Raw genomic sequence first — 286,945 nt, forward strand, 5'->3', positions numbered from 1 at the left:
AGGGTGGGGGGTGGGAGGGGTTAGGTTCTACCTTTTGAAGAGAGGAATATCGAAAAGTTACTGGACATTTTTAAAACCAGCACATAACTCATGGTTAATCTTGTTTCAGCTATGCCTTTATCCACTTTCCTTTACCAACTGGATTATTATGAAGAAAATCCCAGGTATCATATCATTTCATGTATAAGGACCTTAGTATGATTTTCTGAAAGGTAAGTCCAGAAGAATCATAATAACTATATCATTATCTCACAAAAAGTTAACAATATGGCAATAATTGCTTAGTATCACCCAACAGCCAGTTAGCATTTCAAACTTCCCTGATTTAGGGACTTCCCTGGTGGTGTGATGGTTAAGAATCCATCTGCCAATGCAGGGGACACGAGTTCAAGCCCTGGTCGGGGAAGATCCTACATGCCGTGGAGCAGCTAAGCCCGCGCACCACAATTACTAAGCCTCCGCTCTAGAGCCCATGAGCCACAACTACTGAGCCCGCGTGCTGCAACTACTGAAGCCTGCGTGCCTAGAGCACGTACTCTGCAACAGGAGAAGCCACCACAATGAGAAGCCCGCGCACCCCAACAGAGAGTAGCCCCTGCTCGCCGCAACTAGAGAAAGCCCACACACAGCAATGAAGACCCAATGCAGCCAAAAATTAATTAATTAATTAATTAAAAGAAACTTCCCTGATTTATTTTGCCCTTCTCCCCTGCCCCTCTCCCTTTACACAGTTTGTATCAGACACCTCTGTGCATAACTCCAGATCCTCTGGGGATCACCTGTCTCTTAATTCAGCAGTTGTTGCCTAGATCAGTTCTGCACAGCCCTGCACAGTTCAACACACAGGTGCAGCCTGGAACCTGCTCCTGGCTTCTCTTTAATGCTGCAGTGTGGGCTACTGTGGAAATCTGCTTGGCACCCAGGCATGCACAACCCAGAAGTGCCAAGGACTTAACACTCTTTGAGGTAAACTTTGACCAATGGAGAATGAGAACCAATGAACAACTGTTTCCCTTTCATCCCCAGAGCAACAGTCCTAAGACACAGTACATGCAGCCTCTTAGGAGGTCTACAGGATTAAGGAATCACCTTTAGTGGTGGCCATCTTGATCATGCTTTCTTGTGTTGGATTTCCCTGTTTCCTTGTTTCACTTAGCATCCCTCACTCCTGCTCCCTGAGGTCACACTGCTAAATAAAGTGTGTTGGCACAGACAGAGGAATGGATAAAGAAGATATGGTACATATATACAATGGAATATTACTCAGCCATAAAAAAGAATGAAATAATGCCATTTGCAGAAACATGGATGGACCTAGAGATTGTCATACTGAGTGAAGTAAGTCAGAGAAGGACAAATATATGATATCCCTTATATGTGGAATCTAAAAAAATGTTACAAATGAACTTATTTACAAAATAGAAATAGAGTCACAGATGTAAGAAAAAAACTTATGGTTACCAGGGGGGAATGGAGGGTGGGAGGGATAAATTGGGAGATTGGGATTGACATATACACTGTACTATATATAAAATAGATAACTAATAAGGACCTACTGTTTGGCACAGGGAACTCTACTCAATACTCTGTAATGACCTATATGGTAAAAGAATCTAAAAAAGAGTGGAGATATATATATGTATAACTGATTCACTTTGCTGTACAGCAGAAACTAACACAATGTTTTAAATCAACTATACTCAAATAAAAAGAATTTTTTTAAATAAATTTAGTTAGTTAGTTTTGGCTACATTGGGTCTCCGTTTCTGCATGCAGGATTTCTCTCGTTGCGGTGAGCAGGGGCCACTCCCCGTTGCAGTGCACGGGCTTTTCATTACAGTGGCTTCTCTTGTGGAGCACGGGCTCTAGGCATGCAGGCTTCAGTAGTTGCAGCACGTGGGCTCACAAGTTGTGGCTCATGGGCTCTAGAGTGCAGGCTCAGTAGTTGTGGCACATGGGCTTAGCTGCTCCACAGCATGTGGGATCTTCCTGGACCAGGGCTCGAACCCGTGTCCCCCGCATTGGCAGGTGGATTCTTAACCACTGCACCACCAGAGAAGTCCCTCCAATAAAACTTAAAAAAAAAATTGAAGCAGAAAGAGGGACGCACACAAAGGGACCCATGACTGAGACAGAAGAGCTGGTTCCTTCCAGTTGTGGTCGAAGAAAGTCGCCTGCCATATCAGTAAACAAAGGATGTTGCGTCCATCTAGCCATCAGCCACTAAAGCCACCCTGAATGTTCACCCTGAGGGGATTCAGTATGGAAAAAAACAGGATACTGGCCCTAGATAGTTAAGGTGCATATCAAAGGAATGATTTCAATGAGCCCAGACTCTTGCATGTTCCCATGCAAAGTGCTAAATTCATTAACTCGAGATATCTGGTTTTCTTTAATTAACAGTAAACTATTGATGCTGACTACCTGGTTTTTCTTACAAAAACTCCTATAATCCTGGCTCCTCACTTACCTCTTTGGAAACATCCCTCAGAGCTGAGAGGCTGCCTCCCAGGCTTAGGTCCTCAGTGTGTCTGCTGAAGAAAACATAATTCACAGCTTTAAAAAAAAAAATCTATGTGTTTGCACATAGATTTTTTTTTAATTATTTAATTAATTAATTTTTGGCTGCATTGGATCTTTGTTGCTGCATGCGGGCTTTCTCTAGTTGTGGCAAGACGAGGCTACTCTTCCTTGAGGTGTGCAGGCTTCTCATTGCAGTGGCTTCTCTTGTTGTGGAGCACCAGCTCTAGGCATGCGGGCTCAGTAGTTGTGGCACTCAGGCTCAGTAGTTGTGGCTCGGGGACTCTAGAGCACAGACTCTGTAGTTGTGGTGCACAGGGTTAGTTGCTCCGCAGCATGTGGGATCTTCCCGGACCAGGGCTCAGACCCTTGTACTCTGTATTGGCAGGCGGATTCTTAACCATTGCACCACCGGGGAAGTCCCGCACATAGCTTTTTTAAAAATCAGGTTATGCTTTCTGGGGGACCCAGACTAAGACATAATTGGTTCCAAATAAGGTCCACCCTTTGCATTTGACTGGTCTGACTTCTGGCTCTCTAATCTACAGGTTTCATGCCCTTCCATTTCTTATCTCTTGAACTTATTTGGTTATCGTAATAAATCATATTGTTTGTTCTGATGAGTTTACCACATTCTAGATTTTGCTGATCTCTCTTGCTATGGTGTTGTTTATCATGTTCCTCTGTTTCCTATGCTTCCTAAACTGATAGTTAGATCTAGAAGCTTGATCAGATCAGATGCTGGTTTCATTTTTTGGCAAGAATACTTAATGGGTAGTATTACATACTTCCTGTTTTATCACATCAGTAGACATAACGTCTGTTTGTCTCTTTTTGTGATTTTAAGATTAATCAGTAAATTCTTTTCTCCCCCCGCCCCAACACTGCATAGCATGTGGGATCTTAGTTCCCCGACCAGGGATCAAACCCGCATCCCCAGCATTGGGAGCTCGGAGTCTTAACAGCTGGACCGCCATGGAAGTCCCAATCAGTACATTCAAGGGTAGTCACTCTAATCCATCCATTATAAACTCCCCACCAGTCTTTCACCTAATGATTTTAACAGCCAAAATGAATCATGCCATAGAACTGTACTGTCCAATACAATAGCAACTAGCTACATGTGGCTATTTAAATTGAATGAAAACTGAATAAAATTAAAACTTCAGTTCCTTAGTCACACTAGCCCCATTTTAAGTGCTCAGTAGCTACAGAGGCTACTGTATTGAACAATGCAAATATAGAGTATTTCCATCATCCAGAAAGCTATATTAGACAGAACTAGCCTAGAGTCATTATTTCATTTTAATTATAATATATATAATTTCTAATATTTCATTCTATCATCCTTTATGCATTTGTTAACTGTGACTGTTCTATAAAGAATAATATTCCTCCATCAACTATTTAGTTATTCTGAGGTATAGTTTGTACAGTAGAAGTATGATAAGTGCTTATGAGCCTTTGTTTACCAGTATTCAGACCAATGAAATAATTCCCTGGCATCCTCCAAAGCTGATCAAAGCATTTTGTTGTTCTATTGTTTTGAATATCATTATGAACTCATGTGCAACATGTTTGATGTCTTTCAGTTCATTATAATCACTCTTCTTTTTGATTCTCAAATTGTCCCATATAGTAAGTCAGCTCCTACAGTAGTATTTAAAGTCTGCCCCCACCCCGCGCCCCCCATCCCTACCCCAAGCCAAGCGAGGCTTGTGGGATCTTGGTTCCCTAACCAGGGATTGAACCCAGGCCACGGCAGTGAAAGTGCACCGAGTCCCAACCACTGGACCACCAGGGAATTCCCTAAAGGTTTTACATTTCTAATGCAAGATGTTTCAGGTCATCTTGTACATTTTCTGCCCTAGACATGGAATCATTTTTTCAAATAGTCCTGGTCCCTTTTAGAGAAAAACAGTATTTAGAGATCACAATCTAGGGGCTAGGGGTACTCATTCCTAGAGACATGGCTGTTTTTGTTTTTAGTGTACAGAGCTAGAAAAATTTTGTTTGTTTTTTTAAAGAAAATTCATCTTAAGTTCATGTCGATTTCCAAGTTCAAATTTAGGGCAACAAGGTTTCACAAAATTTTGATTCTATGTTTGTATCTCTGAAAAGAGATACAGGAGAAATTCTGTTCTGAGAATCTTGATTCCTAATGTTATCAACACAAGTACTCATTTTCTTTGTCCTATAATACCTATAATAATTTCTGATTGAGCTGTGTCCATAATGTACTGATTGTTAAATATCTTGAATATCACCCTTACCTTATGACCTTCAAATTCTGTGAGTTAATTATTCTCTCCCTGAATTTCCTCATTTGGGGGGAACTGCTATTTTCCTACCCGTGATTTAGTAAACCTGTCAGCCAAGGAACTTGGCCTCCCCTTCTATAGGAGTGGAAAAGAATCCCAGGTCATGAGGGAGTTAACACCACATGTGTGAACTTTGGCCAGTGTAAGAAAAGAGACAGGAGAGAACCAGGAAATAATCTTTCTTTTTCACCCCTCACTGGAACATTCCAAGACATGGCGGGTTTGCATAACTTTTAAAGAAGACTCCTGTGTAACTAAGCAACCAGGTATGTTTTCTTGACGCTTTGGTGAGCCCAGCAATAGACCACCTTGCATTTGCTTTCTTTCCTTCCCCTATTTCTATCTTTTGTTGCTCTGGGATTGTACCTTCCATTAAGGCCCCACTATGAAACCTTTGCCTCCTGCTCTGTTCCTTAGGGAATCCAGGCAAAGACAATTTCCCAGGATCTTTTCCTTTAGAACAGTGAAGAGCAGTGCTGGGAATTTAGGTTTTTAATAAGCACCCAATTGAGTCTTACGATCAGGCAAGTATGGCTGACAATACCTTAAATCATCCTAAAGCCTCAGATCTCACATCAACAGGAAATGACCTGCTAAAGCTGTACAGAATTCAGAAGGGGATCCATTCCAGAAACCTTTTAGATATGGCCATGGAGGACAGCACAGAGAGTAGCCAGGAGGCAGTGAGATGGACTGACCAAGGAACATTGTCAGCTGTCAAAGCAAAGAACACTTGTATCAATTGTAGGTAGTCATTTATTTGGGAGGTAAAGGAGAATACTGGTAGAAGTGTAAGGAAGTGACACAGGAAAAGTAAGAGAACAAATATAGGGTGTATTATAATGCCAGTTACCATTGTGTACAATTAGATCTTAATCCCACGGTAAACTCTGGGAGCCACTGTAGGACATGCACCACAGTGTTTTTCCACTACAAAGAGTAAGGGAGCTGAAGTGTTTGTACATCAACTCCTGTCATCCATTGGTTGAGAGCAGCTCCCAGGAAGGGAAAAACATTAATTCCTCTGTACTTCTGGCCTGCTGTTTAGGTGACAAAATAGGGAACAATCAGAGAAAGCCCTTATTCAGAGAAGCACACATACTGGCAGCTGGAAGTCAGGCCAGTATGCACTAAAGTGGTAAGGACAAGGGACTTTGGGAAAGGCAATGACAGCATCTGCTGCAAGAAGTGAAAGAGTTTCTCTTCAATCGTGCGCTAACTGCATTATCTTAGATGGGGGCATTTAAAAAGTTGTAGGCATGTGTATGTGAGTTCTAAAGGGAACAGCAGACAATATCTGATTCTGCTTTTCAGAATCGCCCTTCTCCCATTGCATATGATTCTGGTGGGGCTGTCACTCAAAAGGCTTATCTCCTTTGTCACAAGGCATACAAATGACCCAAGTAGGCCAATCATGCTAAATCATTGTAGTAGACACTGTTGGCACCGCAGTTAGATTCCCTTTACTGATCAGGGCACCCATCCTTCAGTTCAGGTGAATGTTGCTGACAGCTGCACTTTTCTTCAGAGAATTGCCTGCAGCAGGAGAGGGCCGATTTGCACACCACAGCCCCCCCCACCCTCATCCCCATTCCACATCTAAAGATAAGGAGACCCAAGGGAAGAGAGGAGAGACAATTCTGCATAATGATTTATGCTTCAGCGCTCCCCAAGAGATCAGGTTAGACTGCAGCTGGACCCTCACCTTTGCGTAGTCTCTTCCCTGGCCCTATTCTGTTTCCCTCACTCCCTTATAAGATTTTCCTGAGAGCACTCTTCAATCAATCAGGTGCAGCTGAATCCCTGGCTCAGGCTCTGCTCCTAGGATACCCAACCAAAAACCCATTCAGTGAGATACAATGATGGATTGGCCCAGGGGAAGACACAGGCCCTGGCATTGCTAGAGTCTTTGGGCACATCTTTGGGCACATTGATATGGACTCCGGGAAATCTGTCTGTCTTTAAAGTTATGAGCTACATTTAAGAACATTGTGGTAGATATATGTTTACTCCCTAACATATATTTCACTCTTCCTCATCAAGGATGAGGGAAACCTAGGGCTGCTGGAGGCCATAATGAGGAACCTGAGTATAAAGCCAGCACAGCAGAAGGCAGGATACTGTGGAGGGAGTGAAATGAGTCCTAGTTGATGTTGTTGGAGCTCTTAGTTCAAGCTCCACTTAGAGAGTCTTACTTTAGATTACACCTCTTTGATTACACAGGCTAATCAGTTCCCTTCTTTGTTTAAACCAGCTTGGGCTGGATTTTATAACACTTACAATCAAAACAGTTATGACAAATACAATGAGGGCAGCCCTCAGCTGCAGGAAAATATATTGCTGCCATGTAAAGAGACCCTTGGTGACAACGAAACCTACTCATAAGAAAGAAAGTATTCAAACTAAGAGATGGAGAGAAGGAGAGCAAGCAATTGCTATGGGCAATGTCTAAGCACCATAATGCTGCCATTCCTGAAATATATTGCTCCTTTGGGTTCTCAATTATTTGAACACAAAAATTCCCCACTCTTTTCCTTAAAGGAGTACGAGTTAAGCTTTATTACTTTCAAAGGAAAGAGTTCTAACACAATACCCTTTTCTCATTTTTCCTTTGAGCCGTTTTATTTTTTCCTTACTGATTTGAAGGCTTTCTGTATATATTCTGGACTTGATCTTTTGTCCATTGTTTGCTGTAAATAATATCTTTTACTTTGTTTATGCTATTTCTCATTATTGAGAAGGTTATGGTTTTATGGAGCTTAAATCAACAAGCTTCACCTTTATCATCTTTGGATTATTGGACATGGTTCTTTGGTTGAAAGTGATGCAAGCCCAACTCAATCTAGTTCTGATAAAAAGACAATTTATTGGCTAACAAAATTGGGAATTCTAGAGGTATTTAGTCCTAAGCCACAACTAGAATCATAACTCCAACCATGTCATTAGGACCATTTCTCTCTTTGTCTATCAGTTCCCTGGGCTTCTTTCCCACTGAAGCTTCCTTCATCTTTTGGGAAACATGGCCCATATTATTACACTTCCTGGTTCCAAAGGAAGGGAGAAGGACTCTCCTGATGGATTGGGCATAGGAATTCCAGGAGAACCTGCTTGCTATTATGGGCACCCTGACCAGTATGTATTATATATCTATTCCTGTGTCTGGTGGCTGGTTCAGTCATTTCAGACTACTCAGAATGTGCTCCACATGGACTGAAAGAGTTTGGTTATGGAAGAACTGGAGGAGGGAAAACCTGGTAAGCATATGATAGCTACCATACTCACCTCCATCTTTTGTGTCTTGTTTATGGAAACCTTCCTTTTCCCAAATTATATTTGTATATATTTTATATATATGTATGTTTATATATTTTTTAATCTGCTCATTTTTTTACTTTTAAAAAATTGTTTTTTTAATTTCAGATCTGTATTCTATCCAAATGTATTTTTATTTATGGCATGAGGTAGATATCTAACTTAATTTTTTTCCCATATGTAAAACCTATTGTCCTAAAACCATATGTTGAATAGTCTATCTTTTCCCCACCAGTTGTAAATGTCACATTCATTACAAACTAGATTCTACATTTATATAGTTCTGTTACTTGACTATGTATTGCTCCATTGACCTGGTTTTCTATCCCTGTAATAATTCCATGTTGTTTAAATGAGTTAACTTCATTGAGAAGCCCTGCTTTTCACCTGCCCCTAAACTTCTGGCAGGCATATTTTGGGCTCTGGTTCTCTTTGATCCTATCTCCATTAATCTGATTCTTTCAATTTTTCTTTATTCAATAATTTAAAATTTCATTTAGGGAATTCCCTGGCAGTCCGGTGGTTAAGATTCTGCATGCTTTCACTGTACAGGGCACGGGTTCAATCCCTGGAAGGGGAACTAAAAACAAAACAAAAAAAGACAAGAAAAGAGAAAGAGAGAAGGAAAGAACAGACAAACAACAGGCCCACTGACTTATTTTGACTGTTTTGTCAGTTGCTGAGAGCTCCTGAGAGAAGTATGTTAAAATGGCTCACCTGAGAGAAGTATGTTAAAATGGCTCACCATGATTGAGCACATATCTATTTCGCTTTCAAGTCCTATCAATCTAGCTTTTATTTTTTTTTTAAACATGGACTAAGCTTTTTTTTTTTTTTCAGATGTTGGGGGTAGGAGTTTATTAATTAATTAATTAATTTTTGCTGTGTTGGGTCTTCGTTTCTGTGCGAGGGCTTTCTCTAGTTGTGGCAAGTGGGGGCCACTCTTCATTGCGGTGCGCGGGCCTCTCACTATCGCGGCCTCTCTTGTTGCGGAGCACAGGCTCCAGACGTGCAGGCTCAGTAGTTGTGGCTCACGGGCCTTGTTGTTCCGCGGCATGCAGGATCCTCCCAGACCAGGGCTCGAACCCGTGTCCCCTGCATCGGCAGGTGGACTCTCAACCACTGCGCCACCAGGGAAGCCCCCCAACCTAGCTTTTAACATTGAGGACCATGTTATTAGGTGCCCACAAATTTATGATTATTATATCTTCCTGGCAAATTGCACATTTTGCCATTATGAAAAAATCTCTATTTCTAGATATTCTGTTTGCCTTAAAGTTTATTTTGTCTGATATGAATATAGCTACAGTAGCTTTCTTTTGGTTAACATTTTCATGGTATGTATTTCCCATCCTTTTTTATTCAAATTTTCTCAGTCTTTCCTTGTTTTCTTGACCTTTCTCTGTGAAGAGTACTGACTAAATATTTTGTAGAATATTTTGTCCTTTAATTTGGGCTTGTCTGATGTTTTCCTCATGACTTGACTGTGGTTATAGGATTTGGGGATAAAAAACACAGTGGTAAAGTAACCTTCTTATCACATCATATCAGAGACACATACCAACACAACTTATTACTGATGATATTAACCTTGATCACTTGGTCAAGGTGGTGTTCTCCATTGTAAAGTTACTATTTTTCCCCCTTCCATGTTCTATCATTTGGAAGTAAGTCACCAAGTCCAGCCCACACTCAAAGGGGACAGTGAAAGGAATTAAACTCTACCTTCTGCAAAGGGAGAAGCATGTCTATGTGTATTATTTGAAATTATTCCTTAAAGGAGATTTATCCCATCTCCCCCATTTGTTTATGTATTCAATCACTTTATTGATTTAAGGATCAATAAATATATATATCAAGTATATTTATTTTATACTCTGTGTTATAATTCAATATTACATTATTTATTTTGTTTCCCAATTTGTTTCAGGTTTGGCCATTAGGAACTCCTCCAAGTTGGCTCTGGTATCCCTTTGACTTGCCCCATATTTTGTTGTTGTTGTTGTTGTAGTTTCTGAGCAATTTCTTTATTTCTGGTTCTATAAAATTCTCTAGGATCATTTTGTAGTTTCTTGACCCCAGACCTAAATTCAGTCCATTTCTCCAAGGAATTCTGGTTCCTTTGATTGGAGAATGATATTAGAAACCAAGATCTCAGCACTGGGTGTACTTGTTTCTATTGTAGTGTCAGTGCTCCCAGGATTTCTCAGTAGAAAGGGGAAATATACATACGTATACTAACCCATGTAGACATGCATTTATTTCTAAAGTTATTTCTGTATCTATTCATCTGTATATGTGTTAAGCTAAACATGAGTTCATATATATTTTTTTTAATTTTTATTTATTTATTTTATATTTATTTTTGGCTGTGTTGGGTCTTCGTTTCTGTGTGAGGGCTTTCTCCAGTTGCGGCGAGCGGGGGCCACTCTTCATCGCGGTGCGCGGGCCTCTCACTATCATGGCCTCTCTTGTTGCGGAGCACAGGCTCCAGATGCGCAGGCTCAGTAGTTGTGGCACACGGGCTTAGCTGTTCCGTGGCATGTGGGATCTTCCCGGACAAGGGCTCGAACCCGTGTCCCCTGCATTAGCAGGCGGACCCTCAACCACTGCGCCACCAGGGAAGCCCATGAGTTCATATTGATTGCCTGGGTTTATATTTTTAAATTCATTCATTATGCTGGAATCCTGATGAGACCTTTCCAAGCAGAAGCTTCAATTTTGAGATTTGGATTATATTCTTGAAAGTTTCTTCCCACCATTTTCTTATTTCTCTCTCTGTCTCTCGTCCTTCTCTCTCTCTCTCTCTCTCTCTCTCTCTGTTCTATCTCACTATCTTTGCCTCTGTCTCCCTCTGTCTGAATTTAACTGGTATTTCAAGGATGTGCTGGCCAGGTGCCTATTTGCTTATATATCCACTCCCTGCCTGCCCATCTTGTGCTTTCAGGGGACTGACCCTCATAGCTTCTCAAGCTCCCTTGGCCTGTGGGAGGCACTGGCAGGAGACTGGAAGGTGGGAAGAATTTCCTCAAGTTCCTTTTTTCAGTTTGTTTAGGTCTCTGATTTCCATGTTAGCAGCTGTTAGGTGACCTATGGCCATCTGTTCATATACACGTGAACTAGAGTTTTAGGTTTGTGGATGGAGTTTATTGATTGTGGCCTCATAGTAACAAATGAGCAGGGCCCTGGAAATCTCCTAGGGGGACTCCCCCAAAGGTCAATTTCTGTAGGTATTTTTCTCTGGGCTGGCCAGTTTCTCTAGAGAAGGCTCCTCCTATGATCTGCCTGGTAGGGGACAGTGTATGTGTGAGTAGAAGGGAGACAGTGGATAGTGGTAGAATCGGCATGGCTCAGAGCAGGGGATGACTTCACTCAATTTCCCCATATCCACTCCAGCAGCATCACCCTCAACTGTGCCTGATCTCCCTAAGCCAAGAGCTTTGGGATCCAACCTTTCCAGATGGCAAATTCTAGTTTTCTGTCCTGATAGATGAGGACCAAGATTTTCAGCTATGTCCCCCATTCCCACCATGAGATGTGGTATTTCCAATCTCTGAGCCTTTCTGGAGTACTAAAGCACAAATTGGTTTTTCCTCTTGTTGGCTCACCCCAATTTACTTTGCAGAACTGAGAAAACTGAAAGCAATGTTAAAGCAAAATTCTAAAACGAAGAGATTGTGAACATTTATCAAAATTAGATTTAATTCCTTAAGGAAAAAAACAGCAAGTAGAAAAAAAAAAAAAAGGGCTGGTTTTCCAGTGCTTGAAAAACAGAAGTGTGTATGTGTATAAACAGACACTGAGTTAGAGTTAATGAAAGGAATTCCAAAGACAGTTTGCTAGGTAAGATTCGAGACCGGTTAACTTTCTACATGGCATTAAAATCCTTGTGTTTAACTATACAACCAGGCTGTAAAATCATAGAATCTGTTGGTTTCTAAAGTTAAACTATAACTATAGTAGACCATAAAACTGTCTGTTCCTTCAATAGCTGTGAATCAATTAGACATCTTGTGGCAATGGATTACATTCCTCAGGACTCTAGTTTCAGCTTTCATTCAAACTGGTCATTTAAGGTGTTTCCTCGAGGTATCAGGAATTGATCAATCATAATTTTGCCTTTTTTTCTGAGCGTGGAATCATTTTCTCTTTCTCTCCTATGTCAGGTAAAAAACATCTAAAATACTATGGGCATCACTAACCCAGTCTTGCCTCAGTGCCTGTTCTTTTTTCCTTGTGGGTTTTGTGTTTGTTTTTGTTGTTTTTTCTAATTTACAGTTATTTTAGTGAGGTTAGGAGAGGAAGCAGGCATTAACACATGAGCTCAATTCCTCCTTTTTTGAACCACACATTGCTTTCTGCTCTCTATCTTCCAGGAGTTTCTTAGACTGTCTGGCCTATTGGTTTTTCAGTTTCCTGATGCTTCTATAAAACTATTAGTTTCTCTTTTTCATGTTTTTTCTGGATTTCATTGGGATACCACCAGGGATGACACTGTATACTCCTGCATTCTATATGCCATCCTGATCTAGGCTTTTTCTTAATTATATCAATGTTTGGTTCCAGATATCATCCCCACCTTTGGGGATAGAAGCCAATGGTTCCCATTATTCAAAAAAACATTGCTGTAAAGAAAATAGTAGCTATCTCGCCTCCCAGCCTCTCCACTTCTTACTCAACCCTCTCTACCCACGGAAGACAGACTTGCTGGTATTCTGGTCTTCCTTGCCTCAAAGGAGCAGCCTTTTCACATTTTAGGATTATTGCCTTGGCGGGGGGTGGGGGGTGGGGACCACTGTTAACATAAACCCCTCAGATGGTCCTTTGGAAGGGCTTCTCTTCAGCCTTTAAAACTTTAATGGACACAAGTAGCACTAGGGGGAGCCAGTTATAAAGGCAGAACCCCAGACTCCACTCCCAGACAATGGAGAAGGTGCCTTGGAATCTACATTTTAAAGAGAGCCCCATGTCAAATCTGAGGTCATGCCAGCCGCAAATGAATAATGCAGAATGGGTTATAATATATTGAGTAAAAAGGAATCCATCCATCTATATTGATATGAACTCAACACATTTTAAGGGAGATAAAAAGGAAAGTTCTTCATAGAAGATTATCAACTAGTCAATGTGGAAGGAATTATAGAAATGGAAAAATCATTTTATAAGAATTCTAGTAATAATTGATTCAGACAGGAATCATCAATGAAAGATAAAACCATTGCAATGAAAGAGTTTGGGGAAAAGATATTGAAAAGGTCTGAAAGTGTCACCCTAAGGATATTTACTAATTGCGAAGAGGAAAAAGTACCATTACCGTAGAGAGATCTGGTAGTCACCATCTTGATCAAGGGATTACACTTAGCATCACCACTAATGTGACAAGCTGACTGATGTGATGCACTGAGATGGATACAGTATCACTTAATATTTCTATCAAAAATCTGAATCCAGTTTTATTTTTAATAAAATCAGATGAAATCAAGGCCCTTGTGTATCATGATGTCATAGTGCTTTTAAACACAATGTCTTATTTAATGGATATGATCAATACTTTGAAATTTTCAGTTCCGTTCTACCATAGCCTCCCTTATTTTCTGGAAAAGACCAGGGAAGACTCTTGTGTAATCCCCTCAGAATCTTCCATTCTTCCTCTGGAAGGGTTACCCGCCAGGCCTCTGTCGTATGAAAAGAATGAGCATGGCCTCTGTCCCATTTCTTATATCGTTGTGAAATGTGTCCAATGACAAGATCACTCTGTGTTGAAACTGCTGAAATATACCTTGAGGCCGCTTTCTTACATGATGGTCCTAAAAGGACTACTATAGACTTGCAGCATCTCACCAAGATTTTATGTGACAACCACTCAGTTTTTGTTCTCTCTCCTGTGTCCCTAGGACTGAGGAATGGGTCCATAGGCACTTGCCAGAGGAAAGTGGCTGAGTCAGCACTGTCTTTTAGACTTGCCTTCTGAGGCACAGGCTTCTCCTTCCATCTACCCCTCCCCAGTCATCCAGCTCACTCTGGAACTCTCTCACCAGCCCACTTGACAGCTTAGAGTATCATAACACAAGGAATTGTTCCACAAGAAGACACAGAGGCCTGTGGATGGAAAGGTTGCCAAAGCAGAAGAGTGGAACGTGAGAGATTCAGTGGGCAGCAGCCTCCTTTACCCTCATTTCTCTCTGTTCCTCCAACAGGACGTTCCTGTGTTTCCCTGGGACCTCAAGAAACAGGCTTTCCTGCAAATTCCCTGTTTCCCTCGGTTATCAAAACTACACCCCTCCTCTTTTTGTTTATATTAATGATAGAACAATAGGCACATGGTTCTACATCTTGATTTTTTTCTTTTAATGATGTATTTTGAAGATCATTGCTTATCAATACCTGTGGGTGTTCCTCATTCATCTTTCTTGCTACAGAGTATTTTATTGCATGTGTGTACCATCACTTATTTACCCTGTCTTCTGTTGATGGACGTTTAGATTGTTTTCAATTTTATTGGTATTACAAACAATGCAGCAATTGATATTACCATAAAAATCTTTTGATTCAATGAGGATTGCTTTTGGCTCAAGGTAAAAGAAAACTCAACTTTAAAAAACTTAAATAGAGTGTATTTTTCTCTTACAGAAAGGAGTCCGGAAGAAGGAATTCCAGAACAGAGACAGTTGCTCAATGCCATCTTCATGAAGCCAGGCTCCTCCTCCCCTCTCTGCCTTCCTTAGTGTATGACTTTCATCTTCATACTTACAGAATGGCTGCTGCTCCTCCAGGCATTGCTTCTGCATTCCAGACCAGAAAAAAGAGGGCAAAGAGCCAAAAGACAGGTCCATGAGTTCTGTCCTTCTCAAAAAACTTTCCTTGAATTCCAACCAATGTCTTTTGCTTATTGACCATAATTGAGTCCTGTGGCTACCCAGGCTGCAAGGTGATATGTTTTTATTGGGCTTATTGTCACCTTGAACAAAATCAAGTTTCTTTTATAAGAAAGAAAAGGAAAATGGATATTGGTAGATAGCAGTATCTGCCACATACTTAAACAGATAAAATTTCACACATATATGAAACAAATCTATAGCATAGATTCCCAGAAGTGGAAATTTCTAGGTCAAAAGACATGTCCAGTGTGTATATTTGTGATTTTTTTAGATGTCAAATTGCCCTCCATAGACCAATAGTACCAGTTTCTACATTACCAGCAAATATGAGTGCCCATTGTCTTAACTTTGCTAATCTTAGCAAAAATTAAATTTTAATTTCTATTATAAAAGATGTTGAATATATTTTCTGTGTACAGTTTGTTTATATCCTTTATCTTTGTCTTCTATACCTATCTTTTCTTTTCCAATTTTATACTTCAGATTTTTTAAAATTTATTAGCTAGTTGTCAAGAACAATATTAAATAATGGTGGTGATAATGGGTGTTTGTTATTTTAATGAGAATGCTTCTAGTGTTACACTGCTGGTTTTTGTTTTTAGATATAAATTATTAGTCGTTTGGGAATTCCCTGGTGGTCCAGTGGTTAGGACTCGGTGCTTTCACTGCCTAGGGCCCGGGTTCAGTCCCTGGTCAGGGACTGCAAGCCGTACGGCACAGCCAGAAAAAGAAAAAAATTTATTTGTCATATTAAGATGAATCAATTAATATCTGCTTAATTAAGAATTATGTTAGGAACTGATGTTACATTTTTTCAAATGCCTTTTCAACATCTATGGACATGATTAGATATTTTTTCTTCTTTGTGTTATTAGCACAGTGAATTATATTAATAAATCTTCTAATATTTAACCATCCTTACATTTCATAAGCTTGCCTGTAGTGTGTAATTCTTTGATTTGTGGCTGACTTTTATAACCAATATTTTTTATTGTGATAAAATATACATAACATAAAATTTACCAATTTTAAGTGTGCAGCTCAGTGGCATTAAGTACATTCATATTGTTGTACAACCACCACTGTCATCCATCTCCAGAACACTTTCACTTCCCCAGTTGAAATTCTGTACTCATAAAATAATAAGTTCCCATTTCCTCCTCCCCAACCCCTGGCAACCACCATTCTACTTTCTGTCTATAAATTTGACCACTCAAGGTACCTCATATAAGTAGATAAACAGTATTTCTGACAGGCTTATTTTACTTAGCATAATGTTCTCAAGATTCATCCATATTGTAGCATGTGCCAGAATTTCCTTCCTCTTTAAGGCTGAATAATATTCCATTGTATGTATAAGGACCTTTACATGCAGCCCAAAGTATCCACGTCATAGGCTGAGTTCTCTGGAATCAGATACTGAGATGGAGTTTGGGGTGCAAGACATTTATTATGGAAAAGAAGGGGGTAGAAGCCAGACTGGGCAGAGGAAGAAATCAAACTATGATGCAGGCCCAGTGGAGCCTCAGCTAACCTGGCAGGGAATTTTTGAGAGAGTACTGCCCATGAAAGTGTCCCACATTAGACCAGAATAGCCAGGCCTTTACACCTCCACCTGACCCAGTCACGGCACATAGGCTGACTTGGGAAGGGCATGACCATGGAAGGGATGGTTTTTTCAGCTGAGGCAGACCCTGAGGGAGCTGACAGTTGGAGGCTGGCTGCTGACATGCTCTCTGAAGCTGGGCAGCCAGTCCTTCTGGAAGGGGGATCTGAGCAACACATCTCCACGTCCACCACAATTCATCCCTCCTGGTGGGGTGCTGGTGAAGATTTGATTTTTTCCGGGACATAAACAAAGAGGATTTTTTTTTCAACTTTGGACATTCACAACAGTTTTGCTGCATATCAATAGGCTCCAAAGCAAGGCATTGTCGAGAGGGAAATAATTTTCTAAATTCCATTAGCTCCATTTTACATAACAATAGCTATCTGATTGAAACATTTCCTCCATAGTGTGCTTTCAAAACCTAGGCCTTGGCCTGACAGTATCATGGAGAAGAAAAGGAGGGAGGGGCTGCAGAGAGAGGATATGGAATTCACAGGCTCTAGCCTCTCTGTTCCAGACTTCAGCCTGGAGAAAGAGTTCAAGAATTCAGCTATGATTCAAGGGTGGGAGAAATCACCCTATTCCTTATTTGGGGTTCTGGGAGGAGGCCACCATGTAGAGGAGCAATGCTTTAACCTGCTAGAATCTGCTAAAGAGCAATGTACAGAGTGGCCAAAAAGGGATGCAGCTTTTCTTGGGCTCCTGTCATGACTCCCATGATCCTTGGGTGGAGCAAATGCTAGGTGAGAGCCAGTGGGTCTGTCATGGGGCAGCAGGGGCTGATGGGTGGACTGACCACCACGGACAGGGACAGAGGAGACAGGACAATGACTCAGAGTTGTCCAAAGACCAAGTAAAACCCAGTGGGAGGCTAAAGACACCAGACCAAGCTCAAACTGAGAAAGAGAATTGATCTCATCAGCTATAGATGTCAGCAGGTAGGAGATGGACACGTAAGTCCACCTCCCCATGGTCATCCACATGTCCTCTTTGAAAGTGAGATGGGTGCAAAAAGCTAAAACTCTGACCATTTCTTCTTAAAAAGACACTTTTAGTTATACTCCTGCTGCACAACAATCCTAAATCACGGTGATTTTTAACAACAAGCTTTGATTCCTTACTCATAGGTTTGAGGTTCAGTTGAGCTCTTTTGGCTTCAACTGGGATCATCTGAACTTGGCTCCAGGCCATGAGTAGGATCCAAGTCTGTTCCACAAGTCTCCTCATTTTGGGGCCAGCGGCTACTGTAACATGCTCTTCTCATGACAGAAGACAGGGTTGCAAAAGGCCAAGCCGAACCACACTCACATTTAATGCCTCTGCTCATACCACATCCACCAACATTTCACTAGCCAGTGTAAATCTTATAGCCAAGTCCAAAGTCAATGGGTCAGGAAGTATAATGTATATTAGGGAGGGAGTGAAGAATTGGGAACAATAATCCAATCTACTGCAGGGACTAGGTATTACCTAAAAGGACCATCTAAATTATTACATTAGACTAAGGTTTCTGGACAGGACAAATTGTCTTGGGTCAAGTTCACTAGAAGGAGAGCCTGAGATGGGGATTCTTGTGCACATAATGAAAGATATATATCAGGGAAGCAGTAAAGAATATGGTCTCAGCTGGAGTCTAGTCTCAGCCTGATCCCACAGGGAAGTTCTGGAGTGAGAATTGTACCACTGAATTATCCACCATGAGGCAACAGTTGGGCTTTTTTACCTCATGTCAGTAAACCGTTGGCTGTCTGTCTCTCGCCTGGAGTGGGTATAACCTCCCAGGCACTTCTTTGTGATGTAGCAGCTGTAGGCCAAAGACAATTCTTTGAAGAAGGTAGCAGCTGTAATCTGAGATCAACCAAAACTCACAACAGCTAGGGATTGTATGTACTACCTAGGTTAACAGAATCTGGTAAGGGCACCTACAACATCTAACATATCGTTCATGAAAGACCATATCAAAATAAAATTACAGAGGCTTCCCTGGTGGCGCAGTGGTTGAGGGTCCGCCTGCCGATGCAGGGGACACGGGTTCGTGCCCCAGTCCAGGAGGATCCCACATGCCGTGGAGCAGCTGGGCCCGTGAGCCATGGCCACTGAGCCTGCGTGTCCGGAGCCTGTGCTCCGCAATGGGAGAGGCCACAACAGTGAGAAGCCCGTGTACCGCAAAAATAATAATAAAATAAAATAAAATTACATTTTCTCTACATAACAAATACTGCTATTTCTTTCCTAATATTCATTCTTCCCTATTTCCTTTACCAAAAAGAAAAACAAACAAGATAACTTAGCTGAACCAGAATAAAAATTACATTTCTCAGACTCCCTTCTAACTAGGCATGTCCACATACCTAGGTTCAGGACACCAGATGAAGGCAGAATGTCATATGGAAGCTTCCAGGAAGCCTCCTTGAGAGACAGCTATTGTCATCCTTTGCTCTTTCTTCTTTGTCCTTTCCTCTATTCTGCTGTGTGATGGCTGGAGCATGAACAGACATCTAGGGAATGAAAGCCAGCAGATGCACAATTAGAAGGGACCTTGGTTTCTGACATCACTGTGCCACAGCCACCACACCTTCAACATAGAAAGACTCTTCCACCCAGGCTAAACTACTGTTAATTAACTTTTACAGGGTAAAATTCATTCACAGAGTAGTGTAATCCTAATCAGTCCAATATTCAAGCCAGATTGAAAAAGAATTTGAGAACCTGCTACATATATTTTGCCAGAGAGCCCTCCGGCAAGATTGTACCCATTTTTACTCCATTTAGCAGATATCAGAGTGTTTATTTCTCCACACTGCTTGTTATTTTTTTAGGATGGATTTATTTAAGAAGCAAGAAGCCATCTTACTGTTGTTTCAATTTTCCTTTCCCAGATTTCTGGTCAAGTTGAACATATTTTCATCTTTTTTATTTTGACCGTTTGTATTTCTGAAACAGGAGGGAAGGGGGCAGGGCACAACCTTTAAAAGAATACCACAGCCCAAAGACATGTCATAAACTGATTAGAACCAAATAGGTCCAAGATGGCAAACAAGTTGACTTCCACTAGACCTTAAGCCTCAGGATACACTCACTGTAAATACATCAGCAAGCTAAATGACACACCCACAGGTGCCATGACCGTTCCAAGGCTGACCATAAAGGTCAAAAAGTAGGCAATGGCCTAATTTCTGGAAATCCCTACCCCTTCCCAAAAATAGCTGGAATATTCCTCCCACTCATTAGCCTATGAAATTACCCACCTCTATAAAAACTGATAACCCCATACCCTGGGGTTGCTCTTGCTTTCTGAGATGGCCTATACTCTGTCTGTGGAGTTTGTTTGTTTCTCTCTAAATAAATCTACTTCTTAACTATCACTTTGTCTCTCACTGAATTCTTTCTGTGAAGCTCAGAACCTGAGCTTCATTAAGTCCTGAGACCAGGTGTGTGATCTCAGTTAAAAAATTGTGGGTTTGGGGGCTTCCCTGGTGGCGCAGTGGTTGAGAGTCCTCCTGCCAATGCAGGGGACACGGGTTCGTGCCCCGGTCCGGGAGGATCCCACATGCCGCGGAGCGGCTGGGCCCCTGAACCATAGCCGCTGGGCCTGCGCGTCCGGAGCCTGTGCTCCGCAACGGGAGAGGCCACAGCAGTGAGAGGCCCGCGTACTGGAAAAAAAAAAAAAAAGACTGTGGGTTTGAGTCCCAGTCTGGGATTCGGCTGGATTCAAGTCCCAGTCTGAGATGCACAGTTTCATTTCTTCCTTTGTAAATTGCCTGTTCATATCATTTGTCCATTTTCTATGGGGGAGGGGGTTATATTTTCATAGTGATTTAGAGGTTCTTGTTTATTTGAAAAAGTATAAATATGTTGATAAGAATAAGGAAGGTTGATATAAAAAATTACCTGGGTACCAATCACCCAAATGAACAAATGTTGATATTCTGTCATATTTGATTCAAATCTTCTTTTAAAGAAATAAAACATTGTAGATGTTATATATTCACCAAGTTTACCTTCCCCAGTCTCAGAAACAACTGTCATATTTTTATACTTTTGCTGCAATATACATGATATCATTTCAGATATGTTTATTTTAATTTACATTAATTGTGTTGTGGTGGTTAACTTTATGTGTCAATTTAACTGGGTCACAGGGTGCCCAGGTATTTGATTAAATAATCTTTCTCTGTTTATCTACGAGGATGTTTTGGGATGAAATTAGCATCTGAATCAGTAGACTGAGTAAAGCAAATTGCCCTCTGCAAGGTGGTTGTGAATCATCCAATTAGTTGAGGGCCTGAGTAGAAAAAAAGGTGGAGAAAGGAAGAATTCACTCTCTCTGCCTGACCACTTGAGTTAAGACATCAGTCATCTGCTCGCAGACCGGAATTTTTATACCATTAGCACTCCTGGCCCTCAGGCCGTCGGAACCAGACTGAAACTATACTACGGGCTTTCCTGAGTCTTCAGTTTGCAGACAGCAAATTGTGGGACTTCTTGGCCTCTGTAATTGCATGAGCCAATTCCTTATAATAATATGTATATAAAACTGGTTTGGTTTCTCTGGAAAACCAAAACTATTACAAGTGTCATATAGAAAATATTCTTTTGTAGCTTACTGAACTCTGTGTTTTTGAGATTTATCCATATTCATTTAATTGTATAATATAACATTGAATGAATATTCCATATTTGATTCATATTTCACACCTGATCCCCTACTGATGGATATTAAATCCCCCCTCCCAAATTTTACTATTACAATGTGGCATAAACATCTATGGACTTACTTCATATATTCCCATATGAAAAAAATTTTTTGAAGTGGAATTGCTGGGTTATAGGTACATGTAAGCATCTTTACTAGATATTACTAAATTGTGGTGCAAAGTGGTTATATGAATTTATACTCCCACCAGAAGCGTTCAAGAGGTTCCATTTTTCCATATCCTGACAACACTGAATAATGTGAAGCTTTTTAAAGTTTTTTTCCCCAAATTAATAGGTGTGATGATATCTCATTATTTTAATTTTCTTCTCCCTCATTACTAATGATGTTGAGCATATTTATGTATGTTTATTGAATTTCCTCACCTTTGAAATGTCTATTCCAATTCTTTATGCATTTTTATATTGGGTTGTTTGTCATTTTTATTGCTTTACAGAATTCTTTGATATAATCTGTCAATAATATTCACTGCAAATATCTTCTCCCAGTGTGTGGCTTACCTTTAAAAAAAAAAAATTTTTTTTAAAGAAATAATTCAGGGACTTCCCTGTTGGTGCAGTGGTTAAGAATCTGCCTGCCAATGCAGGGGACACAGGTTCGATCCCCGGTCTGGGAAGATCTCACATGCCATGGAGCAACTAAGCCCGTGTGCCACAAATACTGAACCTGCGCTCTAGAGCCTGTGAGCCACAACTACTGAGCCCATGTGCCACAAGTACTGAAGCCCGCGCACCTAGAGCCTGTGCTCTGAAACAAGAGAACCCACCACAATGAGAAGGCCGCGCACCACAACGAAGAGCAGCCTTGGTTCGCCGCAACTAGAGAAAGCCCACTCGCAGCAACAAAGACCCAATGCAGCCAAAAATTTTAAAAAAAAGAATTCACATACCATGAAATTCACCCATTTAAAGTATACAATCTGGGCTTCCCTGGTGGCGCAGTGGTTGAGAGTCCGCCTGCCAATGCAGGGGACACGGGCTCGTGCCCCGGTCTGGGAAGATCCCACACGCCGCGGAGCGGCTGGGCCCGTGAGCCATGGCCGCTGAGCCTGTGCTCCGTAACGGGAGAGGCCACAAGAGTGAGAGGCCCGCGTACCGCAAAAAATAAAGAATAAAAATTTAAAAATAAAGTATACAATCCATTGCTTTTTTTAAAAAATACTTATTTGGCTGCATTGCGTCTTAACTGGGCACACAGGCTCTTCATTGCAGCACGCGGGCTCAGTAGTCATGCTACACCGGCTCTCTAGTTGTGGTGCACAGGTTCTAGAGCGTGTGGGCTTAGTCACCCGTGGCATGTGGGATCTTAGTTCCCCAACCAGGGATCGAATCTGTGTCCCCTGCATTGGAAGGTGGATTCTTAACCGCTGGACTACCAGGGAAGTCCCCATTGGGTTTTAATATAGTCACAAAGTTGTACAATCATCACTACAATCTAATCTTAGAGTATGTTCGTCATCACCCAAAGAAATCCAGAAGCAGTCACTCTCCATTCCCCCTCTCCTCCAAGCCGCTGGCAACTAATAATCTGCTTTCTGTCACTACAGATTTGCTTATTTTAGATCTTCCATTAAAAAGAAATCAAATAGGGCTTCCCTAGTGGCACAGTGGTTGAGAATCCGCCTGCCAGTGCAGGGGACACGGGTTCGATCCCTGGTCCGGGAAGGTCCCACATGCCGCCGGAGCAATTGAGCCCGCCAGCCACAGCTACTGAGCCTGCGTGCCAAAACTACTGAAGCCCGCGCGCCTAGAGCCCATGCTCCACGACAAGAGAAGCCACTGCAGTGAGAAGCCTGTGCACCACAACGAAGAGTAGCCCCTACTTGCCGCAACTAGAGAAAGCCCACGTGCAGCAACGAAGACCCAACGCAGTCAAAAATAAAATAAATAGATTTCTAAAGATGGCGGAAGAGTAAGACGTGGAGATCACCTTCCTCCCCACAAATACATCAGAAATACATCTACATGTGGAACAACTCCTACAGAACACCTACCGAACGCTGGCAGAAGACCTCAGACCTCCCAAAGGCAAGAAACTCCCCACGTACCTAGGTTGGGCAAAAGAAAAAACAGAGACAAAAGAATAGGGAGGGGACCTGCACCAGTGGGAGGGAGCTGTGAAGGAGGAAAGGTTTCCACACACTAGGAAGCCCCTTCACGGGCGGAGACTGCGGGTGGCGGAGGGGGGAAGCTTCGGAGCCACAGAGGAGAGCGCAGCAACAGGGGTGCGGAGGGCAAAGCGGAGAGATTCCCGCGCAGAGGATCACTGCCAACCAGCATTCACCAGCCTGAGAGGCTTGTCTGCTCACCTGCCGGGGCAGGTGGGGGCTGGGAGCTGAGCTCGGGCTTAGCAGGTCAGACCCCAGGGAGAGGACTGGGGTTGGCTGCGCGAACACAGCCTGAAGGGGGCTAGTGTGCCACAGCTAGCCGTGAGGGAGTCTGGGAAAAAGTCTGGAACTGCCTAAGATGCAATAGACCTTTCTTTTGGGGTGCGCAAGGAGAGGGGATTCAGAGCACTGCCTAAACAAGCTCCAGAGACGGGCGCAAGCCGCAGCTATCAGCGCGGAAACCAGAGATGGGCATGAAACGTTAAGGCTGCTGCTACAGCCACCAAAAAGCCTGGGTGCGAGCACAGTTCACTATCCACACCACCCCTCCCGGGAGCATTATGCAGCCCGCCACTGCCAGGGTCCCGTGATCCAGGGACAACTTCCCCGGGAGAACACACGGCACGCCTAAAGCTGGTGCAACTTCACGTTGGCCTCTGCCGCCGCAGGCTTGCCCAGCACTCCGTACCCCTCCCTCCCCCCGGCCTGAGTGAGCCAGAGTCCCCTAATCAACTGCTCCTTTAACCCCGTCCTGTCTGAGCGAAGAACAGATGCCCTCAGGCGACCTACACGCAGATGCGGGGCCAAATGCAAAGCTGAACCCCAGGAGCTGTGCGAACAGAGAAACGGAAATCACTCCCAGCAGATTCAGGAGCAGCAGATTAAATCTCCACAATCAACTTGATGTACGCTGCATCTCTGGAATACCTGAATAGACAACGAATCATCCCAAATTGAGGCGGTGGACTTTAGGAGCAACAATATATATATACATTTTTCCTTTTTCTCTTTTAGTGAGTGTGTATGTGTATGCTTCTGTGTGTGATTTTGTCTGTATACCTTTGCTTTTACCATTTGTCCTAGGGTTCTGTCTGTCCTTTTGTTTTTTTTTCTGTAGTTTTAGAGCTTGTTATCATTGGTGGATTTGTTTTTTGGTTTGGTTGCTCTCTTCCTTCTTTCTTTCTTTCCTTTTTTTAAAATTATTTTTAAATTTTTAATAATTATTTTTTATTTTAAAAAGTTTATTTTATTTTATTATTTTTCTTTCTTTCTTCCTTTTTTCTCCCTTCTATTCTGAGCCATGTGGATGACAGGGTCTTGGTGCTCCAGCCGGGTGTCAGGCCTGTGCCTCTGAGGTGGGAGAGCCGAGTTCAGGACATGGGTCCACCAGAGACCTCTCAGCTCCACATAATATCAAAAGGTGAAAATCTCCCAGAGATCTCCATCTCAACACCAAGACCCAGCTCCACTCAATGACCAGCAAGCTACAATGCTGGACACCCTATGCCAAAGAACTAGCAAGACAGGAACACAAGCCCATGCACTAGCAGAAAGCCTGCCTAAAATCATAAATAAGGTCACAGACACCCCAAAACACACCACCGGATGTGGACTGGCCCAACAGAAAGACAAGATCCAGCTTCATCCACCAGAACACAGGCACTAGTCACCTCCATAAGGAAGCCTACACACCCCACTGAACCAACCTTAGCCACTAGGAGCAGACACCAAAAACAATGGGAATTAAGAACCAGCAGCCTGCAAAAAGGAGACCCCAAACACAGTAAGTGAAGCAAAATGAGAGGACAGAGAAACACACAGCAGATGAAGGAGCAAGGTAAAAACCAACCAAACCAAACAAATGAAGAGGAAATAGGCAGTATACCTGAAAAAGAATTCAGAGTAATGATAGTAAAGATGATCCAAAATCTTGGAAATAGAATGGAGAAAATAAAAGAAACGTTTAACAAGGACCTAGAAGAACTAAAGAGCAAACAAACAATGATGAACAACACAGTAAATGAAATTAAAAATTCTCTAGAAGGAATCAGTAGCAGAATAACTGAGGCAGAAGAACGGATAAGTGACCTGGAAGATAAAATAGTGGAAATAACTACCTCAGAGCAGGATAAAGAAAAAAGAATGAAAAGAATTGACGACAGTCTCAGAGACCTCTGGGACAATATTAAACACACCAACATTCGAATTATTAGGGTCCCAGAAGAAGAAGAGAAAAAGAAAGGGACTGAGAAAATATTTGAGGAGATTATAGTTGAAAATTTCCCTACTATGGGAAAGGAAATAGTTAATCAAGTCCAGGCAGCACAGAGAGTCCCATACAGGATAAATCCAAGGAGAAATACGCCAAGACACATATTAATCAAACCATCAAAAATTAAATACAAGGAAAAAATATTAAAAGCAGCAAGGGAAAAACAACCAATAATATACAAGGGAATCCCCATAAGGTTAACAGCTGATCTTTCAGAAGAAACTCTGCAAGCCAGAAGCGGGTGGCAGGACATATTTAAAGTGATTACAGGGAAAACCTACAACCAAGATTACTCTACCCAGCAAGGATCTCATTCAGATTTGATGCAGAAATTAAAACCTTTACAGACAAGCAAAAACTAAGAGAATTCAGCACCACCAAACTAGCTTTACAACAAATGCTGAGGGAACTTCTCTAGGCAGGAAACACAAGAGAAGGAAAAGACCTACAATAACGAACCCAAAACAATTAAGAAAATGGTAATAGGAACATATGTACTGATAATTACCTTAAATGTAAATGGATTAAATGCTCCAACCAAAAGACGTAGACTGGCTAAATGGATTCAAAACCAAGACCCGTACACATGCTGTCTAGAAAAGACCCACTTCAGACCTAGGGACACATACAGACTGAAAATGAGGGGATGGAAAAAGATATTCCATGCAATTGGAAATCAAAATAAAGCTGGAGTAGCAATTCTAATATCATATAAAATAGACTTTAAAATAAAGTCTATTACAAGAGACAAAGAAGGACACTACATAATGATCAAGGGATCAATCCAAGAAGAAGATATAACAATTGTAAATATGCACCCAACATAAGAGCACCTCAATACATAAGGCAAATGCTAACAGCCATAAAAGGGGAAATTGACAGTAACAAAATCATAGTAGGGGACTTTAACACCCCACTTTCACCAATGGACAGATCATCCAAAATGAAAATAAATAAGGAAACACAAGCTTTAAATGATACATTAAACAAGGTGGACTTAGTTGATATTTATAGGGCATTCCATCTGAAAACAACAGAATACACTTTCTTCTCAAATGCTCATGGAACATTCTCCAGGATAGATCATATCTTGGGTCACAAATCAAGCCCTGGTAAATTTAAGAAAATTGAAATCATATCAAGTATCTTTTCTGACCACAACACTATGAGACTAGATAACAATTACGGGAAAAAATCTGTAAAAAATACAAACACATGGAGGCTAAACAATACACTACTTAATAATCAAGAGATCACTGAAGAAATCAAAGAGGAAATCAAAAAATACCTAGAAACAAATGAGAATGAAAACACGACCACCCAAAACCTATGGGATGCAGCAAAAGCAGTTCTAAGAGGGAAGTTTATAGCAATATAATACTACCCTGAGAAACAAGAAACATCTCAAATAAACAACCTAACCTTACACCTAAGGCAATTAGAGAAAGAACAACAACAACAACAAAAAAAAACCAAAGGTAGCAGAAGGAAAGAAAAAAGATCAGATCAGAAATAAATGAAAAAGAAATGAAGGAAACAATAGCAAATATCAATAAAACTAAAAGCTTGTTCTTTGAGAAGATAAACAAAATTGATAAAACATTAGCTAGACTCATCAAGAAAAAAGGGAGAAGACTCAAATCAATAGAATTAGAAATGAAAAAGGAGAATTAATAACTGACACTGCAGAAACAAAAAGGATCATGAGAGATTACTACAAGCAAATATATGCCAATAAAATGGACAACCTGGAAGAAATGGACAAATTCTTAGAAAAGCACAACCTTCTGAGACTGAACCAGGAAGAAATAGGAAATATAAACAGACCAATCGGGGCTTCCCTGGTGGCGCAGTGGTTGAGAGTCCGCCTGCTGATGCACGGAACACAGGTTCCTGCCCTGGTCCGGGAGGGTCCCACATGCCGCGGAGCGGCTGGGCCCGTGAGCCATGGCCGCTGGGCCTGCGTGTCTGGAGCCTGTGCTCCGAAACGGGAGAGGCCACAGAAGTGAGAGGCCCATTTACCACAAAAAAAAGGAAAAAAAAGGAAAAACAGACCAATCATAAGCACTGAAATTGAAACTGTGATTAAACATCTTCCAACAAACAAAAGCCCAGGACCAGATAGCTTCACAGGCGAATTCTACCAAACATTTAGAGAAGAGCTAACATCTATCCTTCTCAAACTCTTCCAAAATATAGCAGAGGGAGGAACACTCCCCAACTCATTCTACGAGGCCACCGTCACCCTGATACCAAAACCAGACAAAGATGTCACAAAGAAAGAAAACTACAGGCCAATATCACTGATGAACATAGATGCAAAAATCCTCAACAAAGTACGAGCAAACAGAATCCAACAACACATTAAAAGGATCATACACCATGATCTAGTGGGGTTTATCTCAGGAATTGAAAGATTCTTCAATATACATGAGTCAATCAATGTGATACACCATATGAACAAATTGAAGAATAAAAACCTTACGATCATCTCAATAGATGCAGAAAAAGCTTTTGACAAAATTCAACACCAATTTATGATAAAAATCCTCCAGAAAGTGGGAATAGAGGGAACTTATCTCAACATAATAAAGGCCATATATGAGAAACCCACAGCCAACATCATTGTCAATGGTGAAAAACTGAAACCATTTCCATTAAGATCAAGAACAAGACAAGGTTGCCCACTCTCACCACTATTATTCAACATTGTTTTGGAAGTTTTAGCCACATCAATCAGAGAAGAAAAAGAAATAAAAGGAATCCAAATTGGAAAAGAAGAAGTAAAGCTGTCACTGTTTGCAGGTGACATGATACTATACATAGAGAATCCTAAAGATGCTACTAGAAAACTACTAGAGCTAATCAATGAATTTGGTAAAGTAGCAGGATACAAAATTAATGCACAAATACCTCTTGCAGTCCTATACACTAATGATGAAAAATCTGAAAGAGAAATTAAGGAAACATTCCCATTTACCATTGCAACAAAAAATATGTAATACTTAGGAATAAACCTACCTAAGGAGACAAAAGACCTGTATGCAGAAAACTATAAGACACTGATGAAAGAAATTAAAGATGATACCAACAGATGGAGAGATATACCATGTTCTTGGATTGGAAGAATCAACATTGTGAAAATTACTATACTACCCAAAGCAATCGACAGATTCAATGCAATCCCTGTCAAACTACCAATGGCATTTTTCACAGAACTAGAACAAAAAATTTCACAATTTGTATGGAAACACAAAAGAGCCCGAATAGCCCAAGCAATCTTGAGAAAGAAAAATGGAGCTGGAGGAATTAGGCTCCCTGACGGCAGACTATACTACAAAGCTACAGTAATCAAGACAATATGGTACTAGCACAAAAACAGAAATATAGATCAATGGAATAGGATAGAAAGCCCAGAGATAAACCCATGCAACTAATCTATGGCAAAGGAGGGCAAAGATATACAATGGAGAAAAGACAGTCTCTTCAAAAAGTGGTGCTGGGAACACTGGACACTACATGTAAAAGAATGAAATTAGAACACTCCCTAACACCATACACAAAAATAAATTCAAAATGGATTAAAGACCTAAATGTAAGGCCAGACACTATAAAACTCTTAGAGGAAAACATAGGCAGAACACTCTATGACATAAATCAGAGCAAGATCCTTTTTGACCTACCTCCTACAGAAATGGAAATTAAAAAAATAAATAAACAAATGGGACCTAATGAAACTTAAATGCTTTTGCACAGCAAAGGAAACCATAAACAAGACGAAAAGAAAACTCTCAGAATGGGAGAAAATATTTGCAAATGAAGCAACTGACAAAGGATTAATCTCCAGAATTTACAAGCAGCACATGCAGCTCAATATAAAAAAAAAAAAACCCAATCCAAAAATGGGCAGAAGACCTAAATAGACATTTCTCCAAAGAAGATATACAGATTGCCAACAAACACATGAAAGAATGCCCAACATCATTAATCATTAGAGAAATGCAAATCAAAACCACAATAAGTATCACGTCACACCAGTCAGAATGGCCATCATCAAAGAATCTAGAAACAATAAATTCTGGAGAGGGTGTGGAGAAAAGGGAACACTCTTGCATTGCTGGTGGGAATGTAAATTGATACAGCCACTATGGAGAACAGTATGGAGGTTCCTTAGAAAACTAAAAAGAGAACTACTATACGACCCAGCAATCCCACTACTGGGCATATACCCTGAGAAAACCATAATTCAAAAAGAGTCATGTACCACAATGTTCTTTGCAGCTCTATTTAGAATAGCCAGGACATGGAAGCAACTTAAGTGTCCATCAAAGAGTTGAATGGATAAAGAAGATGTGGCACATATATACAATGGGATATTACTCAGCCATAAAAAGAAATGAAATTGAGTTATCTGTAGTGAGGTGGATGGACCTAGAGTCTGTCATACAGAGTGAAGTAAGTCAGAAAGAGAAAAACAAGTACCGTATGCTAACACATATATATGGAATCTAAAAAAAAAAGAAGGTCATGAAGAACCTAAGGGGAAGACGGGAATAAAGACACAGACCTACTAGAGAATGGACTTGTGGACACGGGGAGGGGGAAGGGTAAGCTGGGACGAACTGAGAGAGTGGCATGGACATATATACACTACCAAATGTAAAATAGAGAGCTAGTGGGAAGCAGCCGCATAGCACAGGGAGATCAGCTCCATGCTTTGTGACCACGTAGAGGGGTGGGATAGGGAGGGTGGGAGGGAGGGAGATGCAAGAGGGAAGAGATATGGGGATATATGTATATGTATAACTGATTCACTTTGTTATAAAGCAGAAACTAACACACCATTGTAAAGCAATTATACTCCAATAAAGATGTTAAAATAAATAAATAAATAAAATTTATATATGAAAAAAGGAATCAAACAATATGTGGTCTTCTACAATTGGCTTCTTTTATTTAGCATAATGCTTTCAAGTTTCATCCATGTTATAGCATGGATGGTTAAGTTGGTTATACTATGTATTGTTGTACATATATTTTGAATTTTGATTTGAACAAATGTATCAGTCTTTTCTTTAGATTTCTGATTTTTGTCTTACTTAAGAAATCCTCCCCTTTCTCTGAGTTATAAACATTAATATATTCTTTAATAATTGCAAGTTTTGTTTTTCATATTTAAATTACCTGCAGTTTATTTTGCATATGTCACATAAAGATTTAATTCTTTTACACATTGGTAGTCAATTGTCCAGCACTACTTATTGAATAGTACATCGATTCCCCCACTGTTTTGTATTATACAATAAGGTCTCATATATGTTTAGGACTGTTTACCCTGTGCCATTATGATAGATTTATAGTAAATCTTAAGAGAGAAAAGGCATTAAATTTGGTAGGGCAAGTGTCCTATCCTTTTTCTTCTTTTCTGCAACTGACTTTAATGTTAATGACCATAGGGATCTGTTTTTTTAAGTTCCACTAAAAATACCCTGTTAGAATTTTGTTGGAAATTTCATTTAATTCATAGAGTAATTTGGAAAGAATCAACATTTTAATGTACAGTTTAATAAACATTGGCTATATTACCTCTTATTCCATCTGTTGGAGTCTCTAGTCCTCCCTTTCCCCCTGCTCAGAAGTAGACCCTGAGATGAGAATTTGAGTGTAAGTCCCCCCTTATCCTCACTTTTGCTTTCCGAGGTTTAAGTTACCTGCCGTCAACCTCAGTCCAAAAATATTGAATGGAAAATTCTGGAAATAATTCATAAATTTTAGATTGCATCCCCTTCTGAGTAGCATGATGAAATCTTATGCTGCCCCACTCTGTCCTGCCCAGGACGTGAATCATCCTTTTGTCCTTCATATCCCGCCCAATAGTTTTGGTTATCAGACTGACTGATGCAGCATCGCAGTGCGGTGTTCAAGTAATCCTTATTTTACTTAATAATGGCTCCAAGGGCAAGAGTAGTGACACCGGCAATTCTGATACGCCAAAGAGAAGTCGTAGAGTGCTTCCTTTAAGTGAAAAGGTGAATATTCTCAACTTAATAAGAAAAGAAAAAAAGTCAGACGCTGGGGTTGCTAAAATCTACAGTGAGAACAAATCTTCCGTCTGTGAAATTGTGAAGGAAAAAGGAATTCCGTGCTAGTTTTGTTGTCACACCTCAAACTGCAAAAGTTACAGCCACAGTGCGTAAGTGCTTAGTTAAGATGAAAAAGGCATTAAATTTGTACAATAAGATATTTTCAGAGAGAGACCACATTCACATAACTTTTATTACAGTATATTGTTATAATTGTTCTATTTTGTTATTAGTTATTGTTGTTAATCTCTTACTGTGCCTAATTTATAAATTAAACTTTATATGTATGTATAGGGAAAAATATACTATATAGAGAGTTTGGTACTATCCTCAGTTACAGGCATCCAACTGGGAATCTTGGAACATATCCCTCATGGATAAGGGTGGACAACTGTTCCTTGTTTGTGAGGTAATCACAGGAAAAATCATCAGGAGAATGGGGAAGAGACTTAGGGAAGGGAAAGCAGTCAATGGAGTACCCTTTCTCAAGCAAGTTATCACTATGGGCAATTAGAGCTTAATCCTGAGGAATCTTGAGAAATGTTGTGGAACACATGCCTCAGAATCATCCCACCTAAGGAGTGAGAAGCTGGGGTATTTATACAACAACGTCTTTCAGTCACTGAGGGTTTCCAGCAGGCATTAATTTCCCAGCCCTTCCAGCCTGCTCACGTGGAAGGTGGCTAGCATGCAAGGAAATGGTAAGTGCCAAGGAGCACCAACAGTGTCTGCTAAATCACCAAAAGATCTTTTGAAGGTTCAGATATAGCATGTCTCTCCCCTGCCTAAAGTTTTTTTTTTTTTTTTTTTTTTACTGTAGAGGAATCCAAAATTGTTGGCATGACTTACGGTTTTCTTTCTTTCTTTTTAAAAATATATTTATTTATCTATTTATTTTTGGCTGTGTTGGGTCTTCATTGCTGTGTGCGGGCTTTCTCTAGTTGCAGCGAGTGGGGGCTACTCTTCATTGTGGTGCATGGACTTTTAATTGCGGTGGCTTCTCTTGTGGTGCAGCACAGGCTCTAGGTGCGCAGGCTTCAGTAGTTGTGGCACGCGGGCTCAGTAGCTGGCGCGCAAGGGCTTATTTGCTCCACGGCATGTGGGATCTTCCTGGAACAGGGCTCGAACCCGTGTCCCCTGTGTTGGCAGAAGGATTCTTAACCACTGCACCACCAGGGAAGCCCTGACTTACAGATTTCTATACACCAAATACCAGCTTCTTTCCCAAGAAGTTTGTTCTCTAGCCATATTGAAGCAGCTGGATCCTGCCAAACCCTCAGTTCTTTGCATTTGTTGTTTTCTCTGCCTCTAATGCTCTTCCCTTATTCTCTTCCTAGAAAACCCTTCAAAGAGGCAGAGCATTGGAGAAAGATAGAGCTAGAAGTAAAACTCTGTTCTAATAGTGCCAGTATTTGCTTTGCTTAGTGGGAAATGCATGACAGGATATAAAGAGGAGTGTGTAAAGTTGAGCAGCCTTGGGTTTTTTGTGAGAAGTTACAGCATTAGAGAAAAATTAAGGAGGTTCAAGAAAGCCTGAAGAGATTTGTTATCTAAGCTGTGATGTTTCCCTTTATTATTTCTTCACGGAAATTGAAAAAAAATTTTTAATTATTTGTCAAGGGAAAAAATTCTACTCTGACACTTATTTGGGCAAGTTCCTTAACCTTTCTGAAGTCCAGTTTTCTTAACTGTTTCATGGAGGGGACTACACAAAGGCCTGAATATAGGAGGTGAGAATCACTGGGGGCCAGCTTAGAGGTTGGCTACCACAAAGAAGTACATGAAAGGTGCTTGGGACACAGTGTGTTTTTAAATAATAGCTTTTATTATCACTCATTGTCTGGACCCCCTGCACAAATGTCACTTCTACTGAGAAGCCTTCCAGACCACCATAGGTAGTTATGTAATAGCTTTGCCAAAAGAATCAAACTTCAATCTGTTCAAGCTTTTATTATTCTGCATGTTCAAGACTGTGATTAGAGGCTTTGAGCGGGGGGTGGGGATCAATACCTCAGGTAAGGACTCATAGCTGGTCCAGGCCTTCCTACCTCTTCTTGTTCCTACAGCCCCAATACCATAGCTAGCCACATTTACTTCTTAAATAAATGAAAAAATAAAAATAAATTAGACTTCATGAAAATTAAAGTATTCTGTTTCATAAAAGATACCACTTAAGAAAATGAAAATGCAACCCTCAGACTAGGAGAAAAAATTCCCAATGCATATATCTGGGAAACAAATCATATTCAAAATACATTTAAAAATTCCTTTTATTCAGTAATAAAATATATACAACTTAATTTTAAAAAGTGGGCAAAATAGGGCTTCCCTGGTGGCGCAGTGGTTGAGAGTCCGCCTGCCGATGCAGGGGACACGGGTTTGTGCCCTGGTCCGGGAGGATCCCACATGCCGCGGAGCGGCTGGGCCCGTGAGCCATGGCCGCTGAGCCTGCGCGTCCAGAGGCTGTGCTCCGCAACGGGAGAGGCCACAACAGTGAGGCCCGCGTACCGCAAAAAAAAAAAAAAAAAAAAGTGGGCAAAATACTTAAAAGTCACTTCACAACAGAAGATATTCAGATGCTAAATAAGAACATGAAAAGGTACCCAACATCATTATCATTAGGGAAATGCAAATTAAAACCCCACTTGGATACCACTGCATAGCCAGGAGAATGAAAGTTAAAGATTGGCACTACCAAGTGTTGGTGAGGTTATGGAACAACTGGAATTGTCCTGCACTGCAGGTGGGAATGTAAAATGAAAACAAACACTTTGTAAAACTGTTTGATGGTTTCTTATAAAGCTAAATATACGTGTACCATATGACCCAGCAATTCCACTCTTAAGTATTTACCCAAGAAAAATTAAAACATAAGGTCATGCAAAGACTTACACATAAATGTTTATAGGAGTTTACACATAATAGCCCCAAACTGGAAACAACTGAAATGTCTACCAACTAGTAAATGGATAAACAAATTACATTTTGTCCAAACTATGGAAAACTACTCGTCAGTAAAAAGGAGCAAACTACTGATATGTATAACAAAATGAATAAATCCCAAAATCATTATACTGATTCCATTTATATAAATTTCAAGAGCAGATAAAATTAATCTATGGCCATTAAAATCAAATCAGTAATTGTCTGGGGCCGAGGTGGGGATTTGATTGCAAAGCGGTCTCAGGGAACTTTCCTATGGTCATGGAAATGTTCTGTATCCTAGCTGGGGGGGGGGGGGGGGGGGCGGGGGCAGGGCACAATGATTCTAAAACTGTAAACATTTGTTAAAATTCATTGAACTGCACTGTATTTTATTATCCATTTTATTGTAAGGAAATTATACTTCCATTAAAAAAAGATTATTGGGGAAAAACTTTTAAGAAGATCCTCTTAACTGGGTAACACATAGTATCTCAGATCGTTTATGAGTAGGGTTGCCAGATTTAGCAAATGAAAAACAGGGGGGCTCAGTTAAATTTGAATAATATCTAATTGCTTATGCATATCTACATTGATAAAAAAGAAAAATATTGCGTGGTACATATACTTTAAAAGTATTTGTTATTCATAGAAAATAAATTATAAGTATCTAAATCATACATTTTTGTAATTATATTCTTCTGATCATTTGGTTCTTTTCAATAATTCCTTGTTTTGTGGTATTTGCTTATAAAATTCCTTGCAGACACAGTCTATGTTCATTTTCTTTGTATCATAGCTTCTACAGTGGTCACATCTAACTTCTACAGTTCTTTTGTCTATTGAACATTCATTAATAAGAAAATATACTCAACATTAGCATTATGAGCCAATATACTGAACATATACTAGGATGAAGTTAACAGCCCTGATAATTGCTCTTCAAATATGGCTTGTTGAAGCAAATACCATCTTTCATGGAATGAGATGGTTTTTCATTTTTCAGTATTATGTTGCATCTCTTGATAAATAACTTTTTATTTATTTTTTATAAATTTATTTATTTTTGGCTGTATTGGGTCTTCATTGCTGTGCGCAGGCTTTCTCTAGTTGGGGCGAGCAGGGACTACTGTTTGTTGCAGTGTGTGGGCTTCTCATTGTGGTGGCTTCTCTCGTTGTGGAGCAGGGGATCCAGTAGTTGTGGCACGCAGTCTCAGTAGTTGTGGCTCATGGGCTCTAGAGCACAGGTTCAGTAGTTGTGGCGCACGGGTTTAGTTGCTCCGTGGCATGTGGGATCTTCCCGCACCAGGGCTCGAACTTGCATCCCCTGCATGGGCAGGCGGATTCTCACCCACTGCGCCACCAGGGAAGCCCCTGATCAATAACTTTTTAAAATGTTATCCAGTAACAGAAAAAGAACATTGTCATCAATTTTTCTTCCTTTCTTCTTCAACACTATACATGATGATTCCACTGGTTCCCATGCCGGAAGAGTATTTAGTTCTTGTACAAGAATCAAATTCTTCATGAGATGGTAGTCATGAAAAATAGAACTACCATACGACCCAGCAACCCCATTACTGGGCATACACCCTAAGAAAACCATAATTCAAAAAGAGTCATGTACCATAATGTTCATTGCAGCTCTATTTACAATAGCCAGGACATGGAAGCAACTTAAGTGTCCATCAACAGATGAATGGATAAAGAAGATGTGGCACATATATACAATGGAATATTACTCAGCCATAAAAAGAAATGAAATTGAGTTATCTGTAGTGAGGTGGATGGACCTAGAGTCTGTCATACAGAGTGAAGTAAGTCAGAAAGAGAAAAACAAATACCATAAACTAACACATATATATGGAATCTTAAAAAAAAAAAGGTTCTGAAGAACCTAGGGGTAGGACAGGAATAAAGACACAGACGTAGAGAATGGACTTGAGGACACGGAGAGTGGGAAGGGTAAGCTGGGACAAAGTGAGAGAGTGTCATGGACATATATACACTACTAAATGTAAAACAGATAGCTAGTGGGAAGCAGCCACATAGCACAGGGAGATCAGCTCAGTGCTTTGTGACCACCTAGAGGGGTGGGATAGGGAGGGTGAGAGGGAGAGGCAAGAGGGAGGAGATATGGGGATATATGTATATGTATAGCTGATTCACTTTGTTATAAAGCAGAAACTAACACACCATTGTAAAGCAATTATACTCCAATAAAGATGTTTAAAAAAAATCATTCTTTAGTGCATTTTACACTTCCCTTAAGCAATGGAGTGCTTCAACAACACTGGTTTCTCTTCTTTCACTTTGCATAATCTATTGCTAAAGAGGTATTATAAACTATCAACAAGAGGTAACTAAGTTTCCCTTAAAGTCAATAAGAATTTGAGGGTCATTTTCTTTAGGATTAAAGTATGATTCAGTACTTCAAATAAACTGAGGATTCTCCATTTATTAAAGCAAGCTAACAAGTTTCTGAATGCAAGAGAAATGAACAGTACTGAATGCCAACAAAATCACAAAAATTCCTCAGTTGTTCAGTTGGCGCTTAAGAAAACAATTTCATGACAATTACATCAAAGTCAACAGGAAAGACATCAGATGTTGTAAGAGCAGCACCATGTAGAATATGAACCAGATAGCCAAACGGTTTCTGAAGAAACATTCGTGCTTTACTTCAGCTTTGAATAAACAATGTCTGCACTTTTATGCGAACATCTACCAACATTTGTATTGGTATCATCTCCACCAAAAGCAGTACAATTTTCTTCGTTAACTCCTAAGTCAATAAGAGAGTCTCTGCAAAAATTTGCTCTTGTTTCTGAAGTCTCATCTGGAAGAGTCTTTACTTAAAATAACCTTACAAGTGAGCCTTTTCACAAGAAGGTTATTGCACAAGCAAATTTTTCTGCTTTGTCATTACTTGAATCCATAAAAAGATGAGGCATTTAGGGCTTTGATAATCACTGCAATAGTAAATGGAGTTATTATATTTTTAATTATTGCAGTAGGTTTTGTCCTGGCATTTGAAATTTTGCTTCCAGTTTTGGAATTAGAAAATCCTCCTGGTAGCAGTACTTTCAAAGAGTCATTTGAGCTGAAAGACTGATGACAATATACAATGTGGGAGACTGTTACGACTTCTGCTGTGATTATTTTACATTCTTCATCTAGATTTCTTTTAATCAAAATTTTATTTTATCACTTTCTTTGATACAAGTTGAAGAAATCACACATCTTTTACTCTAAGCTGATAGTATATGCTCGTTTATATCTGACTTTCCACCATTTTCAATACTGAATGAACACTTGCATACTGCACAAAGAGCTTCAAAAGGAATTTTCCTCATTTAATTCAGAAAATGTATCATGAAATTCACACTTGCATTTTGGCATTTAGGGGTTCAAATATAGCAAAGAAAAACGAGGTAACAATTTATTTTCAACAAGGGTGCCAAGACAACTTAATGGGAAAAGAAATGGTGCTGAGACAACTGGATAGCCACATGCAAAAGAATGAAGCTGAACTTCTACCTCATATCAAGTACAAAATTTAACTCAAATAGATCAAATACCTATATGTAAGAGCCAAAACTACTAAACTCTTAGAAGAAAATGTAGGGGTAAATCCCTGGATTAGGCAATGGTTTCTTACATATGACACCAAAAGCACAAGCAACAAAAGAAAAAAATAAATTGGATACCATCAAAATTAAAAATTGTGTGCTTCATAGGACACTATCAAGGATGTGAAAAGAAAACCCACAGAGTGCGAGAAAAATTTTGCAAGTTGTATACCTGATAAGGGACTTGTATTTAGGCTATATAAAGAACTATTACAACTTAATAAAAAGACAACCCAATTAAAACATGGGCAAAAGATCTGAACAGACGTTTCTCCAAAAAAACATAAAAATGTCTAGTAGGTATAGGAAAAGATGCTCAACATCATTAGCTGTCAGGGAAATGCAAATCAAAGCCACAGTGAGATACCACTTCACAGCTACTAGGATGGCTATGAACAAAAAGACAGATAGTAAGTGTTGGTAAGGAGGTGGAGACACTGGAAGTCTCATACATTGCTGGTGGGACTGTGAATGGTCCAACTGCTTTGGAAAACAGTTTGGAAGTTCCTCAAAAGATAGAGTTACCCAGCAATTCCACTCCTAAGTTATATACCCAAGGGACTTGAAAACATGTGCCCACAGGAGAACTTGTACACGAATGTTCACAGCACCATTAGCTAAAAAAAAAAAAAAAAAAAAGTATAAAAGTGGAAGCAACACAAATGTCCATCACCTGAGAAATGGATAAGAAATATGTGAGATAACCATGCAATAGAATATTATTCAACCATAAAAAATGAAATCCTTGTACATCCTACAAAACGGATGAGCCTTGCAAACATTATGCTAAATGAAATGTCAGTAACAAAGGACCACATACTGTATGATTCCATTTATGTGAAACGTTCAGAATTGGCAAATCCATAGAAGGGGGGCGGGAAGAGAGAGAGAGAGAGAGAAAGGTAGATTAGTGGTTGCCTATGGCTGGGATGGTTGGGAAGAAATGGGGGAATGACTACTAAAAGGTATAGGGTTTCTTTTGGGCGTGCTGAAAATGTTCTAAAATGACAGTAGTGGTGATCGCACAACTTTGTGAATACACCCATTGAATTATAAAAGAAAAAAATTGGTAATAGCGACCAACGCAAGAACTGAAAAAGTTGTATTTAATAAATCTCATGGCTGCATCATTGCATCTGTCACAAGCCCAAATTCATATCTAACGGTAAGGTGGGAGTTGAGTCGTGAAAGGGTTGCGAACTTAAATTTTACGAAAAGCAAATTGAACTCAAAGGTGAATATCTAGTCTGCCTGCAAAGGAGAGCTGTACTTGTAAGGTACAGTCTCCCTTAACAAAGTCGGAGCTGAGCCAACCCAATCCAATGTTTTGGGAAGCTAGCGTTCCGGGACTGGCAGTATTTCAGAAGCGTGAGCGTCTAGCGATTGACGGGCTTCCAGCTTTGTTAGTGTGGTTACTGGAGTAAGGAAGCTGAGTACCTGTTAACTACCAGAAGCCTGGTCACTGGAGTGAGGCACTTGCTGATTGGTTGTTGTCTAGAAGCATGGCGCTGTCAATGATTGGCTGACTTTCAGAAGCTCTGGACTGTCGTTGATTTACAAACTTTCAGAAGCCTAGCTACCGGAGTGAAGCTGTTGTTGACTGGCTGATTTTCAGAAGCCACTGGAGTGAGGCTGTCGCTGATTGGCTGGTTTGTAGAGCCTGTGTACTGATGTGAAGTTATCTCTAAATAATGGTGGTTACTTGATCAGGACTTAGAACTTGAGCAAAAAAGTCCTTTCCTTTCTTGAATATGAAAAATAAGTACTTTTAATTTCTAGTTCCTTCTTTTGGTCTTTCCTCAGCTAAACTCGCTGGAGACACCGTAGACACTGTACAGATCTTTTATTTGTAAAAGTAGGATTTTCAGTGATTTAAGCACCAATTACTGTGGCGGAAAAATAGCTCTAATAGTTTTTAATTGATTATAAAAAGATAAATACAGGACATTTAAGGCATCCTGACAAAGTCAGTATACGACGCAGGACAAAATCATTAAATACGTCCTGTATATACAGGATGCCTGGAAACTGTCAATTACACAGAAGACTGACGCTCGCTGGGATTAGGTTTCTTGCATACGGCTCTGCAGTCAGAAACGGGTCGAGTCAGAATCTGAACTGTAAAGGGCAGGGATCCTCTGGGCCCCTGTGAGCCCCTAACGTCTGCGCAAGGCTGGGCGCGCACCGCTAACCTTAGGTCGGCTAGAAATCGGCTGAACGTCTGAAGGGAGGGTGCACAATTGACTAGCAGCGGGTGAGGAAACAGTAGCAAGGAACCGGCCTGGGAGACCGGGTCACGAAAGCCGAGCACCAGGGCGGTTCAGATCCCCGCGCCAGGGACCTGCTGCGGCAGCAGAAGGCTTTGCTGGAGGCCGAAGTGGACTGGGCGGGGCTGAACGAGGCCCCGCCCCCAGGCGCGCCCGTGTGCGTGGCTGGGGGCGCCGCAGAGCCCCACTTCACGATGCGAAGCCTGAGGACAGGCCAGAGCGGCGGCGCGGTAGCTTTCACTCTGGGCACCCACGCTCCCAACGCCCAACCCGGCCGCCTCGAAGCTTAAGGAAGACTCGACCCGCAGCCGTGCGCTTGCCCCCACCCCCAACCCGTCCCGACGCCCCCATCCGCCCTCTTTGCGCGCGTCCAGCTCCGCCCCCTCCCCCGGCTCCGCCCCCGCCCCCGACGTGCCCCCGCCCCCGACGTGCCCCCGCGCACTGCGCCCCCCGCCCACCCGGCACGCCCAGCCGCCCCACCCGGCCGTAGCGGGCCAGGAGACGCCCCGCAGGCCTGAGTGACCCTCGCAGCGGCGCCGTCCTCCTCCGCCTCTCGCAGCCATGGACGTGTACCCCCCACACCGGCTGGGACTGCCCCGCGCACGGTCCCCCGGCGGCCCTGGCCGCGGGTCGCCCTCCGTCAGGTACGCGGGGCTGAGGCAGCAGAGGGGCTGGCGGGCGGGCAGGCGGTTGCGGGCTGTTGGGGTCTGAGACGCCTCCCGCCGAAGGGCGTGGCCCGATATGGCTTCCTTGCGGACGTTTTTTTTCCTGAACGGTTCCCTGACGAACGTTTCCCGAGGAGCGGCTCTCGGTGCAGAGGCTCCCACAATGGCTCCTGTATCGACAACCCCACAACGGCTCCTCTGTGAAGACCCCCTATTATGACATCCCCAACCCCATAGAACATTTCCCCCCGGAAAGATTCGCCTATCGAGAACCTCCACAGTGCCTTCTGTATGATTAATTCACTTGCCTTTCCCATAGGATATTTTCCCCAGAAACGGCCATCTATGGAGACGTCCCCTCACAATAGCTCCCCTTATAGAACCCCCAAATGGGTTTCCCTCGAAATGGCTTACCTCTCATGCTCCCCTACAGTACGTCTCCTTTAGAGCCTTTACCTCTCACTGCGCCTTCCCTAGAGAGTACCCCCCTCCCGCCCCATAGAAACACCCACACGGACAGCATCTTCCCTGTTGCGCGTTTCCCCACCTCCCCCTGCCCCAGCCCGAGGCTCCCTCACTCCACGATGGGGAGCTCAGGTTGAGGACAGGTGGAGGTCATTAGGGGCCTGGATAAGGAAAAAGGGGCCAGAATCCCCGAAAGCTGCGGATCCCAGGCCACAGAGCCTAGAGATAGAGCCCCCGGGTGCCTCAGTATAGGGAGGCTCCCCGCCCGCTTTCGATATATGAAGATTTGTTTCTGCTGTCTGCTTCCTGTGCCTTTGGAGCTGACCTTGATAGTCTCGGTATTATTCGTGATGGAGCTGGTTTGGGGCCGCCAGTGGAGTGTGGAGGTTGGAATGATGGAGGGGTTGTGGCAGAGACCATTGAGAGGAAGGGAGGAAGAGAGAGAAATGGGCTTTGGTTCTGCTAAACTGTCATTAAACCAGAAGAGGGTTTTTATTTGTTTTGTTTGCTTTTTCTTTATTCTAGCTACTTAACAAAGCAAATACGGTGTTGTTTCCTTGAACGAAGGTTGTCAGCTTAACATGTGAGAATGGTCTTTCCTGTATCCTTGTTATGGTATTTAAGGCATTGTATTGGAATTTTTGCTCTCAAATCTGTTTTTTTTCTTTGTTTTGTTTTGTTTTTATTTTAACTCCACCAGATTCATGGAGAACAAGAACTGAATCTTAAAATCCAGGCCCTCTCTTACTTACCGACATTCCTTCTTTCACCTCAGTTACTAACACATATTGGTTGAGTAAATAAAGGATGGGGAGGTGGGACTAGATACCCTTAGTTGCATTTGGGAGTCCTAATTTGCTTCTGATTTGGCAGGTGACGTTAGGTGACATATTTGGACTCCTGTTCTGCTCTTCAGTGGAATTTCAGTGGGCTTTACAGTTCCAAGTGTTTAGCAGCTTATGGTAACCATCTCCAGTCTGTCCTAACGTTTCTGGCAGCCAGTTTCACTGTTAGAAAGTATTTAAACTTTGAATAAAATAGAAACTGCACAGGATACTTTAGAACTTGAAGCAGCCACACTTTAAATCCAGGGTCTATGTAGACTTGGGGTTCATCCCATATCATCTTGAGCTTTGAAGTCTGGAGTCTTTGAGACTTTTAGGGAAAAAAGAGCTTCTGAATAAAATCCATCTCTAAAATAACTGCTTCCTTCCTTGCTTCTGGTAGCACATTTTGCTTCTGGTAGCACATATAGCTTCTGGTATACATTTTTTTTTTGTAAGTAGTGTTTTTATGTTAAAAAGATCAATGTTGGCTAACTTTACTAATCATACTCAAACTCCGAATTTTCCATCACGTGGTTTGAGTGAAACTTGTTAGTCTTAAGACATGGGGTAGTGCAAGGAACCCGAAGGCCTGGAGGTTGTATACCTTTGGTAAAAGAAATTTTGTGAAAGTTTCCCTCCTTTCCCTGCCGTTTTTAACTGAACGTGTTTTTCTTACTCATTCAGTTAAGCCTTTCCCAGATTTTGACATTGAACGTTTCTAGAAGGTTTGTGCTCAGCACTTTCCTGTCACCCATATTTGGCTTCTTTGCTGCACTCTGACACCTGAGTGATGAAAGAGGTGGGCCTAACTGATGAAGCTGCATTCCTAGAGACCCATAGATAATACTTTGCAAGTGAGTGGTTCTCTTCTAGCAATGGAGTTCATTTTCACAGATGAGCAGTAGAGATCAGGAGTTAAAATATTGTTGCTTAGACCTAAAAGCTTCTTTTTAATGATATGGTAGTCATCAGTGCTGTCCATCAAATATCTTTGGTTTTTGTCTCCTGGGCATGTGGTACCATTGTACTTGCTTGCACCCTTGAAGATGGATATGGCGTTGTTAGTTGCTTTTGGTCAGTGAAATGTGCACAGGAATGATGTGTATCCCTTCATGGTAAAAACTTCTGGTGTGTGATTTGCCACTCTTTCCCTCTGTTTTGGTGATTGTTGGTGCTCCGGATGGTGGCTAGTCTCAGTCTGGGAACCAGAGCAAGCTTCCAGGTGACCTATGTTTGACATGTAGAGTGAGCAAGAAGTAAGCCTTTGTTTCAAGCCTCTGAGATTTTGGAGTTATTACCAAATAACTATCTTTACTTGTACTAAGGAACCAGTGGAAATAGTTGAAATATGCTTTCCTACTTCAGATCTTTTCCTGCAGAGGAATCTGATCCTGCTCAGGACTTGTTTAACAGTTTAAATTTCACTCCCTCTTTATGCAAATAATCCAACATACACTGTGCTAGATGCTGTGGATTCAGAGCAATAAGGCAGGCCTCTGCCCTCCAAGAGCTCCTTTGTAAGTGGAGAGAGGTAAAAATCATAATACAGAGTGGTGAGAAGTAAATATTGGGGAGGAAATAGGGCTGAAGGAACAATAATGTAAGAAAGCATAGTCAATTTGGGGCTCAGCAGTTGGAAGAATGGAGTTGCCATTTACTGATATTGGGAGCATTGGAATAAGAGAAGATTTGTGGAGAAAATAGAGTTCAATTTTGACCTTGTTCATTTGAGTTTCCTAATAGATAATAGATAGCCAAGTGGAGATATTGGATTAGCAGTTGGATATATTAGTCTGTAGTTCAGGAGAGAGATTGAAACTGGAAATACCATCCATATTACTGGTGACTCCAGAATTTTTTTTTAAAGCTATGAGACTAGATAGAGACCCAGGGAGTAAATGTAGATAGAGAGGAGGACCAACATCCAAGCCCTGGGATATCCCATGTAAAAAAGGCAGTGTAGCAATGTCTTCCAAATTCTGAGGGGAAATGGTTTCCTACCTCTGAGATAGGGGAAGAATCGAGGATAGTCAAATGATAAATGCAAGAATAGACTATTAGATTTGGTAATGTGGAGGTCATTGGCAACCTTGACAAGAACAGTTTTGGTGCAGTGGGTTCAAGAGGATATAGAAGAGGAATTGAAGACAGTGAGTATAGATAGTCACAGTGATGTTGTTTCAAGGATTTCTATAAGGGAGAGCAGAGTAATAGGGCTGTGGCTGGAAGGGCACGAAGTGTTAGAGTTCTTTTTGTTTTTAGGTGGGCAGATAGCATGTTTGTAAGTTAATGGGAATGGTGGAGTATAGAGAGACAAATTGATGATTAAAGAGAGAGAAGGGACAGTTGCAGGGGTGAAGTCCTTGAGTAGATGAGAAGGAATGGCATCTAGGATATAAATGGATATGTTGACCTTAAGCTCAATAGCTACATGGACAGTTCATCTGTGGTGATTATATTGACCCAAATACTGGTGAATTGGTAGCTTGGTAGTGGGACAGAGTGAATGTTCACTTCTGATTACTTCCATATTCTCAGTTAAATAAGAAGGAAGGTCTTTAGCTAAAAATGAAGAGTGGGGGAGGTGTTGGAAGTTTGAAGAGAAAGAAGGTGTAAAATTCATCCAGGAGAGTGGGAAAAAATGAGTTGAATAAGGAAATATTTTAGGGCACCAGGTGCCCATTTGGCATTTGTAGTCATAAATTTAAGGTGGGTGAGACCCAGTTAGCATGGTTGAATGCTTCCCCTTCAGCTGTGTTGAGCTGCTTGGATGTGGGCACTGTGGGAGGGAGTGGCTGAGGTAGGATAGAGGACGTAATTGGAAAATAGGAGTAAAGGAACTGAGAGGTAAGGATAGTGGAAGGGTTATCTCAGTGCATATTGAGATCATCGTGAATTAAGATGGGAGTAGTAATAGCAAAGAGACAATGATCCAGAAGCTAAATCTTGAGGGAATTTGGAGGACTGAGTGACCTACAGGTTTGTAGATGTCTGTAACAAGGAGGGATAGTGGGTGGTTATTGTTTGTTGGCATGAAGAAATCATCCAAAATAAAATAGTTTCTCACAAATAAAGGTGTGTTTCTAGATTAAAAGGACCCTCCAAGAATCCAGCACAATTAATTTAAAAATATCCATGCCAAGGCACATCATCATGAAATTTTTTTTTTTTTTTAGAAATTTATTTTTTATTTGTTTATTTTTGGCTGCATTGGGTCTTCGTTGCTACACGTGGGCTTTCTGTGGTTGCAGCCAGCGGGGGCTACTCTTTGTTGCAGTGCACCGGCTTCTCATTGTGGTGGCTTCTCTTGTTGTGGAGCACGGGCTCTAGGTGCGTGTGCTTCAGTAGTTGTGGCGTGTGGGCTCAGTAGTTGTGGCTCGCAGGCTCTAGAGCACAGGCTCAGTAGTTGTGGCGCACAGGCTTAGTTGCTCTGTGGCATGTGGGATCTTCCCGGACCAGGGCTTGAACCCGTGTCCCCTGCATTGGCAGGAGGATTCTTACCACTGTGCCACCTGGGAAGTCCCCACATAATGAAATTTTTGAGCACTATGAAGACAGAAGAATATCTATAAATCACATAGAGTCATGAATCATTAGATTGTAGCAAGAATGGACACTAGAAGATAATGGAGCAAGGAGTACCTTCTAAAAGAAAATGAGTTCCCACCCAGAATTCTGTATCCAGCCAAACTCTCAGGCAGGTGTGAGGGAACAATAAAGACATTTCACACATGCGAGGTCTCATAGTTTGACTTGCCATGCGCCCTTTAAGAACTCACTGGGTGGCGTGTGCTCTAGCAAAAAATTCTGACCGAGGAGTTCCTGTGCTGGTCTTCTTCTATACCATGTATATATAGGTGGAATTTTTTCCTTGTTAAGGGACTCATAAGAAAGGACCTTCTTTGTTGCTTCTGGAAATTACCAAAGGGCTGGAACCTTTTTTTTAAAAAATTAATTAATTAATTTATTTATGGCTGCGTTGGGTCTTCGTTGCTACGTGCGGGCTTTCTCTAGTTGGGGTGAGCAGGGGCTGCTCTTCGTTGCGGTGTGCGGGCTTCTCATTGTGGTGGCTTCTCTTGTTGCGGAGCACAGGCTCTAGGCACGCGGGCTTCAGTAGTTGTGGCACGTGGGCTCAGTAGTTGTGGCTCACGTGCTTAGTTGCTTCGTGGCATGTGGGATCTTCCCAGACCAGGGCTCGAACCCATGTCCCCTGCACTGGCAGGCGGATTGCTAACCACTGCGCCACCAGGGAAGCCCCGGGCTGGGACCATTTTTTATTGCCATTTCCCATATTGCTTGCCCTAGTGCTTAGGTCAGTGTCTGGCACATAGTCAGTACTCACTAAATGTGAACTGCTGTTGTTAGCCATTATGAAACACTGCTTGCACTAATTATTTATTGAATGAATAAAGAATAATTACAGGTGAAACTCTGGGCTAAGGGTGTTCAGAGAATGAAGAATCACAGTTGTAAGCTAGATGGTGGGAAGGTGGGTCACCATAGTGATTTTCTATAGAGAGCGCTTACATAAAGCCTCACAGAGACAGGTTATCTCTTCAGGTGATGTTTATTGGTCAGGTACCAATACCCGTGGTTCTCTTTTGGGTTTACAGATCTACAGAAGTGGTAATTGTCCCTGCTTTAAGAAAACTCAAAATACAGAGCAAGACTATGACCTTGTGTGTCTGAAAATGTGAAGTTTCACCTTCAGTATACTTGCTTGGATTCTGGCCAGGGAGGCTTGGTTTGGTGCTTATAGAAGTAAAAAGGGTTTGCTTAGTTACGTTTTTATGACCTTATTTCTGGCCCGGGGTGGAGGTCTAAGTATGGGTTTCCCCCTGCTATCAGAAAGTAGAGCCTTCCTAGGAAACCTTTTGTAAGGTGAAACAGCCTAAAGTGAAGGAGCAATTACCTTAGAACACATCTTGCTAACAGAGGCACAAAATAAATCAGGATAAAGCACGGATGCTCACAGACACAGTTCAAAGCTATGGAGGCTTGTTGCTGTAATGCTGAGTGTAGTTACCAGCGAAGGAGCTTGACAGTGCCACTCTCATTGCTCCACTGCAAAACAGATGCTGGCTATCTTTGCTTTTCACCTTTTTTCATAAAAGCAAAAACCCTCTTCAGATTTCTTTCAGTTAGTGAAAACAGGTAGGTCTTATGTAAAAGCGAACTTTGAAAAGCAGGGGATGCCCCTGTCTGCATTTTCACATATGTCTGGGATGACTGTGTTCTGAGGACTCTTATTTAGTGAGTATAGTTGCATTAATAGTGCACAATATTGTAACAGTGTTTCCTAGCTCTTGGGCTCTTCTGTGATATTCTAATTTTTGGAGAGGGGAGTAGATGAGATGCAGATGCCCTCAAGAGTTCCACAGCTTAAATATTGTTTTGCCCTGAAATAAAAAAGAAAAGAAAAAGCAGAGTTTGCTACTTGGGTATTTAAAACTGTTTTCTGTGATTTTGAACCTAGTTCAATGGAAAGTTAGCTAATTTGGCATGCTTTTTGCTTTCAACTTGTTTGAAATAATATTAGGTTTATAGATGAGTTGCAAATATGGTACATAGGGTTCCTATAAGGCCTTCACTCTGCTTCCTCTAACGTTAACATGGTGTATTTATCAAAACTAAGAAATTAATATTTGTACTGTACATTAGTTTACTGTAAACTTTGTTTACTTAGTAAATTTGTTTTTATTTGGAGTTTATTACTCCAGACTTTCTTTGCCCAGTCTTTCCACTAATGTCTTTTTTCTATTCCAAGATCCATCCAGGATTCCACAGTGCATTTATATTTGGCATGCTTTTAATAGTCAAAGAAGTGAGGGAAAGTACTTGTGGATGCCTTTTGAATGAAGACCTGTGAAACTGACTTTACAAAGAGCAGATGGTGTGTGGAAATGCTCAGAGAAATCTGGAGAAAAGGAAGAAAATGGAAAATAATATATTGTTACAGTGGAACATAGTGACAGACTTTGAAATAACATTTTCCATTTGTGGTGGGGAGCATTTTCTGAAGTTCTCAGATTTAGTTTGTAGAGAGTCTTATATACTCCAATTTGTGAAATATGCATAGACATGAATTGCAATTGGGTACAAGTTTTAACTATTTTAGATAAGGTGACCTGTCAGGAGCCATGTTTGGCAGCTGGTAGAAGATGCTTAACAATGACTTAACTGAGGTTTACTCTCTCTTGGAAAAGATGTCTATCTAGAGGAGGGCAGGCTAGTCCTGGTATGAAGTCATCAGGGAACCAGGCCACTTCTGTGTTTGTATTTAGCAAATGGATTCCATTTTCTTCATAGCTTCATGGTCACAAAATGGCTGCAGGAACTCTAGCTATCAGGTCTGTCAGGCAAGAAGGGGAAAGAAAAGCAGCAGCTTTCCTAGTTGAGTCAGTTCTTTCCCTTCAGCAAGCTTTCCCAGAAGCCTCCACCTGATCGCTTTTGCATGTCTCATTGGTCAGCTCTAGAAGCAAAGGAGCTGTGCCTATTGCTGCTCCAAATAAAATTGGGATACTATTGGGTTGGCCAAAAGGTTCATTCGGTTTTTTCCGTAAGTGGCTCTAGTAGTGCTTAGTTGTCCTTAACTTCATTCGAAACAATTTTGTTAGATTGTATTATGACAGCTATCATATCAGCATGTATTTAAAAAAAAAAACTTATCAGGACTTCCCTGGTGGCACAGTAGTTAAGAATCCACCTGCCAGTGCAGGGGACACGGGTTTGAGCCCTGGTCCCGGAAGATCCCACATGCCGTGGAGCAGCTAAGCCCGTGTGCCAGCCACAACTACTGAAGCCCGTGCGCCTACAGCCCGTGCTCCACAACAAGAGAAGCCACCGCAATGAGAAGCCCGTGCACCTCAACGAAGAGTAGCCCCTGCTCGCTGCAACTAGAGAAAGCCCATGCACAGCAATGAAGACCCAACGTACCCATAGATAGATAGATAGATAGATAGATAAATAAATTTTATTTAAGTAAATAAAAAATGTATCAAAATTTGTGAATTTTTGTGTAGCCACTTTAATATTGAAGATGGAAGAAAAACAATATTTTCAGCATATTATGCTTTATTATTTCAAGAAAGGTGGAAATGCAGCTGAAACGCAAAAAAAAGATTGTGCAGTGTATGGAGAAGGTGCTGTGACTGATCAAATGTGTCAAAAGTGGTTTGTGAAGTTTCCTGCTGGAGATTTCTCACTGGACAATGCTCCACAGTCGGGTAGACCAGTTGAAGTTGATAGCAATCAAATCAAGACTTTAATTGAGAACAGTCAACATCATACCACGCAGGAGATAGCTGACATACTCAAAATATCCAAATCAAGTGTTCAAAATCATTTGCACCAGCTTGGTTACGTTCGTCGCTTTGATTGGGTTCCACACAAGTTAAGTGAAAATAATCTTCTTGACTGTATTTCTGCATGCGATTCTCTACTTAAACGTAACGAAAACATTCTGTTTTTAAAACAAATTGTGACGGGCGATGAAAAGTGGATACTGTACAATAATGTGGAATGGAAGGGATCGTGGGGCAAGTGAAATGAACCACCATCAGCCACACCAAAGGCCAGTCTTCATCCAAAGAAGTGATGTTGTGTATAAGGTGGGGTTGGAAGGGAGTCCTCTCTTATGAGCTCCTTCTAGAAAACCAAACGATTAATTCCAACAAGTACTGCTCCCAGTTAGACCAACTGAAAGCAGCACTCGACAAAAAGCGTCCGGAATTAGTCAACAGAAAATGCATAATCTTCCATCAGGATAACGCAAGACCTCATGTTTCTTTGATGACCAGGCAAAAACTGTTACAGCTTGGGTGGGAATTTGTGATTCATCCACCGTATTCACCAGACATTGCACCTTCAGATTTCCATTTATTTTGGTCTTTACAAAATTCTCTTAATGGAAAAAATTTCAGTTCCCTGGAAGACTGTAAAAGACACCGGGAACCTTTACTCAAAAAGTTTTGGGAAGATGGAATTATGAAGTTGCCTGAAAAATGACAGAAGGTAGTGGAACAAAACGGTGACTATGTTGTTCAATAAAGTTCTTGGCGAAAATGAAAAATGTGTCTTTTATTTTTACTTAAAAACCGAAGGCACTTTTTGGCCAACCCATTATTAGTTAAAAAAAAAGGGGGGAGAATGGATATGGATTAGGCATCTGTTTGTCCCTACCACAGAGAGGTAGCTGTGTGGAATGAAAGTTATATTGCTTAGGATAACTAATGGCTGTGATGAGCTACATGAAAATGCTGGGAGAAAATTCAAGTCATGGACTAGTTAAATGATGCCAACACATTTTCAGTCGTGTGTGTGTGTGTGTGTGTGTGTGTGTGTGTGTGTGTGTATCCCTTCAGTTTGAGTCACTTTATGGTCACTGGTTAACCATGCTGGTCATGATAGCAGTAATGTTGCCTTTGCTTTTTACATTGCAAGTTGTTGCTCCAGAAAGGACATCAGTGGGAAAGGACATTTATTGACTTGAGACACATCCTGCCTTCTTGGCTTTCTTCCAAGTCTGTTTTATGGAGGGAATAAATAGTTGCCACTTTAATGCAGGGCCAGCTTTCTTAAGCCCTTAAACCCTTTTCTTAGCAGTCCTGCAGTAGCTCCTTGTAATCAGTACCTGAAGTCTGAATTAATGCTGATATGATAATATGTTGTATTACTCCTGCTGTTGATTTTCCCCCCAATATTTTATTATGAAAACTGTTTGGAAGTACAGAAAAGTTGAAAGAATTGTTCAGTGGACATTCATGTATATTCATACCTAGATTCTCTGCTTAATGTATTTGCTCTGTTTGCCTTATCATATAGTCATCCTGCTATCCATCCATCAATCCATCCTATGTTTTAATGCTTTTCAAAGTAAGTTACAGACATTGGTATGCTTCAACCCTAAACATTTCCTGGGTTTGATTTCATAATAAGAAGAATGCTCTCTATTTCAAGTGACAGAAACCCAACTCAAAAGATTAAAGTAAAAAAGGGAGTGAATGTGTTGGCTTGCTTGGCTGGAAGGAATAGTGGGGAGATAAGACTTGTAGGAAGACCTGTAAGAACTAGGGCCTCAGGAACTGGAACCAAGACTCTGCTATCAAAATAGTTGCCTCTATCCATAATAACCTGAAATCCACATTCTTCCTGCACTGTGACCCTAGAGGCCATTTCTCTTCTACCTCTAAAATAGGAAATCCCTGGAAAGGACTCCAGCTGACCTGGCTTGCTTCTGGGTGAGTCATGATTGGATGCTGTGGCAGAGAAGGGGCACAGTGTATGTTACCAAGGGAAATGAAAATGGAAAGCATGCTAAGTGAAGTATATACCTCAGAAAGCTTTCCATTTGTTCTCTCATGCTGGGATAATGCTGGTGTTTGACTAGGAGAGTACAAAGGAGAACTACAAATGCAAAAGTCCTAAATAAAATAATATTACAGCTAGCCCTTCATATCCACAGGTTCTTCATCCATGGATTCAACCACCCCAATCAAAAATATATTTTTTGGGCTTCCCTGGTGGTGCAGTGGTTAAGAATCCGCCTGCCAATGCAGGGGACACGGGTTCGAGCCCTGGTCCAGGAAGATCCCACATGCCGCGGAGTGACTAAGCCTATGCGCCACAGCTACTGAGCCTGCGCTCTAGAGACCATGAGCCACAACTACTAAGCCCACGTGCCACAACTACTGAAGCACGCACACCTAGAGCCCATGCTCCACAACAGGAGAGGCCACCGCAATGAGAAGCCCTTGCACCACAACGAAGAGTAGCCCCCCATTCGCCGCAACTAGAGAAAGCCCAGGCACAGCAACAGAGACCCAATGCAGCCATAAATAAATAAATAAATAAATGGGGGAAAAATATATATTTTTAATTTGAGAAAGTTCCAAAAAGCAAAACTTGAATTTGCTCCACACAAGCAACTATTTATATAGCATTTACACTGTATTTACAACTGTTCACTTAGCACTTATATTAGGTATAAGTAATCTAGAGATGATTTTTTTTTTTAATTTTCGGCTGCACTGTGTGGCATGTAGGATCTTAGTTCCCCGAACAGGGATCGAACCATGCCCCCTGCATTGGAAGCCAGAGTCTTAACCACTGGACTGCCAGGGAGGTCCCTAGAGATGATTTAAAGTGTACCAGAGGATGTGCATAGGTTATATGCAAATACTATGCCATTTTATATAAGGGACTTAAGCATCTGCAGATTTTGGTATCTGAGGGGGTCCTGGAACCAATCCTCCATGGATAACAAGGGACAACTGTATAACAATGAAAATTCTAACCACACATGGTTTAGAAGTTATGGGGAAACAGGTACTCTGTTATATTGTAGGTGAACGGTTTAAGAAGACAATTTGGCAAGATCTATCAAAGTTTTAAATGCAGATACCTCTTAACCTGGCAATGCTAGTCTCTACCTTGCAGAAACTTTAGTACTTGTGCCAAAGATGGCTATATAAGGTTGTTCAATGAAGCATTGTTTGCTATTTGCAAAAATAATAAAAATCCTGAATGTTCAATTATAGTGTCTGGTTAAATAAACACAAAAGAACATAGTACAACAGTTTTAAAAATGAGGTTGTGTTCTATTTACTAGCTTGGAAAGATCTTAAGGTACAATGTTAAGTGAAAACACGTTGCAGAGCAGTTACATATGTCGTTATTATGATTTTATGTAAAACAACTCTTTCCCTAAAAAACTCACCCAAACTATGTATTACTGAGAGATTCACATCACATTGTTCACAGCAGTTTCATAAGATAAAGTGATTCAGATTGGTATGAGGATTCACTTTGTAAAACATTCAAAGCACAAAGCATATAGAATATAAGGAGGATTATTCATGTTTTAATTGTTTAATTTGAAAATCAAAAAGCATAAATTATGGAGGAAAAACAGGCAGAAATAAAATTTTCAAATTTTCTCCTTCATTTCCAGGGAACCAGGATAATGAAACACAAACAAACAAGAAAATATATCTGGCTGTGTATACAGTAATTGTTATAAAAGCAGTGAGCAGTGAATTAACTATTATATATAAAATGGAAGATGGGGAGAACAGAGATGATTGTTTAGAATTCAGAAATATTGTATCTGAGGCTAACTTTATTGTCAGGAAATCAGTGAGATATATCAGGAGAAGTTCAGAGTCAGGGTGCCTGGTCACTCAGGTCCTGGGGCTGTTAATCTTTACTCAGCCTTGTGATCTTGGGCAAACTGCTTCTCTTTGGGTCTTGTTTTTGTCTTGTCATCTGTCATGTCTAGATTTTGAGCCTGAATCCAAGGAAAGTGAGAAATACAGTATAGTATACAAGCAGCATGTTTGATATAAATAGTATTACTGGGTATATGTTGAGTCTACAGGTATTCTAAAGGAGGAACTTTGTAAAGTCGTGGGTGACCACAGGCCATCTACCCAGGATGTGCCACCTGTGCTCAGGTAGACCTGGAAGCTACGGGCAGTGCTATTGCTGGGCTTGGTGTGTGTTTGAAAGTTTCTATTGAAAAAAAGGAAAAAAAGAGTGGGTGGTTACACAACAAACTCATAGTGGTGACCTCCGGGGATGGGGAACAGTGAAGACTTTAGTTTTATATGTCATATTCCATTTTTTTAAATAAAAAAGGATAAATTAATATTTTACATAATTCAAAAAGGCACTAACATAGGTTAATTCTGGGTGCTGTAAATATGAGTGATTGTGGTTTTCTTTATACTTACCAGGTGTTTTTTTGTTTTTTGTTTTTTTTTCGGTACACGGGCCTCTCACTGTTGTGGCCTCTCCCGTTGCGGAGCACAGGCTCCGGACGCGCAGGCTCAGTGGCCATGGCTCAGGGCCTAGCCGCTCCGTGGCATGTGGAATCTTCCCAGACCGGGGCACGAACCCACGTCCCCTGCATCGGCAGGCAGACTCTCAACCACTGCGCCACCAGGGAAGCCCTACCAGGTGTTTTTTAATAGGTAAATACTTCAGTAAGTGAAAAGTTTAATGGTTCAGTGACAAATAATAGGCTATGTTCTGGTTAAAAACTAAATTTGGGAAGCAAGAAAATATTCAAAGGAAAAAAACTAAATTTAGTTCTACCCATTAGACAAGAAAATACTATGATAATGTTTTACTCTGGGAAGAGGAAGGTCTTTCTACATTTTATATGCTTTCACTTTGTTTTACTTTTCCCTTTATTTATTTCCCAAAACACTTGCAGGGAAAAAAATCCTCTTTTTGCTCCTGTCTTCAGTATTGTCTTGGCTTCCCACCGCAGTAGTTGGGGAGCTGTTTGTTTCCTGGTCACATGACCTGTTAATGCTTTTTGTCACTGGCTGATTCTAAGTTTGAAAGCCCAAGAGCTCTTGGTAACCGTGGTAGTCAGCTAGGGTTGCGCAGTGGACCAAAGGACCAACTTAATGAAATATTTGTCATGTAGAGAATGATTGCAAAATGAATCTTATATTAAACATGAGAAAGTGGGGAGGGACAGGCAACCATTTCCCAGGGAAAGAAGTTTTCTTACTTTAATCTTAGTCATCTTGCAGCTTAAATTCTGCTACTTCCAAACCCTGAGTTACTCCACATCTCCTTACCTCCAGCTCCAAATTTTTATTATGAAAATGTTTGAACAACACAGAAAAGTTGAAAACATAGTACAGTGAATACTCTATGCCCATCGCTTAGATTCACCAATTTTAACTTTTTACCTTATGTGCATTCTTTACTTTTTCTTTTCTTTTCATTCTTCTTTTCTGTTAAACGGTTTTCAATTTGCGGATATAATGACACTTTGCTCCTGAGTACTGCCTCATGCATCTGCTAAGAAAAAGGACATTCTACTTTGTAACCACCATAATATTATCTCAGCTAAGAAAATTAATAGTCAATTTGAATATGCCCTGGATAATAGATAATAATATAATAATATATAATTATTACCTATTATACAAGGCATATTCAGATTTCCTCAGATGTCTCATAGATGTTTCCCTGGGTTTTTGTTTGTTTGTTTAAATCGAATTAAGGTTCATAAATTGCATTGTCTTATTATTCTTTAATCTCTTTTACATAAGAAGAGTTCTCCCTCTCTTCTTTCTGTTTTACATCACATTGGCTTTTAACTTAAAATTTAACTTAAAATTTTTTTAATTAAGGTAAAATACACATGAAATTTACCATCTTAACTGTTTTAAGTGTACAATTTAGTGGTATTAAGTACATTCACATTGTTGTGCTACATTCACCAGTATCTATCCACAGAATTCTTCATCTTGCAAAACTGAAACTCTGGTACCTCTTAAACAGTAACTCCCCACTCGTTCCCTCTGGCCCGTGGCAACCATCTTTCTACTTTCTGTCTTTGTGAATTTGGCTGTTGTAGGTACCTCATAAAAACGGAATCATATAATATTTGTCCTTTTGTGACTGGCTTATTTCACTTATTATAATGTCCTTAAAGTTCATCCATGTTTTAGCATATGTCAGAATTTCTGTCCTTTTTTAAGACTGAATGATATTCCATTGTATTATGTATATACCACAGTTTATCTGTGTCCATAGACATATGGGTTGCTTCTACCTTTTGACTATTGCAAATAATGCTGCTATGAACTTGGGTGTACAGATATCTCTTTGAGTCTTGGTTTCATTTCTTTGGGGTGTATACCCAGAAGTGGAATTGCTGGATCATATGGTAATTCTGTGTTTAATTTTCTGAGGATCACTGTGCTGTTTTCCACAGCAACTGCAATATTTTACATTCTCACCAACGGTGCACAAAGGTTCTGATTTCTCCTCATCCTTGCTAAACTTTATATTTTCTGCTTTTTTGATAGTAGCCATGTTAATTTGCATGGCAGTAATACCTCGTTGTGGTTTTGATTTGCATTTCGCTGATGATTAGTGATATTGAGCATCTTTTATCTTGTCATGTGCTTATTGGCCATTTATGTATCTTCTCTGGAGAAATGTCTATTCATGTTCTCTGCCCATTTTGAATTGTTTGTTGTTGTTGAGTTATAGAGGTTCTTTATTCTGGATATTAGCCTCTTAATAGATATATGATTTGCAAATATTTTCTCTCATTCTGTGGGTTGTCTTTTCACTCTGTTAATTGTGTCCTTTAATGAACATAAGTTTTTAATTTTGATAAAGTCTAATTTATGTATCTTTCCATTTGTCATCTGTGCTTTTGGTGTCATTGGAAAATGACAAAAAATCATTGCCAACTCTAATGTCATGACGCTTTTCCCATATGTTTTCTTCTAAAAATTTTATAGTTTTAGGTTTACATTGAGGTCTTCATTCTGAGTTAAATTTTGTATATGGTGTAAAGTCAGAGTTTGAATCCTTTTTTTTTTTTTTTTTTTTAATTTGCATGTGACTATACAGTTTTCCCAAAACCATTTGTTGAAAAAAACTCTCCTTTCTCAATCCTGGTACCCTTGTCAAAAATCATTTGACCATGAGCACATTATAGTAAGTGAAATAAGCCAGTCACAAAAAGAGTTTATTACTGGGCTCTCTATTCTATTCCATTGTTCTATAATCAGTGGTCCCCAGCCTTTTTGGCACCACGGACAGGTTTCGTGGAAGACAGTTTTTCCACGGACCAGGTGTGGGGGGGATGGTTCAGGGGGTAATTAATGTGAGTGATGGGGAGCTGCAGATGACGCTTTGCTCGCTCGCCCGCCGCTCACCTCCTGCTGTGTGGTTGGGTTCCTAACAGGCTGCAGACCCTTACCGGTCCACAGCCGGGGGATTGGGGACCCCTGTTCTATATGTCTATCTTTATGCCAGTACCAAACTGCTATGGTTAGCTTTGTAATAACTTTTGAAATCAGGAAGTGTTTCCTCCAGCTTTATCCTTTTTCATTATTGTTTTGTCTATTCTGGGTTCCTTGAAATTACTATGAATTTTAGGATGGATTTTTCTGTTTCTTCAAAAAAAGTTTCTGGAGTGGAGGGGAGGGATAAATTGGAAAATTGGGATTGACACATATACACTACTATATATAAAATAGATAACTAATAAGGACCTACTGTATAGCACAGGGAACTCTACTCAATACTTTGTAATGGCCTAAAGGGAAAAGAATCTAATAAAAAGAGTGGATATGTGTATTTGTATAACAGATTCACTTTGCTGTACACCTGAAACTAACACAACATTGTAAATCAATTATGACCCAATAAAAATTTATATATATATATATATAAAACTATATATATAAGTTCCTGGAATTGTGATGGAGATTATATTGAATCTGTAGATTGTTTTGTGTAGTATTGATAGCTTAACAGTATTAAGTCTTCCAATGCATGAACGTGAATGTATTTCCATTATTGGTGTCTTCTTTAATTTACTTCAGAAATCTGTGAATGATTCAGTTTCTCTGAATCCTCACCAGCATTTCGGTATCGTCACCATTTGTTATGGATATTTTAGCTTTTCTAATAGATGTGTAGTAATACCTCATTGTGGTTTTAACTTGGATTTCCCTAATGGATAATGATGTTGAACATGTTTTCATGTGCTTATGTGCCATCTCTGTATCCTCTTGGAGAAAATGTTTTTTCATGCCTTTGGCCTGTTTTCTAATTGGATTGTTTTTTTACTGTTGAGTTTGGAGAGTTTCTTATGTATGCAGCTTGGTTAGGTAAGTGATTTGCAAATATGTTCTCCCAATCTGTAGCTTGTCTTTTCATTCTCCCAACAGGTTCTTTCACAAAGCAAAGTTTAAAATTTTGCTGAAGTCTAATTTATCAAATTTTTAATGGATCATACTTTTGGTATCAAGCCTAAGAACTTCATTAAATCCTAAGCCCTGAATATTTATTCTTTTTTCTTCTAAAGATTTTATAGTTTTATATCAAAATTTTTAAATCTATGATCTATCTTAATTTTTGTGAAAGTTATAAAGTTTAGGTTGAGGTTCATGTTTTTGTCTATGGATATCCAGTTGTTTCAGCACCATTTATTGAAGAGACTATTTTTCCTCTATTGAATCACTTTCCACCCTTTGTCAAATATTAATTGGCTATATTTTTGTGGGCCTATTTCTGGCTTTCCGTTCCATTGATCTATGTGTCTGTCTCTCAGCCAGAACCACAGTCTTGATTACTTTAGCTATATAATAAGTTTTTTTAATTTTTTTGAATTTTATTTTATTTTTTTATATAGCAGGTTCTTATTAGTTACCTGTTTTATACGTGTTAGTGTATATATGTCAATCCCAATCATCCCAATTCATCCCACCACCCCCACCACCCTGCTTTCCCCCTCTTGGTGTCCATACTTTCGTCCTCTACCTCTCTGTCTCTATTTCTGCCTTGCAAACTGGTTCATCTGTACCATTTTTCTAGATTCCACATATATGCGTTAATATAAAATATTTGTTTTTCTTTTTCTGACTTGCTTCACTCTGTATGACAGTCTATAGGTCCATCCAAGTCTCTGCAAATGACCCAGTTTCATTCATTTTATGGCTGAGTAATATTCCATTGCATATATGTACCACATTTTCTTTATCCATTTATCTGTCTATGGGCATTTAGGTTGCGTCCATGACCTGGCTTTGTAAATAGTGCTGCAGTGAACATTGAGGTGCATGTGTCTTTTTGAATTATGGTTTTCTCTGGGTATATGCCCAGTAGTGGGATTGCTGGGTCTTATGATAATTCTATTTTTAGTTTTTTAAGGAATGTCCATACTGTTCTCCATAGTGGCTGTATCAATTTACATTCCCACCAACAGTGCAAGGGAGTTCCCTTTTCTCCACACCGTCTCCAGCCTTTGTTGTTTGTAGATTTTCTGATGATGCCCATTCTAACTGGTGTGAGGTGATACCTCATTGTCGTTTTTTTGTTTTTTTTTTAAGATTTTGTTTTTGTTTTTTTGATGTGTACTGTTTTTAGTCTTTGTTGAATTTTTTACAATATTGCTTCAGTTTTTATGTTTTTGGTTTTTTGCCTGCGAGGCATGTAGGATCTTAGTTTCCCAGCCAGGGATTGAACCCACATCCCCTGCATTGGAAGGCGAAGTCTTAACCACTGGACCGCCAGGGAAGTCCCCTCTTTGTAGTTTTGATTTGCATTTCTCTAATAGTGATGTTGAGCAGCTTTTCATGTGCCTCTTGGCCATCTGTATGTCTTCTTTGGAGAAATGTCTATTTAGGTCTTCTGCCCATTTTTTGATTAGGTTGTTTGTTTTTTTATTATTGAGCTGCATGAGCTTATATATATTTTGGAGATTAATCCTTTGTCTGTTGATTCATTTGCAAATATTTTCTCCCATTCTGAGGGTTGTCTTTTTGTCTTGTTTATACTTTGCTCTGCAAAAGCTTCTAAATTTCATTAGGTCCCATTTGTTTATTTTTGTTTTTATTTCCATTATTCTAGGAGGTGGGTCAAAAAAGATCTTGCTGCGATTTATGTCAAAGAGTGTTCTTCCTATGTTTTTCTCTAAGAGTTCTATAGTGTTCGGTCTTATATTTAGGTCTTTAATCCATTTTGAGATTATTTTTGTGTATGGTGTTAGGGAGTGTTCTAATTTCATTCTTCTACATGTGGCTGTCCAGTTTTCCCAGCACCACTTTTAGAAGAGACTGTCTTTTCTCCATTGTATATCCTTGCCCTCCTTTGTCATAGATTACTTGTGTGGGTTTATCTCTGGGCTTTCTGTTCTGTTCCATTGATCTATATTTCTGTTTTTGTGCCAGTACCATATTGTCTTGACTACTGTAGCTTTGTAGTATAGTCTGAAGTCAGGGAGTCTGATTCCTCCAGCTCCTTTTTTTTCCCTCAAGATTGCTTTGGTTATTCGGGGTGACATCTTTAGGATTTTCTATATATAGTTTCATGTCACCTGCAAACAGTGACAGTTTTACTTCTTCTTTTCCAATTTGTATTCCTTTTGTTTCTTTTTCTTCTCTGATTGCTGTGGCTAGGACTTCTGAAACTATGTTGAATAATAGTGGCGAGAGTGGACATCCTTGTCTTGTTCCTGATCTTAGATGAAATGCTTTCAGTTTTTCACCACTGAGAATGATGTTTGCTGTGGGTTTGTCGTATGTGGCCTTTATTATGCTGAGGTAGGTTCTCTCTATTCCCACTTTCTGGAGAGGTATTATCATGAATTGGTGTTGAGTTTTGTCAAAAGCTTTTTCTGCATCTATTGAGATGATCATATGGTTTTTCTTCTTCAATTTGTTAATATGGTGTATCACATTGATTTGTGTATATTGAAGAATCCTTGCATCCCTGCGATAAATCCCACTTGATCATGGTGTATGATCCTTTTAATGTGTTGTTGGATTCTGCTTGTTATTATTTTTTTGAGGATTTTTGCATCTATATTCATCAGTAGTCTTGGTCTGTAATTTTCTTTTTTTGTATCAGGGTGGTATCAGGGTTTTGGTATCAGGGTGATGCTGGCCTCGTAGAATGAGTTTGGGAGTGTTCCTTCCTCTGCAGTTTTTTGAAAGAGTTTGAGAAGCTCTTCTCTAAATGTTTGATAGAATTCACCTGTGAAGCCATCTGGTCCTGGACTTTTGTTTGTTGGAAGAATTTTAATCAGTTTCAACTTCATTACTTGTGATTGTTCTGTTCTTATTTTCTATGTCTTCCTGGTTCAGTCTTGGAAGGTTATACCTTTCTGAGAATTTGTCCATTTCTTCCAGGTTGTCCATTTTATTGGCATAGAGTTTCTTGTAGTCTCTTATGATGCTTTGTATTTCTGTGGTGTCCATTGTAATTTCTCCTTTTTCATTTCTAATTTTACTGATTTGAGTCCTCTCCCTTTTTTTCTTGATGAGTCTGGTTAAAGGTTTATCAATTTTGTTTATCTTCTCAAAGAACCAGCTTTTAGTTTTATTGATCTTTGCTATTGTTTTCTTTGTTTCTATTTCATTTATTTCTGCTCTGATCTTTATGATTTCTTTCCTTCTGCTAACTTTGGGTTTTGTTTGTTCTTCTTTCTCTAGTTCCTTTAGGTGTAAGGTTAGATTGTTTATTTGAGATTTTTCTTGTTTCTTGAGGTAGGCTTGTATAGCTATAAACTTCACTCTTAGAACTGCTTTTGCTGCATCCCATAGGTTTTGGATCGTCGTGTTTTCATTGTCATTTGTCTCTAGGTATTTTTTGATTTCCTCTTTGATTTCTTCAGTGATCTCTTGGTTATTTAGTAACTTATTGTTTAGCCTCCATGTGTTTGCATTTTTTACGTTTTTCTCCCTGTAATTCATTTCTAATCTCATAGTGTTGTGGTCAGAAAAGATGCTTGATATGATTGCAATTTTCTTAAATTTAGTGAGACTTGATTTGTGACCCAAGATGTAATCTATCTTGGAGAATGTTCCGTGCGCACTTGAGAAGAAAGTGTAATCTGCTGGTTTTGGATGGAATGTCCTATAAATATCAATTAAATCTATCTGGTCTATTGTGTCATTTAAAGCTTCTGTTTCCTTATTTATTTTCATTTTGTATGATCTGTCCATTGGTGTAAGTGAGGTGTTAAAGTCCCCCACTATTATTGTGTTACTGTCGATTTCCTCTTTTATAGCTGTTAGCATTTGCCATACGTATTGAGGTGCTCCTATGTTGAGGGCATATATATTTATAATTGTTATATATTCTTCTTGGATTGATCCCTTGATCAGTATGTAGTGTGCTTCTTTGTCTTTTGTAACATTCTTTATTTTAAAGTCTATTTTATCTGATATGAGTATTGCTACTCCAGCTTTCTTTTGATTTTTTTCTTTCTTTTTCCATCCCCTCACTTTCAGTCTGTATGTGTCCTTAGGTCTGAAGTGGGTTACTTTTAGACAGCATATATATGGGTCTTGTTTTTATATCCATTCAGAGAGCTTGTGTCTTTTGGCTGGAGCATTTAATCCATTCACCTTTAAGGTAATTATCAGTATGTATGTTCCTGTTACCATTTTCTTAATTGTTTTTTTTCATTTGTTTGTTTTGTTTTTTTTGCGGTACGCGGGCCTCTCACTGTCGTGGCCTCTCCCTTTGTGGAGCACAGGCTCCGGACGCGCAGACTCAGCAGCCATGGCCCACGGGCCCAGCCGCTCCGCGGCATGTGGGATCTTCCCAGACCAGGGCACGAACCCGTGTCCCCTGCATCGGCAGGCGGACTCTCAACCACTGCGCCACTAGGGAAGCCCTTGGGTTTGTTTTTGTAGGTCCTTTTCTTCTCTTGTGTTTCCCACTTAGAGAAGTTCCTTTAGCATTTGTTGTAGAGCTGGTTTGGTGGTGCTGAATTCTCTTAGCTTTTCTTGTCTGTAAATCTTTTGATTTCTCCATCGAAGCTGAATGAGATCCTTTCTGGGTAGAGTAATCTTGGTTGTAGGTTCTTCCCTTTCATCACTTTAAATACATCATGCCACTCCCTTCTGGCTTGTAGAATTTCTGCTGAGAAATCAGCTATTAACCTTATGGGAGTTCCCTTGTATGTTATTTGTTGTTTTTCCCTTGTTGCTTTTGATAATTTTTCTTTGTCTTTAATTTTTGCCAATTTGGTTACTATGTGTCTCGGTGTGTTTCTCCTTGGGTTTAGCCTGCCTGGGACTCTCTGCGCTTCCTGGACTTGGGTGGCTATTTCCTTTCCCGTGTTAGGGAAGTTTTCGACTATAATCTCTTCAGATATTTTCTTGGGTCCTTTCTGTTTTCCTTCTGGGACCCCTATAATGTGTATATTGGTGCGTTTAATGTTGTCCCAGAGGTCTCTTAGGCTGTCTTCATTTCTTTTCATTCTTTTTTCTTTATTCTGTTCTGCAGCAGTGAATTCCACCATTCTGTCTTCCAGGTCGCTCATCCGTTCTTCTCCCTCAGTTATTTTGCTATTGATTCCTTCTAGTGTATTTTTCATTTCATTTATTGTATTGTTCACCTCTGTTTGTTTGTTCTTTAATTCTTCGAGGTGTTTTTTTCTTTCATTCTTCTAGGTCTTTGTTAAACATTTCTTGCATCTTCTCAATCTTTGCCTCCATTCTTTTTCAAGGTCCTGGATCATCTTCACTGTTATTATTCTGAATTCTTTTTCTGGAAGGTTGCCTGTCTCCACTTCTTTTAGTTGTGTTCCTGGGGTTTTATCTTGTTCCTTCATCTGGTACCTAGCCCTCTGCCTTTTCATTTTGTCTGTCTTTCTGTGAATGTGTTTTTTGTTCCACAGGCTGCAGGATTGTAGGTTTTCTTGCTTCTGTTGTCTGCCTTCTGGTAGATGAGGCTATCTAAGAGGCTTGTGCAAATTTTCTGATGGGAGGGACTGGTGGTGGGTAGAGCTGGGTGTTGCTTTGGTGGGCAGAGCTCAGTAAAACTTTCATCTGTTTGTCTGCTGATGGGTGGGGCGGGGTTCCCTCCCTGTTGGTTGTTTGGCCTGAGGCGACCGAGCACTGGAGACTACAGGCTCTTTGGTGGGGCTAATGTTAGATTCCGGGGGTGGGGGGGGGCTCATGCCAAGGATTACTTCCCAGAACTTCTGCTGCCAGTGTCCTTGTCCCACCAGTGAGCCACAGCCATCCCCCACCTCTTCAGGAGACCCTCCAAGAATAGCAGGTGGGTCTGGTTCAGCCTCCTATGGGGTCACTGCTCCTTCCCCCTGAGCCCTGACACACACACTACTTTGTATGTGCCCTTCAAGAGTGGAGTCTCTGTTTCCCCCAGTCCTGTCAATATCCTGCAAACAAATCCCGTTAGCCGTCAAAATCTGAATCTCTGGGAATTCCTCCTTCCTTTGCCAGACCCCCAGGTTGGGAAGCCTGACGTGGTACTCAGAAACTTCATTCCAGTGAGTGGACTTCTGTGGTACAATTGTTCTCCAGTTTGTGAGTCACCCACCCAGCAGTTATGGGATTTGATTTTATTGTGATTGTGCCCGTCCTACTGTCTCATTATGGCTTCTCCTTTGTCTTTGGTTTTGGGGTATCTTTTTTGGTGAGTTCAAGTGTCTTCCTGTCGATGACTGTTCAGCAGTTAGTTGTGATTCCAGTGCTCTCGCAAGATGGAGTGAGTGCACGTCCTTTTACTCCACCATCTTGAACCTGCCTCTCTAATAAGTCTTGACATCAGGTAGAGTGATTCCTCCCACTTTATTCATTTTCAGAAAAGTTTTAGCTATTTTAGAATGTTCCTTTGCCATTCCATGTAAGTTTTAGAGTAATCTTTTCTGTATCTACAAAAAAGCTTGCTGCGATTATGATAGGAATTGTGTTAAACTTGTACATTAATTTAAGGAGAATTGACATCTATATTATGTTGAGTCTTCCAGTCTGTAAATAAAATATGTCTCTCCACTTACTTATATCTTTTTTGGTTTCCTTTATCAGTGTTTTGTAGTTTTTAGCTTGTAAGTCCTGTGCATGTTTTGTTAGATTTATATTTAAATGATACTGTATTTTTAATTTTGGTTTCTGTGTGTTCATTTATACGGTTGGTTTTTATATGTTGATCTTGTGACTTTGTTGAATTCACTTATTAGTTCTCAGATTTTGTTTTTTGTAGATTCTGTGAGATTCCCTGCATAGGTCATTATGTCATCTGCAAATAGCAATAGTTTTATGTCTTCCTTTTCTATCTTTATGCCTTTTATTTCCTTTTTTTTTTTGCCTTATCGCATTGGCTAGAACTTCCAGTATTATGTTGAATCGGAGTAATGAGAGCAGACATATTTTTCTTGTTCCTCATTTAGTTCTTTCACCATTAAGTATATTCCAAACTTTGCTTTGGAGGTTTTTTGTAGATGTTCTTTATCAAGTTGAGGAAACTCTATTTCTAGTTTTCTAAGTGTTTTTATTATGAATGGGTGTTGAATTCTGTTAGATGATTTTTCTGCATCAATTATATGGTTGTGTGATTTTTTTTTTTCTTCTTTAACCTATTAGATTGTGGATTATATTGATTGATTTACCAGTAGTGAAACAGCCTTGCATCCATCTTGGTCATGGTGTACAATTCTTTTTGTATGTTTTTGAATTCTATTTGCTAATATTTTATTGAGGATTTTTATATCTATATTCATGGTAGATATTGATCTGTAGGTTTCTATTTTTTGGTGCTATCTTTGGTTTCGGTATTAGGTGGAAGATTGTGAACATCTTGAGGGAAGACAGTGATAATGACCACTAAGTCATGGACTTGGGGTATGGGAACATCAGAAAGAATCCAGGCAGGGAAAGAGAATCCAAGGAAGGGAAGTGGTGTTGTTTGGCTGGATACACTATTGCTCGGGTGAGTGTAGGGCAGTGTACCAGAACAGAGGGGTGAGGATGAAATCTGATTGTTATGGATGGAACAGTTACTGTAGTTGGTTTATGGAGGATCTTAGATAATAATGATGTGGTAGGGCTGGGAATATGTTGACTGTAGGGAAAAAAATTAATATAGGAGTGTTAGGGAATGAATACTGGAGACAGATCTTGGACCTGAAGGTGATGTGGACAGACCTTATGGAAAGATCAGTCTCAAGCAGGAAAGTGACCAGCTCTCTCTCGGACTTCTGGGAAGGAGGAGGGATTGATATGGAAAGCATGGGGTCCTTAGAAGTGATATTAACATCTGGTCATGTCTCTCCTTATGCTTTGTTTGGGAGGAAGGGCATATGCCTAAAACCAATGGAATCAGAGATCTGCACAGAAATGGGAGCAAGTACCATCTACTGACACTCTCTGTGGGGGTAGTTATGATGATACATCAGAGCTTCCTTTAGGTCCTTAGGCCAGTTTTTAGTTTTCATCTGTTTGTTATTTGTTTCGTTTTTAACAGACCAATGATGACCACAGTTAGCACAGGTAAGTGTAGAAACTCTTCTTTGATTAAACTTCAAAATTGAGAAGTCATTGGAAGTCCTTCTGGTCAGCTGCTCAGTTCTAGTCCTGTCCAGCATTCATCATGAGAGGGCCTTTGGCTCCATCCTTTGTTGAGCCAGAGAGCCACTGACCATCAGTTTGTAATCAGCAGTTCAGACTTAGTCTTCAGACCACTTCTGCCTAATCTCTTCCAAAAAATAGAAGAAAAAAGAATACTCCCTAATTTCTTGTTATGATTCTGATACCAAAGTCAGATAAGGACCAGTTTCCATCCCTAGCAGTCGTTCCCTTCCTCATGCCTTCATATGCTGGCACTCAGGAAGCTGATTTCTGTTCTTATTGCAGCTGCAGTCGACTCCGCCAGGTTCAGAGCATCCTGACCCAGAGCAGCAAGTCTCAACCCGATGGAATCCTCTGCATCCTAGGTCAGTGCTTTTAACAAGGTGGGACTCAGGGCTGGGACAACTTGGCTTCTGTTCACAGGAAGATATTAATAATAGTATCATCACTGTGAGATAAGCTGTGAGTTAGTATTCTTCTCCCAGCTTTTGTTCCCCTGAGATCTGTTGCTGTTTTAATGAGGTCAGGTGAGATATCAGTGAGATAGGGAGCCTGTACCACAGAGCAGGCACTTTGTACATGTTACCTCATTTCTCCTCACAGCAACCTTACAAGAAGCAGTGTTGTCCCTTTTTTACAGAGGAGGAAACTGAGACTCTGGGAGATCAAACAGACTTGCTCAGGGCCATGGAGTGGCAGAATTCGGCATTTATTTGTTCTTTAACACTGTTTTTATTATGAAAACACATCATATAATTTAAAAATTAAGACATTACACAAATAATAATGAACAAAATTTTCTAATCATCCCAGTTACCCGGTCCCACTCCCCAGAGATAATATCAACCATATATTTTTTTAACATAAAAGGAAACATTTTATGTATATTGTTGTTAATCTAATTGAAAATTTTTCACTTGATAAGTATATCTTGGAGATTTTCCTATGTCAGGTCAATCTCCTTCTTTATCTCACTTTCATTTACATTCACAGTATTGAGTCATAAAACTTGCTTAGGTCAGGTGTTTGTCTGTCAATCACCCAATTTCCTTCCCAGAAGCGAACCACTTTCTTGTTTGTCCTTCCTCAGATAGTCTATGCATAATTTTATTTTTTCACTTAATAGCACTTGCATTTAAACTTACGATAGGCAGTGGGCAGAGTGGTTAAAAACGTGCACTCTGGAGCCAGGCAGGTTTTGGGTTTGAATCTTGGCTTCATCACTCACTTAGCTAAGAGACATAGTTTATGGTGGCCCTAGAATTCCAGTCAAATGCTGAAACAACACTCACTGGATTCTCTTTCCAGCTGCAGCCATCAAGGTTGTGGGGGCTGTCTTTGCCATGAATTTACTTATGAATAAAATCACCTGTTTGTTACTGTTATTTCTGTTAGTTAAGGCTCAGCCTAGTAAATATAGGCAGCATAAAATCATGTGGGCTACTTGAATATAGAATACTAAAGGATCGAGAAAAAAGTCTACTTATAAAAATATCACGAGACTCTATATATATATTTATATATATATATACACACATATTTATATATTTTTTTTCAATGAAAACACAAATGTTGCAGAAATTGATGTTTGAAGTTGGGTGTGAAGATTGAGGTAAAAACTTAATAAACCTTCAGGACAGGGACTTCCCTGGCGGTCCAGCGGTTAAGACTATGTGCTTCTGATGCAGGGGCTGTGGGTTCGATCCCTAGTCAGGGAACTAGGATCCCACATGCTGCGTGGTGCAGCCAAAAAAAACCTTCAGGACAAACAGCTGTATGTGAATGTGAAGCAAGAAATCAATGAGGCACTTGTGTGTTTGTTTTTTTTTTTTTTAACATCTTTATTGGGGTATAATTGCTTTACAATGGTGTGTTAGTTTCTGCTTTATAACCACTTGTGTGTTTTTAAACAGCTTCTGGGGTTTAGTGAATTCTGCTTTTTTGAGTAATTAGAGTTATCATAGCATCTCATGGTTGGTTGTTTGGTTGGTTTAATCTGTCCTCTAGCCTCTACAGTATCCTTCTGAGCAACTCTGACTCAACTCCTTCCACTTTGGCATTTTTCATTTAGTTATTAGGGTGTAGGAGATGTTCTCACTGAATTTCTGCTAACCTTTTTTTTAAAACAGCTTTATGGTGGTATAATTCATGTATAGTAAACTGCACATATTTCAAGTGTACAATGTGATAAGTTTTGACATACGTGAAATCCCTCTTTTGGGATTTTTCGTATGTTTTTCTCATGCTTAGACGGGGGTTATGGATTTTGGAGTGCAAGACCAATGAAGCAACATGCCATTTTCATCACATATCAAGGATACATACTAACAAGACTTTTCACTGTTTATATTGACTTTGATCACTTGGCTAAGATAATATTTGTCAGGTTCTGCATTGTAAAGTACTCTCCCCACCCCTCCTTCCATATTGTCCTCTTTGGAAGGAAGTCACTATGAGCCCACACTTAAGGAGCAGGCATTATGCTCCATTGCCTTGAGGAGGGTAGTGTCTACATAAATTATTTGAAATTCTTCTGCATGGGATATTTGTCTCTTCTCCCCCATTTATTTATTTATTCAATCATTTGTTTGTATGTCTTCATGGAGATTTATTTTATACTTTGAGTTAAAATCCAGTACTACTTCATTTATACCTTAGGTTATAACCTACTACTACTTCAGATTGTTCCAGCCTTGGCCGTTTGGGGCTCTTTCAGTTGGTTCCTACATCCCTCCCTTTGATATATCTCCATAAAAGTTTTAGTTTATTTAGTACTTCTGTACTTTCTGACACTATAAGATGCTTCAGTCTTATTTTGTATATTACCTGCTTCAGTCCTAGAATCAGCTATTTCTCTAAGAAGCCCTGATTTCTTTTATTGGAGAATGGTATTAGAAACCAAGATCTGGGCACTGGGTATGCTCTTTGCTACTGGGATGTCATTGCTTTTAGGCCCTCTCAGCTGACAGAGTAAGGAAATATATGTGTGTACCTTAAGTGGTGTATATATACACATCTGTAAATGTTATATAACTGTCTCTACTGTATTAAGCTAAACGTGAATTCATATTAGTGTTTCTAGCTCTAACCCATTACTACATGGATCATTCTAGCCTCCTTCTCTTGCTTATCTGTAAACTTCCACTCCACCAGTGAGAAACTTGGCACCTACCATCTACCATCCATTTACTTGTTTAATTCCAGTATGCATGTTTAGCAGTATCAGATTTGTAGCCCAGAATTCCCCCATGGGAAACAACTTTATTAACTAAAGTGGTTACATATAGTATCTTTTACCTTTAATTTTACATGGTCAGTCTTTTTAATGTTAGCATTTTTTGTGGCAGTTTATGTAGCTGGAATCCTTAGAAGAGGACATGCTGCCCAGTCCACTGGTTATTTTTAACTCTGTAGCCCTTTCTACTTCAGTCCTTATGTAGGCCAGGTAATTTCTGCTTTTGAATCTTTTTCATCTCTTTCTTCACTAAAGTGTTGGATGGCATAAAAGAGGGTGTGCTGCTTTGATCTTGCTCAGAAAGAAGTCTTCCCATATTTGAAGTCCCCTGCCACAGGTGGTCTCTAAGCCCCTCTGGTCTGAATGCCCATTACTTTTCACTGGTCTGAATAACAACTGACAGTCCTGTTTCCCAGGCTCCAGCCATATTTCCATTCTTGGAGCTTCTTCTGCCCCAGCCCCTTCCTTTTAGCCTCACGTAGCCAGCTGCCTCCTGCCCTTGACATGTCCCTCTTGTCCAGAGTCATAGCTCTGGGCCTTCACAGATATCCAGGAACCAGGTAGTATATGTGCCTGTGGCATTGAAAGGCAGTTGTGAAGGCAGTATTTAATTTCCTTTTTATTAGTCTCTGACCCAGCCCTACTAGACTGTAAGCTTTGTGAAGACCATCTGTAGGCATGTTTACTACATGCTTCAGCACCCAGCAGAGTGCTAGGCCTTGGGCCTGATAAATATTTGTGAAATGATGGATGTCTGAGGTTTCATTCACTTGTCCTCTTTTTACTTCTTTGAGTTATTTTCAAACCACCTTAATCCTCCTTTATTTAATTCCACGTGTTTTGGTAAAGGTCTCTTTGAGAAGAGAATACTTTTCTGATGCCTATTCCTATTCTAACTGAAAGTATTAAAAAATTTTAACCAACTATGGCAGGACTTGGACTATATTTTCTGGTTCCTTCTATCCTCAAGAATTGCTTTTGATTAAATTAACAGCTTCTATGTTCTGTGCTGTTTGACTGTCTCAACTATATAGATCTTGAATCCATGTAAGAGTACTTGATGCTGAGGCCTGCTTCTTTCAGAGTTGTTTAGTTTGGCTTCTGGCACAAAACTGGTCTGAGGTGCTGCCTTTAACTTAACCACTAGGGTTTTGCTGAGCAGGGGCAAACCGTTGGGACTCATATGTTCCCCGTAGTACAGTACAGCTGATCAAAGCCTTTTTTGCCTTGCAGGAATCGATAGCAGGTACAATGAAGGCTGCAGAGAGCTGGCAAATTATCTTCTGTTTGGTTTGTACAATCAGAATACCAGTGATTTTGAGAAAACAGGGTTTTCTGAAGAGGTTCTAGATGGTAAGTATATATTGGTGAACTCTGTGTGAGAGAGGAGTAAGTGATATAGTACTTTGGATTCTTATTTCATGGACTTTTTATGGAAAAATATCAAATTTAAAATAGCCTGAAGATCCAGTATATTTTTGCTTTTTTTATTAATGAAAAACGACATTTCTTCTTTGCTGATATGTTAAGTAATATGCTCTGTAGGTTACCTGCTGGATTATAAGAGACTAGTGACAAGTAGTTTTCAGAGTATGTTTACTAGATCAATTGGTTTTAGAGGAAAAAAGTAAACATTAATATTTGGCTTTATATCTTCTTGGCAAGGTACTAGTTTTCCTCTGAATTTTCCATTGCCTCTACATGCTGGGAGGTTCATATTATGTGCCATTGTCCTATGAAAGCACTCTCAGCTGTGATTCAAGGATAAGCCTGCAGGCTACTCCTGCAAGGAGGACTTCATGTGGATCTTCAGCTTAGGAACAAAGGCTCTTTGTCCTGCTCTGTCTTTGGGAATTGTTTTCTGTGAGCTGTAATTTATGACGATGCCTGTGACTACAATGCAGACTTTCTGCTTACATTCCCCTTTCCTTGGCTCTGAGACACTCACCCTGTGTTCATGCTGCTATGGGGTGATGCCCAGGAGCTATCTCTGATATCACATACTTAGCATTATGACTTGTCTGCCAGATGGATCAGGAGACACAGGAATAGACAAGTCAAAATGGATGAGAGACAGCTCTTGTGAAGCAGCTGGGGGACGTGTGAAAGCAAACATCTGATGTTGAAATAATCTTGCTGTGGATCTAGTACAGTGGTTCTCAACTGGGGGCAGTTTTATCCCCCAGGGGACATTTGGCAATATCTGAAGACATTTTTGATTGTCACAACTGGGCAGAGTGGATAGAGGCCAGAGATGCTGCTAAACATCCTACAATGCATACACAGGACAGCTCCCCACAACAAAGAATGATCTGGTCTAAACTGTCAGTAGTGCTGAAGGTGAAGAACCCTGGCCTAGTGTATGTGAAAATTCTTCTGTAGTAAAGTCCTTAATAGTATCTATCCTTATAGATTGGTGAAAGATTTTCTTTTTATTAGGAAGTACAGAAAGCAGGGTGAAATTATTCCTTCTGTTAATTTTTTTTCAATTCAAATTTAGTTTCAGATTTTGATTTAAAAAAATGCTTTCTTAGACTGTAAAACATACTGGTTTGGAAAGAATTCATCTTGGCAGCTCATTTAGACAGTTACAAAAAGGCAGATACTTGTATCAACCACACATTTCACTGCAGTCAAGGTTGCTAAGGACATTGCAGTACTGAAATTAAGGAAGTAGTTTAAATCCTCAGAGGTGTTCCTTTTTGCTTATCTTTATCCTGTCACCTAGCACAATGAGTGCTTATAAAGTGAGTGTTTTCTTCCAAATTAATAAATTCATTTTTTAAATCCAAGTAACTAGAAAGCTGAGTTCACCAGATTTATCTTCTACATTACAGTCCCTAATTGAGAGAAGAAGAGGCAAACACAAAGGATTTATTTTAAAAAGAAACTTTTAAAATAGTTTACGTGCTCTATGCTTTCTTCTTTTACCTGACTGTGTACTCTGTTAAAATTTATTTGTAGTGATGACATCAGTCTTGTGAGATCCTGAGCATGCTTCATTAGGTTTAGTAGCTGTTGCATTATTTGTTTTATTGGATCCTAATTCTTCGAAGTATGTTACACATTAGTACAGAGTACAGTCTATACAGGAAGCCCTCCGTGACATCAAACTCTCACTATTGAGCAGGTGACATACAGGAGATTCAGGGTGGGTCTCCCAGCAGAATGAGACGGGGCTTCTTTCCCATCCCTTGCTACCTTTTAACTCTAGCACTTAGCTGAGAGTCAGCAGTGAAGAGCCTGCTCCATACTGTGTTGCCTAGAACACCTAGGGTCTGACCAGGTGTGGAGCTCAGAGTGGCTTAAAAGGCCACCATCATGGAGCTTTATTTCATGGGGCCACCCAGCTGTGCAGACAGCTGAGATCAGTATTCACTGGGCTTATGTTTTTGTAGATTATGGTCCATCACACTGTGTTACTGTGTTGGCATTGCCCTAAACCTGCTGCCTTAGTTGCTTCCTGCCCCCATGCTCCTCTCTCACTTCCAGCCATCTCCTCTAGCCCCTTCCCTAGTGTCATCTTTGTTAGAAAGAGGGCTAATGACTTTGGTTTCTGAGGAGCCGTAGAATGGAGCCTCTGCTTTTCTTCTGGAAGTGTGACTGCTTTCTTTCTCAGTGTTCAAACTGTTTTAATATTCCTGCCCCGTTCCATGGCTTGTTTGTTAGTTTACTTGGTTTTATTTGCACCTTTGGGATTGCTTTATTTATTTGACCCAGCAGCATCGATGGTTATTCCCTAAATCTGTGAGCTGCTGATCACTTGCCTCTACTTCCTTCCTCCCAGCCTTTCCTGTGTACAGAGTTTACATCTGTATACAATAACCCTTCCCAGGTTGCAAGGCAAAGGGTATCCTCGGGCCCACGATTTGCCTTGAGCCAGATGAGCCAGCAGCCAAGAGCTTTATACACTGATGTCTGCAGGAGAACCAGTCACTGGCCATATTTGGTGCTGTTTTCCTGCCTCAGTGGCTTTTACCTGTAGAGTTTCCAATTGCTATCTATCTCCACAGTGAAGTACACAGTTGAGTTTGGTACGACAAATTTTGCTGTGTTGAACTTTGTGAAACACCCTGAAGGCTGTTCTTTTGACTTTTCTACCACAACCAGAGGGCCACAGTAGTGGAAGCATAGCATGGGGATGAGGAAATGCTTGCTGTCCACACTTGAGTGTTCTATAGTCACTTTGAAGCACGTTGCCTAATTAAAGAATTTTCGGTTTAGAGTTTTGTTACATTGTTTCTGTAGTTTTAATGGTTTTACTGATTATGTGGGCAGAAGATGTGTAAAGGAAATGCCTTTGACAATCTTGTGTTTTAATTTTGTTTTTCTTACAGATGTGATTATATTGATTAAATCAGATAGTGTCCATCTGTACTGTAATCCTATAAATTATCGCTATCTTTTAACCTATGTGGCACATTGGAGAAATCTGCATTTCCACTGCATGACCGAAAATGAGGTGAGGAGAAACGATAAAATAGGCGCTTAGAGACACTCTGAGGATATTCGTTCAGGAAAATGTATTGATAGAATGGGAACAGGAGGTCCTTAAAGAAATCAAATTGGGGAGTTCCCTGGTGGTCCAGTGGTTAGGACTCCAAGCTTCCACTGCAGGGGGCATGGGTTTGATCCCTGGTTGTGGAACTAAGATCCCGCATGCCGTGCAACATGGCCCCCACAAAAAATAAAAATTTGTGAAATGTGGTTACACAAAAAAAGGTTATTTTTTTTAGTGGAACTTTTCATATTTCATTATGAGGCTACCCTAACAATAAATTATATGCCTGAAAGAGACAAAAAGGACTATTAAAATTGGGACCTAATAATGGGCTTGTGAACCTGCCTTCCTACCCTGCTTCTTTATCCCCGGCCTGGGTCCATTCTCTCGGGCCTAGGAACTGCCCCAGGAGAATTTGATAAGCTCTGTGACATTTCCATGTTTGGATTTCTTGGTATTTGTTTCTATTTCCCTTTAGACCCTTTTCAAAGATTTGGCTAGAAATCAAATTGGGACTTAAGATTTAGGATTTCATGGAAATTGTGACCCAGTGTAGGTCCAGAACGTTTCTTGCCATATGAGCATTTGGGGGACTTTTGAGGACAAGTTTTATCTCTTGCATTTAGGTCTCTGATCCATTTTGAGTTGATTTTTGTGTGTGGTGTAAGGTAAGGGAACACTGAAAGTTGCCTTTAAAAATACCCTCTTGGGCTTCCCTGGTGGCGCAGTGGTTGGCAGTCCGCCTGCCGATGCAGGGGACGTGGGTTCGTGCCCCGGTTCGGGAGGATCCCGCGTGCCGCGGAGCGGCTGGGCCCGTGAGCCATGGCCGCTGGGCCTGCGTGTCCGGAGGCTGTGCTCCGCAACGGGAGAGGCCACAGCAGTGAGAGGCCTGCGTACCGAAAAAAAGAAAAAAACCCTCCCTAGCGTTCCAGTGGTTAGGACTCTGTGCTTTTACTGCCAAGGAATGGGTTCAGTCCCTAGTCAGGGAACTAAGATCCCGCAAGCCACGCAATGCGGCCAAGCAAAACAAAACAAAACAAAAACAAACAAAAAAACCCTCTTGGGACATTTGGCACAACTAATAAAAATGCACAGAAAATATGGGATTTTGTATGATGTCTCATTAGAGCCTTTTCCCTTTCTATTTCCTTCTTTAGTATGAAGATGAGGAAGCTGCAGAAGAATTTAAAATTGCCAGTTTTGTGGACATGGTTCGAGACTGTAGTAGAATTGGCATTCCTTACAGCTCCCAAGGTGCGTATCTGACAGTCAGTCATTTTAGAACCTTGCTGGGATGGTGTGTGAATCGAATGTCCTTACTTCTCCTTTCAGTGGAGGCATTCAGCTGGGAAACCTGTTGATCTGTTTTCACTAAAGGCAGAGAGGATCAAGCAGAATGAAATTTGGGAACTTTCCTATGCAAGCTTGTATTCGTAACTGAAGGTTCTGCAGCAACACAGCATGCTACCAGCAGCAGTCAGAAGAACTGATAAGGGATTTACCATAGTTGCCATCTATGCTATACCACTTATTATACTTGAAGTGTAGATGTGGGGCCTCTTGCTAATAAGAAATAGTAATTTGGGTAGCTGTTAAAAATATGCTGACAGTGAGACTCAAAAATAATGTGTAGGGGACTTCCCTGGTGGTCCAGTGGTTAAGACTCTGTGCTTCCAGTGCAGGGGCACGGGTTCGATCCCTGGTCTGGGAACTAAGATCCCACGTGCCAACACGGCATGGCCGAAAAAAAAACGTGTGAAAACAGAGGGAAAAAATGAACAAGCTTAGCAGTGCTTGTATCTTATTTATAAAAAAAAAAAAAAAAAAAAAAAAAAAAAAACTTTGCACATTGAAGCTTGTTGTTATAAGAAAAGAAAAATTTTGATTTGGTATTTTTCCCTTGAGGAAGTTGGTTAGCTGTGTTTCTTAAGGGAAAGGAGCCAAGTTTTAATAAATTTGTCTATTAATAAATATATCCACTTAGTGATACAAGTCAGATGTAGTAGGCCACTATTTATTTATTTACTTAGTTAGGAAACCAGAATATGAAAAAATACTGTAGAGAAATCTGAATTTTTGTAACTTGTTTGTGTATCTGTTTCAGTTTTATTTTGCTTGATGAGGCTGTGGTGAACTTGTGAGAAATGATGTCTAATGACCACATTAGATCAGGTTTAGACTGCTATATCCAGGACGGTATTTGATACATGTTGTACTTGATTCCTCTAGGTCACTTGCAGATATTTGATATGTTTGTAGTGGAGAAATGGCCAATTGTACAGGCCTTTGCACTTGAGGGCATTGGAGGGGATGGATTTTTTACCATGAAATACGAGGTATGTATGAAAAGCAGTGTGCCTGGTTTTTGTCTACCACTGGGCTGTTTTTATGAAGGCCCACAATGTAGGTGTGTAACACTCTGAAAAGCTGGCAGTGACTCCAAAGGGCATGGAGCAAGTTAAAAGACTTGAAATGGAAAGTAGTTGCTATTTAAGGCTAGTCCCCAAACTGAGCTCCTGTGCCCTTTATTCTTGGAATTCCTCTCTGTCCTCCTTCCTCTCCTTTCCCCATTCTAAGTTCACTGTAGCACCCTAGGCTGACTCCTATGTCACCCATATTTGTCACACCCACTCACCCATTCACCCACCCCTGATCTCTGGATTAGAAGCTCCTTGAGAACAAAAGCATTCTTGTTGTTTGTAGCTCAGAAGTTCGTATAATTTAACTGTTCAAGAGCAATGAAAGGAGCAATGAGAATTTTGTATAAGTACTGTGTACTAGAGGAATAAAAGGGTTAGATTTTATGGTAAGAACAGTATCTTTTATTTCAGTATTCTTTGCATCTAGATGACAAATAAATATTTGTTAAGTGAATTAATGAATGAGACTGGGAGAGGGGATCATCCAGGGTACATATTAGGGAGGATGACCTGGTATCCACCTGCCTCCATAGGATCCACACTGAAATGACCTGCCCCCAGTACAGGAAACCAGGGAGAGGGAACATTGACATGCTAGAAATGGGGACATACTCTTAGGGATAGAAGTAAGTGAGACCTTTGGAAGCAAGACCCAGGGCTAAGTCCTACCCCCTTCTGAGAAGTAGCAGTGTCCCTAAGAAATGTTCGGAGGCTCACCTGGCAAACCCTGTAATGTAGAGGAACGTGGGCTGTAGGGATGAAGAGACACACACCACATCAGCCCTACTCTTCTTGCTCCAAACCAGTTTTCTCACATTGACCACAGGTAGCAGAACATCAACAAGGCTGTGGGAGCTGCCCCTGATAGACCCTAATGCCCTCTAATTTAGAAGAAGAGGGGCTTGAAAGGAGGCAAGTCATAGGAGGTAGAGAGGACTTAAAATTTTTAGTGATAATGATAATGTTTATTTTTAATTAATTGTATAAACTAGGCATTTATACTGTCTCGTATACTCCAGGCACTGTTCTAAGCATTTTGCATGAATTAACTTTAATTCTTACAATAACCCTCTGAAGTAGGTACTATTACCATCCCTGTTTTATGGAAAGTTTAAATGAATTTCTCAAAGTCACAGAGCTAGTAGCCTGTGAGTGGCAGGGCTAGGGCCCAGTCAAGAGAGTCTGGCTTCAGAGCCTGTGCTCCTAACCCCTGGACTGCCACTAGATTAGAATTAGAAAGCAGTGCACTAGGAGGCTATACAATTCATGCAGCTCAAATGGGGCAGACCTCTGGCTTCTGCAGTAAGGTGCATCACACCATGAAGTCAAATCCAGGCAATGTAGATTTTTCCTGTAGGGTGGTATTTTTAGGGGATGGGATGGGCAGTGAGGAGGAAACAGCACACATCATATTGTAAGAGTTATTACTATAAGTCTTCTCTCAAGATCCCTTTCTTCAGATCCTGCCCTTCTCTGTAGCCACTAATTTTCATTCTCTCAGATACTTTCCTTTCGTCTCCATCTCATTTCCCTTGACCTCACTTCTCTTCCTTACCCTGTCCTTCCTGGTCGTTTAAGGTATGGAGTAGTTTGGCCTACTGATCAGCTCTGCCATTATACTGTACTTCTCTCTGATTCACATATTAAAGGCCTGATAACTGCCTGAGCCAGAAAAGTTCTTGCCTTCTTTGAAAGCTAGGAGGAGAACTACGGATACTTACAACTTAATTTTTCAAACTACTTTTTTATTACATGCTCATACCCAGAAGAAAATCCTTAATTCAGAGGATGTTTTCATCCCTGATGTGGTAGGTGCCAGCATGAGAAAGGAAGCCAGACCCACATAGCATTTACTTGGTATTTAGGCTGAGCCAAACTAAGTTATGGATATAGGGAACTCTTTCTTCCTGGAAGCAGTACAGGGAAGTTCCTCTGCTAGGGCTTTCCCTGCCTCCAACTTCCTTCTTACTCTCCAGCTGCTGGAACTGTATGACCTGGTAATGTAAATTTACATTAACTAGCTCCCCAAGGGGAGGATTCTAAAATAATCCTCTGAATAATGAGAATAACTACAGAGTAAACATTCATTCACCTTTTTAGGGACAAACATAAGATTTTTGCACTGAAAGGTAGGATAAACCCTATGAAAAAATTCCAAAGGTAAGAAAGAGACCATAGCATAGTAGATGCAGGGATAGATTGGCATGCTTTTAAAAAATATTTTCTCCAGGAAATAAAATAAAAATTGAGAAAAATATCTCTTTGTACTTTTTAAGAATGCAGTTTGTAAAAAGAGAAATGAGATAGGTAGAGCAAGCAGAATTAAAAAGGGAGGTGGATGACATGAGGAAATATTGTTATGTCTCCAAATTCATTAGTAGAATTAAGATTTGAATTTCAAAATAGAAATCAGGGAGATTGGCCAAATGGCAGAGTAGAAAGACCCTGAGCCCACCTTCTGTCACAAGCACACCAAAATCAGAATTATTTGCAGAGCAACCATCGGTGAAAAAAGACCACAACCTACCAGAAAGACCTTCTACAACTAAAGACATAAGGAACGAACCACAACAAGACAGGTAGGAAGGGCAGACTTGCAATATAGTCAGGTCCTTTTCCCCCAGGTGGGTGACCCACAACTGGAGGATAATTACATTGCAGAGGTTCTCCCACAGCAGTGAGAGTTCTGAGCCCCACATCAGGCTCCCCAGCCTGAGGGCCCTGCACTGGGAAACTGAGCTCCCAGAGCATTTGACTTTTAAGGCCAGCAGGGCTTAATATCAGGAGTCCCACAGGACTGGGGGAAACAGAGACTTCATTCTTAAAGGGCGTGCACAAAATATCACACGCCCTGGGACTCAGGGCGAAAGCAGTAATTTGATAGGACCCCGGGCCAGGCTTAGCTGCTGGTCTTGGGGAGTCTCCCAGAGAGGCAAGAGGCAACTGCAGCTCCCCCTGGGGACATAGACGCTGATGGCAGCCATTCCTTGGGAGCTCCCTTCTATCACGTGGACATTGATGCTAGTGGTCGCCATTGTGGAATCCTCCCTCTAGCTCATTAGCACCAAGACCTGGCTTCAGTAGCCTGTAGGGGCCAGTGCTGGGATGCCTCAGGCCAAACTAACTAGGCAGGGGAACAGCCCCACCCATCAGCAGGCTGGCTGCCTGAAGACTCCCTGAACCCACAGCTGCCTTTAGACATGGCCCTGCCCACCAGAGGCTCAGGACCCAGCTCCACCTACCTGTGGGAAGGCACCAGTCCCAGAATCCTCTGGGCCCCAGCCCTGCCCTCCCAGAAGCCTGCTGCGGCCTTTGGACCAGTCTCACCAACCAAGGGGCAGACACTAGCTGCAAGAAAACCAGACTCCCACAGCCTGTGAATCCAGCCTGCCCAAAGCAGGCCAGACCCTGCCCTGAGACCACTTTGGCCCTGGCCCCCTGCCCACTAGCAGCCAAATACAAGCTTCAGGACACCCTGGACCCCAAACCCAACTGTGTCAGGACACACACACATACACACACACACACACATACACACACACACACACACACACACACACACACACACACACACACACACACACACACACACACACACACACACACACACACACACACCAGTGATCTGACACCAGCTCTGGGATCCCTAGGCCTAGAAACCAGACTCCAAGACCCAGGTCTGCCTGCCAGTAGTCTGGTACTAACTCCAGGACCTGGCTTCACCCACCAGTGGACAGGCAACAACCCTGGAGTCTTCTGGGGCTCCCTGAGGTTTTCCAGCCCCACCAACCAGCAGCCGGCAGCCTCTGCACAAGGCAGGGCCTGGCAACCAACTGGACCAGGCGCCAACAAAGCCTACCACATCACGCAAATAGCCCTCTACAAAAGAAGGACCCACACAGCCCTCATGGGAGAACCCCTAGAGCATATAGCTTGGGTGACAAGGGGGGGTGCACTGCCGGGATGCATAGGATGTCTCCTACAGAAGACCACTTCTCCAAAGTTGGGAAACATAATTAACCTACTAGATAAATAAAAATCCAAACAGCAACTTAGACAAAATGAGGGGACAGAGGAACATGTTCCAGTCAAGGGAATTAGATAAAACCCCAGAAGATGAATTAAGTGAAAAAGCCAATCTTCCCAAGAAAGAGTGCAGGGTGGTGATCATAAAGATGATCAAAGAATGTGGGTGGGGCTTCCCTGGTGGCTCAGTGGTTAAGAATCCTCCTGCCAATGCAGGGGACACGGGTTCGATCCCCGGTCCAGGAAGATCCCATATGCTGCGGAGCATCTAAGCCCATGGGCCACAGCTACTGAGCCTGTGCTCTAGAGCCCGCGAGCCACAACTGCTGAAGCCCACGCACCTAGAGCCCATGCTCCTCAACAAGAGAAGCCACCACAATGAGAAGCCTGCGCACCGCAACGAAGAGTAGCCCCCACTCGCCACAACTAAAGAAAGCCCATGTGCGGCAACGAAGACCCAACACAACCAAAAAAATAAATTAAAAAAAAAAAAAGAATGTGGGTGAAGAATGGATGCACAGAGCGAGAAATTAGAAGTTTTTAACAAAGAGTTTGAAAATATAAAGAACAGCTAGAGATGAAGAATACAGTAATGGAAATGAAAAATACATTAGAAGGAATCATCAGTATATTAAATGATACAGAAGAATGAATCAGTGAGCTGGAAGACAAAGTAGTGGAAATCACTGATGCTGAACAGAAAAAAGAATGAAATGAGGACAGTGTAAGAGACCTCTGGGACAACATCAAGCGCACTAATATTTGCATTATAGGGGTCTTAGAAGGAGAAGAGAGAAAGGTGCTAAGAACATACTTGAAGACATAATAGCTGAAAACTTCCCTAACCTGGAATAGGTTACAGTTATTCACATCCAGGAAATGCAGAGTCCCATACAGGATTAACCCAAAGAGGAACACACCAAGACACATTATAATTAAAATGGCAAAAATTAAAGAGAGAATATTAAAAGAGGCAAGACAAAAGGAACAAATAACATACAAGGGAACTCCCATAAGGCTGTGAGCTGATTTTTCAGCAGAAACTCTGCAGGCCAGAAGGGAGTACCATGATAAATTTAAAGTGACAAAAGGGAAAAACCTACAAGCACAAATGCACTACTCAGTAAGGCTTTCATGCATATTTGTTGATGAGAGCAAAAGCTGTATAGACAAGCAAAAGCTGAAAGAGTTCACCACCAAACCAGCTTTATAACCAATGTTAAAGGAACTTCTCTAGGTGAAAAAGAAAAGGCCACAACTAGAAACATGAAAATTATGAAATGAAAAAGCTCATCAGTAAGGAGAACATACAGTAAAGATAGGAAATCATCCATGCACAAACCTAGTAGAAAGGTGAAAAGGCAAAAGTAGTAAAATCCACAATATCCACAAATATACACAATAAGCACTTAAGGGATACACAGAAGAATTAGATGTAAAATGTGGTGGTGTTTTGCCGAAAGCCTGCTTTCTGTTTTAAGGTTTGTTGGATTCGCTGGCAAAATAACCACTTGTTTCACACAAATAAACAGCTTTAATCCTTTAATGAAAGATGATTTAGCTTAATTTTAATATACAATCATTAGAAGGAAAGGAATAAGAATATTAGAGAAACATAACACGGTATATATACATCACGGAATTGGGCCAACGCCTACTTCCAGATCCAAACAGCAGCTGGGAAGTCCTGAGTAACACCAGTCTGGAGCCCCAGTTGGGAAGGGTCCTGGGCGGTGCCTCCACCCCATGGGTGAGACTTCAGATCAGAGTTCCAGGGGCTTCCATTTGTAATTCCAGGCCACAAACTGATATCAGTTTGCATGCCAAAATGCAGCTCTGGATTTACTTTAGCAATGCTGTTTGTTTCACCATGTGGGTCACAAGATTTTCCAGACCCCAGGGGACTGGCCAGGTCCCTGGGGCTCAAGAAATTCCAAGACCCACTCCCTTTCTTATTGTGAGTGCTGCTTGCCTTGCTAGCAGCATTGTTAGGTGTGCAAGCAAGCGTGCAGTCCAGGCTGGGTCACGGGTCAGTCAGAGGCCTGCTTCTGCATCTGAAGCCTGAACAAGACTACTTTATTAATTTTCCCAACAGATATCAAAAACAGTCATAGTGAGGGGAGGAGAGTGCAAACTGTGGGATTGTTAAAATGCATTTGAAATTAAGAGATCAACAACTTTAAACAATCAAGTATGTATATAGATTGCTATATAAAAACCTCATGGTAACCACAAACCAAAAGACTGTAATAGATGTACACAAAAAAGAAAAATCCAAACAAAACACTAAAGATAGTCACAAGAGAACAAAAGAAGAAAAAGGACCTACAAAAGCAACCCCAAAACAATTAAAACGACAATAAGAACATATATATCAATAATTACCTTAAATGTAAATGGACTGACTGCTCCAATCAGAAGACACAGAGTAGCTGAATGGATACAAAAACAAGACCTTTGTATATGCTGACTACAAGAGGCTTCACTTCAGGTCTAAAGACACACACAAACTGAAAGTGAGGGGATGGATAAAGGTATTCCATGCAAATGGAAATTAACAGAAAGCCAGGGTAGCAATACTTATATCAGACAAAATAGATCCTAAAATAAAGGCTGTTATAAGAGACAAAGAAGGACACTACATAATAATCAAGGAATCAATCCAAGGAGAAGATGTAACAATTATAAATATATATGCACCCAACATAGGAGCACCTAAATACATAAAGCAAATATTAATGGGCATAAAGGGAGAAATCAACAGTAACACAATAACAGTAGAGGACTTTAACACCCCGTTTACATCAATGGACAGATCATCCAGACAGAAAATCAGTAAGGAAGCACTGGCCTTAAATGACACATCAGACCAAATAGACTTAATTGATATAGAGCATTCCATCCAAAAGCAGCAGAATACACATTCTTTTCAAGTGCCCATGGAACATTCTCCAGGATAGGTCACATACTAGGCCACAAAACAAGTCTTGGTAAATTTTTTAAAAATTGAAATCATATCAAGCATCTTTTCCAACCACAACACTGACTAGAAACCAACTACAAGGAAAAAAACTGCAAAAACCACAAAACACATGGAGGGTTAACAATATGCTACTAAACAATGAATGGATCACTGAAGAAATCAAAAAGGAAATAAAAAATTACCTAGAGACAAATGAAAATGAAAACATGATGATCCAAAACCTATGGGACACAGCAAAAGCAGTTCTAAGGGAGAAGTTTATAGCAATACAAGCTTACCTTAGGAAACAAGAAAAATCTCAAATAAACAACCTAACCTTACACCTAAAGGAGCTAGAGAAAGAAGAACAAACAAAACCCAAAGTTAGTGGAAGGGAAAAAGTCATAAAGATGGCAGAAATAAATGAAATAGAGATTTTTAAAAAAATAGAAAAGATAGATGAAACTAAAAGCTGGTTCTCTGAAAAGATAAAATTGATGAGTCTTTAGCCAGCCGCATAAAGAAGAAAGGGAGAGAGCCTAAATCAATAATACCAGAAATGAAAAAGGAGAAGTTACAGCTGACACCACAGGAATACAAAGGATCATAAGAGACCACTACGAGCAACTATACATCAATAAAATGGACAAACTAGAAGAAATGGACCAATTCTTAAAAAGGTACAATCTCCCAAGACTGAACCAGGAAGAAATAAAAAATATGAACAGACCAATTACCAGTACTAAAATTGAATCAAAAACAAAAAACAAAACAAAACAAAAACACTCCCAGAAAACAATAGTCCAGGACCAGAAGGCTTTACAGGTGAGTTCTACCAAACATTTAGAGAAGAATTAACACCTGTCCTTCTGAAACTGTTCCAGAAAACTGCAGAGAAGGAACACTTCCAAAATCATTCTTTGAGGCCAACATCACCTGATACCAAAACCAGACTAAGATACCATAAAAAAAGAAAATAACAGGCCAGTATCACTGATGAGCATAGATGCAAAAACCATCAACAAAATCATCAACTGAATCCAACAGCACATTAAAAGGATCATACATCATGATCAAGTGGGATCTATCAATGGAAATTTGCAGTATCTGCAGATCAATCAGTGTGATACATCACATTAACAAGTTGAAGACTAAAAACCATATGATCATCTCAACAGATGCAGAAAAGGCAAAATTCAATACCCATTTATGATTAAAAACCCTCCAAAAAGTGGGCATAGAGAGAGCATACCTCAACATAATAAAAGCAATTTATGACAAAAAAGGAATCCAAATTGGAAAGGAAGAAGTAAAGCTTTCACTGTTTGTGGATGACATAATACTATACATAGAAAATCCTAAAGACACTACCAGAAAACTGCTAGAGCTAATCAATGAATTTGGTGAAGTTGCAGGTTATAAAATTAATATACAGAAATCTGTTGCATTTCTATACACTAACAATGAACTATCACAAAGAGAAATTAAGGAAACAATCCCATCTACCATTGCATCAAAAAGAATAAAATACCTAGGAATAAATCTGCCTAAAGAGTTAAAAGACCTATTCTCAGAAAACTGTATGACACTGATGAAAGAAATTAAAGATGACACAAATGGAAAGATATATACCGTGGTCTTGGATTGGAAGAAGTAATATTGTTAAAATGACCATACTACCCGAGGCAATCTACAGATTCGGTTCAATCCCTATCAAAATACCAATGGCATTTTTCATGGAACTAGAGCAAATAATTTTAAAATTTGTATGGAAACACAAAAGACCCCAAAGAACCAAAACAGTCTTGAGAAAGAAGAACGACAGAGCTGGAGGAATCGCAGTCCCTGACTTTAGACTATACTACAAAGCTGCAGTAATAACAGCAGTATGGTACTGGCACACAGACACATAGATCAATGGAACAGAATAGAGAGCCCAGCAATAAACCCATGCACTTATGGTCAATTAATCTACAACAAAAGAGGCAAGAATATACAATGGAGAGAAGACAGTCTCCAATAAGTGGTGCTGGGAAAACTAGACAGCTACATGTAAAAGAATGAAATTAGAACATTGTCTAACACCATATACAAAAATAAACTCAAAGTGGATTAAAGACCTAAGTGTAAGGCTGGAAACCATAAAACTAGAGGAAAACCTAGGCAGAACACTGACATAAATTGTAGCAATAGTTTTTTGGATCTTCCTCCTAATGCAAATTAAATAAATTAAAAATAAACAAGTCAGACCTGATTAAACTTAAAAGCTTTCGCACAGCAAAGGAGACCATCAACAAAATGAAGACAGCCTACTGAATGGGAGAAGATATATGCAAATGATACAACTGATAAGAATTAATATCCAGAATATATAAAAAGCTCATACAACTCCACATCCAAAAAACAACCCAATCAAAAAATGGGCAGAAGTCCTAAACAGACATTTCTCCAAAGAAGACATGCAGATGGCCAACAGGCATGTGAAAAGATGCTCAACATCGCTATCATCAGGGAAATGCAACTCAAAACCACAATGAGATATCACCTCACATTTGTCAGAATGACTGTCATCGAAAAGAACACAAATAAATGTTGATAAGGATGTGGAGAAAAGGGAAGCCATCATACACTGTTGGTGGAAATGTAAATTGGTAGAGCTACTGTGGAAAACAGTATGGAGATTCCTCAAAAAACTGAAAATATAACTATCTTATATCCCAGCAATTCCACTCCTGGGTATACATTCAAAAAAAAACCCCCAAAACTCTAACTCAACAAGATACATGCACCCCAGTGTTCACAGCAACATTATTTACAGTTGCCAATATATGGACGCAACCTAAGTGTTCATCAGTAGATGAATGGATAAAGAAGATATGGTGTATATATATACAATGGAATACTGCTCAGCCATAAAAAAAGAAAAAACACTTGCCATTTGCAACAACATGGATGGATTTGGATGGTATGCTAAGTGAAATAAGTCAGAGAAACACAAATATATTTTATGTGGAATCTAAAAAAATACAACAAACTAGTGAATAAAATGAAAAAGAAATAGACTCACAGATATAAAGAACTAACTAGTCGTTACCAGTGGGGAGAGGGAAGTGGGGAGGAGCAATATTAGGGGTAGGGGAATAAAAGGTACAAACTATTATGTATAAAATAAGCTACAAGGATATATTGTACAGCACAGGGAATATAGTCAATATTTTATTATAGCTATAAACGCAGTATAAGCTTTAAAAATTGTGAATCACTGTATTGTACACTTGCAACTTACATGATTTTGCACATCAACTATACTTCAATATAAATAAATAAATTTTTAAAATAGAAATCAATTCAGTACCTCAAAAATCTAATCAGTTGACACACCTGTAAACCTGTTCCACAGTACAGAGGAAGGAGCCAAGTATGTTAAATCAGTGAGGAAGAAGGTAATAAAATGGAGGATAGAGAATGGAAATAGGTGATATCAAAAATGAATTAACTGAAGGTTATGTAGTAGTCTGTGTCGTCCTCCCCACCTCCCAAGTGATAAACAACCGGACATTTACCAACTGCCACCTCCCACTAGGAAAAACAAGGAACAAGGTGAGTGGATGGGTGGGGTTTCTCTATAGAAACTGAAAAACAAAACAGAACTCATTGGGTAGTGTAGCTTTTGATGGCTGAGAGTAAAGCTCTCTATCTACACTTTCACACTTAGAATATGAGGGAGTAGAGATCCTATAATAACTGCCTCCTGCCTGTCTACTCTCCCTATAAAACTTCCTGGTAGTTGACAAGCTCTGCTGAGAGCAGAAAGCGTCCAATCAGCCTTTTCATTTGAAAATATAAACAGGCAGTGAAGCTCACCACACATTTGATTAAATGACTGTAACTTGAAAGAAAAAGATCAAGATTTTTTTAAAACTCTGATTGATTAAGACCAAAGATGATTTATGATATAGAGGAAAAGTTAAGATACAAAACTCTCCTTAGAATGCCCAGAGAAATGTAAGATTTGGTGACTTATTAGAATAAGTGTTATTTTGTGATAAATGAATATAAGGAAAATATGAGCTCTGGAAAATGATAATTGATAAAATTAACAGAGAAGTTGGGAGGTAAAGTTAGGAAAATCTCAAAATATGTAAGTTTAGAAATAAAAGAGGTAGAAAATATGAGAAAAAACTTAAAAGTAATAGAGAACTTACCCATGAGGTTTGATAACCATTAAGTAGGAGTTCTAGAAAAATAGAGCAGAGATATCAGAAGGGAGGAAATTAAAAAAAAAAAAGAGTAAACATTTCCAGTGATAAAGAGAAATAAAAGCTTTTAGCAAGCATCAGTGAGAGTAGAAAAACCTTAAATCTATCTATGCCTTTTTTGAACACTGAGGATTAAAGAATATCATAAAAATCAGAAAAAATAAGTCTTATGCAATAAGACAACAGAAACTTGATTTCTCTCCTTCCCCAACCAAAAGAAACATTAAACAAAACATGTGAGGCATTGATTGTCAAGACACTAGACATCAGGCAATGAGGAATAGTGATTGCCTTGAGAGAGAGAAATAAACAAGGTGAGCCCCATGAATGTCCTAGCTTACTACAGTTGACCCTTAAACAACAGGAGTTTGAACTGCATAGGTCCACTTATATGCAGATTTTTTTCAGTAGTAAATACTATAATACTACACGATCCACAGTTGGTGGAATCCATGGATGCAGAATTGCATTTACAGAAGGCTGACTATAAGTTATACTTGGATTTTCGACTGCACAGAGGGTCAGTTCCCCAAACCCCCTTATTCAAGGGTCAACTGTACTTTGAGAAAATTTCCAGGCCATGGCACAGGAAGGGGGTACCCAGGTCGATCCCAGTGCACTTCCTGAGCTGAGTAGATGCAGCTGAGAGTCTGGTGAGACCAAGACAGCTAGAGTACTAAAGAGGAACAGAACTCCCAAGATCTGCCAAGATTCCTCTTTCTCCCCACCCCCACATCCCAAGTGTTCAACAGCCTATTGATCTATGTGTTCATGTGTGATGTAACTACTGAAAGTGGAGGAAGAAAAAAATATCTGAAAGTATTCCAGAACAGTGTCTGATGCATGCTCAGAGCTGGGAATAGTACCTGTTCCCACCAGTTTGACTCAAAAAATGCATAATTCACAAGGGGCATTGGATAGAGTCCTCAGGAAGGTTTTGTCTCCTGTGGGGAATAATCAGCCCTTGTCTGAGCACCAATCTGGGCCTTCCTAACAATTTATAAAAGCAAGAACTGAAAGGATCAAACTGTTTCCAAGTAACTGCATTCCAGAACAAATCACAAGAATATTTATAGGAATACAAAAATATCTAGCACCCAACAAGGTAAAATTCACAGTGTCTGGCATCCAAAGATTATCAGTTTACAAAGAAGTGGGAAAATGACTGATAATAAGGTAATCAGTCCATCAAAATTGACCTAACATTGACAGAAATGTTAGAATTAGCAGACAAGGACATTAAAAGTTATTCTCACTGTTCCATATGTTCAAGAAGCTAGAGGAAAGACTGAACATGTTGAACAGAAACAGAAAATATAAAAAAGACTCAGATTGAACTTCTAGAAGTGAAAATTGCAATATCTAAGATGAAAAAATATACTGGATGGCAGTAACATTAAATTAGACTCTGCCAAGGAAAAGATTAGTGAATTTGAAGCCATAGCAGTAGAAACTATCCAAGATGAAGCACAGAGAGACTAAAGAATACAGAAGAATGAAAGAGCATCAGTGATTGCCAAATTAGTCGTAAGGACAGAATAAAGACATTTTAAAACTGAAAAAAATTTCCTCCCATTAATGTTTTCTTAGAAAGCTGTTGGAGGATGTTCTCCAGCAAACAAGTTAACCAAGGAACAGGAGACAAATTAAGTCATGGAATCAGATCCATCACGTGAGAGCACCAGGATGATAGCAAAGAGAAGTCTCATAGTGAAAGTTGCAGTTGCACAGCAAGCTTACATAACAGGCATACCAGAATGAAGCAAGAAGAAAAAGCAATGATAGATTATCTGATATCTTTAAGCCAGTGGTTCTCAATTGGGGTGATTTCGCTGTCCCTTCTTCCCCCTCCCCCCAGGTCACTTGGCAATATTTGGACATGCTTTTGATTTGCCTGGTCCGGGGCTGGGAGATGGGTTGTAGGCATCTAGTGAGTAGAGGTCAGGGATTTTGCACAAGGCAATGCACAGGGCAGCCCCTCACAACAAAGGAATAACTGGCCCAAAATGACAGTAGTGTTGCTATTGAGAAACCCTAGTGTAAGCATACTAGCAAATTAAGTGGGAAAGGTAGAAAAAATTTTAGGATTGAGTTTTTAAGTTACACAAGTGAAAAGAATGAAGCTGTTGGTAGCTCTTGGAAAAACAAAATTTGTTTAAGAAAGCAAATATGAGTATGGTATGCACTTGGCCTGCAGTAAATTTTATATATTTTTAATATATATATTTATATATATATATCCTTAATATTATAAACAATAACTACTGGTATAACCAAAAAAGTCATGATATTAGATAATGTTAAGGTGTATATGTGAGAAAACGTATGAGAATGGGGATAGTCGTAGCAGAGCTACATCTTTGCCATAAGTCAGTATTTAATTTCTAAATTGATAAATCAAGAAATAGTGATAGAAGCTTATATCAAAATATGGAGGTAATTACCAAAAAGAAAATGTTAAAAGACTTCAAAGTGGTTGCCTCTGAGGATTAAGACTAGTGGAGGTTTGTGAAAGGTTGGAGTTGGGATTAAAATTTTTTTATTACAAGCCTTTAGGACTAGTATTTGATTTTTTAAAACTATAGGAATGTATTATTTTAATTAAAATTTTATTCTAAACAAAGACAAAATATTTTTGTGTGTATATGTATATAAATATATATATGCCCATCATTGAAGATATTCAGAAGATATACCAAAGTCTCTGAACAGATAGTTTCCTTGAATGGGACACACTTATTAATATGTATAGGTTCTAGTATAATATAAAATTTTTATTTATTATTCTAATCACTGAGTTTTCACCAAGATAGTCATTTCTAAATGTCAGGAAATAATTCTGATCATCCTAATGATACTGACTCAGTTATTTCAATGTTTTTCCCCTTGTGTTGCAGTTGCAGGATGTGAGTTTGAATCTATGGAATGTCTACAGCAAGATGGATCCTATGTCTCTGGAGACTTTGCTTTCAGAAGTAAGGAGCTATACTGTATTTAACTTATAAATATTACAACCAGCTCAATTATCCACTAATGGTATTTAACTTGTAGAAACGCAGGATATATTTTAGTTTGCTTTAGTCAAAGAATTGAACAGTTTCTCCCCAATTATTATCTTAAACTTCTTGGGGGGTGGAAGGAGACCTCTCCACTCTGAGGAAACCTCACCTGAGATGAGACCAAGGCTGCCTGCCTGGTCCAAGATTTAGGTTTTGACCTAAAGACATTCTTTCCGTTGGGCTGGACTTTAGAAAAACAATAAAGAGGGTGTCTTTTTGCACTCTTTCTCTGGCATGAAAAGATTAAAAAGTTGGTGTATGCCTTAAAAGAATCAAGGATTAGGCAGGGGTTGGCAACGTTTTTCTGTAAAGGGGTAGACAGTAACATTTTAGGCCTTGTGGGCCCTGTGTCTCTGTTCGAACTACTCAGCAATGCCATTATAGACAGTGCTTTAACAAATGAGTGTGTCTGTGTTCCAAGGAAAGGCCATGATTTACTGACTCCTGGATTAAAGGGTCAGGCATTAATTTTTCATCTGAACTTTGAAGAAAAAATTCACAGTGCGCAGAGCAATTTGCAATGAGGAGCAACAAACAAAACTAAGGTATAGGTACTTTGTTTAAACAGCTCAGTAGTGTCTCTCAGGGGTCATGGATGGATATGCATGGAAAAAGAACAGCTTGTGTGTAGCCTTTTAATGAAATGAGCTGTGAAATCAAGACCCAACAAAAATAATTCAAAAAATGAAGACTGCACATCAGTCTCACAAATATTAATGCCTATACTTTAAGTAAAATGGTAGCAAACAGTATCATATTAAAAGAACATTCTGTGATGAAGCAGAGTTTATTAAGGGCTTAATATTTAGTTTAATATCAGGAAATCTATTAGTGTAATCACTACTGATTTTTCTCCTTGGAACCATTTATGATAACTCCATAGATGCTGAAAAGGCATTTGATGAAATTGAACATCCATTCTGTTAAACATTTCTAATAAAATAGGAATATAAAAGAAAATTAAAACCTGAACTTTTTGTTCTTTAAAAAGACCTAATCATCATCATCAATCCATGGCTTGCCTAATTATGGGAAAAAGTGAAAATGCAAAAATGACAACATTAAGAGTGTAAGAATGATGGTAATTCCCTGGCGGTCTAGTGGCTAGGACTCCATGCTTCTACTGCTGAGGGCCCAGGTTCAATTCCTGGTTGGGGAACTAAGATCCCGCAAGCTGCGTGGCATGGCCACAAGAAAAAAAAAAAAGGAAAAAAGAGTGTAAGAATGTTAAATAAAATTTAACCACAGACAAATAAGAGAGATAAGTAGTTTAGGAGTTTCTGCACAGTATCTGGGACCCATGCCCCACTTGCATGCAGTGCCCTGAACGTGAGGATGCTTCAGGTCACACATGGAAGCTAGACATAGCATTGTAGTTTTGAGAACATCACAAGCATCTCTGGAGTCAATGGAATGGGACCACTCAGGAGAGCATCTTTAGTTACACCTAGAAGAGCAGTGACATCATGCAACTGAAGAAGCAACAGTGGTAATCATCATGGGCTGTAGACCAGGCCATTTCCTGGTTTTCTGACTTCCAGTGAGCTTGGTATTCTTAAGTGATACCATGAAGAAGTAGAAAGGAAGCCCTTTTAATGTCTGATAGTGGACTTCCCATCTCACAGGAAGAGTGAGGAGGACTCAGGACCAGATTTAATTTTATTTAGAAAGAATAAAGTAAGGTGATATTTCTTATACCAAAATATGATTGAGCACATTTATACCCACTACACTATGGAGAGCTCTTACAAATTGATAAGAAAAATACAACAGTGGGGAACTAGGAGACAACCGGAATTGGCTGTTCACAAAATAAGAAATAAAAATGACCATGGTTTTCCACTCCCAGTTAGGGATAGAGAAAGTCAAAAGAGACCATTATTCTCACCCTAATAACCAAAACAATCTGAATATGCAACAGAATAATAGTGTAAAATCATTAGAGAGCTGAAGATGCAAGGAAACCTCAAAGAACCTGTTTTCTGAAAAAGTAGGGCCCTTCATAGGACACTGTTCTCATTTCCAGTAGAACAGCAGGAGGAAGAGAAATCTATCACAGACAGAGATAAGAAAAAATCAGTTGACCTTTTAAAGCGCTTTTAATGGCTGTATGTGAGTGAGTCAGCACATACCCCTGAACTCTAAACCATAGGTCTTCACAAGCGCTCAGGGTAGTCCACCAAAGATTAGGAGCCAGGCAGGAGCACTGAGAACCATCCCCGCTAAGGTACTTGACACTCAGCTATAACCTGGATTAGCGCAGGAGAGCTGAGAGCAGTCATTTGGAGGCATTCCAGGTCTTTACAGAGTATAAGCAGCTGCCCTCTTAAGGCTGGATGCGAGGTAGCAAGGCAAGGATCTCTCTACACAGACAGAGCCAAGGGGACTAGAGAGCAAAGAGAACTCGTTAGCCACCCAGAAAAGTGGTAGCCAGCTTGTAAAGCAGGGAGAGATTGTCCATGATTCCGCAAGCTGGTGGCTCAGCTATAAAATGCAAAGAGACTTCCAGAATCTTGTCCCAGTACTCTGAGCAAAATCTTTATCAAAGTTCACACCCCACCCTCGAAATACTTGAATTTAGTGATGAAGTAAACCAAACTACAAATGCTACAAAATGCAGACCCTGATCAATTATAGATCAAGTTGACTTAGATCCCTGCTTTAGTGGCCTAACAAAAGAAAGGGATCTAGTGGCCCTTTCCTAGAGGTAAATGGTACTGTTTACCTCTGTTTTTACTGGTCTTTTATACAAAATGTCTGGCATATGATTTTTTAAAAATTATAAGACCAGAAGAAACAAGAAAATTTGATCTGTTTAAGTAACTGATAAAAATGCTAAAGAATCTGGAAGAAAATGGGACAACATGTGTGAAGAGTTGAGGAATTTTAGCAGAGACCTGAAAACTATAAAAAGAACCAAATGGAAATGCTAGAAATGAAAAATATATGGTATAGAAATGGAGGATTTATTAGGTTGGCTAATTTATCAGATTAGACACGAATGAAGAAAAGTTCAGTGAACTTGAAGATAAGTCAATAGGAAGTTTCCAAACTGAAGGACAAAGAGAAAAAGAGCAAAAGGGGTGGAACAGAGCATCCAGTATCTGCCAGTGTCAAATGATCTAGCATAGTAGATCATTGGAGTCCCAGAAGGGAGAATAGAGAGAAAATGGGGCTGGAAATTTAAGTTGATAATGTCTGAGAACTTTCCAAATTGATGAAATAAAATACATCAATCCACAGATCAAGAAGCTCAGTAAACCCTAAGTAGGGTAAAATAAATATGTATGAAAATGACTATAAATTTGTGCAGGATCTCTGTGTTGAGTCTACAAGTGTTAATAAAATTCAAATCCAACAACCAAAAGAAGTTAAAATACAATTCTAGTCGTTACTTGTGCCTATAAAAAATTTTTAAAAAGGGAGCCAATCTGTACCCATATTACTTCTTAAAATCTACTTTTTTTTCTTCTCTCTTCTCTTGCTTAGCTGCTTCATAGCGTCCAAAGTTCTCTTTAAAAACTCTTTTTCTCTTCAATATCCAGATACTTTTCTGTTCACATGTATTTTCTCTTTGCTAAGACTGGTAATCTTATAGTCAGAATTAGCATCTAGGCCTTAATTTTTACTGGTCAGTCACTACTGGCAGCTCTTTGATGGCCAGGGATCCTACAGCTCCATGCTTCTTGGTCAGATCCTGCAAAGAGAAAATGCATACTGCTCTGAGATTTGATTTAGAAAGATGTTCAAAATATGTTTGGTGAGAAAAGTAAAAAGCAGAGTGTATTTCCATCTTTGTAAAATAATTTGTGTTCAGTGTCTTAGAAACTAAAGATGGTAGTCTCAGTGGTGGTTGTTACTATTTTACTTATTTTCATTTTCTTGTATTTATTACATCATGTAATTCTTTTCTTTTAAATCTTTTTCTTCCTCCCTCCCTCCCTCCCTCCCTGCGTTGGGTCTTCATTGCTGTGCATGGGCTTTCTCTAGTTGCAGCAAGCGGGGGCTCTTCATTGTGGTGCACGGGCTTCTCATTGCAGTGGCTTCTCTTGTTGTGAAGCACAGGCTCTAGGTGCACGGGCTTCAGTAGTTGTGGCACGTGGGCTCAGTAGTTGTGGTGCACGGGCTCTAGAGCGCAGGCTCAGTAGTTGTGGGACATGGGCTTAGCTGCTCCGCAGCATGTGGGATCTTCCTGGACCAGGGCTCAAACCTGTGTCCCCTGCATTGGCAGGCGGATTCTTAACCACTGCACCACCAGGGAAGTCCTACCTCGTGTAATTCTTAAAAATACTTTTAAATATTGAAATTAAGCTTCTTTTCCCCCTTTGAGTCACCTGAGATCAGACACTGCCGGATGCCAGCATAGGGGCAAGAGTTCTGTCTTAAGTTCAGGGTCCTTTCCTGGTGGCCAAGGGCCAAGGCACACTGGCATGTTTCTTGGGGTTTGCAGACTTCTGCTGCTTATCTGATTTTGATATCCATCTGGGCCTGTCTTCTGGATTCGGCCTTCAGGAGTCTGAGCAGAGAGACTTTCTCTTCTTCATCATCAGATCCAACGAACCAATTCTACCTCCATACACAGTATCCATTTCCACAAATGCACTGTTTGTGCTGGGGAAAAATTGGAGAATAGTGTGTCTAGTGGAAACCACACAGGCTCTGGGTATCCCTTACCTAGATATATTTTCACTTTTGCTAGTTGTTAGTATTGCATCCTTAGGTCACTTTACCATTGAGTACCTCAGTCTCCTCATCTATAAAGTGGGCATAGAGAAGTACACAAGGATATTAGGAAGATTTGAATACAAACACACACACACACACACACACACACACACACACACACACACACACGTGTGAAATCTTCCATTTCAGTCACAGCATGGATTCCCAATGGTCTAGTGGTTAGGATTTGTCACTGTTGGTCATAGCATGGAGCTGAAGGCAGTATTTAATGATTCATTCCATCTTATTCTGTAATTAGTACTGACATATCCACCTCTTCAGGGAACTTTTTTGGGAGCAAAGTGCCTATCTTTTCTGTGTATCCCCCAAAGCGCGCAGTGTTTTTCTGTAGAAGATAGCCAGAAAATGGTGACTGCCCAACTGTATAACTCTGCTTCTTATCGTAGACCCAAACCAAGGTGAGTGTCACCATGTAGGCCATTAAAATAGAAACATACTTTTGAGTTTGTTTCTAAATAGAATTGGAAAACAGAATAAAGTGTATTCTGTACTAATAGCTATATTGGTTCTTTTTGTTTTCCTAAGCCTCACAAAGTGAAGCATTCTGGTATAGCCCAAGGGATTGGACAGAGCCAATCAAGGAAAGCACAGACCCACAATGGGTTGCACAGCCTCAGATGTGACTTACCTGAGGCCAGTGATATGCATTATGGGTGTCTGAGAGGTAGAGCAGACAAGTTCCAGGAAATCAAGGTGGAGGCTCAGATGTTCTTAGCCAACTCCAGCTAGCCAACAGTAGAAGCAGAGAAATTGACAAGTACTGCAGACATCTAGTGTGTAAGGCCTGGTAATAAGCACTTTCTACAGGTTATTTCATTTAATTCCTATAATATCTCTGTAAGGTAAATAATAGCCCCCGCCATTATGCACATAAGGCATTTGCGGCTCAGAGAGGTTAGCTCCCTTGCCCGAGGTCACACAGCCAGTAAGAGGCAAAGCAAAGTTTCCAGCACAGGTCTTTCTGAATCTAATCATAGTTTAGCTTTGCCTGCTTGTGTGTGTTTTAGGTTTCTTCTCATGTATGGATTCCCCCTCCTTCTCTTTGTTCCCACCCATCCCTCGCTAACTGTCTGTTGAAGAAACCAGATCATTGTCATACGGTTGTCCTTGCTGGGATTTTTTTTTTTAATTTATTTTATTTTTGGCTGCTTTGGGTCTTTGCTGCGCTCGGGCTTTCTTTAGTTGCAGCAAGTGAGAGCTACTCTTTGTTGTGGTGCATGGGCTTCTCATCGCGGTGGCTTCTCTTGTAGCGGAGCACTGGCTCTAGGTGCGCGGGCCTCAGTAATTGTGGCCCACGGGATCAGTAGCTGTGGCTTGTGGGCTGTAGAGCGCAGGCTCAGTAGTTGTGGCCCACGGGCTTAGTTGCTCCACAACATTTGGGATCTTCCAGAACCAGGGCTCGAATCCGTGTCCTCTGCCTTGGCAGGCAGATTCTTAACCCCCGTGCCACCAGGGAAGCCCCTTACTGGGATTTTGTTGATTGCATTCCCATGATGTAGTTTAACAGTTTCCCTGTCTTCTGTATTTCCTGATTATTAGTAATTGAATCTAGAGGTTTAATCAGTTTCAGGGTTGATTTTTAGAGGGAAGATTACTTCATAGAGGGTATTGTGTTCCTTACCGAGAAGTATGTGTATCTAATTGATTCTCTTTATTTTGTGAACAGCCATTGATATGCAATCTTCAGATCTTTACTTCATTAATTAGTCTTAATTCACTATTGCAAAATGGTGGTATTCCAATTCTATAATTCCTTCTTCATTTATATTCTCTAAAGAGAAATATTCAGCTTGCTAATATTGTTTATGCAGTGGTGACGTTCATGTAGGAAAAGCAAGATAAATGCTTGAATTCTTGCTTTCCTACATGACGTTCATGTAGGAAAAGCAAGATAAATGCTTGAATTCTTGCTTTTAAATTCTTGAATTCTTGCTTTTGAAGTTTTCAAAATAAGGTTGGTTCCCAACCGTTTTCCAAAAGTAACCAGTAAAAAAAAAATAGTTTTTTAAAATATATCTAATTTTGAACTCATAGATTTAAATATGTTTGATATGTTTCTGTCCATTGCAGTTATCATCTTTACCGATGCTCTAAATTGTTCCATCTTTGGGCTGTGGTCTCACTTCAAGTTGGTTACAAATCCTTTTAACACAATCTTAATAGTCCTCAATAACTTCTCTGCTATATACTGTGACAAGATATTCCAGGCTTATCTTGTACGTTTCCTGTCTCAGACCTGGAATTGGTCATTTCTCTAGTAAGTTACGGTTTCTTTGAGTGGGAAATCACATTTCAGCACCACAGTCTGGGTGCTAGAAATTCTCCTTGCTCCTGGTTTGGTCATTGTTTCTAGATCTCTTCAGTGGACGAAACTAGGAAATTCTCTTCTCTCTCTCCCTGCTCCCTCGCCTTTTCTCTCCTTGTGTGTGTGTATGTGTGTATACACATATACATACTTATATATACATGCACATGTATATACATACATATGTACACACATATATACCTGATTTTTATCCTATGTTATATATAAAACATACTCAGAAAACAATATCAGCACTGTGTCCTACGTATTACTGAAAATAATTTTAGACATATATTGACATATATGTAACGTAATACATGTGGGTGTATATAAATATATATATATAATAAACAAAATATAGATTGTCTAGGCAGCAAATAGTGAAGTCACTTGAGAATGTTGTTTACACTAAGTATTCCCAGCAGAGATCCATTATGCTTTATGCCTAGGACCATTGCATGTCTAACACAGAGTTCATAGGTATGAGTACTTGTGTATCCTTAAAGAGAACAGTAGGGAAGAGCATAGATCCAGCCAGCCAGTTTTAGTGCAGCAAACAGGATGCCTGCTGTAAGCAAGGCACTAGGCTGGGTGCTTGTCATGTACACTTACACAGTGTGAGATGGACAGTAAAGAGAACTATCCAATTTGAGTACAAATTAACAGCAACTTCCAAATAAGGACAAAGATGTCACTTGAGTATCTCAGTCAAGCAAGTCATAGCTGATATTTTGGGTTAACTGATGATGCCTTAAAAAAAAGCCAGGAACACAAAGCAATGTGTAGTGGTTGGGAACAGGAATGAGTTCAGAGAGGAGGCTGAAAAGCAGCTGGGATGGGGGAGGGAGACAGGCTGTATGTAGAGGAGAGTCAGCTGGGAAGGTGCAGAGTTCCTCATACTTGGAGGAGAGGATGAGGGAGGAAAGGGCTCTGGGCTACCTCTGGCCCCACTGAACTTCTAACTAAAGTCAACTAATTTGTCCTTAAACAAAGCTTCACTCTGTGAGCTTATGGTACTAGGTGTAGTGTCTCATAAATAGCTTTAGGTGACTCATAAATAACTCCCTCTTCAACAAGCGTTGCTAACTGTCCTTTTTAAAAACAGCTTTTAAAGGACATTACTGCCCTTTTTTTTTTTTTTTTTTTCCCGTTATGCGGGCCTCTCACTGTTGTGGCCTCTCCCGTTGCGGAGCACAGGCTCCGGACGCGCAGGCTCAGCGGCCATGGCTCACGGGCCCAGCCGCTCCGCGGCATGTGGGATCTTCCCGGACCGGGGCACGAACCCGTGTCCCCTGCATCGGCAAGCGGACTCTCAACCACTGCGCCACCAGGGAAGCCCATTTACTGCCCTTTTAAAAAAAACAAAAAAAACAGCTTTATTGGAATATAATTTATATACCATAAAATTTACCCATTTAAAAAAAAAATTTACCCATTTTAAGTGTACAGTTTGGTGATTTTTAGTAAGTTTACAGAGGTGTGCAACTATCACCACAATTTGAATTTTAGAACATTTCATCAACCCAGAAAGTTCCCTTGTCCTCACTTGCAGTCAACCTCCATTCCCACTGTCAGCCCTAAGCAAACCACTGATCTACTTTCTGTCTCTAGATTTGTCTTTTCTGAGTATTTCATATACTGTAGTCTTTTATATATGGCCTCTTTCATTGGGCATAATGTTTTTGAGGTCCATCCATGTGGTAACATGTATCAGTAGTTTGCTACTACCTTTTAAACAACATATTTAAACGGTCTGGTATTTTGAGATCAGATGCAGTTTCATGATTCTGGTTTTCTAAAGTACCTCCTTGAATGAACACATTGTCTTTTCATTTTCTTTCTAGGATTTGGTGGCTTTTGAACGTCAGTGGACTAGCTTCTTCGCCAGTTTTGACACAGAAATTCCCTTCTTGCTGGAATTGTCTGAATCTCAGGCGGGTGAGGTATGTAAAGGAAGGGTTAAAGAGAAAGAAGAAATTGGCTAGTTTATTTATTGTTTTTATTTTTATTAAAAATTTTCTCAGGGCTTCCCTGGTGGCGCAGTGGTTGAGAGTCCGCCTGCGGATGCAGGGGACACGGGTTCGTGCCCCAGTCCGGAAGGATCCCACATTCCGCGGAGCTGCTGGGCCCGTGAGCTATGGCCGCTGAGCCTGTGCGTCCGGAGCCTGTGCTGCACAACGGGAGAGGCCACAGCAGTGAGAGGCCCGCGTACCGCAAAGAAAAAAAAAAGTTCTCAGAATACAGCACTACCAATCTGAATTTGGCTATCATTTCCTTAAGATTTGTTGCATGCTATAAAGAAGTTTTTAACTCCCATGCCAACCCCTATATAAGAAGGTTTTTTTTTTTCTGTGCCAGTTTCTCTACAAGAAAGATACTCATTTGTCAGAGGTGGTGCCCCTGTCAGCCAGGAATTCTGTTGGGCACCAGTTAATAAGCCTAGGAATAATTCTCCACATGTGAATAGCACACCTTTGTCAGTCGAACCTCTAGATAATGCCAAGCTTTCTTTCTAGGCAGACAACAGTAGTGAAGTTACTAGGTTCAGGATAAGACCCACCTCATGAGTAAACTGAGGTATGTAAATCAAGAACTAAGGCACAGGGGCTTCCCTGGTGGTCCAGTGGTAAAGAATCCGCCTTCCAATGCAGGGTACATGGGTTCGATTCTTGGTCAGGGAACTAAGATCCCACATGCCGTGGGACAGCTAAGCCCACTTACCACAACTACTGAGCTCGCACACCTCAACTAGAGCCCGCGTGCTGCAAACTATAGAGCCCATGTGCTCTGGGGACTGCACGCCACAACTAGAGAAGAGAAAACCTGCAGGCCACAACTGGAGAGAAGCCCGCGCACCACAGCAAAGAGCCCGCGCGCTGCAACAAAAGATCCTGCGTGCCTCAACGAACATCCCGCGTGCCACAACTAAGACCAGATGCAGCCAAAAATAAATAAAATAAATAAATAAATAAAGTAAGTAAGGCACAAAACTGGTTCCCAAACTATTCCCCAAAACTAGTCAACAGGAAGGATCAAAAGAGTGATCTTGAGCTTGCACTTGAGCTTACTTTGGGCTTGCACTGCCCGTCCTCAGTTCTGCTGTGTTCCACTGTGACCCAGGACAGGCCCTACTCCTGCCCTTTGGAACTGGAGTTGATCTTTGTTGCTGTGCATTTTACTTTTACATTATGTTATAAACCCCACAATATATTGGGGTTATCTTTGTTTAAACAGTCGTCTTTTTTGTCTTTTAAAAATCTTTAACAGTATTTTTTAAAGATTTAAATAATTCAAAAATCTTACATATCTGCCCATGTAGTTATAAATTTCTGGTGCTGTTCATTTCTTTGTGTAGACACAGATATCCATTTGGTATGATTTCCTTTGCCCCGAAGGATATCATTTAACATTTTTTGTAGTGTGAATCTTCTGATGATTAATTCTTCCAGCTTTTGTATGTCTGAAAAAAAATTTTATTTCACTTTCGTTTTTTTCTAATTAATTATTTATTTATTTTTGGCTGCATTGAGTCTTTATTTGCTGTACGCAGGCTTTCTCTAGTTGTGGCAAGTGGGGGCTACTCTTCGTTGCACTGTGCAGGCTTCTTATTGCGGTGGCTTCTCTTGTCACGGAGCATGGGCTCTAGGCACTTGGGCCTCAGTAGTTGTGGCTCACGGGCTGTAGAGCACAGGCTCAGTAGTTGTGGCACATGGACTTAGTTGCTCGGCGGCATGTGGGATCTTGCCGGACCAGGGGTTGAACCTGTGTCTCCTGCATTTGCAGGCAGATTCTTAACCACTATGCCACCAAGGAAATCCTTCATTTTCATTTTTGAAAGTATTTTTGCTGTGTATAGAATTCTAGGTTGACAGTTTTTTCCTTACAGTACCTGAAAGATGTTCCACTCTTTCTCACTTGCATTATTTCTGATGAAAAGTCATTGATCTTTATCTTTATTCTTCTGTACGTAACTTGTCATTTTTCCCTCCGGTAGCTTTTATGATTTTCTCTTTCATTACTGGTTTTGAGTAATTTGATTATGGTATGTCTCACTGTAATTTTGATCGTATTTCCTATGCTTGGGTTTTGTTGAGCTTTTTGGATCTGGATTTTTAGTTTCATCAAGTTTGGAAAGTTTTTGGCCATTATTTTTTCTGTTATCTTTTCCTTCAGAGACTCCAATTACTTCTATATTAGGCCACTTGAAGTTGTCCCACCTCTCACTGATGCCCATTTCAGTTTTTTATTTTTTTTAATTCTTTTTTTCTTATTACTGATTCTAAGAGTAAAAAATATTCAAAAAGATATACTCAGTGAGGGCTTCCCTGGTGGCGCAGTGGTTGACAGTCTGCCTGCTGATGCAGGGGACACAGGTTCGTGCCCCAGTCCGGGAAGATCCCATATGCCGCAGAGTGGCTAGGCCCGTGAGCCATGGCCGCTGAGCCTGTGCGTCCGGAGCCTGTGCTCCACAACGGGAGAGGCTCCAACAGTGAGAGGCCCGCCTACCGCAAAAAAAAGATATACTCGGTGACGTGTCACTCCTGGGTTCTTACTACCATATTCTGATTCCCACTTTCTTCCCACCCTTTTTCCACCCATTCCATTACCAGTAGGTAACAAATCTCTTCAGTTTGTGGTTTATGTTTTCTGTCTCTTTTGCACAAATGATCAGATACATAGGTTATTTTCTTATATCCTTTCTTTCATTGAAGAGTAGCATACCATATGTAGTCATTTCCACTTTGCTCTTTTCACTTAACAGTGTATCCTGGAACTCTTTCTAGGTCAGTTCATTCTTTATTATAATTCATAATACAGTTGACCCTTGAACAACACAGGCTTGAACTACCTGGGTCCACTTGCATATTTTTCAGTAGTAAATACTACAGTACTACATGGTTCAGGATTGGTTGAATTCATGGATGCAGAGGAGCCGCGAATTCAGAGGGCCAACTATAAGTTATATGCAGAATAACCCCTGTCTTATGTATGTGTATTTAGGTTATTTTGCCGTTGCAAAGAGTGCCATAGTAAATAACTCTGTGCTTATGTATTTTCATATTGTTGGAGGTTTGTATACCTAGTAATGGGATTGCTGGGTCAAAAGGTAAGTGCATATGTAGTTGTGTTAGCTATTGCCAAATTTCCCTTCAGAAAGGTTGTCCTGATTTGCATTCCCACTAGCAACATATGAGAGTGCCTGTTTTACCACAGCCTCACCAATAGAATGTGTTGTCATACTTTTTAATTTTTGACAGTCTCATCGATGAGAAATGGTATCTTGGTATTATTTTAGTTTGTGTTTTTCTAATTATGACTAAGCTTGAACACTTTTTCATATGTTTGAAGGCCATTTTATATTTTATTTTCATGTCTTTTTCCCATTTTAATATTGGTACAATACTATTAACTGAGCTATAGAGCACAGGTTTTAGGTCTTTTGTTCCTTGTTTTTTACGAGTTCTTTATATATTTAGGCTATTACCTTTTTGTCTGTGATATATATTCGAAATATTTCTTCCTTATTTATCAATTGCTTTGTTTATGGTGGTTTTTTGCCATGCAAACTTTTTATCTTTATGTAAATGTATTAATATTTTCTTTTATTGCCTCTGGATTTTCAGTCATATACAGAAAGGCTTATAAATCTAAGGTTAAAGAGGAATTTACCCTTTTAGTACTTGTATGGTTTAGTTTTTTTAATTTAGATCCGTAATTCACTTGGGATTTTTTGTGTATATGATGTGAGATATGGATATGTTGTGAGATATGGATCTAATTTTATCTTTTTTTCCCAAATCCAGTTAGAATCCTGACTATGCAGCTCACTAGCTCTGTGACCTGGGACAAGTTAATTAAATTAGCTAACTCATCTGTAAAGAGGGGATCATGATAGAATGAATTGCGTAGGTTGTTACTAGGATTACAGTTGACCCTTGAACAGCACTGGCATTAGGGACCCAGACCCTCCAGACCCTCCACACAGTCAACAATCTGCATTTAACTTATAGCCAGCCCTTTGTGTACACAACGCCTCCTTATACGCAGTCCTTCCATATTTGCGGTTCCTTGGCATCCGCGGTTCCACATCCACAGATTCAGCCAACTGCCTGTCATATATTACTGTGGTATTTACTATTTTAAAAGATCCACATATAAGTGGACCTGTGCAGTTAAAATGTGTTGTTCAAGGGTCAACTGTACTTGAGATAATACATTTAAATGCCTGTCACAGTTCACATGGTAAACCCTCAATAAACTTTAGCTGTTATTCCTTTAATATATAAAGAGTTTTTACAAATCAGTAAGACAAACTCCAAAACTCCAATTGATAAACATACAGAGGATGTAAATAAACAGTTAATTACCAAAGGGAAGTCCAAATGGCCATTGAACATATCTGAAATATTCTACTTCATTAAAAATCAAAGGGGTATAAAATAAAAACAACAACGAGGTACCATTTTTCGTTTGTCAACTTGACAAATATATTTTTAAAAGGACATTTATTGGACAGTGCTTACCCTGAGATAGGCACACTCAGATATTGTAAGTGGAAGTGTACATTGATCAGACTTTTTTGAAAAACAATTTGGCAATATAGTTTTGCCTTCTTACCCTATAATTTCATTTCCAGATTTGCCTTAAGGAAATAATCAGAGCTGTAGATAAAATTTATGAGAAGTTATTCATTACAGTATTATTTATGATATAAGAGTTAGTAGCAATATAAATTTCCAAGAATAAAGGACTATTTAATAAACTTTGGTACAATCTATATATATTCTATGAATATACCATAGAAGAAAGATTTGAAGAAAATGTACCAGAACGTTAATAGTTCTTAGAGATTGTAGGTGGTTTTTATTGTATTCTAAAATAAGCATATATTATTTATTTAATGGGGGGGAAACAATCAGTATTATTTAAGGGGATTAGAATTGCCTTTTGAAGTTTTGAACTCTTGACAAAGACCCTGCATATCAGTGTTTGATTAGTGTTTAGCCTAGCACTATGCACATCAAAGCTGAGAAGTACTTCTGTGGTTTCCTGGGAAACTTCTGTCAGTACTTCTAAGTCCCTTGGATTCTCCCTCATTACTCATTTTAAATTAGTATACTAGAATTAATATATATTATAATTTATAGAATTAAAATAATTCTAATTATTGGAAATGTAGAAAAAAATTTAATAGAAGAAAAAGATTCCTATATGGTTAGTAACTTAGAACACAGATGGTGGTTTGTCCAATTTCCTTTCAGTAGTTAAAAACTGTAAAATTTGACAAGGATTTTTCTTTACCTTCCTTTTCCTTTCTTTTTCTTTTGCAGCCTTTTATCTTTTTTCTTTGCTAATTGTTGTTTGTTTGCTTTCTATCCCCAAAATTCATGTTGTTATCCACCACATATGTCCTCCCATGTTCTTATAACAATCTATAAACATGTATCTCTCCCTCTTTCTCTCTCTCTCTCTCTCTCTCACACACACACACACACACGCACGCACACACACACTATAAGCACACATACATGCATATATGATGGGTTTGTGATTGTTTTATAAAACTGTGATCTTAATATATATAATGTTGACTTCTTTTTTAGCCATTCAGAAGTTACTTTAGTCATGGAATGATTTCCAGTCATATAACTGAAAATAGGTAAGATTCTTGGGAAAGAAATTGAATGGTAATAGAGAAAATGGGGTTGACAAGGAGGTGGAAATGGGAGAGAATCTAAGTACAGAAGCTGGAGTCAGGAAAATACGGGTTGACTTTAGTCATCACAGAGTAAGAAATCCATACTCTATAAAATTGTCTGTTTCACTGCTTTTGTATTAAAGTTTTATGTTAAGGTGGCTTTTAAAACATTGTAACTTGCTAAAATCTAAAGAAAGGAATTTTTTATTCCATCAGTAACCCAGCAAAGCTAGAGGAAGCAGAGTGTCCAAGGGCTGGGCAGTGATCAACAGTGGCTTGTTGGGGAGTAAAAGGGATTGGGCATAAAGGTCCAGCCCCAGGAAGACATGGGAGCAATGAGGGTTGCTGCATTTGTTTTCTTGAAGTGTTTCCTTCAGTACCTCTTTTGCAATGATAATCAGGAGGGCCCAGCAGCGGATAGTTCCTCTGATGGATAAATGCAAGTAGATCTTTCCTTTCTTTTCTTCCCCAATTGCAGTCCAATCTGGTAATGAGACAGACTACCCTGGCTGGGACTCAGAGTCATCTTTTTCTGCACAGAGTCTCACTTAACTTGAATTAAGCATCAGAATAGAATCAGGGTCATTTTTACTTTTAACAGCCCCAGTTTGTCTGAAGCTTAAGGAAGTATGTTTAAGAACAATGAGAAGAAATACAAAGGATTTTCCACATGACATACTCTAAGGGCAATTTAAGGAAAGGGTATGGGATAAAGAAAGCTGTCTTAGTCTGTTTTAGCTCCTGTAACAAAAATACCATAGACTGGGTAGCTTATAAACAACAAACATTTATTTCTCCATTATAGTTCTGGAGACTGGGAAGTCCAGGATCATGGCACTGACAGATTTGGTGTCTGGTGAGGGCCCACTTTCTCATAGATGGGTGTCATTTCACTCTAACCTCACATAGCAGGAGGGGCAAGGGGGATCTCTCTGGAACCTCTTTTATAAGAGTTTCTTTTATAATCTTGTTCATGAAGGCTCTATCCTTATGACCTAATCACCTCCCCAAATCCCTACCTCCTAATACCATCACTTTGGGGGTTAGGATTTTAACATGTTGAATTTTGGGAGAACACAACATTCAATCCATAGCAGAAACTATCTTTTTAAAATATCCTTTAGTCATTGACTATTTGTTGACAAATAGGTGTGACATACTAAGCAAGAGATACATGATTTAAAAATAAACCAGACACAGTCTCTTCCCTCATGGAGTGAATAGTGTGGTGGAGAAATAAGACGTTAATCAAGCAACCTCACAAAGAAATATGTAATTACAAACTCTGATTGACGCCTTGAAGGAAAAAAGAACATGGTACTGTGAAGACCGCACTGGAGAGCTGACCTCTGGGGGGAGATGAGATGTGAATGATGAGTAAAGATAATTAAGGGACAAAAGCAGTGGTCCTGAGATGAGAACGTAAGGAACATAAAAGAAATGTGTGTCGAGGAACATAAAAGAAGATGAGTTTGGCTGGAGTGTGGAAGTTGGGAGAGAGTGGTCTTATATGGAGCTAAAGAAGTTGGCCAGGCCAGACCATGTTAGTCTTTGTTGGCCATGTGAAAGATTTCAGCCCTTCTCCTGAAAATAAAGGCTTTGAATGTTTAAAAGATTATCTTCTCTGCAATGTGGAGAATGGATTATAGGAGGGCAGAGTGGAAGCAGAGTGGAAAGTAGGGAAACTCTGAGGAAGCATTGCAGCCAAGAGGAAAGAGGGAAGAGAGGGATGGGTGCAGGGACGGGTAGGTGTGGTGGTGAGAACATTTGCAACCCTACTTTCCTCCTTCCCTCCTAAAGCTACTTGGGAATGGTTAACAGCTCTATTGTTTGTCTACAGTGTGAGTATCACAACTGCTATCATTCTTGAAAATGTATATTTCTATCAAAATGCTATTGTATAAAACTGGGATTTTGCTCCATCTCTGTATCGTGGACAGCAAACTTACAGAACTTTCTCCTTAAGCAGCAGGACAAGCTAAAAATATAAACATGGCTTGGGTTTAGGTATGTCCCTATGGGTCAGTAGGAGGAGTCAAAGATAATCTGGTATCTCTTCCCAACCAGCAGGGAGCATTAGGTGGACTGTACTAATCACCTTGCTCAAACCGCAGGATGACAGTCAGAGAAGCCCAAGAACTCACTCATTTGGAAGTTTCCCTAGCCAGTAATCTCTTCACTAATTACATGTTTTTGATTTGCCACTCTAGCCCTAATAGGCAGCCATTTGTTCTCTTTGGTAATCATTCCACACGAGAAAACCTGAATGCTGGCAACTTTAACTTCCCTTCTGAAGGGCACCTGGTACGCAGCACTGGTCCCAGCGGGAGCTTTGCCAAACACATGGTGAGTGGCTTGACTACCTGGTGCTTAATTGGTTTTATTATCAAATAGGGAGGAGGGGAGCTGGATAAATGGAACCTTTCCAACTAGTGTATTGATTTAACCTTGAACTTGAAGTTGTTTTGGTGTGAAAAGTGATTAAAAACTGACTGTGTATTTTTATATAAGTACTAGATATGATTTGAAAGTATCATATTTAATTTTTAAATATTGAAGGGTAAAGGTTAAAAAAATACTTTCACGAACCAAACTTTCAGTTATCCAAGTAGTATCAACAGTAGAATAAGAATTTTAAATTAACTTGAAAATAGACAGTCATTCCAAGCCTAAATTTGCTATGTCTTGACTGTTACATTTCAAGTGTTAAAAGAGAACTATCATCTAGAAATCTATATCCAGTGACAACCTCCTTCAGTAATGAAGGGGTAATCAAGACATGCTCAGATGAAAGAAAACTAAGAGAATTTGTTGCCAGCAGACCTACCCTAAAAGAATGACTAAAGGAAGTTTGGTCAAAACAAAGAAGAAATGATAAAAAAATAAAAAAAAAAAAGAAGGAATCTTGGAACAATAAGGAGGACAAAAGAACACAATGATAAAACCAGTACATTTTTTTGTGTACTTTAAAATAGTGAATTTTATCTCAAAAAAATTGCAAAAAAAGAAACCAACCCCAGTGCACACCCACATTGTGGATGACTTAGCCAATTTCTGTTTTTAGGTCTGTATGACTCCAAAGCCAAAGGGCTTTCAGTCATTAACTCAGTAATCATTATTGAGTGTCTACTATGTGCCAGTCACTGTGCTAGGTGCAAGGAAAATATAGTCATGGTCTTTGCCTCGAAGGATCTCACAGACTAGTAGAAGAGTCAGTGAGGATGGTGCTGTGAAATGTTTGGAGCAATAATTTAGCCATCCATTACACACCTTAGAATGGCTGAAACACTGACAACACCAAATGTGGAGCAACAGAAACTCTCATTCATTACTGGTGAGAATGCAAAATGGTACAGCCACTTTGGAGGACAGTTTGGCAGTTTCTTGCAAAACTAAACATACTTTCAACATCAGTCATGCTCTTTGGTATTTACCCAAATGAGCTGAAAACTTAGGTCCACACAAAAACCTACATAAGGAATTTTTTCTTATAACATCACTTTTCATAATTGCCAAAACTTGGAAACTTGGAAGCAGCCAAGATGTCCTTCAGCAGGTGACTGGATAAATAAACTGTGTTACATCCATACAGTGGACTCTGTTTCAGTGATAAAAAGAGCTATCAAGCCACAAAAAGACGTGGAGGAACCTAAAATGCATATTGCTAAGTTAAAGAAGGCAATCTTTAATGGCTACATAGTATATGACTCCCACTATATGACATTCTGGAAAAGGTACAACAGTGGAGGCAGTAAAGGGAATTCCCTGGCGGTCCAGTGGTTAAGGATTCCACGCTCTCACTGCCACTGTCACTGCCGAGGGCCTGGGTTCAATCCCTGGTCGGGGGAACTAAGATCCTACAAGCCACGCAGTGCAGCCAAAAAAAAAAAAAAAAAATGGAGACAGTAAAAAGATTAGTTGTTGCCTGGAGTTTGGGAGGAAGGGAGAATAGATGGATCTTAGTGGATTTTTAGGGAAGTGAAACTATTCTGTATGATATTGTCATGATGGGCACATGTCATTATACATTTGTCATAACCCATGGAATGTACAATACAAAGAGCGAACCCAAATGTAAACTATGGACTCTAGTTAATAATAATTTATCAATATTAGTTCATCAGTTGTAACAAATATAATATTACAAGACAAATAATAGGGGAAATTGTGGAGGCAGAGGGAAGGACAGGAGATAATGTGGGAACTCTCTGTGCTTTCGGATCAGTCTTTCTGTCAACCTAAAACTGCTCTAAAAAAAAATAGTCTATTACCAAAACAAAAATGTAGCAGGTTATTTATACAACTTTCTGTAATAATTGGGGTTCTTTATTTTACAAACATGAAAACCTAATGAAGTCAAGGAACTTACTGAGACCTGGTCCTGGGGTGGTAGGGGGCCTAGTTATGAACTTTCATCTTCATTCAGCTCTGTTTCAAGGTGACATACTTATCTTTTCCATTTCTGTGCCATTTGTGAATAATTTACAAATTAACAGGTGATATTAAATCTGAAAATCCAGATTATCTGAGCAATTTTACATTACACATGCAAATTCTGTTGTACCAATTTCCTTTTTAATGTAAATGTCAATAACATTTTTTTTCAAGTATAGTCGATTTACAATATTGTGTTAGTTTCAGGTGTATAGCACAGTGATTCAGTTATACATATATATGTGTGTGTGTGTGTGTATATATACACACACACACACACACACATATTCTTCAGATTCTTTTCCCTTATAGGTTATTACAAAATACTGAGTATAGTTCCCTGTGCTATACAGTAGGTCCTTGTTGGTTATCTATTTTATATATAGTAGTGTGTATATGTTAACCCCAGCCTCCTAATTTATCCCTCCCCTCACGCCCTTTTCCCTTTGATAACCATGAATTTGTTTTCTATGCCTGTGAGTCTCTTTCTGTTTTGGAAATAAGTTCATTTGTATCTTTTTTTTTTTTAGATTCCACATATAATATCATATGTATTTATCTTTTTCTCTCTCTGGTTTACTTCACTTAGTATGATCATCTCTAGGTCCACCCATGTTGCTGCAAATGGCATTATTTCATCCTTTTTTTGGCTGAGTAGTATTCCACTGTATATATATACCACATCTTCTTTATCCATTCATCTGTTGATGGACATTTAGGTTGTTCCATGTGTTAGCTACAGTAAATAGTGCTGCAGTGGACATTGGGGTGCATTGTATCTTTTCAAATTATGGTTTTCTCCAGTATGTGCCCAGGGGTGGGATTCCTGGATCACATGCTAGCTCTATTTTTAGTTTTTTGGGGAACCTCCATACTGTTCTCCATAGTGGCTGCACCAATTTACATTCCCACCAACAGTGTAGGAGGGTTCCCTTTTCTCCACACCCTCTCCAGTATTTATTATTTGTAGACTTTTTTTTTTGCGGTACGCAGGCCTCTCACTGCTGTGGCCTCTCCCGTTGCGGAGCACAGGCACCGTATGCACAGGCCCAGCGGCCACGGCCCACGGGCCCAGCCGCTCCGCGGCACGCAGGATCCTCCCAGATCGGGGCACGAACCCGCGCCCCGTGCCCCAGCAGGCAGACTCTCAACCCCTGTGCCACCAGGGAAGCCCCTGTAGACTTTTTGATGATGCCATTCTGACCAGTGTGAGATGATACCTCATTGTAGTTTTGATTTACATTTCTCTAATAATTAGTGATGTTGAGCACCTTTTCATGTGCCCTTTGGCCATCTGTATGTCTTCTTTGAAGAAATGTCTATTTAGGTCTTCTACCCATTTTTGGATTGTGTTGTTTGTTTTTTTGATATTGAGCTGTATGAGCTGTTTGTATATTTTGGAGATTAATCCCTTGTCAGTTGCATCTAAACATCAATAAATTTGATGTTTATATAGGCTTACATAAATTTGTGACCTCATCTAAGGAAGCAGGTTTGAAATACATGGCACCTTAAAAAAAAACCTTTAAAAAAAAAAAAAAAAAAAACCTTTAGTTAGGGAAAATTTAGAAATCCAAGGAACGTGTTTTGAGGAAATAAGCCTATTAACCAACAATTAGAATTATATACATGATTTTTCATTTAGGATCATGGCAGTATTGATCATATTCACTATGGTATAGTTTAGATTAGTCAGAATTAAATTTTTATTTCAAATCTACAACTTGGATTACAGAAAAATGCCATATATTCTCTTGTGACTTCCTTAATGGAGTAAAATAGAAGGAATGAATATTTGTGTCATATTTAGCTGTTTTTAAGATACTGTGCTAGGCTTCCCTAATGGCACAGTGCTTGAGAGTCTGCCTGACAATGCAGGGGACACGGGTTTGAGCCCTGGTCCAGGAAGATCCCACATGCCACGGAGCAACTAAGCCCATGCGCCACAACTACTGAGCCTGCGCTCTAGAGCCCGTGAGCCACAACTACTGAAGCCTGCACACGTAAAGCCAGTGCTGTGCAACAAGAGAAGCCACCGCAATGAGAAACCTGCACACCTCACGAAGAGTAGCCCCCGCTCACCGCAACTAGAGAAAGCCCTCGCGCAGCAACAAAGACCCAATGCAACCATAAATTAATTAATTAATTAATTAAAAAAAAATAAGATACTGTGGTAATTTCCTTTCCTCTATTTCTTGTGGTAGCATTTTTGCATTTTGTACCTACTATCCTAGGAACCCTGATGAGATTGTTGGATTTTCAAAAAAGAAAAGGACATCCATTTCCATCTGTATAAATGAACAACTAAGCAGGGAAGAAAAATAAGAATTTAAAAATCTAGAGAACTTATTTTCTCTTCTGGATGGCCTGTGTACAGAGATAAAATACAAGTGAAGGTGGGAACCTGGGTATCACCTCCTTTCCTGAATTTGTAGCTGCCTTCCCATATATGCATATCATGTCAGCCAAGGTCCAAACTGTGAAAGTTCTGCACTAAACATTAATGACAGTCAAAACCCAAGCACATTTTGTCTTCTTTTCTTTCTAAGTTGTTAATTCTTTAGCATCCTGGGCTGACCCAACAGCAGCCTCACAATGTAGCCAAAGTTATAAAACACACACAAGATACCTTTGGAAAAACAACAATTAAAGGTGACCTTTTGGGCTTCCCTGGTAGCGCAGTGGTTGAGAGTCCCCCCACTGATGCAGGGGACATGGGTTCGTGCCCCGGTCCGGGAGGGTCCCACATGCCACAGAGCGGCTGGGCCCGTGAGCCATGGCTGCCGAGCCTGCGCGTCCGGAGGCTGTGCTCCACAACAGGAGAGGCCACACAGTGAGAGGCCCGCGTACCACAAAAAAAAAAAAAAAAAAAAAAAAAGGTGACCTTTTCCCCTATGCGTTTAAAAAATAATAAATCAGCTGTTGGTAAAATAAAATGGATTTCTATTAACTATACACTTTTTGTTTCTCTAACAGTACACACTTAAGTCCCTGCTCCTTCTTTACTTTTTTTTTTTTTTCTGATATCCAGGTAGTACAGTGTGTTTCACCAAAGGGACCCCTTGCTTGTTCAAGAACATACTTTTTTGGAGCTACTCATGTTCCTTACTTGGGTAAGTCCATATAAGTTGTCATCTCATCAACTTATCTAATGAAAAGTTTCTCCCATGAACTAGAAGTGGACTTGAGATTTACTACTTTCCTCAGAAACTCATTTTGTAGCCTGTAATTCCTTGTTGATGTGCCTAACACATTTCTCACAATGTATTTCAGGAGGAATAATTATCAGCTCAATATATATTAGGTCCAATCCTGTGTGAGACCAAGTGCTTGGTATCAGAGGGAAGGCAAAGATGCGTCAGCTGTAGTTGGAGATAGCAGGAGGAGATATGGGCTGCAATGGGAGTTTGGATGACTCAGCCAGGTGCCTGTTGTTCTAGTGAGGAAGGTGAGGAAGAGCCATGGTAGAAGGGTACCCATAAGCTGGGAACATTGACAGGAGCAAGTGCTCTATGCTGAGGAGCCATTCAGAAAGGCTAGGCTGACTGAGGCTATCCTCTTTGCTGGGGTAACCAGAAGCTGCAGACATCCAAAGAGACAGAGAGAAGAACTCTTGAATGAATGAGGGTCCCAGCACTGTTCCACAGAGGAGAGTACATCAGAAACCAGGTTTTCTCCTGAGCATTGTTATATAAGCCAGGAAACTCTGAAAGAAGCATGACTTGGGTTGGATAATTAAGGAGGTGAAGAAAGAGGCAGAACTGAGCCTGCTTACTTATACCTCCTAATTTAAAAATTTAAAAATAAAAGCAAAAACATTCCAGAGATGAAGATTCTACATGTCTTCTCTGGTGTTTAGTGGTGATGCTGATTGGTTGTCAAGGTCAGTGTCAGGGATGATGGTCTGGGAGGATACTGGCAGAAACTAGGTTTCACTGTTGTTTGTGCTTGTACAGTATTTAACTCAAAAGAAAAAAAGTTCTTGACATCTTCAAATTAAGAAATTCTAGCCTCCTTGTGAAAGTGTTTGCATCTCCTGTAATCTTGTCACATTCTTAATACATGGTCCTCTTTCACAGGAGATGACAACAAGCTGCCCAAGAAAACTGAACAAATGTAAGTCTTCATTTCTATTACATTTTTTTCTTTCTCACATTGAGTTACTCAGATGTTGAGATTGTCCCATTTACCTCCTTTTGAGATCAGCATTGGGTAGGACATTTGGCTTAAGAGGTGAGCAGAGGGACGTTCCTGGTGGCCCAGTGGTTAAGAATCCACCTTCCAATGCAGAGGACGTGGGTTCTATCCCTGGTTGTGGAACTAAGATCCCCACATGCTGCAGGGGAAATAAGCCCGCACCCCAACTACCGAGGCTGTGCTCTCTGGAGTCCACGTTGCTGCACCTAAGACCCAATGCAGCCAAATAAGTAAATAAATAAATAAATAAGTAAAATAAGTAAGTAAAGTAGAGCTGTGTAGTCTCCCAGAATGTCCCAGCCCCTGTCTTTCATCTTGAAGTCTAGGCTAGAGACACTGCCAGGTTTGCCATCTGCTCCTCTCTCCAGACTCAGAGACTTCCTGCCTGCACACCCATGCATTTAAGTGGCATAACGCTTCTTAATATATTTTCTATATAGTGCATTTTTTAATAGGGCTTTCCAAAAAATAAAACATCCTGAAACCCATTGGTAGAACCTGTGTGAAACCACATCTGGTCTGAGAGGTGTTTCCTCTGAATTTGACACTGAGACTTATGGAACAGAGCTAGGATCTCAACTCAGGCCATGCAACTCTCTAGAAAGGGCCTAGTGTTGACTTCTCTCCCGCCCCCCGCCCCCCAGTATAGCAGGAAACCAAAGACAAGAAGTAATCTCATTAATGCTTGTCTGCTTGGGCTACCGTAAAAAATTACCACAGACTGTGTGGCTTAAACAACAGAATTTATTTTCTCACAATTCTGGGGACTAGAAGTCCAAGATCTAGGTACTAGCAGAGTTGGTTTCTGGTGAGGCTTCTCTCCTTGAGTTGCAGACCACCACCTTCTTAGTGTTGTGCTTACATGGAGAGAGAGAAAGATCTCTGGTGCCTTTTCCTTTTTTTTTAAAAAAAAAATATTTATTTATATTTTAGCTGCATTGGCACATGGGATCTTTCGTTGAGGTGCACGGGCTTCTCTCTAGTTGTGGCATGTGGGCTTCTCTCTCTCTAGTTGTGGCACACGGGCTCTCTGATTGTGGCACGTGGGCTTAGTTGCCCCATGGCATGTGGGATTTTAGTTCCCCGACCAGGGATAGAACCCATGTCCCCTGCATTGCAAGACGGATTCTTAACCACTGGACCACCAGGGAAGTCCCTGGCATCTCTTCCTTTTATAAGGATACCAATCCTATGGATTAGGAGCCCACACTTTATGACCTCCTTTAACTTTAATTACCTTTTAAAGGCCCGGCCCTATCTCCACATATAGTCACATTGGGGATTACAGGTTCCATATGAATTTTGGGAGGATGTAATCAGTCCATAATAATGCAGGAATTTCTGAATTCCATAAAGGGATTTTCTTTCAGAATTATGAAGGTAATAGAGTTCTGTTATTACCTAATTAAATATCCTAGCATAAACTAGTTAGGTCTGTGCTTCCCAAAGGCTAACAGTGACAGGCCACAGAGAATCATTTAAGGATCTTTTTTAAAAGATACATTTCCCAGGCTATAGTAGTTCTCAGAACTACTGAATCGGAATCTCTAGGGTAGAACCCATAAGGCTCTGTTGGAAAAATATAAAGTAATATAATCACACTTGAAAATTTGAGAAATGAGGGGAAAAAAATAAGATTAACCATAATTCCTCTTCTTAGACACGACCCGTTAGTATCTCTTTTTTTTAATACATTGATTGATTGATTGCTGCGTTGAGTCTTTGTTGCTGCGCACGGGCTTTCTTTCGTTGCGGTGAGCGGGAGCTACTCCTCATTGCAGTGGGCAATCTCATTTGAGCGGGCTTCAATGAGTGGGCTTCTCATTGCGGTGGCTTCTCTTGTTGCAGAGCATGGGCTCTAGGCACGCAGGCTTCAGTAGTTGTGGCACATGGGCTTAGTTGCTCCATGGCATGTGGGACCTTCTTGGACCAGGGCTCAAACCCGTGTCCCCTGTGGACCAGGGTTTAAACCTGTGTCCCCTGCATTGGCAGGTGGATTCTTAACCACTGCACCACCAGGGAAGCCCCACACATTAGTATCTTAATGTGTATCTTTTTGTTGTTTTTTTTTAATTATACATATAGGTTTTGTGTAGCTGTAATTGTAGTGTGCATACAATTTTTGTGTGTGGGTTTTCTTTACGTTAGCAGCAAGTCAACCACATTCTCACGTGTTGGTGGATATGTATAGTCTTACTTTGCACTTGTTTGTGTTTCCATGCCAGCTGTGCTTAGCCATTGCCCTGGACCCTCATTCTAGACCCGTAGACATTTTGCTTAAACCAAAGTCACTGGTGCTCTACTTCAGGGACTGGTGTTGAGAGGTGCTTGGGCCCACATCAGGAGACTTGTTTAAGTCACAGGGCTGGTGGAATTGGGGCCTAATGGAGTCTACTGAAGGCAACAGCAGCACCATCCATGCATAGAGCAGGCCCTTCCCTAATCATGGGTCTCAGGCCTCCTGTCCAGGCCTTTCTATGAGTCAGAAGCCAGATAGCTTTGTACTGAACTCATGCCTTGAGGGTCTGTATAGGACAAGGCCAAGCAGGGGGTTGGCCTGAACCAGTGTTGGTACTGAGTGATGTTTGAATTAAGCTGGGTGAGGGAGGGAGTAAGGATATCTTTATATGTCTTTGGCCTCTATAAATCTTTGCCCTTAGTGTTGAGATGTGGAGGATTCTTGTCATACCTGGAAGTGGCCAAGCTGTTTGGCAGTGTCCCTGACGGGCACTTACCTACCTACCAGGACATACCCCTCTGCCATGGCCTGGTCAACAATCTTCAGGATATGTTGAACCTTGGAGCTGTCATTTTGTTATGTGTTGTTTCTCTTTTTCTTCTACCTTATTCAAATCTCTTACCTGCAATGCAGAGGTGTGGTGTGAGAGCCAAGGAGGAAATTGAAGGTGTTGGCAGTGTGATGTGGCACAATGGAAAGGCACCAGGCTGAGAGCAGACCTGAGTTCCTCTACAGGCCCTACTTGTTTCTTCTGTAAGATGAGAGTGTTAGACCAGATCATTTCTGTGTTCTTCCTGCTATCAAACTGTTGACGAGTCCAAACTCGCTCTGCTCGCCACACAACAGGCCAATAAATCGGGAGACGAGGTGTTGAGGCAAGGAGTAGAGACTTTATTCGGCAGACCAAGAAGGTGGCCAAATAACCATCTTACGGGGGTTTGGATGCCAGTTTCTTTTATAGAATCAGAGAGGGAGAGGTGGTGAAGCAGTAAAGTAAAAAGACCGTTTGTCTTGCAGAATATCTCCTGCACTGGGAAGGGGTTGTGTTAATTTCTTCTTTTCTGCAGCCATTCACAGGTGGGCAGGGTCAGGATGTCTCTCTGTGAGCTGAACAAAGGCCTTTTAGTTTAACAGTCAGGCAGAGGGTCAGGGTTCCCTGTGGCAGGCCATTGTGTATGCTTACAGCTATAGATAGTGATTATAATAATAACAAAAGCAATGAAAAGCAAAGGTTAAAGTAAAGGAAACAGAACCAACGTGGAGTCAGAATTTGCTCTTCCCTGTTACAAAACTCCTTTCGCCTTTCTTTACCTGTTACAAGATTCTCAGGCTTAAAAATAAATATATTCTTAGATAAGGCAGTTACTTGCCAAACCCCTCCCTTGCCTTTGAGGCCTTGTGGATGAGCCCCTTCTCTCTGTAATTTTCCTAATAAGACCCTGGGTCCCCTTCCCCTAAGGCAATGGTTCTCAACCGAGGGCAGTTCTACCACATTACTCCCACCAGTCCCTCCCCAACCCCCCATCCCCAGGGATGTTTGGCAGTGTCTGGAGACATTTTTGCTTGTCACAACTGAGGTTACTACTGAGAGGCCAGGAATGCTTCTCAACATCCTATAATGCACAGGGAAGACCTCTCAACAAAGAATTAGCTGGCCCAAAATGCAGAGATTGAGAAACCCTGCCCAAAAGGGAACCAGACTTGGATTTTCTAGGAATCTTCATGGCATTCCCTGTCTGGCAAAGAAAAAAACCTTCCTTTTTAAATAAATTTATTTATTATTTATTTTTGGCTGTGTTGGGTCTTCATTGCTGCTCACTGGCTTTCTATAGTTGCGGCGATAAGGGGCTACTCTTCGCTGTGGTGTGTGGGCTTCTCATTGTGGTGGCTTCTCTTGTTGCCGAGCACGAGCTCTAGGCAGTCAGGCTTCAGTAGTTGTGGCACGCGGGCTCAGTAGTTGTGGCACGCGGGCTCAGTAGTTGTGGCTCGCAGGCTCAGTAGTTGTGGCTCACAGGCTCTAGAGTGCAGCATCAGTAGTTGTGGCCCACGGGCTTAGTTGCTCCGCGGCATGTGGGATCTTCCCGGACCAGGGCTCGAACCCGTGTCCCCTGCATTGGCAGGCGGATTCTTAACCACTGCGCCACTAGGGAAGTCCCAAGAAAAAAACCTTATAATGTCTTTGGGAAGTGTGAAGTCAGATAGGAAGCACAAAGTTGGGCAGGAGCAGGGGATGCTTCCCCTCAAAAGCATACTCTATTCTGTAGATCAGGTGAGCTATTTAGAAAGTGGTCTCCGGCTATTAATTTGCATTTAGAGACTGTCATACAGAGTGAAGTAACTCAGAGAAAAGCAAATATATATTAACACGTGTATGTGGAATCTAGAAAAATGGTACAGATGAACCCGTTTGCAAGGCAGAAAAAGAGACACAGACATAGAGAACAAACATATGGACATGAAGGCGGGGGTGGGGAAAGGTGGGGGATGAACTGGATGATTGGGGTTGACATATATACACTAATATGTATAAAACAGATAACTAGGGCTTCCCTGGTGGCGCAGTGGTTAAGAATCTGCCTGCCAGTGCAGGGGACACGGGTTCAAGCCCTGGTCCAGGAAGATCCCACATGCCGCAGAGCAACTAAGCCCATGTGCCACAACTATTGAGCCTGTGCTCTAGAGCCCATGAGCCACAACTACTGAGCTTGCGAGCCACAACTAATGAGCCCATGTGCCACAACTACTGAAGCCTGCCCACCTAGAGCCCGTGCTCTGCAACAAGAGAAGCCACCACAATGAGAAGCCCGCACACTGCAGCGAAGAGTAGCCCCCACTCGCCGCAACTAGAGAAAACCCGTGTGCAGCAACAAAGGCCCAACACAGTCAAAAATAAATAAATAAAATTAAAACAAAACAAAACAAAACAGGTAACTAATGAGAACCTGCTGTATAGCACAGGGAAGTCTACTCAGTGCTCTGTGGTGACCTAAATGGGAAGGAAATCCAAAAAAGAGGGGATATATGTATATGTATAGCTGATTCACTTCACTGTACAGCAGAAACTAACAGAACATTGTAAAGCAACTATACCCCAATTTAAAAAAAAATTTTTTTCATTTAAGTGGAGCGAGTCTTCTCTTCAATTGGATAATCTCTTTTGCCCCCTGAGGGGTCCCACCCTGAGGTTCCAGTAGCAGCCAGCCCTTAGCAGGCCTGGGGAGGAGACGACTTGAAGGTGTGCTGTGGTTGGTTCCTGGAAAAGCAGCAAGTCTGTGTCATGATACCTTTCGGGTCCTCGTAGAGGGTCAGGGAGTCTACATAGTTTTCTTCTCTTGGATCACAAACAGGGAAGGTTGGTCTTTTGAGCAGAATTAAGAAAAGGTGGTTCTTATCATGGTTTAACAAGAGCAAAGTAAAAATTGGAACGGGGCATATAGCTTTTAAAAGGTCTAGAAATCAACAAGTTCTGTTATTATACTTTTCTCATTCTGTTTAAAAATCTTTTTCTTAGAGAATGTCATTTATGTGCACGCAGCTTTTGATGAAACCTTGTGATGCTGTAGTTAACCCTTATTTTTTGTTTTTAAAGTAGGCTCTTGTCACAGGTATATGCTGCTGTTATTGAGGCTGTTTTGGCTGCCATTGCATGTTATGCTAAAACTTCCAGTCTAACAAAGGTAATTTAAATACCGCATTTCTTTTTCCTTAGTAGTTATTTTAATGTGAAACTTTTGATCGATCTGTTTTTAATTTGGACACCTTATAGTACTTAATTTTGTGTGTGAACTTGGGCACCAAAGAGTTGCCTTTAGTGTGCTGAGCTTGTCTTATGAATGACAGCTAATCAGCACTTCTTTGTAGATATCTGGTTGTGTTAAAAAAAAATCATTCTGTAGTATATTGTTTTACTTAGCAGTTTTTTAAAAGTCTTTCAAAAGTTAAAAAATAAAGAAAAATATAGATTGTTCTGTGAATTTTAATAAAGTTAGATAAGTTGATTTTGAGCTACATAGTTTTATTTCCTATAATCCTGTGTTTTAAAAAATTAACTAAAGATTAGAAATTCTAACTTGTCTTTCCTAGACAGGCACATGTGTTCCCTTTCTCTGACCGTTTACTTCCTTGCTGTTTTGTGGTTAACCTGCTGTGCTGAGTTGGATTCTATATCTGACCCAGTGACAGATGAGAACGAGTTGGCTTGATGCCTCCCAGTGCCAATAGGACCTTTCCTGAAGCAAACCATTTGACATTGGAAAGGTTGTGTTGTAGATATCAAAGAGACTATCGCCTAGTCACCAGTTCCTTGTCACCAGTTCCTTGCCATCTTCCCTCCTCACTGAACTTGATTCCCCCTGTACTTGGGATTTCTCAGCCCTTTAGCTGAAAGCTTATGCAAAACAGTAGGTTATTCTTCAGTATCAGTTCTGCACCTTTGTTTTTTAACTGATTTTTTATAACTTTAGTTATTTGAATGTGCTTAGCATCTGGGCAGAAACACTGAGGGCAGTGATATCTTGAGGGGAGGAGAAAGCGCTTTTCCAGGCCTCACAATGGCACCGTCCCAGCTGGTTACAGGTCACCAGATCAGGTTCCAGTGCCCACCTGCCTGAATGAAGTGTTTTCATGTGAACCCAGACCAAAGAAAGCAGGCTCCTGTTTCCCCTAACAAGATGTTTTCACTTTAATCTATTGATGTATACAAAGTAGTCACTTAGAGGGGATGGGAAGTGTTCTCTTGGCCATATGTGAGAAGGGCCCTTCTAAATGTATTCTTTCCTGCTGTGAAAGCTAATTGTCTCTGTTTTGTTACTGATTTTACAGGCCAAGGAGGTAGCTGAGCAGACCTTTGGATCTGGGTTAAATTCCTTTGAGTTGATGCAGTTTAAGGCAGCCCTACAGTAAGCAATAACTGATATTGTCTATAAAAGCTTTTCTTTAATGTTTGTGTTTTAAAAACCCTTTTCTTCTTTGTATTTGATATTTTGTCTCCCCTTTGAGAAATGTTCCAGTAAATCAATAAGATATGTGAAGGAGAGTCATTCATGATCAGGGTTTTATTTGAGAGGCCAAGGAGCCAAGGATGGAGGAACTGTTTGAGAGTCAGACACACTGCCTGAGGCTGGAATGGGAAGCAGATCAGTATTAGAACTGACAGACCTGGGTTCAGAGGTTACAAAGATGAAGCTGGGGACATGAGTGGTGAGGTTTGTTAGGATTAGGGGCCCTGGGCACATGAAGATGGTCACTGCTTAGAAGAGAGTTGCCCTGAGCCTCATCTGCCTCTCAGATGGTAGAAACCCCTGAGCCTGGCCATGTCTCAGGGTCTAGAAGGTCTGGGAATTTGGCTTCCTGGCAGTCTTCCCATCACACATGTCCTGGCATATCACAGTGGATCTCTGTGTAGTCTTTGTCCATAGCTAAACCTTCTTGAACCCAGTCCACTCAAGCTTCTGTCCCATATGAGGACAACTTGGTGTACTTTTTTGTGAAGGAGACAAAAGACACCAATATCAGAGAGTTTCTTTAAGGACACTTCTGGGATGTGCCCTGTGGTACCTCAGTTCCATACCCCACATTTTCTTACATCTGCAGCCCTGGGTAGTGAGAAGGAACATTTGGAAAACTAAGTTAGTTAATGATCTAACAAGAAGAATTCTATTGCTATAGCTCCAGGAGTGTAGGAAAGAACCAGAACTCTTTTGTGCAAAGCTGTAGGCTTGCTTCAGGTTTCTTTTCCTTTCTTCTGGGTCTTCTGAATCTTGTAGCTCTGACCACGAGAGGGGAGGGCTAGAGGAAATTTGGTCCCTTAAGGCTGTGTGCTGACCTGAACTGTCTGTTCCTGGCAGACCTGAGTTTAAGGAAGCTTCTTTGCTTTCCAGCTGTGTGACCTTGGGCAAGATAGGGAGCTCTCTGTGCATCTGTTTCATCATCTTCCTGCCCTGTAGAGTGATTGGGCAAGTGAATGGGAGCTGCTGTCTCAGTGGGTTCTCCTCTCTTATCATCGGCATGGCTGACAAAGTCATTCCATTCCTCCTGTCCTCGGGGCCTTGCCTAGCCCACTCTGCCTTTCTAGGGCAGGCCACACTCTCAATCCCATGGCCTCCTGTGCATGGGGTGTACCACCCTGGCTGGAGGAAAGAACAAGGAGAGAATACATTCCAGGCAATAGGAGGAGAGTCTTCCAGGGCCAGCCCTCCACCCAAGAGCCCCACTTCCTTCTCTTCACATGGTCACTTCCCTCAAACTGCACCAAATTAGCAAATCTTCTCCCAAGAGGGACACGGGAAGTTAGCATATGACTGACTAGTACTTGTTAAGGCAAAAAAATTAAATTTAATTCAATTTAGAAACTTTCTTTTACAAAAAGAGTTGATGCCAAAAGGGTTTTCTGGTTATTCCTCAGTTCTGAAGGCCTGACCATGCCCATTATTACATAGCAGTTGACTGTGGGTAGCAGTCTGACTCCGAGCAGGGCTGGCAGCTTGACTTCAAAGGTGGTGAAGAGGAGGAGGAGCAGGAGAATATGTCAAGCTGTGGGCCAGAGGCCTGGGGCAAGTAGAGGTTTACTCTCAATCTGCCATGGATGGCAATCACATAGTTCTCTCCTGCTCTGTCCAAGAGTCAAGATAGCCCTGAGAATCTGCACAGAGGCAGGGCCGTGATTGGAGTCAGACACTGACCCCATGTTTGTTGATGGCATGATACCCTAAGGCAGGTAAGGACGACACACACCTCACTGGTGGCTGTGAGAGCCCAGCACAGGTGCATTGCAGTGGCAGGTGTCTGGGGAGGATGCCAACACAGTGGTCACAAAAGCAGACTGACTTTTGTTTTATTTTGTTTTGGGTCTACAGCTCCAAGATGGCTTTTCATATACATGCTGTGAATAATCAGGGAAGGTAAGTATATGTTTATGGTGTGTCCTCACTGGGGGCAAGTTTTAGGAGCAAAATGAAGAGCAACTACCTTGTAACTGCTGGCATGGATGATCTTTTCACCCTTCTACACCTGGCAGTGGCATCACTCCAGGGCTGGGCTTGGAGGTGGCTGTGCTCAGCTGAGGCCCTTTGCCCCGAATGCTTTCCACTGAAAGACTAGGGTGGGTTGGGGGCTGAACCTAGTTCCCTCCAAGTGGAATTCTGCATACATGCAACCCAGTGTTTTGAAAATCCCTGAGAGAGATCTGAGTGTGAGTTGCTTCCAAGTTGAAAAAAAGAGAACACTGTAAATTTAATATATGTCTCTCCCATCAATTTCCTCTTGTAGAATTGTGCCTCTGGACAGTGAAGATAGCTTATACTTTGTGAAGACGGTAAGCAGAGCTGTTACAGGTCAGCTGGCAGGGAATGGCCTGTAGAGGACCATCTACAAGGGGTGAGGTAGGAGTGGGTGGGAGTCTTAGGCAGCCCACCCCTTACCTGAGAAAACTAGTCTACTTTCAGGACTGTTCCAGCTGCAGTGGTGGTGAGCCTGTGCTTTCTGAGGGTGTCCAGCAGCTGTACAAGGCTTACCACATCCACACTCCCATGTCTAGGTGCCCCTTGGGTGCAGAGTCTTAGCTGGGGAAGGGGGGGGTGAGGGTGTGGGGGTGGTAGACACCTCTTCCTGAGATTAGGAAGGCTTCCTCCAAGTGGCTGAGGTTTCTCTGACCTCACATGGAAATGGGAGCTGATGACAAGCCTACCTCAACACAGACCAAGTTTTCAGTGGCTTCTCTGTGTTCCAAGGCCCGTGTTGATGCCCTTTTTTTAAAAATAATTTATTTATTTATTTATTTATTTATGGCTGCATTGGGTCTTCGTTGCTGCCCGCGAGCTTTCTCTAGTTGGGGCGAGCGAGGGCTGCTCTTCGTTGCGGTGCACGGGCTTCTCATTGCGGTGGCTTCTCTTGTTGTGGAGCACAGGCTCTAGGAACGCTGGCTTCAGTAGTTGTGGCGCGTGGGCTCAATAGTTGTGGCGCGTGGGCTCTAGAGCATAGACTCAGTAGTTACACGGGCTTAGTTGCTCCGCAGCATGTGGGATCTTCCTGGACCAGGGCTTGAACCCGTGTCCCCTGCATTGGCAGGCAGATTCTTAACCACTGCCCCACCAGGGGAAGTCCTTATGCCCTTATTTAACAGGCGCTTATGAAAATAAAAACAAACTAACGTTAAAAAAAAAAAAAACTGGGCCTGAGGCTCCTATGAAGTGGGGTAGTGAGAACAGAGCTTTCTGACCTATGTGCTGAAGGCAGAACTAATGGGCCAAGGGAATGGGTGTAGAGATGCAGAAATATTGGTCCCTGAGGTGAGCTGGCGTGGTCTTGGGGAGCCAGGGTTTCTAAACCAGTTGCTCCCAGCCACATCCAAATCCTCTGTTTACCCCAGTGTATCCTGATATGAAGAAAATTGGCAAGCAATGCATAAGAGGATGGTGGACATCCAGCCAAGATTCTGGTTGTAGTATATATGGGTACAAGTTGTACCTTCAGTCCATTCTGTGGCTACTGCCTGAACCTTAATTTCAGTGAGCTTTTGGTCATAGGGAAGTGGGTGGGCAGATGTGGATGACTTGGTGCAAATGCATGCCCACTGCCATCACCAGGGGACAAGCATAGTGTTATCTCATCTACAGAGAGTGATACAACATGGGTAATTTTTTAAGGTTGTGAGTAGTTTCTGTGTATATAACATACCTGCTCCCTGTCTCTGTCAGTATTTTGTGGTGATGTTCTTTTAGAGCTAATGGAGACTTTTTTGTGACATTATTAAGACACTGGGAAATACTTTCTGATATTTAGGTAATAATACTTTGTCTCCTTGCTGGACTTTAGTTTCCCTGACTTCTCTTCTTAGACTCTCGTGCAGTGCTCTGGAAGATGCTTTGCACTGGAGTAGGTGATTAGCAGTCCAGTAGAATCATACTACTGTGTTAAGTACACATTCAGCAGCAGCTAATGAAATAGGAAAGAAAAGATAGGATGTTGGTGCTTTCTGTCCAAATCCTATCCTCCCTTCCAGGCAAAGATGAAGTTCTGTCTCCTCCTCCAAGCCTACCCTACTGATTTCTCCCTACAAGTACTGTATTCCTATAGGAATACATAATTAGGGAATAAATTACATAAATTAGGGAGTAATTCTGTAGTAATGTGTCACATGATGACTTCTATGTAAGAATGCTCTTGTCTCTCCAGCTATACTTTATAGGTTTCCTGAAGATAGGAACGATGCTTCATATTTTTTCTCTCCCCATGCCACATGTGGGAAGTACATAGCAAGTGTCTAAAAAATACTACATGTATTCTTTTTAATGTCCTCTCTCCCCTTCCTCAACACCAGAGGCCAAATAGGGAAGTGGGGGATTAGGAAACCACAGGATTTGTCTTCCTAATTGATTTGGGAACCTAACTGATCATTGTCACTTAAGAGGAACCATGTAGCCCAGGAAGGTTCTGTGTCTTCAGATACTAAAAATTCTTTGAAACAAATTTAGATAAACCTTCCAGTTGTCATGCCTAATGAGAAAGTTAACTGAAATATAAAGCCTGTTTGTCACTTTGTACATTCCTTTATCACAACGACATGGATGATTAAGGACTTTAACTATGGTTTTTTTCCTTTCAACTCTTCTGCCATCTTTTTGTTTTCTTCTTTATAAATTTATTTATTTTTTATTTATTTATTTTTGGCTGCGTTGGGTCTTCATTGCTGCGCGGGCTTTCTCTAGTTGCGAAGAGCGGGGGCTACTCTTCATCGTGGTGCTGCACGGGCTTCTCATTGCAGTGGCTTCTCTTGTTGCAGAGCTCAGGCTGTAGGCGCACAGGCTTCAGTAGTTGTGACACATGGGCTTAGTTGCTCCGCGGCATGTGAGATCTTCCCAGACGAGGGCTCGAACCCGTGTCCCCTGCATTTGCAGGCAGATTCTTAACCACTGCACCACCAGGGAAGTCCCCTGCCATCTATTTGAGAATCTAACAGTCCCTTCAAGAGGCCTAGGTCTTTTGTCTCTGTACTGAGGATAGAGCAGGGATCCCATATGAGGACAACAAGGTGTGAAAATGAGCTCTGGCTTTAGGAGCTCTGTACCTGGACATTCAGCATCGTCAGGCCAGGAAGGCCAGGAAGTGCTCATCGTGCAGCTTATCCTATGTCCTTCACCAGATCTTCACGGTCATCTCAAACTCTAACTCTGGCTTGTACCAATTTCTGCATTTCCTCTGCTAGATTCATCTCAGAATTATGTCATTTTCAGTGGTTTTTAACTAAATTATAGCCTTCTTACCAGCCATTCAGGAGCTTTCTCTGAGTTGCTCTAGTTTTTTTCTGGCCTGCTGAAGCCTCTATTTTTATTTGTCTTGGCCATTAAAGCTCGAACAGCTTTCTTTTAATTTTTTGGTACTGAAAGGAGCATTTGCATGTTTTGACAGGTATCCAGAAATATCCATGGAGACATGTATCCCCCTTTCCAGATTTGTTCAGAACTCGAGCCCAAACCAAAGAAGGAGTGGATGAACATGTAGACACACTGGGATGTGACACTGGTCATGATTAAGAAGGAAGGCTGTTGCATTGCCATTTAGGGAGGATAAGCAATTTGAGGGAATTTACAGAAACTTAAAGATATTCTTCATCTAGCCCAAGTCTGCCTCTGACCAAGGAGCAAAAGCCTGGGTGATCCTGAAGTCCTCTCCCAGTTTGAGATGTATTTCAAGATATACTTGAGTTTTCCTTAGAAATTCTCCAGTATTCTTTTGCCACGTGCCTTAGTATTTTGTGGTCTGTTTCTTATGGATTTTTCCCTGTATGTTTAGGACTGACAATTGGACTAGCTCTGGTTTCTTATTTGATACAGGCTTGTATGACCATCTATGACATTCCTGACTTGCTGGGAGGAAGTGGGTGCTTAGGATCTGTGGTCTTCTCAGAATCATTTTTGACATCTCAGATCTTGGTTAAAGAAAAGGGTAAGTGTATGTCATCTTTGGAAAGCAAAACTTGAACTTGTTTATATGTATATATATATTTTTGGCAAAATAAACCATAAACTAAATCAAAAGACCAGCAATAAACTGGTGAAAAGATTAGAATACTTAAAATAAACAAAGGGTATATTTCCTAATTTATGAAGAGCTTTTATAAATTGATAAGAAAAAGACAAGCTACCCCGTGGTAAATGGGCAAAAAATATGAGCAGGCAGTTTACCAGAGTGGAAAACAAAAAAAAAATTTTAATATTTTAAAAATATATATATTTTAATGTTTATACATACACAGACACACATAATTGACCCCTGGACACAGGTTTAAACTACACAGGTCCACGTATACACAAATTTTTTTCAGTAAGTACATACTACAGAACTACATGTTCCATGGTTGGTTGAATCCGTGGATGTGGAACTGTGGATACAGAGGGCTGACTGTAAAGTTACACATGGATTTTCAACTGTGCAGAGGATCAGTACCCCTAGCCCTCACATTGTTCAAGGGTCCACTGTATGTATATGTGTATATATATATATGAATATGTACAGCCTTACTAGTAGTCAGGAAAAAAGCAATTTGAAATAATAATTAGCAAATTATGTTAGCAAAAATAATTTTTTTTTTACCCATTATGTTAGCAAAAAATTCTAGAGAATGATAATATCCAGTGCTAGTAGGATAAGCTTGATAATGTTTTGTTTGGTTTTTAATATGTACATCTGTACTACCTTGACAAAAATTAAAAGTGTAGATAAAATGGACTCTTTATTTAAATATGTATTTCTATTTGGTGTAAAAAGAACAGAGTTAATCACATGGGGAAGCCTTTCTCCATCCCCTCATTAGACTCCCTGTACCCAAATGAGGAAGTTTTCATTTTCTGAAGGCCTCAGACTCTGTATACTAATAAGAGGAGCCCTCACTCCTGAGAAGGGGAAGCAGTCTGGGGCCTGCAAGGTGGGCTCTGGTGGTGGGCAGTAACCGGCATATCTATGGTCTTCCTGCAGATGGCACTGTTACCACAGAAACCAGCTTCATAATCCTGACAGCTGACATACCCAGATTCTGCTCCTGGCTGGTTAGTGTCATTCATCAGGTGAAAGTGGACATAAACGTGGAGAAACTGGGGAGAACGTTTAAGAAAGAGCCTCTTCATTGGGTCCTGGTGGGATGTCAGAGCCTTACCTAGCCACTTTTCAGGAATAGAAGTTTTTATCTCTGCTCTTTTTCTTTATACAGACGAATCTAGTTTCTTTAACTTTCTTATAATCTTGGAAAAGTTCCAAAAGAAAGGAACTCAGTTATCTGGGTCCTGTTAAATTGTGAAAGGGAAAAATTAACACCCTCATTTTACAGATGAGGAGACTGAGGTTTAGAAATTGACCAACCTGTCCAAGGTCACAGGGAAAGTGAGAAGTGGATCATGTGCTCCCTTTTCTGGTCAGAATAGTTGCTGCTGAATTTTTACAACCACGTCTCTACATGTGGAATCGTCCCATCTTCATCTGTGGGACTTGATCTGAAACTCTGGTGCCTTGGGACACAGAAAATATGACAGCAGTGAGTCTAGTAATGGTCTGAGTACCTATTTCAGAATCTGTTTATATTCTGTTTCTACAATCCTGACATGAATAGAGGAGAGCAAGAGTCATCCTCTAATGTGAACATGTTTAAATGAGAACACATTCAAAATACTTTAAAATGTTCTCTTTCCTTCACCCCTAAAAATAGTTTTCTCCGAAGTGAAATGTAAGTGGAGACTAACATATCCTCTCCACATATCGTAGGCTCATTTAGCTGGACTTTAGGTCCCCATGAGAGAGCCCATCATGGCCTGGTGCTCTGAGCTTTGTGACCAGCAGCCAGCTCTGCCAGCCATCAGGGCCTGAGAACACTGGATTTGGTGGAGGGACTGCTCTCTTAGAAATATGTGAACACAAGGGAGACCTAGCAGAGTTTTGCCTTTGAAGTAGTAAACTGAAAATCTGCACTCCTTTTGGACACAGGTAGAAGATATAGAAGTAAAATTTTCTGAGAAAACCCAGCAATCGGTTATGGTAAGCAGCCTTCTTATTCTTAATGTTAACATCATATCAAAATGAAATGTAAACAGTTTATAAAACAACTTAAAATATTTCCTCTTACTGCTAATCTAAATGTTCTGTACCTTCTTGTCTCAATTCCTTTTTGTATTCTTCCCCTTCCCAGTAGAGCTCTAGAAATAACCATGTATGAGGTACAAACTAGAGGGATTCTTTCTGCCACTTAAACCTTTAGGTGTTTTTTCAAAATCTCCCAGTACTTTTAAAAGCAGATCTCAGGGACTTGCCTAGCTGTCCAGTGGTTAAGACTTCCCGCTTCCAGTGAAGGGGATGCGGGTTCAATCCCTGGTCGGGGAACTAAGATCCCACATGCCACGTGGTGTGGCATAAATAAATTACATACATGCAGATCTCAAATTGGCCTAGACATGTAGAGCTAAGAGGTCAAGGCTTTAGGCCAAGGAGAAGCTGCCTCTTTTATCAGAGGATATAAATCTACGGGAACATGAACAAGCATTGTAGACCATGGTGCCTAGACTCAGAGAGGACCTTAACATTCTTTTTCTCAGCACGAGTCACGAATACCAGTAACATGGCAAAGAGCCAAGCAGTGCCAAAGGCCATGAAAGAAGCTGGGTAAATCTGAGGCTGACTTAGCAGCCTCTGTAGATGGACTAACTTGGGCAGGACTTTTGATTCTCTGAATGTTTATGCTGTAAATCACCTGCTCTTTGTGTTTGTTTTTTAAAGGGAGATGAGTGTTTCCTGGGCACTTTTCTAACTAGAGGAGAAGGGGCGTATCTTTATTCTAGTAATCAACAGTCTTGGCCTGAGGAAGGTGAGCGGCTCTGACATTTCTGTTTTTGACTCTGTCTGGGTACCTCTTTCACAGGTTTCAGCATGAGTGTTGTAATTAATAATACATCTGATATCTGAAAAAACTTGTTGGTGTAGAAGTGTTTTCTTACTTACTTACTTACTTTCTTTCTTACTTACAAAAGCTTTCTCTTTTGATCTGTCCATTTTCCAGATGAGGAAACTTGTGCTAGAAAGGACTGGTGCCAGAACTGCACCTGGTCCTCTTGCTGCTGCCTGAGGATTGCTCTTAGAATGGGCTAGAGCAGCAACATGTCCAGAAATAGGTTCTGTTGGGCCAAAACAAAACCTGGGTTAGTTTTTTACTGCTGTGTAGCAAATTACCACAAATTCGGTAGCTTAAAACAACATGCATTTATTTTCTCACAGTTCTGTGGTCAGAAGTCCAGGAAGACTTTGCTGGATTCATGTTTAGGGTTTCGTAAGACTGAAGTCAGGGCATTAACCAGGCTTATATCTGGAGGCTCTGGGAAAGAACCTGCTCCCAAGCTCATCCAGGTTGTTTGCAGAGTGCATTTCCTTCAGACTGTAGGACTGAGGGGCCTCTTTCATTGCTGGCTATCAACTGGGACCACTCTTAACTCCTCCTCCCAGGAGTCCTTGCCCTGTGACCCCCTCCATCTCAGCAACAAAGAACCTTAATTGTGTTGAATCTCTTTCACACTTTGAATCTCTCTGAACTCCTCCTCTACCAGGCAGAGAAAAGTCTGCTTATAAAGGGCTCATGTGATTAGAGGAGGCCCAATCAGATAATCTCCCTTTTGCCATATAATGTTACATGAATACAGGAGTAACCTAAGAGGATGAAGATCATGGGGGCTGTTTTAAATTTCTGCCTATCACAGTGTGCCCTCTGGGCCCCACAATTCTCACATGCAAGATATAATCACCCCCACCCACAAGCCTCATTCCATTATGGTAACAATTCAGTCTTAAATCTCACCAACTGAAAAATCCATAATCTCATCATCAAGATTATTTAAATCAGCTGTACGTGAGGCTCTGGCGCTAATTCATAAAGTACAGGTCCGGAACACAATTCCTTTCCATCTGTAGCCCTGTGAAATTAGAGGCAAGTTATCTGCCCCTGCCCTCACAACATACAAGGTAGGACTGGCATAGGATAACAGTTATAGACATTCATATTAAAAAGGGGGGAAAATGAAAGGTAAAAAGGAGTCCCAACCCCAAGGCAGCTTTGAAATTCAGCTAGACAAACTCCAGTTCCTAGATTAGGTTTCAAGGCCTAGGAATAGTCCTCCATGGCCCTTAGTTCTGCCCCCTGGGCTCTTGGTTCTACCCTCTAAACTCTTAGTTTTGCCCTCTAGGCTCATGACTCTGCCCTCTGGTCTGTGGCTATACCTCTGTCGTCCTTCCTTTTCATGAAGGTGGCACTTTGTAGCTGACTAGTTTTATCAGCCTGCTTCTTGCCGCTAGAATTTTGGGGGTCCAGCAGTCTCCTTTCATTTTTCTATTCTCTCTATCCCTTTCAGTCCAAGCTGGCAGTGTTTCTGCTGATGTAGAATTCTCAAGAACTGTGTTGGTCTTACATGGATTTCCTGGGGATTCATTCCATGCTCCTTTTTGGTTTCCTCAAAATAACATTTTCTTATGAGTCCTATTCTTTCCCTGTTAGATAAGCCTTTTTTGTGGAAGAGGAGTTATGACTTACTCCACAAATTCCTCATCCTTTACTAAGCAAATTCCCTCTCTAGATAATTTGTTCTTCTTGAAAATATTCTCTCCAGTGACAGGTTGCTCTCCATGTTCTCAGATCACTGGTTAAACTTGGCTCCTCCGTTGTCATAGAAGATAAAGCACAAGGAGTCCTGGTTTTCGATCCACAAAATGCCAGGTAGCATTTTTTATCATGCTGTGCCCCCTGCATTTCTGCCTCTCCAGATCCTGGTGCAAAAAACCAGGAAGTTAGGAACATTTGCCAAAGACAGGAGAGTATGTGACAGTACCCCCAGCCTTGAGGCAAAGTTGCATAATGTTTTAAAATCAGCTTGTAGACACAACACAGAGGTGGTTGTGCTGTGTCATAGTTGAGCCAGTTATAATATTTAGCAAGGATATTTGCCAAAATTAGTTTGCACCTTCTTAGCAAAAGTCCTTGTTAGAAAAATAATCTTACACTGTATTGAGTTATCCAGCAAGATTCAGTGTATCCTGAGGTCTCTACACACGAATAAAGCCAGGAATTTCTGGGGCCTTGTTAGTCACACACTTGAGAGCTTAGATTTCACACTTTCTTAGTTCCTGAGGAAAATGTAGTTTGAATTTAGGAGATGGTTTTCTGAGGCAGGAAATTTCAGTAGAGCAGAGAATTTAAATAGGAGTATCCTCTGGCTGTGTATTTAGCATTTCACCACTTCAGGGCTCAGGTCAATTTTATAGGGTTTGAAGTTTATACCACTTCAGGGCTCTCTTAAGGAAAAATAGTACATACAGAAGGGTTAAGTCTCTTCTCTGGGCCTTGAAAAGGGGCTTGAGCAGGTGAGGGGTCCTGAAGCTTAAATGTCATTTGGATCTAGGTAAATATGCCTGGAGTTGAGACTGAGATTTATCTGTTCCCATCCTCTGAAGGCATTTAAAGAGCTCATCAGCATGCATTATCTTGATTGATCTTCGTATCTTGAGCCCCATAGAAGGTGAAAAATGGGTCTGAGGTTATAGTACAAGTTAGTGGTGACATCTCAGGGGGTGGTCCAGGTCTTTTGATTTTTGGTCTAGGGATGGCCCAGTGAACTACTTACGGACAAAAAGAATAGTACCTGCTTTACCTTGAAATGTTTCCAGCTCTGGTATCTTTTCCCTTTCCCAGTTAGTGACTTCTGCTATCAAAAGACTTTTTGTTATGCAGCCTCCTTTTCATTCATTTCCTTTATGTGCCCTTCTCTTCCCTACCCTGCTGACCTTGATCAGGCAAGCTGCCCAGTACCTAATCCTCAGGAGCCTGCTTTAGAGTTTTACCACATATGCCTATATCTCTAAACAATGTCTTATTTTTGAATTTAATACAAATTAGGATCATACTCTATCGTGTTCTTCTGGGACTTGCTTTTTTCACTCAGTGTTCTGGTCCTAAGATTCATCCAGATTGTTGTGTGTAGCCGTAAGGCTCATTCATTTTCATGGTTCCATAGGATTGCTTTGTATGAAAATACGCTGTTTATCCTTTTGACTCTTGATGGACATTTGGGTTGTTTATAGTTTTTTGCTATTGCAGACAGTGCTCTCATGAGCATTCCTGTACTTGTCTCTTGGTGCACCTGGCACCAGGACAGTGCCTTACAACACATCTTTCTTGTGGTATGTAAAGACATAATTGCCATCTATGGTCTCAATCCTCTGATTTTCCTGTTACATTTCTGGCTGATTGTACCAGCCAGCATTGAGATCTCTGGTACGTTGGTCTTCCCTGAATGTTTGCCACTTGTTGTTGTTGTTTAATATTTATTTTGTTGTTGTTGTTGTTGTACCAGGTCTTAATTGCGGCAGGCGGGCTCCTTATTTGCGGTTCTCGGGCTCCTTAGTTGAGGCTCACCGGCTCCTTAGTTGTAGCATATGAACTCTTAGTTGTGACATGCATGTGGGATCTAGTTCCCTGACCAGGGATCGAACCTGGGCCCCCTGCATTGGGAGCGCAGAGTCTTATCCACCACGTCACCAGAGAAGTCCCATGTTTGCCATTTGGATTGCTTTGGTTTTTGATATCCCTACGTATGGAATTTTCTGTGCTTTGCCCCCAGATAAAGTCAACCACTCCAGCAGGCCAGCCTCTCTCCTTCATAAGACTTCTGCACCACAGAGCTGGAGGGGAGGTAATGTGAATAGCCCCAAGCTAAAATACCATAGATTTCCACTGTTCTTACCAAGCTTCAGTAGAATTCCTTAAATGCTTCTCAGTTTTGTTGTATAACTTTGGTCCGTTTCCAGAGTCCTTAACTAGTTGTTTTTGACAGTCCAGTTTTATGGCTGCTTCCTGGGGAGAGAATTTTCCAGACTCCTCACAGCCATTTCAGAAGTCCCAACCCTGAGGCTTTTGAAAGATATTTTCACTTGGTAAAGAATTGTAGGTTGACCATTTCTTTCTGTGCTTTAAAGATGTTGCTCCACTCCACTGTCTTCTTACTAACATTATTTCTGAGCAGAAATCTACTGTCATTCTTATCTTTGTTCCTTTCTATATAAGGTGTCTTTTATTACCAGCTGCTTTTAAGATTTTCTTTCTTTTTATCACAGATTTTAAGCAGTCTGATCTTTATGTGACTGGTGTGGTTTTCTTCATGTTGCTTATGCTTGGGATTCATTTAGTTTCTTGCATTGATGGATTTAGAGTTTTCCTCAAATTTGGAAATTTTTTGGCCGTTATTTCTTCAGTTTTTCCCCTCTCCTTCAAGGATTCCAATTACATACATTTGGCTGCCTAAAGTTGTCCCACAGCTCCCTGATGCTCTGTACAATTATTTTTAGTCTTTTTTCTCTTTATGTTTTATTTTGCATAGTTTCTACATATTCCGATTTACTAATCTTTTGTTCTGCATTGTTGTTATGAGTTTGTTAAATTAACATTTGTTGAACGGAACACAGGCTGCTGGATGGTGAGCCAGGTTCAACAAAAGACCACAAAAGAAATTGAAATGGCATGCCTTGAGGGGCTACACGGAGGTGTGGGGGGCAGGGGGCGGTGGTCAAGGCAAGGTGCAGGCTGGACCTGGGTACCTGCCTTTATTAGGGTCTGTGGGTTGGAGTGCTTTGGGATTCCTTAGCCTTTTGGCTAAGGCCAAACTGGTCAATTCAAACCAAAAAGAGTGGAATTTTGGTAAGCTCCATGGAGGTCTTATATAAGGGGCATACAAGGGGAAGGCACTAAGGAGGCAGGGGAGACTGTTGATGACAAGGGCTTCTGGGAAAGTCATATCAGGAACTTATATTTGCTTGTGACTCTGCAGGCTGTTGTCTAGGGCATGCGCTTGCATGAGGGGGCTAGTGTCAGTTTAAGGCCTGTGCAGGCCGCTTGGCCAAACAAGATGGATGCTGAGGTAGCAGTACCACGGAGTAGCTAAGCTCTCAACAGTTGTCATGTCATTAGTCTTATCCAGTGTTTTTTTCTTCTCAGAAGTTGTATTTTTCATCTCTAGAAGTTCAATTTAGACATTTTTTACATCTTTCATGTCTCAGGTTAACATGGTTCAGTCTTTCCTCTAGCCGCGAACATAGGGAATACAGTGATAATAACTGGTCTATTTCTCTTCTACTCTTATCATCTGGGCCTGTCTTTTAAGCTTTGTTAGGCAAGAAGCAGAGCAGCATTTAGTTTAGGACTAATTTTACCCCGGTATTGAGGCAAAATCATTCTGAGAACACGACCTGCCATCCCTATGAAGTATGAGATTTTCCACTGTGGCTGGTGCGAATGGGCAGAATATCTGGTGCAAAGTATGAATTGATGTTCATTGTTTTACATGGGAATATCCATTTTTTCCAGCACCATTTGTTGAAAAGACTCTCCTTTCTACTTTGAATTGTCTTTGCACCTTTGTTGAATATCATTTGACCATATATCTACTATTTCCTACAAGCCTCAGTGAATGGTTGGCCCTCGGGCAGCACCTTCATTATCCCTGTAGCAATTTACAGATTCCAGAGTATTTTTTCCATCAGGCAGAGATTTTTTAGCAATGAGGAGCAGAGGTGCTGGTACCATTGACACATAAAGTCTGAGAACTCTGGTGACCAAACTGAGTTTCACCTTCCTGTGATGGGAAGGCCCAGGCAGTGGCCATCTGCTTCATTCTGCACCCTCTCATGTGTTCCCTTGTGCTGATATGAAACTGTTGAGGGACACTTTAAAAGAGAAATTTCTCTGCAGCACTGAGCATGAATGAATTATATAGCATATACCTACAACATACATATTACCCACAGTTGCGTGTTACCTACAGTGTGGATGACTCTCAGGAACAGGATGCTGAAAGAAGTAAGCAAGTCACAAAAGAACACATGTATTAAGATTCCATTTGTATGAAAGTAAAAGAGACAAGACTAAATCATATATAGTTTATAGATACATTGAAGTATGGTAAAGCTACATAAAATTTGGGATGTTGGTTCCCTCTGGGTGGAAGAGAGAGGGCCTTTGAGGAAGGACATTGAGGAGGCTTCAAAGGCACTAGGAATACTTGATTTCTTAAGCTGAGTGGTGCATATACAGGCATCAGGGTTTGTTGTTGTTTAGGTTTTTCTCTTCTTTTTTTTTTTTTTTTTTTTTCGGTATGCGGGCCTCTCACTGTTGTGGCCTCTCCCGTTGCGGAGCACAGGCTCCGGACGCGCAGGCACAGCGGCCATGGCTCACGGGCCTAGCCGCTCTGCGGCATGTGGGATCTTCCCGGACCAGGGCACAAAGCCGCGTCCCCTGCATTGGCAGACAGACTCTCAACCACTGCGCCACCAGGGAAGCCCAGGTTTTTTTCTTTAAATCGTATGTGTATACTTCACATACTGTCACACACACAGAAGGAAAATTATCCAGCCATTGCATCATAATATTTTCCCAGCAGTGATAATGTTCCCTCTTTACACAGGCTGGACCATTGGAGGATTTTTATTTTATTTATTTATTTTTTAATTAATTAATTTATTTATTTTTGGCTGTGTTGGGTCTTTGCTGCATGAGGGTTTTCTCTAGTTGTGGTGAGTGGGGGCTAGTCTTCGTTGTGGTGCACATGCTTCTCATTGCGGTGGCTTCTCTTGTTGCGGAGCATGGGCTCTAGGCACGCGGGCTCAGTAGCTGTGGCTCAAGGGCTCTAAAGTGCACGCTCAGTAGTTGTGGCGCACGGGCTTAGTTGCTCCGCAGCATGTGGGATCTTCCTGGACCAGAGCTCGAACCCGTGTCCCCTACATTGGCAGGCGAATTCTTAACCACTGCGCCACCAGGGAAGTCCAGGGGTTTTTATTTGTACAGCCAGTTGTCTGAAGGAGGAAAAGCCAAATTCTTCATTAACATTTGGTGTCTTATTTTGCCCTGAGGGCTCGTTCCTGTTAGATGTCCGGGGATGTAGAGGTCAGTCAAAGACAGCCCTGCTGTAGTCCCCTGCTACTTCTTGGGTACTGAGGGGGAACTTCCTCTTACCTTGGGTTTTCAGACTCACAGAATGGAGAAGGAATGAAAGAGCCCATTAAGCAAGGCACCAGGGATTGGTTAAGGAGCCAGGGAGATCTCATCAGGAATTGGCTCCCCCAGTCACTGAGAAGCCCTTGCAAAGGCATGTCCTATCAGATAACAGTTTGACAGTCACAAGTCCAGAACAGATACTGGAAGTGTTACTACTTCAAGTGGATTAGGATCTAAGAGACTGGGGCACTGGCATTGGACCACCCAGTGAGAGACTTCAGTTATCTCATGTGTGCCCTGAGAATAATAACAGAGTTACTATTCCCAGAGCAAAGGGTGGTTGCAACACAGAACAGTCTGCACCAGTACTAAAATCAGCTCTTGCCCTGGGCCAGGCCCCATAGTGAGTACTTTTCCAGCACTGCCTTGTGAATTTCTCTCTGCCTCTTTTCCATTTTGTTTTGAGGCTTTAGAATCTAGGGGGAGAAGAAGTGCTGGAGACGACCATCCTGATCCACTTCTTTTCCCATCTTCCCAGTGACTACTTGGAATGTACCAACTCTCAGATATGTGCTGTTTTCTGGAAGCTTTGGAGTGATTCTGAGGTTTGTCCAGGAGGCCTTTGAGTGGTACTTGTTCCTGAGGAGCTTCATGTTAGAGGTATACAGGTGGACGGTGAGCCCAGGACATGGAAGGGTCCAGATACTAAGCAGTAGGTAGGGGAGCAGTTTCTACCTGATTACACCTGTTGACCCCTCTTTCCTCTTTAACAGTAGGTAGAGTGATCTTGTGGCTGCAGTTTAAGAAGTTGTGGTGTTAGGAGCGTGTTAAGGGCTTTGGTTGGGCCCTGGAGGAGTTGATGGAAGGAGATGGCAGTGGTGGGACTGCCAGGCAGCACTGAGGGCTTGTTGAGGTTGAGCAAGCAGAGAAGGTGCCTCATCAGATTAGCCACAAATGGGCTGTGGGTAGAGCAGAAGTAAAGGAAAAAAGAGAATTGAAGTGGCTAGCATGGCACAGTGCCCTGGCATCAGACAAACCTGTGTTCTGTACTTGGCTCCACTATCAAGCAGTTCTATGACTTTTGGGAAGATCTCTCTAAGCTTGAATTTCCCATCAGTCCTCTAAAAATAATACTAACTCTTACAGTTGTTGCAAAGATGGAAAACTGTAGTGTATATGACATGGTTGGTGCTTAGTAAATACTAAATAAAATCTGTTCCCATCCCTTTCCCTGACAAAACAGAGATCGAAAGTTTGTCTTGGGGCTTCCCTGGTGGCGCAGTTGTTGAGAGCCCGCCTGCCGATGCAGGGGACGCGGGTTCGTGCCCCGGTCCGGGAGGATCCCACATGCCGCGGAGCGGCCGGGCCTGTGAGCCATGGCCGCTGAGCCTGTGCGTCCGGAGCCTGTACTCCGCAACGGGAGAGGCCGCAACAGTGAGAGGCCCGCGTACCACTAAAAAAAAAAAAAAAAAAAAAAAAAAAGGTTTGTCTTCTCCCTGGGGATTGGCCCTGAATGTGGATGAGAGGAAAGTCAGAAATTTCTGAGCAATAAGGGAAAATGGGGGAACTGAAGGCTTCAAAGGCTCAGTGACATCACGGGATGAGGTTTGGGGAGTGAGATAGTTAAAAGTATGATGGCATTTTGTAGTCAGAGAGTAGGTTCTGGAGCTGAAGATTTCAGAAGTTAAGACATTCTGGGTGCTGCTTTACTGGTATGGAACTGGCATTGAGGAGCAGCGAGGCCAGAGCATGGCATGGCCCACCCCCTGATCTCTCAGAGGGAATGGAAGTGTCGGCTTTGGAAGAGAAGACTGTGAACACATTCAGAAGCTGTTTGAAGTGTTGTAGCATAATTAGGAGGGCAGTAGATGTGAGCAGTGAAGGAAAGGAGGGGCATGAGTCTCTGAGGGAATGAAAATGTTGTGCCATTTTGGGAGGGAATGGTCTGGGAACAGCAGTGATGAACCTTGGCATGGGTGCAGGATGAGGCTGGGGCATGAGGAGCCTCCACTCAAGAGGGCCATAGGGCAAGACTGTGTGTAGGTGAGGCTAGGTTTTACTTGTTAGAGGGTAGGAGACTTACAGGACTTGAACCATTGAGTGCCTTGAACTGGGCTGGCTGCTAAGGTTGGCATTAGTTCCCGCTGACTGGTTGTCTTGTTCTTTTGTTGAGATTCAGGCTTCAAACCGTCCTCTAGTACCTAAAATCTGCCTCCACCTCCCCCACTTCTCCCCACCCCCCATTAACATGCACACACACAAGCACACATACTCTCTAGGCCCCTCTCTGCCTCCTGAAACCCCACCTTTTCAGGAAACCTTCAAAACTTGGCCTTTGCTCTTCTTGTCATTACAACTTACACAGCTTTGGGGCTGCCTTTTTAGAACTACAGCTCAAGGAATCAGTCCCTCTTCTTGGTCTCATGTCCTCGCCTTAGCAGTAAGATACTGGCGGTTTTCCCCAAGCCTGTGCCTTGAGCTCTAAGAAATACTCTATCTCTTCTCTGTTTGTGAAAACATGGAAAGAAAGGCTATTACAGGAATAGGAAGGATCCAGCTTGGACCGTTCCAGAGAGCAGCTTCACCTAGGTGTCTTGTGGGTGCCCTGGGTGCTTCATTTGGGTCTCCAAAGCAAGCCCAGGCCCAGCCTTAACCCTTGTCACCTTAGTGTCCATCATTTCTATGATCTACTCCCTAGGGCCCATACTGAGCTGCTGTGTAACCTTGGCCACCCAGGAAACAAGCAGCTCTCCTTAAACCTGAATCCTTATTCTAAGGAACCCACACTCAGTGTCCATGTCCCATCCATCTTGCTTTTGGGAACTACAGAACAGCAGCCTCCAGTGTCTGTAGAATTCACTTATTGCCTAACTCACATGTTCCTTTCCTGGCAAGGGGCTCTTAAGCACCCTTCACCATTCTTTCAACAACTGATGCCTTAGTGCCCTTTCTTGGGCCTTATGTGAGAGATGTGGTCATTTCAGAGCTGAGCCAGCTTCTGCCAAAATAGTAGAAAGGAACATCTATAAACTCAGTAATGGAGCAGATATACCCAAAGTCTTTTTTAGTGTATTTCCCTGGAAGACACCCATAAGTGAATGTGAATTTTGCCTCTCTCCATCAGCTGATAACTTACTCACTTGTTGCTTTTTCTAATTCTTATGCAAAGACTGTATCTGATGCCTCATTTCTCTCTGAGGCCCTAGGAGGGTACATTGGCTTTCTCAGAGCACAGTTCTCAGCATAAAGATTGTTTAACTTAAGCACTTCAGATGGTCTCTAGTTACCACTCTGTCTTGGCCTGGAACCTGCAGGAAGAACGCTGTGATACTGGCCCCCAGAATCCAGCCCTCCAGCTCTTACCAGATCTCTTTTCCTTCCAGGGAAAGTACATTTCTTCTCTGGTGGACTTCTGTTTTCTGACCGTCATCACGGAAATATCATCATTTCCAAGGATCACATGAATTCCGTTTTGTTTTATGATGGGGTAGGTGTTTTACAGTCCATGGTTTTGATGTTCAGAAAGATACTCACACTTCTGAGGGAAAATCAAATAACTCCCTGTCTTCCCTCTACCACCACAGGGCAGGATGTTAGGAACCAGCACTGCCCTTGAGGCAGGCAGGCAGGAAAGTCATGGAGAGGCTCTTGTGAGCCATAGGGGTAGCTATGAGTTTCTCCTAGCCTGTACCCTTTGGCCAGGGCACAGCTCATCACAGTGTGACACCAGAGCAGAGGGCAGGCTCTCCACCCTGTGTGGTCTCAGCCTCAAAACCAGCTTGTTTGGGAGCCGGGACAGAGACCGGGTAAAGTGGTTTGGTCAGATAGCTCTGAAAATGAATTATGTGAGCAAGTCAGAAAGAGTTATGTCTTTCTTCCACATAGAACCTGGTTCCTTAAAGGCTGTTCAAAAATGCAGACAGACCAACCAGACAGGTTAGATGGCTATATTAGGTGAAAGCTTTGATATTTGATATTAATTAGGTTAAAGAGTCTTCCAACATCAGGAAGGAAAGGGTGAAACTTAAGGGCTGGAATGATAAGTTACCTAATTTTGGGGTGGATGGGGATGGATTTTTAACTCATATCAAAAATGAAAATAAACTTCTGAGAAAATTAAATATTTTAAAATTTCATAAGTAGAAAGAAGGGTATAGTTACAAATTATTTTTCTTATGAGAACTTTTTTAAATTTAATTTTTATTTTATATTGGGGTGTAGTTGATTTACAGTGTATTAGTTTCAGGTGTACAGCAAAGCGATTCAGTTATACATTTACATATATCCATTCTTTTTCAGATTCTGATGAGAACTTTTAAGATCTACTGTCTTAGACATATATATTATTAAATGATCACCACAATAAGTCCAGTTAAGGAGAATATAAAAATGAATATTTATTAAATCTTTAGGGACAGGAAGACTTTCTAATCTAAGCTTAGAAATGATACAAGAAATTCTAAAGAAACAGTTTATCAGATTTGACCACTTAAGGATTTTTTAACTTTTTGCTGATAATTTACTGAAATATACTCTAAGTGCAATTAACTGGCTACAGGGACTTATTGTACAACACAGGGAATATAGCCAATATTTTATAATAACTATAAATAGAATATAACCCTTAAAAATTGTGAATCACTATGTTGTACACCTGAAATTTATATAATATTGTACATCAGCTATACCTAAAAAAAGCATGTAAAATATCTCATAATATTTTTATATTGATTACATTTAAAATATTGTGGATATGTTTGATTGAATAAAATATATTATAAATACATACATACATACAGTTTAACTGTATCTGTTTAAAGTTTTGACAAATGTATATATTCATGAAACCACCAGCACAGTCAAGATACAGATTTTTGTCACCCCCCAAAAGTTTTCTAATACCTTTTTGCAGATCATCTTTTCCCCCAGCTTCTGGCTTTAGGCAACCACTTACTAGCTTTCTGTCACTGTAGATTAGTTTGCATTTTCTAAAATGTTATATAAATGGACATGATACATTCTGTACCCTTTTGAGCCTGGCATTTTTCACTCAACATGATTTTTAGGTCATCCATGTTGTTGTGTGTATCAATAGTTTTTCCTTTTTATTGCTTTATTGATGAGTAGTATTCCACTGTATGGATGTAGCATAAAATTTATCACACTAATAATTTAAAACTCTAAAAAGTATTCAAAAGGGGAATTAAAAGACAAAAACACAAACCAGGAAAACTGTTTTTGGTGATTAAAAAAAAAATGAGTTGCTGTTTCTTTTCTATGAAGAGCTCTAACTTTATCAACATGAAAACACTGAGTGCCAGGTCATGGATGTTCAGAGGACGTGAGGTTAGTTAACAGATACGTGGAAGCACATCAGATGCATGCTACCACTAATGTAAATTACCACTAATGTAAATTAGTAAATTAGTAAAGAGTAGATAAAAGGTACAGTGAAGTAAACAAAAGGTGAAGTGGAATTTATAATATGAATGTCCAGTCATAGTGGTGGGTTAAGAGGGGAGTCAGATGCAGCCTTTGAAAACGTTTACAGATAGTTTACAACAACATGGTAGATGCGAATGGTAGATTAAGTTTTAAAAGCAAGATATGAAACTGTAAAAGTGAATATGATTTCCCAATACATAAAAAAGGGAAGTCAATGAATGAATAGGAAGAATAGACTAGAAGGAAAAGTACTAAAATGTTAGCTGTAGTTGGAGTTGGGTGATGGGACCTTGGATTAATTTTTTTAACCTTTATTCTCTATTCTATTTTTATATTTTTCTCAAATTTTTATTTAATGAACATACGACTTTCATAATGAAATCTTAAATTATTAAAAAAAAAAAAAAGGGACTTCCCTGGCCGTCCAATGGTTAAGACCCCATGCTCCCAATGCAGCAGGCCCAGGTTTGGGCCCAGGTTTGGTCCCTGGTTGGGGAACTAAAATCCCACATAACACAACTAAGCCCATGTGCTGCAACTAGAGAAGCCCACAGCCAAAAATCAATAAATAAAAATTTTAAAGTATATATAAACTAACTTTAAAAAAAAACCTTTTCCTCTAAGATCAGGAGCAAGACGAAAATACTTGCTTTTGCCACGTCTATTCAACATAGTATTGGAAGTCCTAGCCAGAGCAATTAGGCGAGCAAAAGAAATAAAAGGCATTTAAATTGGAAAGAAAGAAGTAAAAGTAGCTCTGTTCATGGATGACATGATTTATATGTAGAAATTCCTAAAGATTACACACACACACACACACACACACACACACACACAAACTGTTAGAATTAACAAACGAATCACCAACGTTGCAGAATATGAAATAAACAGATAAAAGAACAGTTGCATTTCTGTACCCAAACTGTGAATAATCCGAAACGGTTCTTAAGGAAACAATTCCAGTAAATTTAACCAAGGAGTTGAAAGACTTAAAACACCAAAATCCACAAAACATTGCTGAAAGAAATTAAAGAAGACCTAAATAAATGGTAAGACATCCCACGTTCATGGGCTGGAAAACTTAATATTAAAATAAGATGATAGTACTACCCAAAGCAATCAATAGATTCAGGGCAATTCCTGTTAAAACCCCAATGGCATTTTTTGCAGAAATGAAAAAACCCATCCTGAAATTCATATGGAATCTCAAGGGACTCCCTTGCCAAAATAGCCAAAATGATCTTGAAAAAGAAGAAAGTTGGAGGACTCACACTTCCTAATTTCAAAACTAGCTACAGAGCTACAATAATTGTAACAGTGTGGTATTGGTGTAAGATTAGATATGTAGACCAATGGAGCAGAATAGAGAGCCCAAAAAGAAAGTCTTGCTTATATGGTCAAATGATTTTCAGCAAGGGTGCCAAGATCATTCAATGAGAAGAGGACAGTCTTTTCAACAAACAGTGCTGGAAAAACTGGATATCCACATGCAAAAGAATGAAGTTAGACTCTTACCTTACACTGTATACAAAAAAAAACTCAAAATGGAGTATAAGCCTAAATGTGGGAACGAAAACTATTAAATTCTTAGAAGAAAACATAGGAGTAAATCCTCGTGACCTTGGATTAGGCAGCAGTTTCTTGGATTTGACACCAAAAGCACAGACAACAAAAGAAAAAAATATATAAGTTGGACTTCATCAAATTTTAAAACTTCTCTGCATCAAAAGACTCTATTAAGAATGTGAAATGCAGCCCACAGAATGGGAGAAAATATTTGCAAATCATTTATCCGATAAGGGATTAATATCCTAGGAAGAGATGATATTTTCAGTTTAGGAGAAAAGACCCTGTACTTCCTATATCTCCTAAAACTGGGTGTGGGTAAGCACATCTATAACTGAATCCCAGTAAACCACGTAATGTGAAAATAACTGGACTGACATTCACCATATGTGTTCTGACAGTAGATGTGAGGGCTTGTATCATGCATATGGCTTTTCTCAGTGATGCTCCCTCTTTTTCTCTTTAGGATTCCACCAGTATTGTTGCTGCCCTTCTGATAGACTTCAAAAGTTCATTGCTTCCCCATCTTCCAGTTCATTTCCGTGGATCAAACAATTTTCTGATGATTGCCCTTTTCCCCAAATCCAAGATATACCAAACATTTTACTCAGAGGTAACATCAATCATTATTCAGCAAAACAATTACTACCGTTTTTCCTAGCAATTTAGTTGGTAAGGCAATGTTTCAGGGCTAACAGTGAGGTGCTGAGAGGGAGAGTTGGGAGGGCTGGTGTGAGGGTGGCTGCTTCTGATCTTTTTGGGTTCTGGAATAGACTCTTGCCATTGAAAGGTGAGAACCTAAAGGAACTGAACAAAAGGCTTTCTAACTTCTAAGAAAAATATTCTTTGTCCCTTATAAGTCATAATTAGACTCATTTTCCTTTTAGCTACTTTATTGAGTTGTTAGGCCCAACCTACTGGGTCAGAGCTCTCTACCCCACCCCAAACTCTCGCTCCCCATGGTTCATAGGCCCTGCCCTTGCAAGTGGTTCTACCTGGCAGGCTGCACACCATAGGCTTTCAGCACAGATTGCACGAGTGAGGGAGCTCACCAAGAATTATACAGCCTACTTAGAGACCAAGCAGTAGCCAGAGTCATACAAATGGCCAGTCTTATTCTGGTGGAAATGCTTGGAAAGGTGTGGTGCAACAGCTTTTGAGAGGACAGTCCCTCCCTCAGGATAGATTCGTAGAACAGGGAGGAGGCAAGAACTGGCCTTGGCTGCAGAGCGGCTTTTAGGGCCTGTCTGTGTCTCCATCTTACTGCCAGCTGGTCCTTCTACCTCCTTGTGCTTGTCCTTTCAGTCTAGGAACCTAGAGATTCTCTTCAGCTATTCCTCTGCCTCTAGGCAGGAGTTGCTTGAACTCCTTCTGTCTGGCCCTATCACCAGGGAAAACATGCCCCTGCTGCCAGAACAGTATTACCTGATACCTTCCTCTGTGCTTCCTGGCCTCTTAAGGAGCAGAATCCCTGGGAGAAGAACCCAGAAAGAAATTCTAGTTTTTAAAAATACAGAACAGAATTGCTTCAGGCCTCTATTTTTGGAACAAACTTGTTTGTTATGATGGTTTTTCTCTGTACTGACAGTCTAGATTTTCAACAGCCATCAAATCCCCATGTGGGTTCCATATCCTGTTGTTGGGTTTAAAGTGTTCTTTGCTCAAATTCTGTTTTGTTTAGGTCTTCTCCCCCTGGCAACAGCAGGCTAACTCAGGGCTGTCTTTAAAAGTGATCCAGGAAGATGGATTATCTGTGGAACAAAAGAGATTGTAAGTGGCTGCCTTCAGTGTTTATGCTTGCTTCCCTAGGCTGTGTGTGTCTGCTCTCTCTGCAGGATGACTTGTGTTATGTAACACAGGGGTCCTGGCTTCTGAAAGGGCCGACACAATCATTCCAGTGCTGCCAACTTGCAGGTAGCCAGTGCCCTTGGGGAACAAAAGTCAAGAGAGATGAAATCCACCAAGAATCAGAAACCTGTAGTATTACCAAAGGTTTTAGGCCAGGCTTCCTATGTGGGCAAACCAGTCATCTTGCATTAATGCCGAATTTTGCTTAAGTCAGTGAGATGCTTGTTTTAGAAGTATTGACTCTGTCACGGGACTTTGGCTTGAAAATATCAGAACAAGTTATGTAAAGTATGTTTGCTGTAGAGAGATGGAATTCTAATCTGTGAGCCTTTGATATTCCAGACACTCCAGTGCACAGAAGCTCTTCAGTGTCCTGAGCCATTCTGCTGGGGAGAAACGGAGTCCTCTAAAGCTACTCTCAGCCAAACTCCCAGAGCTGGATGGGTGAGCTCTGTTTTTCTGTTTCTGACTTTTGAAATGTCAGAAACCTCAGAGTTGGTGCTTTCTAAGCTCCATTTTCTTTCTTTATAGCTTCTTAAGAATAATTATAAAAAGTAGTAGTGACACACCATATACAATTTTATTCTCTAGAGATATTCACTAAGGTTTCTTTTCAGCAATTAAATAAGTTTATCATGTGAATGGGCACATTCAGGCAAGGCTGGTGATGGTAACATAATAGCATTGTCTTTCTTTTTCTAGGTTTCTCCAGCATTTTGCCGTCAGCAGCGTTAGTCGGGAACCCATGATGAGGACCCATCTCCCTGTCCTGCTGCAGCAAGCTGAAATCAACCCTACTCACACAGTAGAAAATGACAAGGTACAGCAGCTCACCAAATAAGCTGGGAATTCATGGGAAGATAATCCTGATAGCCTGCCCTTAATCTTCAGTGTCAATTAACAAAAGGAGCTCAGGCAGAGTCCCTTTTATAAGACTCTCCACCTCCCTGGATACTGATGTAATGATACACATGAAACCTGCTCTATATAATGACTGTGTACAGGCATCTACATTAACCCCAGCTGAGCCCCATAGCAATGATGAAACCCTGGCATATTGCTGTGCCTTCCCCTTGCTCCTCCAGGTCTTCCAAACTCCTGCTCAGTACTCTCATGCCATCAGCTCTTTCTGGTTGCAAGGACTTACCTGACACATTGAGCTTCGTAAGGGGAAGTGTTAGCAAGACCTTGCTAGCACCACCAGGATAAGGTGACACTTTATAAACACTGTCTTCCCAAGAGTGGATTTTAATCTGCTCCTGCTTCACACGCCTCTCCTCTTGACTCCTCCCACCATTTCTTTGGAACCATATGTCATAATATGCTCAAAGAGGGCATTTATTTCTGTGCAAATCTAGAAGACACTCAGATGCAAAAGGAAATAGAAGCATTAAGCAGTCAGAAGCCTCATTTTTCCCTTAAGCAAGAGTTTAAAAATGAAAATGTTATATTTTACATATTTTTTTAATATATGTATTGATATTTCATATAACAAAGTGCTACAGGACTGGCCTTAAAGTAAGAAGGTATCTGGCTGTGAGCATGTTTGCTGGGATTTGAGAGGCTGAGGCGTAGGTGCTGAGGAATGGGAACCAAGATGGAGAAATTTGGATGGGAAGAGTATAAACAGAAAGTCAGTTACATGGAGTACTGCCCACAGGCACAGAAAGGGATACATACTAAGGGTCTGGTCAGAGGGGAGGAGGGAGAACTGTTTCCCATAAAAGAGGCATCCATAGCCATCTCTGTGCTGATGGGACTAGCTCAAGTGATGAGTGCCACCAAGTTGAACTTCACTCCAGACCTGTCCCAGTGAGTCTTGTGTATTGTGAAATAAAACATACTTAAAGAAGCCCTTGCCATGCTATGTCACTGACATCGTTATCCTTCAGCAAATGCATGGTTCCTTTCTTCCTCTGCTTGACCCCTTCTTTGTTGGTGAATTTCTTGAGTTGCTTTGGAATGTCTGCCTGCAGAAGGCCCTGTTTTCATGTGGTCGTGTGCCAAGATTAGGAAAGTGCAGCCTGGCACCTCTTCTCCCCATCAAGATTGAGAAGTGCTTCCTCCACCCAGTTTGTTTCCTTAGCTCAGGCCCTGTGGCTTGGAAGGCACAGGCCACTCCCCTCCTTCGCTGAGTTTACGACACCAATTTAGCCTGTGGCATTTTTGTCCCAAACCTCCTTTCTGCCCAGTATTTTCCATTATACTTTTTTTGTTTTTTTAGCTTATTGGGTATAGCTGCTTCACAATGTTGTGCTAGTTTCTGTTGTACAGTGAAGTGAATCAGCCATATTTATGCACATATCCCCTCACTTCTGGATTTCCCTCCCATCTAGGTCACCACAGAGCGTTGAGTAGAGTTCCCTGTGCTATACAGCAGGCTCTCACTAGTTATCTGTTCCACACATAGACTGATCTAGTCACAGCCTGCTCCATGGAAATTATTATAGTAACGCTACATTGTTGTATATGGTGTTTGCTATGTGCCAGACACTGTTGCATGCATTTTGTTTACATATATTAACTTAGCTAATCATTACATCCACCCTGCAAGGTAGATTCTGTTGTGAGCCCAAGGTCACATAGCTAGTGAGTGCTGGTGCTGAGGTTCAAACCCATAGAACCTGGCTCAAGAAGTCAGTTCTTTTAACCTCTTGCACAACGCTGCCTCCCAGTTGAATCACAAACCCACATGGCTTTTCTTTCATGTAGGTAATTATCAGCATTGTAACTGGCCTCCCAGGCTGTCATGCTAGCGAGCTCTGTGCTTTTCTGGTCACTCTGCATAAGGAATACGGCAGGTTAGTATGGCTGCTGCCTTTGCTTTGGGGAAAGGGATTCTATGTCTGGGTCTGCCTTGGCACTGGGAAACCTTCTTGTATTCTAGTTTGGCTTGTATTCTAGTTTGGCAAGATAGACAGTTAACCAGATAAGGAAAATAGTATATTAGCTAGTGAAAAGTGCTATGGAGAAATTAATGCAGAGAATGCTATAGGGAGTGCTGGGCTGGGGCAGGGATTCCAGTTTTAAATTGGGTACTCAAGGAAGACCTCACTGAGAAGGTGACATTTGAGCAAAGGCCTGAGGAAATGGGGGAATGAACCCTTGGGTATCTGGGCAAGAGCCCTGTAGCAGCAGGACCAGCATGGGCAGAGGCCTGGGAATGTGCCTGGTCAGCAGGGGAATTCAGGACCAGGGTGGTTAGAACTTGAGAGCTGGTGGATGTGATCCTTCCGTGACCACAAGGGGACTGCGTGAGCTCAGGTGGAACTGGGACATGCTGGCTTAGGCAAAATTGGGGAAATCATTCATCCATCACTTCCATTTGGCTGGCAGATTGCTAAACAACCCTTGCCGACCAGGCTTTTTTTTTTTTTTTTTTTTGCGGTACGCGGGCCTCTCACTGTTGTGACCTCTCCCGTTGCGGAGCACAGGCTCCGGACGCGCAGGCTCAGCGGCCATGGCTCACGGGCCTAGCCGCTCCACGGCATGTGGGATCTTCCCGGACCGGGGCACGAACCCATGTCCCCTGCATCGGCAGGTGGACTCTCAACCACTGCGCCACCAGGGAAGCCCCCCGACCAGGCTTTTAATAACTAGTTGGTCTACCTCAAAGTAAGGGATACTGGGCTTCCCTGGTGGTGCAGTGGTTAAGAATCCGCCTGCCAATGTAGGGGACATGGGTTCGAGCCCTGGTCCAGGAAGATCCCACTTAGTTGCTGCGGAGCAACTAAGCCCATGTGCCACAACTACTGAGCCTGCTCTCTAGAGCCCGCGAGCCACAACTCCTGAAGCCTGTGCGCCTAGAGCCCGTGCTCTGCAACAAGAGAAACCACCACAGTGAGAAGCTCGCGCACCGCAACAAAGAGTAGCCCCCGCTTGCAACTAGAGAAAGCCCGCACACAGCAGCAAAGACCCAACACAACCAAAAATAAATAAATTAAATAAATAAATTTATTTAAAAAAAAAAAAAGGCAAGGCATCCTGCAGGAGGCCATATAGCAGAATTGAGAAGACTGAAATCACCTAGAAGTTTGGGAGTTTAGAGTGGGAGATTGTGGGGGGGGCGCTGTGGGGAGCCTCCTTCATGAGTACTCAATAGCTAACGAGTTCCTCCCTCATTTCCATTGCTTTTGTTCTGTAAAGAATCTGAATTCTTCACCCTACCCATTATCCCATTATTCTTTTTTTTGACTGTGCCACGTGGCATGTGCGATCTCAGTTCCCCAACCAGGAATTGAACCTGGGCCACTGCAGTGAAAGTGCTGAATCCTAACCACTGGGCCCCTAGGGAACTCCCCCTCCCTCCATTACTTATTCTTAGCAAGAATTTTACTGAAAACTGGACTGAAGCCATTTTACTGAATGATCTTTCAGGAAGTGACTGCCTGTTCAGGAGTCTTTCTCAACTCTGAAATCTGTTGGTCATGTGCTTATCTGACCTTTTTTCCTGTGGCAAGGCATTTCCTGCCAAAAGCTCCAGTGGTAGTGATTGCAGGATACAGGGCTCCCCACCCAGCCAGTGCACTCTGCCTATTTCTGTGGTGCCAGGATTGCTTTCTCCTGTATGGGTTCACTGGACAGAGAGTCTGTGGGTGTACTGGTCACATTTGAATCCACTGGCAGAGCCTATGGGCCTGGTCCTCATGCTGAGATTACACTTGCCATTTCCAGGTGGATGGTATACCGTCAAGTCATGGACAGCTCCGAATGTTTTCACGCTGCCCACTTCCAGAGATACCTTTCCAGTGCCCTGGAGGCCCAACAGAACTGCTCTGCCCGCCAGTCAGCCTACATACGCAAGAAGACCAGACTACTGGTGGTGTTACAAGGGTGAGCGCTGGAAGCCTTTTGGGGATAGTGGGGTAGGGTGGTGACCTTGCCATTATTGTTATTTCATGTGTGGCTAACTTGGGGCACAGAACAAACACACATGCATGAGAAGTGTCTGTGTTACACAGATATGCCTTCAACAAGAACTGTTGCCATCCTGTGGCCCAGAGTGACTGGTGAAGATTGCACACAAGTTTTAAGTTTGGCCTCAACATCATAATATCCTCAGAAGGCAGAGAGTTAGGGAGGTGGTTTTCTGGGCAAGATTCTTTGATAATTCTTCTAACAGTAATGGTCCCTAAGCTTCTTCCTTTGCCACCGAGGCAAGGGAGCTTCAGTTTTTTCAGTCCTCCCTCCTGTGGCGTTGCAGAGACAGTCCCCACACTCTAGTCTCGAGCCCCATCATCCACGGAATGGCTAGTGCAGGAGGGTTTCCTTGGACCCTCAGTGAGGAGCATGAATAATCCAGTTGGGCAAGGAGCTCCCTGTGAGGACAGTTTCGGAGTGTGTACCACTGCTTGGGGAGCCCTGGCTGCAAGGAGCTTCCCTTGACCTGTTCTAAGAGCTTCCAGGGAGGAAGCAGGCCCATCATCCCCTGGGCCCAGAGGAGAACGTGTCAGATCAGGAAAACATGGGCTGTGCTCTTTGCTGCTGTCATTATAGTTGGTGATAAAGAAGCTTTTGGCAGTTCTCACAAAGTGCTTTTGTGCTATGCTGTGTTTTTTTGTGCTCATAATAATTAGTATTTGCAACTGGCTAATTATTTCCAGTAGAGAATAGGCCCGGATCCAAAACCCTGTTTGGTCTCTGGGGTGTGATGGTGAGGACTGGAGGAAAGCCAGGCCGATGGTGCTGCAGGAGGCAGGTGGGAGTATGTGCCCTGCCAGGCCATCTTTCCTCTTCTTTAGATCTTGTTCTTACACCTGCTTTGGGCTTCCCTTCTGTTGACCCTTTTGTCCTACTAGTGGGCTGAGGTTGTGGAAGCCACAGAGCCAGAAGGCTAGAAACCACTTGTTTTCCATCGCTTCTAATGGTCAAAGGAATGGGTTGGCCTAGCTTCATCACCTCCTGCTGCTTCTCCAGAGTTGAGTCATTGGGGCTGTGGACCTGGAGTCAAATTTGGTAGCTTGACATTGTGCAGCTGAGGTCATTTCCATCTTCCATTACTTCAGAAAGCATTGTTGACTCCTTGTCTCTAACTGTACAAGTCTGCAAAAGTGCTAGCTGTCCTGGCTGCTCTGGACTGCAGTGACAGTGTATGCCCAGCCCACTTGTACTCTCAGACCCAGTTCTTGCCCAGTCATAGCCCCAGGACACTAGGAACCTCAGATGTATTTCCTGCTGTGGTGCTCACTATGACACTGTTATTACAGGCTGGGCCCATTCTCTTGAGGCACAGCAGGGAACACATGGCAGCCTCTTTGTAGCATGTCCATCTCCTTGGGGCTGGGCCTGAGAGCCCAGTATTGAGGTTGTTGGTGAGGGGACACCCCAGAGGCTTCTCAAGTTGAGAATTTTATTCCTTGAATGTGGCCTTTATTTTGATTTACAGGATTCTGTGCTGTAGGGCAGAGTTTTCTTTTGCCCCTAGAGTGGCCTGGTCCCATTCTACTTACTGCAGCAGGTAGGCAGTGGTACTGAGCTTTGACATCAAGTAGATTATTAGGTTGTTGTTTTAAAAATTAATGTATTTTGAAATGATAAAATTTTAGGAATGGAGGACTGATTAGTGGTTGCCAGGAGTTAGGGATGGGAGTTGGGGGCAGGAGGGAGGTGGGTGTGGTTATAAAAGGGCAACATAAGCAAGCTTTGTGGTGAGGAACTGTTCAGTATCTTTATCGTGGTGGTGGAGCCTACACAGGTGACAAAATTGTATAGAACTTAATACATACACAAATAAGTAAAACTGTGGAAATCTGAGTTTTAATAATTTTAAGGAATTTGAGGGGCTGTATTTGTTTATACTCTGGAACATTGTAAAATTATTCTTTACATTATCTACATTTAAAACAGTATTGCTCAAAACAAAAATTGAATTAATGTAAAACGAGGTAAAATTGTAGGCTTAAATTGCAAATGTAAAATAGAGCCCGAAAGACAATTGTATGGAATATGTTGTTTCAGAGGAAAGAAAGTTAAAGCCTTGCTGGGTTTTTCGTTTCTGTTTTTTTGGGGGGTTTTGTGTTTTTTTTGCAGTACGTGGGCCTCTCACTGTTGTGGCCTCTCCCGTTGCGGAGCACAGCCTCCAGACGCACAGGCTCAGCAGCCATGGCTCACGGGCCCAGCCGCTCCGTGGCACGTGGGATCTTCCCAGACCGGGGCATGAACCTGTGTCCCCTGCATCGGCAGGCAGACTCTCAACCACTGCGCCACCAGGGAAGCCCTTGTTTTTGTTTTTAATAAAGAGAATACTGACAAGAAAGAGGCAATACAAAGAGTTAGTTTTTTGCCTTCATCATGCAGTTGGGGCAGTTTAGCCAGAGTGGCCAGGTACAGGCTTCATCAGTTGGATCGGTGTGCATCCTTCTGAGGTGAGGGCTGCTTCCTGCTGTCTGGAAGCCATGCCCAGGATGGTTATAAGGCAGGGGCTGGGCAGTAAGGGAGGGCATTAGCAGGCACACCATTAACAAGTAGAGTGATTGACACCAAAGACCTGCTGTCTGCTTCAGTGGCTCCTGGCTGCAGTGCCCAGATGCTTCACCTAGATACATTGGCCTCACCAAGAAGCCTGGGGCCTGTTTTTTGCTCTAACTTTTTTCCATTAAAATCAGTGAAAATTAATGTAATCCTCTGAAAACTTGGAAATTCCCCAGTCACCCTGTCTAAGGGAAATCTATTGTATTAAAATTGCCAAAATCCTCAGGACTGACTTATAAATGTTTCAGTTCTTTTTTTTTAAATTAAGATGATTATTATTTTTTATTTATGGTTGTGTTGGGTCTTCATTGCTGCACACGGGCTTTCTCTAGTTGCGGTGAGCGGGAGCTACTCTTCATTGCGGTGCGCCAGCTTCTCATTGCAGTGGCTTCACTTGCTGTGGAGCACGGGCTCTAGGTGCGCGGGCTTCAGTAGTTGTGGCTCGCGGGCTCTAGAGCGCAGGCTCAGTAGTTGTGGTGCACAGGCTTAGTTGCTCCGCGGCATGTGGGATCTTCCTGGACCAGGGATCAAACCCATGTCCCCTGCATTGGCAGGTGGATTCTTAACCACTACACCACCAGGGAAGTCCCTTTCAGTTCTTTTTAGCCCTAAGAAATGAGAGTCTCTACAGCTTGTACCAAACATGGAAAGTAAAAAGCCCCCAGACACTTTTCTTTAGAAGAAGAGGAAAAAGCTGATGCTGAGGAGCAAGGCTAGGGCACTTCACCATGAGCATTAAGGCCATTAAACACAACTACAAAGAGATTTAAGGCAGTTTGTAAGCTTCAGGCCTGCTTACCAGAGTGTTACTGCAGTGTGAGGGGCTCTCCTAGCATCTAGGACCATCCAAACACTACAGAACCAGTGGAAAGCACTCTACATGGTCATATACACACATGCCCAGGCAGTGGGAGAAGCCTTCAAGAGAAACCAGGGAGCAGAGGGCTCGCTCTTTGTAGAACCTAGCACACCATGTTCTCTACTGAAGCGCCCACTGCTGTTTGGTCAGGACTGAGGCAGACCTGGGGTTGGGGGTGCTAATGTTGTTGTGTGGAGTAAAGTCAAGTACCGTTGTACAAATGAATTGTTTGTAGGAACTCAGGAAATAGCCCAGGCAGGCTGTACCTATCCCCCCAGCCCCAGGCTAAGACCAGGTCTGTATGATCAGCAAGGCTGCCCATCAGATTTGCCTTTTCCTCCGTAAGAACTGACCTTTTGTGATAGACTGGGTCAGTCAGGACAGTGTTCTTGGAGTGGCCAGGGGTCTGCCTGGAGTTCAATGTCCAGTTCATTCACCTGCCTTGCTTTAGGCACCATTGATTACAGCACCCAGCAACTACCTTACATTCTTATTGCAGAGACACATAATAAGCAAATTAGAAAATACAGTGTATGTAGCTGTAGTCAGTGCTTTGGAGAAGAATTGGGGTGAGGGTGGGGAGTATCAAGAGAGAGGATTGCTATATCCCATAGGCTGCATGAAGTCAGAGGACACCTCTCTCATAAGATGCCAATTGAGCAGAGACCCGAAGCGGGTTGAGGCAGTGAGGCTTGCAGACATCTGAGGAAAAGAGCATTACAGGAGAGGGGACAGGGAGTGCAAAGGTGAAATTATACCTGGCACGTTCAGGGAAGAGCCAGGAGGTCAAAGTAGTTAGATTCAGGTACAGGAAGAAATAGTAAGAAATTAAACTCATCCCTGCAGTGCGGGTCAGATCTTAGAGGGCTGTGTGGGCCATTGTAAGAGCTTTGGCTTTCAGGCCAAAGGGGGGATGGAAGCCACTCACTCAGTGGCTTACCTGATGGGGTTAGTATGACCCCTCTAACTTTTGTGTTGAAAACAGGTTATAGGGAGATACAAAGACAGATACAAAAAAAACACAAAAAAAACACAAAAAAAAACACAAAAAAAATACAAAAAAAAAAAAAGACAGATACAGATACAAAGACAGAAGCAGTTTGGACTCAGTGGTAGAGTGGGAGTATGAGCATAGTTATATTTTAAAGATTAAGAAAAAATGGAGTAAAAGAAGATGCCAAACAAACCTTTGGCCTCGCAGCTGAAAGAGTGGAATCTCCTCTGCTGAGAAGGACAAGACCTCAAGAGGAGCAGATGTGGGAGAGTTGGATCAGGAACATATTAAGTTGTAATTGAAAACATCAAATTGGCCCTGGAGGGAGTTCCAGGCAGGAGATACAAATGCAGTTGGTGTTTGACATGTGTCTACTGACTTGGAGATATGTCTCATAATCCCTCTTTCTCTTGCCTGCATGTTCTGTGAGATGAAAGGAGAGGAAAGAGCTATTAAAGAAAATATACCAATGCGGGAGATCCTAACTTGATTAGAAAACACCAAATCCCACCCTCAGAGCCCCAGGGTCACCTGCAGGCTTCTCATAAGGGGAGTGGGCAGTAGGGTTCTTTCTTCCACTCACTCTTGCGGTTAGAACTAATGGAACTCGGAAATACAGAAGCACTGTGGACTCCAGGGGCTCTAAATCATGAAGTGGGGTGACCCCAAGGAACCTAGTCGCAGTCTCCCCCTTTTGGTTTTCCTTCCACCCTTACTCAGCCACTCGGCAAGCATAACCCTCTTCCCGCACTCTAAAGCGCCAATCGGTAAACTAATTATTCCCTTTTTCCCCCCCAGCTACACAGATGTTATTGATGTTGTCCAGGCCCTGCAGATACATCCAGATTCAAATGTCAAGTCCTCCTTCACCATTGGTGCCATCACAGTGTGTGTGGAGCCCCTGAGCTGCTACATGGAGCACAGGTACATACTTAGGACCACCTCTGGCCCACAGGGTGTGTTGTGTTTAAGTGTACAGAAAGCAGTTTTCTCCCACCTCCCAGTAGGAGACACATCTTTACATGTGCTTATGTTTTGGAATGCATCAGTCTACCTTATATGTAATAAATGCCCAGTTGTCATTTGATTAGTGCTAGGTCCTCAGAGCCAGCATTTGGACTGGCAGCTTCTCACCACTTTGTGCACTGAAAAGTCACCCTTCTAGGACAGTGGGACTTGAAATAGCCTCTCCCAGAAAAAAAGAATGCCTATGGCAGGCTTTTATTTTCCTCTTTACTGCAGGGGAGGGGCTTTGTGTCCCAAGGCACTTGGAGTACCTCACAGATACTTTTTCATGTGGTTAAGCCATCTTAAAGCATCTTACCTCAGTTAATGACACTTATTCTCATTACAAACAGGTGAACTTTTTTTTCTACTTTGGAAGTAATAACAAAGAAAATTGAGTATAATTCACTCATAATCTCACTCAATGTTAACTATTATAATTTTTGTGAATTCCTTTCTGGTCTTTTATGTGCATGCTTTTTTACAGTTGTGGTATACATATAATTTTATATCCTTCTTCTTAGGTTAACGTATAGACATGTTATGTAAGTGAACATATATATGTTCCTGCAATTACAGTGGTAATTACATTTTGATTGGGTATGTAATCATTATGTGCATATATGGACATAATAGTCTTAACCAGCTCCGCATTGTTAGTCACATAGGATGTCTCCAGCTTTTCACTATCATAAATAATGCTATGAGAACATCTTTATCCATATAAATTTCTGAAATTTCAGATAATTTCCTTAGAATAGATTCCTCAAAGATATTAATTAATTGTATGATAGTTTTATTACTCTTTATTCATATTTCCAAATTGCTTTCTGAGTGGGTTTTGCAGTTTATACTGCCTCAGTGGTATCTAGAAGTACCTATTTCATCATGAGAGAAATCCTCACTGGGAAGTGTCAAACATTACAGTGTCCCTTCATAGAGCTATTTGACTTCCTCTCCCTTTAGCCTAGTAGAATGTATCCAAGGTCTTTAATCATGTGGTTTTTCTGGCTAGTCCATATTATTATCATCTCCTGGTAACTGATTGATCTATCCTTAGATCTTCATCTGGAAAAGCTGCCTTCTCGAGTCCCAAGTTGATATCTTTAGACTTCTCGTAGAATTTACATTAGAAGTTACTTCCCTAATCACCTTAACTGATCCCAAGAAATGTCTTCACCATTCTCCCTTCTCTTTAGCTCTGACCTAGGTTCTGCTCTCCCATAATAAAGCTAAGGTGGTCTATTTTTCCTTCTGCCTTAGGTTAGGTTATTGTAGTGAATGCTGAGCATCCCCATTGTACTTCAGAATGCCATATTGAGTCTTACATGCCACTCTTTCTACCATCCATGTCTCTTCTTTTTCTGAAGTTTTTACTTAAAGATGAATGAAAGCAGAAAGGGGTCTAACAGGGGACTAGACACTACTAGACATATTAACATAGAAAGGTAGGAAAAGATAGTAATAAACAAAGAACAGACAAAGGTTACACTCTAGACAAGCACTCTTCTACACCGTCAATAAAAAGTTAAGGAGAAGAGAAACTAACAGGGTGGTGAGGGAAGAGCTCAAGGAAGAGATATAAAAGGTCTGGGGAAATGGGGAGGAGGGATCTTCCTGGGGTATTGGAAATGTTCTAAAACAGAATTGTGGCAATGGTTGCACAACTCTGTAAACAATTTACTAAAAATAATCATTGAATTGTACACTTTAAATGAGTAAATTTTATGGTGTACAGGTTATAAATAAAGCAGTTAAATAGAAAAGATCAGGGAAAAGGAATTTAGCTGACAAAAGCAGCTGAAAGATAAACTGTTAGAGTCCTAGAAAGAAAATAAAAATTTCACTATAGAAATGAAAATCTCAAAGCAGTGAGAAGTAAAAGTAGACACTGCTAAAACAAAATGGAAAGGAAATACGGAATTCCCGGGAGGTCCAGTGGTTAGGACTCCTCCCTTCTACTGCAGGGGGCACAGATCCAGTCCCTGGTCGGGGAACTAAGATCCCACAAGCCACACAGCCAAAAAAAAATTTTGAGAGGAAATAGACAAAGAAATGAAGACAATTAGAGAAAAGAGAGGAATTATAGAATACAGATTTAGCTTTTGCGAGGACAGAAATCATTTCTGTTTAATGCTTAGTACATAGTAAGTGCTCATGAAGTGTCTGGAATAAATGAGTGTGCCAGCATGTGAGGAATGAGTGTCCTTGAAGAGAATTAAATAAGTAAATCAATAAACAAGCTAAAGATAAGCATATAATCTCTTTAAATATAGAAATAAGGGTAAAGTATATGAATTATAATTATGGAATATAAAAATACAAATGACAAAATCAGGTGGGTTAAAAAGTATAAGAGATTAGGACTTCCCTGGTGGCGCAGTGGTTAAGAATCTGCCTGCCAATGCAGGGAACACGGGTTTGAGCCCTGGTCCGGGCATATCCCACATGCCACGGAGCAACTAAGCCCATGCGCCACAACTACTGAGCCTGTGCTCTAGAGCCCGTGAGCCACAACTACTGAAGCCCACGCACCTAGAGCCCGTGCTCCGCAACAAGAGAAGTCACCGCAATGAGAAGCAAGCGCACCGCAAAGAAGAGTAGCCCCCGCTCACCGCAACTAGAGAAAGCCTGTGTGCAGCAATGAAGACCCAATGCAGCCAAAAAAAAAAAAAGTATAAGAGATCAAAAATAATATTTGTCAATAAATCAAAATTACTGATTTGCTCAGTTTTTAGATATTAATGAGAAATTTCCAAATTTACTTTTGAATCCATTCCAGAAAGTAATTTACTATAGTGGTTTACTAATGCTCTGTTGGAAAACTAATGATTAGCCCCTGTGCATGGGCTGTGGAGCTATTCTGTTTCATGTGCATGGGGGTGCATGTGGAATAGAATAAGAGAATTACGGGACTCATGATCAAGAATAGAAAGTTATTGGGACTTCCCTGGTGGTCCAGCAGTTAAGACTCTGCACTCCCAGCACAGGGGGCCGGGGTTCAATCCCTGGTCAGGGAACTAGATCCCACATGCCTTAACTAGAAAATCCCATGTGCCACAACTAAGACCCGGTGGCTCAGCCAAGTAAATAAATAAATATATTTTTTTAAAAAACTTGGTTAAAAAAAAAAGAATAGAAAGTTATTAAATAACATTAATCCCATTCCATTAAGAAAAAAATTAAGTGGGCCAGTGTTAAGCCCATAATTTTTTTTTTTTTTAAAGAAGATGTTGGGGGTAGGAGTTTATTAATTAATTAATTAATTTTTGCTGTGTTGGGTCTTCGTTTCTGTGCGAGGGCTTTCTCTAGTTGTGGCAAGCGGGGGCCACTCTTCATCGTGGTGCGCGGGCCTCTCACTATCGCGGCCTCTCTTGTTGTGGAGCACAGGCTCCAGACGCGCAGGCTCAGTAGTTGTGGCTCCCGGGCCTAGTTGCTCCACGGCATGTGGGATCTTCCCAGACCAGGGCTCAAACCTGTGTCCCCTGCATTAGCAGGCAGATTCTCAACCACTGTGCCACCAGGGAAGCCCAGCCCATAAATTTTTAAAAAGCAAAAACAATCTGGGAATTCCCTGGCAGTCCAGTGGTTAGGACTTGGTGCTTTCACTGCCGTGGCCTGGGTTCGCTCCCTGGTTGGGGAACTAAGATCCTGCAAGCTGCATGGCATGGCCAAAAGAAAGAAAGAAACAAAGGAGGGGGAGGGAGGGAGGGAGGAAGGAAGGAAGGGAGGGAGGGAGGGAGGGAGGGAGGAAGAAAGGGAGGGAGGAAGGAAGGGAGGAAGGAATCCATCCTTACATAGCCAACTGTGGTAGATTAAAATTATGGCCACAGCAGAAGCAGCCCCTCCCATCAAGACCTGAAGAGTCGAATCTACTTCTCACCTGGGCATTGTGACTAGGCTTTGGCCAGTGGGACATCAAGAAGCATGAAACAAGCCAAGGCTTGAAAAGCATTTACACATTGGGGTTTGCCCTCTCTTGCTTCTGGGAGCTAAGACCACCATATGAAGAAGCCTGGGCTAGGCTGCTTGAGGATGAAAGACCATGTGGAGAGAGAGGCCCAGCCATCCATTCCTACCATTTGGACTGAGACCCCAGTTGGGCCTGTGAGTGAGACCATTTTAGATAATCATCAGCCCCAGCTGAGCTGCCCCAGGCCAAAACAACTGCCCATTCAACCTATAGAATCATGAGAAATAATAAATCATCATTATTTTAAGCCACTTAGTTTTGGGGTGATTTTTTATACTGCAACAGTGTAAGAAAATAGGTACACATATACACTCTTTTTTTTTTCCATACACTGTTGATAGGAATGTAAAATGATTTACTCTCTTTGGAGACAAATATGGCCATTCCATTGCTCAAATTTTATCATACAGTTATATTTTTACAAATGTGCAAAGATATATAGGTATAGGGGTGTTTGTTTCAGGCAGAATTTTTAATTCCAAACAGTAGAGCCCACTCCAGCATGTCTAGCTGGGGAGGAATTTACTAATGTACATTATAGCTTGCAGAGTCTCTAGGAGGGTCAGGCTGTATTGGCTAGGCAGCCAGGTGGAACACTCAAACTTCCTGTAGGGCTGCCCCGGTGAAGGGGATATCTCAACCACTTCTTCCACCAGAAAATGGAGTCTGCTTACCATACATTCCCTCACTCACCATGCTCATTGCCACTTGGAGTCTAGGTGGTAGAACTTCAGCCATATGCCTGCACCAGACGGCAAGAAAGGCTGGAAAAGCAGTTTTCTGCCATTTACGCCAGGGACGGGCTTCCCAATTCCAAGTCTGGGAAAGGTGTTTAGAAGGTACTGGGCAGTCTGAAATATGACAGGTGTGCTCTGCAATGTTCAAGACAACACTATTAATAATATCAAAGAACTGGAAATAATCCAAATGCTCAATTAGTAAGTGACTGGTTAAATTTGGGGATATTCATAATGGACTGCTATGCAGGCATTTTTTAAATTCAAGTAGATTTTTATCTTCTAACATAGAAAATGGCCATAATATTTTATGAAGTGAGAAAAACAAATTACCAAAACAATGTATATTTTTTAAATGTTTACTTGTATACGCATAGAAAATATCTAGAAGGATACATGCCAGACTGTGAAATGGTTGTTCCTTCTGGGAAATGACCAGTTCCTTGGGGGCAAATGTTGGATGATGGGAAAACCATTTGATATTTTATAGTATCACGTATATTGCTTCTTTTAATGTAACAGCTTTATTGAAGTTTCTGTGGATATACTTATTCTGGACATTTCATGAATGGAATCATATAATATGTGGCCTTTTGTGTCTGGCTTCTTTCAGGGTTCATCCATGTTGTAGCATGTGTCAGTGTTTCATTCCTTTTTATTGACAAATATTTCATTGTATGGATATATCACATCTTTTTTATCCATTCATCAGTTGATGGACATTTGAGTTATTTGCATCTTTTGGCTATCATAAATATACTGCTATGAATGTTTATGTATTAAGTTTTCATATGGTTGTATGTTTTCTGTTCTCTTGGGTAGAATCACTGGGTCATATGGTAACTGTATATTTAACTTTTTTTTTTTTTTTTTTTTTTTAACTTTTTGAGGAACTGCAAACTTACCCAAAGCCACTATACCATTTGCATCCTCATCAGCAATGTATGAGGGTTCCCATTTCTCCACATCTTCACCAATACTTGTTATTTGTCTGTCTTCAATAATATTACAGTTTAGGGCTTCCCTGGTGGCGCAGTGGTTGAGAGTCTGCCTGCCAATGCAGGGGACACGGGTTTGTGCCCTGGTCCGGGAGGATCCCACATGCCGGAGCGGCTGGGCCCGTGAGCCATGGCCGCTGGGCCTGTGCGTCTGGAGCCTGTGCTCCACAACGGGAGAGGCCACAGCAGTGAGAGGCCCGCGTACCGCAAAAAAAAAAAAAAATAATAATAATATTACAGTTTAGTAGGGAGGACGATATGCAGAGAAGGAAAGGAGTGAGCCAACATTTGTTTTCCACTGTTTGTTAGACACTGTGATGCTTTACCCCTTTCAAACCTCAAAATCCCCTTTAGGTATTTTGGGAGGCATTTAAGGTAGGCATCATTACCATGTTTTACCATGAGGAAGCTGTTGCTCAGAAAAGTTAAATAATTTTCCAAATGCCACACCCATGACATGTACACAATTAATCATGATATAGGGTAGGAAGTGCTGTAATAAAAGATTCATGTAATTTTATAAGAATTATAAAAAAGCAATAACTCATAGTTGGATTAGTAAAGAAAGCCAGCATATGAATTTGAAGGACAGGGATGCCAGAGATGCCAAGATATGAGAAGAAATTGCATGCATGTGCAAGTCCATGTGTTCTGAGTATTTTCTTTGCACCTGTTTAAAGTGAGCAGCTTAATGGCCCTCTACCCTGTCAGGGGTTTAAAACATGAGCATCCAACCTGTGATTGTATAAGATGCCTTGAGGGGAAACATTGCTCAGCCTTGTCTAAGATGCCACTGGTGTGAATTTCTGTGGGCTACTGCAAGAAAGCAAGCAGGGCACTGAGAAGGGCTTTTAAGGGCATGTACTCTAAAGTCACAGGTACTTACTTGATGGGGACAGTCATTTTTCTAAGAATGCATTTGCTGTGTGGCTGGCCATTCAGTGGACTATGAATGCAGTGAAGTCGGTGACCTCTATTCTTGGGAGACTCTGGTGCGGATGTCTCTTCCTTTGCTCCAGGGCTCCTGACCTTGCTCAGAGCACATGGGGATTCTCCCATGGAATTCTTTAGAAACCATGAAGGAGTCAGGCAAGTGAACTAGATCCACAGCCCAAAGTTGTATTCATCCAGCACACTCATCCACCAAATTTGGTTCCAAATGCTGTGTGTCTGGCTGTTGTCAGAAATCAAATTAAAAGATGAGGATTTGCCACCACCAAGAAAATTGCAGGAGAGAAACTCCCCTCAGTGTTTTGAACAGCACTAATACCTGCCAACTACACCAGCAACAATTCAGAGGGTGGCTTCATCAAGCATCTTATTTGCAGGGGAAGAAAGCACAGGAGCTCTGTGGTGCCAAATGAACCCGGGTCCCTGTATAAGCTCTCCCATTTCCTAGCTGCATGTGGGACCTTGGGCCAAGTGCTTAGCTTGCTTAGCCAACCTAAACCCACTCTTTGTGGTTTTTAGGTAGCCAAGGCACAGGGTGGATGTGAGAATAAAATTGTATATATGAACTGCTTGCACAGTGCCCAGCCCATGGTAAGAACTTGATAAAAGGCAGCTATTCTCATTAGTGTTAGCTTTCTTCTCTAAGAAGAGCACTGTGGTGTTTTAGAAGTTTTAAAGCACTGAGAATATGGGCTTTTCTCTGGAGCTTACTGCAGAGCTACAGTTGTTAACTCACACTTTGGATTAGTCACCCTCAATCCAATCAGTCAGTTTCCTACATTTCATTCACCGTTTGAGCTCAGAATAGGATTAAAGGGAAACCAGGATTCTGTTGTGCACATAAAGGGAAATATGGCAACTTTGGTACTGAAGGCCCTTGGCACAGTTAGGTAAAATAATTCTCATTTTCCCTTGAAATTTCCCCTTTACTGTCAGGACAGTATCTCTTTGGGAGGGTGGAAAAGAAGACCAAGTTCTCTTTCTCCATTTCTTATAGTCTTGAGAGCTGGCCCTGTCCTCAGTATCCCCTCTTCAACATTCCACCAAGAGTTGGCCACTTTGGGACTTCTGTGGGGTTTCTGGCTTAGGGGACTTTGGTTCAAAGCTATGAAAACCTTTTGTATAATCATGGCTATCCTTAATGTTCAGTGTTGCCTGCCCGTTGCCCCACTGAGTAAGTCATCTTGTATGTTAGTGATATTCACATTTTTGTGAGAAATAACCAATGAAAATTCTGAGATTAATGGTTTTAAAATATTTCTTTTTTCTCCCTAGATTTCTCTTTCCTAAATGTCTCGACCAGTGTTCACAAGGTAAGCAATATGCTCTGTTTTCGCTTGCAAGCCTTTCAAATTATGTTTAGATGCGACAGACTTTTCTTCATGCTCCCACCTACCATTCTGAAATCTAAAGCAAATAAAACTGATCCAGGGAAGACTTGGGCATTTTTTGCTTTTATCATATTTGATAGGCAGATTTCTTCCGAGAGTTTGTCTCTTAATGATAGTAAATTGCCATGGCAACACCTCTTCTGAGCTGGCCTTAAGTCTGCCCTGGCCTTCCAGCTAATGTCAGTGGACTGAATAGGTATTCCTAGCCTGTGGATCAGCAAGATTTTGATGCATTTCTCCTGTCCCATGAGTGAGAATATGGCCGAGTAGAACCTCCTCCCTTAGTCCCCTGCTACATATACTGAAATTTTCCACATCTCCTTTATAACATTTAGAAAAATCCACACATCCTGTAGGTTACACTCATCCTTGCATTGTCCTACCTTCTGGCAGCCTGGGAGCAGCACTTTTTAGTCATATTAGCTATGATGGCTGGAGACCCAGAATAAATTCTAAATTTCCTACAGTTAGTGATAAAATACTTATTGTTGTCAGAAGGCCTGGGGTCTGGGCTTCCTGAAACAGCCCAGCAAGTAGAAATCAGATGGAAGAAAAGAACTCAGTGTCACCAGCACGGTTTTGCCCTGCTGATGCCATTGCCAATCCACAGGGAATGGAGACAACAGAGCATTCGTAGAGCTGTTGTCTTGGGGAAGAGCTGAGCTGGAGGCTGTGCAGGGCAGGAGGCCGGGTCACTGGAGAGAAGAATGTGTGTGTTGGACTGCTGCACCAGGGAGTCTCAAGTCTAGCTTTTAGAGGCCCCTGTTGCTTTCTAGGCACTGCACCCCAGAAGCAGAGTTGAATGGAGGTTGGCTGGGTCTATCCACCGTGTCCACCCCAGGTAGATTAAAGAGATTTTATAGGGGCTGGGTTAGTAGGATCTGGTAACAGACTAGATGGGGGGACATTGAAAAAGGGGGTATCTGGAGTGACTCCTAGGTTTCTAGCTTGGGAGATTGGAAAGGTTGGTGGTACCTATCCTTGAAATAGACTACATAGGAGAAAACATAGGTCCAGGAGATAACCAAAGAGAGCTGTCTGGTCCTTCGATAAATGTTTGGAAGTCATGATCAAAGCCAACGGTGTGGGCTGTAGTAAGCCCCTCTGACTATATGATCGATCATATAGTGATCGATCACATAACTGATCACATGAAGATTGCCACCCTAGTGCCCCTTGGCTTCTTGACACTTTCTCCTTCAGTGCCCCTCTTCTTTTTTTGCATGTGGGAAAAAGATGATCAGGCTACCTTGGCAAAGAACCTTAAGCAAGTGTTCTGTCTTTACTGTCCATGAACCTGGGCCAGTATTGCAAGAGGAAAGCTCTTTTAGGCCAAGACAGAATGAGTTCTGTCTGGGATTTTGTAGGCATATTTCATTAGCACTGCCTTCCAACTCATTGTTCAAAGGTAATGTGTGTCAATTCTGTACTTATATAAAGAAAGCTAGGGTGGGGGTGGGAGGACTTCCCTGGTGGTCCAGTGGTTAAGAATCCGCCTTCCAACGCAGGGAACTCGGGTTCGATCCCTGGTCGGGGAACTAAGATCCCACATGCTGCGGGGCAACTAAGCGCGTGCACTGCAACTGCTGAGCATGCGAGCCACAACTAGAGAGCCTGCATGCCACAACTACAGAGCCCACACGCTTTGGAGCCCGCATGCCACAAGAAGAGAGAAGCCTGTACACCACCACAAAAGATCTCATGTGCCACAACTAAGACCCAACGCAGCCAAAAATTAAATAAATAAATTTTTTTTTTTTTTTTTTTTTTTGCGGTACGCGGGCCTCTCACTGCTGTGGCCTCTCCCGTTGCGGAGCACAGGCTCCGGACGCTCAGGTTCAGTGGCCATGGCTCACGGGCCCAGCCGCTCCGCGGCATGTGGGATCCTCCCAGACCAGGGCACGAACCCGTGTCCCCTGCATCGGCAGGCGGACTCTCAACCACTGCACCACCAGGGAAGCCCAAATAAATATGTTTTTAAGAAAAGAATTAAAAGAAAAAAAAAAAAAAAGAAAGCCAGGGGGATTCCCTGGCAGTCCAGTGGTTAGGACTGCCACAGCCTGGGTTCAGTGCCACAGTCACTCCCACAGCCTGGGTTCAGTCCCTGGTTGGAGGCGTAAAAAAAAAAAAAGAAAGCTGGGAATGTGATCGGATGTAGACAGATAACCTTGAGGCCATATATGCTGTTTTCTGAACTGCAAAGGGCTTGTTAAGTGATAGTGCCTTGGTAGACATCTTCCCCTTACATCTGGGCCAAGAGGACACTATAGACTGATCTGACCTAATTCACCATGGGCATGGACCTTCTGGGGAGAGAGGAGATAAAATGCAAGTATTTCTTCTTCCTCAGAGATTTGGTGGCTCTCTTAGAGGTAGAATCTGCCACCGGTAGACAAACATTTTACTTCCTAAGGGAGCAGTTGCCTCCCTTCGCTCCTGTTCATGAGTTAAGCTCCCTGATTCATTGCTTTTACAACAAAGGATTATTTTACAATGAGAAAAGCACTGTATTGCAGCCACAAGATGATGTGTATTACAGAGATCCAAGGATTAGGAAATAATCTCAATGCTTAAACAGCAAGCAAGGCTCATTATAATGCTGGCTTTAAAACAGAGCGCAGATAATTTACTACCATGATCTGCTTTTAGATGTATCTGTAGATAGACAAAAGAAGTGAGATTTGTGTTCTTCTGGGTTGCTGGAAGTCTTTAGCCAGACTGGGATGGTCAAACAGACCTCAGAGATGTTTCTCCACTCTTGGGAACAGGCCAGTCCAGGCTGCCTGCTCACTCACAACCCAGACTGTTGAGGCGTTGGCCAAATCAGAGTATCCACTCCTTGATAACAGAGCAGAAGGAAGCTCCCGGCCCAAGCAAGATGAAACCGCTCATGATGGCCTCTTCACCCTGTGCTCCAGATAACTGCTGTACCTTGCCTTGAAGATGGCATTTCCTCTTGGCAGGTAGCAGATTGCATAGCTGGCCTAAGGAATGCTGGGGATAATCCTTTTGCTTGTTTCTCCACAAAGCAAAGCCCCTTTTATATGTCCAATTCCTGACCTAGAATCCAAAGCCCACAGTGTTTGTCTACATGGTACTCATGGGGCAGACAGGACTTTGGGCAAGTTATCTGTCAGAGACTCGGATCCTAGCCTTTTCTCAGGCAGGACAAGCCTGTGCTTGTGACCCTGCTGCATGCCACTCAGGTTGGCACATTCGCAGTAGTCTGACTCTCCAGTTTCTTCTGCCCAAGTAGATGCTAAGTAGAGTCCTAGGGCCTTTATAGATCTTCTCTCAGCCTTTCCTGACTCCTCACTGCAAGATCCACCACAGCTATTCTTGTCTTCCACCCCTGGTAATGTCATGGGCCTCTCGCAGGAGCCGGCTCTCATAACTGCCATCTCTGGAATGTGCTGAGCCTTCTAGAACCCTGCCTGCCACCCCACTGTGCCACATTCTGGGCCTGGCTGCCTGGCCTTGCTTTACTCAGTTTCCAAAGGCCCCAGCCACTTCCTGTGGCTGCACCAGGACATGGGGTTCTGGCAGTAGGCTCACCAGGCTGTCCTCACTGCCTCCCCACAGCCTGCAGAGTGACCTTTCTAAATGGGAATGGAAGCACAGGCACTACCAGTGTCACCTTTGTTAGGAGGCTTTCCTAAAACTCTGACTGCAGATGGTCCATCTTAATGTTAAAGCTTATGAACAAGGAAGGCATGTGAGAAACCTTTTTAAAATAGAATAAACAAAATGCAGACATATTCTCCATTTGAATTCCTAAGTCTTGTGCTGTTACCACATCTAGGCCATACCTGAAGACCTTGAGAATAGAAGTTTTAAGTGTAGGAGAAGCTGTTAAGAAAATGTGGTTCTGTATATTCCTATATACTTGTATATGCATAGACTATCTGAGGAGGCATACCCAAAATCTGGTTATTAGTGGTTGCCTCTGCGGAGGAGAAATAAGGCTCAGGGTGCCAGAGAAGGGAAGAAGAAACTTGAACACCCTTTTGTACCTTACGAATTTTGCACCAAAAATATGTATATACTAATAAATCTTAGAAACCTTTCCAGATGGCTGTCTGATGAATAGTACTTGCTCAGACCTGCAAGTGGGAGAATTTTTGGCATGTGGGTACCCACGGCTTAGTTTCTTAGGCAGCTGCCTCGGAGGTCAGGTTGCATGTGTCTTTTATTACACTTCATTTATTCGTTCATTTATTCAGCAAATTTTTATCTAATGCCTGCTGTAACCCAGTCCTGGGGGATTAAGAAAGGCTTCTGGAAGAGGTGCTATTCAAATTGTCTACACCCTGAAGGAGGAGTTGGCCCTCCTTCAAAAAAATGAGAGAAAGGATGGCTCCAGGCAGAAGAAACAGCAAGATTGAAGGCCTGATGGTGATTAGAGTACGACTAGGGCCCTGAGGAAGTGCATCATGCAGATAGGTCAAGCAGGCCAAGAAGTTTAGATATCAGCCTAAAAATAATTGGAATGCATTAAATATTTTAAGTAGGGAAGTGACTTGATCAGATTTATGTTTTTGAAAGATTACTCTTACTACAATAGGAAGAATGAATTGTAGTAAAGGAAGCCTGGAAGTAGAGAGAATGAGCAGTAACCTAGTGAAGAGAGAGCAGTGGTCTAAACCAGGCAAATGGTGGCAGGGACTGAGAGTGGAGGATGGACGATGGCCCAGGTTTGGGGAACTAGGCAGTCGGTGTGCCTTTCACCAAGTGACTGCTTGGATGTCAGGGGAAGCCATTGAGGAAACTCACCTTTGAATCCTCAGAGGTCTCTCAAGCACTGTGCTGAGGCATATAGGCCATATTTACCTAAGGCCGACTGACTTGCTGTGGAGCACTAACAGATACCTGTGAAGAGCAGGACTCATGTCTCAGAACCAAGGAACCAATAGATTCCCAAACAGTGTGTAAGCACTCAGGAAGCAGATTATGTGCTCAGCAGTCGAGCCCTACCTCCTGACATCTATGATCCTAGGCATATTGTATACCCTTCGTGTGTGCCTTGTCCCCATTGTAACACACGACCATTGACATGAAGCTCCTAACCCCTGTTCCCTGGTTGCGAATGGAATGTGGTTATGAGGTTAGATTCAGTCTTCAGAGTTTTGGAACACTTTTTATAAATATGATTGGTGAGAGGAAGGAAGTATCACTAACTTCTGCCTCAGACCAGAGGCAGGGACCAGGGGTCCTGGAAGTTGCCTTCAAACCAGTGATAGCCACTCATCTAAACCATGGGCTCAGCAGCCTAGGCTGGTGAGAGTCATGTGACTTACCTTCCTGCTTGTCGCTGTGGCTAAGGCGTGCCACAGCCACCTCTGTCAGTCTGAGGAATCGGTCCAGGCTCCTTGGTGTACATGTAGGGGTCCCATTCCCAAATGATGAGATGGTGGTGGTAGTAGTGTCAGGTTGCATTTAATGAGTTCTTACTCTCTGTAGCCTGTGATAAAGCATTTCACAGATAACCTGGAGGTATGTGTTCCCATCTGACAGAGGAGGAAATTTGGGCTCAGAGAGAAAGTTGAGCAATTTGCCTAATGTCACCCATGAATAATTAGTGGAACCGAAAATTCAGACTCAGGTTTGCTTGGCTCCAAAACCCACGCTTTAATCTTTACCTTATGCTATCTTTTTACATATATGAAGAAGATAAATAAAAATATAAGCCTTATATTTTAAGCACTGCCCGTGTTATTCAAAGGAGCTCTCGTAGTTCAGAGAAAGGGAGACAGCAAGGTGGCATGAGGGGAGGATTGGGATGATAACGGTATTAGAGAAGATTGTAAGGAAGAAGTAAGCTTTACCAAAAAATTTTTTTAAAAGGCTTAAGTGAAAAAACAAGGTACAGAATGGTATAGTATGCCACTGTTTGTGGGAAAAATGTATACATACACATTTACTTGTAAATACTCAGCACATATCTGGAAGAAAACTCTTATAAATATGGTTGCCTCCAGGGAAAGAAGTAGGTTGCTGGGTAGGAAGGGAATTTACTTTGTCTGTGAACTCTTCTGTACATTATGAGTTTTGCCCTGAAAAACTAAGTACAGCTAATTTTTTAAAAAACAAAACACTTGACTGAAGTGAACAGTAAGAGTCCTCTGTACTGAATATTCATTATTCAGGATCCTACAATTACAAGGTTACTTAGGAAAGCTGAAGTCTCATAATTTAGAGACATTCACTTATGAACTAATCGTTTACAAAACTAGTCTCGGGCTTCCCTGGTGGCGCAGTGATTGAGAGTCTGCCTGATGATGCAGGGGTTGCGGGTTCGTGCCCTGGTCCGGGAAGATCCCACATGCCGCGGAGCGGCTGGGCCCGTGAACCATGGCCGCTGAGCCTGCACATCCAGAGCCTGTGTTCCTGAATGGGAGAGGCCACAACAGTGAGAGGCCACGTACCACAAAAACAAACAAACAAACAAAAAACTAGTCTCTATTAGTAAAAAGATTGATGATGAGCATTGAGTATTCTTAGGTATAGAATTAATTATAACACCTATGAGAATGCTATTACAAGATAGAATATAAATGTTGAAAATCTCAAAACCCTATAAATGAAATTATATTTAATAAAAAATTAGGAGGCAACGAGAGAGAGATTACCTCTACATCTTCTCAAGTGGGAGATCAGTAAATTTTAAAGCTGTTAAGTCAATTTGTAAAGAGTTAGTTGTACTCTTTAAAGATACAAAATTATCCACTCGGGCTTCCCTGGTGGCATGGTGGTTAGGAATCCAACTGCCAAGTCAGGGGACACGGGTTTGAGCCCTGGTCTGGGAAGATCCCACGTGCCGCGGAGCAGCTAAGCCCAGGTGCCACAACTACTGAGCCTGCGCTCTAGAGCCCACGAGCCACAACTGCTGAAGCCCACGCTCCTAGAGCCTGTGCTCCACAACCAGAGAAGCCACCGCAGTGAGAAGCCCGCACACCGCAATGAAGAGTAGCCCCCGCTCGCCACAACTAAAGAATGCCCGCACGCAGCAACGAAGACCCAACACAGCCATAAATAAATAAATAAATAAATAAATAAATTTATAAGAACAGTAAAACTTAAAAAAAGTATCCACTAGAGGAACTATAAGATTATTAATGTAGCCAACCAGAACGTGATAGTGGAGAAGCGGGGCAAATTTAAGGGTATATGAACTTCCTTGTCTGTCATGTGGAAAAGTCAAAAGACATTGTCTAAAGGTGACATAAGGATAGCTATCATAAGAACATAAAACAGACTATAAGCCCACCACTTATCAGAAGGAAAGCAGAAAACAATGCAGAAATCATATTGCTAAAAGTTAAAAAAAAATTTTTTTAAATAGAATTCCACATAAACAAGGTAACAGAAACAAAGTGTCAGTAAATATAAATGGAATAAACACCTATTAAAAGGAAAAGTATCTCAGATTAAACCAAAAAGTAGAATCTAATTATATGATGTTCTGTACAAGAGAAGCATCTAAAACTAAGTAAGGATGGTGATGAAAGAATGGACAAGATATAACAGACGAATGCAAACAAAAAGAAATGAGGTTGATATTAATAACAGCAGGGTTGAATACCAGGCAAAATATTGAAGAGTCTAAAAAGGGCAGTTTTGGGACTTTCCTGGTGGTCCAGCGGTTAAGACTCCGTGCTTCCACTGCAAGGTGCACGGGTTCAATCCCTGGTCGGGGAACTAAGATCCCACATGCCGCACAGCACGGCTAATAAGTAAATAAATAAAAGGGCAATTTTTAGTGATACAGGACACCATCTACAACCTGTCATGAATATTTCTGTAACCAAATAATTCAAAAGAAAGCATATACCTTTAAGTTACTATGTTACTAAACAAGAAATAATTTTTCTTTTTATTGAGATATACTTGACATATAACATTGTATTAGTTTCAAGTGTACAACAGAATGATTTGATGTTTGTATACATTGCAAAATGATAATCACAATAAGTCTAGTTAACATGCATTGCCTTACCTAGTTACAAAACAATTTTTTCTTATGATGAGAACTTTTAAGATCTACTCTCTTAGCAGCTTTTAGTTATTCAATACAGTATTATTAACTATAGTTACCATGCTGTACATTACATCTCCATGACTTATTTATTTTATAACTGGAAGTTTGTACCTTTTGACTCTCTCCTCCCATTTTTCTCACCCCCTGCCCCCTGCTTCTGGCAACCACCAGTTTGTTCTCTGTATCTATGGGCTTGGTTTTTGTTTTTGTTTTTAGATTCTGCATATTAATGAGATCATATGGTATTTCTCTCTCTGACTTATTTCATTTAGCATAATGCCCTTGCGGTCCATCCATGGCAAGATGGCAAGATTTCATTCTCTTTATGGCTGAGTAACATTTATATATATATGTCATTATCATATATAAGATAGATATATATAAGATATATCTATCTTATATCTCCTTTATCCATTCATCCACTAATGGACACTTAGGTTTCCATATCTTGCTATTGTGAATAATACTGCAATGAACATGGGTGTGCAGATAGCTCTTCAAGATAGTGATTTCAGTTCCTTCTGGTATATTCCAGAAGTGGAATTGTTGGATCATATGGTACTTTTAATTTTTTTAGGAATCTCCATCCTGTTTTCCATAGTGTCTGTACCACTATAGAATTGGCATTCCCAGCAACAGTGTACAAGTTTCCCTTTTTTCCACATCCTCACCAACACTACTTATTTCTTGTCTTTTTGAGAATAGCCATTCTAACAGGTATGAAATGCTATCTCATTGTGGCTTTTTTAAATAATGAATTAAGCATTCAACTTAAGAAGTTAGAAAAAGAACAAGAACTTTTTAAAAACTAGATTATAATAAAAAAGATTGAATCTTTAAACCAGGTATATCTAGCATGTTAAGCAACACTATGGAGATGCAATCAGCAAAATCTAGACTGAGAGAAATATACAAGATGCAGTTTTTCAACAAATAAATCACAAAGAAGTAAGAAGAAAACTATAGATTGAAAGAGAATTATGAGATGCATCAGTGAAATATAATGTATGGGCTTTGTTTGGTTCCTGTTTCCAAAAAATTAAGAAAATATTCTTGAGACAGAAAAGTTTGAATGTGGGCTAGATATTTTATATTAAAGAATTTATTGTTAATCATTCATTTTTTTAAAGAGTCCTTATGATAATACATACTGAAATATTTTTGGATGAAATAATAGGATGTCTATTATTGGCTTCAGAATCATCCAGTGGGGAAGGAGAGGAAAGGAGAAAAGGTTGGGGTATGGTATAGAAGAAATAGTTAGCCAAATGTTAATCTTTCTTGAAGCCAAGTGATGGGCTCGTGGGCGTTCATTATACTATTTTTTTCTACTTTTGTATATGTTTGAAATTTTCACAATATTAAGTGAATAAAAACGGTTGAATAACACAAATGCAAATGACATTATAGCAGAAATGGTGTATATGCTGTGATCCTAGCCATGTAAAAATAAGTATGGAAGAGGTATTACAATTGTGTTGGCATGATGGGATGTGGCAAATTCTCTGATTTCAAAATTATCTGTAGTGCTGTGGATTTTACTTCTATATTTTCACAGAAAGATTGAGAGTGATTGTGGCCCACTCCACAACCTCTCTTTACATGCGCCACCCTTCCTTACTGTGTCACTCTGTGAATATCTTTGTTAGCACTTACCTTGGAACTGTGGGTCCACGGGTGAGACTTCTTGACTGTGCACTCTTTGAGAATGGTTAGCACCTGACATACGGTTTGTGCTTGGTACATGTCTGTGTTCTGAACTGGTGAAAAGTCACTGGCACCAGTTCCTGATGAGGTTAAGTACATGGGATATAGAAAGGGCCCTTAAATGAAAAAGCTCCAGGTATCAAAGCGGAATTAAGAAGACAGAGGAGGTTAGGAGGTGAGGCAGCTACAGAGTTGAGGCCATTCACTCCAAGAGGTTGCAGTGGCAGAAAGAGGAGCAGAATGATGGCTATGTATATCAGTGTTGGGTGACGGGTGTCTACATGAGGAGGCTGCTAGAAGGGATGATCAGGGGAGGGAGCAAGGGCTCACATTTGTGCAAACCCTCAGCCCCAGTCAGGACTCATAAAGGCTGAACTGTTTTTGGTTTTGTTCCCCAGGCCTGGTGAGTAATGTGGTGTTCACCAGTCACACCACAGAGCAGAGGCACCCTCTCCTGATTCAGTTGCAGAGCCTCATCAGAGCTGCCAATCCTTCTGCAGCCTTCATTCTTGCAGAAAATGGGATTGTCACCAGGTAAACTTACCAGTTCACTTCACTCCGCAGGACCAGCCACTTTCTCAGATGCAGCAGTCTGTCTATGGCCCACTGGGTCTTTCTACTGTATCAAAGACCTGAGCATTTATAAAAGTCAGGTCTTGAAGTGCTTTTTTTTTTTAAATTTATTTATTTTATTTTTATTATTTTTGGCTGTGTTGGGTCTTTGTTGCTGCAGGTGGGCTTTCTCTAGTTGCGGCGAGTGGGGGCTACTCTTCATTGTGGTGGCTTCTCTTGTTGCGGAGCACGTGCTCCAGAGCGCAGGCTCAGTAGTTGTGGCTCATGGGCTTAGTTGCTCCGCAGCATGTGGGACCTTCCCGGACCAGGGCTTGAACCTGTGTCCTCTGCACTGGCAGGCGGATTCTTAACCACTGTGCCACCAGGGAAATGCTTGAAGTGCTTTTGATGCTGTGTAAAAATCACCAAGAGGACCCCACATGTTAGTATCCTGTACTGGTTTTTTTTTTTTTAATTTTTAAATTTTTTTTAATATATATAATTTTTCATGTATCAAATTGGCAATTTATTAATTTATTTATTTTTGGCTGTGTTGGGTCTTTGTTTCTGTGCGAGGGCTTTCTCTAATTGCGGCAAGCGGGGGCTACTCTTCACCGTGGTGCGCAGGCCTCTCACTATCGCGGCCTCTCTTGTTGCGGAGCACAGGCTCCAGACGCGCAAGCTCAGTAGTTGTGGCTCACGGGCCTAGTTGTTCTGCGGCATGTGAGATCTTCCCAGACCAGGGCTCGAACCCGTGTCCCCTGCATTGGCAGGCAGATTCTCAACCACTGAGCCACCAGGGAAGCCCTCCTGTACTGTTTTGAGATGTTCTGTTTTGATGCATTCACGTTCTCATCATTAAAGGATGGAAGTCAAGACTCTCTCAATGTTCTTTGTGTTAAGATGTGAGAGAAATGGCATAGAAACATGGGGAAATTATATCTTTACTTCATAGACCTGGGTTCAAGTTACAAACTAAAAATAGAGAATTAGTGACTTCGTGTGTATGAAAACATCTTGTCATATAGCAGTTTTGTTTGCTCAATAAGGTGCTAAAAGGTGTATACTTTTCATATAGTTTTGACTTTTGAGCAATGCACATATTTTACACATTCAAAAATTAAGTCAACAAGGAGGGAAAAAATACAAACAAAAACGTGAATCCATCTGTATACCAAAGTTATAAGAACCGTACATATGCAAAATAATTCAAGTAGCTTCTGAGCATAATCCTCTGTTGGAACCCTGATTCCAAACAACATCACTGATTAGAGAAGGGAGATTATAAATATGAAATGGGAAAGGTAAGGAAAAACCCTACAAATGTTGGAGTTGAATTGGGGGACTCGATATAAATTCATTATTTCAAAAAAAAAGTATATTCCCTAGCTCTTTCCATTAAAAGGGACCAGAAATAATACCCTTTCCATTAAAAGGGACTAGAAATAATAATAGCAATTAATACTTCTACCTCTAGATCTTAATTTCTAAGTACCAATCCCCACTACAAAGTATCAGGACTCTTTGGAGAATTGGCTGATTGCAGGTTTAGGGAGTGAAAGTACAAGGTGAGCCTAGTACATTTTGTGACAAAAAAGCAGGGAAGTATTCAAAGATTAGTGGAAATATGTCAAAAGGATACAGAAGCTAGCTTAAGAAGCTCCCACTAGGCAAATTTGGGACAACTTGAGTATATGAGAGAACCATGATAATAATGGATTATATAGCACGTGGAGTAAAATGAGTCTGTGGTGATACTAAAAAAAGGGAGAGGGACAGATCAGTAAAGCTCTTCTTTATAGAAGAATGCTAGCTAATAAATAAATAAGGATTTATAGTACTAGAAAGTCACTATTTTGTAACCTTTCGTATAATACTTGATTTAGGCAAGAATTATCAATGGATGCTAAAAGCAGTGGATGACAGATTGTTGAGGAAAGGGATATTCACTTGTCTCAAAGTATCTGTCACGGGACTTCCCTGGTGGTGCAGTGGTTAAGAATCTGCCTGTCAATGCAGGGGACACGGGTTCGATCCCTGGTCTGGGAAGATCCCACATGCCACAGAGCAACTAAGCCCATGCACCACAACTACTGAGCCTGCTCTCTAGAGCCTACGAGCCACAGCTACTGAGCCCATATGCCACAACTACTGAAGTCTGCACACCTAGAGCCTATGCTCCGCAACAAGAGAAGCCACTGTACTGAGAAGCCCGCGCACTGCAACGAAGAGTAGCCCCCGCTGTTCCGCAACTAGAGAAAGCCTGTGCACAGCAACGAAGATGCAGTGCAACCATAAATAAATAAATTAAATAAATAAATGAATAAATAAAAAGTATCTGTCACTCCACAGACTGCTTACTACTTACAAAGAGGGAAAAGTACCTTCACAATGGAGAGGTTTAATCTAGAAGACATGGCATTGACCAAATGATTAAACTTACCAAGACCACTAATGGGATAAACTGACATCATGTGCCTCCTTCGTGACACCGTGGGAAGGACACAACATCACTTGGCCATTAATCTTGCCAGAAATGCTTAGCTGAATCTAATCATGAGGAGCAACCAGACAAATCCAGGTTGTGGGGCACAAGACAGCTGGCATGTACTCTTCAAAAATGTCAACTCCGGGCTTCCCTGGTGGCGCAGTGGTTGGGAGTCCGCCTGCCAATGCAGGGGACACGGGTTCGTGCCCCGATCAGGGAGGATCCCGCGTGCCGCGGAGCGGCTGGGCCCATGGGCCATGGCCGCTGGGCCTGCGCGTCCGGAACCTGTGCTCCATGGCGGGAGAGGCCACGGCAGTGAGAGGCCCGCGTACCGGAAAAAAAAAAAAAAAAAAAAATGAGCAACAAACAAAAATAGTTGGAGGAATTGTTCCAGACTGAAGGAAAATAAAGATTATAAATTAATGAGCAATCCTTGATTGGATCCTGAGTGCCCTATCCCCCCAAAAAGGGGAAATTTGAAAATGGATGTATATTATATCAATACTTCTCCAACTTTAATGTGCATATTAACCTCTTGGGGATCTTATTAAAATGAGGGTTCTGATTCAGTAGGTCTGGAGTAGGCTGGAGATCCTGCATTTCCACGAAGCTCCCATGTGATACCAATGCTGCTTGTCCTCAGTATTAAATTCCCTCAGTGTGATTATACTGTTGTGGTTCTTCAAGAGAATGTGCTTGTTCTTAGAGATGCATACTAAAGTATTTAGGGGTGAAATAACAGAAAAAAAATATATGCATGTACTTGTATGTGTGTATGGCGGTGTAGAGAGTAAGCAGAATGTACAGGTTAAGGTTAATAGTTCTAATTAACCTGGGTTTTCTGTATGTTTTCAAAGGAATGAAGACATTGAACTGATTCTCTCAGAAAATAGTTTTTCGAGTCCTCAGATGCTACGATCTCGATATCTAATGTACCCTGGCTGGCAAGTATCATCATTGAAAAGTAGCTAAGATTTCTTTATAAACTCAGTGATTTATTTATTTACAGGAAAGAAAAAGAGAAAGTGAAAATACCAGGTGTGCTCTAGGAGGGTGACAATGGCAGCTACAACAGCCTGCCATGTCCCAGTAACCACTGGCCTTGCTGGAAGCCCAGTGATCCACATCTTGGGGTCCAAATTGAGACCCTTGCTGGATGTTGAGACTTAAGGAGTCATCTTATAGGCCTTAAGCACAATGGTATCCTTTGTTTCCTCTAGCCTCTAGTGAGAGTGAGGTGGCCGACATGGAACCAAGGAGTTATGACCCTCCCGGGTGAGAGAGTCTCTCCTGAGAATAGTCAGTCCTCTAGGGTTCCCATCTGACAGGTAGGTTCCCTGCTATTGTGGCCCAGGGCATGTTCTGTGCTCTGCAGGTGGCCTCCTAGCCTGAACCTGTCCTCTAGAGAGGAGAGGAAGAGAAAAGAGAGTGTGAAGTGCACTATAATCATATTTCCAGCATCACTTGAGCACTTACTGTGTGCTACACGTTGTTCTAAGACTTCGCTCTCCAGTACGGCAGCCACTAGCCACATGTGGCTAGTTAATAAAATGTAAATGTATATTAATAAAGTAAAATTTAAAATTTAGCCTTTTAGTCACACAAGCCACATTTCAAGTGCTTAACCAGCTACCTGTGACTAGCAGCTACTGTCTTGGACAGTTCAGATCCAGAACATTTCCATCATCACAGAAAGTTCTGTTCACAGTGCCACTCTAAGAGTTCAACCTATGTTATCTCATTCATCCTCAAACCAAGCCTGCAAGGTGGATTCCATTTTTTTCTTCATTCTAGAGATAAGGTAACTGAGGCAGCAAGGACTTAAATGTCTTGTCCAAAGTCCCACAGCTAGTAAATGAAAGAGTTGGGTTTCAAACCCAGGTTGTGTAGCTTCAGAGCCTGTATTTTTTTTTTTTTGAAGTATAATAGATTTACAAAGTTGTGTTAATTTCTGCTGTACAGCAGAGCCTGTACTCTTAACCACCATGCTGCACTTGTCCCTGTATGGAATGGATAACTAGTTTTGCTCTGTTGAAGGTTCAGGGGAAGACAGTTGTTAAAGCTTAGCCAAAATTGATCCCTCATATTGATTTGGATCATCTTTATTATCCTCACTCACTTCCCTCAGCCACCTCTGTGAGTCCTCCAACCACCCCTTACATCACCAGTATTTTGTACCAGCAAAAACTGATTGTACTATCCTGTTTAAAAAAAAAAAGGTCAATATGTAAAATTGAAGGTTTTCAGGCTTATTTTTAGAAGGAACCTCTGGTTTGAGTCACATCATACTTAAACAGTGAGTACGTGGATCATTCCTTATGCCTGAACAAGACAATAATATCTTAGCTAAAAAGAAAAAGATGGAGCTTCTGGGGTGAAACTCTTCTCTCCAGTGGCTGCAGCTACTGACCTTTTTGCTGCCCACACCTCTGGGCCTGGTCCTGAGACTTTTGTCGTCTCCACCTGGTGCCTAGGGAAGCACCTATTCTCCAGTCCATACCAACTCATTGTGGGCATGGCATACATTAACCTAGCTCAGGGCACAGACTTTTCTGGAGGCAGACTGATCTAGGACAGAGACAGGTATGAGGGAGTTCATTAGAAGGCTCTGTGAATCTAGAGTCTGAAATCTTCCTTTATCAGGAAGATCAGTCCTTGTAGAGGATCAGAGATGGAGGGGCCTCAGAATCACCCTTCAGGCCCTCCCTTCCAAGTTCATTCCTAGGAATCAGATGATTTACTCTTTTAACAAGATGGCAGTCATCACATTCCTGCTCATCGCTGTACATTACTCCCCTCTCTCCTTGGGTGAGGGCCACCACCTCAGAGTGAACAGGCCTTAGCTGCAGGATGTGCTCAGCTTTGTGCTGTGCAGATTCTTAGCCATTCCCCTCCCACAGCCCTCTGTTGTCATCGACCCCACCCCCACCTCCCCTGGTAGAAGGGCTTGTTCCTAGTCTGTAAGGAAACCTTGTACTATTCCCCTGGCCCCTCCAAATTCCCCTAAGGATACAGCCTCTGAACACAGAAGCCTGAGAAGCCTGTGGTCTCCAAATCTCATGTTTGGATGGGGAGAGAACAAAAAGAACATGTCAGTCTTGCAAAAATGTTATGCCACCACCTTACTTTAAGAAGTTGCTTTAAAGAGTAAGATACTTTGAACAATGTAAAATTCAAAACTGCAGTGCTGTTTTCAAGCAAAGCAAACTAATACAAAAATACAGTAGACTGGAGGGAAGTGTTTGCATCAAATGTGACGAAGGGTTAATATAGTATTTGGAAAGCTTGTTTAGATTTTTAAGAAAAGTAACCCATATTATATAGATGTGAACAGTCCACTTAAGACCAAGTATAAATGGCAACTGTGGTAACAGAATTCCATGTACGTAGTACTCAAATGCAAAATGGTGTCTTACTGTTGCTTTGATTGACACCTGTTACATTTAGGCAAAAATATCTATAAAATTCATTGCTGGAGGAATTGTTGTGAAACTAGTACACTCATCTACTGCTGGGGGTGGTATAAATTACCCATGAGATGTTATGCCCTCTCCTGGACTGATTCCAATCAAGGGATTCATCTCAATGAAATCATTCAAAAGAAGGAATGACAGTTTCATAACTTTGGAAGCTGGGTGGTAGGAATTCATTACACTACCCTTCTATCTTTGCATATCTCTGAAATTTTCCATAATAAAAAGTTAAATTTTTTAAATGCTGCGTTCTTAATGAGTCTGTGGCAGTCAGTATGTCTGCTGAACTCAAAACTGAGAAAATAGATCAGAGATGCCCCAGCCCTTTAGTTCCTTCTGGAGAGACTGCACATCCAAATGTACAGTCTGTTAAACTGCCCTCAGTGAGGGTGGGGCATAGTGGGAGCCCTGAAGAGAGTGGGAGGGGATCCTGAGGAAGAGCTCCAAAGGTACCAGGAGGGACCCCTAATCCCAGTTGGGATACTGGCAAGCTTCAAAAGTAGAGGGGGTCTTTGACTTTAAGGGATTGCTAGTCCAAAGAAGGTAAGACCTTCCTGCTCTAAGGGGGCAAACATGCTTCTCAGTCTCAAGATGAAAGAGACATAAATGCTTTCAAATAAGTGCTTTGTACACAAAATGACGTACAATTAAGGGAGAATTCAAATATGATAAGTGATATGTAGTTCTTTCCAATGTAGTATGTAGTAGCAGTCAAAGCCTCAATTACTTGTATTTATAATTTTTTAAACCTTTTAAGGTATGAAGGTAAATTTGATGTTGGATCGGTCTTTCCATTAATGGTTCAGATTTGTGTATGGTTTGGTCGTCCCTTGGAGAAGACTCGCTTTGTGGCCAAGTGTAAAGGTAAGCCTTGACCGGGACATGTCCCAGACACTGGTAAAAGAATGCCCCAGAGTTGTCCCCGCTTCCTGGCACCATTTTAGTATTCTGTGTGTGCTGTCTCTTCTCACCATTTGGGTCTGAAAGCAGGCAGAAGAATTTGAGGACCCGGGAGTCCCTTACCCCTGGGAATAGTGGCAGAGCCACTGGGGGAAGATCTGGTGGGGGTACCTGTGAAACCTGGACCCTAGAGGAGGTGCCTTTCCAGTCCCTAACCCTCCCAGCTGTGCCACCCTGGACTTGGCCTCTGCCCCCAGGTGAGTAACAACCCTATCTTCCTCCACCAGCAATTCAGTCCTCTATCAAGCCAAGTCCCTTCTCTGGAAACATCTACCACATCCTGGGCAAAGTGAAGTTTTCAGGTAACTGGGCGCTTGGATTTGGGAGCGCTACTCTGTGGAGGGCTCACATCTCATGATGTGAGTTCATAGACTCTGCTGGTGCTTTACAGACCACTGATGCCTCTTAGACTCTCTCAAAAAACCCTCCCCTCTGGATCTTACACCATAGGCTCCTCCAGTCATCCCTTTCAGTCAAGGTCCCAATCTTTCTCCAGGTCCTTCTGCTCTGCAGTGGAGGATCTGTTTTCCTGCCCCTGGACGAACCTGCCCAGGGCCTCTCCTCACAGCTCCTTGACTTCCTTGTTCTAGAGACTCACACTCCACCCTTCTTGAGCCATCCATGGCCTCCTCCTAGACCTGTCACCAGGAGCTACCCCAATGCTGAGCCTTCCAGCTCTGGATCCGTTTCTGCCAAAGTCTTCAAGCCTTCCACTTGCCTTCTCCTCCCCTCCGTTCAGTAAACCTGTTTATCAGCCTTTGACCCCTGCAGCCCTTGCAACCTGAATTATGTCAGTCCTGGGCTGGGGTTCAGGGAAGGTGTGAAAACAAGGAGCCAGTTAACTCAACATTGAGAAAGAGCAGAATGTTCCAGGGAAAAGGCAGAGCATGTGCTGTGGATGTGAGGCAAAAACAGGCGTTTCAGGAACCAAAAAGGGTTTACTGTGTCTGGGTCCCAAGGGAGGAAGTGAGGGAGTGTGTCTGTTAGGGCATCTTTGGCAGTTATAACAGAAAACCCCAGCTCAACTAGCAGGTGTTAGCTACATAGCAAGAAGTCAAGAGGTCTGGCAGCATAGCAAAGCCAGTGAAGACCCAGGTAATATATGGCTTTTGTGTTCTTACATTCTTGGTGTCAGCTTTTCCTCAGGTTCCCACCCCTCATGGTTGCCAGGTAGTGCTGCAGGTCTAGGTGTCACATTCAGACACAACAGCTAGCTGATGGAAGAAGCTGGCTCTTCCTGTGGGTGTCTTTATCAGTTCCTCAGCAGACTTCTCTCATTGGCCAGGATCGAGTTGCCATTGCCCATGGGGAATTGGTATTGGAGGAAGAGGGGGATGCTGGGCAGGTAACCGGGGGTGTCTGCAGCAGGGAGCCACTGAGAGTTGTAAGCATGGAATCATCTGGGTTCAGATAGGAGAATTAGGTGGCAGAGCCTCTATAAAAGAATCTCTCAAGGTCCTTAACCTTTGGCTTAATTTATGTTATTGAATCTGAAACTTTGGCCCCACTCTACAAGCCCCTTACTCAAGCCCGCTTCCCTCAGGCTCTGACAGACCCCCACCTGCTCGTCCCTCTCCCCTATCATCACCTCCTTTTCTTTTTTATTTAGACTGACTCTTGACCCTTTTCTTGTTAAAGGTAAACCTTTCTTTGTTTTAGATCTCTTTCTCATCATGCCTTTTTGGGGAACCTTACCCTTGTGTCTCCAGTATATTTTAGCCCCCAGTGCCTCAGCTTATAAACCCGATTACATCTTTCCTGTTCCCATGCATGTGTCCCTCCTGCAGCACTTGTACTGTTGAGCTTGCCCTCCTCCCATGGACTCTCAGACCTCAGCTGAGACCCACCCCCTCCACCTCTACCAAGGGAGCTTTCCTTGCTTCTCCTCAACTACCTCTTCCATAGGGGTGACCCCAGCCATTCTCTTCTTCTAATGACTGTGTAGATGTCTCCCACTCAGGGTCCTACAGTCTTTCAAATGCCACAGATGCAGAGTCAAACTCTTCTTCTCCCACTTGCAAACCTTTTCTTCCTCTTGTAGTCAGTCCCCTTCTGGGTTAATGGTGTCCACCTGATCACCCAATCAGCTTAGCTAGAAACTTACATTGTTCCTCCCTCTCTTACTTCATCCTTTCTAATTTGCTGCCAGTCATGTCAGTTCTCCCTCCTGCATGTCTTGTGAATCTGTCCCCCACAGCTGCACTAATCCAGTCTTAGTGTAGCCTTATCCTTTTGGGGCAGGGTCTCAGGGACTAAAGTGTTCTCCTTGCAGACTCTGAGAGGACCATGGAGGTCTGCCACAACACTCTGGCCAATTCCTTGAGCATCGTGCCAGTTTTGGAGGGACCCACGCCACCGCCTGACTCCAGAAGCACACCTCAAGGCAGCAGCGGGCAGCAGGAATGCTACCTCGTGTTCATAGGCTGCTCCCTGAAGGAAGAAAGTGTCAAGGACTGGCTGCGGCAGTCAGCTAAGCAGGTGGTTTCCAAAGCCCAGACAGACCTGGCACTGATATGACCAGACACTTCAGAGTTGTTGATGGACCTGAGGCAGAAGCCCCTCCACCTTCTCCCTGCTTTCTCCCCACTGGTTCACCCCTCACAGGCTCAGCCAGCGTTTTCAGGGACTCTGAGAGTGGGAGGAAGCCCCTGGGGCAAACTCCAGGCAGACTTGTTTTGCTGCCTACCCTGCGAGCCCAGGCGCTGAAAGCCATTTCCAGTCCTGCTTCCCAAGGCAGGCTGGAGTTATTATCAGATGGCTTAACCAGGACCTAGGTGAAACTTAGTTGTTTCATGTGGACCCTGGATCAGCTTAGTGTTCTAAACTCAAAAATGTCTTCTTAGCTGAACCTAATTCATAGGCTCTCCTGTCTTCTGAGCCCAGCATCTCCTGTACTTTGGTTCTCTCTCTAGAAAGGAAAAACAACAAAGATATCCTTAGAGTCCTTTGCAAACCAAGACTCCAAGCATAGACAGCAGTGAGCCCGGAGGCCCTGGAGAGAGGTACAGGGGAAGAGGAGGCTTGCCTATAGATCCACACAAACATCTTTAGTCCAATACTACAAAGAAAAAAAATCCGGACTGGAGTTAAAATCCTCTCATATGCTGCTAGCTTTGGGTTCTAAGCCTCTTAGCACAGTCTGAGCTTAAGCTTATTCTAGAGCTCTGGAAATAGAGTTGGCTGGGGCCTGGGTCTTCTGTACATGCTCAGTTGGGACCTGTCTTTTATACTAAGGAATGGCTGCTTGCAGACAGGGTCTTTCTCAGACTCACTGGATAAACTCTTAAATGGTATTTGACTGTGAGACCTCCAGTTGTTCTTTTGTCTGCATGTCTGTCACTGGTGGGGCCTAGGATTGAGAATCTGCAAAGAGGCAGAAACATGCCTATTTGCAAATGCATCAGTCTCTCTTCTGCCGTTTGTTCCCCCCTGGCCCGCAGGACACTGTGATGGGAAAGTGGTCTTCTCAAGGGACAGACAGGCAGGATATTGTATCCAGTCCATGACGATGCTTGTGCTTCCCTTTCTGGCATCTCAGTCATGTAACTGGCCCCCAGAGCCCTGAGCCCTCACCCTCCCATGTACCCATCAGCTCTGTTGGAAACTGACACCTCCTTATATCTCTGCACAGAAGCCTCAGAGGAAAGCCCTGAAGACCAGGGGGATGCTGACCCAGCAGGAGATCAGGAACATCCACGTGAGTACCCTGCCCTGGGGGCCTAAGTCCCCTCAGTGTCCCAAGGATGTTCTTGTGCAGCTCTTATCTTTTAGGATTCCTGAGTGAGGTGGCTGTTTGTAGGGCATGCTGGAGGTCCTGCTTCTCTCAGGCCACAGAGGGAAGCTGGGTAAAGAGAAACCTCAGCTCACCTGGCCTTGCAGCCTCAGTGAGAAGGACGGGGTGGCCTCTGGTGTGATGTGGTTACGAAATTGAGGAGAACTAGTGCCTGTGGGAGAAACAGGTGACATGGAGGTCTGTTTTGTCACCGTGTTCAAGCAGCTGCAGAAGTCCTTTCCTCCTCCCATTCCTCTGTCCTAGATAAACCACAGAGAAACCAGCGAGGTCCCAGGTAAAAACTCTAGATCCTGAAGCTGCTCATGGGCAGGTTGTGAAATCCTGAGGCCAGGACGAGAGGCCCTTTGAGGAGCCCTCAGACTCCAGGCTGACTCCCAGGCTCTACCCCAGTTCCCATACCCATTGAGGCCTTTTCCTGATGAGTTTGGGGGAAAAGGCTAAAAGGGACAGAGAGTCCAGGTCTCAGCATGAGCTGCATCACAAGTCCCAGTAATGAGCAGGTGGGGCAGGACTCTGGGCTTCCAGAAGCCCCTGCTGTGGATTTGAGGAGGGCCCGTTTATTCCGACTCCAGGGCCTAGGCATCTCTGGGTGTTCCTGCTGAGGACACCATGGGCACCTCAGAAGGCAGGCAGTGTGTGTTTCCCCAGAAGCACACCTTAAATAAGGATTTGAGTGCAGGTAGTTTATTTTGGAAGTGATTCTAGAAAACACTATTAGGAAAATGGGAAAGTAAGAGAAGGGAATCGTGTATTGTCAAACCAGTTCCACTGTTGGTACCTGGGGCTTGGTCCCATTAATAATCCCAGAGTTCCTCCCTGAGAGGTGGGAGAACCTCTGTCAGTCATTGTTTGATGGCTGTTGTGAGGATGGTGTTAATTCCCTGGCACACCTAGCCTTCCACAGGGCAAAGTGGGCTATTTTGCTAGGGTAATAGGCTTGTTTGTTTTGGGGTGTTGTTTTTTTTTTGGCCGCACCACACAGCATGCAGGATCTTAGTTCCCCCACCAGGGATCAAACCCACGCCCCCTGCAGTGGAAGTGCAGAGTCTTAACCACTGGACCACCAGGGAAGTCCCTGTTTTTGTTTTTAATGAATGAGTGAATGATAGAAAATGGTCAGATAATTCTAACAGGACTCTTCTCCTACAGGTGAAACGCCACCTGGACCCCCTACCTGCAGGTTACTTTTATAATGGCACCCAGTTTGTCAACTTCTTTGGTGACAAGACTGATTTTCACCCACGTATCCTTGGAATCTGGGGCAGAGAGGCTGGGGGGGTGTGAAAACCTGGCTGTAAAGAGGGTATCTGCTAGAGCCATCATAGCCTAGCCCCTGGTGCCGGCTGGGTTTGGGAATACACAGCAAGCCACAGAGGCTGACTTTTCCTTTTGTCCTCTTAGAGTCATTAAAATTACATTTATTCTTCATTCAGTGATGGCTGAGGTTACTCGGGGGGTTGTAGTTTAAATGCAGCTGTGGTGACATCCTGTGGTCATCAGGGAGTCATGATTTACAAGTTGGAGACTGGGTCTGATTACAGTAGTTAATTTGTGAAAAGGTGGATGGGGTGCTGCTCTGGGCTAGTGAAAGCTGAAGGGCTCAGTTCTAAGAGCTCATGAAGGGCCCTGTGTCAACCCCTGTCACATTCTTTGCAGCTGTGGTGCTGCCAGTATATAAAAAAAAGCCAGTCAGGTACCTTCTGTGCAGGCTGAGCACTCACTACCTCAGTGTCCCCTACTTCACCTGTCCACAGATTCCTCTGGCCTGGGCAGCTCCCTTGGCCCCAAGGCTCAGGGCCTTCTTCCTTAATGAGGTGCCAGTCATGGACCAGTTCATGAATGACTACGTGGAAGAAGCCAACCGGGAAATCGAGAAGTATAACCGCGAGCTGGAGCAGCAGGAGTATCATGACCTCTTTGAGCAGAAGCCCTAGAGGAAGAAGACCCTGGAGATGGACGTTTTAAAACGGGGTGTCTTAACCTCAGCTTTTCCAGAGGCCCCTCCCTAGAGGGGCTATCTTTGTTCTCCTTGGCCTTTGTGTGCTGGCTTGAGTGCATGTTGTCTTTATTCTCTATACAGCGCTGAAGAGCATCACCTGCACCACTGATTTGGCAGGGGAGGGGGGTCCTTATGGAGGATGAGCAGACAGGGGCTGCCCTTTGTGTGCAGCCGGCAGTCCAGGACCTCTGGGTCTCTGATAACAGTATTTTCTTTGGGCTGTTGCAGCAGTGTGTGAGGGTGGGAGGAGCATTTGGATTGCACAGAGTGGCTGCTGGGACATAAAGAATCCTGGCTGCCAAACTGTGGCCATGCCTGGGGGCCCAGGCCACCACAGGCCTTGGGCCTCAGACACCACCCCAGGAGAGCCTTTCACCCCAGTGGAGTGCCTGCCTCCCTGTTTAGGCCCCTTCCACTGAAGGCTTGGGCCCTGCTGACCCTATGCCCAGTCCTAGAGGGAACAGCACAAGCCCTGGCCAATCCCAACCCACAGAGCCAACAGCTTGGGCGGAGATTAGCAGCTTATTCTAAAATGAGGGAATTTCCCTTACGGACTAAACAGAGGGGAAAGACTTGTTGCTTTCTAGAAGTATGTGGCTTTTGAATTGACACAAGCAGCCCCCCTTGGGACTGGTTTGAGCCTCCTCATGTCATCACTCTGGTTTACTTCATTCGAGGACGAGAAAAACTGCTGCTCAGGCCTCCCTGGTGACGCTTTGCCTCACTGTTAAGGTCAGTGTCCTGCAACTGCATAGTCTTACGCCCAGGGTTGTGGTCGCTTATGGGGCATCTTCACTTGAAGGGGGTTCAGTCTCAGCACCCATACCTCCCCTCAGTCTTGCCAGGGAAGGCCTGGTTTTCAGCCCAACCTTCAGGAATCTCATGTCTCCAAGCATCGTTGCTAGTCTTGTATTTGTTTGGCTCTAGGGGACCAGGAATTTCGGAGAATTCCAAATCCAAGTTAGAATTCCTTCTAGTAGCTTTGTTTTCAGCTGGATTAAAAAGCAGAGGGGAATTTCAAGTGTATCTCATGCCTGACCTCCAGAATTAGTGTGGGGAAGAGGAAGGTCGCAGGCACAGATACTTAGGTGATGTCTGTTAGGACTTCAGCGCCTCAGCTGCCTAGATTGTAAATGCTTTCTGAATTTCACGTATTTTTTTGCATGCCTTAGAAGGAGCACATAGGCAAAACCAGCAAAGTTTCTAGTAACGTAGAGGGGTTTTTGAGAAAGGATCCTGGCACAGAGGAGAGACAGAAAACCGATGGAGCACATGTAGTCTGTCACACAGAGTCCTGCATACAAGTAGTAAAGCAGTTGTTAAGGGCTTGTTAGTAACATGTACTTATATTAGAAAAAAATTTTTCATTTGAAGCCAAATGAACAATACTCCAAATACCATTTAATAACTCTTGCTTGAAGAAAGGCTTCTGAAAAGGCCCATGTGCTCCAGTCTCAGCTCCCAAAGCTGCTGGTGACAAGGGCCCAGGTGTGGAGCCCCATCTGGGAGCCCCTTACTTCTAGCTGGCCAGAGGCTGGGTCCACAACGGGCTTGCCTCTGCTTCAGAATCAATAACAGATCTTAAGTGCAATTGATGAAATAATAATGAGTTACTGTAGCTTCCTTTAGCTCTACCGAGCTCTTTTTAAAAACTCAAGCAGCCTTAGAAAAGGGAGCCAGGGGTGGGAGGGGGCGGGGGGGCGGGGCGGGGGGGAGATGACAGGCCATCTCCTCCAGGTGGGTTGCTGTGAACATTTAAATGAAAGCTCTCTTTCTAGGAGCTTGAGCCATTTCCTGGCTGCTGCACAAAAGAGTTTTTAAAGAGGGGTCAGAGCCCACCCATAAAAGTGGGTCTTAAACACTGCATGGGGCTATACCTCCTGATGGTCTTGGTTTCTGACCATTGTCCATAGAAATGCTCTCTCACCAACTTGCCCCACTGTCCCAATTCCTCTCCTGTTAGAGGGGAAACTGTGATTACCTCAACTTGAATATGAAACTGTGATTGAAAAAAGTCAAAATGTTAAGTTTCAAAGCCAAAAAGGCAAAACTGGCTGAGGCTTCCATAGACACTCAGCCTGCTTGGGAGTGTGAAGGGCACACTGGCGAAAGGGCATTCCTTGGGGCGTACTTGCAGTGCCCCTGGTGAAGAGGCACACTAGCGGTGCGCTGTGTGAGCTCTTTGAGGACTGAGGCCGGGAGGATGCTTCCTCCTCACACTGCCCCTTCTGTAACCTTTGGAGCCTCTGGGTCTTGGATGTGAAGATTAATATCCACTTGATTCCTCTGGACACTCCAGGTGGAGGTGTGGGGTCTTAGACTGTCTCTAGAGGAAGGGCCATGACACTGTGTTTGAAATTTTGACCTTAGAAGTGGATACCAGAGATCCAGCCAAAGACATCAGGTTCCTAGGGATAGGCAGAAGTCCTCCAGGGTCTTACATGCTTTCTGCCCACTCTTCTATTAGCAGCTTCAGTTTTATATCACCCCGAGTGAGTGTGATAGTGTTGAAGTCGCTGAAGTTATAGGTTATTTTACATTTTGATGTGGGATTTTTCTGTTTTTGATTGGAAGGAGGCAGAAATTGGAGAAAAGGGATCACCCTAGGAAGGGGTCACTGGCAAGGAGTGGAGTTGGCCCCACAGAGTCCTGGGGGCTGTGACCTGAGGCCTGGACACCAGGCCCTGTGGGTCTCAAAAAAAAAGTACCCTCCTAAATTCTATTAGGATTTCAGAAATTTTTTGCACAGTAATAAGCTCTGGATTTGCTCTTTGGGCTTGTCAAAAGGGAAAAGTTAACTCAAAGATTGTAAGCTATTAAGTATTCCAGCCATGTTGCTGACCTAGATGGATAGTTGTACCTCAAAAAGTAGGTGAGAAATAGCTTCCTCACTGTTCCAGGTTGTCAAATACTAATGACAGAAGAGCTCACTTACGTGCCAAAATTCACTTTTGTACTAGTTTTTCAGTGCTTTAATATTCATAACTTAAATTTTAAAACTCATATTTACAAACACTACTGTAACTTCAGTGAAACAATTGTGTGATTGAAGCTTTTTGCTTATTATAGTATTTATTACACTACTTAATTCAGTAAATATATAAAAGTAGCCTTCAATTTATTTTTATATTATTTTCATGTTTTTTACCTGCAGTTGTGTATGTGAATTTATCTTGTTAACTGAGATGTAATACTGAGGACCAATAAACTTATCACTGAACAAGCAGGGCCTCCAGTAGTTGCCTGTTGTATTCCCAAAGTGTCCCTGGGGGTTCAGGAGGTGGCCTTCCCCCTGGGACTGGGGACCTCCCCGCAGATTTTCCCCGGGACGCCTCTTTGCTGGGGCTGCTTCAGGAGGAATCCTTGGGAGTTCCACTCCCCTCCCCAGACCCCTGAGCGACCGCGGAGAATACAGTTCATATGAGGAGACCACCGTGGCTTGTGGTGGGCACTCTCTGGGAGTCCCAGATCCCAAGGAGGGCTCGAGGAAGCTGGCTGTGGGCACAGGGGTCTCGCGGAGCCCCAGAGATAAGCTGTCCCACCCTCACCCAGAGAAGCCGCATCCGCAGTCCCAGCGCTTGGCCTGCGGGGCACCCCGCCTGCGCCAGGCTGCCTTAGGAACCACTGCTTCACAGGCTGGTAGCTTGGTTTAATCCCGGCCAAAGCTCCGTCAGGTGGCCACTCGGTCCCACTTTACAGTTGGGGGATGAGCAAGGCGTGAAGGGACAGTAGTTGGCTCGGGTGGCAGAGTCACTGCCCTCGCTGGGTTAGATCCGAGCACTCCTCCTGGCGCTCCCTAGGTCAGGCGGGCCTTGGAACTGCACGGTCTAAGGGAGAGGTCGGCCGGAACCCCCGGAGCTCTCAAGGACCCACCCCGTGCAGGGGCTTCTGTCGTTTTGGAAAAAGGACCGACTAAGGAGGGGCACCGCCGGCGTCCACAGAGACCCTGCTTCCTATCCCACCCTCAATGCAGGGGCCTCCAGACGAAGGAAGTGACCCACTGGGAAGATCTGGGAGCTGGCCTGAGGGGTAGGGTGGAGACTTCACAGGCAGCCTCCCTCAAATGGTTGGGAAGGTGGTCTTGGGTTTGGAGGCTCTATGTGATCGCAAAACTGTGCGAGGAGCCGAGAGAATTGGGGGAGGGGTCTTGGCCTCAGTACTATACACCCTCCTCAGCACCAGCTTACCCAGAGCCCCAACACGACCCCTCCCTCCCCGCTACGGCCCTCGACCCCCCACCCCCCGACACACCACCACACGCGCCATCCTACAGGGCTTGAACCTTGAAGGAGCTCCTGTGCTTGCACTTGCCAGAAACCGCCAGGGTTTGGGGATTACCCCCAAATAATTGTCAGAGAGAAGGGGGGACAGTAAATGGCAAAGAGCTCCAGGACTGGATGATCTTTGAGGGCCAGGAGGACTTGAAGGCCAAGAAGTCCAGGGATGGGGAAAGGGGTCCTCCCCACCAGTGGCCCACAGTAGGGGCCAGGGACTACTGAACTGAACCCTGAGGGCATGCTTGACCAAGCCAGAGTCCCAGAATCAAGGAATCCTGGTGGGATAGACATGTGGAAAGTGATTTGAAGCAGAAGGTGGAGCTGCTGAAAATCACAAGTCTCTCTGAGGAGCACAGAGAAATGCTGATGTATTAATTTCTATCATATATTCTAGGGAACAGTCATGCCCGAGGAAAATCTGACCACAGTCCTACTGCCAGCTCATGACGGAAAGGGAATGGCTTCGTTGCTCTAAGAGGAGTCCAGGGTAGTACCAGCTTCAAGTTCAGCTCAGATGTCATCAGAGCCCCCTCTCTGTCCTTAATGGCTTCACTGTCCCCTGGCAGTAAGCTTCCTCTGTGCCACCCAACAGCCCCAACACCCCAAAGGCAAGACCCGACCTCTCTCTCCAAAGGCAGGCCCAAAATCTGGGGTCACATTCTCATCCCTGAATCAGTCACAATGGTCAGGAGTATTCTGATTGGCCTGGCCAGGGGTCACTGCACATTTATGAGGGCGCTTCAACATCATTTGGGAGCTGAGTTCCCCAAAGAAGGGTTTGCTCCCCTGGATCAGCATTGCACATCCACCTGAAGGCCATTTCTGAGCTTTTCTGTTAAAGTCAGATACCTATCTGATTTAATTTTTTTTGCTTTCTGCTAGTCTTTTCTAGTACAAGTGATAGCAAACATAGTTGTTCTGTTGTGGTGGTGGTGATGGTAGTAGTGACTTTTAAACAAGGGAAGAAAAATTTTAACTTGAAAATGTTCTATTCACTGAGATAATTGCCCCCCTGAAGACGGAGAAAAGGCTCCCTACTGCCTCTGTATACCCAGGGACACCAGTGTTCCATGGGAACCTGTTTGATACTTTTTTTTTCCTAAATAAAAGAAGGATCAGGAATTCCCTGGTGGTCTAGTGGTTAGGATTCTGCACTTCCACTGCTGTGGCCGGGTTCAATCCCTGGTCAGGGAAATGACCCAACCAAAAGAAAAAAAAGATCATGTAGACTGTAATGCTACTCCACATTGGTGGGAGTGAGAACTGAACTAACTAGAGAGTGATTTTGAAGGAGCAATTGACAAGATGAAATGACTAATTAAACAAGAGCCAAAGGGATGAATGACCTCAAGGTAGAAGTGGAAAAAGCCAAAGTGGAAAAAACCCCAACATTTTGAAACAATTCCAAAATTCTTTTGTTTCATTCTCCAGAAATTTGAAGAAAAATAAATGTTTATCCACAAATTATTCCTGTTTTGCCCAGGCCTCAGCATTGCTAAATTGACTAGCCAAAATAATTTGGTTAAAAAACTTGCATCAGGGTCGACAAATTTTATGTCAAACTAATAAATGATTATAAATATGTTAAAAAAAAAAAAAAGCTAACCAAATGAAGTGTTACTATATTTCCATTTTATCCTACCATTACTACTGTTTTTCCATACCAATAAACAGGTTTAATTTTTTTCCTTCATAGCTTCAAAATTTTAAGAAACTTTACATCTTTACTCTGAAATTTCATGCCTGGGTGAATGTACAAATAATAGCAAAATAAGGACAACAGGAGGAGGAAGGATGGTTTGATAACCAAAAATTCATGGAATTTTTTAACTAAAAAAACTATTTCTAGATAACTAATAGGAACCTACTGTATAACACAGAGAACTCTACTCAATACTCTGTAATGACCTATATGGGAATAGAATTTTAAAAAGAGTGGGTATATATATATATATATATATATATATATATATATAAAACCAATTCAATTTGCTACACAGCAGAAACTAACACAACATTGTAAGTCAACTATACTCCAATAAAAATTAAAAAAGATAAAAAGCACTCGATTTCAACCTCTTTGTTTTATAGATAAAAAGGATCAGCGACACAAAGAGGCTGAACATTTGCCCGAGGGTGTTGCCCTGTATGCCTTCCCCACTAACTTTTCCTTTCTGTGCATCCAGCTTCCTTGCAGGAGCTGGGAGGAGCTGGAGGTCATTTGAAAGACAGCTGAAGTGGGGCGGCAGGCAGTGTCAGCCCTGAATAGTGAGCTCGAAGCAGAACCTTGGGCAGCTCCTTGACACGGGGGATCAGTGAGAATGAGAGCCATGGATAAGGAGGATGTGGGGTACACATAAAGGCTAAGGAGGGCAGTGATGACCAGCAGGGTGATAGGCCACCTGGACTCACCACTTGGAAGGACTCAGGTGGCTGGTGATGGGGTTCAAATGAAGTGGGGCCTGGGGGTAGATGAGGGTGGGCAAGTTTGGGGGCCAGCTCTACTGGGAATGCAGATTCCTGGCCCCTCATAGGGATACCCTGGAGCAGGATGAGTGAAAGTAGGTCAGTGTTCAGTGGTGTCTGTCTGCCAGGGGTTTCTTTGCTGAGAAGCTGGGCTGTGGAACTGGAACCCAGGTCAGAAGGCATGAGGGCAGTGGGGCAGCTCTGGAACCTTCCTGCTCAATATCTGGCTGTCTAGCACTAGATTCTGACTCTGAGTATGGGGGGCACAGAGGGATATTGTCCTGAGCGGAGCAGGTCCTTCTGGCCCTCCATAGGGCTCCTTGCCTTCCTGGCTGCCCTTATAGGAACCTGGATCTTCCCCTCAGTAGGGGTAGATGGCAACTGGGAGAAGGCTTCATGCTGTGATATTTGAGCACCAAAAGGTCTTCCTCTCACCTACCCAGGGGGCCTGGAGGTGTCCCCCAGGAAAGAGGCCAGTGGAGGCCCTGTTCCCTCCCTCAGCCCCCTCCAGCACCATTGGAGGGATAGTGTGGGAACATCATCTCTCCTCCCAGGAACAGCAAGGGGGTGGTACAGCCGCAGCTGGAGAAGGGCTGTTAAGCGGCTGGGAATGTTGGTCAAGGCTGCCTGCCCTGGGCAGCAAGGAGCCCCAAGAAGCTTGTGACTCCAGCGAAAGCCTAAGGCTGCAAGGTGCGGAAAGCCATGCTTGCCAAGGGTCCAAGGAAGGTGAGGGCAGTAGGAGAGGGCAGATTGGAAGTAGAAATACAGGGACTTGGACATCTGAAGAGTCCAGGTGACAGGAAGTAGGCAGAGGGAGTCAGGAGTATTCTGGCTGGAAAACCTGAGTGGGAGTGGAGGATGGCGGCTGAAGAGGTCATCTGGGCGGCTTCATGGCTTGAAAGCCTCCAGGAACTGTACATGGAGGTGTTGGTCATGTGTTCAATATGTCATGGATTTATTGAGCACCTACTACACCAGTGCTGCGCTGGTGAAAGACACCATAGCCTTGCTCTCAGGGAGATCCCAGTCTAGCCTGGGAGACAGCCCAGGCAGTAAAGTAAGAAGGCTGTGCTGCAGAGTTAGGGGACATGGGGATCTGTGATGGAAGAAAACAGGAACTACTTTAGATGGTGTGACCAGGGAAGGCCTCTCTGAGAGCTGAAGGATGAACTGAGCCACAATAAGAGCTGTGGACACACCTTCCAGTACTCAGACTCTCCAGGCCTGGAGGCAGGTGGGGGCCGGTTGTGTTGTAGGAACTGTTGGCAGCCACATGGCTGGAACAGTTCTCCCCTGGGAGCAGGAGGTCTGGGATGAGATGGGAAATAGGCAGGTGCCAGGTTGTGCAGCACCCCCTACCCCACACCCCTACTCCCCTAGGCCACAGCAGGGAGTTTGCTTTTATTTTTTTCCTAAATGCCATAGGAAGCCATTGGAGGTGGAGAATGGATGATGGGTGGGGGCAAGTCAGAGGGCCAGATGATGGACCAGGCTGGGGATGCAAGTGGGCAGAACTGAGCTCTATTTTGAAGGTAAACCCAACAAAATTTACTCATGAATCAGATGTGAATGAGTCGGGGGGACTCCCAGGTCCAGAGCAGCCAGGTGGATGGTGGCGGATAGTGGACTCGGGAGCTCTATTTTGCCTGAATATCATCTGAATTCCCTATTAGCCATCCAGGTAGCGGGGAGGGTGTAAGTAGGCTATGTCATGTTGAAGTCAGGAGCTCAGCGACAGGTGTCATGAAATCTGGTGGCCAGCTGTGGCTGGTAGAGAGCCATGGATCCAGGGAAAGATCCAGGGCAGGCCAACACTCCTAGGTCCGAGGAGCTGAGAGAGAGAGAAGGAAATGTTGCAAGAAAAAAGGAGGGGTACTTCCCACGTGGTCCAGTGGGTAAGACTCCGCTCCCCTAACGCAGGGGGCCCGGGTTTGTTCCCTGGTCGGGGGCCTAGATCCCTCACGCATGCTGCACCAAAGACCTGGTGCAGCCAAAACAAATAAATATTTTTTTTAAAAAAGGAGGGATTGGTGGTGGTGGGTGCTGCTAGGGGGTGGGGGAGGGGCTGGCAGAAAGCTGAGGCAGGATGATCTTGAGAGCAGTTTCAGTGGAGTAGTGGGGACAAAAGATCGGTATGCATCGGTGGAAGAGAGGTAGGAGGGGCATGGATACAGAGAACTAGAGACAACTCTTTGGAGAAATTTGCTCTGAAGTGCAGCTGAGGAAATGGGTGGTACCTGGAGGGGGGAGTTCAAGGGAGTATTTTGGGTTTTGTTTTTTAATGAGATACTATAGAGTTACTTCTCCAGATTCTAAAATCTATAGGCATAGTGGCTAAAGGAGAAAACTCAGTTGAAAGTACTTCGGAAAGCCATTAAGCGCCTTGTGGAACCCAGAATTCAAGGTTGTGTCCACAGCCCAGTAAAGTCTGAGACTTCAAGGATGGGAATGAGAGGGAATGTGTGTGTTTATGTCCAGGTCCCTAAACCCCCTGTGTAAGGACCCACTGGGGCATGGAGGGTGGGGGGGAAGATGGGGAGTGTGGGGGGAGGGAGACCTGGAGCACCTGTATTTGCCCTCAGCCTCTGGTCCACAGAGGGCTGGTGGTGGGTGGGAGGACTAAAGGAAACAGCTTCTCACTTTGCAGCAGGGGTATGGGGGTCAGGGGCTCTCTTCAGGACAATCAGGGGAATAGAAACCACAGGGGCAGAGTGCAGGAGGCTATAGTGGGGAAGGGGTCAGAAGGGGTTGGTGTCAGTTTCCGTGAGAGTCAGGTCCATAGACCACTGCGGGAGATCTTGTCTGTGGGCTCCTGTTTCCTCAGTGAGCTCAGTCGTAAGGGCCTCAGATGAGGGAGGAGGCTGCAGTAAGGGGATGAGAGGTGTCCCCTCCATTACAGGGTGGCTTCCAGGAACAGTTGGTTTGGAATGTCCAGGTGTTTGGGAGCTGCTGATGACATGGGGAGGCAGATGTAGAAGCCTAGGCATTCTGAGATGAGAGGGGCTGAGGGCAAAATGGGTGTCTTTTCAGGGGTCCAGCCCCTGCACCTCCCACATGGAACTTTGCTTCCTGGGCAATCAGCCTGCCTGTCTTCAGCTCCTCTTCAAATCTCCATCCCCCACCCCGCTGTCTGGGGGAGTCTGTGCCATGGGCTGCGGGTCTACCTAAACGGCGACCTAGAGACGGTCCCTAGGCTGAGTTGAGGGGATACCCATGAATGGAGGTGACCCCATGTCTCCAACCAAGCTCTGCTCACCACAACCAGAGAAGCATGTGGCCAGCCCCGAGTCAGTCGTGGTCAGAGTCCCGCAGGTCTCTTCTGCAGCATCTTCTGCAGTAACAGGGAGCAGGTTGCTCAGGGCCATCCTGACCCCCAGGCCTTCATCTGCCAAGGAGGGCACCCCATGAAGCTTTGCTCCTAATGCTCTCTTATCTCGCTGGGAGGCGAAACCAGGTCAGCCTCACCCGATCTATGCATGGGGCTGCCCCAACGCACCAGGAACCCTTGGGGGCCGCAGGGAAGCCCTCGCCGTAGAGGTGGGCTCACCCCGGGCTTGCTTCACCTGCCCTCTTCCATGCCTGGGGGACAGAGGCGGAGAACTCCTTTCCAGTAGGATGTCAGATGGGGGGATTGCTGCTATTCCTCAGGCTGGCGGCCAGTGTGGAGGGGATGGGGGGTTAACACTTTGTTATGGGGAGAGTTCCTGGGTCAATCCGGTGCCTGAGGGCTGTGTGATCATTTGCTGAGAAGCCACCAAGGGTCAGACCAGGGGTTCACCGCATGGGCTGGATTTGCCTGGCCGCGCGCACCACCGCCTCCCTACACAAGGGAGCTCGCGCCCCACCCCGCACCCCTCCCCCCGAACACATACTGCTTGCAGAGGACCAGGCGCCGGAGAAGGCGCGTCCCCGGGCCGGGCTCCCTCGTGTCCGGGAAGGAAAACCGGGCGGCAGGGCCATCTTGAGAAGGAAAAAAGCCGCAAGCCAAGACCTTGACCCAAGAGAAGGCCGAGGGCGCAACGAGGCCGGGAGAGAAACCGCGAGGCGCGCTGCCAGTAAACCCGACGCCGCCGAGCCGGGAGGGCAGCGGGCTCCGCGGGGCAGGGCGTAGCCCAGAGAACGCGCGCCGGCCCGTGTAGTTAGTCGGGCCGCGCTTCCTGGAGGAGGACTAGGAGGATTTACCGCTCGAGCAGCCGGGATGAATGGAGGGGGCGGGGCCCAGGAGGGCGGGGCCCAGCAGAGGCCCCCTGCCGAGAGGAGGGGGTGAGGGGGCCCGGCCAAGAGCTTAAAGCCGACTGCAGGGAGGCCCTACCCAGACCCGCCTCACTGCTTCAACTCCGAGGGTCTCCGAGCTCACCGAGCTTCTTCCCAGAAACTTCGCAGCCCCGCTCAGTCCCTAACGCTCAGCGCGCGGGCCCGAAGAAGCCCAGTCTACGCGTTCTGGCTAAGTCGCCGCGGGCTCCCGGGAGTAGCCCGCCCGGGCTGAACAGGAGCGCGGGTGAGGGCGCGGGGCAGGCGGACGGGACCCCGCCCGGGCCGCGCTGGGGAGGACCGTTGGCGCGGCATTAGGACCCAGGCGCGGCACAGGCTTGTGTCACCGGCTCCAGCCGCCGGCCCGCCCTGGACGCCGAGGTTGCGGTCGTTCCCGCGGCACCTGGTGAGGAGCCAGGGCGTGCGCACTGGTGTGCAGCCGTCCCGCGGCTGATCACTGGGGCCATGGCCGCGGCCACCAGGCGCGTGTTCCATCTCCAGCCATGCGGTGGGTGCCTGCGGCTGGAAGGGCGTCCGGTCTCCGTCGCAGAGGCGTGCTAAGCTGGGACGCGGAGCCGTCGAGGCGCTGGGGGGAATGCGGACGCCGCCGGCCTGCACCGGCCCCCGGCGTGGTGGGCGAGAGGGTCGTGGGGGCTTCCCAACAGGGACGGGGGTGCCCGGGGTGAGTTCAGCCACGAGGGAGTGGGAGCCCGGGTGGGTACGCGGGTGGCTGGGGGAAGCCCAGGACGACTTCGTGGGCACTGCGCGCTTGACTTAACACCGTTTTGAAACTCTTTAACAGTTTTTCAGCCTACGAGGTAGCTGGTGGAGGGGTGGGGGGCTTGCAAATGGCGGGGCGGAGTTTCGGGGTCCCTAGCACCTGGAGCGCCAGGGTCTTCGCAGCCGGGCGTGCAGCCACCTCGGAAAGCCTCACTTTACGTTCTACCCGACACCTTTCCCGCCCCTGGCGCAGCGCGGCAGCCTGCCCACTCTTAGGGATCCTTGGGCCTCTGACTGTCCCCTGCGCGGCCGCAGCAGTCTCTCCGTCGCCGCTCTGACGCCCGGGGTTTATACGGCCATCTATTTACGTGCACTTGAACCGCCCCGCATGGGAGTAGCATCCCCACCCTTCCATACCATCGTCATCCTCGTCCTTTGTCCATCCCTGCAGCCTCTGGTGCTAGCTTTACTGACCCCGCCCCTCCCTTCTATGCCGCCCGGGCTCCCGCCCCGGGAGTCCGTCCGCATCCTGCCCCCCGACCCGCAGGGTCTCCGAGTCTGGAGCCGCTTTCCTCTCGTGCACGCGGCCCTTCCTGTCGCTTCCTTCCTCACACAGCGAGGCACAAACAGTCCGGACCATCCATCCGGGGCCCGGCGCTGAAAGCGCGGACAGCTCTCTTCCTCCCCCACCACCCGCCCCCGACCCCGCGGCATCTCCCAAGAGGACCAACGGCTCCGCCTCCCAGGAGAAAGTGGGTGGTGCTGAGGGCAGGAGACCGTTGCCGGGTCGCCCCAGTGTGACCCCTGGCGCGTGCGGTTGGGGGCAACTGCACGTGTGATGGGTGTTGATGGCACCAGAGACCGACGTGAGAGTGAGAGCCGAAATGTGCTGGAAGAGCCCCAGCCCAGTTACTGGGCTTGGCAGCGAAGGCTTGAGAGAGGGAGGCCGGCTTCCACAGGGAAGGTGGCCAGACGGGTCTCCTCCCTCCAGACTCCTGCAACAAGCGAATCCTTCCTTCCTTCACCGGCTACTGTTAATTACTCCTGGAGAAAACATGCTGAAAACATCTCCCTGTCTGCCTCGGTCCTTTCCCACCTGGGCAGCCCCTAGCAGATGGGCTGAAGAATAACAGGCCTGGCTTCCTCTGGCTCCTCAAGGAGCCCCTGTCTTGTACTGTCCCCTGCTCCTTTTTCTCCCAGGGTCTCTGGGAAGGGTAAGAAAGACTCAGCAGGGTTTGTGTGTGGTGGGCAGCAGATGTGCCCTGAAGACTGTCCAGGGCTGGTGCATGGAGCTGGTGACAATTCTTTGGCTTGCCTTGCAGAAAACTCTTCTATCATGTCGCAGAATGGATACTTTGAGGATGCAGGTGAGTACATTTCAGGTATGGGTGTGTGTATATAGAGAGCTCCTTGGTCAAAAGTCTCTAGGGGACCTAGTCCATCCACCTGGGTACTTATGGTCCTCTGCTGGTGCTGGGATGCCTTTGGATTCTACCCTCCAGAAGGTTGTGATGTGGTCAGAGGGGCAGCTGACACTGCCCTGGACTCTGGCAGATCTCTGGTGGTCCTGTGGTCCTGGGAGGGCAGGCTGCTCCCATCCTGCACTATGTGGACCATCTGATAGCCCATGGTTTTGCTGTTACAATGCTCTGGTTGTCTGACCAGCTTATAGGCTAAGTGTTGTGTGTGCCCACATTCCTCAGACCCCGCCCAGCCCTGTGAGGGAGAGGCTGCCATTGTCCCTCTAAAGAATTGTAACCTCTCTGCACCTCAGCTTTCCCTGCTTGCACCAGCCTAGCTCTCTCCCTCCCCTTATCTCTGGGCTGGCTCTGGGCTGCCTCTCCTGAGACCAGATTCGGGAGCTGGCCTCAGAGGGGTGTTTAGTGGGACAGTGCTTGGACACAGTGGTGATGTGCTCCTACCCAGGGTCCCCAGGGCATGGTGACTGCATGTGCCAGGCTGCTGGTGGGCAGGTTAGGTATGTGATTGGGCTGTAGGGTGGAGATAGGGCACACATGGCATCCCAGGAGCCTTGCAGGGAGCTGGTAGTGTCTGCTGGGTAGGTCCTAGATAGAGCCCAGGATAGGGGAGAAGAGGGACAGTGTGAGAGGCATGCCGGGGAATAGTGGGTGCTGGTGGGGGTGACAGAAGGGAGGTTGGGACAGTTTGGGGCTGGGGAACCAAGCATTCTAAGCAAAGTAGGTCTAGAATTGGGGAGGAAGGTGTTTTTCATGGACGTGAGCTCCATGACAAATGGGGGAATGACATCTTTTGACTTAATAGTTCTTCTCTGGGCTCTGGATGCAGTGCAGACCTGGAGTTAGGGGTCACCAGTCCATGATGGCCTTGACAGTGGAGCCCTAGTGCCTCCTACCCAGAAAGGGCCCAGGCTGAGCACAGGACATTGGGGGAACAGGGCCTGGGATGTGCAGAGGAAACCAGTGGGAGGGAGTGGAAGTGAGTCAGGGTGAGTCACTGCCTGGCAGGTGGAGGCATGCTGCTGACCCGTCCCTGTTCCTGCACAGGTGTTTTTCAGGCATTGGTGGGGTCTCAGCTACAAGGGCTCCTGGGTGAATCACAAGTGGTGGACCACAGGGGACCTATAGGACAGTGAGGAAGAGGTGTCAGCTGGGCCAAGAGTAAGGCAGGGAGGGCCCTAGGTGGACTTGCCAGAGAAGAAAGGGTCTGTCAAGCCTTGAAGAAGGCCCTCCAGGGAGGGAAGCCCTCAGCTTGGAGGACAGGAGCTGGCATGCCTGGGGTGCTGGCCGCCTGGCCTAAGGAGAGAGAGATTGAGGTGGGTGGTGTGGGACTGGGCCTGAGGGGCCAGGGGTAGCAGGTCTGGCTCAGGCTGTCATCCCAGAGGCTGTGGGGAGCCCCAGCAGGACTCAGGGCAGATTGGAACTTTTTCATGTCATCAGGAAGGCTTCCTATAGGAGGGGGCCTGTGTTGGGGGTCAGTTGCAGGAACTGAGAGGCAGACCAAAAGAAAGGGGCAGCATGTTCTGTGCTCTGGAGTCCCAAGGTACCATAACATGCCCCTCGCCCACCATGGGTGGAGGCCTGAGATGAGGCCTCCTCTGGGGTCCTGTCACCTCCGTCTCTGGCTCTGTTTGTCTGGCTCTCTTGCTTCCTGGGCCTTGTCTGATGTTGGACTAAGGTCTCTCAGCCCTGATGCTTTGCCCCACATGCCCTCCCTGTGCCAATGAGGTCCGGATACTGCAGGGCTCTGGCTTTCCTTGAGTCGTTTCTGGGGAGCCAGACAGGTCCAGGTCCCACAGCCTGGAGGTTCTGAGAAGGCAGGGGCCAGTCAGTCTTAACTACATCATTGTACCATGTGCCTGGCTCAGTGTCTGTGGAATGAACATGTTCTTTCTCTAGCTAAAGGATATGTGTGGCACAGAACAGTGCAGGGTTCCCGCTGCTGGAGAATGTTGGAGAAAACCATTGGGTGGGGGGTGCCAGCTGGCTGCCCTACTCAGGGAGCTGGGCCAGGACCAGATATTGGGCCTAGCTGAGGCTTCCTTCCTAGCCTGCTAGAGGCCTCCCTTACCACTCACCGAGATTGCACCAAGTGGGACAGCCCAGGGGCCCCCACTCCTTTGGCTTGGAGCCCCTTTGTCCTGTGTGTAGCCAGGCCCTCTTGGGGGGGTCTCTCTTGGTGGTGGTTGGGGCTCCAGGCTACCTCAAGTGTGACGCGGATGATGCCTCTGAAACCCGTGAGGAGAGCCTGGGGGATGAGGCCTTCGACACGGTCAACTCCTCCATTGTGTCTGGCGAGAGCATCCGCTTCTTTGTCAACGTCAACCTCGAGGTGCAGCCCACCCAGTCCGGTATGGGGGTTGTAGCAGGGACGGGTCGGGGGAGGCACGCAGGGGACTGGGGACTGGGCAGATACGGCCCCGCTCCACCAAGAGAGACCTGAAGGGCTGGGGCCGCCCCCTGAGCCCTCCCGCTTTCCTCCAGCAGAGAGTGAATCGCCTGGAGGCTACGGTCTCCTACACACCTCCCGCAAGGTAAGTGGCCCATTGACCGGATGGGAGACATTTGGTCCTGGGCCACTAGCTGGGGGTGGAGGTGGTTGCTTCCCTGAGAGAGCTCACACTGATGCTGGATCTCATACTAGCCCAGGGCCCGGCTGCTGGGGCCAACCTCGCTGGTCTTCTCTCTGGGAAGCGGGTGTTGGGTCCTGGTGGGCAGGGTCAGCCGGGGACCACCACAGAGGAAGGACCCAGACAGCGACAGGTCCTTCTTATTTATGGACCTGTGTGGTTCGATGTGTGGGGTCCCCACAGTACCTGAAGTTAAAGAACTTTGAGGAAGAGATCCGGGCGCACCGGGACCTAGACGGCTTCTTGGCACGGGCCAGCATCATCCTGAACGAGACAGCCACCTCCCTGGATGACGTGCTACGGGCCATGCTGTGCCGCTTAGCCCAAGACTCCCACAACACTGAGCCCGACTGCAACTTGGACCTGCTCATGGCCATGCTTTTCACTGATGCCGGGGCCCCCATGGAGGGTAAAGGTAAGGGCTGTCCCTCTGCCTGGGCGGGAGGTCAGGGAGGTGGGGCCATCTGACCCTCCTGTTCCTTCCACTCTGTCAGCAGTTCACCTACTGTCAGATACAATCCAAGGGGTCACTGCTACAGTAACGGGGGTGCAATACCAGCAGTCGTGGCTCTGCATCATGTGAGTTGCCAGGCTGCCACAACTGGCCTCCCCACGTCACCTTGGAGCCAGGCATCCAGTCCCTGTGGAGGCTGGCTCGCTGTTTGCAGGGAGAGTGAGGAATCCATCCCATTTGGTCTTTTTTTTCCTCCCTAACAGAGGTCACTGGGGTCATAGTTGGGGGCTCGGGGAGGGGGGAGCCCCAGCTCCCAAGGGTGGCAACCGTGTGCTGTGTGCCCTCTCTGTCCCTGCCAGCTGTACCTCCAAGGCTCTGCTGAAGCGGCACGTGTGCATCAGCCGCCTGGTTCGCCCGCAGAACTGGGGGGAGAATTCCTGTGAGGTGCGGTTTGTCATCCTAGTGCTGGCCCCACCCAAGATGGTGAGGAGGGGTTTTGGGTGGCTGCTGTGTTTCCCAGGAAGGAGGGTTCCAGGTTACCCTGCTCTCTTCTTGGGGGCATCTCTCCCAGTGCTGGAGGCACCACAGTCCTGGCCTCTGAAGGCCACATTCTCACCCTCTCTGTTCATCTCTGCCCTACTGGGGTTTACCTGAAGCATACTTGGCAGGTCTTCATCAAGGCCTAATTTCCCCAGAAGTTGCCCAAAAGGTTCTATTTCTTTCCTGACTGAAAAGAGATACTTTTTTTTTTTTTTTTTTTTTGCGGTACGCGGGCCTCTCACTGTTGTGGCCTCTCCCGTTGCGGAGCACAGGCTCCGGACGTGCAGGCTCAGCGGCCATGGCTCACGGGCCCAGCCGCTCCGTGGCATGTGGGATCTTCCCGGACCAGGGCACGAACCCGTGTCCCCTGCATCAGCAGGCAGACTCTCAACCACTGCGCCACCAGGGAAGCCCAAGAGATACTTTTTAAGATTATTACTATTCAAACATAGGGGCCTTTCTTTGGCCTGCCCAACCCTAACTCTATAGTTGGCTATGATTTGTTGACCAGAGATCCCCACTCCTTCCTGGGGCATTTACCCCCCGGCCAGGGGCATCTCGCGTTTGTGGGGGCTGAGACTTATACGTATATTTGGGGAATCTTCTTTTATGGAAAAGGATTTTAAAGTCATTAATAGAAAATGGCTAGGGCCCCTCCCCAGGCCTGGGAAGGGCCTTAATGCTTAAGATTCCACTGGCTTCTTGATGATTCTGCCCCTGCCTCTGGTGTAGACTCAGAGCTTCGGATGGCCCCTCCCCAGGCTTTCTCTAAGCAAAGGGGGTGCTAACGGGATCGTCCCTCCCAGGGCTTTCATGAACATGCTGTGAATCTCTCCAGATGTTACTTTGCTGGGGAGAGAGGAAGGGCATTTAGGGCAGCGGGCAGCTCATGGGTCAGAGGGAGTGACAGCTGACAAGGTGGCCAGAACAGCTGGAAGGCATAGAATCCCTAGGATTGAGTGGCTAGACTGGTGCCTTGAGACACGCCAACCATCCTGACACCTGACTCCTCCTCGGGGGAACAAGCCTGTTCTAAAGCTACCAGAAAGCACAGTGTGCACGGTGCAGCCCCGGGACTGTAGCTTTGGGCAGCACGGGGTGGGGGTGGGGGGGGTGCATGCTGCTCCCAGGGGACCTAGGATGGGGAGGTGAGACAGGCTGCTGTGGTGGAGGTTGAACATTGAGTTCATGGACGGGGCTGAGCTTGGCCAGGCAAGAGGCAGAAGGCTGGATGGGCCTGGAACACCTCTGAAAATCATAAACCAGCCGACCGTGCAAATGCCACCAGTGAAAAGTAGCTGGGTGAACATTTTTCTCCATCATCATGATTTCATTATCCACAATTACACAGATTTAATACCTGAGTTTATTAAAAAAAATACTAGGTTGATGGTAGTTCTAGTGATCTGCTGACCTGGTGGAAATCGTGGCAGGGTCCACTATGCTTGAACTTTGGGGGACTACACCCAGGTCATGGGGAGAGCACCTGCCACGTGCTTGGGAATGTCTGTCCATGAATGGCCAGGCTGGGGTTGGGCACCCTTCGCTCTACAGTGGCTACAGATGTGATTCTCTTGCCCCATCCCCAGAAAAGCACCAAGACAGCGACGGAGGTGGGACGCACGTTTGCCACGATGTTCTTAGACATCACCTTCCGCCAAAAGCTCCTGAAGACCCGCACGGAGGAGGAATTCAAGGAGGCCCTGGTACATCAGAGACAGCTGCTCACCATAATGAGCCACTGTCCGAGCATCAGCACGAAGGACTACAGCATGAGCTCCATCTGCACCCACAGACCCCCGCAGGTGCAGGGCAGAGGTGGCCTGGGCGGGCAGCACAGGGCAGGGACACAGGGCTGATGGGTACGTGTCCTCTTCCCAGCCCCTACGGCACAAGGACTTTCTCCCCATCGGGAGGGGCATCCGGGAGGACATCGCCCGCAGATTCCCTGTGTACCCGCTGGACTTCACTGATGGTAAGTGGCCCATGGCCCTCCTGGAGCTCGGCCTGTAGCTCAGGCCCCAGGCCTGTTCTGTGTCCCCAACACACCCTCCGGCCTGTCTCCCATTCCTAGGCATTATCGGGAAAAACAAAGCTGTGGGCAAATACATCACCACCACCCTGTTCCTCTACTTTGCCTGCCTCCTGCCCACGATCGCTTTTGGGTCCCTCAACGATGAGAACACGAACGGGGCCATTGGTGAGGGGTTGGAGCCTGGTGGGGCATGCCGGGTGGAGCCCAGGGCCACGGTTCCCCCCTGACCGCCCCGCTTCCTCAGATGTGCAGAAGACCATAGCTGGGCAGAGCATTGGAGGCCTCTTGTATGCACTCTTCTCCGGGCAGCCGCTGGTGGTGCTGCTGACGACTGCACCCCTGGCCCTCTACATCCACGGTGCAGTGGGGGCGGCAGCGGGGAGATGCTTCCTGAGGTCCCTGGTCCCAGCCTGGCCCTGACTGCTCACTCCTGTTCCGCCGCCTTTAGTGATCCGTGGCATCTGTGATGACTACAATCTGGACTTCAGTACCTTCTATGCATGGACAGGCCTGTGGAACAGTTTCTTCCTCGCGCTTTATGCCCTCTTCAACCTCAGCCTGGTCATGAGTCTCTTCAAGAGGTGACAGGGCCTTCCCTAAGCTTCTGGGACTCACAAGCAGGAGGGGGACCAAGGCCAGGGGCCTGGGTCAGCTTCCATGCCAGCCTCTGAGGCCCTGTTAACCCTAGAGCAGATGGGGTGCCCCCACCATATCACTGCTCCAAGGGGAAAGCCTAGGACCCTGGTCCTCTTCATGGCAGGAGGTAGGGGGCCATGCTGAGGCTCGGGGAAGCCTCCCCGCTACTAACAACTCACCCCGTCTTATGAGGCATATCCCCTGCTGGCAGGTCAACGGAGGAGATCATTGCTTTGTTCATTTCCATCACATTCGTGCTGGATGCTGTCAAGGGCATGGTCAAAAGTGAGTGTATTGCCGGCGGCCACCTGCTGTAGGGGAAGCTGAGTTGAGATGGGGGGCTATGGACTGTGCCCAGAGCAACCAAGAAGCATGTAAGCGCTAAGGTTGCTTCCATGGCCCAGGGTGCTCTGGGAGCCTTGACTGGCAAAGAGCAGCAGGCCCACGTGCTAGAGGGTGACAGAGCTGCCCTAGGCAGGATCAGAGGCCCTGGGCCAAGCAGGATTTGCTGTCAGAAATGGACAAGGGCAGGGTGTGGGGTGGTGGGTAGACAGGCAGGTCAAGGGGTCCTGGCTGACAGAAGGCCAGCTCTCTCCCCTCCTCCCCCCAGAATCCCTTCCTCCCCTCGGGGCTCCTTCACCCCCACATCCAGGAGGAAGCTGCTGGGCCCCAGGCTCCCAGAGCCCAGATGGCTGAGTCCTGTTGGCCTGTGTCCACAGTCTTCCAGAAGTACTACTGTGGCCACAACCACGGGAACTACTACGAAGCTAGGTCTTCCCCGGTGAGCCTGCTGGGCCTCAGCCCCAGCCTCAACAGCAGCCTCCACGCTGCCCTCAACACCAGCCTCCTGGCCGGCCCACCAGAGCTGACTTCAGTGGGCAGCCAGGGCCCCGAGGCCCTGGCCCGGGACACAGCTGTGCTCAGCCTCCTCATCATGTTGGGGACACTCTGGCTGGGCTACACCCTCTACCAGTTCAAGAAGAGGTGAGGGGTGCCCATTCAGGGTGAGGGAAAGGGAGCACAAGCTGCAGGCCACGCTGACACCCACCTGCCTCCTAGCCCCTACCTGCACCCCTACATGCGTGAGATCCTGTCAGACTGTGCCTTGCCCATCTCAGTGCTTACCTTCTCCCTCATCTCTTCCTACGGCTTCCAGGAGATTAAGAGTGAGTTGGGACTAGGCGTGGGGTGTGGTGGGGTGTGGTGGGTTGCTCTGTGGGGGAGGAAGGCTTGAGCAGGGGCCTGTACCTGGCTGCAGTGAGCAAGTTCCGCTACAACCCAAGCAAGAGCCTGTTCGAGATGGCCGAGATGCACTCACTATCCCTGGTGGCCGTCAGCGGCGCCATGGGCCTCGGCTTCCTCCTCTCCATGCTCTTCTTCATCGAGCAGAACCTGGTGGCTGCCTTGGCTAATGCCCCGGAGAACAGGTTCGCAGGGCTGGGGAGGGAGGGGTAAGCGTGTGTCCAGCCCTCCAGGGGCCATGGGGCTTTGTCCACATGTGACCCTGCCTGCTGCAGGCTGGTAAAGGGCACTGCCTACCACTGGGACCTCCTGCTCATCGCCATCATCAACACCGGGCTGTCTCTGTTTGGGCTGCCCTGGATCCACGCTGCCTACCCCCACTCCCCGTTGCACGTGCGGGCACTAGCTTTGGTGGAGGAGCGTGTGGAGAATGGGCACATTTACGAGACGTGAGTGTGAAAGTGGCCCCTTGAGACGTAAGGCCAGAGTCACGTGGACTCTGAGGTGGGGGGTAGCCCTGGGCCACATATGACCTAAGGAAGGATATGGTTCAGGGGATAAGGGCCCAGAAGTAACAGAGCCCAGGAAGCACATGTGACCTGGGATGGACACGGCCCTGCGGACCAGGCCAGAGGTGACCCAGTGCACTGGAACCTCGCAGGATTGTGAGTGTGAAGGAGACGCGGTTGACCTCCCTGGGCGCCAGCATCCTGGTGGGCTTCTCCCTCCTGCTGCTGCCCTTCCCGCTACAGTGGATCCCCAAGCCTGTGCTCTACGGCCTCTTTCTCTACATCGCGCTCACCTCCATCGACGGCAGCCAGCTGTTTGCACGCATGGTCCTGCTGCTCAAGGACCAAGTGAGTGTCTGGCCCTGAGAGTGAGGGGTGGGGGTGGGGGATATGGCTGCAGACCTGCCCACACCTGGTCCCTGCCACCCACAGACCTCGTACCCACCCACCCACTACATCCGGAGGGTGCCCCAGAGGAAGATCCACTACTTCACAGGCCTGCAGGTCCTGCAGCTGCTGCTGCTCTGTGCCTTTGGCATGAGCACCCTGCCCTACATGAAGATGATCTTTCCCCTCATCATGATCGCCATGATCCCCATCCGGTACGGGAGGGTGGCCAGCAGGCAGGAGGGACTCGGCTGGGCGGGAGACGGTGGGCTGGAATGGCTACCCTCAGCCTGTTCCTCCCTGACCCAATGCTTATCCTCCTGCCTGTTCCCCCTCCCCTCAGCTACAACCTGCTGCCCCAAATCATTGAAGCCAAGTACCTGGACGCCATGGACGCTGAGCACTGAGGTCCTGACTACCAGGCCCTGGCCACACCCCATTCGCCCATCCCTCTGGGTCTTCCCAGGCTGGCTCTGTGGCTGTGTGTGGGTATCTTGGGGTGCTGCTCTGTACTGCACCCCCTCACAGCTGTCCCAACTGGCCTAGGGAGTCTGGGCATTGAGGGGGCTCCAAGGTGTGTGTCTGCTCCTCTTCCCATTAGCCTTTTGCTTTGGGTCCGGAACTCTGCTCAGGGCAGCTTCTGCCCAGGGTGGGACTAAGCAGGACGGATTTTCTTTTGATAAAAGAGCCTGAAAGAGAAACCATTTCCTTGATTGTGTAAGGAACTTGCTGTATGCACATTAGAGAATAAAGCTCCTGTTTCTATGCTTCTACATACCGCCTCCATCCATGCTGCCCTGCCCCAGCCTCTGAAGGCCACCTGAGGGCCCTGAGGAGGGAGAAGCCATCCCAGGGGAGGTGGGATAAAAGGGACTGATTTGTTGAGTGCCGCCTAAGGGCTATTACTTCCAACTCCACACAGTAGCTCAACAGGGAAACATGGAAGGTCCAGGAGGCCTTTGCTGTTGCCAGGAACCTGCAGGGAAAGTGGGCTTGGGGCCAGTGAAGAGCCCAGTGGCTGGTAGGGTGGGATAAGCACATTCACAGTGCTGCTTGCAGGATGGGTAAAGTTTAAAGGGGACAGAAAATGTACTGTGCATCCAGGACAGAACTCTGAGGAAGCAGCTGAGGAGCAGACAGAGGGGTGCCCCGCTCCAAGTGCCACGTGGCAAGTGATCCTTCTTTGGGGCCCCCAGCCCAGTAGCCTGTGTTTCCTGCAGGTGGGGCTGTGTCCAGGATCACCAGGCAAGGAGTAGGCAGGCCCCCCAGCACCCCACACCTGAGTTCCAGCCGGACACCACCCATGCCAAGCAGACAACTCAGAGGAGGCTGAGCACCACCACCGGCACTTCCTGAGGAAACAACCCAGCTGGGCTTCACAGACAAGAGGGGAGCAAAGGGATGAGGTCCTGTCCTCACCCACGGGTGCTGATGAATTTTAGGGGAGGAAACAACTGTTAAATCTAGGCCCTGGGCCGTGCTGCTAGGACTGAGGAGGGGATGTAACTTAAGCTTGGGAGCGACACACCAGCATTAAGGACCCCCACCCCCCAACCTGCTGCACACAACGGGCTTTTCTGATTGTCCTTGGGGTTGGGCACCTCCTCTTTACCAGAGTAACACCTGCAGGAAGGCAAGGGAGCCACCCCGGGCCTCTGAAGTCCCTCCCTGGGAAGGGCTTTACCAGGACTCAGTACGGGTCTGGGGTAGCTGAGCCAGGCCTCCTGAAGGGCTCAACTCAGCTGGCCCCCCAGGCTGAACCGTGGCATGTCAACCCAACTGGGGTCAAGAACTCCATCCCTCCTCCCTGCCATAAAAATGAACCTGGCGTTATAACCATAAACCAACATTTTAGCTGCTCTAATGTACACCAGAATAAAGCAAAAGCACTCAGCATCCCACACTGCCCGCCCCCCAACCCAGCAAACACAATAGAGGCCAGCTGGGTGGTGGCATTGCTCAGTAGCTGGGTGGGCGGGCAGCAGGGATGTGGCATGTAAAAGTTCAGCCCATGATCAGAGACTTCAAGGACAAAAAGAAAGATATAATACTCCAGCTAGCAAGGGCACACAAACAGCCTCGACACAGCACTGCCCTCCTCCAGCCACCCCCCTACACCCGTTTTGCCCCCCCCGACCTGAGAGGTTTCCTGCTCGTGCCAAAGGGGACTCAGGAGACAGACACCTGTCTGGGGCAGGTTTCAGAGCAAATATATGTAGAGTTTATTTTGGAAGCAAGTACCCTCCGGAATTTTTATTTGCTGCATTTAAAAAACATCTAAGGCTGTTTGTGTGGTTCTTCCCCAAACCCTCAACCCTGCCAAGGCCAGTTTTAACACCCAAGGTCCTTTCCGGATTCCAGGCCTGGAGGCTGTAGGAGACCACTGAATCCCTGAGGACAAGAGGATGGTGTCCTCTGGCCAAAGTTTCTCCAAGCAGAGCCAGCTGCTCCTGACGGCTGGTAACACCCCCAGGAAGTGGTAACCCTGAAGGTGGTACTTGGATGGGTGCCTGCCTGATAGAGGCGGTTTCAGGCTAGCCCTCCCCGGATCCTCAGCCAGAGTGGTCATCACCAGCTCCAAGTGGAGTCAGGTTGCCAAAGTATTCTTGCAACTCAAGCAGGGCCTGGAAGCGATGGGAGATGGTGTTCTTCTCAGCCTTGGGCATCTCTGCATACCTAAGGGGCAACAGTAGCAGCTCAGAGAAGAGGGGGCCCAGATTCAGGGAGGGTGTGTACACCTCACCTCATCCTGGAGCCCAAAGCTCAAAAAGTCCCTAGGAAAGGGTAGTGGGGCTACCAGCTCCTGGCAACCAGAGTTAATTTTTAAAAAATCAGTCTTAAATTCCCCTGTAGGTAGAAACCCATATTAATGAGTGTGAAAGGATCTTAAACTGGTTCTAGTGTGTCCAAAAGTCATCAAAGGGAAGCTGGGGACAGGGGGATGAGCTGCATGCTTTATCAGCTTTGTCATCTGTTGACGGGAAGCAGTGGGGCCTGACAGAGCAAACATAGCAATCTCCTCCAATGCACTGTGGGGCGGGCAGGTGAGGGCAGGGGGCAGCAGATGAGCCTTGAACAGCCAGCCAGTGGCCTGCCATCCATGGCAGGACTCCAGTGAGGTGAGAATCCCTACTCCAGTTGTCACTTTCACATCTATGCTGTCAAATATGGTGGCTACCAGCCACTGTGGCCATTTAAACCAATTACAACTGAATAAAAATAAATTCTGTTCCTCAGTTGCTCTAACCACATTTCAGATGCTCCGCAGCCACACGTGGCTAATGGCTACCGGATTGCACAGTGCAGATATAGAGCCTTTGTGTCACCAAAGTGCTGCTTCATGTTGTCCTCAGCCCTGCCTGGCTGTTGTGAGGCCTCAGGCCACACTCCCTAAGGGCCCCCCTCCAGCTTGACAAACCCGATTCCAATAATGGCCAACATGTCCCGTGTAAATAAGCGGGGGCTAGCATGAAATACTGAGAACACCTGGCACTGTGGGGGTGTAACGTGGTGGCCAAGTGCTAACATTTTTCCAGACTAAATGGGGGTCAGATAATCATCCAACAAAGCTGACAAGCCCAGGTCAGAGCGGGGAAGCCACTGAAGCTACAAAGCTGCTCTGCGCTGAGCTCAGCCCGAGAGCCCAGGACTTCAGCTATGCCCAGCTGCCTCCCAGCTGTGGACCAGGCCACCCAGATTCCTTGCATCCACCCCAGCAGAGCTGCCTTCAGCCGGAACGGCACCTCAGAGCCTGCCCCGCCTGTATCCGCGTGCCTGCACCTGGGCAGGGCACTGACCCAACCCAGACCACGGCCATCCCCACCCCACACCCCTGAAAGAAACTGGGGCTCCTTACGTCTGCTCATATCCATCAGGCTGAAAGCAGGGGTCCCAGCCAAAATCCCGGCAGCCACGGGGCACCACAATCTGGCCCTGCCAGAGGAAAGGGGGACAGGTGTGCCACTGGGTGTGGAGGAGATGCACTGTGAGGAGGGCAGTAGCCAGATTGAGTTTGGTTTATGAATTTGGTTAAACCCTATTTACTCAAAATATATTATTTCAAGGGGTCCATGGTGCCGGCAAATGTTTGCTGAACACAGATAAAATGCAGAGCAGGACGGCTCGCTCCCCACAGACAGGGAGGAACCACATGCTTGATTAGCCCACAGATACCCCTGGGACCAGCCTCCCTCTCTGAAGCTTTGACAAACTGTGACCTCACTGAAGAAGAGAAGCAACTTTGAAAGACTGACAGAAAACATTTTCTCCTAATAGGAAGTTTGAGGGCCCTGAACCTTGCACCCAAGCCCTGTGCCTGCTACTATTACTGCATTTCTCAAAATACAAGGGAGGCTCTAACAAATGAAACAACAAAATAGAAATTACTTTGCACAATGTTCAACACAAAAATGAGCTCAGTAAATACTGGCTGTAATAGGCAAATTCCAAAAGGAAAATGTGACAAAGATAACCAGTGTCAGGCTTCCCTGGTGGCACAGTGGTTGAGTCCGCCTACCGATGCAGGGGACATGGGTTCGTGCCCTGGTCCGGGAAGATCCCACATGCCGTGGAGTGACTGGGCCCGTGAGCCATGGCCACTGAGCCTGCGCGTCCAGAGCCTGTGCTCCGCAAAAAAAAAAAACAAAAAAAAAACAACTTATAAAATACAAGGGAGGTAGTAGAGGATGAGGATTAGCCATATAAATTCCAAGTCATTCAGACCAAAGGTAAATTCTGCTTCTGCTAATGGGGAGCTGTGTGACTGAGGCCAGTTACTGAACCACTCTGAACTTCACCCATGCAACAACTGTTTTTTGAACACCTCAGCGAAGCAGGCACCAGGAAAACAGAAAATCGTAGCCTTGCCTTCACAGAATGGAACTCTTAAGCAAAACAAGCATTACATCAGTAAACACATTAATGACTACCAAATGCAAAGTGTCTTAGAGGCAACACACTGGGAGCTGGGCTCAAGAATAACAAGATGGGGAGCTCAGGGAAGGCCTCAGTGAGGAGGGGACACTTTGGCCACATAAAGGACTAGGGCAAGAACATTCTAGGTGGAGGACACAGCTGTGCTGAGGTCCAGAGATGGAAAAGGCTTATCATACGCACTGCTGAAAGGACAATGTGGCTAGGGTTTTTTCGAAAGCACAGGGGAGAACAGAACAAGGAGAAACAAGGCTACCTCAGTTAAAGTCAGGGCTGGCAGCAACAAAGTACAAACAGCAGCCCAAGCTGGGGAGACAATAGGGAATGGTCGGATGAAAGTGATCAGGCCCCATCAGCAGCATAGCTGCTAGTCAGTCATGGCGCAGGAAGTTGGGCCTGTGGTTGTTCATACTTTTGATTTTTGAGAGAACATTTCTGTGAAAGTAGCAGACCACTAAAACTAACTGTTAAAAATGTAACCAGGCAATATGATCCAGCAATCCCATTTCTGGATATATACCCAAAAGAATGAAAACAGGATCTTGAAGAGATATTTGCACACCCACGTTCATAGCAGCATTATGAACAAGCCAAAAAGTGGAAGCCACGCAAGTGTTCATCAATGAATACAGGCAGACCTTGGAGATATTGTGGGTTCAGTTCCAGACCACTGCAATTAAGCAATTATCGCAATAAAGCAAGTCACATGAATTTTTTGGTTTCCTACTGCATATAAAAGTTATGTTTACACTATATTATAATCTATTAAGTGTGCAATAGCATTATGTCTAAAAAATAGTGTACATACCTTAATTTAAAAATACTTAATTGCTAAAAATGCTAACCATCATCTGACAATGCAGGATTGCCACAAACTTTCAATTTGTAAAAACATAATATCTGTGAAGCTCAATAAAACGAGGTATGCCTGTAAACGGATAAAGGAAAAAGTGGTATATATATACAATGGAATATTATTCAGTCTTAAAAAAGGAGATCCTATCACATGCTACAACATGGATGAAACTTGAGGACATTATGCTAAGTGAGATAAGCCAGTCACAAAAAAACAAACACTGCAGGATTCCACTTATATGATGTATCTGAGGTAGCCGAACTCTTAGCAACACAAAGTAGAATGGTGGTTGCCAGGTGCTGGAGAGAGGAGGGGAAGATGGAGTCATTATTCAATGGGCATAGTTTCAATTCTGCAAGATGAGAAAGTTCTAGAGATCTGGTGCACAACAGTGTACACTATTGTATTGTACACTTAAAAATGAAGATGGTAATTTCTGTTACCTGTTTTTTCACCACAAAAATTAAAAATCTAATCAGGGAGTGTAAAGTAAAACATCTGTGGACAGTCCCTGGTGGAGCCACTGGCATAGGGCTATGTGAGCTATGGTGGGACTCTGGATTCTATCCTGAGCAGAAAGGACAAAGCAGAGAAATGATGTGCCTGAAGGTACACTCCTGCCACGGGGAGGGGATGGATGGGCTGGGGCGGGGGTGGGGTGGGGGAAGCAGGCCAGCCCAGAGGGTGGTCTGGACCCTGTGAGAAGCAGCTGAACCTACGGTCTGATAGGTAAGCATGGGGGCACTGAAGGGCAGTTTTGAAAGGAATGAGTTGGGGGGAGAAGGAAGATTCTATATGAACATAAAAAGTTGGAAAGGCTGTGAGATGTTCAAGGGAAGCTGTTGCCTCAGCAGTGGGATGAGGAGATTCAAGCTTGGAGAAGTCTGGGCTACAGATGTAGCTCTAGGAGTTGTCACCTTCAGTTTCCACATCTGCTTCTCAGGACAGCATACACTGCAGAGCTCTGGGTATACCAGGCCCCAACAGCTGTAAGCCACTGTGCGTTTCCAAACACCTGACTCTGGGGTCAAATAAGTTTCGGGATTGACAGCACTTCTAGCTGTGGTACCCAGGGGCGCGCCCTCCCCACTACAGTCCTGCAGCATCATCGCGAGTCACAGCGCCCTCTGGCGGCACTCTGGGGAACGAGCATGGGTACGCACCGAGGTCCGGCCCCTGAAGAGGCGCACAGGCTCGCTGGGGTCCCCAGTGCTGAGCGCGAACGTGCAGAGTGCATAGGCCGACTTGTCTTGGAACCCAGCCAGGAGCTGGTGGAGACCTGCGGGCACTTGCAGTGAGGGCTCAGCGCACTCTACGCTGCCCGGCCCCAGCCCCCTCTCCGCACTCAATGGGCCCAGGTGGCGAAGGGGAGTTATACATATCACCAAATAGGCCCTGCGCTGATAACCCAGGAAGTTGGGTGATGGGGATGTGGGGTTCCTTATTCTACTACTGTGGGCTTCAGGGTATGCGCTGCTGGGACCAGGGGGAGCAGCAGGGTGTCCCTCTCCCCGCCCCCCACTGAGGCAAGGACAGCAAGAAGTGGGGCCAGTCCCTCTGAGCCAGAATCAACTAGAGCCCCTTTGTCCCTCAAACACAAAGCTCTCACCACCCACCCCCACCCCATCCACTCCTCCCAAATCTCAGTGCTCCCTGGCACCGGGTGTATAGGGAGAGTGTGAGCTGTAGATTATAGATGGGGAAACTGAGGTGAATGGAGACTCCGTGAAGGGGATGGAACCCGAGATTCCTGATTACTAGTTGGAGCTCCTCTCGTAGAACCCACAGATTCTTAATTTCAAACAGGTCTAAAGAAAGAGACATGGGGATAATACCTTCAGGCTTTAACTTCTCCAGAAACCACTTTCTGCAAGAGAAATAAAGGTGAGTCAGACACCACAATCAGATGGATGTTCTTACCACCTTGTTTCTGGGCTGCATCCCCCAGGGATTAGAGCCCTGGGAGAGCAAAGAATGTCTCAACTCAAAATGAAGAGAAATAATCCAATAGGAAAAAGGAAATGGAGACAAAGAGGCAATCCACAAAAGAACTGATAAACCAGTGAAGCCCTCAATCTCACTGGTAATGAGGGAAATGCAAATTAAAATTGCATGTGGTAACATTTCCCACTCCCGCCATTACAAAATACTAAAAAGTCATAAAACAGTGCTGGTAAGAATATGGAGCAATGTACACTATAAGTGTGTAGGGGTGCTACTGCCTTGGCAAACAAATTAGCAATCCAAAAGTTAAAGATACAGTTAACCCTTGAACAACATGAATTTGAACTGCATATGTTCACTTATACATGGATATTTTTCAGTAGTAAATACTACAGTAATATACAGTTGAATTCACTGATATGGAAGGCCAACTGTAAGTTAAACGCAGGTTAACCCCCCCCCCAAGTTGTTCAAGGGTCAACTGTATACATACCCAAGACCTAACAAATTGGGGTATTTGTACCCTAGAGATACACAAAGACCTTCTGAGGGGGTCCAGGGTACTGGATAGCTTTAAGGAAATCCATCTGCAGATCTCAACTTCCTTATTTCCTCTTTCCTGAAACTGATCTGCCCACAAATGTACCTCTCCAATGGGTGAGTTCCCCTTGCCCATCTCAACTTACACAATCACATTCTCACACTTTACAAAAGAAAGGTATGCCTCTTCCCCATCCCTAATCCTCCCTCAAGACAATCTGACATACTGGTGTTGATGCCAAGACAGTGAATGACCCGCAGTATCAAGTAACAAATCATTTCAAAGTTCAAGTGGTTTTGTGGCCAGGGCCCTGCAAAAGGGTGGGGGAGCACTCACATGTAGGGGCCAGGGAGGCCCCCAAGGGCGTTGAAGCACAGACAGGTGTCCTCCACCAGTACAGGGCCCTGCACCTGCAGCACAAGAACATGCAGCCCTGAGACCCGCGTCCAGCAGCAGGCCCCACCTCCACCCTGAATTCCCCTGCCATCCAAGCCAGGGCCACACTCACAGCTAGCTGGGATGTGCAACAGCAGCAGCAGATAGAGGTCCATCTGCTCTGGGTAACAGCTGTTGACTAATGTCTTATCTTCATAAGACTAATGTCTTATCTTCAAGGTAGGGACATCAAAGCCTTGGCAGGTTGTAAAGTTTGCTCCAGGTACAGTGACAGGAGAGCTGGGATTCATACTCAAGCAGCCTGACTGTTTACAAAGCACTCTTTTTCAGTTCCACAGAGGTGTGTGAGTGCAGGGTGGATGTATGTGGGGAGAATGTAGGGGTGGAATGTATGTACCTGAGAACTGGGAAGAGTGAATTATGTGTGTGTGTGGTCATCTAGGGGGATACTATGCAGTCAAGGTTGAGAAAGGAAGGCAGTATTCCAGAGCCAATATTAACTGACTCCAGCCTAGCTAAGCCTGGAAACGTCCTTCAAGTCATTATAAAGTGTGCCCACCATATTCTCTACCCATCCCCAGCAGGCACAGACCCCAGGAGCCACCAGGACAAGAGGCGCAAGTACAGGACATGTGTGGAGCAAGCACCTGGCGAGCTGCCTCCTGACACTTCCGAATGGAAATCTCATCAGGCTCTCCTTGGTACTCTGGCACTTATCAGAGAAACAGACACACAGTCAGGTCACAGAGAGAGAGAGAAATTGAATCATCTTTTAAAAATAGAACTAATCAGAGACATACGGTCAATCTTCTGTGCCACCAAAGTGCATGGAAACTTATCTCCTAGAATCTGAATGACCTGTTCCAAAACGAAAGAACATTTATCACCATTTGTTTAACTATTCCCCATTACTACACAAGCTGTCACCCATCTTTCTCGTCAGGTAACTCTCCTGTCAGTCCCCTAAAGCTCACCAAGTCAGGCCCATGAGCCTCACCCCAGCCTTCAGGGTCCCACCCCAGCAGGTCAGCTCCCCCATCTCCTCACTCTCCAATCCTTCCCTCCTACTTCAGGTCTCTGTTTATGCTAACCACCTACCTAGAACACCCTCTTCCCTTCTCAGTGCTCCCAAAACCTATCCTTTGGGCCAAGAATTTTCTATCAGGGGTTACCCAGAATTCAGGAGATCTGTGAACTTGGATTAGGAAAAACAAAACAAAACAAAACACTTTATTTTCACTAACCCCTACCTGAAATTTAGCATCCCTTTCAATAGTGAATATAGAAAACAAACACAAATAGCATTAGCATCTCCTGTGATATTTAAACCTATTAAAATCGCAGATGTTGTCGTATCCCATTACAGTTGTAGCAGATATCTCAAAATATCATTTACAAGGGGCAGAGTCAAGATGGCAGCGTGGGAAGACACAGAGTTTGTGTCTCCCTACAACTAGGGCGCCTGCCAGATGGTGGTGGGGGACCTTGACGCCCAAGGAGACGGGAAGAACCCCCAAGTGAACGGCTCCTGCGATGGGAGCTCTGAGTCTGAACCACTGGACTAATAAGAGAACCTCAGACCCCAGGAAATATTCATTGGAGTGAGGTCTCCCGGAGTTCCTCATCTCAGCACCAAGACCCAGCTCTACCCAACAGCCTACAAACTCCAGTGTTGGAAGCCTCAGGCCAAACAACCAGTTCCTGTTTACAGGAACACAATCCCACCCATCAGAAAAAATGAGAGGGTAATAAAGTATGTCACAGATGAAGAAGCATGGTAAAAACCTATAAGACCAAATAAATGAAGAGGAAATAGGCAAGCTACCTAAAAAGAATTCAGAGTAATGGTAGTAAAGATGATCCAGAATCTCAGAAGTAGAATGGAGGCACAGACTAAGAAAATACAAGAAATGTTTAACAAAGTTCTAGAAGAACTGAAGGACAAACAGAGATGAAAACACAGTAACTGAAATGAAAAATACACTAGAAGGAATCAATAATAGGATAACTGAGGCAGAAGAACAAATATAAGTGAGCTGGAAGACAGACTGCTGGAAATAACTGCCAAGGAGCAGAATAAAGAAAAAAGAATGAAAAGAATCGAAGACAATCTCAGAGACCTCTGGGACAATACTAAACACACCAACATTCGAATTATAGGGGTCCCAAATAAGAAGAGAAAAAGAAAGGGTCTGAGAAAATATTTGAAGAGATCACAGCAGAAAACTTCCCTAACATGGGAAAGGAAATAGCCACCCAAGTCCAGGAAGCGCAGAGTCCCATACAGGATAAATCTTAAGAGAAACACACCAAGACACATATTAATCAAACTAACAAAAATTGAGTTCAAAGAAAAAATACTAAAAGCAGCAAGGGAAAAGCAAAAGATAACATACAAAGGAATCCCCATAACATTATCAACTGATTTTTCAGCAGAAACTCTGCAGGCCAGAAGGGAGTGGCAGGATATACTTAAAATGATGAAAGAGAAAAAACTACAACCAAGATTACTCTACCCAGCAAGGATCTCATTCAGAGTCAAGAGAGAAATCAAAAGCTTTTCAGACAAGCAAAAGGTAAGAGAATTCAGCACCACCAAACCACCTTTACAGCAAATGCTAAAAAAACTTCTCTAGGCAGGAAACACAAGAGAAGAAAAAGACCCACAAAAACGAACCCAAAACAATTAAGAAAATGGTAATAGGTACATACAATCGATAACAACCTTGAATGTAAATGGATTAAATGCTCCAACCAAAAGACACAGACTGGCTGAATGGATACAAAAACAAGGCCCGTATATATGCTGTCTACAAGAGACCCACTTCAGACCTAGGAACACATACAGACTAAAAGTGAAGGGATGGAAAAATATATTCCATGCAAATGGAAATCAAAAGAATGTTGGAGTAGCAATACTCATATCAGATAAAATAGACTTTAGGGCTTCCCTGGTGGTGCAGCGGTTAAGAATCTGCCTGCCAATGCAGGGGACACAGGTTCAATCCCTCCAGGAAGATCCCACATGCTGTGCAGCGACTAAGCCCATGCACCACAACTACTGAGCCTGCTCTCTAGAGTCTGTGAGCCACAACTACTGAGCCCATGTGCCACAACTACTGAAGCCTGCATGCCTAGAGCCTGTGTTATGCAACAAGAGAAGCCACCTCAATGAGAAGACTGCACACCGCAATGAAGAGTAACCCCTGCTTGCCACAACTAGAGAAAGCCCATGCACAGCAACAAAGACCCAACACAGCCAAAAATAAAATAAATAAATTTATTTTAAAAAATAGACTTTAAAATAAAGACTGTTACAAGAGATAAGGAAGGACAGTACATAATGATCAAGGGATCAATCCAAGAAGAAGATATAACAATTATAATCGCTTATGCACCCAACATAGGAGCACCTCAATACATAAGGCAAATGCTAACAACCATGAAAGCAGAAATCAACAGTAACACTATAATAGTAGGGGACTTTAACACCTCACTTACCCCAATGGACAGATCATCCAAACAGAAAATAAATAAGCAAACACAAGCTTTAGATGACACAATAGACCAGACAGATTTAACTGATATTTATAGAACATTCCACCCGAAAGTGGCACAGTACACTTCCTTCTCAAGTGCACACGGAACATTCTCCAAGACAGATCACATCTTGGCTCACAAATCAAGCCTTGGAAAATTTAAGAAAATTGAAATCGTATCAAGCATCTTTTCTGACCACACTGCTATGTGTAAATCAATTACAGGAAAAAAACTGTAAAAAACACAAATACATGGAGGCTAAACAGTGCACTACTAAGTAACCAAGAGATCACTAGAGAAATCAAAGAAATAAAAGAATACATAGATACAAATGACAACAAAAACACAATGATTCAAAACCTATGGGATGCAGCAAAAGCAGTTCTAAGAGGGAAGTTTATAGCAATTCAATCGCACCTCAAGGAACAAGAAAAATCTCAAATAAACAATCTAACCCTACACCTAAAGCAACTAGAGAAAGAAGAACAACGAAAACCCAAAGTCAGTAGAAGGAAAGAAATCATAAAGATCAGAGCAGAAATAAATGAAACAAATGAAAACAACAGCAAAAATCAATAAAACTAAAAGTTGGTTCTTTGAGAAGATAAACAAAATTGATAAACCCTTACCCAGACTCATCAAGAAAAAAAGGGTGCAAATCAATAAAATTAGAAATGAAAAAGGAGAAATCACAACTGACACTGCAGAAATACAAAGGATTATAAGAGACTACTACAGACAACTATATGCCAATAAAATGGACAACCATGAGGAAATGGACAAATTCTTGGAAACGTACAATTTTCCAAGACTGAGCCAGGAAGAATTAGAAAATATAAACAGACCTATCACAAGTAATGAAATTGAAACTGTAATTAAGAATCTTCCAACAGGACTACCCTGGTGGCGTAGTGGTTAAAAATCTGCCTGCCAATGCAGGGGACACAGGTTTGATCCCTGGTCCGAGAAGACCCCATATGCCATGGAGCAACTAACCCCATGTGCCGCACCTACTGAGCCTATGCTCTAGAGCCCACGAGCCACAACTACTGAGCCCATGTGCCACAACTACTGAAGTCCGCCTGCCAAGAGCCCATGCTCCACAACAAGGGAAACCACCACAGTGAGAAGCCTGTGCACCGTAACGAAGAGTAGCCCCGGCTTGCCGCAACTAGAGAAAGCCCACGCGCAGCCACGAAGACCCAGCGCAGCCAAACGTAAATAAGTAAAAATAAATAAATTTATATATAGGGCTTCCCTGGTGGCGCAGTGGTTGAGAGTCCGCCTGCCGATGCAGGGGACACGGGTTCGTGCCCCGGTCCGGGAAGATCCCACATGCTGCGAAGTGGCTGGGCCCGTGAGCCATGGCTGCTGAGCCTGCGCGTCCGGAGCCTGTGCTCCGCAACGGGAGAGGCCACAACAGTGAGAGGCCCACGTAACGCAAAAAAAAAAAAAAAAAAAAAAAAAAATTTATATATAAAAAAAATCTTCCAACAAACAAAAGTCCAGGACCAGATGGCTTCACAGGTGAATTCTATCAAACATTTAGAGAAGAGCTAACACCGATCCTTCTCAAACTCGTCCAAAAAACTGCAGAGAGAGGAACGCTCCCAAATTCGTTCTATGAAGCCACCATCACCCTGATACCTAAACCAGAATAAGGTATCACAAAAAAAGAAAATTATAGTCCAATATCACTGATGAACATAGATGCAAAACTCCTGAACAAAATACTAGCAAACAGAATCCAACAACATATTAAAAGGATCATACATCAGATGCAAGGATTCTTCAATATACGCAAATCAATCAATGTGATACACCATGTTAACAAATTAAGGAATAAAAACCATGTGATCATCTCAATAGATGCAGAAAAAGGTTTTGAAAAAATTCAACACTCTTTTCCGATAAAAACTCTCCAGAAAATGGGCATAGAGGGAATCTACCTCAACATAATAAAGGTCATATATGACAAACCCACAGCAAACATACTCAATGGTGAAAAACTGAAAGCATTTCCTCTAAGATCAGGAAAAAGACAAGGATGTCCTCTCTCACCACTCTTACTCAACATAGTTTTCGAAGTCCTAGCCATGGCAATCAGAGAAGAAAAAGAAATAAAAGGTATACAAATTGGATAAGTAAAACTGTCACTGTTTGCAGATGACATGATACTATACATAGAAAATCCTAAAGATGCCACCAGAAAACTACTAGAACTAATCAACGAATTTGGTAAGGTTGCAGGATACAAAGTTAATGCACAGAAATCTCTGGCATTCCTATACACTAACAACGAAAAATCAGAAAGAGAAATTAAGGAAACAATCCCATTTACCATTGCAACAAAAAGAATAAAATATCTAGGAATAAACCTATCTAAGGAGGTGAAAGACTTATACTTGGAAAACTATAAAACACTGATGAAAGAAATCAAAGATGTCATAAACAGTTGGAGAAATATACCATATTCTTGGATTGGAAGAATCAATATTATGAAAATGACTATACTACCCAAAGCAATCTACAGATTCAATGCAATCCCTATCAAACTACCAATGGCATTCTTCACAGAATTAGAACAAAAAATTTTACAATTTGTATGGAAACACAAAAGATCCTGAATAGCCAAAGCAATACTGAGAAAGAAAAAAGGAGCTGGAGGAATCAGGCTCCCTGATTTCAAACTATACTATAAAGCTACAGTAATCAAGACATTATGGTACTGGCACAAAAACAGAAATATAGATCAAGGTACAGGATAGAAAGCCCAGAGATAAACCCATGCACATATGGTCACCTAATTTACGACAAAGGAGGCAAGAACATACAATGTAGAAAAGACAGCCTCTTCAGTAAGTGGTGCTGGGAAAACTGGACAGCTACATGTAAAAGAATGAAATTAGAACACCACCTAACACCACACACAAAAATAAACTCCAAAAAATAAAAAAATAAAAATAAACTCCAAATGTATTAAAGACCTAAATGTAAAACCAGACACTATAAAACTCTTAGAGGAAACCATAGGAAAAACACTCTGACATAAACGACAGCAAGATGTTTTTTGACCCACCTTCTAGAGTAATGAAAATAAAAACAAAAATAAACAAATGGGACCTAGTTAAACTTAAAAGCTTTGCACAGCAAAGCAAACCATAAACAAGACGAAAAGACAAACCATAAACAAGACGAAAAGACAATGGGATAAAATATTTGCAAATGAAACAACGAGCAAAGGATTAATCTCCAAAATATACAAACAGCTCATGGAGCTCAATATAAAAAAAGAAACAACCCGGGCTTCCCTGGTGGCGCAGTGGTTAAGAATCCGCCTGCCAATGCAGAGGACACAGGTTTGAGCCCTGGTCTGGGAAGATCCCACATGCCGCGGAGCAACTAAGCCTGTGCGCCACAACTACCGAGCTACTGAGCCTGCGCTCTAGAGCCTGCAAGCCACAACTACTGACCCCCTGTGCCACAGCTACTGAAGCCCGCGCGCCTAGAGCCCAAGCTCCACAACAAGACAAGCCACCGCAATGAGAAGCCTGCGCGCCGCAACAAAGAGTAGCCCCTGCTCACCACAATCAGAGAAAAGCCCGCGCACAGCAACGAAGACCCAACGCAGCCAAAAACAAAAATAAATTAAAATAAAATAAAATACATTAAAAAAAAGAAACAACCCAATTAAAAAATGGGCAGAAGACCTAAATAGACATTTCACCAAAGAAGACATACAGATGGCCAAGAGGCACATGAAAAGATGCTCAACATCACTATTAGAGACATGCAAATCAAAACCACAATGAGGTATCACCTCACACTGGTCAGAATGGCCATTATCAAAAAATCTAGAAACAATAAATGCTGGAGAGGGTGTGGTAAAAAGGGAACCCTCCTGCACTGTTGGTGGGAATGTAAATTGATACAACCACTATGGAGAGCAGTATGGAGGTGCCGTAAAAACTAAAAATAGAACTACCACATGACCCAGCAAACCCCACTACTCGGCATATACCCTGAGAAAACCATAATTCAAAAAGAGACATGCACCACAATATTCATTGCAGCACTATTTACAATAGGCAGGACATGGAAGCAAACTAAATGTCCACTGACAGACGAATGGATAAAGAAGATGTGGCACATATATACAATGGAATATTACTCAGCCATAAAAAGAAACGAAATAGAGTTTTTTGTAGTGAGGTGGATGGACCTAGAGTCTGTCATACAGAGTGAAGTAAAGAAAAAAAGTAAAGAAAGAGAAAAACAAATACCATATGCTAACGCATATATATGGAATCTAAAAAAAAAATGGTACCGATGAACCTAGTGGCAGGGCAGGAATAAAGACGCAGACATACAGAATGGACTTGAGGACACGGCAGCGGGGGAGGGGGAAGCTGGGGCGAAGTGACAGAAGCATCGACATATACACACTACCAAATGTAAAATAGCTAGTGGGAAGCAGGGGCATAGCACAGGGAGATCAGCTCGGTATGCATTAATAAAGCATATGTAACTGGATCACAAATATTTATAATATTTTGAGAATTGTAAATCAATAGAATTGATTTCCTTTGTAATCCTATGTATTTTATTTTGTACATTTAAAAATATTTTCCTGAGAAAGGGTCTAGAGGCTTCATCACTCTGCCAATGGGGTACCATGAGATGAAGAGTTAAAACTCCCTATTTTAGGCCAACTTCAAGTCCATTTTCTCCAGTGAGCCTCCTCTGGCCACTCCAGCATCTTCTTTTTTTTTCTCCTTTTTTGGGGGGGGCCGTGCCACATGGCTTACAGGATCTTAGTTTCCCGACCAGGGATCGAACCCGGGCCCCGGCAGTGAAAGCTCGAATCCTAACCACTGGACTTCCAGGGAATTCCCTCCCTTTTCTTTAAATGTGGGAGGGCCACATTCTCAACCAGAAGTAGAGATGGCCTTGGGAGCCGGCACCCACCATCTTGCATGGGGCTCTGTTCAGTGTGGCACTGCCTGTCTGCTTGTCTGGTCTGGCCTCAAGATCCCAAACCTTTTATCAGCACAGGGCTCTGACTTCTGAGGCCACCCTGTAACAGCACGCAAGTGTCATTGGTCCCTATGCTGTAGACAAATGACCCTAATGACTGCACCCCATTGGTCTGCCTCAGACATCTAGTGGGTGTCATCCTGACTCCGCACACATGACCCACCTCCTTGACCATGGCTGACTAAGTAAGGGCAAACCTTTGATCCAAGCAAGGCCAATCAGAGCTGATGTCTGGCAGAAGCCTTACTGCCCCCTCCATCAGAAGGGAAAAATGCAGAAAGACCTCAAAAGGAAAAGGGATGAGCATCCAGAAAGAACTAGAAGGACAAATAAACCCCTCGATAGGGACTCCTGAGAAAGACTCCTCAAGCCCTGTGGGACAGCATACCATTGTATTCCCACGATTGTCACCTGGCTGTTTACATGAGCTCCCTGTGTCTCTCTACTATTTGCAGCCAAAGCGGTTCCATCAACCCCCAGAATTCTCAGAGCTGACCACAAAGTCCCTGTAGGCAGGAACTTTGGATCCACTGCCTCCTTCACTCCTCTCCATTGCGCTGTGAAGCAGACCTCCTGCATAATGGCCATTTCACAGATGGCGGAAAGAGGCTGGGAGAGGCTGAGGACCACATTTCTGGACCGTGGTGGGGTGTGGAACTCAGTTTGGATGCCTCTCCCCACACCCTGTCCGGCCCCTGCCAACCCCAGGCCAGCAGCGGGGTCTGGATCCGCTCCAGAGGGGTGTCAGGGTCCCGGTTTGGGACCTAGCTTAAGAGGTGACCTTTGGGACAAGTGTTAAGGACCCCACCACTCCTTCAGCTCCCGATGCCCCTAAGCTCACAACCCCTGTGCCCGGATTTGTCAAGGCCCTCATTCTATCGAGTCCAACCCCGGGTCACCCCCACTCCGCACACGTGCTAGTCCATTCCACGCGGCCCATCCCCTTCCCGATCCAACCCATCCCTCCGGGTCGGACTCTGTTCCCCCTCTGCTCTTCCACCCGCGTGCTTCCCTCCGCCTGGAAGCCACTTCTCCGCCTTCTCCCCAGCCAACCTTGCCACACGCTACCCCCCAACCGCCTCCTGGTCGGCTTCCCACCACTCCCGTCACCTCCTCCAGCTTCTTGGCGTTCCCCGTGACAAACACGATCTTCTTCCCGTACAAGGAGGCCGCCATTGTGAGCCACAAGTACCTGTAAAGTTCACCGGAAGTCCCTCTACTTCCGCCTGGCGGCGGAAGTGGGTGGCCCGTTTTCCGGCCTCGGGTCCCAGGAAGGCCGGCTGCGGATTTTGTTGCGTGCTGCGCGGTATGATGGCGGCCGCAGCTGCAGTCTGGGCACCTCAGGGGCGGGAAGGCTGCGCTGGGCGCCCAGAATCCTTGCTCAGATACCCGGGAGCACAGCGCCCTTTTCGTTTGAGCAGCCTGGGGCCCCGGGCGCTAGAAGGGAGGAGAAGGGCTCAGCCCTCCTGCGTCGGATTTTTTGGGGTCTTCCCAACGCTGGAGGTTGTGTAAGCCGAGACCAGTTCCTCCCGCAAAGAGACGCTCTCCTCAAGGTCAGAAGAGACCGTTCCAGCCACCTGCCCCACCCCTGCTTTCGCCCCTCTCTGGAACAGGGACACCGAGGAAGCAAAGAAGCCCAGCGTACCTACCTCGAGGCTGGTGATGAACTGCCTAGGCTCTGGACGATTCGCCTTAACCGCGGGCACTCTAAAGCTGTCTCTGGAAACTGTTTCCTTCTGGACAAGGGCCCCCAAACCTGGGTCTTTATCCTGACCTCACCTTCAGCCTCGCTTCCTTAGCTCCTCCTTGCTTGCCAGCTCTGACTATGATCTTAAACTTGGCATAGCCTAAATCTAGCCCGGTCTTTTCCCCTATCTTCCAGATTTGCGACTTCAGCATTTCGACTCCCTTATTACCTCATCCCTCCAGTCCTTTAAGTCCATCATCCCTTCTCAGCCACATCTTTTCATCCCTAACACAGCAAAGAGTAGAAAGTGCCCCAGCAGACCCACCTGTGCGATAGGCCTTGACCCACTGCTGACACCCACACTGGGCAATTCAGCTGTCTCCCTCCTTCATGGACTCAGCAACCAAAGGTTAACAGTAAGGGCAGATTCAGGGCCAGCTCTACTCCTGGTGAGGCAACTCCTGTCAGAGGAGTGTCATCGGAAGTCTGGAGGACTGTCAATGCCTGTATGAGTTATTTTCGTTAATGTTAAAGACTTCTAATAATCTGGATGATTTTTTTTTTTTAGATCCCAGAATTTGTCCTCGGGGTGGGGGGGTGGAAATCGCATTGCTCAATGACTTTACCATAGCGGGAGTATTGCATAGGCCAGAAGCCCTCACTGTGTCCTAAGGCAGGTCTGAAGCTTCCCATTCTACCATGTGATCCCTTTCTACCATGTGATTTGCAAGGCTCCTTGGAGTTGGCCTGAGAAGTAGTGGGTTACATCAGGAAGTGGTTGCCTTCCCTCTAGGTCATTTGTCTTCCTAATTCATGAAGTCATGGTGAATCTTCAGGGAGGTGGAGGGGCAGAAGAGGTTCCCGTCAGCAAAGCCGACCTCCTGACTGTTGAAAGCTTCAGCTACAGGGTTATTAAGCATGGAGTATTGGAAATGAGTATTCACTTTAGATAGACCTCACTCTAAATCTGAAGGTCTTGGGGAATTCCCTGGCTGTCCAGTGATTAGGACTCTGTGCTTTCACTGCCGAAGACCCGGCTTCAGTCCCTGGTCAGGGAACTAAGATCCCACAAGCCAATAAATAAATAGTAAATAGATAAATAAATCTGAAGGTCTTGGAGCCCAAGAGCTTGGCAGGGTGGGGGAGAGGGGAGGAAGGAGATGTGTGAATACCTAAAATTGTATGCAGAAGTTTCTGTATGTGTGATCTTTAGTTAGGATCCTTGGTTGCAAGTAACAGAAATCCTCTTAGGCAACAACAAAACAAAAAAGAAATGTATCGATTGCTTCACTTAACTGGTGAGCCAACGTAAATAGTTTCTTAGTTTCTCTGAGCAGAAAGGAAGGGGACTGCATTATTCATTCATTAAGTAGCCTATGCCAGAATTAAAATGTAAATTTTTTTTAATTATTATTTTTTTAATTTTTGGCTGGGGTTGGGTCTTCATTGCTGCGTGCAGTCTTTCTCTAGTTGCGGCGAACGGGGGCTACTCCAGTGTAGTGCGTGGGCTTCTCATTGCGATGGCTTTTCTTTGTTGTGGAGCATGGGCTCTAGGTGCGTTGGCTTCAGCAGTTGTGGCACATGGGCCCAGTAGTTGTGGCTAGCGGGCTCTAGAGCACAGCTCAGTAGTCGTGGCGCACGGGCTTAGTTGCTCCACAGCATGTGGGATCTTCCCGGACCAGGGCTCGAAGCCATGTCCCCTGAATTGGCAGGCGGATTCTTAACCACTGCGCCACCAGGGAAGTCCCTAAAATGTAAATTTTTATTTCCTTTAGCAAGGAATATGACAGAAGATCTCTTTGGAATTGCACTTCTGTCATTGTGGAGGAAACCAAGTTAAGCAAAGAAGGACAATTCTTGCCCTCGAAGGAGATTGTCAGGTCCTATCAATTCTGCCTCTGAAATAGTTCTTGAATCAGTCCCCTCCTCACCAGTCCAATGCTACTGTCATGAATCCAGCCCTGTTCTGTTCTTACCTGGACCAGGGCAGCAGCTGTCTCACTGTTGTTCTCCCTGCCATCTTCCACCCCACTCAGTCTGCCCACAAACCTTAAGCAACATGCTTAGGGTCCAGGACCCTGACAATCTGAGAACTCCAAATGAAAGCTGTGAAAGTGATATAATCTGAGGCAGCAAGGAAGTTATATCTATTGACAGTTTCTTGTTTCACCCTTTCAAACAACTTTCTGTGCACATGCAAATTACACACAAAAATGTATCAAGTCTTAATTTTTACTTTTTAACAATATTTTTTATTATGGAAAATTTCAAACTTGCACAAAAATGTCAAACTTACCAAAAAAAAAAAAAGCAGTATAATGAGCCCCTGTATAACCACTGACCAGCTTTAACGATTATCAACATTTATATGTTTTAAAAGCACTGTCCTGCCCTTTTTGCTTGTTTATAAATTATGAACTATTTCAAAATTACAGAAAATCATAAATGCTCAAGTTCCCACCATTCCAATTTAACATATGTTAAAGTGTTAACATGTGTCCATATTTTTTCAAATCCTCCCCTATACACACATCATGGGTCCTGGGATCTTTATGTCATCATACACACAAAATCTTCATACTACTGTAATAGCAAATTCCTAGTAGTTTAATTGTTCTTTGCTTTTTAAAAAATCTTGAGTTTACATCCTGTCCCTAGGTTTTTTTTACACAACTTTATTGAGGTAGAATTTGTCCCCAGTTTTTTGTTTGTTGGTTTTTTTTTTTTTTTTTTTTTGGCTGCACCACGTGGCATGTGGGATTTTAGTTCCCAGACCAGGGATCGAACCCGCGCCCTCTGCATTGGAAGTGCTGAGTCTTAACTACTGCCAGGGAAGTCCCAGTTTTGTTTTTCTTTTTTAACAGTGTCAAGAATTAAAAGAAAATTTAAATTCCCTGTGAGTATTTAATTTCCTAGTGCTCACTATGGAAAACTGGATCAATAATTCTTGTACAACCCAATAAGTTACTTTAAAATTGCAAGTCTGAGTACAAAAGTATATTACAATTTATTTTTTTTTAAGATTTGGTCTCTACTTTTATTTATTTATTTATTTATTTATTTATTTATTTTTGCGGTACGCGGGCCTCTCACGGTCGTGGCCTCTCCCGCTGTGGAGCGCAGGCTCCGGACGCGCAGGCTCAGCGGCCATGGCTCACGGGCCCAGCCGCTCCGCAGCACGTGGGATCCTCCCGGACCGGGGCACGAACCCATGTCCCCTGCATCGGCAGGCAGATTCTCAACCACTGCGCCACCAGGGACGCCCTGGTCTCTACTTTTAATGAGATCAGATGTCACAGATATATGCAAAGCTCTGCTGTTAATGCCATCCAACTTCTTCCCTCCCCAAAGGTAACTGCTATTCTGAAGTTGGTATGTATCATTCCCAAGCATCTTTTTTACTTTTTCTGCATATGTGTGCTTCCATAAACACTGTGGTATTATTTAGTGCTTTTAAAACATACATAAATGTCACGCTGCACATAATCATTTGCAATAATTTCCACTTAACTTTTTTTACTCCCCCAGAATTCATTTTAAAGTTAAAAATTAGGGCCTCTCATTTGCAGCAACACGGATGCAACTAGAGATTATCATACTAAGTGAAGTAAGTCAGAAAGAGAAAGCCAAATACCATATATCTCTTATATGTGGAATCTAATATATGACAAGTGAGCCTATCTATGAAACAGAAACAGACTCACAGACATATAGAACAGACTTGTGGTTGTCAAGGGGGAGGGGTTGGGGGAGGGATGGAGTGGGAGGTTAGGGTTAGCAGATGTAAGCTATTATTGATATATATGGAATAGATAAACAAGCTCCTACCTTCTGTGTTCCTATAGCACAGAGAACTATATTCAGTATCCTATGATAAACCATAATGGAAAAGAATATTAAAAAAAAAAAAAGTAGGGAATTCCCTGGCAGCCCAGTTGTTAGGACTCTGCTTTTACTGCCAAGGACACAAGTTCAATCCCTGGCTGGGGAACTAAGATCCTGCAAGTTGCGCAGCAAGGCCAAAAAAAAAAAAGGATATATATGTATAGCTGAATCACTTTGCTATACAGCTAATTCATTCATTCATTCATTGCTGTACAGCATATTGAGAAAAAAATTAGGGCCTCTAAATTAAGTGTGCGGCCTGGGCGGGGCCCAGTGGTGGGCGGAGCCTAGATTGGGAAACGGGAGGGGCCGCATGGGCGTTAGGCGGGGTCTGGGAGATCCCGGGCCTCAGGCTGGACGCGCTGGCTGGTTCCATCTGGAAGCCGTTGTCATGGTGGCCCCGGTGGTGTACTTGGTGGCGGCGGCTCTGCTTGTCGGCCTTATCCTCTTCCTGACTCGCAGCCGGAGCCGGGTGGTAGCAGGTAGGAGATGTCGCCACGCCATGGCCGGTGGTGCCGCGCGTTCTCTGACTCCGGAGCCTCTGTAGGCCGTCGAGCCGCGACTCCTGCGCATGCGCCGGCTTGCCTGGCTGGGCTGACGAGATAGCCGCGCCTTTCGCGGCAGGCAGGCTGCGTGCAGGCGCATACGTGCGCGAAGGGGGATCAGCGGGGAGCCGCAGAGCAGGATTGCGGCTCGGGGACAGAGTAGCAGGGTACCTACGCCTTTCTCCTGGCCCCCAAAGAAAGCCTTGCCTCATCTCTCCCCTCACCCCTTGGCACTGCAGAAGGGCCAGGCCCTGACGGGCACTCACATCCCTCCTCCGGGCAGCCCTTCTCTGCGCCAGTTGGGGGATCCACAGGGGTTTCCCATCCCTCCCAGGCTGGCTCCAGAGCAGCTGACAGGAGGGGGAACCTAAGTTTTCTACCTACCCACGAGCTGAACAGAGCATGAGGTGGCTCCAGGAAGCTCTCCTTCACTCTCAAGGAGAATACCCATGCGGCCATGCACCTTCCTCCTTGTTTTGCACCCCGCCCGGAAGTCCATGTCATCCTCCAGGGCACAGAACAGATACACCTGTCATCCTCCATCCTGCCCCCCTCCCCATGATTTCTTATCAGGATATGGGTTTGTGTATATGTCTCTTCCCCTCCTTGGACCCACAAGCTACTTAAGAGCATCTGTGGGGGCGGGGGCGGGCACAGAGAAGCTGAGGTAAGGCAAATAGCCAACAAATCTTCCTGAGAGGAGAGACCCAGCCCTCGGGTGTGCTCTCTGATTGGGGTGCCAGATAAAACCATGGCAGGTGGTGTTAGGCAACAGATAAATGCAGTCCTGCCGTGGGCATTCAGATGAGGTCTGGAGAGGTCAAGGTGGGCTTCCTAGAGGAGGTACAGCTTCAGCTCCATCTTGCAGGGTGGTAGTTTCCTGACAGGTCACCTGGAAAAGTGGGTCCTTGGGAGGAAAGAGAGAAGCAGCACAGGTGGGAGGGATGGGGTGATCTTGCTGCATAGGACCAAGGTCTGGGTTTAGGTTATGAAGGCCTCCACAGTCAGGCTGAGAAATTGGGACTTTGTGCTGTGGGCAGCGGGAGCCTGGAGGAAGTTGAGCAGAGGAGGGTGAGGCTTCCAGGACGCTGTTCCCCCTGCCATGAGGTGGTTTGGGCTGCCGGACAGAATCATGGTTCTTCTCTTCCCTACAGCTGTCCAAGAGCCTTTGCACAATGAGGAGGAGGCAGTAGTAGCAGGCCGAGTGGCCCAGCCTCAGCCCCTGGAGCCCGAGGAGCAGAGAACTGGGGGCAGGCCCCGGCGCCGCAGGGACCTGGGCAGCCGCCTGCAGGCCCAGCGTCGAGCTCAGCGGGTGGCCTGGGCAGAAGTAGCTGAGAATGAGGGGGAGGCCGTCATCCCAGGTGAGAGGGGCCCAGCCTGGTGGAGAAAGGGCCTGGGTTAGAGGGTGAGAGAACCCTCAAAGCTGGGCAGAAGAGTGGGGTGTGAGCCATAGTGTGGGAGGGATATCTGGGAGCCATAGGATACAGTTAGGGGAGACTTAGGATCCAGCCTTTGCTTCCGGGGACTAGCAGCTCTGGATCCTGATCCCTATTCCATTGAGCCAACCCCCTCTTCCTTCATTTTGGCTCTCAGTGCCCAAACAGGAGGGCAGGAGTCTTCTTTTATTTATTTATTTATTTTTGTCTGCACTGGGTCTTCATTGCTGCGTGCGGGCTTTCTATAGTTGCGGCGAGCGGGGGCTACTCTTCGTTGCGGTGCTCGGGCTCATTGTGGTGGCTTCTCTTGTTGCAGAACAAGGGCTCTAGGCACATGGGCTTCAGTCGTGGCGGCACGTGGGCTCAGTAGTTGTGACTCATGGGCTCTAGAGTGCAGGCTCAGTAGTTGTGGCACACGGGTGTAGTTGCTCCGGATGTGTGGGATCTTCCCAGACCAGGGATCTAACCTGTGTTCCCTGCATTGGCAGACGGATTCTTAACCACTGCACCACCAGGGAAGTCCAAGGGCAGGAGTCTTTAGATTGACCTAGAGAGTTCTTCAGTCCACTCCTTTTTTTATTATTATTATTTTTTTGCGGTACGCGGGCCTCTCACTGTTGTGGCCTCTCCCGTTGTGGGACACAGGCTCCGGACGCGCAGGCTCAGCGGCCATGGCTCACGGGCCCAGCCGCTCCGCGGCATGTGGGATCTTCTCGGACCGGGGCACGAACCCGTGTCCCCTGCATCGGCAGGCGGACTCTCAACCACTGCACCACCAGGGAAGCCCAGTCCACTCCTTCTATTCCAGCACTCTCCTTGTGTGGGTACACTCATTTCCTGAGGGCTTAACCCTTGGGTTAGAGTGCTTTCTTTATGGCTATGCAGATCTTAAGTTATCATCTGTTTTCTTGCCCCATGGTTCCCTCCCTCCTCCCCCACACCTAACACACACCCCCCCAGATGAATATCTGCGTGGCAGGGGCCTCTAGAGGGCAGAGCTGGGCTAGTGGTATTTGCAAGTGAGTGGAAGGAGACCCCCCATAAGGAGAGGTACAAGGGGTAGGGTGTATCCATCATCATCAGTCCTCCATGGCCAGGACCTGAAGTGTCTTTCTCTGACCATACTCAGCCCAAGAGGAAGAAGACATCGAGAAGCCAGTGGAAACTCACCTGTTAGGGAAAATCGGAGCTAAGAAACTGCGGAAGCTGGAGGAGAAACAAGCACGAAAAGCCCAGCGTGAGGCAAGCAGGAGGGATGGGGTGCAGCTCTGAGAAGTGGGAAAGAGTCTTCTAAATGGCAGACCCTCCCCTCGAGGCTCTTTGCATGCCGGGCTGGTATTTGATGCTTGCCTGTCTCTGTCTCCTGCAACGTTGGTCTGTGGCCAGGCCTTGCCTGGCCTGGCCTGTTTGGGAGGTGGGCAAACTCTAGCTGGGGGTGGAGATGTGCCCCCCATGAAGGCCTTTCTCCAGGCAGAGGAGGCTGAGCGTGAGGAGAGGAAACGCCTTGAGTCGCAGCGTGAGGCAGAATGGAAAAAGGAGGAGGAGCGGCTTCGCTTGGAGGAGGAACAGAAGGTGAGCCAGGCCCCTGATGCTGACTTCTGACAGCTGCCCAGGCAGCCTTGATACCCATGCCGCTTCCCAACACCTCCAGCCTAGAAGAGGGGCCTTGAGCCAGGTGCAGGCCCTGGTTTATTTGGTCCCTGAGCTCTAGGCACAGCCTCTGTAAAGCTGCTGCTGAAAAGTGAGCCTGAGACTGAAATTTGTGCATGTGATTTATTGGACACACCTGAAGCATTTGAAGAACATTGAGGCAGAGTGGCTAAAGCAGGGTAAGGAAGAAGGAAAGGGGTCAGAGAGGTAAGGTGGCAGAGGGGGGGTTCTGGATCCTAAGGGTCTTGAGGCTGTTAAAGGGCATTGTAAGAGATGGTGGATTGTATCTGTACCAGGTTCTGTTTGGGGCCTGGCATAGAGAAGATGCTCAGGGAATGGAGGCCACTGCAGTAAGGGTGGTGAATCAACCTTTGTTTGCCAGGTGCTTCCTTCCTTCTGAGAATCAGGTGCTGAAGAAAGGCAACATCACAAAGATGTGGGGTATATAGGGTGAGAGCCAGGGCTGCCCAGCTGGGAAGACCCCATAGCGTGGTGCCTTTGGCCTCTACTGGCCCTATTGTCCAGGGACACTGGATGGCAGGAAGCCTGGCTATGGGTGCTATAGTGGATGGGCTGGAACACAGCAGAGGGGAGGCATTAGTTGAGAGAGTTTTTTACCTTTCTGAATATTGAACTTAATAATGCACCTTAAATATTCTGGGACTCTTCTCCCCTGCACCCCAGATTCCCTTATTATTAACATCATGCCTTACTGTGGTATATTTCTCACAACTAATATTAATACATTATTATTAAGTGAATTTGACACATTATTGGGATTTCATTAGCTTTTCCCAAATATCCTTTTTCTTTCCCAGGGTTCCATCCAGGATACCACATTACACTTAGTTGTCATATCTCCTTAGGTTCCTCTGGCTTGTGACAGTTTCTCAGACTTTCTTTGCTTTTGATGATCTTGACAGTCTTGTGACCTGTTGGGCAAGTACTTTGTAAAATGTCTCTCTATTTGCGTTTGGCTTATGTTATTGTCACGGTTAGACTGGGGGTTATAGATTTCTGGGAGGAAGACCGGAGGTGAAGTGTCATCCTCACCACAACATAGCAAGGGTACATGTTATCAACTTGACTTATCACTAGTATGTTAACCTTGATCACCTGGCTAAGGTTATATTTGCCAGATTTCTCCATTTCCCATGCTTCTTTGGAAACAAGTCACTGCACAGCCCACACTTAAGGGGTAGGGAGCTATGCTCCACCTTCTTAAGAGGAGAGTATTTACATAAAGTATTTGGAATTCTTTTGTACAGATTTATCTTTTTTTCTTTATTTATTCAATTGTTTTATTTTTTTAAAGCAATTTAAAAATTTTTTTTCCTTTTTTAATTAATTTATTTTTTGGCTGCATTGGGTGTTCATTGCAGTGCACAGGCTTCTCATTGCGGTGGCTTCTCTTGTTGTGGAGCACAGGCCCTAGAGCGCACAGGCTTCAGTAGTTGCGGCACATGGGCTCAGTAGTTGTGGCTTGTGGGCTGTAGAACACAGGCTCGGTAGTTGTGGCGCGTGGGCTTAGTTGCTCCACGGCATGTGGCATCTTCCTGGACCAGGGCTCGAACCCATGTCCCCTGCATTGGCAGGCGGATTCTTAACCACTATGCCACCAGGGACGTCCCCAATTGTTTATTTGTATCCACATGGACTTATGGATATTTATTTGAACTTTGTATTATAATCCAAATGCTATCAGGTTTTTTTTTCCCCACCACGCCACGTGGCTTGTGGGATCTTAGTGCTCCAACCAGGGATTGAACCTGGGCCCTCAGCAGTGAAAGTGCGAAGTCCTAACCACTGGGCCACCAGGGAAGTCCCATCCAGTGCTATCTTATTTACTTTTTTGCTTAGATTGTTCCAGCTTTGGCCACTGGGAGCTCTTTTAGTTGGCTCCTGTGTACCTTTGACATACCCTTATTGTTTAGTTTTTTTAAAGTAGTTTCTTACTCTTGACACTGCAAAATGCTCCAGGCTCATCTTGTATATTCCGTGTCCCAGCTTTAGCTTCATGTTTAAAATAGATCGTTCTGAGAATTCTGGAAAATGGGTTGATTTGGGGCGAGACTGTTGCAGTAGGTTGTGCTGGTGATAGAATGACATGGGTGGATCAAGTTTTCCAGAAGTTAAAGAAAGAAGTGGTAGATGGGGCCTCATTTCTGACCAGGGCATCTGGCCAGATGGTTGTGTGATTCACTGAGCCAGGGGCCCAGGAGGAGTACCAGATGTGTGGGGAGTAGATCACAGGGTCTTTCTGGGACATAATCAATTTGAGGTGCCTGTGAGACAGCCCAGTGGGTGTGCCACTTGGGCAGTCGTGCGTTTGCAAGGAGAGATTTGGATGGGGATACAACTGTGGCAGCCACTGGCAAGGACATATTGTTGATGCTGTGGGCATGGTGAGGTGGCCCAGAGAGTGAAGGAGAAAGAAGGGACAGGGCAGAGTGATGGAGGAGGCGGGAAGAATGGCCCAAGGAACAGGAGGAAATCCAGGAGAGGGTAGGGTCTGGATGCCAAAGGAGGGAAGAAAGGATGGTTGGCTCTGCCCCAGACCACTGAGAAGACAGGGGTATGAGGCCTGATGGTTGTCCTTTGGCTTTTGTGGTTGGAGGACATGGGTGAGACCATAGCAGGACTTGTTTTGGTAGAGCTGAGTATGCAGAAGCCAGATTGGAGTGGGCTGGAGGGATGGCTGATTGGTGGGAAAGGGAAACTGGGTGTTTGTTCACGAAGTTTGGACGTGACAGGACAGGAAGTGGGAGGGGAGGTGACTGGAGGATATTATGGGGGAGTTCATGGCAGGATTTTCAGGGAAAGGGGAGCTGAGCAGCATTCATCTGGGAGGTGATGGAACTGATTGAGAAGAGGGATCCTGCTGTTCAGCTTAGGGGCCAGAGGGATCAAGGTCTTAAAGGAGCTCTGTCCCTGAGAAAGGGCTGGTCTGGATGCTCTGCTGCCCTGTGGGGGCAGCAGAGACCAGAACAGGATAGCGTGGGCACTCACCCCAAAATATCTGACTCTTGCCTCTTCTGTGTCCACAGGAGGAGGAGGAGAGGAAAGCCCGGGAGGAGCAGGCCCAGCGGGAGCATGAAGAGTATCTGAAACTGAAGGAGGCCTTCGTGGTGGAGGAAGAGGGTGTGGGCGAGACCATGACTGAGGAGCAGGTGGGCCCACCGCCCCTAGGAAACCCCTCCCTGTGCCCAAAAAGATGAGCCACCCCGTCCCAGACACCCCGCTGCTCCCCTCCTGCCTCCCCATTCAGACAGTGAGAGGCGGGTGGGCATCAGGATCAGCAGGCTCTAGCGGCTGAGACCTTGTCTTTGGGAGAAGTGGCACCTCGATCCCCACACCACAGGAGGCTCTACTGCTTACGCAGGTGGTTGGACAGGCACACAGGCATGGCAGGCAGGTGGCACTCAGATGGGCAGGTGTGTAGGCATAGACCCTGTGGCCCCTGCCAGGGGGATACTCACCTTGATTTCTCTGCTCCTCTAGTCCCACAGCTTCCTGGCCGAGTTCATCAACTACATTAAGGTAAGAAGCCACAGAGCAGAACCTGGGTGTCAGCTGCCTGCTTCTTGTGTGCATGTTGGATGCATCTTCAGGGCCTGGAGGGAGTAGGCCTGAGCGGGGGCTGCAGGTGTTTCACTCAAGCTCATGCAGGAGTGGGCAGGTGGAAAAAGAGAGGCTGAGCTTCTGGGCTCCTGGCCAGGAGAGTCCCTTCTCCTCTGACCCCAAAGGTGGAGAAGGACCTGGTCTGTGTGGGAGGTGCGAGTCTATGATCGCTTCCTCACGCTTAGGGTTTGACAGTTTCCCTGCTCTTTAGACCCCATGCTCAGTGAGTCACTGTGTTTTCAAGTTTCTTCATGCGTGTTTTCTGCCAGTTCTGTCATACTGAGGCTCTACTGAGGTGAAACAAGCATCCCCTGCCATGTGTTCCCAACCAGTAACTTGGGTCTTCCAGGGGATATAGGATGATGTTTCCTTTGGAACCTGGGACAGGGCAGCAGGTGTGCCCCCTTCTGTCTACAGCTGTAGCACAGGCCTCCCGGATACTGCTCCGGGTTGCGTTGCATAAGCACGTCCTGCTCTGCTTTGCTGCTAAGCAACTTCTCCTCTCCCACAAAGGATGCGATGAGGGGAGAGGTTTTCAAGTGCAGCTCAGGGGTGCAGAGGCGGCTGAGGGAAGGAATGCAGAGGGAGCGGAGGTGGTGGTGGGAGTGGTAACCAGGGGCGCCAAGGAGCCGGGGGCTTGCTAACCCTCCCCCACCTCTCCCAGAAGAGAGCAGGGTTTAGACACCTCCCAGCTGGCGAGGGGCTAGGCTCACAGCTGGGGACCAGGGCTCCCGAGAGGGAGAAGGCTCCCTCAGACTGCCGCCATTCCCCTCTGATGGAGCCCATTCTCCACCCTGGCACACTTGATTGAGGGCTGCAACCCTGGGAAGGGTATCTCACACTTTCCTGCTGCTGTTTGGAGCTCACTGTCCCCACCTACCCAGTGGGCAGCAATGTAGTCCTGAGTCTCTCCTCCAGGAAGCCCTCCTTCATCAGCTTCAGGTCCCCCTCTCCAAGGCAGAGGCCTGAGAAAAGGTACCCAGGGCAGTGCCAGCCCTCGCTCTCAGCACCTCTCTGGAGGGGCCATTTTCTGGGGGTTCTCCAAACTGTTTTGGAGTTTAGAAGTCTCTCCAGCCTGTGCTAGCTGATTCTCCCAGAGCTGCTGTCTGCAGGGAGAAGGAGAACTTCCAAAATTCAGCCTGCCCACCTTCCTCTTGGCTCCAAGGGGATGGGCTCTTTCGTCTTAGAGTTTCAGAACTGGAGGGACATTTCTGTGAGCAGCAGTTATGTGCACAGGCATAGCTTGCTCTTGTTACTCCACTCTTCTTTCTGATTGAGGCTGGGTTGGTTGGTTTGTTTTTCCAAACATACTTTTGGCCCCAGCAGCCCCTCAGGCCAGGTTTTCAGGGACCACCTGGGGGACTCCATATTCTCACTCTGAGCTGTCGCTCGGAGCCCAGCACCCACTCCCTGCTTTGTAGGTAGAGGCCGGCTGGCCAGGTCACCTTGTGCTTGCCCACACTCTGGCGCAACTGCCACTCACTTGCCTCCCTGCTTACATATTCGGTTTGGCATTTCAAACAGTCACATGCCATCTGCAGCTGGGGCGGTATCACCGTGTCACTCCTACCCCAGCTCATTTGCTATGGAAGATTCACAGAAACGCAAAAGACCGCCTTCTCTCAAGTCATATGCTGTCTGTTTGCGGGGGAGGAGGGGGCAGGTGCATGCGTAGGGGCAGGTGCATGCGTAGGATCCAGCAGTGGACCCTCAGCTGCATCCCTGGGAACTAACCTTTCTCCTGAGGATGTGAGGGAGGCACGTGGCACATGGCTGTGTGTGGAAAGCACTGAGCAGTGTTATCAACAGTTATGTTAAGGGGGGGCTCATACGGTGTGAAGAGGATGGGTAAAAAGAAGTATGGGCGTGTCAGGGTTGTGGTACTCTCCAGGCCAGGGAGCATTGAGCAAAGGCGAGGCAAGAATGAGCTTCTACCGAGGCCCTGGCTTATTGGGGCCTTTTATCTGCTCTGTTCTTCTCCACATTCTTACATTCCTCCTGGCGGGGCTGTGAGCTATGTCTTTTTCAACATTGCTTCCCCAGCACCTTCTCAGTACCTTGTCCTGGCAGGTTCTCAGCAAATACAAGTTCTAGAAAAAGTTTTTTTAAATAGCTTTTGGTGACTGTCACCCCCCCCCCTTCATCTCTATGGTACTTCCCCTTCCAACCTGCCCAAGATGTTAGAAAGATACGTCTGATTGCAGAGGAGAAGGTGGCAGCTGTGCTTGGTTCTCCACTTGTGAGTCTTTCTCAGGGTTGTCTTCAGTCCAGGAGCCTGTGGGGCAGGTGGTAGTTTGGGGCAGATCTCTGCCCACAAGCAAGGGAATGAGAGAGGTTATGAATGTGTGTGTCTCTCCATATGGGTAGTTGGGAGAGTGCGTGAGTAGTGTGTGAAGGGAGCAAGGCTCTCCCATAGGAATCTGCACAGTGCTTATCCAGCCACCCAGAGCAGATCGGATCAGAATGCCAACTTCAGAGGGTTCCAGTGCTGAGAAGGATTTGCCCAAGCTTAGCCTCACTCCCTTTCCTCCTTTTGTTTGTAGCAGTCCAAGGTCGTGCTCTTGGAAGACCTGGCTTCCCAGGTGGGCCTGCGGACTCAGGTAAGCCCTACAAGGTGGCCTGTTACATGGAGTATGGCCATGGGGTCTGTGTGGCTGTAAGAGAGGGCCTGCCCTAAAGATGGAAAGTCTTGATGCCCCTTCCACCCTGCCCGCAACCAAGAATGAGTAGCGTGTAGGAATCTCTTGGCACCCCGGGAATCCTGCCTTTCTAACTAGTTGGAAAACAGGCAGGGAGAAAAAAGAAAAATGTCTAAACCCCATCACTCTTAACAGCCCAAATCCAGTTACCTTGACAGCTGTCTTACAACAGTCTATACCAGCCTTCTCGGCCAAATGTCACCAACGGTTCTCCCCTGGTTGGAAGAGAGACTCTCTCAGGGGTCCTGCAGGGTCCCAGGACCAGAGCCCTTTCTCTCTGGGTCCCTCCAAAGGAGAAACATGGAGTCACATTGCAGGGTGGCCATGAGAAGGAGAGGAGGAGATTTGGCTGTGGTGGGAGGGAGGTTGCGAGTGCCTTTTCTGGGGATGGCAGCACCCATCTCTGCTCTGAGAACTGTTCTCCTCATAGGACACCATAAACCGCATCCAGGACCTGCTGACTGAGGGAACTCTTACAGGTGAGAGGATAAGAATCAGTCATTACGGGCCCTGGCCTTGGGGAGTATCTAGCCATGTGGGGCTGCAGGGACTTATTGCAGAGGTAGGATGACCACCCCGGGTTGGGGGAGCAGTGTACTGAGGAGGGGGATGCAGTTACAAGGAGGACATGCTAAGGCCTGGGGATGGCTTTGAGTGACGAGGACAGGCAAGGAAGCCTGATTTGACTCACCTAGTCAAGATTGGATACAGCCAGGAAAGGCCAAGTAGACAGGCAGGAGGGGTGGGTGGGTGGGCATCCTCAGGTCAGGTGGGGAGGGCTCAGCCCCACAACCTGCATGTCCCCACAGGTGTGATTGACGACCGGGGCAAGTTCATCTACATAACCCCGGAGGAACTGGCTGCCATGGCTAACTTCATCCGACAGCGGGGCCGGGTATCCATCACCGAGCTTGCCCAGGCCAGCAACTCCCTCATCGCCTGGGGCCGGGAGCCCCCTGCCCAGGTCCCAGCCTGACCTAGCCCTTCCCTCTTGGACTCAGAGCTGGCATGGTCTAGCTGGCTATACATCTTTATCCCTCCCTTCCATCCTGGGGCAGTGATGGAGTGTGGCCAGGCAGTTATAGATTAAAGGTCTATGAGCACTGGTGAGCTTGGTGTGGCTTGGTGTGGCAGAAGGGGTGCTAGGTGAGCAGGTGAAAATCTCAGCCTCAGAATATATCTTGGGAGTGGGGGTGGGGTCCTTTGGAGGCAGATACAAGTTCTGTTCTTATCAAGCATGCATTCCTCCATTCATTCAATAAAAAGCGTTTACCCTGTTCCTTTGTGTCCTGCAAGCCCAGCCCCCAAGGCCTGGATGAGGTCTTACTCCTCCTCCCCTACTTTACCAGAGCCAAAGTGGGAATCCTCTTGGGCCACATCTCCCTGAACTGAGGAAGGAGTTCTCACCATGAGAGCCCTTAGGAAGAAGAGTTAATGAGAAGTGCCAAGGATAGAGTCCTAGGGAACATCAGCCTTAAGAGGGACGGAAGGGAGGTCAGGGAGGAGAGAGGCTGGGCCAGCTGCTTGTGGGACAGGGAGAAGAAAGGGGAAGACCCGTGTGAGCTGGATAGATGTGCAGTGGAGGGACATTGCTTCATATAGTACCTCACGTGAATTCAGCTCTACATCCTTGACAAAAAGTTTGAATGGTGTGGGTGATTCCACCCACTGGTGGATGTAAGGACCATATGCTCAAGAGTGGGTTGAGATGGGAGATGTGTGTCTCCTGTAGGGTCAGCACTCTGGTTCCTGTGAGCTGTTCATGGCATGAACTTCCTGCTGTGCTGAGGGTGAGGCATCTGTTTAAATGTGTATTTTTTATGCCAGATGGCCCCTAAACACAACCACCTACTTCCTCTAGTGCCTGGTGGAGAAGGGCAGCTTTCTGTTCTGGTCTAGGAGGAAACGGTCTGTGTAGATGGTGATGGGGAGACAGGACATCAGGCTCCGATAACAGAGCCTTCCTGAGGGATTGTCAAGGGTGATTTTGACTCATTTGATGCCATAAGCATAGACTATAGAACCTAAATTCCAAATAAGGCATAACTCTGCTACTTCTATCAGCGATAGACACTTGAAGTCACCTGGAGCTGGGAAGGGCCACATGCATTGTTTGGAAGGCCATTTGGGAGCCCACAGTCTAGTAAGAAGGAAGAAATAGACATAGATAACCACAGTAAGAGATAGAAAGATAAAATTCCAAAGAGAAAAGAAGAGCTTACAGTTAGAGCAGTGGTTCTCAGCCCTGGTTGCTCGTTAGAATCACGTGGGGAGTTTACCGCAGTCTCGTGCCAGGCTGCACCCTGGACCAGTTCAATCAGAATCTCGGGTTGGGGTCCAGGGAACATAAGTAAGAGATTACAATGTGTAGCCGAGGTTGAGAGCCAGTGAAGGAAGTGAGGGTGGGGTGGAAAGGCAGGCTGTAAAGTTGCAAGTAATGAAAATCCCCAGTGGAAGGAGCTTCTCTGGAAGAGCAAGACAGTAGCTCCAGGTCTCTTCCATCCTTTCCCTCAACCATCCTCAGCCACTGCCATCCACGTAGCAAGATGACTATGGCGGCCCAAGCCGCCACATTCTACATTCAGGACACTGCCCACAGGCCTGGAGTAAGAAAAAGGCACAACCCTTCCTCATATCCCAGAAGGCTTCTAAGACTCTGGGATATGAGGACTTCCTGGCAGTCCAGGACTTAGAAGGCTTCTAAGTCCCAGGGGCTTAGTGTAGAGGGGGAAAACCTATAACCCTTTGTGCATTATTTAGTAATCAATCTACTAGTCTAATAAAAGTATCAAATGAATAGTTCTTCAGATAGTAAGCGATTAACATTTTTCTAAATATGTACAAACTGTTTTAACAACTAATAAATGAAAACTTTCAGGTTTAACCACTTAGACAAATTTTCAAGTGTTTAAGCATTAATTATTACTTAAATATTTCTAAGCATTTAAACTCCCCAAATTAGTACAATTGACCCTTGAACAACACAGTGGGTTGGGAGCGCTGGCCCTCTGCACAGGCAAATATCTGCATATAAGTTATGGCTAGCTCTCTATACGGAAGTTCCTCCCTATCTGTGATTCTGCACCTGCGGATTCAACCAACCACAGATTGTGCTGTACTGTAGTATTTACTGCTGAAAAAAGTCTGCATGTAAGTGGATCCAAGCAGTTCAAACCCATGTTGCTCAAGGGTCAGCTGTATATGAAATTATTTTAAATACTTTTATACCTTAAAAAGTTGACCAGACACACATGGTATCATAGCGATTACACTCCTGATCTGTACATGTAATGCTAAAACTGATTATAAACATTTAAATACCATGGATTTCCATTTGCTTATTCACTAACTCCATTTTTATTTTTATTTTTTCCTGAGGGTACAGTTTTTACTTATCCTGGAGCACCAGGGTGGTTATTTCAGGTGGCTGAGAATATAAATGACTGAAGGATGGTGATTCAGAACCAGGGACCTATCTGAGTCCTCAGCCTGTTGTGTGGCTCCTCTTTCACAGATTTCCCCCTTCCATCAGGAACTCTAGACTGATGCTTCAACCAATCAGATAAGTTTTGATTTTTGTAACCCCTAAATTACACAGTGCTTGTTGTGCTAGTTCTAGGTGCCTTATCCTCACAGCCCAGCCCAACAGGTCTATTTTGAAAGCACTTTGCTCCCAATAGAGTCCAGTGTGGTTCAGTTAGGTTCTATCACTACTTTTTTTTTTTTTTTTGGCCGCACCGCACAGCATGCAGGATCTTAGTTCCCCGACCACGGATTGAACCCGTGTACCCCTGCAGTGGAAGCACAGATTCTTAACCGCTGGACTGCCAGGAAGTCCTACAACTTTTCTTTTTAAGGCACCTTCAAGGTATATTGACAAGCAGAGGTTGGAGAGCCATATAATAAACTTGTCTTATCAAAATGGTTGTTTACAAAATTGGTCAAGAGTTGGAAAATTATTAAGTACTAAGTATGAGGCAGGATGCTAAGCACCCCAGGGAATCACAGTAAACAAAACATGTCCCCATCCACAAGTGGGGGCAGGGCAATGCTATTAATGTAGCAGGGATACCACCCATCATTCAGCCAACAGGTGCACGGCCTGTAATTACAAGGTGAGGCCTTTTGGGCTGAGGAGAAGCCAGGTGTGCAGAATGTGAAGGTTTGTGCTTCACTGAGGGGCATGGAGTGTTGGGTGGAGGAAAGGAAAAGGTGGGGGCAAAGGTGAGACAGGGTGGAAAGGGAGCTTGGGACCCAGCTGGGAAGGGTGGTAAATACTGAGCCCAGAGATTTGGGCTGTATTTAGTGAAGTGTCGGGGGGATGTTTAATTAGTGTTTTAAATCACTAACTCATTTCTTAAGCCTTCTTCGCAATCTTCATATCCCACAAATCTTTATTACTCTATCACCTCCTCCCTCCACGCCCCCGTTGTACTGTTGGAGGGCACTGCAGCAAGCCTTCACAAGTGCATGCCCCAGACACCTCCAGTCCTAAGCCCTGGCCCCAAGATTGGAGACAACTATTCTACCAATGCTGTGTTTTTCAAAATTTTTTGACAGTATCTCTTACTAAGAAATCCGTTTTACATCATGTGTGTGTGCATATATAGAGATAATGAACAGGCTAAAGTTTCACAGTAATCCTTTGCTTATCATGGTTTGATGCATGTTGATATTTGTTTCTCTATTCTTTTTTTTTTGGCTGCCCCGAGCGGCCTGCGGGGTCTCAGTTCCCCAACCAGGGACCGAACCCGGGCCATGGCAGTGAAAGCGCAGAATCCCAACCACTAGACCACCAGGGAACTCCCTGTTTCTCTAACCCACTCACAGATCTCGACCTACAGTTTGAAAAACAGGGTTCTAAGGAGTCTGTTCCTTTTGTATTGACAGGGCAGTATGAGTGAAGAGTTGTGTATCATACATAACTTTTAGTAGTCACAGAATTGTACCAAAAGCAATGTAGACTATAGTGGGGACATTGAAAAGAATTTTTTTGCTTGGTTTATTCTGATACCATATATAATTTTTGACTGGTTAATGCAGTATTTGATTACTCGTTACAGGTAAGTGTGTAAAGGAACCTCATAAGAGAACCTACCAAATACTGATACTGTAACACTAAACTTGTTTAAATATATCCCTTTATATAACCTGCTAGATTTACTCTGACCAATTTTAGTCACTTTAACTTTCTTATATGATTTTACAATTTGACTTAAATTTCTAACATGATACAAAAAACGCATCCATAATAATAATAATTACACCAAAACTAAAACCAGTAATGTTATGACTGTATCGTAACTGAGTAAGTGAGGTAAATACTTCTGTTGTTTTATTTTCCTTTATTCCTCATCAATGAGGTAAGTCAAGTCACTTTTTTGTTGGGCTAAACCTCATAGTAGCTGTGTAGACACACGCTTGATGTCTAGTTTGACAGTTGTCTTGATGCCTTTTTAGTTTGTGTGTATTGGACACATGGGAAATGTGGGCCCCCAAGGCAGGTTATAAAAGTTTCATTTAACCACCAGTGTACCTATCTGTAATGATAATGTACAGAGTTTACAGAGAAGACTTTCTGCTGGACAAATTTACCCCAGATTTTACAAAAATTAAATCTGGTAACATTTTTGGAGTTTGCAAGTTTCCATAAGATTGATTAGAGGTTTGGGCATGACCATAATTTCCATGATGCAATAATAATTTAAAATATTATTTTGCTTGGGCCTTATGAAGGACCAACATGCTTCACAAATAGAGGTGAGTGCATAAAACTCACCTGAGATGGCAGGTGGGGTGGTGACTTGTATTCCTTTTTACCTTGTTTCTAAATATCTTGCAGTGAGGTTTATATAATATAGGTACAGATAAGTCTGTTTGTTAGTATTATATAAACAAAGCATCAATTATGTAAAAACAGAAAAGAAAAATGTTACAGAAAAGAAAAATTCCTGGGGAACATAAAGCCATCTCTGTCTTAGGTAAAATGTGCCATTAGTAAAGAATAGTGGTAAAAAAGAGAATATAGTCTAATAATGTTTTTGTATTTTTCCTTTAAATTTTTTTTTCATGGGCCGTGTGTGTGTGTGTGTGTGTGTGTGTGTGTGTGTGTGTGTGTGTGTATGTGTGTGTGTGTGTGAACATCAGCAGTTTGTAAAACACCCCAGCATGCTTGGGTCATCAACATCTCACTTATAGTTTTATATTGGTCTAGATAACCCCCAAGACTTTTACTGGTCATTCCTAAGAATTTTTGTCCCAATTAGGGAGGTTTTTATTTCCTTTATTTATAAAGCAAGCTGGAAGAAGCTTTAGTACAAACATCCAAACTTTAGCATGGATTTAAGTGCCTGCTCCTCAATTTGGCATCTGGAGATACTGCCCAGTCATCCCAGAGACGAAGCCCCTAATTCCCTTCTGGATAACTTGGTGGGTAGGACGCCCAAAGGATCACAACAGCCTGTTAATTTGATAGGTTTTCATTTGCATCTCTTCAATATCAGCTGAAGATGTTTACAACTGCTTATTAGCCATTTGTATTCTGTGAATGATATATTTCTATCTTTTACCCATTTATCTATAGACCCAGGGTTTTTGTGGTTTCATTCATCATTCAGCAAATGAATGTTGAGTGTCTGTTATGTGCTTGCATTAGTTTTCTAGTGATGCTGTAACAAATTACCACAAACTTAGTGTTGTAAAACAACACAAATTTATTATCTTGTAGTTATGTAGAAGTCCAACACAGGTCTTACTGGGCTAAAATCAAGGTGGGCTATGTTTCTTTCTGGAGGCTCTTCTCCATCTTCAAGAGACCACCCATATTCCCATGGCCCCCATCCTCCATCTGCAAAGCAAGCTACGTTGTATCTCTCTAACCATACTTCCATAGTCACATCTCCCTCCCCGCCCCCCGCATCCACCACCGACTTCCTCGTCCATTTTTTTAAAAAAATATTTATTTATTTGGATGTGCTGTGTCTCAGTTATGGCATGCAGGATCTTCACTGCCGTGTGCAGGATCCTTAGTTGGGGCATGTGGGATCTAGTTCCCTGACCAGGGTTCGAACCCAGGTTCCCTGCATTGAGAGTGTTGAGTCTTAGCCACTGGACCACCAGGAAAATCCCCCTCTTCCATTTTTAAGTACCCTTGTGATTACATGGAGCCCACTTGGATAATCTCCCAATTTTATAGTTATTAGAAAACTTAATTCTATCTACATCTTAATTCTCCTTTGCCATGTAACCTAACATAGTCACGGGTCCTGGGAATTAGGACTTGGACGTCTTTGGAAGGCCATTATTCTGCTTACCAGAGTATTAAGATGGAAATATGGAATTTTAAAAAAGGATCCTGTCTACATAGGTGCTACAAGCTAGTGGGGAAGACAGGTGATTAATCAATCACACAATTTTCTTCTTTTGTCTCATTTGTCAGATTTTGGCATTAAGATTATTCTACCTTTATAAATTAGAGAGCTTTCCTTTATTTTTAATTTTATTGAAGTATAAAAAAGTTTATTTAATTTTATTGAAGTATAAAAAAGTTGATTTAAAAAAGTAGTGTTAATTTCTGCTCTACAAAGTGACTCAGTTATACATACATATTTTCTTTTTCATATACTTTTCCATGATGGTTTATCACAGGATATTGAATAGAGTTCCCTGTGCTGCACAGCAGGACCTTGTTTATTATTCCTATATATAATACTTTGTATCTGCTAATCACAAATTCCCAATCCTTCTCCTCCCCAAGCCCCCTTCCCCTTGGCAACCACAAGTCTGTTCTCTATGTCTGTGAGTCTGTTTTTGTTTCGTAGATATGTCCATGTGTGTCGTATTTTAGATTCCATATAAAAATATCATATGGTATTTGTCTTTCTCTTTCTGATTTACTGAGCTTAGTATGATAATCTCTAGGTCCATAGAGCTTTTCCTCTTTTCCTATGATTTAGAATGACCTGTTTATAGATAGGTAGAACTCAGCCATAAAACAATCTAGGGCCAGTGCCATTTAAAAGGGTAGACCTTTGGGACTTCCCTGGTGGTCCAGTGGTTAAGACTCTACACTTCCACTGCAGAGGGCACAGGTTCGATCCCTGGTTGGGGAATCAGATCCCACATGCCACGTGATGTGGCCCCCCCCAAAAAAAAGTAGATTTTTTTTTTTTTTTTTTTTGTGGTACGCGGGCCTCTCACTGCTGTGACCTTTCCCGCTGCGGAGCACAGGCTCCAGACGCGCAGGCCCAGTGGCCATGGCTCAAGGGCCCAGCCGCTCCGCGGCATGTGGGATCCTCCCGGACCGGGGCATGAACCCGCGTCCCCTGCATCAGCAGGCGGACTCCCACCCACTGCGCCACCAGGGAAGCCCCAAAAGGTAGATTTTTAACAATGCTAATTCTTTTTGTAGTTATTGATCTTATTAAAAACTATAATGTTTTAATGTTTAACCATTTTTCTGTCTGGAAGCTTTAGTGCAATAAAACAAAACATTGAAAAAGAAAAGCTCATTTTGTTATAGATAAAATGATTGCATCCTAGGAACCTCTTTTATACTTCAGGCTTGCTTCCCTACCCTCCAGGTCTGTAACTTGAGTGCACTTCTTCAGCAAGACCTTCTATCTTATTCAGAATTGGGATCCCCTGCAGTCTCAACTTCTCCTTAGTACTTACCACTTTCTAATTCACTATATATTTTACTTATTGTCTCCTCCCACTAGAATGCAAACTCCATTGGGGCAGGGATTTTTGAGCAAATATTTAATATCTAATAGTCTGTCTAAATTTTCAGAGCTTACTCACCTGTTTATTCTTGCAAGCAAACTTCTTTACCTTAAAAAAAATTTTTTTTTACAAAAGTAACACATGCTTGTTTTAAAAAGTGCAAACATTACCAAAGTGCCTAGAGTCCTCTCTTCTGTCATACTCCCTGAAATCCCACCATCTCAAGGTAGCCACTGTTAATAGTTTGGTATGTATCTTTCCAGACTTTTCTATGCATGTACATATATATTCTTTAAAAAAATAATAGAAAAATTAGAGTATAGTGTGTATACATGTGATTCTGCCACTTGCTTTTTTGGACTTGCATCGCATTGGTTGCATTGTTATTCACTTGATCGATCTTCTCTTAGCAGATTGATGTATTTAGGTTTAAAAAAACTTTTTTTTTTTTACTATTACACCATTATGTCAATGACTGTCTTTGTACATCTGTCATATTATTTGTGGTGGTATTTCTTCCAGAAATGGAATTGTTGGGTCCGAGGATATATGCATTTCTCATTTTAATAAATTACCCAATTGTCCTCCCAAAAGGTTGAACCAATTTATACTCTCAAAAATACTTTGTGGGGCTTCCCTGGTGGCTCAGTGGTTAAGAATCCGCCTGCCAGTGCAGGGGGACACGGGTTCTATCCCTGGTCCTGGAAGATCCCACAATCCGCGGAGGAGCTAAGCCCGTGTGCCACAACTACCGAGCTCGTGCTTTAGAGCCCGTGCAGAAGCACCGCAATGAGAAGCCCACACACCGCAACAAAGAGTAGCCCCCGCTCACGGCAACTAGAGAATGCCGGCGCACAGCAATGAAGACCCAACGCAGCCAAAAAAAAAAAAAAACACTTTGTGACTTCCTATTTCCCTACATCCTCACCAACGTGGGTTTTTAATTCTTGTTAGCCTGATACACCCTTTTTTTTGGCTGTGCCTCGCGGCTTGCGGGATCTTAGTTCCCGGGCCCTTGGCGGTGAAAATGAGGAGTCCTAACCACTGGACTGCCAGGGAATTCCCTGTTAGTCTGATATACTCTTGTTTTAATTACTTGCTCTTCACCCCATTGGTGAGGCAGAGATTCCCTCCTTAGGGTTATGGGGATGGCCAAACACAATACCTGACACTGAGCAGGTGAGGTTGACAGCACATATACTCACAGCCCAGGGGAGGAGAACACCACAAGCCACCCAGGGCCACACAGGTGTTGCACTCAGGAATACAGTGAACAACCAGGGACTGTGGGAGGCAGACTTTGTAGCAGCAAGAGGGTGAGTGCCCACTGGTTCCTGCAGGGGATCTGATTCGCTTGTTTGAATAAATCTGAGGGCCGGCAGAGAACTGAAACCCACTACAATACTCAGAGATAAGCAGAAACTGCACCTCATCCATTTGATAAGGAGGATTGTTTGACTAGGGCAACTTTCAGTTAGGCCATTTGAGGCCCTCTAGATTTTTGTCAAGAAAGCACAAAATACTGAATCTTAATTTCAACCATTCCTGGTTAATTATGAGGGTTCTTTGGGGTATTGATTTTTGAATGACTGTTTGGCCTCTATTATGATGATTGTTTTTCTCATTTAACACACTCATGGATTATTAAGTTCATATACAATAATAATTAATTTTATTTCCTTGATTTGTATTTAGGATTTTTTTTCCCCCTCTGAACTGATAAGTATGACTGGTTTGTAGTTCTCCTTTCTGATCCTCCTTTATTGCGAATTGTGGCTTCATAAAATGAAATATTTACCATTTTTGGTTTTCTGCGCTCTGATACAGACTTATAGGGTGAGGATTATCTGTTCACTGAAAGTTTGAGAGAATTCTTCCATTAAACCATCTGGGCCTAGAGCCTGTTTTGGACATCTTTCTTGGATAATATTTTCAACATCTTTCTTATTTTTATAATTTTATTTCCCAGAAAATTGTCCACATTATCAAGGTTTTCATATGCATTAGAACAGAGCCAGATACGGTTATTCTCTTATTTTCTTGGTGCTCTTAAGATGCAAAACCACATTCTCCGTGACATAAGAACGGAGAACTATAAAAAGAGATTAAGTTGAGATCAAGACAGAGGTGGGTAGAAAATGGCTAAAATGAAAGGAAAATAGACAGAATGAGATATTTTATTAGAGAAAACAGAGTACCTTTGACTCTGAAGAAAATTAAATCAGTGATGTTGAAAAAACAAAAACAAAAAACTTGAGATAGTGTCTCCAGGATTCAGATAAAAGGGACAAAGAGATTTCATTGACAATGGCAATCCAACGTGATAATTTTAGGGGAGAAAAATATCCTAAACAATCTGTTCATAGAATGGACAAGAAAGAACATAGAAGAAAACTTTTCTCAGTTGAAGACCTTTTTTGTTTTTGTAAAAGTAACAGAAAAATGCCTATACTGAGAATTATACTGGCAAAATGTTTGACTTTTGAGGGTAAAGAAAAATCCCAACAAGCACCAGGTGAATTGCTTGCCTAAAAGAGACCAGCCCAGGGACTTCCCTGGTGGTCCAGCAGTTAGGGCTCCACGCTCCCAATGCAGGGGACTGAGGGCTCCATCCCTGGTCAGGGAACTAGATCCTGCATGCCACAACTAAAAGGAGCCCGCATGCCACAACTAAAAAAAGATCTGGCATGCCCCAGAGATCCTGCTTGCTGCAACTAAGACCCGCCACAGCCAAATAAATACATAAATATTAAAAATAATAATAATAAAAGAGACCAGCCCAGCTTTGTTACCTTTTTTTTTTTTGAGCTATAATTGACATATAACATTATATTAGTTTCAGGTGTACTTGCTACCATTTTAAGAGCCAAAAGAATGGGATAAGGACAAGAGAGTCTTGATGGGGATAGTTTGAGATTCAAGAATTCTATAAATAGTCAAGCCACCATGTGTGTAAAGACAGTAGAAAGGCATTCACACCTAGGGCAAAGACTTAGAAAAAGGTAACATCCCAGAGTTCTCCTTGAAATCACCAGTCAAGTGGGAGATGAGTCTGAATGAGGAACAGAAAAATTAGTGCATAAAAAACTGGCAGTGACATTGTTACTAATTAAACGAAGGGTTCGCAAAAGCCAAAAACGATTGAAAAAGAGGATTTTTTGACTTAAAAAAAAAAGTGTAAAAACAAAAGCTGGGTCTAGGGCTTCCCTGGTGGCGCAGTGGTTGAGAGTCCGCCTGCCGATGCAGGGGACACGGGTTCGTGCCCTGGTCCGGGAAGATCCCACATGCCGCGGAGCGGCTGCGCCCGTGAGCCATGGCCGCTGAACCTGTGCGTCCGGAGCCTGTGCTCCGCAACGGGAGAGGACACAACAGTGAGAGTCCCGCGTACCGCAAAAAAAAAAAAAAGTTGGGTCTATCATCCTAGATTAAGTGGACAGATAAAAGTAAGTGTGAGGGCAGCAGGCCAAGAGATGGAAATTTCTCATTACACAACGAGGAACATAAAAATAAATGATTTGTCATTGACTTTAATAATTTGTGAAATATAAACTGCATTTTTATTTGATAAAGGCAACAACCAGGAGAATTAAAAACAGGCCTTCTGCATTGCAAATCACTATAGCAGATAAAAGCAAATATGGAAAAATTCAGAAAACAGGAAATAGCCAGAAATAAAAACCATAAAATAAGATGACAGATGACCAAACAAGTCATCTGTTAACAGTAGAGCTACAATGGGTTAAATGCCAGCCGGAGTGGAGACGCTGCAGTTTTTAGGACAGACACTTTGTGCCTCCAGGCTCTTGCTAATTCTGAACCCTAGGCCTGGCTTTCTTGTCTACCCTGTTCAAGGCTAAGGCCTCACTTCCAGACAGACTTCTTCCTCCCGGCAGTCCTCCCGGGCCACCAGGGGCGGAATGAGCACTCTTCTCACAGACCTGGCAAGCGCGTGCGAAGCTGGTGCTCCAGATCTGAGACGAACCACCTTACTCCCTCTCACTCCGAAGGGCCGGGCATCCTGCCATGTTCGGCCCACAGGGTGAAGCAGTCAAACCCTGCTCGATTGTAATGTTATGTCTTTTTCCTTGTCAACCGCCTTTTCCCCCACGACGGTGATCCTCCGCGACAATCAAGTTTCAAACCGGTTCTGATTGCTGACGGACAGTCACGACCCGCGAAGCCTCCCCTATGCCCGCGAAGGGTCTTCCAAGCGCGTTGTCGGATCCACTCCAGACGTCTCGCCCCGCCCCCACCTTGCAGACTTGCAAGGTCTCCACGGCGTTCGCTGGGAAGTCGCGTCCCGAAGAACGGGAGCGCGAGAGGAATAGGGCTCGGTGCTTAGCTTCTAGAGCCCCTTCCCCAAGCCAGAGGGGCTCCTCCCTGTCGCCAAAGATGTGGGGTTCAAGGAGGGCGCGGTCCTACTGGATTTGTTGAAGAGGAGAGACTGGGGGCTGAGCCCAAGGGTCTTGAGGGTTAACAGGGAATAAGCAGGGGGCTCAGGGCAGACTCGCGGCGCCCTGGGGTGGGTGAAAGAGAGGGGTCCCACGCGCGGGCCTGGACGCAGCGACGAAAGGGTTAAGGCATTGGGCCCCGCCCCAGCCCCGGGATTGGCGGGTCCGGGGGGCGTGGCTGGAGGGCGTGCCCGCGTTTGCCGCAGCCGCGAGTGGGCGGGGCCCAGGCGGGGAGCGGGAGGGGCGCGGAGCGCAGCCGGGCCCGCGCCTCGCGCCCAGCCGGGCGGGCTTCTGGCTGCGCCAGCTAGCCGGGCTGGCGGCGCCCGCGCCGAAGACCCCGCACCGGACCCTGAGGTAGCGAGTAAGTGAGGCAGGCCCACTGCGGCGCCCCTCCCGGCTCCGACCTGTCTGTCGCCTTGCCCGCTGCACCGCGAGGCTCATTCGGTAGGACCCGGAGCCGGGGAGGGGGCGCGTCCCACTGCTGGGATCCTTGGGGGTGAGGGGAGTGAAGATGAGGCCGATGATGTCATGGATGCTTCGCAGGGCCTGGGGGAAGGTGGCGGCCGGAGGGGGTGCGGCCCGGATTATGTCACCTCTTCCCTCTGCGCCCCGCCCCCCGGGCCACACGCCTTGGTGGGGAGCACCGAGAGGTGCGGGAGGGATTCCCCCCACCGCAGAGACCACCCCACCCCCGGGCACCTTCTCGGGATGGCCTGTGGCCGGGGTCTCTGTCGTGGGCAGCGCCCGAGCACCCGCCACCCCCCACCCCCACCCCCGTGCGGGAGGCTCGTGTGTGCGCGTGTGTGTGCTCGGGGTGTGTGTGGGGGGGCGCTGTCAGCCCCCTCACTCCTGAAACATGGGATTTATCAGAGCCAGGATCTAGGGGATGGGGCCCTTCCCCCTTTGTCGCCAAGGGAAGATGGATCTTCCCTCACACATCCCAACCAAGAAGTTCTGGAGACCTCTGCACCCCCAAAAGCCCTACAGTGCCCCTGATACCTTTTCTCCCTCAGTCCTTTTTCTCGGAAGCCCTTCCTGATTTTCCTGTCCGATTCACTGCCTCTTTGCATTGCTCATAACTAGCATTCCCACACACATTCTCTCTGTATCTCCTCAGTGCTAGGGGCCAGAGATCCAAGACTCTGCCGTCCGTTCCCCCTGGGGGTACTCACAGGCCAGTCTCAGAATGAAATATCCCTGGAGTGGCCTGAGCCAAGTGCTCCAAGACCACCCTACCCCCTCTCCCAGGGTAGATCAGGGATGCTCTCCTGGGAGGCAGCATTTGGATTGGTCCTTGAAGGATGCAGGATGGGCACAGAGAGCTGAGAAGAGATTTTGTGTGTAGAGTGGAGAGGGGCTCAGGTCAAGGGAAATAGGATGAGCAACAGGAGAGGCCTTGGGGGCCCTGCTTCAAGCTCTGCTCTGGTTCTGAGGGCTGAGAGGAATGCCAGGCATTTACCCATAATACATTCACTTCTTAAGATTCCTGTAGGGTAGGTGTGAGAACCCACGGTGGAATAACCTGCATGCAGTTCCACCCCTAACCAGCTGAGCTGGGATTTACACTTGGAGCTGATACCTCCATAACTCTGTCTATTGCACTTGGTGCAGTAGAATTTGGGCAGAGCACAGACAAGATCGGCTTTGCCCTTTAGAAAGGGTCCCTTGGCAGCTGCACAGGGGAGGGAGTGCTGAGAAAGAAAGCCCAGTGAGGAGCCCCCCGCAAAGATGCTGGCAGGAGGGGCTGCTGAGATCTTTAGGGGGTGACTGGGCTGAGCTTAGGGCCTCTGAGACCCAAGAGAAGGGTGGGGTATTCCTAGTTTTGGGAGGGACACAGCTACGGTGGGGTGGGTGGTCACTGTAGGATGGAAGGACCTGCCCATGTAACCCCCAGGTATTGTCTCTTTGGCCTGTTCATGACCACTAATACTGTGTGTAATGTCCTAGGCACTGAGAGCTGATAGGACAGAGATAGAGGCAGAATCGGGCAACAGGCTGTCATCCCAGGTTGTTGAGCTGAGGCCATGAGCCTGTCTTTGCCGACCACACTCAGCTACCTGGGCTAGTTCAGGACCCAGACCCACAAATGAAGCTCAAACCCTTCCCCTGGGCTCAGTTTCCACCTATCAGGGAAACATACGCCCCTGCTTATCCTACCAGTCCCTGCTGGGGTTTTGTGGAAAGAAGCTGCAGCAGCCCAAGCTTGGGAGAGAGAAGGGGCAGGGAACGCTTGTATGGGGCTGACCATAACAGGTTAGAATTATGGCAAGAAGCTGTTTGGAGAGCGAGACTCCAGGGAGAGCTGCAGTGGGTTGGTAGTCAAAGATTCCCCAGGTAAACCACAGGGATAGGAGGCTCAGGAAACAGTTCTGGGACCTCATTTCCATCCATCCAGGACTCTGGGCATCCAGGCCTTCCTGGGGACCACACACAATCCAGGGAAACAGTAGGTCTGGGTGGAATATGATCAGCCCCAACCTATGGTCAGATTCTCCTTTACTGAATCTCAGAGAAGGTAGTATTGCATGTTTGTACTGCACCTTACAGTTTGCAAAGAACCTTCCTGTCACTCTCATGATCAACATGATCACTTCTGAGGTTTGCTCCTGTCCACATCCAGGCTTTTGGTGGCGCCCCCTTGCCAAGATCTCTAATCTCACTATTGATGCCTTCCTTCAGGATATCACCACACTCAGGTTTCTACCATGTTAAATTCTAAAATTAGAAGAGAGCCCTTGGATCCCAAACCACCTTAAATTACTGCCTTCTCTGGCCTCCTCTTAAAAGAGAGGGGAGGCTTCCCTTGTGGCGCAGTGGTTGAGAGTCCGCCTGCCGATGCAGGGGACACGGGTTCGTGCCCCGGTCTGGGAAGATCCCACGTGCCACGGAGCGGCTGGGCTCGTGAGCCATGGCCGCTGGGCCTGCGTGTCTGGAGCCTGTGCTCCGCAACGGGAGAGGCCACAACAGTGAGAGGCCCGCGTACTGCAAAAAAAAAAAAAAAAGAGAGAGAGAAGGGAACTCTTCCATCTTTCCCTCCAGACCCCCCTCCTACTCCTGTAGTCTGGCTCTGCCTTGCACCACTTTTCTGAAATCATTCTCTCATAGACACGTGATGTTTCCACCTGCCAAATTCAGGACACCCCCGCCAATCCCAATTTTACCTGGTCCCTTTAAAAAATTTTTTTTAATATAAATTTATTTATTTTTGGCTGCGTGGGGTCTTCGTTGCTGGGCGCGGGCTTTCTCTAGTTGCAGTGAGCGGGGGCTACTCTTCGTTGCAGTGCGTGGGCTTCTCATTGCAGTGGCTTCTCTTGTTGCAGAGACGGGCTCTGGGCGTGTGGGCTTCAGTAGTTGTGGCTCACGGGTTCTAGAGCGCAGGCTCAGTAGTTGTGGTGCACTGGCTTAGTTGCTCCGCGGCGTGTGGGATCCTCCCGGACCAGGGCTGGAACCCGTGTCCCCTGCATTGGCAGGCAGATTCTCAACCACTGCGCCACCAGGGAAGCCCTGGCCCCTTTTTTAACACTAGGAGCTGCCCCCACATTCTTGCAGCCCACTCCATCTTGGTCTTCAGGGCCTGCCTTCTCCTGGCCTTCTTCCCACTCCCACACCACCTCCCAGTCTTCTGGGGCTCTACCACTCGAGCTCCATGCTGGGCGCCACCCACACCACCCTTGAATGCTCATGATTCCAGTCTCTCTTTCTATCCGGTATGTGACAGATATCTTTCTCTGGTCTTCCTCAAATCACCCATTTCCCCCAAACATTCTCCTTCTGTCAAGTTAAGGGTGTCACATCCATCCTGGTGCCCCAGTCCAGATTCCTCCCTTGCCCCCACCCCCTGAACACCATCTGTATGAAATTCTGTCCGTTCTTCCTCCCTGCCCAGATCTTCCCACTGGTTCTAAGCCTCAGGCCTCACAGCCTCCACCCTCTCAGTCCCTAGCTGCTCCCTACACTGCATCCAGAGATGGCAAGAGAAGGGGGTCATGCTTAGAATGGGAGGGGGATATCTGGGCTGGAGTACACTGGGAGTGGAGACAGCATGGCCAGGGTGAGTCAAGAGGCATGTAGGGCTTCCCTGGTGGCGCAGTGGTTAAGAATCCGCCTGCCAATGCAGGGGACACGGGTTTGAGCCCTAGTCCAGGAAGATCCCGCATGCCGCCAAGCAAGTAAGCCCGTGCACCACAGCTACTGAGCCTGCGCTCTAGAGCCCTTGAGCCACAACTACTGGGCCCGCGTGCCTAGAGCCCGTGCTCTGCAACAATAGAAGCCACCGCAATGAGAAGCCCACGCATCGCAAAAAAGAGTAGCCCCCATTCACCGCAACTAGAGAAAGCCTGCGTGCAGCAACGAAGACCAAATGCAGCCAAAAATATATTTAAAAAAAAAAAAGGGAGGCACCTAGGTCACCAGATGAAAGGAGGCACTCACTCTCAGGGTCCTGCACTTGCTGATCCTGCACCTAAATTGAGCCCTAGGTGCCTCTCTTGACTCACCCTAGGTCTCAGCCTTGTGGGACATGTGGAACAGATTAGCTTAAGGGAGCAATGTAGTAAAGTCCTGTTCTCCACACCTGGGGGGTCGGGGGGAGATGCTGATAGAATGGAATTTTACAAAGTCAGTGTGGACTGGTTTGTGGTAAGTTTTCCAACCACCTAGGGCTGTAATTCCAGGTGTGATGGCCAGAAGACTGAAGGGCAAGAGTTTTGTTAAGGCTCCCCTGGTCAAACACAGCATTAAAAATGGGCATATGGGTAGAAGACAGTTTGAAGTGCACTCAAGGGGCCGAGGGCTGCTACCAGTACCCCTTCACCTTGGCAGAGAAGGAAGGCTCCCTGCCTGGTTTCTGGTGGGAACAGGGGTTAAAGGCCTGAAGGGCGCCCCCTGCCATTTCTGGGCCACGTATTTGAGCGTCTACACTCACAGCAGGCACTGCCTGCTCCCACTGCCAGGCTGGACATGAGGATCTCTGGGGCAGGTCTTCCCAGGTGCGGACTTGAGACAAAGGAACCAGGAAGCGGGGCCTTCCTGAGCGCAGGTAACCCGAGGCCCTGCTCCCCCTGCTTCTGTGGGCCGGCCCTGGGGGAGGAGGGACGCACGTCCACTGAAGGGCTCAGAGAAATTCATGGTGAACTAAGCAGGGTCAAGGTCCACAAGGAGCGGGGGAGGGGAGTAATCCAGGAAGTCTTCCCGAAGGCAGTGAATTCTTGGAGGGGTTCTGCAGGCGCGGAATCCTCCTGGGCGCCGCTGGGCACGGAGGCCCCGCTCCTGCCCCCGCCCACTTGTAGGAACAGCAAGCCAGGAGGGAGGCATGGCAGGCGCCCGCGCTGGCGGCGCTGCGTCCTCTGCCCCGGCCTCAGCCAGCCCGGGGGCCTCTGCTGAGGTACTGACCATGGGTAGGGGGCCCTCTCGTGCCAGGCCCCCATGCGGCGGAGTTGGAAAGACCTCCGGGAGGGCCCTCTGCTAGGCGCTGCAGCTGGGGTCCCCGGCAGTCCGCGAGGGGCGGGGCATGCCCTTGGTGGCCCAGATAAGCGCCGCCGCGGCAGCTCCCGCCCACCAGACCCCCAATACCTTTGTCCCCTCCCCGCGCCCGCCTCCCTGGGGTGCCTGGCATGCGGCAGCTCTGCGAGGTAGGTCCTCCATTCCTCCCATTTCGCAGAGGAGAAAACTGCAGTCCAGGATGGCTCAGTCGGCCCGTCCAAAGTCGCGCAGCTGGTCCTGGCCGAGCTGCGAGAGTGAGGCACATGGCCCCTGCAGACCGGGCCTCGGAGGGTCCAAGGCTTGAGGACCCGTCGGCCCCCCACCCCCTTGGAGAGGCAAGGAGAGGATCCTGCGCTGGTAGTGAGCCTCCACTTCTGCCCTTGACTGCAACACCCTGGGTTAGGGGCCCGGGAAGGACTCCCATCCACAGTTTTTGGATAGGGGTGGGTTTCTCTCCCTCCCTTAAGTTCTGAGGTTCCCTACTGAATTCAGGTACTGCTGTCCCCTTCCAACCCCATCTCCCCAGCCCATGAGGTTGGGATATAGGGGTCCAGACCCAGAGTAAAGTACACCTGAGTTCTGGGGGTTGCAGTTAAGAGTTGAGGGGGTCACTGTGTCTGGGAGGCTCATGAAGGAGGTGGGTTTGAGGTGGGAGTTAAAGAATGGAATACTGAGCAGAGCAAAGCTAGGAGGGTAGGTGCATAGTCCCTGGGGGTTGGGCTTTGTCAGGTGTGCAACGGGCAGCCCCTATTACCAAGCTATCATTATTTACCCAGCCCCATTCCTTTACCTTGGGTGTTTGGGAACTCTTGTACCCACTATAAGGAAGGAGACACTGAGGGGCAGGGTGCAGGTGGTGCCGGGTCGGGCTTGCATGGGATGGTGGGAGTGGAGGTGGAGCTGACCTATCTGCTTTCCCACCTGTGCCCACAGTGCCCTCCTGGCTTAGTCATGGCGAAGCTGGAGACACTGCCTGTGCGCGCTGATCCAGGGCGGGATCCCCTCCTGGCCTTTGCCCCTCGGCCCTCTGAGCTCGGACCCCCAGACCCTCGTCTGGCCATGGGCAGTGTGGGCAGTGGGGTGGCCCACACTCAGGAGTTCGCCATGAAGAGTGTGGGCACCCGCACGGGGGGTGGGGGCAGCCAAGGCAGTTTCCCTGGCCCCCGTGGCAGTGGGGCCAGCAGGGAGAGGCCAGGCCGCTACCCCTCGGAGGACAAGGCTCTCGCCAATTCACTCTACCTCAATGGCGAGCTACGGGGCAATGACCACACAGATGTCTGCGGCAATGTGGTGGGCAGCAGTGGTGGCAGCAGCAGCAGCGGCGGCAGTGACAAGGCCCCACCACAGTATCGTGAGCCCAGCCACCCACCCAAGCTCCTGGCCACCTCTGGCAAGCTAGACCAGGTCAGTCCCTGGGGCCTTTTCCTGGGGCAGGAGGCAGCCCATAGAGGAGGGTGAAGTGGGCCTTCTTGGACGTTTTGGGGTTGTAGGGGCTGAGATAGAAGCTGGGCTGGGGAGCCTTGGGGGCCAACTCCAGCTGGTAGGTCTAGGGCAAAGACCTGGCTGTGAGGGGGGCAGGTGGTGGATATAAGGTGGGACTCCAGCCAGGAGGGACTCCCAGGATGGAGATCCAATGGGGGTGGGAGGTGGGGCTGAACAAGTCTAGATCAGAGGGAAGAGACTGGGGGCAAGGCTAAGGTCCCATCCTGATGTCGACTCCCCCTTCCTTGCTTTTACGCAGTGCTCAGAGCCGCTAGTTCGGCCTTCGGCCTTCAAGCCTGTTGTACCCAAAAATTTCCACTCCATGCAGAACTTGTGCCCCCCCCAGACCAACGGGACCCCTGAGGGACGACAGGGCCCTGGTGGCCTCAAGGGTGGACTGGACAAGTCTCGGACCATGACCCCAGCGGGTGGGGGAGGGGGCGGCCTCTCAGACTCAGGCCGGAACTCACTCACAAGCCTGCCCACCTACAGCTCCAGCTATAGCCAGCACCTGGCGCCCCTCAGTGCCTCCACCAGCCACATCAACCGCATTGGCACTGCCAGCTATGGTAGTGGCAGTGGTGGCAGCAGCAGCGGTGGTGGGTCAGGCTACCAGGACCTGGCAACCTCTGACAGTGTGCGGGCCTCCAGCAAGAGTGGGTCATCCTCATCCATGGGGCGGCCAGGCCACCTGGGATCAGGGGACGGCGGAGGTGGAGGCCTGCCATTTGCGGCCTGCTCACCACCCTCGCCCAGTGCTCTGATCCAGGAGCTAGAGGAAAGGCTGTGGGAGAAGGAACAGGAGGTGGCAGCTCTGCGGCGTAGCCTGGAGCAGAGTGAGGCGGCAGTGGCCCAGGTGCTGGAGGAGCGTCAGAAGGCCTGGGAGCGTGAGCTGGCCGAGCTGCGGCAGGGCTGCAGTGGGAAGCTGCAGCAGGTGGCCCGTCGCGCCCAGCGCGCCCAGCAAGGCCTACAGCTGCAGGTGCTGCGGCTGCAGCAGGACAAGAAGCAGCTGCAGGAGGAGGCAGCCCGGCTGATGAGGCAACGGGAAGAGCTTGAGGACAAGGTTGCCGCCTGCCAGAAGGAACAGGCCGACTTCCTGCCCCGGATGGAGGAAACTAAGTGGGAGGTGCAGACTGGGGGGTTGGGCATCTCCCTGTGTCCCCTTCCTTCTGTCTCTCTGGAGAAACCCAGAGCAGCAGCCCACAACTATCACAAGGGGTGTGAAGGTTGTGCAGGGATCAATTAGGAGTGTCTGTGAGGACCAGAGCTGTCCCAGGCTGTGTGAGATTAGCCATGTCTGTCCCAAGTCTGAGGAGGGAAGCCTGCATGTCATTTCTGCCATGATGACGAGCTGACCCTGAGCCCTGGGGCAGCTTGATGCCCTGGGGCTGGATATGGGGGCTGGGGTGTGGGTGAGCAGAGCTCTGCCTTCACCCTGACTTCTCTTCTCACCTGTCCCTGCCCAGGTATGCCAGAAGGCTGGGGAGATTTCCCTACTGAAGCAGCAGCTGAAGGACTCGCAGGCGGATGTGTCCCAGAAGCTGAGTGAGATTGTTGGGCTGCGCTCGCAGCTGCGGGAGGGCCGGGCCTCACTGCGGGAGAAGGAGGAGCAGCTGCTCAGCCTGAGGGACTCCTTCAGCAGCAAACAGGCCAGCCTGGAGCTGGGTGAGGGCGAGCTGCCCTCTGCCTGCCTCAAGCCGGCGCTGACCCCAGTGGACCCGGCCGAGCCGCAGGACGTGCTGGCCACCTGCGAGAGCGACGAGGCCAAGATGCGCCGTCAGGCTGGGGTGGCTGCTGCCGCCTCCCTGGTTTCCTTGGATGGGGAGGTGGATGCTGGGGGGGAGAGTGGGACTCGGGCCCTGCGGCGGGAGGTGGGGCGCCTGCAGGCTGAGCTGGCAGCTGAGCGGCGAGCCCGGGAGCGCCAGGGTGCCAGCTTCGCAGAGGAGCGCCGAGTGTGGTTGGAGGAGAAGGAGAAGGTCATCGAGTACCAGAAGCAGCTGCAGCTGAGTTACGTGGAAATGTACCAGCGCAACCAGCAGCTGGAGCGGCGGCTGCGAGAGCGGGGGGCTGCGGGAGGTGCCAGCACGCCTACACCTCAACATGGGGAGGAGAAGAAAGCCTGGACCCCCTCCCGCCTCGAGCGCATCGAGTCCACAGAAATCTGATCCCCTACCTGGGCATGTGGCCTTTTGACAAATACCCAGTCAAAGGCCAGAGTCCCCAGTGTCCCCCCCTCCGCCATCTCTTTTCCCCATCCCCTGTATCCCCAGACCAAAGAGGTTCTCAAAGCAGCTGTGACCAGGCCCCTCCCCTCCCCTCCCCTCACTGGGTGTCTCCCAGCTCTACCACTGCCCCTCTGGGCAGCCCACTCGACCCTCCTCCCAAGGAGGAAACAGGGGAAGGGCAGAGTGAGTGGGGATGAGGAGCCCAGGCAGCAGGGGAACTCATGCTCCTTTTCTTGGCACTCCCTTGTTGGAGAGGTGGCAGGCCTTGCAGTGCCATGAGGTGCCCAGCTCCTTGGTGGGTCTGGGCTGCTACTGTCGGCCACCCTGTGTCCAGAGATGCTCTCTGTACCCATCTCCTTGGCCACGTAACCTGAGGGGGCTTGCGTGCGTTCTGCCAAAGCTGACACCTTGGACTCCTGGCCTCTCTCCTTCCAGTACTTTTCTCCCTCCTTGGGCAGATTGGCAGGACAAACGGGAGCAGGTGGCCTACCTGTGGTTGAGAGGGCTACTTGCCCAGCCCCTCCCTGCCAAGGTCTCTTGGACTCAGGCCTCAGAGCCTGGCCTGGTCCTGAGTGTGTGTCCATATGTTGTGTGTTGGAGGAGAGAAGGGCTGGGGCTGGAGGCTCAGTGCCCAGGGAAGATCTGCCATCCTATTCTTGAGAAGGGTCACCTGGAGGCTTCTTAGCTTTACCCTCACCCTTCTGACCAGGATCCCACAGGACAACAGCCCCATCTGCTTGGCTGACCCCACACCCAGGGCCACTGTCCAGCTCTAACTACAGCTATTAAGTGCCACCTGCCTCTCAGGCACTCCCCTCACCTAGTTTCTGAGGTCACATGAGTGTCTGTGATGTCTTCTTGTGTTTTCCCTGACTTGATTCCCTCAGCCACCTTCTGCTTTCGTGCTCAGCCTATTGCTTTCATGCTCAGAACATCATTGTCTTAGGCCATCTCTTCCCCCAAACCTCACCTTTTCTTCCAGTAGAAAACTGCTTGATCTTTGGTGCACTGCCCACTTCCAAGTTCCACTGGGCCCAAGCTTGAGCCTGAGGCCCTTGTTTTGGGGGGTGGGGGTGGCTATGATTGCTCTTGAAGAACAAGACTGAACTGAGAGGATCACTGACCTCTGGGTCCCAGAGGCCTGAAGTAGCCCAGTGTTTGCCCAGGGTAGGCCTGGCATGGCCATCAGTGGGGACTGGGGAAGCCAATGTCACTTCCTCCTCTGGGGGCCCTCTCAGAGTCCATCTCCCCAAAATAAGAAGGGAAAGGCAAATTTCTAACACACCAGCAATAAAAATCAGAGGAGGCTTGGCCCTCAGCCCTTGTATTTCTCTCTTTTTACTCTCTCCTTCCCACCCACAGACTGGGTTTGTGGGGCAGGGTGGAGGGAGCTGGCAACTACTGTGAGCAATTCCCCGACCCCTGACCAGCCTCCTCCCATGACTGGTGACTGTTTAACGAGCTGTGCATCCCCCACAAAAACAGGAGTGCCTCTGTGGCCTCTGTCCTTCTGCACAGCCCTTTCCAGTGCCCCTCACCAGATCTCTGAGCTGGGTGGGGGGCTGTCCTGGCAATCACTGCCCATTCCACTCACCCTTCACTGCACCTGCCCCAGAAACTGGGCCTGGGCCAGAGGGGCAGGGGGAAGAGGAGGCATTAGTAGGTTAAAAAAAAATAGAAAAAAATATGAACAGACTTAGCTTTGGGATTTCCAACCACAAAAGAAATTATATATAAATATATATAAATATATATCTCTACCACATGTGATGAAAAGACTTCGTTTTCTTTTCCCAAAGAAATAAAATGGAGAAAGCCTCTTGAGTGGCACTCTTTCGGCATGCTTGTGTCTTTGCAGGTGTGGGAGGTGAGGCTGGGTGAGGGGGGTGTGGAGGGCAAAGCTGGAGTAAACATTTCCCAGAGGAGGCATGAGACTGGAGGTGCTCACTGGGCCGTGCCAGGAGGTTGGCCCAAAGCCCAAGCTCCTCCCTGTTGCCCAGGAGGAGTAGTAGTTCCACGTTTCTGCCCAAAGGGGCTTTCTCTTCAGCTCAGACTGTTGCCAAAAGGGTTTCAAACTAGTTCCAGCTCAGAATCTGGATAACAGACTGCTGGTCAGAAGGCAGGTGATGCAGGACAACTAGATGCAGCCTGCAGCATCCTGAGCCACCTTACAGTGATTAGCCAAAGTCTGAGGGCAGAACACATGAAGGCTGAGAACCGGTTTGTAATTAGTGGTGAGGCCCCAAAGGCAGAAGCGACCCAAGCGTGCTTCAAGTAGGAAGCTGTCCTTTATAATTCCTTTGGTCATCCTCACAAAGACCCTCAATCAAGAATGCACTCTGCTACGAGTAACACAACCTGATACACAGGACCTCAGAGTGGTTCATTTTTCCTCACCTGACAAAAAGTCTGGACATAAGCATCCTCTAAGTGTCATAGGTGTTGGTTCATCAAGGACCTAGACTTTTCATCCTCCTCCTCTCCCATCTTTTGCATGTTCCCTCCATGCCACAAGGCGGCAGCCACCGCTGCGTGAAGTGACTGAGGCAGCAGCACTCTATCATGAAAGTAAAAGCTTTCCAAGAAGCTTCACAGCACCATTCCCTTTAAATTTTGTGGGCTGGAACTGAGTCACATGCTCTTCTCACTTCAGGGGAGCCTGGGAAATTGAGTATTGGCAAAGAGGAACGGGATTGTCGTGGCTGCCACGGAGCCGTTACAGTTCATTTCATCGCCTAGGCTCTCTCTCTGGGTTCTGCTGGCAAGGACAGAGTCGTAATTAGCAACTCACAGTGTTTGCTCTGGTCCAGCCCCGGTGAGAGAACCCTCTCTGAGCAGTGGTGTCAGTGGTCTAGGGCCCAAAATGCTCACCCCCCAGGCAAACAGTGCCCTCCACAGAGCTCAGGAGTTGGGATGCCAGGCTTGCCTCTCCTTGCAGTGAAGTGTCCTCCCTCTCAAGACGGTGCCCTGGAGGGAGCACCATTTCTCAGGTCCCCTTCACAGCCCTTAGGATGGGCGGACCAGCAGCCAAAGCACGGACAAGGTGTGACCACCCTGATCACACTGATCGTCTCCAGTGCCCCCAGGGACGGCCGTCTGGGGCCAAGTCCTCCTGGAAGTCTCGAGAGTCTCTTCCCTGCCTAGTTGCCCATACCCACTCAGGTGGGAGCCCGCCTACTTGGGGAGGTGGAGGATCACCCTGGCTCATCTGCCAAAGCTCTGGCCTTTTCAGCCCAGCTCCTCACATCCATTTCTCCTAACAGGCTCGTCTATCCATCACTAACTCTCCTCCTGAGAACGCTTTCTAGATATATCTCTATTATAAATGCATGATTACCTCATTGAGCAGATAAGAAACTTGGCTTAGAGAATTTACGTGACTTCCCCAAGGCCATAAACCCTGTGTAGCGGTCTGAGATTCCAACCTGTATCTAGGCTATTCAGTGACTTTCAGAGCCGTCCATCCACAGCGCGGTTTTCCCTTCGCAGGTCCTGTCTCTGCAGCAACATCTTCCTGTGGAAAACGTCTTTGGAAAACGCTGACAGAGTCTTTTGAGCCTCGGCCGCACCCGTCACTCGCACAGCATACGGAAGTAACGGGCAGTTGGCCGGAAGTGGGGCTGTGCGGCCCGGGGGTAGCTGGAGGAGTCGCCGAGCCGCGGCCACTCGCGGGAGTGGCGACTGGTGTTGCGGCGCCCGTGCTCCACAGGCTCAGGTGAGTGACGGCGGCCAGAGAGGAGGCCGCGGCGGCGCTCTCTGCCGAGCTGGGCTGCGCTTCCCGGCGCGGGCTGCGGGCACCTGTCCAAGGCCCGGCTCTAGGGAGAACCTCGGCGACCCGGAGTTCTGTGGCCTTTGGCAGGCTGCTTACCTGAACCTTGAGTTTTCCTCTGTGAGACGGAGATGATAACAGTACTTGCTTCACAGGTCTTTTGTGAGAGCGTAGTGAGATATTCTGCCGCTTCTCTTATCACACTTCAATCTGCATGCGATTCACTGGAATCTGGAGGTTCGGATTCTGTAAGTCTGGGGTGGGGCCTGAGATTCAGCGTTTCTCACCAGTTTCCACGTGAGGCTGATGCCGCTGCTCCGCAGGCCGCACTTTGAGCAGCAAGGCCTTGCGGCATTTTGCTCAGTACCTGGGAGAGGTTGAGTCTTCAGTAAATATCACTACGATATATACCCTTTCCCCATTTTTTAACAGATAGTTTCTGGTTGCACAAGTCTAAGGGTGTTATTGATGTCCCCCTCCCTTTTTTCTCTCCAGGGAAAAGAAAAATAATTGCCATTTCTCTTTCCGTACAAATCATGACACAGCTCTTCTTTCCTGACTCGGAGCTTTGGGCCCTCTCCATACCAGTTACGTGCATGGGCCTCCTCGGGTGATGCTTCATTGCCCACTCACTGCAGACCCTTGGACGGTGCTTCATCCTGTGGAGCTGGAGCCAAGTGCTTTAGCACCAACATGGCTAATGTTTTGTGCTTTAGTCATTTGTTGCTGCTGGAACCTGAATTTATGTTTTCTGCACTTTGCTCACACTTTGTGAATAGTAAGAACGGTCACCTAGATTCTGTGACTCACTGCTCTGAATGGCCTTGGGCAAGCTCTGGGATGAATTTGCTTCTGCCTGGTAGACCAGAATAAAACCTAAAGACTCTGTGCTGCATAAGACAGCTGAGAAAGTGAGGTTTTTGGCAGTTATGCACATCTAATTTGTCAGTATGATTTTCTTCCCCATTCATTGGTTTATTTTTCCTGGTCCCCAACAAAGCCTTGTCATTCATCATGCAAATAAGTCAACTTTGATACCAAAGAATTCTGATGCTTCCCCTTCACTTGTCTGAGATACTATACTGTGCAGCCTTGCAAATCTAGGAAAACAGATAAAGCCAAATGTTCGGTTGTGCTAACAGTGATAGGTACTTGGACTGTTTATTTGGAAATTCTTTCACATGGTTGTGGGTGCAGGTAGTTTACATGTTGGGATTTTTGTCAATCTTCTCGTAGACTGCAGTGCCTAGGAAGTTCGTTTTTTGCTATTTTAATTCTCAGGGCTACTCAACATATTATTTGCTAAAACAAAAATGGAGTTTGAAGTATCCATTTATTTGTGGTAATTTTATCAGGATATAAGTGGGTTAAATTTTTCTAGCAAAAGAATCAAATCAGAATTAAGGGATGAGATCCGGTAACTGGTAAATTGAATATGCTGAGGGTGTCATATACTTAATCTACAGTTAGCATGGCTGCCTTCCTCCGCCTGGCTCCCCTCCTCTAACTTCTGGACTGTAGTTTAAAACGAAGCTATTCGGCCTTGCTCAGACCTGTACCTGGAAGGTGGAAAGGTAAGATTTCTCGCTCTTGTGAAATCACATCATTCAGGGTGGTTTGGGCAGTGCCTTTCAGAACAGCCATGGTTGGTCCAGTGGTCTCTGAGGCTCCACTCTGGTTCTTTAGGACCCCTAAAGAGGAGATGGGAAGGAGAGTATCCTTGGGGCACTTAACTAGGAAATGGGTTTTGTGAAATGATGTCACATAAATTTGAACCTTTAGAGGAGACATCGGGAGTTATTGATTGGGCATCTCATAGTGTTCTCTTTCCAGCTTTCTTATGGATTGTCTGGGAGCCCTTACGTAAGGAGGAACTAACTCTCAGCTATATTTTTCTCTATCTGGGCAAAACATTCTGGCCTCCTCTCTTTTGTATTGCCTTTTCCCCCCACTCTTCTGCTTTATTGGTTCTGTATCTTCCTTGTGTTTCTTCCCTTTCCTTCTCCACAGTACTTAATACCCAGCTTCTGAAGTGGTTATATTTCAGATCTGTATACATAGGTATGGTGTCTATACAGTTGTGCTAAAAGTTACATGGTGAAAAAGTGAGTAGCTGCTGTTTGCCATTTGCAATTTCACTCTGCATGGCTCTAAGATTATTTATTTTGTCATCGTTCTGTTACTGGGCATCCACAGAGAAGTTCTACAGACAATAGGAAGTGCTTGTACTAGAAATAACTTTTCAGCATTTTCCTTGAGTATGTAGGTTTCTTTCTTTTTTTTTTAAAAAAATATTTATTTATTTATTTAATATTTTTTGGTTGTGTTGGGTCCTCGTTGCTGCACGCAGGCTCCCTCCAGTTGCAGCGAGTGAGGGCCGTTCCTCGTTGCAGTGCACGGGCCTCTCACGCAGTGGCTTCTCCTGTTGCGGAGCATGGGCTCCAGGCGCGCGGGCCTCAACAGTTGTGGCACACAGGCCCAGTAGTTGTGGCTCGAGAGCTCCAGAGTGCAGGCTCAGCAGTTGTGGTGCACAGGCTCAGCCGCTCTGCGGCATGTGGGATCCTCCAGGACCAGGGCTTGAACCCATGTCCCCTGCATTGGCAGGCAGACTCCCAACCGCTGCACCACCAGGGAAGTCCCAAGGTTGCTTTCTCTATCCACTGATTGTCTTTTTTTTTTTAATATTCATTTTTATTTATTTATTTTGGCTGCACTGGCTCTTAGTTGCAGCATGTGGGATCTTCGTTGCGGCATGTGGGATCTAGTTCCCCGACCAGGGATGGAACGTGGGCCCCCTACATTGGCAGCGCGGAGTCTTACCCACTGGACCACCAGAGAAGTCCCTGATTGTCTTCTTGAAGAACACTTTAATTTCCTGTTAGAACATGCATTTTGTAAATTTAAGTTTTTAAATTAAAAATACATGGCTTGGGGCTTCCCTGGTGGCGCAGCGGTTAAGAATCCACCTGCTGATGCAGGGGACATGGGTTCGAGCCCTGGTCTGGGAAGGTCCCAAATGCTGCGGAGCAACTAAGCCCATGTGCCACAACTATTGAGCCTGTGCTCTAGAGCCTGTGAGCCAGAACTACTGAGCCCATGCGCCACAACCACTGAAGCCCACGCGCCTAGAGCCCGTGCTGCGCAACAAGAGAAGCCACCGCAATGAGAGGCACGCACACCACAACAAAGAGTAGACCTCACTCGCCACAACTAAAAGAAAGTCCGTGTGCAGCAACGAGGATCCAATGCAGCCAAAAATAAATAAATAAATAAATTTATTAAGAAAAAAAATACATGGCTTATGTAGTTGAATTCCCTGGTGGCCCAGTGGTTAGGACTCTGCACTTTCACTGCTGAGGGCACAGGTTCAGTCCCTGGTCCAGGAACTAAGATTCCACAAGCCATGCAGCGCTGCCAAAAAAAAAAAAAAAAAAAAGGGCAAATAGTTTGACAGATCTTATAACACTAAAATTAATTTCCTTTCTTTTCTCCCTCCATTTTTGTTACCCAGAGTCACTTTTCAACTATTTGCCTGTTTCTTTTGGCATTCATTGGTGTATTTCTAAATAACATTTGTGTTTCTATTTCTTGATTTCTAGGATATATCTATGTCTATAAAATCTCTTGACTTCTTTGTTATGGACTTTGATGCTCTAGGTCTCTTGTATCACTACTCAGTTTTCTTCTACCCCACTTCCCCTCCCTTTAATGTCCCAACATAGGTTGCTCATAATTTTTGGTGAGGCAGATATTCAAGGTTTATATAAGTAAGATTATGTAAATATTGTTTACAGCTGAGTAAGGAGAGTAATATAACATTTTCTGTCTTGTACAACTTTTTTGTGTTGTTTGGAATTAATCATTTTTGTTGCTGTTATTGGCTTGGTTTTCCATCTACCTATTACTTGTTCATCCTCAGATTACCCATCAGAAATGTAAATCTTCTCTCCTATGTAATATCCATCTCCTCCAGCATAAACTAGTTGCTCTTTGTGTCTGCTCACAGCTGTAGTCCTGGGATCTTCATCATTATCCTGGGATTTCCCTTTACTTCCCTTCTATGTTGAACTTATGTATAAACTTCAATTATAGTTCTCTTTACCTTAATACTGGGGCATCTTGTTTTTGTTTTTGTTTTTTTTCTGCGGTATGCAGGCCTCTCACTGTTGTGGTCTCTCCCGTTGCGGAGCACAGGCTCCGGATGCGCAGGCTCAGCGGCCATTGCTCACGGGCCCAGCCGCTCCGCGGCATGTGGGATCTTCCCGGACCGGGGCACGAACCTGTGTCCCCTGCATCGGCAGGCGGACTCCCAACCACTGCGCCACCAGGAAAGCCCGATACTGGGGCATCTTGTAAACTCATTCCTTCATGTAGATTTTGGTCTTTGAGATTTTCTTTTTGTTCTTTTTATAAGTAGTATATACTAGTGATAGCTAGGATCTTACACTATTAGAGGTACGAGGGGCTTTTGGGCTCACCCAGTTCTAGTCCTCTAGCTTCCTGGCACCTGGAAACCGTATAGATTGTTTGGGGTCCCCTCCACACCCCTGTCTGGAATCTGACTCCCCTTCTTGTCTCTCCAATACACTAGCAATGTGGGTTTTGGAATCAGATAATCTTTGATGTGATGTCAAACCCCATTCTGTCCCTTGGCTGTGTAATCTTCAGCAGGTTTCTTAATCTTGTGAAGACTCTTTTTACTTATCAACAGTATGGAGATAATAAAACTTACCTTACAGAAAAGTTGTAAGGATTGGAACTGATGCAGATAAAGCAGCTCATTCAAGGCTTGCCACAGTGGAGACCCTGAGACAATTGTGGCTCTTGTTATTTCCATCTTGGGACGTAGCCTGTATTTTTTTTTTTGGCTGTGCCGCACAGCATGTGGAATCTTAGTTCCCAGACCAGGGATTGAACCCGCGCCCCCCTGCGTTGGACGCGTGAAGTCTTATCACTGGACCAGCAGGGAAGTCCCTTAGCCTGTATCAAAAAGAGCCACATCAGTTCGAAACACTGGATCTACACCAGTCAAATGATGTACCACGTGGTTCTTTTGTTCATTTCAGGACCACATACAGTAATCTCATTAAGTACTCTTAGGTAGTATTAATTGCAGTAACTTAAATTATTTAATGTGCTTTTAAAATTATATTATTTATAAAAGTATTTGTTAAATTAATCCATGTACTCTTCTATTTAACAGTTTTAACCCCAATAAAAAGGAAAAAAAAGTGAATTTATCAAAGGTGTAGCAGAAAGTCTCCCAACAAAGAAGCTACATAGTTACTTTCCTTTTATAAAAGTTCATTTGGAAAAACCCGAATGAACTTTTTGGCCAACCCAGTGTATTTTAAGTGATGGCACTTGTTGTGTTCTGTTTGTTCCACTGACTATTTGTATGTACTTTTTCATGAGTGGATGCCTGACACACACTTATTGTGTAAATCACCCTCCTCGTTCTGGAGAGACATAATGGGTTTTCAGTTTTTTTGCTATTGTTAAAAAATTTTTTTTTTTTTGCGGTACGCGGGCCTCTCACTGTTGTGGCCTCTCCTGCCGCGGAGCACAGGCTCCAGACGCGCAGGCCCAGCGGCCATGGCTCCCGGGCCCAGCCGCTCCACGGCATGTGGGATCCTCCCGGATTGGGGCACGAACCCGTGTTCCCTGCATCGGCAGGCGGACTCTCAACCACTGCGCCACCAGGGAATCCTCTTAAAAAAATTTTTTTTGTCTTTTTTTTTTTTTTTAAGTTATTTCTTCAGATCTAGTTCCCAAGATGAGAAGAAGGACTTTGAACAATTGCTTTAGTTGCACGTTGTGTTGAATTAAATTTAGATTCCAGGTTCCGAAACAGGTATTCTTTCTTTTTTTTTTTTTTAATATTTATTTATTTGGCTGCGTCAGGTCTCAGTTGCAGCACGCAGGACCTTTGTTGTGGCATGTGGGCACTGCGGTGTTCAGGCTTCTCTCTAGTTGTGGCACGCAGGCTCCAGAGTGTGCGGGCTCAGTAGTTGCAGCATGCGGGCTTAGTTGCCCTGCGGCATGTGGAATCTTAGTTCCCCGACCAGAGATCGAACCCACATCCCCTCCATTGGAAGGCGGATTCTTAACCACTGGACCACCAGGGAAGTCCTCTGAAACAGGTATTCTTAAAAGCCCTGTCAGCTGAAGAGTTCCATTAATTGCTCTCTCCTTTGTTCCCACCATGCCTGTGCTGCAATATTAATTGAGATTCCTAGTGACTATTTTGAGGCATAAATCTTTAATTATCATCTAAGTGTTAAAGAAAAATTTATTTCAGTACTGTTTTTCTGATGTTTTCTAATTTTTAAAAAGTGGGCCATATGCATTCATAGGAGTAAGCTAATGGTCTATAGCAAACTTTTTCTGTAAAGGGCCAGATAGTAAATATTTTATGCTTTGCAGGCCATATATTCTCTGCCAAAATTACTCAACTCTGCTCTTGTAGTGAGAAAGCAGCCATAGACAATATTTAACAAATGGCCTGGCTATGTTCCGATAAAACTTTACTTAGAAAAACAGATGGAAGGGGACTTCCCTGGTGGCGCAGTGGTTAAGAATCTGCCCGCCAGTGCAGGGGACACAGGTTCGAGCCCTGGTCCGGGAAGATCCCACATGCCGCGGAGCAGCTAAGCCCGTGCGCCACAACTACTGAAGCCTGCACGCCTAGAGCCCGTGCTCTGCAACAAGAGAATCCACCGCAATGAGAAGCCCACGCACTGCAACGAAGAGTAGCCCCCGCTCGCCACAACTAGAGAAAGCCCACGCGCAGCAACGAAGACCCAACGCAGCCAAAAATAAAAATAAATTTAAAAAAATTAAAAAAAAAAAAAAAACAGATGGAGGGCTGGATTTGGGCTCTGAGCCATAGTTTGCTAACACCTGATCTATAGCATCTGGACCCACAGATTGAAACATAGTGGGCAGAATGGTCCCCAGGCCACAGTAAGAAACCAAGCGTATAAAGGTTTGGCATGAGAGAATTCCATTCTGGTTCACAAAGAAATTAGAGCATACATTTCTGCCATCCAGAGAAGCCTGTGTAGCTGGGCTACCTGAAAAAAGCTACTGGCCTGCCCTGCAGTCCTCTATTTCTTATGCTGTGGGCTCTGGAAGGCAGGGACTGACGGGAGTTGCTTAGGCATTTCAGAAAGTCATTCTGGCACCCTCAGAACACTCATGGGATTTTCTGCAGCAAGAGCCCTGTCTGGTCCATATCTTGGCAGCTTAGGGCTCCCTGGGTTTTCTTTGTCGGGCCTTGGTATTTCTCAAGTGGAGGGAAAGACAATAAACATTGAAAGCAAGAGTACAGCAGAGTCATTTTCATAGCCTCTCATGGTTTCTACTATAGGAGAAAAATGGGACTTGGGCTGCTCACAGGCAGGATAATCAACACCTGACTCACTGGAAGCATCGCTAATCTGCCTCCTCCAGAGGAAAGCTGTGCTGTCCCCTTGTCAGCAGGGCAGTTGCATGAATTGGTACTCCCTGAGCCCAGCTTTGAGATGCTCTTTGTGTCCCACCCATGAATTGACAGTGAGTAGGGCCTGGGCCTTCTGCCCTCCCCCACCAAAGTGGGTGAGTTCTTTATTTTTTATTGGAGTATCGTTGCTTTACAATGCTGTGTTTCTGTTGTACAGCAAAGTGAATCAGTTATACATATAGATATATCCCCTCTTTTTTAGTTTTCCTTCCCATTTAGGTCACCACAGAGCACTGAGTAGAGTTCCCTGTGCTGTACAGTAGGTTCTCATTAGTTATCTATTTTATGCATAGTAGTGTATATATGTCAATCTCAATCCCAATTCATCCCACTCCCCACCCTTGGTATCCATACATTTGTTCTCTACGTCTGTGTCTCTATTTCTTCTTTGCAGATAAGTTCATCTGTACCATTTTTTCTAGATTCCACATATAAGCTATATTATATGATATTTGTTTTTCTCTTTCTGACTTAATTCACTCTGTATGACAGTCTCTAGGTCTATCCATGTCTGCAAATGGCACAATTTCATTCCTTGTGAGTGAGTTTTTGAGTTTACTTCCCAAGTACATGACTACTCTGTGTTAGTGATTTAGACTGGAGAGGTCTGGAAGGAGGCTAGGCATCTTCTAAGAGGTACAGGAGCAGCATTAGAACAACCAAATTCTGTAATCAAAAGGAGGAACAGGGAAGGTTGTTGTGGGTATAATTAATTAAACTTTACCCCAAATCCCACTTTTTACTTTAGCTGTTAGTATGGCAGCTTTTACCAACTTTCTTATTCTCCAAGTGTGCTCTTTATGTGTTGATATCAAAGAGGTGGAATACATTGCTCACTTTTGTTCCCAGCTTTCTTTTTGGAAATCTGCCTGCCTCCTTCCTGTTGGATGTTAGTGGAACAGCTGTTTCTAAGCATAAAGGAAGTCTGTCCAGAGGACAAAGGAAGTTCAGACTGAGGAGCAGTCCGAAGAACTGCCCAATAGTACCCTGGGTTTGGGGCTTTCCTGTGCCTTTACGCAAGATACATGGGGTTTATCCTTGATGTATGCTGTCTTGTGGTTTGGGCGTTCACCAGCATTGAATTTACTTGAGTGGACAGTGGTGTAGTTTTAATCCATTTTTTATAGTGTGTAAGTTTTGGTATTATGATAGGTGGAAGCCACTTACTCTTCATCTGCCCTTCTTTCAGTATCTGGCACCAATTCTGGCCCAGTCATTTGTGATCCATGGCTCTTGTGATATGCCGAAGATTTCCAGGCAGTTTCTGTGGAATGCCTTCTCCTCCAGCTCTAATCAAGAACCATGTAAACAAGAAATTGCTTGGTCAAACCAGTGAGGACTGTGTTCTGACTGCCAAAATGATCAGTTCTGACACCAGAATGGCAGCCACTCTCAAGCTGTTAAAACCTTTAAGATATCGAGCTTTTTGCAATCCTTTTACCTACATTGCAACCCAAAGTGTGGCATGTTGGAATATGAGAAGCTGCACATGGCGCAAAGGACAGGACTCTCCAGAAAACAGCCTCTGCCATCCTGCCAAAAAAGTTAACATTTGTAGCACTTCTGCTTCTGGGAGAATTCTGACAATTAGCAGTACCCTCCCCGGTTTGGAATTCAGCAGGGCTTCTGCCTCTAAGGCCAGCACGTTGAAGCCGGGCTCACCCAGGGCCATGAGAGTTGATGAAGAGGATGTAGAAACTTTTGATTCCTTTGAAGACCCTCGAGTTTTCCTACAGCTAAGACCAGAATACCAGCTTCACAGCTATAACAGGTCTGAGACTTGTCAGCCCCTGTCTGTTTCAGAAGGTGAACTAATTTTGCACAAAGTCACAGTTTATCAAGATAATCTCCAGCCTCAAATTATTGCTGACTATTTTTGTAAGCTGAGCTCTTTGCCTGCAGAGCAGCATCCTGTTTTGCTGTCCAGTGCCAGCTTTGCTCTGCTCTGCCAGCTGAGTGTGAAAAACATAAATCTCTTTGATGCCCCAGATCTGATCAGTATTTTGAAAGCCTTTGTCAGTTTAGGAATTCCTCATTCCCATTCAATGCTAGATGTGTTTGAAACCAAATTTTGCCATAAGGTATGGGAGGTGAGTCTGGATCAACTTCTCTTGGTGGCTGACCTCTGGCGGTACTTGGGCCGCAGAGTACCTCGGTTTTTAAAAATCTTTTTTAGTTATCTTAATTTGCACTGGAAAGAGCTATCCTTGTCCCAGCTGATTCACTTAATTTATATTATAGGTGAAAGTCGTCAGGCACCCCAGGACCTAATGAAAAAATTGGAATCATTAATCCTCAAGTATATAGATTTGATTAATTTAGAGGAGGTTGGTACAATCTGTTTGGGGTTTTTTAAATCTAGTAGTAGTCTCTCTGAATTTGTCATGCGGAAAATTGGAGACCTGGCTTGTGCTGACATGCAGCATCTGAGTAGTTATGCCTTAGTGAATATTCTTAAAATGTTCCGTTTCACTCATGTGGATCACGTAAATTTCATGAAGCAGTTTGGACAGATTGCTCCTCAGCGAATTCCTTCCCTGGGAGTTCAAGGTGTCATGCACCTGACTCTTGCCTGCTCGGCCTTACACATCCTGGATGAAGGAGTAATGAATGCTGTAGCTGCTTCTTTGCCTCCTAGGGTAGCATACTGTCGAAGTAAAGATGTTGCCAAGATTCTGTGGTCATTTGGAACTCTGAATTATAAGCCACCTAATGCAGAAGAGTTTTATTCTAGCCTGATAAATGAGATTCACAGAAAGATGCCTGAGTTCAACCGATACCCAGAACACCTGCTCACCTGCCTGCTGGGCCTGGCATTTTCTGAGTACTTTCCAATAGAGCTCATAGATTTCGCTTTGAGTCCAGGGTTTGTCAGGTTAGCTCAAGAGAGAAGTAAGTTTGAGGTCACCAAGGAGCTTTATACTCTTGATGGTACAGTTGGCATTGAGTGTCCACATTACAGAGGCAATCGTCTTAGTTCTCACCTTCAGCAAAAGGCATTGGAAATGCTGTGGAATTTAGCAAGGAAGGATATGAACTCAAAGCCTGAATTCCTAGAAGCTCTCTTTTTACTTGAGACCATGTTGGGTGGGCCCCAGTATGTCAAACACCATATGATTTTGCCTCATACCCGATCTTCTGATTTAGAGGTTCAGCTTGATGGTAACATGAAGCCATTACCTTTTAACAGAGAAGCCACACCAACTGAAGATGTAGCCAAATTAAGGCTTAAGCATGTGGGAATCAGCCTTACAGATGATTTGATGAATCAGCTACTAAAAGGGAAATCAGGAGGGCATTTGCAGGGGGAAACTGAGTCAGACAGTGGGCAGCAGCCCATGAAATTAGAGGAGGAGGCGGCCATACCTATGGGGGGCTCCCTTTTCAATACGGCAGACAGATTGGAGGCCATGGAGATGGCTGGCCTGTGTCCCCCGGCCTGCAGGCAGGTCCCACAAGTGAAGCTGGCTATTCAGTTAACAAACAAGAACCAGTATTGCTATGGTTCCAGGGATCTGCTTGGACTACATAATATGAAGAGGCGGCAGCTGAATCAGCTTGGATACCATGTGGTGGAGTTATCTCACTGGGAATGGCTCCCACTACTGAAACGAACTCGCTTAGAAAAGCTGGCCTTTCTCCATGAGAAAGTGTTCACCTCTGCTCTCTGAAGGGCCTTCAGGGTCATTTCTAGTCATAAATGCTGTAGATGTGCACTGTGCCAGGTGTTGTGAAACAGTTATAAAAGCCAGAATGTAGATTTGGTAATAAAATCATCTGTTGAGGAGACTTGGTTGTGTTCTTGTCTGTGGCAGATAGAAGCTAGCATGCGTTAGTTACTGTGAATTAATTGTAACCTGGTTCAGTTGTATAAGTTTCTGTTAATTTGTGCAGGTAAATAATAAACATCTTAAAATGTCTTATGGTCAAGTAACTCCTATCTCATTTTCCTTTCAGTTTACCGGCCTCATCTCATGGTTATTTTGAATTTTTAGGACAGAAGTGTAGTCAGGCATTGTCTAAAGCTCATTTTAAATAAGTGATTTTCTTATACTTTGTTTTAAGTAAGAATCTTTTACAGCTTCACTTACATTTCACCATTTTTCCCCCATTCATGTTTTCTTCACACCCTCTGAAATTAAAGTCCTTTTCATTTTCGTTTAGATTTGATTGGTTGTCGTTAGTTGCTCGTTCTTCCTGTTTCAAAGAGCCATTTCAGAATTACCTTACCTTCCTCTTAGCTCCCTTGTCTGCATTTCTACTTCTCTTATATAATTCCTCCTCGCCCCACTCCCAAGGATATTTTCTCCTTAAAATTGGACCTAGAAGAGTAGAATTACATGAGTGCCTGTTGGGCCAGTGGTTCCCAAATCTGATGACCAGGCAGAATGTTTTTCATGGCAAGTAGCTCTGACAAGAAGGAAATGTATTACTCCCATAATAGGTAGTCTAGGGGGCTTCAGGTTTGTATTAGAGCCACAAGCATAAGAAGATTATATATATGTAAGAAACTTGATACAGGTAACTTTTATAAACACTTGGGGTCTATGAGAATTTGTTTTAAAATGGACTCCTCCCACCATTATTTAGGTTTTCTCTCAAAAGTCATTTCCCCATCCATGCTAACTAAAATTACCCCATTGGCCTTTGATCATGCTCTATCACCTTCAGCTTCATTATCCTCATTGCATTCAGCAGTATCAGAAATTATTCTTTATTTACTTACTGGTTTCCCTGTTGGAAGGTAGCTCCTTGAGTTAACTTTGTCTAGAATTTATCTGCAGTGCCTAGAATGGGTCCTGGGACATAATAATGTTTAGTGAGTGTGGTCAGGGAATTTAGAGTGGTTAGGCATTGCTGGAGAGTTGGGGGTAGAAGGAAGGCAGAGGGTGGGGCTAGAAAGAGAGAATATCTGGGTCACAAGCCTTATGGCCTTGCTAAAGAGCCTAGGTTTACAGGGGCTAGAGTGCCTCTAAAGGGTCTAAGTCGGGGAGTAATTGGAGAGATTCATGTTTTAGAAACGTTAGGTAAAAAGCAGGATAGAACTAGATTGAGTGGTGGGGGTGTGTGAGATCAATCAGGGAGAATATTTCACAAATGTGTGCAAGAGCTCATGTGAGAGACAATGAAGGCCCAAATTATGGGAATGGAAAGTTTAAATTTCAGAGATGTTTGGAAGGGGAAAAAGATCAATACTTGCTAATTGATCAGTTTGGGGAATGATGATTTTAGTGCCTAGATTGATAGCGAGTCAGCAACTAAAATTGAGACTAAAGCAGGAGATGTGTTTGGGTACAGAGTTAATGCTGAGTCTGCCCGGGTCATGCTGAGATGGGCCTCTAGGCAGAAGGGTCCAGGCTGGGGTCTCAAGTGGGCATGAGGTCAGATGGCAGAACCATGAGTGAAATTTCCTAGGACAGGTGGAAAGTAGGTTATTGCAGGTAGGGAGGGGAAAAGATGACCAAGAGTAGAATACCAGAATTTATAGGGAGGGCAAAGCAAAGGGATCCAGTGATAAAGGCAGGAAAGGAACAGATAATCAGACTTAGGAAAAAATAGGGGCATAGAAGTAAGTCTGGGCTCCCCAAGACCACTTTCACTAGAATGATTCACAAAACTAAGAAAAACTTAGAGTTATGGTTTATTATAGTGAAAGGATACAGATTAAAATCAGCAAAGGAAAAGGCACATAGTGTAGAGTCTAGGAGAGGCCAGTCACAAGCTTTCAGTTGTCCTTGTCCAGTGGAGACATACAGTCTGCTCTTAATTCATCCCAACAATGATGTTTGCCAATATGTACAGATATTGCCAGTCAGGGAAGCTCACCTGAGTCTTGGTGTGCAGGGTTGTTATTTGGGGTCAGTCGTGTAGACATGGAGTGACTGCCCACATGGCTGACCTTAGTTACTCAGTCCCCAACCCCTCCAGAGGTCCAGCTTATACAGCATGACACAAGGCTCCCACCATAAATTACTTTGTTAATGTAAACTATCTGGTGTGGCCCGAGGTCCTAGATGTATATAAAACAGTCTTATCAGGCACAGTGTTCCAAAGGCTTAGAGATTATATCCCAGGACTTGGTGAAGTTTCTTTGGAATGTGCAAGACTTGAATACCCCAAACCTGCTGAGTTAACCTTTCACTGCACAGAAGCCAAGAGTAAAGAGTATTTCAAGAAGGAAGGGGTTTGTATAGTCAGTTGCTAGGGAGAGAGCAATTAAGGCAAGAACTGAAAAATCTTCAGTCAGTTTAGCAACTTGTATATCACTGATGACCTTAACAATAGCAATTTGAATTGAATTGTCAGGGCAAAAGCCAGACTGCACACCTGTTGAATGAGTGGAGTTAAGGAATGGATTGCAAATATTGAGGCAATTCCTTGGGAACCTTTGAAGGGACGGGGAAACTTGAGCAGGATTTAGAATGGGACTAGGATTGCCAGATAAAATATAGTATGGTCAGTTAAATTTGAATTTCAGATAAGTAGTGAATAATGTTTTGTAAAATACATGTAAAATTGGCTATTTTAAACAAAGTGTACAATTCAGTGATATTTAGTACATTGATAGTGTTGTGTAGCCAGTCATCACTATCTACCTGCAGAACAGTTTCTTCACCCCCAAAGGAAACTCCATACGCATTAAGCAGTCACCCCACATTTCCCCCTTCCTCAGACCCTGTCCACTAATCTGCTTTGTCTCTATGGATTTGCATATATGGATATTTCATATAAATGAAATTGTACAATATGCAGCTTTCTGTGTCTGACTTCTACTTAGCATAATATTTTCAAGGTTCATCCATGTTATAGCATTTACTAGTACTTCATTCTTTTTTATGGCCAAAAAATACTCCATTTCATATATATACAATATCTTATTTATCCACTCATCAGTTGATGGACATCGGGTTGTTTTCACATTTTAGCTATTATGAATAGTGCTGCTGTGGACACTCATATACAAATTTTTGTTTGAACACCTGTTTTCAGTACTTTTGGGTATATACCTAGGAGTGAAATTGCTGGGTCATGTATTAATTCTACGTTTAACTTATTGAGGAGCCACCATACTTCCGCAGTGGCTATACCATTTTACATTCCTACCAGAAAGTACTAGGGTTCCAATTTCTCCACATCTTTTTTTTTGTTTTGTTTTTGTTTTTTTGTTTTTGTGGTACGCGGGTCTCTCACTGTTGTGGCCTCTCCCGTTGCGGAGCACAGGCTCCAGATGCACAGGCTCAGCGGCCATGGCTCACGGGCCCAGCCACTCCGCGGCCTGTGGGATCTTCCCGGACCAGGACACGAACCCGCGTCCCCTGCATCGGCAGGCGGACTCTCAACCACCGCACCACCAGGGAAGCCCTCTCCACATCTTTGCTGTTTTAAAAAAAATAGCCATCCTAGTGGATGTGAAGTGATATCCCATTGTGGTTTTGATTTGCATTTCCCTAGTGACTGATGATGTTTAGTAGCTTTTCAATCTTAATATCAAGTATTCCAACCCATGAACACAGGATGTCTTTCCATTTACTTAGCTCTTTAATTTCTTTCCTTTTTTTTAAAAAAAAATTATTTATTTATTTATTTAGGTTGCGTTGGGTCTTCGTTGCTGTGCACGGGCTTTCTCTCTAGTTGTGGCGAGTGGGGTTCTACATTGCGGTGCGCGGGCTTCTCATTGCGGTGGCTTCTCTTGTTGCAGAGCGCGGGCTTCAGTAGCTGTGCAACGCGGGCTCTAGAGTGCAGGCTCAGTAGTTGTGACGCATGGGCTTAGTTGCTCCACAGCATGTGGGATCTTCCCGGACCAGGGCTCGAACGCGTGTCCCCTGCATTGGCAGGTGGATTCTTAACCACTGCGCCACCAGGGAAGTCCAGTCTTTAATTTCTTTCAACAACATTTTGTAGTTTTCAGTGTGTAAGTTTTGCACCTTCTCAGTTAAATTTATTCCTAAGTATTTTATTCTTTTTGATGCTATTGTAGATGGAATTTTCTTAATTTCCTTTATGAATTGCTCATTGCTAGTGTATAGAAATACAACTGATTTACCCTGCACCTTTGCTCAATTCTTTTATTAGCTCTTGTAAGTTTTGTGTATGTATATATGTATATTCGTTAGGATTTTCTATATATGGGATCATGTCATCTGTGTATAGAGATAGTTTTACTTCTTCCTTTCCACTTTGGATACTTTTTAATTTCATTTTCTTCCCTAATTGCTCTGGCTAGAACTTCTAGACAAAGTTGAATCGTAGTGGTGAAAGCAGGCATCCTCGTCTTGTTCTGGATCTTAGGGGGAATGCTTTTAGTCTTTACCACTGAGTATGATATTAGCTGTGGATTTTGTGTAAATGTCCTTTATTGTGTTGAGGAAGTTCCTTTCTATTCGTAGTTTGCTGAATGTGCAATAAATAATTTTTTAGTGTAAGTATGTCCCAAGTAGTACATGGAACATTCTTATACTAAACAAACAACCAAAAAAAATCCATTGTTTATCCAAATTTCAGATTTAAGTGGGCATTTAAAATTTTTATTTGCTAAATTGACAACCCTAAGAAAGACAAGGCTGGGTTCTTTTGAGGTGGCTGATGGGGGCAGAAGAGACTTGAATTGTTGTTTACATGTTGAGGAAAGAGTCCAATAGTCAGAGATAAGTTGAAGATTCAAGAGAGAGGCAAGAACAGATGGAATAAGGCCCTGGAGGAGAAGGACAAAGTTAGGGTCAGGTTTGTATGTGAGGAGCTTGGTTGCCTTACCTGGGTTCTCATATAACTTTTCTGACACTGCTATTAAGGTACTGAGTAAATGGTATTAGAACCCTTCCCCATCTGTGCCTTGTTTTGATCGTGTGAGTTTCTTAAGAGTAAAAACTGTGTCCACTTGTGCCTAGCAGAGTATCTTGCACATATTAAGCTCTTGAAGGGTGAATTGGCTCCAGGTGTATAACATTGCAAGCTTCTTTTGGGCCTACACCTGGGTTCTGGTCTTCCTGCTTCCCTCTCATCTGTGGGTGACTATGTGGGATAGGCTGGGACAGCTGTCTTTCATTTTAACCAGCTATAAAAAAATGCACACAAGTCAGATTTTTTACTTGGATGGACCAGTAACTCAATTTAGAAATTATAAGAAGTATTGTACTTCTTTAAAAGCTGAAATGCCCAATTTATGAAATTGCTCAGTGCCTTGGTATTCCACCCACTCTTTGATGCTAAATGCTTTTCTCTTATTTGACAGGTAATCTTTTTTTTTAATTCTGTAACCTGTTTGAGCCTAGTCTTTAAAATATGTGCATCTGCCAGAATTACTTTCCATTACATTTTCATGAGACTCAAAAATCAGCTTGTATAACTCAGCTATGGCAACTTCTTTGTAAGCCAAAGGAAGATGGATGCACATGTGTCCAGAAAGTGTCATGGTCACCTTATTCTCTTCTAAGTTATCCCTCCACACTTCCCCACCTCTAGGTTCTGAGTCATCAGCAACAAAAAGGTTTGCTTGGCTGCTTTAAGCTCCAAGGAAGCACAGACAGAAACCTTCCAGATAGGATGTCCCAGTTTGCTTGGGACTTTCCTGGTTTTAGCACTGAAAGTTCCACATTCTGAAAAAAACCCTCAGTCCTGGATATACCATATTGTTGGTCACCCTACCTCTGGGTCCCTTCTTAGTCCTTCCCTTGCATTTTCCCTTCCTCAGCCTGGTACAGGGAGGCAGAGGAGAAAGGTCTGTCTCCGTGTGGACATCCAGTCCTGTAGGGGCTGTCAGCTGCAAGAAATACTCCAGAGCATGTATCTGGAGCCTCATTCTTCTTCCTCTTTTTTAAATTTATTTATTTATTTATTTATTTTTGGCTGCGCCCAGGTTTTCTCTAGTTTTGGCGAGCGGGGGCTACTCTTCGTTGCAGTGCACAGGCTTCTCATTGCGGTGGCTTCTCTTGTTGTGGAGCATGGGCTCTAGGCCCACAGGCTTCAGTAGTTGTGGCATACGGGCTCTAGAGAGCAGGCTCAGTAGTTGTGTTGCATGGGCTTAGTTGCTCCGCAGTATCTGGGATTTTCCTGGACTAGGGCTTGAACCCATGTCCCCAGCATTAGCAGGTGGATTCTTAACCACTGTGCCACCAGGGAAGTCCCTCAAGTTTGTTTCTTATAGTGTGGGTAGTGGAATTAAACTGGAGTCTTCAGTTGAGGAGCTTAGATCTGGGTGAGGAACTTTAAGACTTCTGTGGTAGTAGAGTATTTGGATTTATAAAGGACGGTACAAGGGATCCTTGTGATGGAACTGTTCTGTATCTTGACTTTGGTACACACAAAGTGATTACATAAATCTGTGCATAGAATAAAATTGCACAGAACTTAATAAACAGGCAGACACAAATGAGTACGTGTAAAACTGGTGAAATCTGAGTAGGATCAGTAGATCCTATCATTGTCAGATTCCTGGTAGTAATGTTGCACTATAACTATGCCTTTCCAGCCCTGCTTTCTCCAGCTAAGTGGCATATTCAGCATTTCCTGGATTGGCCTCACGTTGTCCTGTTTCTGTGCCTTGAGTCTTACTGGTCCTTCTCCCTAGTGCCCTTCCTATTTTGTTCCTGTTCTTGTCTCTTGGCTCCTATAGTCAAGCACATATTGTACGGTTTACCACTAGTATGTGGTATCTGTCCTTCAAAGTTGTCCGTGAGGTCAGACATGTGTCTTAGTTGTCTCTAGTTCAAACGTTACTCCTGTGAATTCTTCCCTGACTTCTGGGTATACCTTTGGCCAATGTTTTCAGTCTTTTTCATCAAAAGCCACAGTACATTTTATATTGAACCTAGTATATATTTGTTATATGTATTTGTATAAAACTGAAACAAAAGTCTCCTGAAATAATGCACTATGTGCACTTTGGTATTTTGTACTTTTTTAGTTCATATTTCTTTTCTTCAACCTATAACTTGATTTTAAAACAACAAATTGAAAAACATTGATTAGACCGTCCTTCCCTACTCTTAATGTCATCTGTGAAAAGCTCTGTTACAAACCTTTGTATTCCATAATCACTGTTGGAAGGAAGTTTGTAATGCTTCAAGACTTGAGGACAGGACCGTGTTATTTAACTTTTTTTCCCCACAAAAAGACTTA

The 286,945-nt window shown here is 44.4% G+C and overlaps 7 protein-coding genes and 1 long non-coding RNA gene across 31 annotated transcripts in view; 6 read left to right on the plus strand and 2 right to left on the minus strand.

The window, feature by feature from the left end:
• Window positions 1-2,486: 2,486 nt before the first annotated feature.
• Window positions 2,487-41,772, minus strand: LOC132593434 (uncharacterized). Its single transcript, XR_009558907.1, has 3 exons — window positions 41,720-41,772; window positions 18,992-19,138; window positions 2,487-2,534 (listed from the first exon to the last, which is right to left on the minus strand). It is a non-coding gene; the product is annotated as an uncharacterized lncRNA (long non-coding RNA).
• Window positions 41,098-189,477, plus strand: DNAAF9 (dynein axonemal assembly factor 9). 4 transcript variants are annotated; one of them, XM_030847592.2, is made up of 37 exons: window positions 41,098-41,284; window positions 66,756-66,835; window positions 70,939-71,058; window positions 74,043-74,167; window positions 75,364-75,460; window positions 76,436-76,542; window positions 90,771-90,848; window positions 99,828-99,926; window positions 105,588-105,643; window positions 107,893-108,028; window positions 113,148-113,229; window positions 114,196-114,232; window positions 120,142-120,229; window positions 121,374-121,450; window positions 123,407-123,451; window positions 123,819-123,864; window positions 127,382-127,493; window positions 128,523-128,593; window positions 129,522-129,572; window positions 130,308-130,395; window positions 140,937-141,040; window positions 145,031-145,177; window positions 146,246-146,334; window positions 146,755-146,856; window positions 147,115-147,232; window positions 149,125-149,213; window positions 151,087-151,245; window positions 156,534-156,659; window positions 164,675-164,712; window positions 174,934-175,069; window positions 178,433-178,519; window positions 181,806-181,912; window positions 182,236-182,310; window positions 184,281-184,486; window positions 185,640-185,705; window positions 186,951-187,044; window positions 187,623-189,477. In XM_030847592.2, the coding sequence occupies exons 1-37, from the start codon at window positions 41,202-41,204 to the stop codon at window positions 187,733-187,735; spliced, it is 3,534 nt and encodes a 1,177-aa protein (XP_030703452.2). In that variant the 5' UTR covers window positions 41,098-41,201; the 3' UTR covers window positions 187,736-189,477. The 4 variants fall into 4 exon arrangements, with proteins under 4 accessions (XP_030703452.2, XP_060140249.1, XP_060140250.1 ...); XM_060284266.1 differs by having other exon boundaries at window positions 120,145-120,229; XM_060284267.1 differs by lacking the exon at window positions 156,534-156,659.
• An 11,201-nt stretch (window positions 189,478-200,678) lies between these two features.
• Window positions 200,679-210,176, plus strand: SLC4A11 (solute carrier family 4 member 11). Of its 4 annotated transcripts, XM_060284570.2 has the most exons (19): window positions 200,679-200,881; window positions 203,191-203,343; window positions 203,480-203,526; window positions 203,806-204,037; window positions 204,117-204,201; window positions 204,436-204,559; window positions 206,206-206,421; window positions 206,498-206,591; window positions 206,691-206,816; window positions 206,896-207,009; window positions 207,100-207,232; window positions 207,499-207,572; window positions 208,007-208,271; window positions 208,347-208,453; window positions 208,546-208,714; window positions 208,805-208,978; window positions 209,191-209,386; window positions 209,471-209,640; window positions 209,769-210,176. In XM_060284570.2, exons 1-19 carry the CDS (start codon window positions 200,770-200,772, stop codon window positions 209,830-209,832), a joined length of 2,655 nt encoding a protein of 884 aa, XP_060140553.1. In that variant the 5' UTR covers window positions 200,679-200,769; the 3' UTR covers window positions 209,833-210,176. The 4 variants fall into 4 exon arrangements, with proteins under 4 accessions (XP_060140553.1, XP_030703384.1, XP_060140552.1 ...); XM_030847524.3 differs by having other exon boundaries at window positions 203,480-204,037; XM_060284569.2 differs by lacking the exon at window positions 203,191-203,343.
• Window positions 210,177-211,619: 1,443 nt separating this feature from the next.
• On the minus strand, window positions 211,620-227,903 carry ITPA (inosine triphosphatase). Of its 5 annotated transcripts, none has more exons than XM_030847539.2 (8): window positions 227,782-227,903; window positions 218,895-218,952; window positions 218,742-218,806; window positions 218,035-218,108; window positions 217,049-217,080; window positions 216,377-216,492; window positions 213,282-213,408; window positions 211,620-212,101 (listed from the first exon to the last, which is right to left on the minus strand). In XM_030847539.2, the coding sequence occupies exons 1-8, from the start codon at window positions 227,845-227,847 to the stop codon at window positions 212,013-212,015; spliced, it is 627 nt and encodes a 208-aa protein (XP_030703399.1). In that variant the 5' UTR covers window positions 227,848-227,903; the 3' UTR covers window positions 211,620-212,012. The 5 variants fall into 5 exon arrangements, with proteins under 5 accessions (XP_030703399.1, XP_030703400.1, XP_030703405.1 ...); XM_030847540.2 differs by having other exon boundaries at window positions 213,282-213,358; window positions 227,782-227,880; XM_030847545.2 differs by lacking the exon at window positions 213,282-213,408 and having other exon boundaries at window positions 227,782-227,880.
• Window positions 227,904-232,537: 4,634 nt separating this feature from the next.
• Window positions 232,538-243,473, plus strand: DDRGK1 (DDRGK domain containing 1). The gene is made up of 9 exons (XM_030847537.3): window positions 232,538-232,725; window positions 233,943-234,149; window positions 235,354-235,466; window positions 235,695-235,796; window positions 238,922-239,044; window positions 239,376-239,414; window positions 242,039-242,095; window positions 242,625-242,673; window positions 243,004-243,473. The coding sequence occupies exons 1-9, from the start codon at window positions 232,557-232,559 to the stop codon at window positions 243,168-243,170; spliced, it is 1,026 nt and encodes a 341-aa protein (XP_030703397.2). The 5' UTR covers window positions 232,538-232,556; the 3' UTR covers window positions 243,171-243,473.
• Window positions 243,474-255,602: 12,129 nt separating this feature from the next.
• LZTS3 (leucine zipper tumor suppressor family member 3) lies at window positions 255,603-266,376 on the plus strand. Of its 9 annotated transcripts, none has more exons than XM_060285501.1 (6): window positions 255,603-255,813; window positions 260,322-260,407; window positions 261,029-261,293; window positions 261,784-262,254; window positions 262,592-263,458; window positions 263,799-266,376. In XM_060285501.1, exons 3-6 carry the CDS (start codon window positions 261,114-261,116, stop codon window positions 264,495-264,497), a joined length of 2,217 nt encoding a protein of 738 aa, XP_060141484.1. In that variant the 5' UTR covers window positions 255,603-255,813; window positions 260,322-260,407; window positions 261,029-261,113; the 3' UTR covers window positions 264,498-266,376. The 9 variants fall into 9 exon arrangements, with proteins under 9 accessions (XP_060141484.1, XP_060141485.1, XP_060141483.1 ...); XM_060285502.1 differs by having other exon boundaries at window positions 260,348-260,407; XM_060285503.2 differs by having other exon boundaries at window positions 255,712-255,730.
• Window positions 266,377-268,178: 1,802 nt separating this feature from the next.
• Window positions 268,179-286,945, plus strand: part of UBOX5 (U-box domain containing 5) — a 32,966-nt gene continuing 14,199 nt past the window's right edge. For 2 of the 4 annotated variants that reach the window (XM_030847560.3, XM_030847557.3), the window contains exon 1: window positions 269,793-269,900. The gene's annotated coding sequence lies outside the window, so the exon portion shown is untranslated. Of the gene's footprint in view, window positions 268,273-269,792; window positions 269,901-277,468; window positions 277,602-286,945 lie in introns of those variants that run through there. The other 2 variants (XM_030847558.3, XM_030847559.3) reach the window with 2 other exon arrangements.
• Window positions 268,181-279,769, plus strand: FASTKD5 (FAST kinase domains 5). Of its 3 annotated transcripts, none has more exons than XM_060285498.1 (2): window positions 268,181-268,272; window positions 277,020-279,769. In XM_060285498.1, the coding sequence occupies exon 2, from the start codon at window positions 277,057-277,059 to the stop codon at window positions 279,499-279,501; it is 2,445 nt and encodes an 814-aa protein (XP_060141481.1). In that variant the 5' UTR covers window positions 268,181-268,272; window positions 277,020-277,056; the 3' UTR covers window positions 279,502-279,769. The 3 variants fall into 3 exon arrangements, with proteins under 3 accessions (XP_060141481.1, XP_030703414.2, XP_060141482.1); XM_030847554.2 differs by lacking the exon at window positions 268,181-268,272 and adding an exon at window positions 269,790-269,900; XM_060285499.1 differs by lacking the exon at window positions 268,181-268,272 and adding an exon at window positions 275,216-275,925.

Source organism: Globicephala melas, chromosome 15 (genome assembly GCF_963455315.2).
Source record: "Globicephala melas chromosome 15, mGloMel1.2, whole genome shotgun sequence".
NCBI classification, from domain to species: Eukaryota; Metazoa; Chordata; class Mammalia; order Artiodactyla; family Delphinidae; genus Globicephala; species Globicephala melas.

Coding starts and splice junctions, on each gene's coding strand:
- LZTS3 (XM_060285501.1), top strand. CDS start 261,114: ATGGCCCCTGCAGACCGGGCCTCGGAGGGTCCAAGGCTTGAGGACCCG. Junction 262,255..262,591: donor CCTCTGGCAAGCTAGACCAG/GTCAGTCCCTGG, acceptor GCTTTTACGCAG/TGCTCAGAGCCGCTAGTTCG. Junction 263,459..263,798: donor TGGAGGAAACTAAGTGGGAG/GTGCAGACTGGG, acceptor GTCCCTGCCCAG/GTATGCCAGAAGGCTGGGGA.
- FASTKD5 (XM_060285498.1), top strand. CDS start 277,057: ATGGCTCTTGTGATATGCCGAAGATTTCCAGGCAGTTTCTGTGGAATG.
- ITPA (XM_030847539.2), bottom strand. CDS start 227,847: ATGGCGGCCTCCTTGTACGGGAAGAAGATCGTGTTTGTCACGGGGAAC. Junction 217,081..218,034: donor GGCCTCCCTGGCCCCTACAT/GTGAGTGCTCCC, acceptor TTTCTCTTGCAG/AAAGTGGTTTCTGGAGAAGT. Junction 213,409..216,376: donor TCTTCAGGGGCCGGACCTCG/GTGCGTACCCAT, acceptor CCCTCCTCACAG/TGCATCTCCTCCACACCCAG.
- SLC4A11 (XM_030847524.3), top strand. CDS start 200,770: ATGTGCCCTGAAGACTGTCCAGGGCTGGTGCATGGAGCTGGTGACAAT. Junction 206,422..206,497: donor GCACCCACAGACCCCCGCAG/GTGCAGGGCAGA, acceptor TCCTCTTCCCAG/CCCCTACGGCACAAGGACTT. Junction 209,641..209,768: donor ATCGCCATGATCCCCATCCG/GTACGGGAGGGT, acceptor CCCTCCCCTCAG/CTACAACCTGCTGCCCCAAA.
- DDRGK1 (XM_030847537.3), top strand. CDS start 232,557: ATGGGCGTTAGGCGGGGTCTGGGAGATCCCGGGCCTCAGGCTGGACGC. Junction 235,797..238,921: donor GCTTGGAGGAGGAACAGAAG/GTGAGCCAGGCC, acceptor CTGTGTCCACAG/GAGGAGGAGGAGAGGAAAGC. Junction 242,096..242,624: donor AGGTGGGCCTGCGGACTCAG/GTAAGCCCTACA, acceptor TTCTCCTCATAG/GACACCATAAACCGCATCCA.
- DNAAF9 (XM_030847592.2), top strand. CDS start 41,202: ATGGACGTGTACCCCCCACACCGGCTGGGACTGCCCCGCGCACGGTCC. Junction 127,494..128,522: donor GATCTTGGTTAAAGAAAAGG/GTAAGTGTATGT, acceptor GTCTTCCTGCAG/ATGGCACTGTTACCACAGAA. Junction 146,335..146,754: donor TCTGTGGAACAAAAGAGATT/GTAAGTGGCTGC, acceptor TTGATATTCCAG/ACACTCCAGTGCACAGAAGC.